This window comes from Paralichthys olivaceus, chromosome 15 (genome assembly GCF_024713975.1).
Source record: "Paralichthys olivaceus isolate ysfri-2021 chromosome 15, ASM2471397v2, whole genome shotgun sequence".
NCBI lineage: Eukaryota > Metazoa > Chordata > Actinopteri > Pleuronectiformes > Paralichthyidae > Paralichthys > Paralichthys olivaceus.
In genome coordinates this window covers 12,525,324-12,753,617 of record NC_091107.1, presented here as the reverse complement: position 1 = coordinate 12,753,617, position 228,294 = coordinate 12,525,324, and the positions used below count along the sequence as shown (strand labels likewise).

The 228,294-nt window shown below is 41.3% G+C and overlaps 7 protein-coding genes across 31 annotated transcripts; 3 read left to right on the top strand and 4 right to left on the bottom strand.

Annotated features, from left to right (window-relative positions):
- Positions 1–1,576: 1,576 nt before the first annotated feature.
- On the top strand, positions 1,577–13,637 carry LOC109628745 (bromodomain-containing protein 8-like). 12 transcript variants are annotated; one of them, XM_069539536.1, is made up of 20 exons: positions 1,577–2,023; positions 2,400–2,496; positions 3,827–3,896; positions 4,019–4,068; positions 4,203–4,325; positions 4,426–4,506; positions 4,632–4,696; positions 5,784–5,916; positions 6,225–6,416; positions 7,453–7,543; positions 7,902–8,051; positions 8,292–8,398; positions 8,563–9,046; positions 9,135–9,178; positions 9,288–9,556; positions 9,724–9,816; positions 9,935–10,003; positions 10,503–10,785; positions 11,959–12,003; positions 12,176–13,637. In XM_069539536.1, the coding sequence occupies exons 6-20, from the start codon at positions 4,489–4,491 to the stop codon at positions 12,233–12,235; spliced, it is 2,103 nt and encodes a 700-aa protein (XP_069395637.1). In that variant the 5' UTR covers positions 1,577–2,023; positions 2,400–2,496; positions 3,827–3,896; positions 4,019–4,068; positions 4,203–4,325; positions 4,426–4,488; the 3' UTR covers positions 12,236–13,637. The 12 variants fall into 12 exon arrangements, 8 of the variants coding, with proteins under 8 accessions (XP_069395637.1, XP_069395636.1, XP_019941628.2 ...); XM_069539535.1 differs by having other exon boundaries at positions 4,632–4,717; XM_020086069.2 differs by having other exon boundaries at positions 4,632–4,717; positions 5,780–5,916.
- A 1,060-nt stretch (positions 13,638–14,697) lies between these two features.
- Positions 14,698–21,274, bottom strand: dnajc18 (DnaJ (Hsp40) homolog, subfamily C, member 18). Its single transcript, XM_020085955.2, has 8 exons — positions 20,578–21,274; positions 19,448–19,607; positions 19,055–19,200; positions 18,185–18,391; positions 17,873–17,985; positions 17,427–17,536; positions 17,146–17,318; positions 14,698–16,325 (listed from the first exon to the last, which is right to left on the bottom strand). The coding sequence occupies exons 1-8, from the start codon at positions 20,702–20,704 to the stop codon at positions 16,201–16,203; spliced, it is 1,161 nt and encodes a 386-aa protein (XP_019941514.1). The 5' UTR covers positions 20,705–21,274; the 3' UTR covers positions 14,698–16,200.
- A 625-nt stretch (positions 21,275–21,899) lies between these two features.
- ppp3ca (protein phosphatase 3, catalytic subunit, alpha isozyme) lies at positions 21,900–50,145 on the bottom strand. 2 transcript variants are annotated; one of them, XM_020085953.2, is made up of 14 exons: positions 49,566–50,130; positions 45,189–45,389; positions 40,111–40,235; positions 39,299–39,410; positions 38,636–38,781; positions 38,403–38,542; positions 30,928–31,005; positions 30,716–30,810; positions 29,347–29,472; positions 29,175–29,252; positions 28,643–28,727; positions 28,341–28,438; positions 26,905–26,955; positions 21,900–24,799 (listed from the first exon to the last, which is right to left on the bottom strand). In XM_020085953.2, the coding sequence occupies exons 1-14, from the start codon at positions 49,618–49,620 to the stop codon at positions 24,621–24,623; spliced, it is 1,569 nt and encodes a 522-aa protein (XP_019941512.1). In that variant the 5' UTR covers positions 49,621–50,130; the 3' UTR covers positions 21,900–24,620. The 2 variants fall into 2 exon arrangements, with proteins under 2 accessions (XP_019941512.1, XP_019941513.1); XM_020085954.2 differs by lacking the exon at positions 26,905–26,955 and having other exon boundaries at positions 49,566–50,145.
- On the top strand, positions 24,700–81,935 carry cxxc5a (CXXC finger protein 5a). 7 transcript variants are annotated; one of them, XM_020085361.2, is made up of 5 exons: positions 24,700–24,824; positions 26,288–26,358; positions 59,281–59,562; positions 69,242–70,258; positions 80,513–81,935. In XM_020085361.2, exons 4-5 carry the CDS (start codon positions 69,464–69,466, stop codon positions 80,555–80,557), a joined length of 840 nt encoding a protein of 279 aa, XP_019940920.1. In that variant the 5' UTR covers positions 24,700–24,824; positions 26,288–26,358; positions 59,281–59,562; positions 69,242–69,463; the 3' UTR covers positions 80,558–81,935. The 7 variants fall into 7 exon arrangements, with proteins under 7 accessions (XP_019940920.1, XP_019940916.1, XP_069395640.1 ...); XM_020085357.2 differs by lacking the exons at positions 24,700–24,824; positions 26,288–26,358; positions 59,281–59,562 and adding exons at positions 60,753–60,946; positions 61,083–61,140; XM_069539539.1 differs by lacking the exons at positions 24,700–24,824; positions 26,288–26,358; positions 59,281–59,562 and adding exons at positions 60,753–60,946; positions 61,083–61,144.
- A 44,364-nt stretch (positions 81,936–126,299) lies between these two features.
- LOC109628283 (uncharacterized) lies at positions 126,300–143,283 on the bottom strand. 2 transcript variants are annotated; one of them, XM_069509953.1, is made up of 9 exons: positions 143,139–143,249; positions 142,536–142,665; positions 141,796–142,410; positions 138,301–138,445; positions 138,052–138,151; positions 136,480–136,518; positions 136,342–136,383; positions 134,642–134,933; positions 126,300–127,525 (listed from the first exon to the last, which is right to left on the bottom strand). In XM_069509953.1, exons 3-9 carry the CDS (start codon positions 141,980–141,982, stop codon positions 127,314–127,316), a joined length of 1,017 nt encoding a protein of 338 aa, XP_069366054.1. In that variant the 5' UTR covers positions 141,983–142,410; positions 142,536–142,665; positions 143,139–143,249; the 3' UTR covers positions 126,300–127,313. The 2 variants fall into 2 exon arrangements, with proteins under 2 accessions (XP_069366054.1, XP_019940864.2); XM_020085305.2 differs by lacking the exon at positions 142,536–142,665 and having other exon boundaries at positions 143,139–143,283.
- A 2,807-nt stretch (positions 143,284–146,090) lies between these two features.
- On the bottom strand, positions 146,091–154,374 carry puraa (purine-rich element binding protein Aa). 2 transcript variants are annotated; one of them, XM_020085939.2, is made up of 4 exons: positions 154,214–154,374; positions 153,511–153,565; positions 153,132–153,222; positions 146,091–150,316 (listed from the first exon to the last, which is right to left on the bottom strand). In XM_020085939.2, exon 4 carries the CDS (start codon positions 150,233–150,235, stop codon positions 149,378–149,380), a length of 858 nt encoding a protein of 285 aa, XP_019941498.1. In that variant the 5' UTR covers positions 150,236–150,316; positions 153,132–153,222; positions 153,511–153,565; positions 154,214–154,374; the 3' UTR covers positions 146,091–149,377. The 2 variants fall into 2 exon arrangements, with proteins under 2 accessions (XP_019941498.1, XP_019941500.1); XM_020085941.2 differs by having other exon boundaries at positions 153,132–153,219.
- On the top strand, positions 150,373–227,234 carry nrg2a (neuregulin 2a). 5 transcript variants are annotated; one of them, XM_020085937.2, is made up of 12 exons: positions 150,373–150,505; positions 153,546–153,576; positions 189,209–189,374; positions 190,999–191,117; positions 211,584–211,704; positions 215,730–215,788; positions 218,902–218,925; positions 220,578–220,680; positions 221,576–221,699; positions 221,815–221,942; positions 222,181–222,402; positions 224,095–227,234. In XM_020085937.2, exons 3-12 carry the CDS (start codon positions 189,232–189,234, stop codon positions 224,750–224,752), a joined length of 1,701 nt encoding a protein of 566 aa, XP_019941496.1. In that variant the 5' UTR covers positions 150,373–150,505; positions 153,546–153,576; positions 189,209–189,231; the 3' UTR covers positions 224,753–227,234. The 5 variants fall into 5 exon arrangements, with proteins under 5 accessions (XP_019941496.1, XP_019941497.1, XP_019941494.1 ...); XM_020085938.2 differs by lacking the exons at positions 150,373–150,505; positions 153,546–153,576 and adding an exon at positions 155,812–157,283; XM_020085936.2 differs by lacking the exons at positions 150,373–150,505; positions 153,546–153,576 and adding an exon at positions 179,060–179,325.
- The last annotated feature ends 1,060 nt before the right edge of the window (positions 227,235–228,294 follow it).

Here is a 228,294-nt window from a genome sequence, read left to right as displayed (position 1 = left end):
AATGTCTGAATCAGTTGCTCCAGACATTTTCTGGAACTTTTCCTGTCAGTCCCTGAGGAGAATGTCCAGAAAATGTCAGAATTAGCTGTGAAAATTGAAAGCAAGTGGACAAAAGCTAAATGCAAATATTTTAGGATGAAAAGAAGAGCCACACATGTCGAGAAGATGCTGGTGATAAGGACCAATGCCAGTGACATTTTATACAACTCTAAACCTTTAAACACAACCTGCCAACAGCATATCACTCCTTTTCTGTTCATGTCTTTTAGATGCTGCATCATAGGATCACATATCAACACTAGCCTTAAGAAGGCTGCATCAGTTGACAAACATGGGTAAGACAACTTTCAACTGCTGCAAGATCAACAATCAAAGTATATATTTTAAAGATGGTGTATCGAGGTGTGGCCTAGCTCTTATTGTCTCCTGTCTCTTTATTTACTTTCCTATTTAATGCTCTACCTCTGCCAAAAAATATCCTACAGTCTTAGAACTGTGGACATTTCGCATTGCAATTACTGTCACCGAGGAATGAGGAAAGAAAAGTTCCGCATTCCACACAGTTTAAAACTAAACCCATCCCATTCAAGTCAAACTGTCTCAGAGCCCCTTGTTCTCGTAAATGTCTGGCTTGTTTTTGTCAAACTGCTTGTAAACCTGTTTTTCCTGTCTGTAACACCTGCTGCTCGAGGTGTCACATGAGCAGCATTCTCACTGGAAATATTTCTACCATCGTTTTGTGATCTGTGCAACCTGGGTGACCTGTAATTTCACAACAGCTGCTTTCAGACATGCACCGCAGCCTGGACATTGTCCTGACATTGTCTGGAGTGAGCCCTCATGACAATTTAGCAGATGATAGTTGATGATATTATAAACACATGAAAAGGAGGAATACAAACATCTCAGGAAGAAAAAGAAGTGCCATACACATGAAGGATGCAGAAGCATTTGTTTAAATTTTTTTCTGGTGTATTGGTTCGAGAAAGGGTCGACAGGGCTCCTTTTCTGAAGAGCATGAATGCGCTGACCAAATTTTATGGAAATGGTGGCTGAGAGAGCTCAACACACTGCAAATTAAGAAAACACATGTAAATAGAAAAAACACATGCAAAATAAGAAAATATCTTCATCAATATGATGACACGTGCTGAAAAAAGTCAAAAATTCATGCAAATACAGAATTGCAAATTGCAAAAACGATATTTTCAGAAATGATGATTGTGATGGAATTTCAACATTGAATCAATGTCACCTTGTCATCTGGGATGTGAATGACTTATGACATGTTAATAAAGATGTGCATTGAATACATTTTAGTTTGGCAGTATAAATGAATTTCTAATACCTGTTGTATAAGATAATAATTTATAATGAATAATAATAATAATTCATAATTTATGTGCATGTGATATAATGATGATTATTACTTTAGTTGCCTGGTAAACAAGTGTGGTCAAGTTTCTCCGGTCCAGGCATCATGTAGCCTCCATACTTTTTATCCTTTATGGTAAAAAAAAAAAAAAATTGATCTGTTGCTTTAATGTTTCCACGTGTATTATTATTATTATCATGAATTGAAATAATCATATTGACTGCTGAACAAACTCAGTGGATGAGGTTAAGATTATGTCCCAGGCCCCTCCGGGTTGTACCATCTTCGCTGTGGTGGTGGGCGTGTTCGAACAGCGGATCGCTTCAGTGATCTCGACATTAAACTCAGTTATTTCTCGACTGTCGAGGTTAACGCGAGATTCCTCCGACTGTCAACAAAGAAATCCCCGTGTAGCATTTAAGCTAGCTGCTCCATCCTCCAGTTTAAGACACGCAGAACGAGTGGGACTTTAACGCACAGCGGTGCTTCTGCGTGGAGAGAAAGAAAAAAAGCCTCCACTTCCCTCAACGTGACATTCACCGATGTCCACGTTTTCATGCCGGACCGTCGTTATCTGCTGGTCTGCGTCTGCACCGAGATGAATGGCATCATGTCGGGATGACAGGAAGATGGCAAACGGGGTTGGAAGTGAGTGTGCGGCGGGTGTCGGGTGCATGCTATCCGTTAGCGTCGGCCGGGAACGCCGCTAAACTTCCTGCGCGGCCGCCTCCTGGTTCTCCTGCAGGGGAGCAGGCGGCGATCAATGGCTGTCAGGACGAGTTGACACCTCTGTTTACACTCGTGTTAGCGGTTCTCCACCACGCTCCCCGTGTGCCGAAGACAATGAGGAGAGCTGGCATGGTGGAGGGCAGCTGTAGGTGCCAGAGTTCAGAGATTAACAATCCCGTAGATGCCCAGGATTAGCTGGCGAGTTATTCAACACGCGTGATGCACAGGCTTCGTGAAACCCCCTGTATTCAAAGTGTGTGTCGTTGTTGTGTCCATTTTTTTTCCACATCTGCAGAACACAAGCCGCATGTCATCGGACCAACGGAGCCATGGTCAGTGAGGGAGAAGCTGTGTTTGGCCACATCTGTCATGAAGAGCGGACACCAGAACTGGTACTGTTCCCAGATCAGTAGTTCTTTGTCTTGTGCAAAACCTTCTGTTTTGCATGCCTATGAGGTAGTCATAGGTGGTTTGAACATGAATAAACCTGTCAGGAGTCACATGCTGTATGGCAGTGTTTAGAGACAGGTAGATAGATAGTGGCTGACAAATACATTAATAATACCAACAATGAGAGTCACTGAATCAAGTGACTCACACAAAAATGAAAAAACACCAATAATGAAAAATCACTGGGTTAAAAACAGAATGAAGAGCAGACAAACAAATCACTAAGAAGCACCTGATCACAGATAGATAGATAGATAGATAGATAGACAGGCAGATAGATAGATAGATATACAGATAGATAGATATACAGATAGATAGATATACAGATAGATAGATAGACAGATAGATAGATAGATATACAGATAGATAGATATACAGACAGATATATATGCAGACAGATAGATAGATAGAAGATGCTTTTTTCATCCCTTTAGTGAAATCCAGCAGCTCACACAAAAATGAATAATACACTAATAATAAAAGTCACTGGGTTTAAAACAGAATCAAGCAGACAAAAAAATCACTACGAAGCTCCCTGATCATAGGTAGATAGATTTAATTATTTTGGGGGAGGACATACTAACCATAATGTTGCTTCATCCCTGCAGGCTTTAGTTTTGCATACTTGCATACATACATTTTTGCATGAATGCATAAATAAAATGCCCCCAAAAATAATAAAGTGTAAATGGACCGTGATTATATGGTGCTTTTATAGTTGCAGCGACCAATCAAAGTGCATTACACTACAAGTCACATTCACACACTGACAGCGCAGCCATCAAAGGCTGTTTGGGGTCTTCAGTGTCTTGCCCCAGAACACTTTGGCACGCAGAATGGAGGCGCTGAGGATCGAACCGGCCTTTTGGTTTGTGGACGACCTCCGCTACCTCCTGAGCCAAAGCCGCCATGACGGAATAGATTTAGAATCAAGAGGAACTGAGACAGAAAATAAAAATGATTTTACGACAGTTACTAGAGTGGCACTCACCAAAGATCTACCTCTGCCAAATGCCAATCGTCTCCTTAAATTAAACTGCACTAAATTGCACACACTCATAGATAGAGCAAATTGATAAAGAATGGGATAAAAAAATCTGTCCAGTAGTTTTTGCATAAACTTGCTTATAAACAATCAACAAACAGACGGACAGGGGTGAAAACATTACAGCCTCAGTGGAGGTAATAAAATAGGAAATAAATAATAGGATGTTGTGTATTAAATGTGGGTATCATCTCAGTTAATCATAAAAAATGTCTTCACCTCAACAGGGTATCTGTCAGTCGAGCCATCAAACCATTTGCAGAACCTGGGCGGCCACCTGACTGGTTCTCTCAGAAGGTACGACACAATCAGTATCCTATTCTGCTTTACAACGCGAAAAACAAACTCATGATCTTTGCAGGAAGTTTGCCACAGTATTATTATGTCCCGTCACAGAGCTAATCTTGTTCTCCTCACAGCACTGCGCCTCAAAGTACTCTGAGCTCCTGGAAGCAACAGACGCCCCAAAGTGAGCACACAAGTGACCTCGATCACGCTTTTGTAGACTTGCAAGCTTAAGTAGATGAGCTTTATACTGTTTGGCACATGCAGTATATGCCATAATCCAATGTTTTAAAGTAATAACAAATGTGTTAACTTCAGGAGGAAGCGTGGTGAGAAAGGTGAAGTGGTGGAGACGGTGGAGGATGTGATAGTGCGCAGGCTGACGACTGACAGGATCGCTGAACTAAAAAAGCTAATCAAAGAAACTCAGGAGAAGCACAGGTACGCAAGCATAGCTTTTAACAGCATGGACGTGTCGCTGTCAAAACAATGAAATAGTGTTGAGTTATAAACTGCGTGACTGAGATGTGTGTTTTCACAGGAAGCTGAAGAGAGAGGCTGAGCTGATTCAAGCAGGACATCTAGATTCCAAACTAGAAGAGCTATGGGAGGAAATACGGCAGTAAGAAACAAAACTTTCAGTTTTATACGCAATAATACAGTTAATTTCCTTTCCTATCGGTGAAGCTTATACATTACACAGTCTAATAACAAGCTAAATTAAATGATCTTATGTGTGTCTGTCAGGAAGAAGAAAGTGGAGGAGGAAGACGCAGAGTTGAAAAGAAAAAACACAGATGCTGCTTATCAGGGTATCTCCTTCACGTTGAAGGGTATTTTTCTTCCAGAGAGGGGTTGTGTTGTTTCACTTCAGCTGTTCAGTCTTCAGTGTTGTGGCCTGTTTGCTTTAAAGGTCCAGTTTGTAAGATTTAGGTGAAAGGGATCTATTGACAGAAATTGAATAGAAAAAAATAATCCCAGTGATGTTTTCACTAGTGTGTTTCATCTAAATTGTACATATTGTTGTTTTCTTTACCTGAGGATTGCCCCTTTATATTTAAATCCTTTTATTTACATCTGGAGCGGGTCCTCTCTACGGAGGACGCCATGTTTTTTACATTTGTCCAAACTGGACTCAAAAACTAAACACCTTTTGAGTTTTCATGACGACTGAAGACTACCACACGTTCTCCTTCATGTTCGGAAGGGGAGGGTGAAGGGTCTTCAGCTGCAACATGAAACTTCACCACTAGATGTCGCTAAATTCTACACACTTAATATTTAAATCTAGGGTTCGTAATCCTGGAAGAGCAGCTACACTTGCAACCGATACATCCTGCCCCCTCCCATCTGTCCTCTCGTCAAAGCTACGCACATGAAGTTGCACTGCCGGACGACTGCCAACTTTTCCAGGACTCGCTCACTAACTCAGATTATCGTCTCTGCTTCAGTTGTGTTTGTCTTGCCGGCTTGTGAGGACTCCAGTTATGTGCAGTCAGAGCAGGGGCAGGCAGATTGGTCCGTGACAGAGAGCTACGCCGACCAGTCATTTCATTCAGTCCGAATGAAATGACTGGTCGCGTTTATTACAAACTAATTTCTTTATTGATGGCCTTATCAGAACGTGAAGAGGATTTTCAACAAATAAGATAAAAAGTGTGCACCTGCCCTACCTTTAAGCTTTATCTTTTATTTGGCCTCAGCCAAAAGCATATAAGATTTTAGAGGCGGAGGATTTTACTGTGTTATTGAAACATAGTGCAGATAATACAAACTGTACAGGAAAAAATAACTTTGGACTGAACATTTTCTCACTACACAAGTCAAAGAGTTGAACATTAGATTTTATGTAACTGATGAGAATCTTTTCTCCTCGCTGCCCCTCTCTCCTCCAGCCAGACAGGTGGCAAAGGGCACAACCAAGCGAGTGCCCGACGTGTATTCGCCCTCAGGCTGCGGCTCCCCAAGCCAGGAGTTCTCACCAGGTGACCCCCTCGAGAGCTTGACTCTGGATCTTGGATCTATTAAAAATGTGAGTCTCTGAAGGTTCAAGGGTAGTGAGGTTTTTTTTTTCTGCACCTCCTCTTGAGACATTTCAAAGCAAGAGTTTGTTGATGCTGGCTCATATTAGGGATTTCTGTCCTTTATTGTAACTTGGCAGCACTAAGACATTAGACTATAACTTTATCAATCATCATTCAGAAAAGGATCTAATATTCCTGACCATTCCCTCAGGGGAGGCAGAGACACATTACAGACTCTCACAGGTTGAGCGATAAAAACATTCTCGGGTCGATCTGTGAATAATAAATTCACTTTTCACTCTCCCTCTGTATCTAGGCTTCGGGATCGGCCAGGTTCATGACATTTTCAGAGTCTTCTGGACTTGGTATTGAAGACATCAACCAGGCGTCACTTCTGGACGACCTCACCCAAAAGAAACTCCTGTGCCAGAAAGCCACACCACCGCCGTCTCCACTCCTGTCAGAGTTACTGAAGAAAGGCAACATCTTGGCCTCTAATTCCAGACTGGTATGTTGAGAGGACTTAACGGGTGTCATTTGTAGTTACGGTGCATTTAGGATGCATTTAAACATATTGTCTTCCACTCTTCTTTGTGGTTTTGTTCAATGTAGTTTGTTTTTCCAGTTGTATTGAGATTAAAACATATTTAATTCGGAACACATTATTGCTATTATTTTTGGGCTTTAACCAGCCAGTGATATTTAATATTTACTCATTCCACCCAATGTCGTGTCCTATATCCTAGTGTGATGTTGGAAACAACTCCTGCAGCTGTCTGGCTAGTTCGGAAATGCAGCTTTTGTAAACTACGGTCCAAAGTTGTGGAACAGACCGCCGCCATGAGAGAAACTGGTTCATCTTTAAAAGAAAACTTAAATCATTTCTCTTTATTTCAGCCTTTAACTATATCTTGCACTCACACTACTGCTTTCACTTCTTTTTTTCAGTTTTTTGTCTTTATTTCCTTGTCTTTTGAATGTCATGTTCTTATGTCACTTAAAATATGTTCTCTTTATAAACATGTGTTTATTTTTATTAACATGTTTTTATTTGTATCTATATTGTATGTAAAGCACTTAAAGCTGCATTTCTTGTATGAAAGGTGCTCGACAAATAAACTTTATTATTATTATTATTATTAATAATAAATAGTATTCATTTACCATCAGGGACAGTTGGGGAGATAGTGACCATTGTTCCTGACCAAAAACCACAAGGCTGTAAATATATATATATATATATATATATGTATAAATCCAGTTTCTTTTCTCTTGAAACCTCTTGTGCACTTGTGAAATCCCAACAAAAGAAGTTTGCAGATCTTTGCCTCACTACATTCCTGTGAAAATGTTTCTGGTTTGATTAGCAGTGCTATCTGTACCTAAATTAGACAGTCAAGAGTAGAATTTATAGGCTTTCAGGCATTTACAAAATTATGTAGCATACATACAAAACCTACTTTGACATATTTTGCGATTCAGAAACCTTTTCCTGGTAATATGGGCAGGAACATAAAAACTGTTTGTATGTGTTTATATGACAGATTGGTGATGGTGACGTGTCCTCTGGTAATATGATCGCAGCACATGACTTGCAGCTGGCTCTGCCGAGTCAACCTCTCTCTCAGGCAACAGGTACGGATACCGTCTTTGATTTGTATTCATTACTGATAAGACTCATGTATCACATTTTAGTCCTGTATATATAGTTAATTTCCTTTATATAAATCTACAAACAAAATTCATGTAAAAATGAAAATAGATTTAATTCCAGTAAAGACTGGTGGAACACTAGTAGAAGCTTGTTTGGCAAAAGGGTTGAATACTCAGTATTCTGTCTTTATGGTTTTACATTTGTTATTTTTACTCCTTGAATGCTAAATGTATGTATTCTTTCTATATCAGCATGCTAACTGTAAGTTAAGCCTTCACTGCTTCCCCTGTCCTCTGCATCATGTGTGTTTATGAGTGTGTGTGAATGTTTGCTCTCCAGGTGCCCCGATGTTGTCTCGTCTCTTGGAGGCGGGTCCCACGCAGTTATCTGCTCCATTAAGTTTCATGGTCGGCACCAACTCCGTCTCCAGCGCTCCTCTATCGGCTGCCTCTCTTCTTCCTGTTGACTCCACAGCCTCAGCGAGTACAGGTCTGTCCGCAATGATCAGTATCCAAACCACCTTGTGCTCAATCCAAAGGCCTAAACCGATGCACATCTTTAAAATCACCTGTTTTGTAGCTGCAGAATAAGGTTTCACACCCTCACTTTGTCTGCCACTCCCTTTAAAACTATGTTTTACGAACTGCTACTGTTGCTAGTCTAAAGCTGTATTTTGAAAAAGAAAAACTTGAAAATGAGTTATTCTTATGCGATTGTTTGTCTCTGCAGAGGACAAAGGGTCAGGTCTCTGTGAGGAAGACGAGACAGTGTCCTACATGGGAGATGAGCTGGACCTCAAGACTGTGGGGGACATTATTGCCATCATTGAAGACAAGGTGCGAGAGGAAGAAGTATTACATATTCACAGAATTTTACAATCTGCATATTTTCATTTTAGTTGCTAATCCTGGGAGTTTACTCACTGCTGAGATCTGGGTACATGGGACATGGTAAAAACATGTCAAATATTCTCTGATGCATCATTTCTCTTCTTCTACAGGCCGATGAAGCTGCTGATGCTTTGGATGCTGCTGCAGTCGAGGCTGCTCTGTCCCTGTGTGAGGAGAATGGCCACGCTCTGGTGTCTGGTGCCTGGGAAGCTGGGCCTTTCCAACCCCATGACTCCCACCACATAGTGCCCACAGGGGTTCCACAGGCATCATCTCTTCTCTGTAGCCTGGAGGGGAAGACAGACGTGTCAGAAGTCCAAGATGAGACTTCAGCTTCACTCTCTTCTCTGTGCAACACTCAAAATCACTGTCTCTCAGTGTTCCCCATGGGATTAAGAAGTGTTCCTCTCAGCTGCTCGTCCTCATTCAACTCGAAGAGTTTGGAGCACTGCCCCGCTGGAGCACCTCCAAGGCCTGAGGCCATGAGAGAAACTGGAAAGATGATGCACACGAAAAGCCAAATGACCTCGGATGTTGCCATAAAACGTGAGAGTGAGAAGTGGGCACAGCTAAGACCTAATAAAGCACATAGAGGTATGCACAGCCACATGTAAATGTACGTTTTCTCTTGCTTCATTACATGCAATTTGAAAGATAATGTTCATCTTCACTATCTTTGCAGAATTGGTATTAGAAGATAGATCACTGACAGAAAGGCATCCAAAGGTAAAACTCCTGACGAGGACAGAGCAAACATGAAGCTTTGCAGCGGTCAAGCAGTAAAGCTTAATTTGAAGGTTTGTTTTAATCTCTGCATTTGTCTCCATCTTTGCAGGTGATGAAGGCAGAGAATGGAATCAGTGGTGGGCGAGGAGAGAGTGCCTCAAGGTCTAGAGAGGACAATGAGATCAACGGGCCAGACGTGGGCGGAGAGGAGGAGGGCGATGGGGTCGAGGGATTCTTGTCAGAGCCGGACGGCGACATGGATCTCGAGCCCGCGGCCAGTGAGAGTGAGGACGGATACAGCCTCCACACAGCGTCCTCATCTCTGCAGCTCCACACGACTGCAGACTCCATCCCCAGCAGCCCGGCCTCATCGCAGTTGTGAGTGAAAGTCATTCAGAGAGATGGTGCTTTTACTGTAGTGTGAGCAGAATGCTTTTAATTTCTGTCAACACATGACTTGAATTTGTTCCATCTTGTGATCAGGTTCTGCTTGATAATACTTTCTGTTTGTGCTACCTTCCCTCCTATAAACCGGTATTGTGCAGTTCTGTGTGCAGCGAGGACCTAGAAGCACTACAGGCTCACAAGATCTGGAAGAAAGCCATTATGCTGGTGTGGCGTGCAGCAGCCAATCACAGGTCAGAACTCGTAACAATAACATTAGCCACTGATGCTCGGCCTCTTTTACACAGTAGTGTCCATCTAGATTCTTAGTTCAATACTTAAACAGATTTAACTGATGTCAACCTGTTGCAGGTACGCTAATGTCTTCCTGCAGCCAGTAACAGATGATATTGCACCTGGATATCACAGTATTGTGCAAAGGTAAGCATGACATATTTTTTGCTGTGGTCATATTTTGTTTTAAGACTATTTTCCATTGATCATTTTTACAGTGGTTCCTTTTCATTTTGCATGTGCAGAGTGATGATTCGAAATTACAAATATGTAAAGTTAAGTCACTAAGATTTTTTTTATTTCTGAATGGCATTAGATTATTGAAGCTGCTTTCAGACATGCATGTGTTGTCCGCAGTGGAATCTATACGTCATGTCCTTCCTCCTGAATGCTCTACACAGACATCACCCCTCGCCTGAATGTTCTGGACATTTTCCTGTTGTTGTAGACGCGTCTGACCCGGACAATTTCCTGCTGCGTTCTTCATATGGGAAAGACAAACTCTAGAAAATGTACAGACCCAATTTGTCTGATATAGTCCAGAGTTAATGTCTGAAAACAGCTTGACATTAACCAATCAGAAGCCTTCAGCAGCTCACGACAGACTGAACTGTCTCTCCATCCCTCTTTCTTTCTTCTCCTACAGGCCCATGGACCTGGCCACCATCAAAAAAAACATAGAGACTGGTTTGATCCGGACGACCGCCGAGTTCCAGAGGGAAATCATGCTGATGTTTCAGAACGCTGTGATGTACAACAGCCTGGATCACGACGTGTACCACATGGCGCTGGAGATGCAGCGCGACGTCCTGGAGCAGATTCAGCAGTTTCTAGCCACCCAGCTCATCATGGAGACGTCAGAGGCGGGTATCAGCGCCAAGAGTCTGAGGGGCCGTGAGAGCACACGCAAACAGGACTCGACTGACAAGGTGCTTCACTAGAATTTTGACAAAAGCAGAGAGTACAGAAGAAGAGACAAGGGTGAGACAACAGGCTGACTTAAAGGTAGAGGAAAGTGAAGCATAACTAGATCTGCTGGCCATTTTCCAAAGTGTGACATGGCGTCCTGTCAGGTAGCCATTGGTTTTTGCTATGAAGAGTCAAAACCTTCCAAGATTTTAAACCTAGATCATTTTCCACAGTGAAAAACCTTTTCGGTAAATATTGTCTTTTCATATGGTTCGAATTTTCAGTTAATGAATGCAAAACTTATTTTGGCAAGTTCACTGGTCAAATCGGATTTATCTTGGAAGGTATGACTGTTCAAAGAAAACTGAAAAATAAATTGCTCAGTCATGTATCTCAAATAAGTCTCAGCCCAAGGTTGACTGCAAAATAAGAAATGTATTTTGAAAACATTTGTTATACTTTGGAAAATGGTGAGTGTTAATGTAAGAATGCAATAATGTAAAGGACATTACTGAAAACTATTTACCAAAGCAAACTATTGTTTTCATCTCATTTCACAACAGTATGAAAATGAACTGGCTCTTGACTGATGAGTAGCTATTAATATTTAGTTTTTTGTCAGTGCCTTATTTTTCCATGTGAAGAGTGGCTGATGTTGCACATAGAGATGAATAAATACATTCATAGTCCTTAAATTAACACAATAATTAAAAAATATACATCTGTATACTTAGATATTTTATACATTCAATAAAACACCATAATGCAGGATCTGAGCCAAAATCTTTATTTCCAGTTAGTTGTTTGAGCAACATAATATACAAAACATTTTCATTGTGTACTGTTGTGAACTAAAACCAGTAGTTGGCTGAAAGGTAGAAGATGATTGTATAACTTCCTGCTGTGCTTAAAAAATTAGTTGAAAGAATAAATGTCTGTAGAATATGTTAAAGATACACATAACGTGTGGATAAGTCGTTCAAATGCAGTGCAGTGAGGAATGAAAATGTTGATTTAAAATGGCCATAAGGTAATGTGCTAATTTATGAAAGAAACGTCTGTTCTAATAGTAGCTCTCTTAAAGCTCAGCTCAACATTTCCCTCGCACTGAATCTACTGCGTTCATCTTTCTTTCTTGCTCTTGAGACTTCCACTGAGTCACAGCTCTGATGTGCATCATTTTCCTCTTGCAGGACACTGTCTCCATGTCTTCTCCTGCCTTCCTCCTTTCTCTTTTTGTAAGTACTCATCCTGAAGCCTGTAAAACTTTTACTTTCTTTCCTTTTTTCCCTGAAGCAAACAGAATTAAAACCCCAATTTTTAAAAACTGAGAAAACTAGAGCTGAAGTCTGAAGAGCTACACAGCTTCTATCAAATGTAGTCAAACAGGATGCTTTTCCTCTCTTCTAGGATGGAGGCACCAGGGGGCGCCGTTGTGCCATAGAAGCTGACCTCAAGATGAAGAAATGAACGTTGAGTATGAACATTTTGCCTGTGCATCCGTGCGTCGGACTGAAAGGTGTGATACCGTAAGACTGAACTTTATCCTCTGACAGTTGCACAGATTCTCACTCTGCATAATGTGCAGTGTGACCTTTATTTGCACTCTTGATTATATGGGTAGACTGAAATGTGGAGAAGATCCTTTACTCTGAGACAGCCATAAAGACATGGATTACATACTGTGTAATCCCAGATTACAATGGGACGTTCAGAAAGACTAGGTCAAACCCTCCGTAGACGTAGCTACAGATCACTCAGACTTAGCCTGCTTTGAATTTCATCAGGTTACATAAGCGAAGAAGGAAAGTTCCTCCTCGTCTCCAAGTGAGCTGAAAATAAATCTGCAGGAGGAGGCCTGGTTCGACTCCAGATCAGTGTGCTTGATTTTGATCTCATGTAAAACCAGAGGCCAAAGACTCTCATTAATCTAATTTCTGATCAGTCTGAGCCCTGAAGGGTTTCAAATATAAACACTTTCATTGCTCTTATAAAATATTTTCCTTTTTAATTTTAAAACTTCAAAATGTTTGTGATGAGTTGATTTTATTTGTGGTACACTTCCTGTGAAATGGTACCTCCATGCATTCTCTCGTTGTTTACAGTGTTTTTGAAAAAGAAAAAAATTAACTGTCATGTTAAGAATCTGTTTTGTGAACTTTCAAATGTTGAAACAATAAAAACTGTATTAAGTGCCCCGAATCTACGATGTTACGCTTGAATTGGATTAAAAAAAGTCCACAGTGCCAACTCAAAAACCCCCCCCACACCACTGCAGTAACTTGCAATTTAACTTTGATGTTTAAGAAATGTTTTTTTGTGCAAAAATTCCTTTGGGGAGTCTGAGTTTTTATATCTATTTTTTAAAATGTGTCTGATTTGCCTAATTTGTGATCAGTTTACTGTACGTCAATGGGGGAGCAGATTTTCCTCTGGGTTGGGTTTGGGAGTTTTTTATCTGTATTGCACAAAACTGTTCAGTTACATGAGCATTGCAAGAAAAATAAGTTACATCTGTTGTTTCATATACCTTTTCTTTTTTAAACTGTTGTTACTCAGTACTGTGGTTGTACAAAGAGGAGACAGCACCTTCCACAAAGCTGCCACTCTGGTGTTATAACAAAGGACTTGTCCATATTAGGTTTTGTTTCATCATGTTCAGTGTTATGTAAATTGGCCTTATCAATAAAACTTCATTCATAGTTTTTATTGAACCAAAGCCAATTCATTAACAGGATGCTACTTAATGATGCCTTGTTGTTGTTGCTGTCTACCACTTTGTCCTCACTCATTTCTGTTAAGTCCAATACATTGTGTCCATGTTTTCATCTCCACTGTTGTTGCAAAGTGAAATGATAAATGCTCCTCTACAGTCCAGCCTCAGTATTTCTTCAGTTACACTTTTTGTTGTTCGGGTTTTTGGCTTCATCACATTTAAATTGAAATACATTTTCAGCTTTAATTTAGGTATGTTCACACCAGTAGGTTCTGTGTGGGAGTCATTGCCCTTTTTACACAAGGTGCCCAGTCTGCAGTGCTACTTCAGGTTTGTTTCGCATTTGTGTGTCATGTTCAATGTTTGAAAAATCTAACATTTTGCAGGCATGCACTGGATAACTAGAACAGCAAGTCAAAGTGCTCTCCAGAATGAAGGCATGTTTCCATTGAACCACGGGACTTACTACAAGATGCAAACATCTTGTTCACCTTAAATACAGAAAACATTTTTACAAAGGAACCAGTGAAGTTGTGGGAAAATTAATGGTATCAAAATCATGCTTCTCTATAGGGAGAGAGGAAAGTGGAGAAACCCCAATGCCACTCATCTCTTTTGCAAGGTGGTAGTTTTAAAAATGCACCAAAATTTCTTGAGCCAAATGTCATCATCCAGCAGGTAAACAATCTTAATATGGCTGAAGAAAACCAAGAACTTTTCAGGCTGAGGTGACGTAAAGTCAGTCATTGACCTGATCTTAGTCAGATTCCACTTACTGAGGACTAGGCAGTGAAGCTCTGGGAGAAAATCAACAGGGAGGGCAACGTCAACTGTCTGTGGGTCAAGGTCTTAAGGATTTAGGAAGTATGATGATCTTGTTTGACTTTACGTGCACCTGTCTGGTTACTTTTGAACCCCAAAACTTAGGGCACTATGTGTTGAGAGGCCTCAATCTCCCTCTGATTCCAGTTTATAATGTCAACCAATTGACATTAAAGTTGAGACTTGACTTTTGCAGTATCTATTATTTTACTTCAATTCTGAATGTGCTGAAGCTCGCTCTGAAAAACGAAATGTGTAGCTGTCAGACAGTTTCACATACTGTTCAGATGCCCGTGTCACCTGTATATTTAATTTACCTGCTCAATAATGTGACCAGACACATTAGACACTGTGACAAACCAACCATAGAATCACACATGAACAAGTCAAAGCATCTTCTGGATACACGTTTAATTTTCTGGTACTTTTGGTTGAAGTGTACAACCACACTGACTGATACCAAAACCTGATCTGTGTGTGTGTATTACAGTTACAGTTTGACATGTCTGTAAGTTAGTGGCCCTGAATACTCTTTTAGTAACATTTAGTGTCAGTAGTCATGAGTGTGTTCACCGAAACAAAACAAAAAAATATGCAACTAGTAACACTCTCTCACAAGGATGCATGCAACAGTAGTGACATGGAACACAAGAGTAAATATGAACGTAAAAGTGCTTGAGGTGAACCTGAATCTTTCACAAATACGACAACAGCTAAGGCAGTTTGGCAGTCGTAGTGCACAGCGACGAGTATTCATGTCTGTTGAGGGTTTGATTTAAAGAATTAAAGTTAACTTCTCAAAGTTAGTGTCCTACTCATGACAAGACGAGTAAAAGTCACAGTTCTGTTTCCTAGCTGTGGGACTAACTGTTAATACTGTTCGGATTTTAAAACAAAATCTTTTTTTCATATAAAACATTATATAAATAAAAAGGTGCAGGGTTTATAAAATATTTAGAAATTTGAAAAGCAATTTTTTTTTCCTGGCACAAAATTTAAGCTTGTGCATGGTTTCTAAAAAGAAGGTATTGCATGACAATTAAGCCCCAGTTACATCAAAGGTGCACCAGAGGGAACTGTGCGCATGACTGTGTGTGTGTGTGTGTGTGTAGGTGTGTGTGTGTAGCTAAACAACCGAACACATATGGAAGCAGTCGTGGGAGGAGCAGGAAGCTCTACTGTAGAAGAAAGCTCACTTTTTTTGGCAGAATGCATTAATCAGAAATATGTGGTTGTGTTTTGAAAAATTATTCTCTGCTGTGTGCTCTTTTATTTCTATAGTGCCAGAGGTCAAATTGCCTGATTAACCACAGTATCCTTTCTAACATCTGATTTGTCTTCTCTATCACGTCACAGTACAGAAGCTCTTCGATTTCTTTTAAGACGACAGTATTATTTAAATTATTGTTCTTAGTTACTTCCAACAAAAAAATAACATGAGACAAGATGCTCAGTAGTAACATTCACTCAGTTAACTATTAAATAAATACCTAAGATTAAAGCGAGGACACAAAAACATTAAAGAAAATAAATAACTACAAAACCTAAACAAATAAAACATGTGTGAACATACAACTGCTTTCAGAACCCCAAAGGGAGACTTGGTGTGTCATGCCATTTCTATAAGAAAGTTTAAAGGCTCTGACACATCATACACACTGCCACAGTGAGTCTGCACGCAATGCTGCTACCATCAGACAGCCGACATGCAACTCTTCATTTCTACCGTCCAACAGGAGAGAAGGCACATTGTTTCCAGTGGCATCATCTCCCACTGACTGCACTGTACCCACAGAGATTTCTTTACAAAGTGGCCAGATTGGATAAATTACACCCTTCAGTAATATGCACGGTTGTAAAGTCTGTAAAGAAACGTGCTCTGCTCTCAAAACAGTCCTCATTTGCCTCTTTGACGGCCAACCAGTCGATGCAGCTTCTCACAGTGGTCCAGCCTCATGGACTCTGCCTTCTGCTTTAAACGCTCATCCCGGTAAAGTTGTCCGAGGTTTGCCAAGTCGGACTCTGAAAAGGAGACAAAGAAAGAAAACTATAATTATTTTACACTTCAGAGAATAGAAATCTGGTTATCGGAGCGATACGGCTTCGTCACACCTGAAAGTCTGGACCACGGTTCATGTCTTTGTCACATTATATGGGCTGCATCTGCCTATACTTGACATTGACAGATTTGTAAACGGACGTGTGTCTGATGTCAGCGTGCAGTCAATTTAGCAGGAGCTAGTCTTTCCATTTGAATGGAGAAAATGAATGAATCGGTACATTCCCTAATTTCGTTACGACAGAAATATCATTGTGGCAACAACTTCAGGCACAACACTCAACACTTGTTCCAACGTTGAAATGAACCTCCTCGTCGTTTCAACATTATATAGTCGGAGGCGAAGACAGCAAGCAATCCTTCGAGCTGCTTCCGCTGCTACTTCTTCTTCTATTGTTTATTGCTGTCTCAACATCCTGCAATTGGTCCAAAAGTTTAATGAACCAAACTATAGTTCATATTTATGTGGACTGAGACCACCTCTTTTGGGTGGGACTGTGATTCGACGAACCTTTCACACCTGATATTTTGGTTCAGACTAAAATGAAAAGTCCAAAGGTCTGGATCAAACAACTGGGGGGTTAAATTTAAAGACCCTCACGCGCATCTGTACAGCGATTATGATGTTATAACCAGCAGCCATGTTCAACATTTACAAAATCCACCTGCTAACACCTCTAAACCTCTATCACAGGAAACAATATAAAGAGATTTTACATGAATCATGAATTCACTGTAACTAAAATAGGCTCCTCGTCTCAGCCCAGTGAGCTGCTCACTTACTCTGCTGTTTCTCTTTCCAGCAGCTGTTCTGCAGGTGTTCAATATAGTCACTCTCAATTGTTTTCTCGAGTTCATCCAGCTCCTCTCCGCGGTACTCCTTCTCAAAACTTTTATCCACGTAGTAGGGTACGCCCATGTGCTGAGTTTCCCTGGACACCACCAGCCCCAAGGCCCTGAAACCCAACCACATCATTTGCATGTATTCAGTGCAACAATGGGGGGGACCCAAGTGGTTTTATTTAAATGTCACAGAGGTATCGCTGATGCTGCGGCAGACTCACGGCTTATAGAAGAGACTGTAGGGCGGGGTACTGGCCATCATCTGAGTAAACACTGATATGAGGATTAGCACAAGTACGGGGAGAAGCTGCAGGAGCGCTGTGAAGGTGTTCTGTGGGAAGAGAAAATCAGCACAGATTACAAAGCATGTAATACTTTATGTAGGCCGCACTGATACTCTGTGTTCATGCCAGCGTGGTACTGCTGTGTCTTTGAAGCTAACTGTGACGTTACACGGCAGTCAAAGCACTTTGGTTATGAGTCAAGTAAATGAGTGACATTAAATAAATCGTTATGGACTGCAGCCATGTTAAAAGCATGATCAAAAACCTCATTTCACCACAGTTCTCCACTGCAAACTAATGATAAGAATCTCCACAAGAGGATCATAATATAACACTGTGGCTGTCTAAAAGGGATTTATCTTTTTGTTTAGTGAGTCACTGACCTGACTCTGGTTGTCTTCCACCACCTCCTCGCGCCTTTCATAAGCACGTCGACGACGAGGCTGATAGAACTGAGAGTAGGAGGCTCCCTGGTTGGTGTACACGTGGATGTTTCCTGTGGAGAGAGACACACAGTTCTAGAACATCTACACTTGCAAACAAGACAGCAGATAATATTTGTAGATAACAGCAACAATCAAAAAACAAGACGGACAACAATAATAATAAATACTATCACTAATAATAAAAGATTTACTGCTTTTATTTTTTTATTATTAAATCAAAAATCCCTCACGTCTCACTGAGCCACTTACCTGTGGGAAACCTGCCTCCAAAGAAAATGTTGAAGAGCTCCTCTGGAGAAATGTCGGCCTCAAAGTCTCTGTTGAAGCTTCGGTAGTGTCCGTGGCGACTGTGGCTGGATTGTTGGGGTGTGTTTGAAGCTGCAGACTGGTCTCCATACTGATCATACTGTTGCCTCTTTTCTGGATTGCTCAGTACTGCATATGCATTTCCTATTGCTGTTGGGAGAGAGAGGGATAAAGCAGAATATACCAATCAATGATGCTGCAACATGACAATATGTATTGATTTTCCACTACTTGGTGAATGATCATAGTTTATGAGATGAGAATGTATACAATGATGTATACAGATACAGTCATTGTATACAATGATTCTCATGCAAGTTCTGAAGTTATAAGATTTATTTTCTGATTTCTTATTTATTGATATTATTGGCAACGTACATCAGAATTCAGATTTGTCTGAGTTATGACTTTGAGAAGCTGTATGAAGTTGGACCTAAATTTGCTGATGTGTTGCATTACTGCTGCCTGTAACTGCTGACTGCTCTTGTTTTCAGAAAACCGACACGAATTTGTCCCTTTCACCTTGTGCAGCATCTTTTTATCATGTCTCTCTTTGAAACTAAGCTCAAAACAGAATTCATAAACATGATTAAAACTGGTCAAATAAAGTGACCAAGCTTCGAGCATCTGCCCTGCTAAAGTTAGTTTAAACAAGATACAACAAGCATGAGAATGCTGCTCTTGAACTGACTATGATGTCAGCCTTTGGTAAATGGTGTTTAACTGAGAAAAAAAAATTAGATCAGTTGAATTTTTGCATTAAATGAGAGCAATGCTCAACCCAGTCACACAAAAAAAGGTGTTTGGCTAAACCTTTGAAAGCATCTGTGGCTCCCGGGGCGAAGTTCTTGTCAGGGTGAAACTTGAGGGCCAACTTCCTGTAAGCCTTCTTCAAATCTTCATCGCTGGCATTTTTGGGAACACCAAGGATTTCATAAAAATCCTTGCAATTCTTTATCCTGCAACAACAATAAGTAATGTTAGTGAACATATTCACGTGGTAGTTACATGTAGATTTACAGAGAGCCCCATCCAACAGTCAATATTATATCTACATGCACTGATCCAAAAGCTGATACTGGAAAACCTCACCATTAACATGTTGGCAGCTGGGAACAGCCACAGTTAAATGTTGCTGAGCAATGACAGAGATCAGACTCTCATGAGTGTGAATAACAAATGTGAAATAATAGAGTCCCCGTTCACCTGAGAACGCCCTGCCGTTGATCCTCCGTGTAGCTCTTCTTCTCGTCACCACTTGCTTCACCATTTCGGATGTCCTCGTCCCTCCAGCCTGTTGGAGGGGGCATGTGGTTTGTTTCGGGGGCTGCACTGCTTCCATTCCTTACAATGGCATCTATCAGCACTACAGACAGAGAAGAGTGTCTCACTTCAGTCGACAATTCAGATGGAAAGAACATGCACAATGAACAGAAGTCCACTTGTTAATTCATCATTCATCCTCTCTCCCGAAACCCATATTTATAGTATGAGCAGAGTGATATTGACCAACAACAAAAAGTCTTCCATTGCACAATATATGCAAAATCACATCGACTGTGACATTTACTGCCTCGTGCATGTTGTGTTCACAGGACCTAAATAAATCTATTCAAGGTTAAGGTTTTATTGCATCTCGCTGGATATTAAAGACAAATTACAAAATTATTTAGGTTTAGGGGCTTAGTTTCAGCCTAAGTATGAAAATGAGTGTGACTTTCCAGATTCAGAAACTGTCAGTGCTATTGGTGAGGGGCCACCCACCTTAGATTAGAGGGTCTCAACATTTCCTTTACATTTTCACACATATATATATTCATATGTACATATATCATTTTTACTGACTCTGCATAAGCATTAGCCCTTCAAGTTCCAAGATGATTTAAAACACAAGGTGGCGCTATGAGCCATGTTTCACCCATATATGTAGATTTATTTTAATACATTAGGTAGTAAGTGTGATATTAAAACCAGCATTGATGTGTTTCATCAAAGATCAGTTATATAATTTAGTTTACAGCAGTTTACAGAAACACGTGTACCTGCAGGATCTTTTTAGATAACAGGTGAGAATAATTTATTCAAACTTTTCACACAGCGCCTCCTTACTGTCCGCCTGTGAACTGCAGCAGGGGAGCAGTAATAAATCCCAGCAGTGGCCTGAACAAACAGCATTGATCAATGATACATTTATACTGGAAAGCTTATTTCCCCCCAATCTGAAAATAACAATCCCCTGTGTGCGTCCTGAGCTGAGGGAACCTGTGGATAAGTCAGTCACTGGAGCTGGGTTAGCTTGACATTACGGTGCAGCGTTAGCAGGCGGCTAATGTTACCTCTGGCCCGGGTGCTGGGGTAAATATTCTGGGCTTCGTGCAGCAGCTGCAGCGCTCGGTCCTTCCGCCCTGACCGCAGACACAGCTTGGCCTTCTCTATCAGCCGGTCCGCTTCTGCTTTCTCCATGTCCCCGGCACGTTACTGGGGCTGTTCGGCCCACACTGGTCGCTGTCTGCGGAGCTCTGTCCCCGGTGCAACGTGCGTCAATGCGACCATACGGCGACGCGGCCCGGGTTAGCCGATTAGCTTAGCCTTCTGACGGCTGCGTAACGTTAGCTGGGTCCGAGGCTGCGGGAGCTCACTGTCCGAGGGGCAGACGATGGTGGAGGGTGTCAGGCGGAGAACAGGCCTGCAGCTGAGCCATGGTTCGAAGAGATGTCGGTCTAAGGACGGGTCGTTAGGAAGACTTGTTTTGTTTTTAGATTCCGCTGAGTTTAAAGGGCCACAGCTGACAGACACTGAGCCACTGGAGCTGTGACGACACGAGGAGACAACGCGTCATTTCCTTCGGAGTGAGGTCTGAAATCTTTCTGTTTCATCGATATTTTCTTGTCAGTCGAAAACACCCAGACAAAAGAGTGTTTTTGAGTATTCACTGGCTCGATGGTGTTTTTGAGGTCTGGAATCTCCTGAAAACCTTGTTCTGACAGTTACTCACCTGGATTTGTGTTTGTCAGCGAGTGAGGCATGTGTCTAATAAAGCTGCTGCTGCATTTAAGGTATTTTGCTTGTGATTAGTGGTGCAGTGATTATGAAGCCTGCACACTGGAGTCACTGTATCAAGGTGGCACTTATGCATGCACTTGACCAATCGTGAGTTCCTCAGTTACGTCAATCATGATTTTTCACCTTGTTTTATAATATCAAATGAGTACTTAATACCAAACTTAGTGGTCAAATGAGCAATCCAACATACTTCACTGTGGTGAGAACTACCTAAAATAACAGAAACCATCTGTAAGAGAAAAATATTTGATGAGTTTTTCTTTAACTTTATTTTCTGAAATGTCCCTTCCACTAATATGGAGGAGGCAAGCTTATAGTGCAACCAGCCACCAGGGGGCGAACAAGACACTTCCATTTTTGGGTCCATCTTTAGTCAGTCTATGCAGTGAGTTATTCATCCATCCATCCATCCATCTATCTGTCCATCTATCTATCTGTTTATCTACTGATACAGAGATCAGGTTCTTGGTTGACTACACTGAGCACAAGTAGCCCCTTATTATTTTATTTATTGAGGGTTTGTATCTGGCTGTCATGCAGAAGGCTAAAATTAGCATTAATACTTTCACCAGTGAGAGGGAAACGGTGCAACATGTTTTTGTTCATGCATATTTTATTCAACAGTAAAAAAATGTGATTTGTCCCATAGGGCATGCTTACAATGTGTGTATTGTTTAGGAAGTCAAATGCCAAAACATATTTCCATAGATAATAAAAAATGTTGCAAGATAAAATCCATTATACTTGTTTGTTGAAATATGCATGTAGACCATACAAGAACCAGAAACGGAGGAAGGAAAATAACCATAAGCTAAATTGTAACAATAATAATATCAGCAGTAAATAGAACCAGAATACAATGTTTCCTGTTAAATGTTAGTGCGACACACGATTTTCTTTGTGTCCATTTCATTTACATCTGAAAACCATGCTATCATGCTTTGGCAGCCTGAAAGTTGCTTTTCACTGAGATTATATTCATTCACACTATTGAACATTTTCTGTACATCAGTACAACAGAAAAAAAAATAAACACAAGGCTTCACATCTCTGCATACGATAAATCAATATAAAATTAAAAGCAGTGGTAATAAATAACAGAATGAAAAAAAATTGACAGAACAATCAAAGGAAGCCTATTTATAAAACCTGTAAAACAAGACAAATAAAACAACAAACATAATTCCAAAAATAAAATAATTCAAGTTTACTATTTGAAACACAACTATCACAATTATAATCTCACATAACAATTAGGAACTTAACTGCATGCATTGATGCGTTCCGTACCATAGATGCTGTGTTAAAAATCGCTTATCCATCCTTTCTTGAAATACCTTCATCTTTAAATAGCAAGATGGAAAATAAGGTAGAAAAAATATTGATGCATGAAAGGAAATTCTAGAAATTTATGTGACAGTGTGTGTTGGGGTATGTCGACTTTCCCAAACTGTGTATTTTGAAAGAAAGGGGATGTTTCCTGTTTTATTCATTTGTCTCTTTTCTCTTCCTCTATCAGTCAAAAGAAACCATTTTAGTGCAACATGGCATTTTATGATATAAACTGACCCATCAAAGGATTTTGACACATTACTTTATGTTTGGATATTGAATCACAGTGTGGATGCTTTTCTCAGCCTGTTTCTCCACTAAGATTAGTGTAGCTTAGAAAATGTGATTGAAAAACAAGAAATCATACTGATTAACACATTTAAATGCAATATTGGATGGAGAGGGAAGAATTCCTGACTAGTAAAAAGTAAAGTTAAATGTATTCTCAAAAGTAGCATTAATTAACAAAAAATTTTTGTCGAGATAAATTTTTTAAAATTCATTCAATACATTTCAGGGTAGATTCCAAATGACACAATGATATGTGGTAATTCAATTCTCTTCAAACAAAAACATATCTCAATTTTATGCAATCCCAAATTAGTAGAATTCCTTAGTTAGTTATAGTACTTAGTGAAGCTCCTCGGCATGGCATCTCATTGAATTGGTCGCACAGCAAAAAGTGCAAAAAACTCAAAGGGCAAAAATGTGTTCTTGAGTGACTGCACATATTCTTTTAGTTTCTCTTTAGCAACAGGCAGGTGAGATATAATCAGGTAGTGTGTGACAGCAGAGGATGTCCCAGAGTTCAAAATCTCTCTTTTTTCCCCCCTGTGGTCCAGAAGTAGGCGTTTAATGCCGCTTTGTTGCCATTCATACCAATGCAGGGGAGACCATGATTCAAAGCCTCCTTCAGTATATACATTCCAGAGAGAGAATTGCAAAATGAGTGAGGTATAGCTCGATCAAATGCCATGCTTCTCTGAGGCTTGAATAATTAGTGGAGAGGAAGAAAATAACTTGGTGGATGTTCTAGATGAAATAATAATCCTCTGAGTTTGGATGAAGATTCTTGCTCATTTGGGATGGTGTGGTCCTTTTTGGAGCTATTTTCAGATGTTAAATCTCAGGGTTTCATCTGCTGAGGTACCTACAGGAATAATCAGATTCAAATTTTACTACTACTCCTTTCATCCCCTCCCTTTGTCCCCTCATCCCCTCCAAGTTATTTCGAGCTAGGAGATGACTGATAATGATGGAGGAGAGGAAAGGAGTTTACCGAGACATACAGTGGAGATTGATCTCTGACTGTAGCGGCTTTGGTGGTTAGGAAGATGGTGGCATCTTATATCAAGGTAAATCAATACATTTAAGTCCACAAGTAAGACTGCGCTGCAAGTAAGTTTTCAAAGGTATATGGTTTGTTTCTTTTTGCTTTCTTTCTCACAAAGTGGCGTGACTTGGTAATACTAGCAAAACAAGTAGGTAAACAAGATTATGTTGCTCAGAAGTGAAATTGTGAGTGATTCCATAATAATAAACACTTTAGAAAATAGTAAAATGATTTGTGTGGCATGGATACTGCAGTTATGTCTTCTGTCAGGCCCTGTCAAGACGGAGCAGACATTTGTCAACGCTCAGAACAACACAGCCCCCAACAATTCAGTCTGTAATTGAACTGACAAAAAAGGGAACAACAGGCAGAGACAACTTTAAATCACACGTTTACCAGACAAGCTGCAGCCTGCTGGCCTCCACTTACCCCCTGCCGTCTGCCGTGAACCCCAGCTCCCCCCTCCCCCAACCGTGCAATGACACTGTCATGAAAAAAGTGACCCTTTTTGCTCATTTTAGATTTGCTGCAGATTTCATGTTCTGTCTTTGGGCCTGTTTGATTTCGATGCTCTGAGGCCTGAATTCCCGATTTGGCAATGTCTTGCTGCGCAGCGCAACAGCGGCACAGTTCTGAGGCTCAGACAGCCCATCACTGGATGTTGCTGTTGTCATCCGTGCCATTTGCCTCCGACATATTCATCTTCCCCATGGAGTGACCCACGTGGTTCACCCCGTCCTTGCGAGGTGGCATGCGCTCGTTGATGCGGTCCAGGCCCTTGGCCTCTGCAAAGCTGGTGATCTTGTGCTGGGGGGAAAAGCCACGGATCGCTGAAAAGAGAAGACACATAAAAAGGTATGAAGCTGATCATTTTCCTAATATATCATGTTGTGTAATTTCCTCACGATAGCAAATGCTATTAGGAATTCCATATAGGTTTTCTTCCTTTCTTTATTCAAGAGTGTGGATTTTCAGACTATTTCATTTGTCAACACTACACCTGACATTCTGTTGGTTTGAGAGACTTCTTGCTCCAAAAAACAGATGTTTCACACGTGCAAAGAAGCAGTGTGAGCGTGAGGAGAAGAGATAAAGCTGGAGTGCAGCAAGCGCAAATGCAGGGTTTTGAGTGAAAGCATTACAAAATCTGAACATGAAATCAATGCATTCGCCAACTAAACTACCACGCTCTTGAATAAAAATAGCAAAAATACCGAATACAATTCAGAGGCATTATATACCAAAGAAGACAACTGAGCCTATTTCAATGACAGATATCCGTATGAAATATATTATATGATGCTTTAAAATTTCTTTTTTGTTTGTCACATATTGCCCATATAAGCTGCTCAGTTATTCTTGCAGTTGACATTAGTGACAGGGCAAAGAAGAAGCTTAAGATGAAAAGTCAGACTTTGATATTTCAAAGATTCTTTGTGACATTTGCACTGGTTGTTAAAGTTGACACCACAGACAAAAACTGTAAAACAAAAAAAAACAAAAAAAAGTTAAACATTTCAGTTTTAATTGTAAAATGTTCAAATGAAATAAAGCTTCTTTAGTTTTTAGGAGGCAACATCGGCAGGATGGCCTGGTACTGCAGTGGTTTTTTTCCTGTAGATGGTTAACATATGTAGATGTGGCCTAAAACAACCTCCTGTCCATCAACTGATATCCTTGTGCTTTACACGTTAGAAATTCCTCACCTTACATGTCCCACACCAGTTTCCACAATCCAGTAGTCGCTTGTCACTTGAAATATTTGTATTCTATTATTTCCTAAATTAACCAGACACATTTAATAGCAAGAAAGTGAACTTTAACTGAAAAACAACAATGGCCAATGTTTTCCGTCCTGCTAAATATTTCAAATAAGATATGCAATTAATAAAAAAAAAAGGACTTGCGATGGTTATGGTCGCTGTCTCATCATGGACCGTCTGGGTTAGTGAGCAATGATTACCTTCAACATATCACTAGGAGCTGAGGCTTCAAGATGCATATTTCATGTTGATGCTCCGGTCTGTTTCCTGTTCTTGTGCATGCAACACTTTTTAAAACCAGATGGAGGCTATTTACAAGCCAAACCCGAACAATGAAGTATTTTAGTCATGCATGTTTTAGCAGCACTTGACTTTGCAGTGTTTAAATGTATTATGATAGTCCCCTTAAGCCTTAAAAAGCTATTCCCTTTACTTATTTTGCATTTATTTCCAATGGTAAGGGTTAAATATTGTGACCCCTTTTCATTTGGCTGAAAGTTAGAATGCACTGATTGTCCAACAATTTATGTTATCTTCTGTTCCCTGGCCGCTCAGCAAGTGTGTGACCCAAGAGCGACAAGATCATGATCCCTCACCAGCTTCCCTCCCTGGAAATACTGTCGACTGTAAGTTGTTTTTCCTTTTCACCACCCAGGAATGATTCTTTGATAACTATTATTCTGCATGAGGTGGACTATGTTACAAAAAAACATGTTTCTAATTCAATTCACATTTTTAGTTAATTTGTTAGCAGGGTTACATGATGTTAGGACTGATCCAGGAATTCTTTCCAATAACTAATTCAATAATTCATGGATCTTGATTAAAACATTTTCAGGGAACTGATATCTATGAGTGTGCAGCTTGATTTAATTTAAGGGGACTGTTGGGCCCTGGCAGAAGTATGCACTCTACTGAGTACCATTCGAGTTTAAAAAAATATCATCATCCATTTTAAAATAATCCTCACGCTCTAAAATTTTAAATCCACTCATTTAGTTGAATTTCAGTTTTAATCAATACTGCAAAGGAAAGTGCTGGCCATACGAAATGTTGCTTGATTGAGTCTTCATTATGTGAGTTGTTGAATGCATGAACTTGTCGGTGGGAGGTGGCCTCTGCAGCAAGAGATGTGTGTTTTTGGATGGGTTGGAGGAGGAGCACAGATTTACCTTCTCCGTCCTCATCATGCTCCTCGGTGGCTTCAATGGCTTCAATGGTGGCTGAGGGGGGAGGAGGGGGAGCAGGTTACTCATGACAAAGCCATGCAAATGTAAAAAAATGTGGCCCCGGCGTGAAGGCGGCTCGTTTAAGGTTAGATGCATTACACATTTTCACCGGCAAAACAACCAAACCGAGAGGAGCAGCGTGCATTAAGGCTAAAATAATTCATGTCAATGTGGGGTTAAAAAAAAGAAATGGAAATAGCAAAGAGAGTGAGAGTGAGTGACAGATATTGAGATGGAAAGAGTAACAGATAGAGGAGAGGACAGAAATACAATTTTCTCACTTGATAATTTTAAAAAGATTTCATCATTTCAAAAAACTGAAATAATATCTCGATGAACGTTATTGCTATCACTGCTGTCAGCACACCGGTGGTGACACACTCATGGATAGCACTTTAACAGGTTTTGTACACAAGACTGGGCTAAACCTTGATTTGAAAATACTTCTTGATTTAAACACTCAAACAAATCCTGGGTCTTTGTGGATGCGTGTGGATGTGTTGTTCATGTGAAGTGGCACAGTGCTGTGGTAAAGAGCTGGAGAAGATCCAGCGAGCTTAAGAGAGACTGACATAAGTCAATAATAGAATAGAATAGAAATAGAATTCCAAATGAGTTCAAATGTTCTGTCACCTGTTTGTTTAAAAAAAACTATTAACAGTTGAGCTGTAATAACCTGTGAGACAAGGGTTATGAGGGTGAGTTTGTTTTACCTATTTGTATCGACATTGTTTGGTACTATGATGGGAACTATGATACAGCAGGAGCAACAAGCTACAAGTAATAAACATTTGCCGCCTTTCAACTAGGAACCTTTGCAGGATTCTCTTGCGTTACTCGGTTTTTAGCATCATTGTTGTTGTATCTGCATTGCCGCAGCATTACCGCAGCATGGTGGACTGGAGTGGGGATTTTTTTTTTCAGGCTGACAAATCAGGGTAGGCTATGTCGTCACCTAAAAGACCCAGTCAGCAGGAGTTTGTGAACGGTTATGTCATTGTTCTGAAAACATCTCTGTTCCTGCCCGTACAGATGAAATCGCAGCCCCGGAGTATTCAAACTGGGCCGACAGCATTTTCAAACATTTCAGCAGCTCTAAGAGTAGTGTGGACCCCAGGCATCTCCATAGCAGCATTTTCAAAAGAAAAACGCTCTTGGTCAAGATCTTCTTTTAGTTGCCTAAAAATGATAAGAAAATTGATAAATGATTTCAAACACAAAGATTGCTGGCAGCTCTGCATTAAAGACAGAGAAGGAGAAAGAGGAGAGTGGAGAAAGAGAAGAGAGGAGAAAAAGAAGGAGTAAGAGAAGGAGAGAGGAAGGAACTGAAAGATGGAGGAAATGATGGAGGAAAGGCTTATGCTGAGCCTTGAGCTCACCGCTCTGCAGTGTCTGTCTGCCTCCAGAGAGAACCCCGCTCGGCAGCATGCCAGTGGGCGTCAGGCCCTTCAGCGTCAACACATTTTCACTCTCCTCTCTGCAGGAAACACAGACACACACAAACAGGCCAGAAAACCTTGCTGAACCTTGATCAAACTAGAAAAAACACAAACTTCATGCTTCACTCTGACAACACATCCGCTCCCTCTATACATGTTCATGTACAAAAAAACCCAATACAGAATATGAAAACACACTGCGCACTCATTCTTACAGTCATGCACACAAAGATAAAGTCTACCTGAGAACTTGGAACATTTTGGCCATTTTCCCGATAGCTCGGATCTTGTTCTTGATCACCTCCTTACGTGCTGCAGCTGCATTGGCTACAAAGAAATATTTATACACACTGTCATTATATGCTTTAGTGTATGTTGGGCTTGAAGATGCATGAAACAATCATTGAAATGAAAAAACTCAAAATCAAGTGGGTTTAAATGTGGTTTCATAGAGGACATTAGATGTATCGCAAAATAATTTGAGCCAGTATTTAAAGGTGATACATTTGTAGAAGTGAATGGAAAAGAGAAGAATTTGCGATGGGTCTCTTGGTGAGAAAGCGATGCCAAACTCCTAACTTCTAACTTCTAACTTGGCACATTCGAAAAGGAAGACGCTTGGTGTGAAAAGATTAAGATGTGAACAGTTCAAATGTACACATCTCGTCTCATGAAGGAGCTTGTTTAGTTTGTGCAGTCTGAACTGAACTTGTAATGCACTGATTAGAGGAATCAATAATTCATTATTCAATCGTTAAATGCAAGACTTCTCACCATCAAAGATCTCGTCTTCATCATTCATGAGTTCATCATCAGAGCAGATGCTCAGCACATTCACCAGCATTTCTGTGACTGCATGGGGAAGAGATAGAGAGAAGAGATCATTAAAAGATAAAGATGTGGTGTTGTCTTAAAAACACCAGACAGATATCCGAAGATTTCATACCCTTCTCTCCGACAAATGGCAGAGACCAGGTGAAGACGTCCATAAAGTTGGGCAGCCAGTAGGGATGGGGGGAGCAGTTGAACTGTCGGATGTTCATGACGTTATTTTCATACTTCAGTACAGCAGCTGGTGGGGAAGCAGATGTTGAGATAAATATCGTCTACATACTATAAAAGTATGTATGAAGTATGATACTGTAATGTTCAATAAACAACATTTATGTTTATCACAGACAACTCAGTATGGACATATACTCCTTAATGTTAAGCTTTTTTCAATAAAATTAAATAAAATAAATTACAAAATAAAGAATTAAGATATAGAGCTACAATCATAGATTAAAAACCCAGACAGATGTTTTGAGTAAGTTCATCAAAACAAAAATATCATTTATGGACATTGCTATCGCCAAAACCATGTGTCTAGCTGGTCGTCCAATAGGCAGCGACGTATCGTTGGACCAAAGCAAGAACATTTTAGTTTTGTTCTTAGTTTTTCGTAAATGATACACAGAACTAACCCTTACCCCTATATGATAAAAAAAAACATTCAATGGCAATGGCAACAAACTGTCACTTTGTTTTTTAGTGTGCTCTGTGCAGGATCTATTCATATACTCCCATAGCCACATGCACGGCAATAATTCCTATATGCTTCTATTGTTTTGTTTTGTTAATGTTTGATGGTGTTTTCATATTAAGACAAACAGCCCCCTTGTGCATGTGCAGAGTGAGAGCAGAAAAATGAGACATTCAGCCACCAGATGGCCCAGCTGAGGCCAGGGATCGCTGACACTGTTACATCAAGAGGGATAAAGCCACATGGAGATAGTCAGTGATGCAGTCCCTCCCACACTCCCCATCTCCCACAGCCCATGGCAACCAAGACCCAGGCCTGAGAACACAAACAGAACGGGGGCTCCCTGATGCATTCTAAAGCCCATCAACAAGCTAAACACACGTACATTAACTCAAACACTCTAGTTTGAGCTGTTAAAGCAATTTCTATACACTAGACTAGACAGAGGAGCCCATACATCAGATCTTTCTTAGATTTGTCTCTTTTCTTTGCAAACAGGGAAAGTTGCAAGGCCAGAAGTGCAGGCGTTTCAAAGGGGAATTGGGGCAACTTTCTCTTTCAACACAAACGTTTCTGTTTCCCGCTTTAACATCTATTTCACTAAATTCATCTCTTCATTACCTTACTCATGCCTTAACATTGCCTATATATCATATATATTTTACTTCTTTTTTTATTATCAGGAATAATCCCTTTTAATTTCTCTGTGATTTTTTTGAGGGAAAAACTCGGATCAAGGTGCAAACAGGAACAAACGAAAGCAATAAAATGAACAAAGGGATTTTCTGACCTTTGTTGTTGTAAACATCCAGGTAGTTTGGCGCTGAGAAGATTGTAATGAGCGATGGAAATCCAGTTGTCTGACTTTTGCGGTACATGCGGTAGCTTCAAGGCAGTCAGGTGGAGGTAAAGACAGAAGAAAAAGAAAGCTGATTCTCACATGTGTCAATATGTTTCTATTTTTGTTTTAGCACAGGTATGTGTGTTGTAGAGATAACATACCCTGCATCTTGTGCTTCATGCGCTCGAATAATTGATAATAGGTTATTGCTCTGTAGGAACTCACAAACAGCCGGATAACTGGAAAAGAGGGAAAAACATGTTAGAGACGTTACCGAACATGCATTTAAACCCTCAGAGAACAGAGAATGACAGACTACAAATCAACTGATTTAAGAAAACAATCTTGTTACAACTTGACAGAATTTAAAAAAATATGTTCTATTCCATCTAACAGCAGAACTGCTTTTAAGCTGCAGGTTACTAATTCAGTTTTACTTACTAAAAAATGAAAAACAAAGATCCGCCACTCATGAATGCATTTATGAAAGCCGTGCTGAGGATGATGCAAGGCTGTGAAAAACCAATCCACAAGCTACCTGTTGCAGTGAGACACAAACTAACCCAGAAAGAGGCAGTCACATCTTCCTGCCCCTGAGCTCGGACAAGAAATGTGGCTGGAATGGAGCGAAGCCCGTGAGCAGATGATTAAGTATAATTAAGTGGTATAATGTTGCTGCTGTGTTTACTGTGTATAAAGTGCAAGCTTTGCAATAAGGTCTATAAGTGATAAGCGCTCCACACATTCAATTCATCTGCTACTGTTTCTTTGCCTAACAGCAAGAGTTTGAATTCTGAGTTTGCATGTCCTTCTCCGGGTACTCCAGTTTCCTCACAGTCCAAACACAGATAAGGGTTAGGTTAATTGAAGACTCTAAATTGACTGTAGGTGTGAATTTGTTACTGTATGTCAGCCCTGTGATTCCCTGGTACCTCCACATATACCTCGCCTCTCGCCCAATATCAGATGCCATTGGCTCCAGCTGCCCCCATGACTCTCACAGGATAAGCAGTACAGATAATGAATGGATAGATGTATGGACGGATGGATGTTTGTATGGATGGATGGATGGATGGATGGATGGATAGATGGATAGATGGATGGATTAAGTGATTTAGACTTTCCTGGTTGTTCATTGGTTCACACATTATAATGTTTGGATTCTATTTATGTCTGTCACAGTGCAAAATGAATTACTGTGATGAGTAGGTGCTGCTGTCTTTGGTTCTTTCCATAATTTGATGATCATGTGACTTTTGAGAATTGCAAGTTAAGTCAAAGTTTATTTAAAGGCTATGTTTAAAACAACCACCAACCCTTGTTTCTAAAAACAAAAATAAAATAATAGTAAAATGGATATAAAAACAGAGAATAAATAGAAAATACAAAAGCAATGAAAGGTCAGATATCAGAAATAATTGAGAATTAAAATATATAAAAATATATCTAGATTTGGCTCTTTGTTTCATTTAAGTGACCAATAAGAATACATGTTAGACTTCTATCTTCAAAAAAGCTGTTGAAGCTGCTGAAGCCACCAATCCGATAATGTTATCCTTTTTATCATCCCTGTTATTTCTCCATATTTTCTGGCCAGATGGACAATGAGCTGTTCAACAGAGGAAGATGACACATGACTTCCTGTGTGACACTTCTGAATGGAGTTGTTTTAGCTGTGGCTCAGACATGGAGCCGACATGGAGCAGAAACCATGAGAGAGTGAAGTGCTCAGGAAATATCAGACCTGTGTGGCACAGGAGGGACGAGTAATGAGAATTAGGACACGTCCAGCTGCAGTGTGAGTGGAGATGATCATTCAGCAGCTCTCAGCACAACTGTTATGCAATGCCCAGAAGGTTGTGTTATGTCATTCAGAAACTTTATCATCCCCTGATAAAAAATTATAAAAGATAATCGTTTGGTTAGCTCTTTTTAGACGATTCTTGCTAGTAGGTCAACACCTATTCATTCTGTCACCTCTGACAAAAAATAACCTCAGATGTGATTTCTCAGCCATCCGTCCATCCATCAATGCATACGTAGCCACATTGGTGGCTAGCTTTTTTTTTTCGAGATGAAGAGCAAATGGGTATTGTAATTGGCCCCTTTGGAAAACTAGAAAGGCACTAATTAAATCTCATGCCGCCACCATCTGGGCACGATGGGTTCTTCCCTGACCCATACGCATCCTTCCATCAGGTTTTGTGGATATAAGTTCGGTTGTTTTTGACAGATTTTTCTAACATACCAACAAACCAACCAACAAACACAAATAGGTTACAAAATGACCTCTGTGGTGGAGGTAATGAGGCCCACCAGACAACCTAAACTGAGATCGACAATTATTACTTTGATGTTTTCCAATAATCATATTATGTTATGTTTTGGGCTGTAACTATTAACTACTATTGTTTTCATTGATTCATCTATTATTTTTTGATTCATCCATTCTGCTTTTAGTTGATAAATATCAAAAGATGGTAAACATTTTCACGAATCACAATTTGAGGAAGCCAAGGTAACGTGATGTCTTTGCTTGTTTTGTTTGACAAACGATGTCAAACCCAAGATATATAATTTACAGCAATAAACCGAAAAAAATTAAGACACAATATTTTTTATTAATATATCCATAATTCTGATTTTGGACCACTGATTGATTACCAACAACCAATTCAATGCCAGCCATGTTTTTATCCTAGCCTAGAAACCATTCAGTATTATAGGATATCCTCCCCAGCAACAATCCTGTCTTCCAGGAGATCGTCGTCACTGCCGTCCATGGACCTATCAAACTTTCACAAGTGTTTAAAATATTGATGTGCTCAAAGGTTTGTACCCGAAAGAAAAACAATGAGACTGCTCTGCCCGTACACCTGGCGAAACTGTGCCATGCTCATATACTGTATCTAGGTCACAAGGCTATATCGTTCCCTTGGTGGCCAATATAGAAAGAGCTGCATAACACATGAATATGCTGCAACTCTTTCCACCATGACTGACAGTGCAGCCGAACATAACAGGAAAATGCTGCTCTCAAGAATGTTATATAACTGTCTCTATTAAAACCAAATTTACAATTCATTTCTTATTCAGAAATAAGGCCAATTATTGCACTGCACTTTTTAAACGTTACGTACGCAGTTTTGTGCACAAACGTCATGTACAAATCCAAATCCTAATGCACTTTATGTCCTAATTAATTTTTGGTCCGTTCCAATGGTACGTATTGATAAGTGCAATGAACACGGTGCAGACACTGCTTGCCTGCGGCTGGCATTCCTTCTCTCCTCTTTGTGAAAACACACAATTATGTGTCGTGAGCCTGCGAGAGAAAGGGAGAGAGGGAAAGAGAGAGCGAGAAATTTGACAAGTGAGTATGAGTGAGTTCGACAGAGAGAGAGATGGAAGTGTTGTGCTGTGAGTGTGAAACTCACAGAAAGGTTTTTTTTCTCTTTCCCCTGAGAAAATCCATCTGTCGAGCTGATGACCATAACATTAATATCCCCCATTATATAATACATTTTTTAAAATCTAAATCCATGAATTATTCTTTGAGAAATGAATGAAAATGTTAAAACGTTGCAAGAATTTTAAAAAGAGAAACAAATAGTTAGAGCCAGCTTCTGATCTCCATTTCAACCAAAATTGAATGGCTGCTTCCCTGACCTATACCTCATCCTCCCATCAGGGCGCATGGAAATTGGTCGAGTAGTTTTTGTATAATCCTGGTAACAAACAAACAAACCCAGACAAAACTAGAATGGAACTCAGTAGCACTCATACTGCAGAGGTTTAATCAAGCTACACCAAATGTCACACATTGATAGATATCAGTCCCCTGTATGTGCCTGACTTATTTTGATTTAGATTCATTAATTATCCCCTGCGAGATCTGTGAAAAGGTCTAATAAAAACACCCTCTCTCCCCGTTAAAGAAAGTCAAAAAGAAATCCTGGATCCACCCCCCCTGATTCTGATCGGCACCAAAATTGAATGGGTTCTTCCCTGACCCAGATCCTTCTGCCAAGTTTCATGGAAATTAGTTGAGTAGTTATTGTGTAATCCAGGTCACACACACACACACACAAACAAACAAACAAACAAACAAATAAACAAACAAACAGATGAAAACAAAACCTCCATGCGGATGTAATGTAAAAATAAACTAAAGTAGCAAAACTCAATGTGTAGTGTAGCGAGGTACTATGTGACAATAGGCTTATACAAACACTTATGCATCACTGAATAAGCTTTTGTGTGAAAATATCACATAAATGTTATATAGGCTGTCATATATAAAAACTTAATATCAGCATTGTGGGGATTTTTTTCATAGGTATACATTTCATCGCTTTATTGATGACAGGGCCATGGACATTTCATATTTTGAATTTAAGGGCCAATGCATCAGTTTGTTCATAGTTACCAACAAAACAGCTCAACGCCATAGGAGAGCAAGAGCTGACTTGTACAAAACTCTGGAGGCAACAGATTTTCTGCAAAATTTGTAGCATCTATTTTTTAAACATTCTCTTCAGCTCTGAGGAAGGAAGCAGAACTGTTCAGTATTGATTTCACAGAACACGTTCAGGGAGTCAAAATAACACGGCCCAATGCACCATGCAGTGTGGGTCTGCGTGAACAGCTCACATATTGCATCAATCAGTCATTGTCAATATGTAGCTTCAAATCAGTGATTGAATTTTAATGCCCTTCCCTTTTTTCTTATTCCTGCTATATCTACTTCTGTATCACAAAGAGATTTCCTTGCATTTCCCAGAAATCCTCAGGAGAGTGCGGCTCTCCGTGCTGCATACATACTGTATCGTTGGCATGAGACATAATGATGGAGAGGTAAGTTTGAGAGTGAAGGCAGAACAAAGCCACAGGGAGATAGATGACTATTATAGCAGCATCCTCCACACATCTACAGAATAATCCTCACTAAGCTCCTCTCTCACTGTTGCTTTCTTATCGTGACCATTGAACAGCAGTGAGAGTGGGAACTAAACACCCTTCACCTGGGTTTCTCCTGTATCATATTCATCATATTCACCATATCGCCTTGAACCCTACCACTATTATTATTCACTCATGTGTCAGCTGAGGTTTTACCTTTTTTAACACCTTATACTTTCTAGTATTTGTGAGCATTTCTAAAGGAAAATAAGTTTTCATGTTTCAGGAAATCACTGGTTCATCTCAGGATGGTAATAAAATCAAGTTTCAGATAACTTAAACTAAATGAAAGTCGATCACAATGAACATGTGATGAATTTGTTATCTCAGATGTTTAATTGGTCTTGAGCAACAAGAAGAGTTTTCTAATGGAACTGCACAAAATAATGTGACTGATTTAAAAAAACAAAAATCAGCTCAATTTTCAAAGTGTCGTCCCTGAGCCAGCTGATTTCTGGAATGGGAACAAATGGCCCTGAAGCAGAAAAAATATTAAGAAAATATTCGAACATTTAAACCCAATCCATCTATTAATCCATTAGCTATACCCCTTATCTTTTTAGGGTTGTGGGGGGAGCTGGAGCAATTCCCAGCTGAAACTGGGCGAGAGGCGGGGTTCACACTGGACACCCAACCTATTACACGTTTATACAATTATGAGCCACTGAGCATGTTCACAATGTTCTTCTATGGCACTTGACGGATCCTTGATTTAGACTTTATCGCCACCTATTGGCCTGGCATGCTTGTTAGAGCATTTCTTGTCGTTTTTGTGTTCCAGTCTGGATGGAGATATTTTGTAAATCAAACGTTGTGTGGACACAGTTGTTTTTAAATGGAGGGGATGATATCAGCCGTAGTGTAGACAAAGCCTTAGAAACAACAGGCAAGAGACACAGGTCAAGCTTGGATTTGCACCAGCAGGATTCCACTGTTCTACCTCTTTAATAACCTTATATACCCTCCATTGGTAGGAAACCAGCAGTAATGCAGAGCAGTGTGCATAGTGCCACTATATTGTCTCAATGGACTCACGTTTCATCTTAAAGTCACCAGGTAATCTCGCCCACATTGAAATAAATAGTGATACAGAAACTTTTGCACTTTGATTTATTCATCTGATAACACTTGAAGCAAACATTTTCCTCTGATATAACACTGAAATGAGATTTACAGCTGCGTTATAATGTGAATCTAAACTGCAGCTCTCCTGTACACACAGTCCAGGATTTCATTTCCACTTAAGTGGAAGAATAAATCTTCCCGACTTCACTTTTTGTGATTTGAGTGGAGCTGCGACTCCCACACAGGAATCTGTGCCGCTCTGAGCCTTCATTAAGAAAACTCTCACCACAACTGCCACCTAATCTTTTCTCCACACCACCACCTACTTCCACAGCTCTCTTCCTTCTCACAACAATATTAGGACAGTGCTCACTCCTCCTCCTTTAACATGCTCTGTCGTCGAAGTTTAAAAGCTGCACAACAGACCCATTCCCAATTTGCCTCGCTGTTAACTCTTGTATTTTGCTCCATCCTCTCTTTGCCTCTATTTTTATTTGACATCAGGTTCACCCAGCTAATCCTTTGTTCAGTAAAAATCTCCTCTGTGAATCAACAAACAATCGTTAACCACATTTACTCACAGACACAACCGTTATCTATAAGTTTTAAGAGTACGCTCATTTCTTGAATCATTCTATCTGTTTAATCGCACTCGGCTCCCGTCTAAATCCGTTTATGTGGTGTTAAGTGTGTATATATTGTTTGTTTTGTTCTTTGTGGGGGTTTTATGCTCAAGAAGCACTAAATCTTTGATTTCTATTAATAATTTACAATCTTACCATCTATTTTTGATATTAAGAGTTCAGTTCTGAGACTTCTCTGAAACAATCAAATTTCACCCTAAACTCCTGCAATTCTCTTGAAAGATTAAATTAGATCTCATCAGCACTAATAATTCAGGGTTAAAGCAACACTGGAAGGAAGTGGTCTTAAAACCTAAATTATGTACTAGCTTCGCCAAGGAGGTTTTGTTTTCACCCCTGTCTGTTTGGTTTGTTTGTAAGCAGGATTATGCAAAAACTACAGATTTCCTCAACACTCGGAGGAACCATGCAATATGAGTCAGGGAAGAACCCATTCATTTTTTCATAACATTTGGCTAAATGTCCTTCTAACCTGACATTAAACACAGTCACAGTAAGGGATCTAATCCATGTCCACACAGACATTTAGCAGGTTCTTTCAAGACGCATGTCCCAACCTTCCAGCAGGTTTGGTGGAAATTCGTTTAGTAGTTTTTGCATTATCCAGTTAAAAATCAAACAAACCAACCAACCAACACACAAACCAACTAGAATGGTTCTCAATAGAGCACATACCTCCACCAAAACCCAAAAGACCCCTTATATTCAATCAAACCGCACCAAATGTCATATACTCATACTTAACAGGCCGCTAAGTATGCCTGATTATTTATTTCTTGAGAAATTCACAAACATTTTGAAATACCTCTTATAAAGAATGTTAAAGAAAGTGTCAAAAAAAAATAAATCTTTTCAGTATGTTTTGCATAATCCTGCTGACAAACTAACAGCTATGAAAACATCTTGGTGAATGTAATAACACAGTGGAATGCAGCGGCTCTGGGGGAGGAGCAGAAACATCTCACCTGTAGAAGTAGGAGCAGCCTCGCACTGTGTTGTGGCTGAAATATTCTTGGGTTTTCTCATTGCCAAAGTCTTCCAGAGGATCAGCCCACAGCAGGTCACACATGGGCCCGAAAGCTGGCGGCTCCTTGAATCGATCCAACTTAACATAAAGAAACAGAAGTGCATTAAGAACACACAAACACACAGTGACTGTTCTGTGAGATCTAGTAGTGACAAGGCACTGGGTGGTTACCTTTTTAATGTCATCTAAGGTGTGTATTTCAGGTGAGAGTCCACCATGGACACACAGAAACTGTTGGTTCATGAGTGCAGCCAGGGGAAGGCAGTCAAATGCATCCATACATGAGTCATAGACCTGCTCTGAGTACTTGATTTTACCTGAGAAGAGACACAAATGTAATTAGTTGCAGCAGTTTTAAAATTCACAACATGACAACTAGTCACAAGTCATATTTGTATTTGACTAGTGCTTTACACAAACACCAGTATGGTATTAGAAAAATGCACAAATCAAAGAGAGGTGAGGTAATATTTATAACGCCATGAAATAACATTAGAAATAATGAGAATTGGTTCATTTATTTTTCCGTCATGTCTCTACATTTTCTTTTTCGTGTTCTTTATGTGCATCGGTTTGCATGTATGCATACTGGGACATGCATGTGTTTTTCTTTCTACGTTTTTTTTAAAGTTTCAAGTGTTTACGCATTCTTTCTTTTATAATTCCAACTGCCTTTTTTGTGCTGTCAAACAGAATTAACTTGACAGTTCCCACAGACAGGTGCATTACTTGAAATTTTTACCGAAAGTGCTCCCGGCTACGCATGACATTTACAAGTCAGAGAGAGAGAGAAAGAGAGAGAGAGGGGAATGAAAAACACTGAGAGATACTCACATTCTTGTTTGAAGGTGAAATATTCTGTCAAATGTCTACATTCATGATTTCCACGAAGTAAAAATAAAGTCTTTGGATAGAGGATTTTCAGTGACCAAAGGTATAAAACACACTGTTGAAGCAAACACATAAACAAAATGTTATTACCTGTGCATGGATGCAAAAATAGACTGTATATAAAGATGGAAGACACGTCTCCACCTCCTCCCACAATCCATTTGGGAGAAAGAAATTATCACATGGCCATGAAATAATAACGGATGGTTATGGTATGGAAACTAGAGAATAAGTCCTGCACCGTACACTGACTCTGATTGAGGCCACACTCTGGTGGAAATCTTTGCAAATAACTGTCAATAAAAACATAGGGCTCTATCCTCATGCACCATGGAGCACCGTGCAAAACCTAAATCTTACAACGTATGTCCTGCTTAACATGCAGGAGGGACATTTTATGATTTGTACTGCAGCCAGCCACCAGGGGGGGATCGAGATGCTTTGGCTTCACTTTCAGGGAGCTGTAATGTCGTCCATCTTTATGTACAGTCTATGGCAAAAATCAGTATAGCATGTTACAGTAACCATAGGCAGCTCTGTCTATTCCTCAAGACATACTTAATAATAATATTAATGATAAAAAACTTTATTTATAGAGTTCTTTAATGCAGAAGTAGTAGGGCTAGGCATTTTACAGTAAAAACAAAAAATATTATTGTTAAAATTAAACAATATGAAAGACTTAAATTAATCCAAAGCCAAATCAAATAAATAGGTTCTCAGTTGTCCTTGAAAGATATGCTAATGGTTTTTACCTCAATACTGAAGTAGCCGCGGTCAACGTAGTCTCCGAGGAACAAGTAGCGCGTTGTCGCTGGTGATCCTCCCACTTCAAACAGCTTCATAAGATCAAAGAATTGCCCATGGATGTCCCCACACACTGAAAGACAATCAGAGGACGGCAACCGTTACACAATGAAAGGAACTCGCTCTGTTTTGTGCGTCTGTCTCTGTGTGTACATTCATCTCTGTGCTATCATTTGGTCATTCTGGCATCATCCATTGATTAACTCAAACAATGACAGTAGTCTCACTCCAGGTCGACAAGGCTGAGTGGGCAGCCCCTGAAACCCACTCATAAATAAACGTATGCAGTTGTAAATATGTTTTCATGAAGCCAAATATCAAACATGGCTCTGTTTCTTTACACAACAGCCATATTGTGTGAGTTTACATGTATGTGTACATGTGTAACGCCTGCATTTGAAAAGAGCTTCTCAGATGAAACTTTTCTTCAGCTTTGGCTTTGTTTGTTAGATACTTAATTGCTTGATATCTAAGCAGTAAATTACTTATAAGCTGTCAGTGATAATGAAGTTTACTATACAGTGAAATATAAATGTTATGTAACCATACACATATATTATATTATCTGTTAGTTTGCAGGATTATGCAAAAACTACTGGACACAAAACTTGGTGGAAGGATGTGGTATGGGTCAGGGAAGAACCCATAACATTTTGGTATGGATTGAGAATTGGGGGCAAATTCAGGATTTCTTTTTCACTTTATTGAACATTGTAAGATGAGTGTTTATAAACTATTTCACTGATGTTTTTCAATGGATAATTAATGGAACTTGGTGAAAAAGAAACTGATGTTCAGTGGACTATGCAATTTGGTGCAGATCCAGATAAAAATCCAGATCCAGTGAATTTAAATGTGGTTTCTTAAGGGGACTGTTGGGCCTTGGTGGAGGTATGTGGTCTCTAAATGTGCCATTCTCGTTAAAAGATGTAACAGCCATTGGCATGTACACATTTATACATTATTTTATGCAAGAGGCTGACCCTCCCTCAATGCTTTCCACCTATCAAACATAGTGTAAATTATATTTATGTTTGCATATACCATCTTGTAGATTACCTTATCTTTCTCAGCTTTAGAGTAGAAAAGTTACATAAATACAAACCAAACCATACTTTTTCAATTTTCATAATTCAATTAATGATAATTATATACAGTATACATATTGTTTTCCTTTCATCAATTTAGATCTGGAACTATATAATGTGGCAGCTTACATGCATGTAATATGAGTGATGTTTAACAATGGCGGAGTGACATGATATAAGCTGTGATGTGCCACTCTGGTTGTGGGTAGTTCAGTTGGATTTGGACATTGAATGTGAACAGAGTTACCTAGATGAAGCTGTCACTGTGCACTTGCTCTACCTGCAGCCCTAAATTATTCTTAAGGCTCCGGAGAGAACCCTGCCTTTCTGTATTTTTTAATATTATCAATATAAACATTTTATTCTTAACTGCTTAGTCTTTGGAGCTTCTCAAATGTCTCAGCAGAGCTATAGACGAGGCCGTGAGTAATGAAAATAATATTCCTGCAGAATATTAAGTATAATCTATCTACAATTATGCCTCTTCCGACTATATAAAAAAATTTGAGCACTTTGATCTGTGGACATGATCAAATCATTTTTCTCAGGTCATCATCCTCTTGAGATTTCTCTGTGCTCTTCGGCTGAAAGGTCTTCGCCCTCGGCAGACCTCAAAGAGTCAGGAAAAGCTTGAGCCCCCAGGGAGATGCATACTTTTTCATAGTGAACACCATTGCTCTGGAGTGCAAACCTACATCTCATTTCCTCGCTGCCTTCAATTTTTCATTATCATCTTTCTCTGTCTCCTTCTCTCCTACTTATCCTCCATCTCCTCTCTCTTCTCTGGCTCCTCTATCAGCTCTACAGTGGCCTTCGCCCACTCAAAGCTTAGAGCAATGTGAGTGGGAGACTGCCTGTGTGACTAAAGCAATCAAACACACACACACACACACACACACACACACACACACACACACACACACACACACACGTACAGACACAGACACCCATAGAACGAAAGATTCCCAAGTGAATAAATGCCTCATAATATATGAATCCAACACACACACAAACACACATAGACATTCGAACACGACTCACAAAGATATAAAACAGACCTCCACACTCACTCCGATACACAACGCTCAGTTCATCATCCATATTTCATGCTTAATACATAAAGCCTCCATTTTCCTGACGCCAGACGAGATGAGGAGCCCGAGACTTCTCCTCAAATCAACATGCGTTTCATCAGTTGTCACCTTTGTTTCAGATAAACAATGTACTTTCTCTGAAGAAAGACAATTGTGCCGTTGTAGAACTAATTATATGCATAATTACATGTATATTTAATATCACACAGTTTTGGGTGAGGCTGAATGACGAGCCGAAGTAAAGAGAACCTAAGTGTGTGTGGGATCATCATGCACCAACATCACATGTTCTTGTTGCAAAGGATTTACATGAATTTCAAGACTTTATCAAACAGCACAGAGGTGCATGCAGAATTTTGTATAACAATAACTTTGATTTGAGCAAAATGATGATACACTTTAGGGCTCAACTGCCACTATTCTATACTTAGACTACTCTGATGGGCATGGATATCAAGGGCTCTATCAGCATAGGACCAGGAATCATTTGACTGTTTTAATTTCGGAATTGCACCATCAACATTGTGGCTGAATAGTATCATAAGCTGCTTTCAGACATGCACTGAACTCTGCAGTTCCTCTGTATGTTGTCCAGAGGAGGTGCATGTGTGAACACAAATGGTCAAGTGAGATGCTTCGCTTCTTGAGACATTCTCCACCTGGCCTCCTAGTAGAAAGTCAGTAGAAATCCAGGAGAATCTGATGTGTGAAACCCTGCTGTGTCCACACACGTGGAAGATGTCAAGAGAGTTTGTGGTGATAAGAACAAATTCAGGTGTCTTTGTGTCCTAAAAGAAATCGCGTGATCTTCGCAGCGGAGTTAATACGTCACTTCCTGCCTCCGTCTGCTGCACCCGGCTGCACTGCCTCTTGCCTGAATAATGCGGAGGATTTGTGCAGAGTACCCCCTGCTGTGTTGTGGATGTGGGAAAGGCAGATTGCAGTTAAACTCTATCCAATTCTCTGGACTCTACCGACATGTCACGATTGAAAACGACTATATGGTCTCACTTTGAATCCAACCTAATTGCTGCAGTCTCATAATAATTATCAGAATCATTTATATATTATCTTGTATATCATAAATCATAAATATTATTGTAGTATTATTGTTATCGTTTCATATTATTGTTATTATCAAAACAACATTGTTATGCCGTATATTAAACACCACTATGACCGAAACACTATACCAACCTTTCTGTCCGCAAGGCATGCAACCTGTCCAAGATCACACCATCACACACACACACACGTCTGTACCTTTATGTTAGTGAGGACATTGACCTTCTACGTAAAGTGCCTTGAGATAATGTATATTAGGATTGAATTGACATAATGCTTTTCCCTAGCCCCTGACCCTAACCTTAACCACCCATACTTAATGCTTAACCCTAACCTAAACCCAATTCTAACCCTAAAACCTAGTCTTAACCCTCAAACAGCCCTTTGAAAAAGTGGGGACCAGCCAAAATGGCCTCACTTTTTAAAAATGGCCTCAATCTGGGGTCTTTGCTTAAAATGGTCCTCACAAAGGTATAAGTACAGGAACACACACACACACACACACACACACACACACACACACACACACACACACACACACACACACAGTTAATCTATCCTAATCTCACTTCTCTCCTCATATCATCACATTCTTAAATAACTTAAAAACTTAAATATTCTCTATTCTCACTGCTTTACTGCTTCATACCCTCATCCTATTACTTTTATCCTTTGTACTGTCTGTATCTACATATGCCTTCTGTCTCACATTACACTGGTGCTAATAGGGTTTGGGTTTAGGCACCAATTGCAATGCCATAGTTTTTTTTTCTCTACTTTACTTTCAGCAATATGAACAGTTATCTTTAAAACCCTTCCATTCTGCAGTTTGTGATGAGAGGCCTTTTTATGAGAGATACAGTGTTTCTGAAAATGTTTTGTCTATTTAAGCAAAAAAAGATGATTCTACTTGAAAGTGATAATTTTCTGTTGTCCAATACTTCGGTTTGTACAGTCTATGTTTAGGACCAAATACAGGGGCGTTGCAACAGGGTAGACAAGATAGGAAATTGCCTGAGGCCCTGAGCTTAGAGGGGGGGGAGATTAATTGATTATATTTGTCCATAGCAAACACAATTTTTTGAGAACCCACTTAAATTCTTAGATTGGCTTTGTACAGGCGACTGCAACGACAACAAGGTCGGAAACCCCCTAACAAGGCCCCATGCCACTATGGTGTTCTGCCAAAAGTCATTTTAGAGGTTTGAGGTTTTGGTTGCAGACTTGAATGTCTTGTACGATGATGTGTGTGGATGATGTGTCTGGGATGGTGGTGGATGGTTTGTACTTAAACTTTAGTACTTCATTGTTGTTTATGTGAATACACAGTATGCACTTTGTTTCTAATTTTGACTGTAAAAGAATCGTTTGAGGAATGGAATTACATGGTTTGGTGTCATGTGTTTCTGGGTTTGCTAGTTTGATGTTTGGGGCCCTCCCAGGTCCCTTTTGCCCCAGGCCCTCAAAGTCCCTTGAAATGCTCCTGATCAAATGCAAACACTTTGCGACAGTCTCATATGCACTTTGCCTCGTGCTTATTAGCAAATGTTAGCATTCTGACATGCTAAACTAAAATGTCAATAGTTTGTCAGTGTTGTAGTTCAATTCTGGCTGCAGAGGGTCATTTGTTTGTTGCATGTCATTCGCATAATACCAGTGCAGTGTCAATCTATATCTTATCAGGTGAAATATATAAAAGCTGAATCATTGGATTTTACACATGTGGCAGCTGACAACATGCTAACTGCAGCAGGAACATGTCTCTAACAGGATTCATACCTGTAACTGGTGCCTCGATGTCCAGGATGGTTTTCTCTTGTCGCAGGATAGCTGCCCCCTCATCTATGATTCGCAGCGCCACGGCCTGCTCTACGCGGCCCTCCTTGGTGAGGTGGGCCTTCAGGAGATCCACCCGAGGCTTGCCTTCGCAGTCAAACACTTCCTTCATAGTTAGGCGGTGGCTCAGGGGGAAGGGGACCGCTGAGGAGAGAGCAAAACCACTCAGGCGAGTTTTCATGTCAAGACGAACACAGTCCTTGATTGTTTCTACCACTGTGGTGAGAGAAAAACGGCATAAACATCATTCCGTGAATAATACAAACAACTTCTTATCAAGGAATTGATGCAGAAATCCTATTTTAGAAACCCACCAATGCATGTTTTGCCCTGGAGGCAACAATGTGATGCCACCGCCTCCATCTTTGTTGACAGTTTATGTACATCTTTGGCATGAAAGCATCTTCATTAAACACGGCTTTGCTTTACATACCACAGAGTATGTGCTGATGTGAATCAAACAAGAAACTCACATATCTTGAATGATTTAGAAATATACAGTATGTGAGACGCCATTAGTATTTGCCGATGTTTATATTTTATAAGTAGTCAGTGTGCATTTAACGTGGCAGTGTGTTTTGAATGTTTCGTAATGTCTATTTGTAAACCAAACATCATATGCTTTACTTTAGATACAAATTTTATATATAAATCTCACTGAATCTTGCATTATATATTGAAAACAATATGATTTGATAACAGTGATTCCAGCACAGATGAGCAGTGACTTGTTTACTATTTTCTCAGTGCTGGATAAAACTCAGCTAACATGTAAGCACTTTCAATTCACCCAGCACTCTCCCTGCATCGCTAAAGCCCGTGGCCATTAAAATGCACCAGTCACCTACCGACAGACTGCCTGTGAAACTGAAATCCAACCTCAGATCATTACTTCAGGGGCATCGAGGGTTATTCATTAGATCTGCCGCTGATCTCCGTGTGCTGTGACCACAAGCTTTCAGGGCCCACGTATTGATGTTAATCTACAGATAATCTGGCTTAACACAGAAAACTCTTTCTAAGTGTTGGAGTCATAAATAATTCACATGGGAAGAAAAAAAAGAAGTCAGATGAAGTCCAGTTTCACAAATCATTAACAAGATGCAAACACACACATAAATACACTTAACACAACGATATTCCAGAGTATGGCCATTCTCGCCAGTCATTAGCAAGCAGGGCCTTGCAGCAGCATCCAAATGTAGAGAAGACAAAGGAAGAGTCTCAAAGCTCGGGCCTAACTGAACATGACCAACACGGTATTTAATAATGAATGCCCAACTGGAGAAATCTCAAAGTCTCTGCTCCTGGGATAATGAGGTGAGCCCCGGCCAGTGGATTTAATGGGACTAACATTTTTCTCAGTTTGCAGTGCGTATCTGTGATGGAGATGTGTGCTATGACACTTTACCAGCGAGAACAAGCTCAGCATATAGTCACCACTCAAGCTCCCTTAACTTTTGTTTCAGTTAGCGTCATTATGCACTGATGAATTAGCTTTTTATTTGATTCTCAGCACGTAATGTATAAATTCTGCTGCGGAAATCGCATGTTATTTTTTGACACTGACGTCGGCCCTCATCACTAAAACCTGTCGAATCTCGTTGTCTTTTCAAGTTGACATCTTTATCAGCACCTCTTTTTCATCCTGAAAAATGTGTATTACTTTTTTTTTAGTATTGCGTCCATCGCATGTTAGACTGCACCTCTGTGCCCACTCGCTCGCTGGGACTTCTCTAGAGAATTTCCTGCTATCATTTCACATGGACTGGATTCTCCAGTTTTTACCTCTGGATAATCTTTTGAAAATGTTTTAGTGCATCTCTGAATGCAGCTTCTCAGACTTTCAACCTGTGCTTAAATAAAAAGTAGAGCCAGTACAATAATTTACTGTACACATCCTAAAATGACAGCAAAAGGTGATACAGAAATCCAAATCACACTTTTTCCACTAATTAACCTAAACAAGACATTTTACAGAGACACACATACGTAGCCGCAGATACACAAGCCCACTGATATAGATGTAAGGTGGAGGGATGAAAAGCTGACTTCTGCTCAGCACCCAAGCAGAATTGAACTATGAAATACTGTATGTTGCCAGGCAACAGCAGCAGCAGCTGACTGTTGGAGTACAGCCAGTGCCGCCACAGAAAACTGCAATTTGCATTGGAGGCTCAAATGGATGCAGTAGGAAATGCTCGTACTGTAAACACACTCAGTTGAGACACCTCAGTGTCAGCATGAAGTTCGGACTGTACACGCTTGTTATCAGTGACTTCATTCTGCAGGAGTGTGTAGTTTGAACTCTATTTAATTGGACCTGATAGTGTGCGTTTCTACAGGGTCCAGTAATCCTGCACAGACCCAAAGTCATGGAAATCTTGCTGCTTTTCCTTCACCCACACCCTCTGTAGCTCCACCTGCTGTGATCTTCTTCATTTATACTTGAGAGGCCGCATGACTAATTTCAAATGTGCACATAAAAGCAGATCTATTCTGCCAAACACAAATATTGCCGCATTGTAACCATTCATAAATTATTAATTCGAGTGTTGTTGACTCCAATTTGCATATTTACCCCTGAAAGCTGGAGTAAATGTTTTAGCCTGACGCGCGGCCTGCTGAGTTTAAAGCTGATGTTCTGTGTCTCGGTGCAACGCTTTTCATATTGTTGCATAATGGATACTGTTCTTTTAACTGTTACAGATTTTCGTGCTGCATTTTTAGAATACAGTGACATCAAGTTTTCTTAAAGTGTGTGAAGAAAGTAAGATACTTCACAGGTGTACATACGTGGGACCTTGTCCCTGAAATAACTGACCTGAATCTGCCTCTCAGTGACGTGCTGTGGAAAAACAAACTGCACAGACCAGCAGTTATCTCTTTAGATATGTTCTGTCAGGTTACAGCGTGTTAAGGGAAAAGAGAAGCAGAGAGAAACTTGTACATGTACACAGGGATAAAAATAGCTCGGAGCAGCTTGTAGTATCAGTGCTCAGTAGTTTACTGCTCGTACTGCACATGATAACTGCAGGAAACGTCCGTCTCAACTAATCAGAATCCCAATCGTCTTGATAGCTCACGTTGATCACCTGAAGGATGCATGATTCAGTCTTTAATGTCTCTCGCATTCTCTCTCACTTTTCACTTTTTAGTATTCTGGGGATTTGACAAAATGGATTTTACTACTGAATTCATAGGTTTAGCTGTTTAAAAAAATATGTGTTATAGACCTGTATGAAAGTCAAAAATGTACAAAAGGGTCAGAATTCTCAACTCTTATTTGACATATTTTTGATTTCATTATCGCTGTGCCAAAGAAATAATGGCAAAGGTTTTTTATGATCACATGCAGATTCAGAATCACCTCAAAAACAGTTTGTTTGAGGAAACTATTCAGATGTCCTGTGTCTGTCATGTCACACTGAAGGTCCACTAAAAATGAGTCACAACAAAACATAGTTAAAGGTCCTGCAGAAAGGACCTGGCTTATAAAGCTCATTCTATCGTACATTGCATGCCTGCAGTCATTGTTACATGCAGGGAATGTACCTCACAGTGCAGATTACGCTGTTTCTACAACTCTGTCTAGCCTGAAAGGACAAAGTTGTTAATGCTGACTGAGCTGCTCGGCCACAACAGTAACACACTGAATGTGAATGTATTCATGCACACTTCTGAGTGTGTGAGCTGATCCACGGTCACAAGGAGCAGGAGCTAAATGAGTTATGGCACGACTGTGAGCACTTCATCATCCTCCATTGATCCAACTTGTATCCTCACTAATTCTCTTGACTGAGCAGCCTTCACCACATCCATTGATGCAGCTCCTTGTAGACATTTTCTAATGAAATTAAAAACATGACTGGCTCCTGGTCTTTCAAAAAAAAACTCTGTTAAACATCAATTTCATGCCCTTCTTCTTCTTCTTCCTCCTCCACTGGCCCTGTGAAATCCTGCTGCATCACTGCCTCATGCAGCTCCTATATATTCAGCTGTTTTTTTCTCTCTCCCCTCTAACCAGGCCAAAAGATGCAGTGGAATCGTGACCGCGAACATTAAAACAGGAATAACATAAATCAGCACGGTTGATTATATTCCACATCTCCTGGTCCCTGGTGCTGATGCTGGGCTTCGAACCGGATTGTTGATCAACATCAAAGCTCCTGCAGCCCACTATACCACCACACACACAATAATGAACGACATGGAAATAAAGGCCATGTTCTGCCTTAACCGCAAGGAGCAGGGAACACTTGAGATGTTATGTAATATCTGCACAGCCAGCACCAGGGAAGAAGATGTGGGCGAACTTACATTTCACCATCCGATCGGTGGCGTTTAAGACGATGTCAGCGTTAGACATCTTCATGGGCAGTTTGCTGTCTTCGAGGCTGAAAGCGGTTTTTCTCCCTCTCTCTCTCTTCCTCCTCCTCCTCTACGGATCTTACTCTCTGCTGTGTTTGTTGTCGAGATGCGACTGATGATGCTGTGGCATCACTCAGATGATGCGCCCCCTCCGTGCGTCCGCCGCTGCTGCTGCTGCTGCGCCGGGTAAACACTGCTGCTGCTCCCCGGGCAAGGATGGATGGATGCTGGATGCTGGAGGGGCTGCTGATGCTGGAGGAGCTGCTGATGGTGCTGCTGCTGCTGCTGCTGCTGCGGGGCTAAGCTGCTGATGTGGGGGAGGATGCACAGAGAGAGAGAGAGAGAGGGGGGCAGAGAGAGAGAGAGACGTGCACTATCCCGACATGGCGGTGAAGGGAACTCCCACGCAAATGTTTCGCGGGACTGCCTCATGCTGCCATCAGATGGACGCAGAGACTGGGGGTTGCCCCACTCGCACGCACTGTGCGCCATGTTTTCGCGTTTTCTCCAAACGTTTTGTTTCGCCTTCATAAGATGAGTGCGCGTGGACCTTGCCCATTAAAAACATGCGTAACATCTATTATAACGTTTTTGATCATGCACGCGAGCGCACGTGCACGCGAACATCAGAGGGAGTTGGATTATTGCTGTGGAGGCAGAGAGTTGTCACTTGGTGGCGACAAACAACCAGCTTCTGCAAATTGAGCCACTTACACCTGCAATCTGCCAACACAGGACCATGTAGAATACCTCAGCAGTTCATCAGTTACTATGAATCCATGGATCCTTCATGGATCCTTCATAATATTCAACCTCAAATACTGAGGAACCTTCTTTTGGATCCCTTAGTTTTGACTGTCAGCTAATCTTCACTCTCCATGACGCATCTGTGTGTCTTGCTTTTCTCTTCCAACACAATGAACAATCTTATGTGTCCCCCAATTTAGACAAAGCTCCAGCACAATAATGAGACATAATTCTGCTTTTGTGCCACAAGGGTCAATAATTGAATCCACCAATTTAATTCTCAATGATCCATCGATTTACTACTGCTGCAACCAAATTTTGAATTTGGGCCTAAATAAGATGTATGTATTCATTAAATCTTTAGGCTGTGGTTCAGACATCACATCAATGTTAATAATACAAATTAAAAATGTATGATGATGATGATAGCTTTTATTATTCAGACTATCATTCATCTAAAACCTCAAATAATGCAGGACCTATATTTGAACTTTTGATCCCTTAGTTTTGACTGCCAGGCCATCTTCACTCTCCATGACACATCCCTGTGTCTTGTTCTTCTTTTGTTTCTTAATGATCCCAAGTTTACACAACAAATCCCAGGAACTCACACGACCCCTCGATTTAATCTCATTTATTCATTTCATTGCTGAATGGGAGACATTAGATATAAATTGGTAATGATCACATCAGAAAGAATTCAAGATTTACAGATTTTGAATACACATGAAATAGAATATTCAGAGTTGAGGAGCAGATGTGCACATGAACATAAGAAGGCGGTTCCTTCTTGTGTCTGTTGCAGTTCCTAGAGTCCACCAGTAGAGGCAGGAGAGATCTACCCTCTTTTCTTCTTCATTTTAATAGAATGTTACGTGTTTGTGCAACTTGTTTTTTGGGGTTAATACATATCACCCTCTAGTCATTATAATTAGCCCTTAACAAAAATACAATATATCAACATTGATAAATACAAAAACTATTAAGACACTGTTCCTATTTGTGCTTATGCATCAAACTCTTCCTTTTTAAGCTTTGAAAATTGTAACTCATTTTCTATGATTGAATTATACAACATCCTAATGGTTGTGGCGAATTCAATCTTTCATCTTCTAAATAAACAAGGGAATAGTTAAGGTGTTATACTAACATATTGACAAAATGGTTTCATTTCAAAAAGATACATAACAAACTTCTCTGTTGAGGTCAAATGTGCAGAAACTTCTAAATCGGCTGCTTGTTTTCCAATGTCTCATCTCAATCATTTTCTAGTTATTGTTTCATACTCATGTAAATATTTTATCACTATTTCTGATATAAACTCTCGACCTGACCAAATGAAAGATTCACTCCCAGCATCTTCGTTGTAAATGGATTTATCGCTGCTTTCAGCAACAGTTATAAAACATGGCCTGATACATGAGCGTGACTCTTTTCAATTCTTGTGACCCTCGCTGTCTTTTCATCTTCATTATTGCTACAGGCAGCACAAGCTAAATAAAACTCCCTGCTTTGGAGAGAGGCTTTATAATATATTTTTTAGTAACATTACTGTCTTCTATTTCTTCTCTTAGATTTTAGTGGTAGAGTTTTGGCAACAAGAGACATTTTATTCATAAATTTATTTATTTATCAGTCAAACTCGACCTGAGTCATGTGATGTTGGAATATTGTGTAATCGTTTTTATTAAACAGTCATTAGATGCTGTTTACCTTAAAAGCTTTTTTGTATTTAACATATAAAAAATTAATAAATCTTTGGTATAAAAAAAGTCACAAAGTATGAAACCCCTGAAGTCCCAAAAGATGATATTCTTATTTTAGTGGGAACAAGAGAAATATGTTGTGCACACAGAGTTAAAATCTGCGTAGTAAAGACATGACTGCCCAGTGCTTTGAAGACAACTCTAACTCGCATTCATAGCCTTCAAGAGTTTGTTAATTTCTCATGTATTATGTTTGAAACATAGTCCCTCTGTCGCCTGAGCCTGTTGTCATTCAGTATCGGCAGAAAATGATTTCTGACAGTCCTGTGTTAGCTGAATTTTCTCCATGCTATGGTACAAATGTGGTAGCTGTGTGCATCTAAGTGAATAAAACTCAAAAATAAAAAATATCTTGGGCGCACAAAATAAAAAAACAGCAAACACAAGCTTCATTTAGTATAATTTCCCAGTGATTCGCAATGTGTTTAATAATTAGAAGTAATGCATTTGTAGCTGTTTGAATTTAATTATTATTCTGTGAGTCTTCCTCACTGCTGTGATCAGATTTAATCATGCATGCACTGTTTTAGAAACACACCTCACAAACAGAAGCAAACAGATCAAGATGGTTGCACTCAAGGAGGAAACATGCTGTTAAACCAGCGTTAGGATGCAAACCGCTGCCAAATGTTTTCATTGAACGTACCCTGGGTGATCAGCAACAGAGCAGCAGGAAAGCTGGCTGGATTTTTGGTTACTTTGATTTTTTAGGAGTTTGAGAAACACAGAAGTGTAAGAGAATACATTAGGCCTGATTCTGGAATGTTGACACTCAGACTACTTTCAATGTTTTAGATCTTAATCTTGAATTTTGATGCTCAGCCTCAGGATATGTTACTTAATACATAAATATGTACATATTGAAGATATGTTGAGGATATATACACTATAGGAAAACAGAAGTGAATCAATTAGCCTGTTTGCAGATGTATACGTAAAATTTGAACTTATGTATGTAAATGTTTTCTTCCCATCTTTCTGTCCAATTTTGTCATCATGGGATGCATTCAGTTTTCTGATATATTTCTTACTTTTACAAAATCCCCATTGAAAAGAATGGACAGACTCAAAACAAATGCATGGCTCTTAATTTACTCTATACACCACTTACACTGCAGTTTATACTATTCATCTTTTTTTACTTTTTCCAACTTTTCACAATACTTAAACTGCTTTTTCAAGCCAGATATTCAGTTCAGCTTCAGCTTGTGAAGCCAGTACTACACCATACTTAAGATACTACAGTATTCATTAAACTATTTCTCAAACACCCTCTATGAAGACCTGCCACTAGATGGCGCTCTCACCCTGATTTTCGCTGCAACATCAGCAACAGCTGGTGTCTGGTACATATGAGTGTTTAGATTCAGAGACTTGATCATCTGAGCAGGCAGTGACACTGTGTGTTCAGTGCCACAAGCTGAACAGTTGTTGATGTCATTTTGTCATGTTTTGTCAGTCAAGACAATAGAACCATTGCTTGTCGACATCTTACACTGAGCGTGTGAGTAGTAGCAGGATGAATAATACATCTTCAGATATCATGGAGACAGTGTCATCAGGCAGCTTGGAACAATGAGACCTGCACAAAAGGTGCGACTGACTCCGGCCTGTTCAAGCTCTACAGGAAAACACATCACAAAATCCATAACACTTTAGAGATTCAATTGATAGCCGAGTGTCCAATAGCCTTCCTATAGGTGCCTGTGGGATATCCTTGAAGTTGCCAATATGGCTGGGCCACATAAACCAGAGAGAGTAATGAAAAACAAAGGAAACGATGCTGGAGTTTGTGCCTTTCTCCTTTTCTTATGATTAGTAGTTTGTTATTTTAACAGATCAAATCTTCCCAAATGAGAAGTATATCAAATTAACATGGGATAGTGGAGAAAGAAAAAGAAACATCCAGTAACAAAAGGACAAACAATTTGAGGAAAAAACATAAACACAACTACACATACAAAGGAAAACAACAACTAATATATACATCAATATGCCCACATGTATAAAAAAACCGTTAAGAAGTTTACAACTGTAAAACCAGAGACTAAACAAAGTATACATCTCAAATTGATGCAGATCAGATCATTTAATATATATGATTTAGGGTTATGAGCGCGAAGTACCCAATATATTAGAGTTGTACAGGTTTCATTACAAGTCATAGTTCTCCACCGTATCAAGTGGAAGGGGCAGTCTGGGTCCAATCACCAAGTGGTAGACTTAAGTTAGTTAATGTGGAGGGGTCACCTTAAATACATAGATTGTACCTTTCTCTTGTTCTTTGGTCTGAATTGGACCAAATAAACCACATTTTTGAACCTTTTGTTTTTATTGTGCTATACAGAAAAATAATAATTCATAATGAGTTTAATTTACTGCCTAAAAATCATTACATTGCATGGTTTTAGAGCAGCAGACTGTTAAGAAGGAAGAAAATAAAATATGATTTACTTAAAAACATTTCTACAGTACCAGTGACCTGTTGGCAGCTACATTTGCTGACACTTCTGACCCCCCCACCCCTGCTTCAAACACTGTTTTTGCTGGCGTGCCGTCCTGGCACAAGGGCAGGAGAAAATGGCACAAAGAAAAGTCCTGTTCCGACACACTGTGGCTTATCCAGCTGTACGTTCCCATGTAATTAACTCACACTTAATTATATGTCCTGTCAACAGCAGAAGCAATTAATTTAATCACAAGACATATTGTATGTGACTCAATTACATCACGAGCAAAAACGTCCCGGCTAGTAAATTCCAACAATTCACAAGTATATTAATGCATCCCCTTTTTTCTAAAGTATCTTAATCAAAACTGTCATATTGATTAATGACATGTTTTATAACATTTACGTGATACCTGTGTTCCTCCATGTACAAAGTCCTCAGGGTATAAAACACTACTTGGATTTCCTCTCTTCCACATTAGGTAATCTGGATTCATTTGTGCTATAATGAGTTAATTTTTTTCGAACTGTTCCACAGCGTAAGAATCTCATTAGTCCTTTTAAACTGCACTTCAACCGTGAATGCAAAAAGTATTAAGCAAAATGAATTTAAAATGTTGGCCAAATCTATACAGATTTAACTAATGGAAAAACCAGGATAATGTGTCTTGGTGATGTGTTGAGTCACCAGAACTGTTTCAATGAGCCATGACATTTATTAGAAGTCTCTGAACTCTACAGGCAGTATGGACACCATTCTTCTCTAGAAGATCTGCCCTCATTCAATATTTAGATGATAGTCACCAGTACCGCCGCCGTCTGTGGCTGAGGTGGTAGATCGGTTGTCCTCTAACCAGAAGGGGTTAGGGTTTGATCGCAGTCTTCCCCATCTGCATGCCATAGTGTCCTTGGGCAAGATACTGAACCTCAAATTGAGCCTCTGGATGTTTGTGTGAATGGCAAAAACCCCTAAACAAACTGTACTAGAAAGGACCAATTACAAAATCTCCCATAGTTGCGTCCATTTGTGGTTTAAAGTTGAGTTAGAGATTGGAGGTATTTCTCTTCAGGCACAGCCTGCGAGCAAATGAAGAAAGAGGCAACAGAACTAAATTGCTAAAATAGTTTTTTCATGCTCTCAGGCAAAATAAGCGATTTGCATGACTTTGTCAATAAAACACTTATTTCTTTTAAGAAAAAAAAATTTGGTGGCATTTTGAAAGTTGAAATGTTTTGAATAAGTCCTTATTTATGGCATGATATGGTACAGCACAGTATAGGATGGTAAGGTATGTTATGGCATGGTACGGAATGGTATGGTACAGCAGTACTGTAAAGTATAGATGATCTATAGAGAATGCATTGGGCCAAGAGGAGACAGGGGAGACAGGGAGAACCTGGTTTAGTGTAGAACTATTACTTCATGTTCAGCACGATTAGAATAACATGGGTTAATTTAGTAGGTGCAATTTTATCATTTAAAGAATGATTAAATAGTATCTTCTCTGGACTCAAAATAGCATTAAGACAACAGGAGGATTTTATTTGTGCTGCTGAACAATGAGAGGGAAAAGAACATTTGTGAGAGTAAGCTGAAGCAGAACAACAAGTCAGCCTCTCAAAAATAAAGGGGTGTGAAGAGTGTGTTGCAGTGATCAGTTGGAGACTATACAGGGCCTGCAACATTCCACAGTGTTGGAGAAAGCTGATGTTTCTTGTCTCGCTCTGCTCCCTTCATCCCTTACGTACCTCTTTTTGGGCCATCTTCGGGGGCTTTCCTACGGTGCCGGTCATGTGTGCAGCTGGGGATGGAGGCCACGCAACGCTAATCCTCCTCCCCAGCTCAGGAAAGTACCCTGCCTCCCTGTGCAGAACGAAAACAACAAAGAGCCGAGTGTAGCTGCAGCCTCCGGGGTTCAGTGCACCCACCAGAACATGTCCAAGAGTCACTTCTTGCTCCAATCTATCCATGCATGACTCCTCTCCTCTCCCATGCTGTCTCTCCGTGACCCTCTTTTCAACCTGTGAAAGACATGTACGAATCCAACGTGAAAATGTGCGAAGGTTTAATATTCCTGCCTTTCTAGACCACGACTGTAGAAGGTCGAAAGACAGGAGAAGCAGATTAAAACAGAAGAGCACGAGAATGTGGTCAGAGTGGGTTTTATAGAAACCAAATGATTTCTGTTCATTGTGTCTAATTCTATATAACTATATGAGACATTGTGTAAAACAATACAGAAAAAACTGGAAACATACAGTCAATGTAGAAACCAGTGACACTCTTATTGATTTCTCCAGAATCTGTTGACAATAGAGATGATAAAAGAAGAGAGGTGGAGTATCTCTGGAATTGTTAACAAAAAGCAAAACCTGGTTTAGCTACATAGCAGTGTTGCATCATGTTACATTGTCCGTGTATTTATATATTAATTTTTTAGCCTGTTTTTAGCCTGAAAGTGGGTTTTGTTGCTTGTAACGCATCTGTCTTTGTTTGTTACCTGCCTAGAGACGATAGATGTAAGTTAGCTTTTTTGCTAGAAACTGGCATGTTCTCATGTTGTGTTTTTTAACTGATGTTCATTAACATGCTCTGTCACTATAAAATAAACAGGTTGTGGAAAGAGTCAGTGAAATACAAAGCTGTTATCTTAAATTGTCAAAGTCTAACAAGCAGACATCTTAAAATTGATAACCTTCATTCTAAATCATTTTTGACGGTAATTAAGTAGCAATCAATGGTTTTCACCTGATGATAACAGCTCCCTTGGATGACAACAAGGCTCTGTGGCTGCATTCATCAAACATTCTTCAAATTAGTCAAATTCTGGGAATCAGCGTTTTTGCCTGGATTGATCGAGCATTGAGTGGGCTTAATGCGAATGCTTCAAAGAGAGTAGTGAGCAGAACAGAAGAGCCCTGACTAACATCACATGAACTGTGTAGCACCACCTCAAAATATCACTTGAAGGAAACCTTGGCAAACACATGCAACTTTTTAAATGAAAGTCATGAATCGGGCCACGATTTTCTCCAGTGAAAATGTATTCATTAAAAAACTCAGTGCTAAAGAATTGTGCAAAGCAGTGTGTTGTTTAGATGCAGCTAAAGGTAAAGGTGTGAGTGTGCAGTTTAACATTAACCTGTCAAACATCAGTGTCACATCCAGGGTCTTAGTTCAAAATGTTTCACATAGCTGTCATATTTCACAACAAAAGAATCTCAAAACACCTTCTCCTCTTCTGTACATAGGACAGAATGTGATTGTCCACTTTACAGGGGCAGATCCACGGGCAGGGCAAGGGGGGCACTGGCCCTAAATCTGATTGGCCCTTAAACTCCCCCTGTCTTCCCAGTAGCCTTTAATTACTAACAATACATGTATTTATTAAGTGTTATTTTTGAAGCACACAATGTGCAAGGAACAATTTTCAAAATATAGTCAGTGATGTGTTGCTTTGCTCCAAGCTATAGAGCTAACAGGGAAAAAATGAGGAATTGTGCATGGATGGTAGACCTATAATTGGCCCCTCTTTATAAATTGTGGCCCCTTTATGGCCCATGATGTAGAAAAATCCTTGTTCCACTGTACTACCACTTAAAATGCTAGTGAAGGTTGTGAAGATACTATAGCATCATGTCTGACGTGTCAACATGGCATTTCGCAGCAGAATGTATGTTAACATGTCATTTGTTTTCTTCAACTTTTCACTTACAAGTGTTACAAAAAAGTGTTAAATGGAGAGAGGAGGTGTGAATGCAGAGGTGATCGGTGGGGCTTAAATTAACTTTTTGAAAATGAGATTTTCTGCTTTGCTCATCTTGCTTGTACCAATGTCCTCTGTTGTTGTTGCTGCGTAATTCCACATCTTTGAGGAGAAAGTGACTTATATTCCACAACCTTAAACATTTTACTCATCATATCTTGAGAAGTATTCAATTTAGATCTTAACCAGGAAGTTACCCATCATTGAGATGAATGAGTTACGTTCTTTTATGGGCTTTTCTTAAATTTTAGGACAGGGTTGATTATGTTCACTCCATATTTCATTTTATAATTTCTCCAAATAAATATAAATCACATTGCAAACTAACTTAATACAAAATAATCAATATGGAGGAGGTGTTGTTGTACATTCTACATTCATGTTATAACCCGTTTTCTTTCTGGTTTTGCTGCCTTTGATTTTAAATGACATTGTATTATTTCACTTCTTGGCCTTTGATGTTTTTATTTGTCCCACTCGTGAAGCACTTTGCAACGACTGTTTGGATAGGTGCTATGTAAAGTTGCCTAATATCATTATTATTATTTTACAGGTTTTTTTCTGATTGCGATCATATTGTTTTATAAATTTACATTTGAGAGTTACATCTTACAATTCTAGAAAGTTACAGAAAACGAGTAAAACTGCCTTGTGTATCATTCACAAGTTGTTTTCTATTTCAGGTCATCATTTCCAATAATTATAAACGTAGAACAATATAAATTGACCTGTTTGGTTTTATTTGGATGATAAATTGGACGATGACAGTTTTGCGTGTTTTTTAGTATTTACTAAGGAGATAAGTGTCATGTTTACGAGAGTCAGAGCATATTTGTTTGCAGGGAGGTTGTTTGGCTACTGGCAGAGTTGGTAGAACACCCCCTCCTCTCTCTCTCTCACTCTCTGTGTCTCTCTCCCTCCCTCTCTCTCATCAGCTGCCGCGATATTTTCCAGCTCTGGAGCCTCAGCCGCGCAGCTCGATCGATTCGCATTGATTGTCCCTGACGAGCTGCTCCACTTTCTAGCCAATGTCAGCCAGTCTGCGATCGGGAAGGAGAGAAATGAAGGAAAATCTCTGCCGCCCTGGTGGTGTCATTTCCACACACTTAGGTTGGCCGCCTGCCAGCAGACAGGGGCGGCCCGAAGAGGTGGACTGGACTCTGGAGCTGAGGAGGAGGAGGAGGAGCAGGGAGAGGAAGAGGGGGCTGCTCTCTGAAGTAAGAACAAATAAGCAACACAAACCATTAACACACAATACAAACACAGGAAAATATGGAACATAAAATGTAGACAGAATATACATTTTAACAGTAATGCAACTTTATGACACTGAAATGAATGATAATGATATTAATGATTGTTATAATGATAATAACACTGAGTCAAAGTAATAAATAAGTAAAAATATAGTATAAACAAAGGGAAATATGTACCATGTAAACAAAATAAATACAATGTGAAAGTATTGCTCTTGTATGAAATTGACAATAATAAGAATAAGACTTGTGTTTACCCTCCACCATGTGACAAAGATTTCACCCCTTAAAGGTTCAGTGTGTAAGATTTATGTGATAGGGATCTATTGGCAGAAACTGAATGTAAAATAAACCTAGTGATGTTTTCCCATAGTTTGTTTCATCTAAATTGTATGAATTGTTGTTTTCTCTACCATAGAATGGGCCCTTTATATTTAAATACTTTATATTAAGAAGGAGGGGGGTCCTCTCCGTGGAGGCCGCCATGTTTTTTTGCTGTCGTCCAAACTGGACAAACTAAAACCTTTTGAGTTTTCATGACAACTGAAGTTCACCAAAGGTTCTCTTACATGTTGGGAAGGGGAGGGTGAGATGAGGAGTATTCAGCTGCAACATGCAACTTCACCTCTAGATGTCACTAAATTCTACACACTGAACCTTTAATTGAGTCCATTCCTCCACCAAGGACAGTCACCTTACATTCAAACTGCACCAAATTCCACAAACTCATAGATATCAGTTCACTATTTCTTTCCATTTTCTGAGAAATCAGCAAAAATGTTGACAGGGTGAAATGAGAAGTATCCAGCTGCAACATGCAACTTCACCTCTAGATGTCACTAAATTCCACACACTGAACCTTTAAAACAATATTCTTACATTTCAGAGAAATACAACCATCATATATTTTTTTGTTGATCTAAAAACCTTGATGTGACATATGACAAATTATAATCTGAGCCACAGTATAATTTAATAAAAAAATACCACACACAGACAGAGCACAGTCATCTCGTGTCAGCTCACAGTTAAACACTGACACCTCTCTCCCTCTCTCTTTCTCTCTCTGTCTCTCTCTCTCTCTCTGGCCTCAGCTGCTGAGAGAAAGAGAGAGAGAGAGAGAGAGAGAGAGAGAGAGAGAGAGAGAGCAGGAGCGCGCGAACACACACGAGCACTGGAAGTCCACTTCGGTTTTTCCGCGAGGCTCCAAAAATCTATGAAATGTGTTTGCATGTTCCTCTGTGCGAGCGGGGATGTAGAGGTGGGATTGCGAGCACCGAGGAAGCTGGGGGAACCCACGCGTTCAGCCTCGGAGAAAGTACGCTTTTCCCAAAATAACTGACTGGTGAATTATTTTTTTCTTCTTTCCACATTTTGTCATTAACGGACAGCCACTCTGTGGGATTGTGTTTCCGGAGAATAAGCTTTTCCCCCCCCTTTCCTTCCACCCTGTGGGTTTTTGTCACCATTCTGCACGGCAGGCTGAGAGACGGACCGCTCGGACTGAGGGAGCCCTCCCCTCCGCTCGGATCGGCTTTGGTAGGTGCGAATAAAATGGCCCGTGTTAGCAAAATATGCAGATAACATGGGAGAGAGAGAGGGGGGGAGAGGAGGGGAGAGGTCTGGAGAGGGTGAGGGTGGTGGGGGGGCGATCATACTTTGTTGAAGTCTGCTGAAAGTTGGGGATGTCATCTTCTTATAGGATCAAGTGGGTGAACCGGGGCTCCTGTGTGCGTGAGGATACATATCCTCTAATGTGCGGCTGCAGACCATATGCTGCTCCTGCAGGAAGGCGCCCGTGCTGCTACCGCTGAGTCCACACAAAAGCCTTCTAGTAGACATCCCCTCACTCTAATAACTGTAATTATAATAACAATAATGAAGCCGTATCCCTCTAAACACGGAGATTGGGTGGATCATTGCGCATGGGTGAAGGGGGTATTTTACAAGCTGTTCTCGGTTTTTCAGGAACAATCTTCATGTCGTCTTTATTTCATTCAAGTGTCCACGCATCGCCAGCACGGATGTGGAGCCAGGAGAAGTGTTTTTATTGTGAATCAGCTGTTCAATAATAATGCGCACTGAACTTGATGGTGCCACTTAATGAAAGAAACGATCATTACAGCGGGATCATGTCTGCATCTGACAACACACACTCTCTGGTCGTGACACTAATTGAAACTTTTATTTTAATCCGCTGTCATCCAGACATTAAGTGAACGGATATCACTGTTTTCCACTCGCGTAAAAGCATTTATTAATTAGATCCTTTAAATCAAGATTTCATCATTTTCTTATTTCTCCGCAATCTCTCAAACCCATCTTTTTATGAGAAAGTTCCGAGGTACCTTTCACCGTGCTATATCCGGTTATTCACTATATACTCATCCCCCCTGCGACCCTCCAGCAGTATCCTGCCGCTGCCTCGACTGCTCCATATGTTCGTGAATAACCTGAAGTCTCAGTGCGCACGGCGCGGCTCCATTTCTCCAACTTTTTCTCGTGCGCGCAGTCTAATGAGGGAGAACGAGAGTCGGCAGGTTGTGGACAATGGATGAAGCCTCGAGTCCATTGTCACCACGCGTTTTAACTTCCTCTGCGCTTGTGCGTCTGCGTGTGCACGCACGAGTGTGTGCGCGCGTCAGTCAGTCGACAGGAGGTGGGAGGAACGGGGTGAAATGTGTTGCTCGCCGGAGACGAGCGATAAGTCCGCAGTCAGACAGCGCGTCTGGACGCTGCGCCCGTGCGTGTACCCTCGCGTCTCTCCAGGTGAAGTCAGCTGCTCCAAAACAAACAACACACAACCCTGCAGGACATTAACACAGCTCTGTTCCATCACATCCTGTAAAAGGGATGACCGTGGACGCCTGGCACCTGCGCGTGAACTGACGTCAGTAAAGGAAAACTTATTCAAGAGTTGTGCTCGTGAATGACACAACATACACATTTCTAATGCGTCTGATAGTTTCCAAATAGAAACTTTAAGCTTGACTGGTTTAAAAGAGATGAACTGTCAGACTTGATCTGTGATTTCAATTAGATGGCAAATTGTTAGTTTAATTAAAAATGTAAATAATTCAGGGTTGAAAGTAAATGTTCCATAGAGAGTCATAGCTCATTGATGTGGTTGCACTGAACTCATAAGTGTCCCGAGCAGGTAATATGAGGCTATGTCAATGTGAATTGTGAGTGTGTTTGTGTGTGTGTGTACGTGTGTGTTTGTACTCATTTAGGACCTTTTCCAATACAAACACTGATCTTTTTGGGACCAGTAGACCTCATGGGGGCCAAAGCACACTTCTTATGAGGCAAACATCATTTCTGAGTTCCTAGTTAAGATTAGGTGTGAATTGTGTTGAGGTTAGGCATGAACTGGTCATGGTTAATCATAGGGTTAAGGTTTGAGTTAGGCTGCACACAATGTATGTCCAGATAAGGATAGCTGCAGAAATTAGTTCGATTATAGTCCTATAATCCTAGAACAACACACACAGGCTATAGACGCATACCCCCATCACCTATTGATCAAACTGGTCAAAGACTGAACCAACCATTCATCCATGAGTGTGGTCACTGTATTGTGGACTGACAGTCATCTGTCTTTGCGTCTCACCACAATATGGCACCTGTGGAGAAAAATCTTGTTTAAAAGATATATCGTTTTTCAAGGTTAACTGTTAAAAGTTAGGAACCGTTATAAGCTGAGAACTGCATATGAACGTCAGCTGAGCTGTTCACGCTCGTCAAGAATACTGACAAAACTCACTGTGGCTGTTTGGAGGTGCTCATCTTTTTTTGGTCTAAAGGACTATAGGCGATTTAAACTTGAAAGTTAATTTAATATTCCACGTAGTCTCCACTGGTTGCACAGCAGCTGGTCCTGACCAATGAATAGTTTTGCACTTAACCCCAGTTAAATGGTGAATTGTTGTTTTTAGAACAGATTGGACAACAGGACAAAACATGTGAGCTCCAGAGGTGCTAATAGATAGATTTAGTTAATTTTGGAAATATCAAAGCAATCTGTTTCCATGTGATCCCTGTGATATATTTAGTTGCTTTTAGACATGTACTCATTTTACTAAAATGTTCCTGAGGGGCTGTATTTAAGAATGCAAATGTTCAGGTCAGTTGCTCCGGACATTTTCCGGAACTCTTCCCGCCAATACCCCAGTAAAATTTGCATTGATAATACTTGTAAGATGCGACGGAGGCAAAGCTGAAAAATAATAAAAAGAAGAACAAAAAGAATATAGGATGAGAAAAGAGGAGCCATCCACGTAGAAGACACAGACGAAGATGTAATCTTGGAAACAAGATTCAAGAGCTTTTGGTGATGGGGCTGACGCTGGTGTCAAAAACACATGATTTCTGCAGTGGAATGTATTCCTCATGTCCTCCCTCCTGCATGCTCCAACCAGATGCCACCTCTCGCCAAAATGTTCTGGACATTCTTCGGTTGTGAACATTTCTGACCCAGACAATCTTATGCTGCATTCTTCATATGTGAAAAGCAAACTCCGGAAAATGTCCACAGCATATTTCCCCAACATTTTCCAGAGTTAAGCAAAGCAGATCCGCTCCCGATCATAGTTTCATATTCAACTCACAGACATGAGTAGTGTTGAAATTTCTCTATCTAATTCTTGGCAAAAAAGCGAATTACAGCGTTTGCCAAAATTGTACTGTACCTTTGAGTTTCCATCTCAGGGCACTGACACTGAGCTACAAGTTTTATGAAAGATATTAGATTTAAACAATCTACATGCTAGGGGCAAATAACGACTTTTGCATTTCATTAAGCTGTTTCAAAAAATTTGGTATAAACTTTATGATCACTAAAACAGCAGCCACACTATGTGTGAAGAGAGGTTCCATGATAAAAACTTCCCACACAAATGAATCTCTACATGACATTTTGTTTTCCATATTCAAACATAATGGTTTGAAATTCTCATGTTCTGCAGATCAGCTGCTGCTGACTAAGTGTCCACAAAGTGACGTCACTCGGCTGAGTCAACAAAACATGCTCCAATTATTGTCAAGTCTCCCTATAAGCGTCTTTACTGAATGGACTGCAACATTTATAATCCGATTAAAAGCGATGTAAGCTTGTCAATATTTTTAGGGAAGGGTTTATTGACCATAAAAACTGGACTGATTCTCCACCAAAGCAAAACCAATTCAGATGTATTTTTAATGACAATCAGGCATCAAAGAAGCTTCTCATAGTGATAGTGATAGGAAGTGCTGCTGCAGATCAAGCCACCAATTATTTGGTTTGCTCCGTGCCTCTCAGGCCACACCTATGCTCAGCCATCACACAGTTGTTAGACTATATTGATCATCAGGACCATTTATATGCAGATATCTGTCTCCATCCTAATCCTGTGCAGCAGGTTTAGTGCAGATAGGTTAACAAGAAACAAGATATTTGCTATTTTATTTTGAGTGGTGCAAGGAATGCCAACCACAGCATTAATTCTCTAACATCACTGGAAATTGAGTAAAACAGAGTTAAATGACCAAACAGCACCAATTATCTGGTATCATCAGTATTCCACCAGTGGCTCTCTGAGTAGCAGAGGCAGTTGTGGTTTAGGAGACAGTTCATATTAGGACATAAAGCTCTTCTGTAGGATGAGGTGAAGGGATCTGAGGGGCCTCGATGTTGGAAGTGGAGGAGGGTGATCAGCTAAAGACTATGAGGTGACGATGAGGGAAAGAGTGTTACTGATAGATCAGTGCGATGAACTGCAGATGTGCACACACAGACGAGGAATGTGATTTATTGGTTACCCTGTGTGGTAGACCAGACCTACTAGTGTGGTGGGGTGCACAAGTTTCAGCCACAGTGTAAACACAACCTTCTGGTTATTATTCCAGATTGGCTCCTTTAATATGATGTTTACCTTCGAAAAAACATGACAATTAAGGTTATATTTTCACCCCTGTACATTTGTTTGTGTGTAAGATTGTGCAAAAACAACTGACTAAATTTCCATGAAACTTGGTGGATGTGGTACAATGTGGTATGTGTCAGTGAGGAACCCATTAAATATTGGTGCATACGGATCAGGGGCAGATGCAGGAATTTTTGTTCCTTTTGGTCTTGAGCTCTAACGCTAAAATGAGTGGGTATTCGTGGGATTTTTAAATCCAGTGGAATCCAGCAAATGAAATCCAGTGTTTCATCGTGCATGATGCAAAGAAAACAATCTGTGTTGCACATTGTTCTCATGGTTTAAAGAAACAACTATACAAATGTTCATGGCCATCTACGTGCCCAGAAGTTCAATGTGTGTCATGAGGTTGCTAAGATAAAGGTGCAGTGTCTAGACTATCAAAATAAAGAAGAAAAAACTGAAATTAGCACGTTAACCCAGGTGTCAGGTTTCCATCACTGCCGATCGTAGCCAGAGCCGATAAAAACCTGCATGGGAGTGAATTCCTATTGTATCTATTCCCATCGCAGACAAGAGCCAGATGTTATTGGGTTTAAGTGGGCTGTCAACATTTTTGCTGATTTCTCAGAGAATAATGCATGGAAAAAAAATAGTGAACTGATATCTATGAGTTTGTGGAATTTGGTCCTTGGTGGAGGAATGGACTCAAGTAAAGGTTCAGTGTGTAGAATTTAGTGACATCTAGAGGTGAAGTTTCATGTTGCAGCTGAATACTCCTAATCTCACCCTCCCCTTCCCAACATGAAAGAAAACATGTGGTGAACTTCAGTTGTCATGAAAACTCAAAAAGGTTTTAGTTTGTCCAGTTTGGACGACAGTAAAAGACATGGCGGCCTCCACAGAGAGGACACCCCTCCATGTTAATATAAAGTATTTAAATATAAAGGACCCATTCTATGGTAGAGAAAACAACAATTTGTACAATTTAGAAGAAACACACAAGTGAAAACATCACTCTGATTATTTTATATTTAATTTCTGCCAAAAATCCCTTTCACCTAAATCTTACACACTGGACACTGTCTAGCTAGCACTACATGCTAATCAATTAAAATTAGTTCATTCATTTCTGTATTGCAATTCACAGGGCAGCTGTCGGCCATTATATTGTCCTAACCCTGATTGCTATTGTCACATTTGTTTTAATTATAGCAGCGAGTCATTCTAGTTGCGCGGATGTGTTCGGTTACAGTGAAAATAAAACCCTCCTTAAAACCTGACATGAAAGTAACTGTCGTTTATATGAATGGGACAATAACTTATTTTACTGAGGAAACCAAAAAGAGTGCGTAATTATATTACAGCTGATAAGTGATGTTTACCTACACCAAGGAGGTTTTTGTATGTGTATGTATGTTATGGAAGAATTACGCAAAAACTACTAAATGGATTTCTACGAAACTTGGTAGAAGGATGTGGTATGGTTCAGGAAAGAACCCATGAAATTGCAGTGCAGTTCCGAATCACAGGGCAGATCCAGCAATTTTCTTTCACTTCCTTTATAGGCCGTTTTTATTTACATTTTCACTGATTTCCCTGGAAATAATTCATGAATCTTGATGAAAAAAATCAGGCACATTTAAGGAAGTGATAGGAGTGTGAGAAATTTGGTGCAGCTTGATTGAATGTAAGGTGACTGTTGAGCTCGGGGGAGTAATGTGCTCTCTCAGTGCCCCTCTAGTTTTGAAACTGTTTTTATGAGGGGCGATTGCCAACTTTGACACTTTGTAGCTGATTTGAGAGCTAATTTATTCCATCTATTGATAATGTGCCACCTCATTAATTATGTGGACTATTCAAGTCTTTTAGCACATTTACTGTATTTGGATCATTGATGAAGCAGTTGGATCAGAGCTGGATATTCTCCCAGGCCACGATTAATCAAGAAATAATGTTGTACAAGCAGCTTCTCAGATTTACTTTTCTCAATGCACGGCTGCCATAGAGTTCAGTTAAAGTCTCACTGAAAAAGCAACTTCAACAACAGCAAAGTAATCATAGCTGAGAACTGCATATATCACACTTTTTAGGTCCAGTATAAATAAAACAACAAAAATCCCTATGTATGACTCTTTCCAGTACTGTGATGCATTCACCCACAAAGGAGCAGAGATGCAGTAAGTGATGAGATGCTTGTGAGAAACCGGACCCTGGTCAGTGCTGTAGCGGGAGAAACTGAAACTATGGGGCTGAGGGGCTGCGGAGCTGGCTCTGGTTCACTGGCGCCACATCCCCCTGAGCTGGTGAGAATGTGGGGGCTGTGTTCTTGCCTTTGAAGCTTTACCTCCCACTAATTCTGGCCTTCCAATTTCCACACACTGCACAGACACCCCCCCACCACCACCATCCTCTCCCCCCCCTCCCTTTGTTTTCCTTATAAGGACTTGCCCGGCCATTTCCTCAGCTTTTCTGTGGGAGGTGGAATGCTTGTTTGTGAACATGGACAGGTCAGGGGAACAGCAGCGTAGTTTTTTTGTCCATAGATGAGCAGTCACAGGAATCTTAGGCTAAAGGCCTGTGGATACATGCATCTCTTTCCAGTGGAGACTCTGCTACTACTAGCCTGGTGAACCCTCTACATAAGCCTCACCACTCCATATAATCAAGTATAGCACCAAGATATTTTGTGCTACAGGTTCGGTCTTTAAAACTAGTTCAATAACATTTAATTGACTGACACTGTCAACTGACAATAATGAAAATAAATGAACAGATGATCAAAGAAAATCACCTTCCTTGGTTCTGTTTCTGGATGATTGAGTTAGAGAGTGGATTAAGGGTCAGACATTTGATTTCTCACATTCTTTATCACAAAGGTATACATTCAGACCAATGAGCATGATATTCATTGTCAATAAGTGCAACATATCTTAATTAAGGTCATGTATATTTTTGGTCTAAGTTCAAAGTTATTATGAATAATTTTATTAGTCAGATGTTTGATGTTGGATCAGGATGTTGGTTTTGTCTTGAGAATACCTTTTGTGATGCTCGAGTGACATTTACATCATGTCATTTCCTCACTGAATCATTTTCAGTTGGACTAGTTGTATTTACCCTTTATTGATACAAGTGTGAAAACTTTTTTATAGTTCAAGATTTTTCTCATACTTTTCTGCATTTTTACTTTTATTCATGCACAAATTGAACGTGCATGCATAAAATCAGTGAGATGGGTTCTGGCCTGCAATCGTGTTGCTTTTTTCTCATCATTCTCAAACCTCTTTCGACTGCAAAAGGCAGCGGATTTAAATGGAAAACCTCTTAAAGCCAACACTACATGATCCACAGCAATTGAGAGTAATAGTTATCAACTACCTGTTGAATATAGTGGAACATGTTATTGGCTGAAGAGCCACTGGTAGAGACCAAAAACAGGGAAAAGGCTTAGTGAATGCTGGACAACTGGAACTCAACAGCTGGACAGGAATATCAAATGAGTAATATGTTGTGTAACTAAGTACATTTTTTGCCAACAACTTTCCCATATCAACTTAAAAGGTGATGATATATTAATTTCATAGTCACAACTTTTTCTGCTGCTAGGATAGCAGGTTTAATTCATGTTGACCCACTATTTTACAAAAATGGAAAATGTTTGTCTTGAGCATTTCAGTGTTTTGGTGAGGTGACCATTGATGGGAAATTTACACTCTTCTCTCCCTTGTGTTAAGTTTTCAGACGACCCATGGAAGAGTGGATGAGGGCTGAGCTATAGTGCGGGCTGAAGGCTCCGGGGCCTGCCTGTTGTTGGCTGGTTGGTTGGTCCATTGAAGTGAGGCACCACTCTCACCAGGGCACAGAACGGACCGAGGAAAGGTCTCTGCTCCCCCTCCTCACTCACCCCTGCCCCCTTTCCACCCTCACCCCCAACCCAGGCACGTACGCTCTGGACCATGACTACCAGGCTGTCGGAGGGGGGCCGGACAGAGGACCTGGAGCGGAGTAGCTGCAAACAGGACTCTCCTGTTACTGAGCGCAGGAACCGCAGTGGCATCATCAGTGAGCCGCTCAGTAAGAGCCTTAAGAACTCCCGTACCCTCTCCCAATACAAAGCAGTCTCTTCTGCCACCACCAATGGACACAGGGACAATACTGAGAGTAAGAGCCATTCGGCCAAGCCTCAGCCACCCCCGCAACCCCAGCCCACTGTCTCTGCACTGACAGCAGCCAAGTTGGACCGAACCCTAGAACAGGTTCTGGAGGGACAGAATGGCCTGCTGCACTTTGCCCAGGCAGCAGCACTGTTAAAGCGGGCCGGTATGGAGCACATGCTCCTGCCCGGGGGCATGGGAGTGGGAGTTGGCGGCGGAGACGCAGGCTCGGGGGCTAGCGACTTGGAGGGTACGTCTGTCACGGACGCCGTAGGTGGTCCTGTTGACTTCCCATATGGAGTAGGGGGTGGCTTCCCCTTCAACCCGGGGCTTTTCATCATGACGCCGGCTGGAGTGTTTCTGGCAGACAGCGCGCTACACATGGCCAGCCTGGCCGAGTACCCAGCGCAGAGCGAGCTGGCCTCTGCTATCAACTCCGGTAAAAAGAAGCGAAAACGTTGCGGCATGTGCCCACCTTGCCGACGGCGGATAAACTGCGAGCAGTGCAGCAGCTGCCGGAATCGCAAAACAGGCCACCAGATCTGCAAGTTTCGCAAATGTGAGGAACTGAAGAAGAAACCCTCTGCTGCTCTGGAGGTAAGAAGGTAGTGGTTACAATGAACCTTTGCTCTGTGATCCATTGTTAAGGGTCGTAAAATAATAGGTTTTGATCACAAGAGGTACCAACAATATTAAAGGGCATTAACCAACGTGAGACAAGATTGTCATCTTGAAATCTAAAATTTGGAGTTGATCGACAAAACATTGGAAATTGTTTAAAAAGTAAAGATTTGTAGATGTCACAATCATATTTCAGTTTCACAACTGAAAATACAAGAACATCTTTTGGTTCACACCTGAATGTCCTTCCCCTTTAAGGGACATGGGGCAGGGGGGCTTTTTGGTGGGTTGACGGCTCCACAAGCCGGGAAATGACAGGTGGTGAGGAGTGCGGTGGGCATGTGCAGGGTAAGCATTCACCATGGGGTCTCTTTAATCTGTCCACCATGATCACACTGTCACCCCGCCCATGTCTTTCAATCAGAAGACTTATTTTTTTAGGCAACACACAAGTTTGTTTCTGTATTCCAGACACAGCTACACAATATCTAGTTCCCTTCAGAGGACCATTTTGTATTTGGTCACATGTGCATCCTCCTTGTGCTCACTAGAGCATATGTTGATTGTACAGAATTGTGTGTATATGCAAGGTGGCAGTAATCCTGAATATGTGTACAGTATGTGTTTGTGTGTAAGTGCACATGCATGGCTATGAGTATGTTTGTGCATATAACAAGGCCCATCTGGCCTCAGTGCTGTCATCTGGAGCACCAGGTGTCAGTGTGGCACATGCGCCCTCCTTTTTGCTGCCGCTGTCCTTCTCTCCGCTGACATCCCGGCTCATCTAAACAGTCCTCCAAACTTCCTGTCTGCTACCGCCATCACACCCGGTGGCCTAACTAACCCCGGCTGTGGCGACAGAACGACCAATCATGAAATCAATTCCAGCAGATGTTCCATCTCAAAGGAAATACAAATTTTGTGATCAATGGATAATGGTGTCACTTTGGCTTTACTTAATAAATTGATAGATAACACGGTTTGAACATGAACCAGCAGAGAGTCCTCTGGTCTAATTGACTCAAACCAGTCCGTGCTTTGGACTCCTAAAGGCTTTACTTCTGTCTTTCTGATGGTGATCGAGGGTGACAGCTTGGCCTCTTGTTTGTGGGCTGAAAGTTTTGTTGTTCAATCCCCATGTGCTGACTTTGTTCATCCACAGTGAAATGCTCCTTAAAGGGATAGTTTATTTACCAGAGAATTTTGAGTCAAACAAATTGACCAACGTTGTGGACTTTAGGTTAGGTAATGCAGCAAAACGAGGATCATGTCTGTTTTAATTCAGGAGTGTGTTTATTGTGTGGTAATGCATGTGTGGTCTTTATCATGCAAGAATGATATACAGCACTTGGACATTGCTCTTGGGAGCATTCATTGTACTGGAGCTGAAACAATAGTCTAATAATTGATGAGATGTTTTCAGAAAAGTAATTGGTAATTATTTTAATACTTTTAGTCGTATTTCAAAACTGTGAAACATTGCCAAGTATTCTGATTCCACTATCTCAAATAAGAAGATTTCCTTTTTTTCTTTGTTACATATTTTTTTTTCCTCGAACAAATCAAGACATTGTGTTTGGCTCTGTGAAGCTGTGACTGGCATTTTTTTTTACAATTGAATTTTTTTTTTCACAAACTAAATGATTGATCAAAAATTAATTGGTAGATGAATCAATAATGAAAATAACTGTTCGTTGCAGCCCTGCGGCGCCATGCAGACACTAGTGGAGAGCATTTTACCGCCTCAAACATAGAGAGGAACAGATCTATAACACTTGAATGTGAAGATTTGGAAAATAGTGGGCGACAATCAAGCGTGTTGATTTGTGTTGGTTTTTTTTGTGTTGTATTCGTCAGCTGTAAATTGTCGAGAGGCTTTGTTTGTCTGTGCTGATGACTCACGACATGGTGAGATGTGTCATCCTGCGATGTAGGTGGTACGGCTCAACGTCTCTAACAAAGAGGAATTCAGTCTTAATATATGAGTTGTAACTGATGTTGGCGTAGCCTCATAGCCTGATACCAGTCGTTCACACCAGAGGTGCCAAACCCAAACGGCAGTTAATATTCATGTTGATATAGGTCATCATGTTGCTTGTAACGTCACAGTCTGCTGATGAACGAAACTCCAGGGTAGCATAAACCTGCCAGGCCTCCAAGCACCAACTATAATAACACTCTGATTATTGACTTTAGTAATTGTATGGGCTGTAATTACGTTTTTTTATTTTTTTACTCTTGACATTTGAGAAGATCTACGTCTCAAATCCACTCGCTCATTTATTTAATGTGTCTGTCAAGCAATTTCCTCTTTTTCAGACCAGAAATGAGACAGCACACCTCTGCTTGCAATTCAATTTCACATTTACATATTGTAACAATATTAGAGTAATGACAATTGTTGACAAGGATAATATCTGGGTTTTTAAAAGTTTACAGCTGGAGGTTGTGCAAGACCTCTCTAACAATTCATTCCTGACTGCACGTTAGTGTAGCTGTCAGACACAAACTATGAAAAAACCTTTTTTCAGACTTAAACGTTTCCTGAACTGGTCTGTCAGACATCAGAATAAACATGTTTTATTGTTTTTCACTGGGCAGAAAGGTGGACTGTTACACTTCAGCAGATCTGTGCATTCAACAGAAATGAATGTGAATAAATGAGTGGTCTCTTTAATTAACAAAACAACGAGCATTTTGTAGGCATTCAATAGATGAAATATTACACCATGTCAGCAATGATGGAGTCAGTGCTTTGTTAGAGGTGTGAACATCTCTGCAGTGGCACAGATGTACTGAAGGTCATGAGATATGAGAAAGGCAAGAGACGTTTACACGTAAGTGTGAAACTCCTGCACATATGCTCATACAGAAAACATGAACTAAGCTTTATCTTCAAATATCTGACAACCTGACGACAAGAAGTAAAGTCTTTGTGACAAAATAATCCTGATACTATTCCTCTGAGGTTGCATCATAAACCTAATGGACTCATGTTCCGTGCAGAATACTGCATTGTACATAATATACTTCAAGAGGGACTTCAAGCAGCTAGTCATGTATACATTTCAACACACATTTGAAAATACACCTGAACTGTTTTAGAAAGTTTGACACTTTTGTTGGCATTTCTACGGGTATGGCTCCTCTTTTTCATCCTGAGATATTTGTATTCTTTTAGGGTTTTTTTCAGTTTTGCATCAACACGGCCACTTGCTTGCTGTGAATATTGACATTTTCCTTTAAATTCTCATGTGCCCTCACTCGAACATTTTCTAGATATTTTAGTAGCTGGGCTGGCAGGAAAAGTTCTCGAAAATGTCTGTTCTCACACACAGCCCCTTTTCAGGAACATTTCAGGAAAATGTCGGGACTTCAGTGCATGTCTGAAAGCCGGATAGTAGCTCTGGATAGTAAATGGGCTTAAACTCAAAATGAGACCAGCATTCAGTCAGGAATCCATCAAATATGTCTGCAATCTGTTACGTGATTTGCTGGATCACCACAGTCTCAACTCCTTTCCTTTGTACAGAGCTCTGACTTTGTTATTAAGTCAACAGCTCTTGTTCAGCAGGTGATTAGATCAGAGAATGCAGCCTGCACCGTGCCGTCAGCGAGCGTGATGTCATCGCTACAAGCTAAATGTCACATGGATGAGATTCATGGAGGATGTGCTGCGTCCAAAGAGAAAGTGGCGAGTGGAGAGTCAGCAATAAATCCCTAAATGTCGATTGTGAGTAGATGATGTAAAGTAGTCGATTACAGTGTATAGTTTTATCGCCTTTAAACAAGAGCTCTGTGAGAGAAATTCCTGCTCCCCGTCGATGCCTTTAATGCATATTCAGGGGGCAACTTGGGCAGCACCTGTGCCAGAGGAGAAGATCCTGCTGGCTCCCAGAGTCCACGGCAAACTGCAGCGAGCCTCAGCTGCAGCTCAAACAGCCCCAGAGTGTCACATTCCCCTTCAATCAAAGACGGAGCCACCAAACCCCCGTCTGCTGTGGCTGCTGCACTCAGCGTGCCGTCTCCAATGGGGCATGACGTCTTATTTAACACGTGAGTCTCGCGGTCAGTTTTGTCAGATGGTTTTGACTGCTTTCCAGAGCGCCTTTATGTGTGCACGAACATGTGAACAAAGAGACTGGAAGCAGCACCCTGGCTATGTTTTCCCTGCATTTGCATTGAGAGGTTCTGCCCGCGTGTGTTTGTAGAAGCCTGTGAGCGTAGACGCGCTGGTACACAAGTGCAGTCCAGCAGCACTGTGCTTATTTTAAGGGTGTTGACGTTTTCCATTGAAAGCTCATGGCAGCTCAAAGAGGAGCGTAAAATTGGCAAGTGAGGGGGAGTTAGCATGCTGAGGCCTTTGCCACCTCATAGCTCAGTGGCTGAAGATGTCTGGATTTATTCTGGGAATGCTGCATTTGAGAGAAATAAGTGGGAAGGCAGCTCCTTTCTGCTCGGGCGTCTGAATACCCTCCAGTAGTGTCAGTCTCAGCAATGCTGTTCAAGACGGCGCGAGGGAAGGAGAGTCAGGATTAGGAAGTTGTAGTTGTGCCTTGTTTTTACTCGTGTGTCAGTGTTTTACATTCGGGGCGTACTACACATACTGGTGGGCGATTTTTAAAAATTTTAAGACATGAGCTGTGTTTTTGTCTTTGTCTACATATGCGTATTTTGTGATTTTAAACTCACTGGTTGTGTTAAAGGCCAGGCATCTGCAAACACCTGATCATACTAGTGTTGTTCATTAGGGTACGCTTTGCCAGTGTCAGACGCTGATATGGGAGCAGCATATTCCCTCGCAGTCTTTCCTGCCTCCCAGACACCGTACACCAGACAGTCAGGACAGAGGAGACTCATGCAAACTGACAGGCATGCAGACTGACACTGAGACACATGGATGTGTGGGAGAGTTGCTGGGCAGATGCAGGGACAAGGTAGAGTGGACAATGTAGACTAAGGGAAGACATACAAAGGAAGAAAGCAGTGAGGCAGCCGAGGTGCCGCACTGTGGACTGATATGTGGATTGAGCCAATAGCTCATCACTGAAATAGAGACAGTGGTATTATCTGAAAAAATAAATCAGGCTAAATAAAGATTTTGTCATTGGTGGCCAGAGTATTTCAATGACTTGATTTAAACTTGTAAATGTGGTCATTTAACTGCTATTGAAACAATCATTAAAGGTCCAGTGTGTAAGATTTAGTTGAAAGGGATCTATTGGCAGAAATTGAATATAAAGTAATCCTTGTGATGTTTTTTCTAACGTGTGTCATCTAAATTGTATGAATTGTTGTTTTCTTTACCCTAGAACAGGCCCTTTATATCTAAATACTTTATATTTACATCGAGGGGGTCCTTTCGATGGAGGCTGCCTTGTTTTTAACAGTAGCCCAGACAAACTAAATACCTTTTGAGTTTTTATGACAACTGAAGGCTTCTACAGGTTCTGTGTCATGTTTGGAAGGGGAGGTGAGGGGTATTCAGCTGCAACATGCAACTTCTCCACTAGAGGTCACTAAATTCTACACACTGAACCTTTAAATAAAAAGCGTGACATTTTAATGTTGTTTCAAATTAGCCCAGTTTTAACCTTGATACCCATATGTGATTACTGGTTTTGTATTGAAGGCTATGTGTAGTTCACACAACATCAGTCTGAGCTTGATTTTACAGTCGCTGACAGATTTTGGAACTCGCCCAGATAGGAGGTAAATCGTCAAATGCTTTGTGAGAACTCATCGCAGACATGACTCAACCTCACCGACATGTAGGATCCTCTGACTAGATTTCTTGCCAGCTGAATATCTAGATGATTCTATAGCTAATCAGAGCGCAGATCAGGGAGATCAGACACTCTGGTCGTGAGTTACTCCTGGTGAAAGATTGTGTAGTGTGTCACCCCCTGTCCCCACTCTGGTGTAGTATGAACTTGTGAATACTGATCACAAGACAGCAAGATGTGTGGTGTGACCTGCGCAGCGATCCGGCAAGTTTGAAAATCACATAGTCTGAACTTGAGTGTTAAAGGTTTGGATTACTAGCTACATTATTTTGCACCATTCATTCAACATTTCCAACATTGTCTCTATTTAAAACTAGCTACAGAAATGTGCTACCTCCGTGCTAACTCCGTCAAGGTATGTTTTCACTGGACTGATTTCCATGAAAGTTGGTGGAAGGATGTGGTCTGATTCAGGAAAGAAATTTGGATCTGGATCAGGGGGCAAATTGCTTCTTATCTTTTACATTGCGTCATAACACTTTAACACTTTAATTGGTTTCTCAGAGATTAATTCATTGATCATGATGAAAAAAATCTACATATTTAGGGAATGAGTCTGTGAACTTGAATGCAGCTTGATTGAAGTTAAAGGGACTGTTCGGCCTTGGCAGAGGTACGCAACCAAATGAATGCTATTCTAGTCGATTCACTTATGGTCGTTTGAATAAATATTAAATTAAATGGAATATCTGTACAAAACAAGCTAAATGAAGACATCACATCCCTGTTACATCTGACCAACTGTCATTTTACATTTCATACACGATCGATCGATTCATGAAGAAAATTATCAGATTTATCGAGAATAAGAAAATGATTATTAGTTGCAGGCCCATTTACACCAGTGACATTGGCTTGTATAATCACCTAATTCACGTCTAATGGCTTGAACTAATGATTGTGTGTGCGTGCGTGTGTGTGTGTGTGTTTGTGCTCCTGCTCTGGCTCTGAGATGAGTGTGTTGGTCCAGTTAGAGGAATGGTATCAGTGTATTTACATATCAATCATAATCGACTCAGGAGAGCAGGCTTAGCAGAAGGTTTCACCCCTTCAGCCACATAAACGCTGAGTGTTTCTGCCAACCAGAGGTCACTGGTGTTTTGATTCGCTTGTGTTCTCTCCTGCTTCTTAGAGCAGCAGACAGTGTTACAGCCCACATACAATACACAGTATGTGAAGATGCTTTGTGTACATTGTGTCAGTGTGTGTTTTTGTATTTTTTTTTTCCTGTGGGTGTCCATAAGGGAATCCTCAAAATTGTTGATGATAAAGCCATGAAAACAATAACCAGACTGTTCACCGGTGCCCTGGGGCAAAAACTGAATTCATGATGGCTTAAACTGGCTATCAGGAATTTGCATCTGTAACATCTAACAACGCTCGCTGCGCTCTGAAAGCCCCATTGTACATGATGGTGATTTAACTCATTTAAGAAGCAGTTAGTCTGGAAAAGCACAGGATGTTTTGTGTAATGTGACACAGAGATTGTTTGAGCAACGCTAAGACAAATGCCTGGTTTGCAGGGGAAGGAAAAAACACGTCCATCGATTGCAGTGATTGGCCACTTCACACCCACAGATCCCATCTGTTTGAACCTGTGCAATCAGTGCGGGTGGACGCAGGGTATTTCTATTCCTGAGCTGCTGCCATTTTTCCATTGATTGCACATGTTCGATAACGAGGAAAAAACTGCATTTACAGTTCAACCGGGGGACGTGTTGATTCTCCTTCCCACACATTACGTCACGGTCAGATCGGCCTTTTCCAGATTTTTGACATCTGTGGCTGGCTGGTGCCAGATGTTGCTGTCCTCTGACTGTCTCCTGAACAGCTGAATGCCGCTGCAGAAAGGTCATGATGGAAATGGTTGAGGGGCTAACTATACTTAACACACAGACCATAAAATAATGTTGGCAATATGCTGCTGTTAACCTCCAGGCTTGTGCTTCGTATTAATATTCATTTATGGATTTACTAAACTAACTTTTCAGAGAAAAACAGCTCCACACTTCAACATTTACGTCTTTGAGAGGCTGATATGAAATCGAGAGATCTGACGTGAACTGGCAGTGAACAGAGCTGTGGTATCCAGTGTCTCTGCTGTCAGATTATTCCTGATTGCGTCAATTTAACAAATACAGCTCAGTGTGGGCTATATTTGGCCGAGAGCAACCAGAGTAATTACCTCGTATGAAGTCTTTTTACCTGAGCGAAAGCGTTTTATTTTTGTCAGCAGGAGTTCACTTTTAAAATGAAAGTAAATGAAACCTGGGGATCACCAACCCCGCTGTCACTCAGGTTCATGTCTGGATTTTGAACAATGGCGCTGAAAGGAAACACTTTGCTGGTGATTCAAGGGTATAGATCAATGTTTTAAGTGGGCTGGAAAAGTAATTAGGACCAGTACTGTTTTTGATCAAACTTCTCTGAGCTAATGGGCCATTTACCTCTTGACTCACCTTTTTTATACAACTTATATACAACAATTTTACTGCAGCTGTGCAAGAGACATGATGCACAATCACAACTGATTTTTAACTTTACTATATATATACACATACATCTGTCCCTTTCACTGAGACATAATAAGTGTATTTATGTTCGCATGAGTCCTCATCAAACCTTCTGCTGTTGCGCTCTCATGAAAAAGTGAATGTGAGTCCATTGTGTGGAGACTTTTTAGTTCAGCAGTCACTGTTTGGTGTGATTTTCGGGGGTGTATTGTGAGTGTCAGTTAACGTGCCACTGTGTGTGGAGGTGTGTGGCTGCACTTGAATACATATTGGTTCGGTGGGAGAGTGTGTGTGGGTGCATAAATGTTTCGCCGAGCTCCTCCTGCCTCGCTCCCCCTGCCTCGCTCCAGGCATGAGCCCGCTCACGGAAGAATCCATGCTACAGAATTGAGTTTGCAGAGGACGCCAGCCGCGCCACAGCCCTGGGGACCCGAGTGGCTCCTCTGTGTCTCCCGATTGGCAGGCAGGGCTGCTTGCTGAGCCCTGCAGCTGCATGCATGCATGTGTGTCACTCCTGCTCGGTGCAATCAGACCCAAAGATAAGCACAGTGAGAGAGGGACGTGGTGGTGGTGGAGATGGGGGAGAGGGGGGCGGAAAACGACATCATCAGTGATGATGCTGTGGGAGAGCAACGCGTGTGGTGGTTAAATAATAAATGTGGCATATCGGGTTTTGTGTGAAGCCGAGACTGAAGCCTGTTCCTGTGGTGGTGCTGAGGGGATGGGGGGGGGGGGGGGGGGTAGGGGGCAGTTGATGGACCAGACAATGTTGGATGAAGAGATTTCACACACTCATGTAACAGTAACACTCATGCAGGGAGAACAGGTGGAATAGAGCTAGCGCTGCATTGATTTGCTGTTTAATCAATCACTTAATTCGATTGTAAATTGTACGTTTTTCTTTTTGTCCATTGAATATATTGCTTAGATTTTTAAACATTGCAAAATAAACACAAATATCAACACAACAACTTTATTCAACAGCTTTATTCTCATGTGCTGGGTAGCACTTTATTATCTTTACACAGCATTTATAAGTGCCCAGAAAACATCCTGATCCGAATTTTGAGTCATTTTACCAATTGTTTCCATATTTAAATAGTAGCAGGAGAGACCTTTAAACCAATGTTCAACTTTAGGGTTGCTAAAAGTGAGACGTTCGGCGTCTGCTCGTTTTATAGTGAAAACTTCGAGGCCTCGTTTTAGCCTGGAGGAGCAGAAACACAGATTTTTGAAAACAATGATACAGTCTCTCACAAGCGCTTGTTGATTGGGTCTTTTCGATCACGACGTAGCCTTCGGTGATTCGTCAAGCTTATCACATGAGGCCCTACTGGGGAAAAAAACAACGCACTGCGTTAGCCTCGGCTGCCAGTTTAAAACACAACATGGATAATCACCCTGCTGTCTTTGCTAACAGCTGTGCAGATAAATTCTGCATTTTACCTGTGCTTGCATATATAGGAGCCAGTAGCCTCAGTGCTCTTTAATGCAGTTGCAACACAAAGTTTAGACTGAAATCTGCATAAAAGTGTTTTTATTAGAGATAATAATAATAATAATGTATTTAGAGATAATATCAGATATTGACGCAAATGGAATATCTTTGTGTTTTTGACTGCAAAATAAGCTTTTTGAAAAGTCCAACTTGGCCTCTGGTAGCAATCTGATTTTAAATCTTTATTATATTTTAAGCAAATAACCAAAAATGTTTCCATAATGACAATGATCATTAGTTTCAGTAACTAATTATGTGTGTGTTTCTCTCTAAAGGTGTGAACAAATTGTATTTTGTGATTTTATTTGCAAACACCTTACAAATGATGTGCTGCTGTTCATTAACAACTCCAACCCCCTCTCTTCTCTTCTTCTCCTCCCTTCTCCTCTCATCTCCTCTCCTCCTCTCCCTCCTTGTCGTCCGTTTCTCCAAGAAGGTGATGCTTCCTACAGGAGCGGCGTTCCGGTGGTTCCAGTAGGACTCCTCCTCCGCTCCCTACCCAAAGCTCTGCCATCAAGTGCAATGCCAACTCCTGGATTGTCTCCGGAACAGACACTGGCTTATAAAACCAACAAGCAACAAATAAAAAAACATAGGAAAAAAAAACCGACAAAAAAACAAAAGCAAAACATAAAAAAAAAAAATCAATCGGGTAATGGATGCACCTACTTATTCCTTGAACCAAAAATGAAGCGTAAAGAAAAGCATCTATGGCAACTTTCATTCCCTTTTCTATGTTTCCCATTTTGGTACCTTTTGTCCTTTTTCCAGCAGTTTTTTTTTTCTTCTGTTGCTTAAACATGGAACTGTTCATTACCAGAAACAGAAATGACGGACTGAGTGTGGACAATCAACTAATTTCTGTGTTTGGTGTTAATGTTGTTCATGTGTGGAAAGATAAAGTACTTGTGTAGAGAATGTAAATTTACAGCTATATTTTAAAACTAGTGGCTAATGGCAAACATTATTGTAATTCTTCACCATTATGTTACCCATGTCGATTTTATGACTCGATTTTGTTCAACGGACCAGTGGTCGTCTTTGAAAAGGCTAAACAAAATGTTTATTTCGAACTTGAATGAGATGTAAATGTCACGTTATCGGGCAGATCTCTCGTCACTGGGTTGAAGACGCTGTTCGTCAGAGCCGTCGCGACTAAAATCTCCTCAATCAGCCCTCCTCTTTTCCTTTTTAGTGAAACTGGCAGCCTTACGTTACTGTGGCCCTACTGAGCATGTGCCAATGCTGCTCAGGGCAATAGCACTAAGAGACAGCACTTGCTCTGAGTCAACCCTGCTGAACGCACTGAGACAAGGTTACATTTGGTTTTTTATTTTTATTTTGTTTGTTTATTTGTTATATTTTCATGATTTTTTTTTCTTTTTTCGTTACTTTGCTGGGTAGCTACAGCTTTTAAAAATAACCAATCTTTGTATTCGTTTAGAAAATTGGACTGGTTTTGTGAATAAAAAGGAATGCATGTATTCGTGTCAAAAATTTACAGCTCTGATGTTTGTCTATTTGTCTATTTGCATGTTTTTTTTAAACAACTTGGTTTGATAAAAAAAAAAAAAAATGAAATATTGAGTATAAATTTTCCATAATTTGGTTGAAACTGTTCCCTTTTCTGTCACGATTGGATGTTATAGAGAAAAAAATCTGAAAGATTCTCACAGGAGAAGAGCTCATTAAAAGTAAATCAGGCGGCGGTATGGATCACTGTCATGTCCTTGGTTTGACAAAGATATTTCTCTCACTGCCTATGTAATAACTTCCTATAATATAGTGGAATGACTGATGGAGCCTTGCTATGCTAAAATGTAACCAAAATTATTTAAAAGATGTTTGAATAAGAACCATTTTGATTGCGGTGTTTCTTCAAAAATGCATGAAACCTGAAAAATCCTGCTAAATGTCGTTTGATTTTTCTCAATGATTTTGTGACATTCACGCTACTCTGACATTTACAGCCACAACACACAAGCAGGACATCATCCATAGTCATGGATTACTAATGGGAAGTTTTGTCATCAGCGCTATAAAGCCTAGGATGAAGAAGTCTGGGTGACATGTGTGTGTGTGCGTGTGCGTGTGCGTGCGCGTGCGTGTGTGTGTTATAGAAGGTGAAGCAAAGTTTGGATAGAGATAGTGACAGCAGCACTGATTTAAAAAAAACTGCAAGAAATGTGGTCAGTCTCACATGGGTCTTAATGTAATTACTGATTCTAATGCCTCAGGTCTGTGACACTAGAGTGAATTTCCATTTCCTGCAAAGTGATGATTTTCAGTGATTATTTTTTTTCCACAGCTCCGTAGTCACTCTTTCATATCCAGGTGGGGAAGTGGATGCAGATTTGTGCCGCAGCCGAACTACAGAGTGTTTTTAATTAGTGGATATCCACAGTGGAAGGCCCAATGTGGTGGGCTTGTGTATGAGCTCGTGATCAGCTTGGCGAGCGAAGGGTTTGAGAGTGTAGCTATATACCCAGCCCCCCCCCCCCCCGCCGGTGACAGTGCTGGGCTAGTGCCATCGCCATGGCGATGAGGGGAGTGTGTGTGTGTGTGAGTCTGGGGGGGTTCGGCTGAGGCCTTTCATTATTAATGTGCACCGCGGCGTCCTTACCTCCTCTGAGCCCGCACAGCTCACTGCCTGACCTGCCATCCAAGGGAGAGGGAGTGGGGAGGGGGGGACTGAGATAAAGAAAGAGAAGTGAGCCAGAGAGAAAGAAAGAGACGGCCAGCACATAGTGTGGAAGCAGCAACCACTGTAAAGTAGAAATACTCTCAAGACTTATTTTACGCTTACTCTTGAAACAGAGACACTAGACGACCTACAGATTAAGATTTTCTGTTGGGGTATGGAGGTTTTGGGTGTGGTGGCTGCAGGTGAGCGTGGCTCCTGCCTGCTGAGGTGAAGCAGCCCAGGAGTGCAGTGGTGTGGAGGAAGGCAGGGGGGGGGTCTGTCTCCATGCAGAGGGGTGCACGGCTTGGTGAGCAGGCCTGTCACACTGGGAAAATCCTGGAATCTTATCACCGCCTCACAGACACTGAGCCGCACTGATCTACTCACCCTCATTGCCAGCAGACATGCCCTTCCCCCCATCCGAATGCCCCTGCACAGGCTGGCCCCCTCCTCGGCCTCGGTTGCCACCTTCTTCGAACGAGGGGAGATAGCAGGAACTGATGCAGTCCAATTGTAGAGGAGGGAGGAATGCTGCCCGTAAAATGTGGCCAGCGTGAGGAGAAAAAAACACAGCGAGTGCATGGGCCAGAGCGCTGAAGAGTCGGCTCTGACCCTTGTTTTACTGGTCGACTGTCAAATTAACTCAGAGAGACGAACGTAATGTGACACGAGGAAAATCAAGAGACAATTTCTGAAGTGCTATGTTACCAAACAAGTTGTTGTCTAGAAGGTTTAGATTCACTGAATGAAAATACACTTAATTCTCAATGGCCCATGAAGATGATACAAATTGTGGGAATGTTAATAGTTAAAAAGTTATTACTAAGTAAGGGACATGAGATTTATTTCTGATTATTTTTTGCATTATTTCTGTAATGTAGGAAAATGTTTGTTGCTTTAGCGTTCACTTTATATTTCTCTCATCACATACTAAGAAGTTGCAAGAGCAAAAACAAAGGTCATATATGATTCCACTGTTAAAATATTTATCTTATATTAAACTTTTTAAATTTAGGATTTAGACAGTCTTGTAAATTTTGTTCCTGTTGATTCTTATGAAAACAGACTTGTACAAGTGGCTTTGCAAACTGTTGTGATAACGCTACAACACAACCCTACATTAGTAATTTTATATAACAGTCTTTGTAGTTCAGTGGTATATGAAGAAAGATAATGATTAGGCTTCAAAACCTTTCTACTGTGGAGTTCTAAACAGGCACTGTGATATTTTTGATTACACATATTATAATCTGTTCTGTGATATATATTAAAATGTTGAACCCAGGCAGGAGCACTGAACCACAGAAATCAGTGCAGTAATAGTCCTGTAAAGTAATGATCAATTCAAATGCATGCATAATGAAACTACTTCATGGACAAGACAACTAACAACAACAGCTGTAGTGATAGTAAAGTTACATGAAATAAACGATAGGAGGCTGTCACCAAACTGTGGCGTCATTGCAGTGGTGGATCTATGATTTTTCTAAATCAGGGGCCATAAAGGGGCCACAATTTACACAGAGGGGCCAATTACATATCCAAGATCCATTCACAATTCCTGATTCAGCAAGATGTACTTTTAAGACAATCCTTGTTTGCTGTTTACTCTATAACTTTGAACAAAACAACACATCAATGTATGAAGGTTATTAAAAAAATATTCATATTTGCTGTAAATATTGTGAGTAATTGACTTTTTTAAAGGCTCCTGGCAGATGAGGAAGCTTGCAGCAGATATTTATATGTATGTGTCACATTTAGATTTTCGAGCATGGTTTCACTTACTTTGACAAACAGCCTTAATTGAGTGAGGAAATAAGACACATTTTTATAGATATCTATCGAAGGACCACATGACATTTTATTTCATGAGAATTCATGTGAATTTCGCAGTGAGATTAGAGCTAAACGTGCTAAATAGCTGAGTATGAATCTCACCACAGGCCATCCACACACCTCTCTCCACACGTACAGTTTACTGGTTGAGAGAAGATTCCTTCAAGCTGTCCGGATATTAGTATAAATTTGTTGAACTCATGCAAACACACCATATTAACACATGAACAAATCCACTGCACCATTATTTCAAACAGTAGCATATAGCTGACACAAAGCTAACACAGGATTAAAGCTAAAGTTTGCGCAAAGACTGAAACTTCTGAATAATCTAACAGTAGAACATTGTTCTTAAATGTTTGAATTAATACACAATCAATCTTAACCCACACTGGAGTTGTGTTATAGACACACTGACCTCTCATTCCAGCATTTGTTTTACCTTTTTAACCCGAAGCACCAAATAGATGGAATCATGGGAAGAGCTTTCTCTGAGTATTTTTGCTTAAATGCCATTACATAGAATATGGGTCGGTGATTATCTGTATTTGGTGGGGAGCTCCTCAGGTGCAGTGGTGACTATTAACTATTAAAGAAAAATCAAATGAGAAAGACTGAGTGCCTGTTACATTGAAATTATTATAATACAAGCTGTTGCTGTGAGTAGCTCTAAAAATGTCTGAGTCTGACGTAAGCTAACAAATAACCACACATATTCTATATCAGGGGTCTAATAATGAAATACATGGTCAGTAAGAAGAAAAGTGGTTAAATCAAATAATGATTTACCGAAATTTGGCTTTGAGATCTTCTGCCCTTCACACATATGGTTTTATTTGAATTTACTACACAGTGACCATTAGTATTTTTGTAACACAACATGAAAAATAGTTAAAGGTAATCTGAAAATCTATAAAACAAGTGATAGGTGATTCTAGCGGATTAATTGCTGGCAGATTTCTCTCCCCCATCAGTTTCTACTATTTGAATATATTATTGATAAGCAGCAGAGCTTTAGGGATGTCTGAGAGCATGTTCATCAGAAAGAAAATTACAGAGGATCAGCACAATTTACGAGTGACCTTGCTCAGGGGGGCCTTTAAGCCATTTCGCTCCTCTTCTTTTTTTTGAAGCCGTGTCCTACACCTAGTAAAACATCATCCTGACTCTATTTGAACATCCAATGTAATCAAAACCACTCACAGGTTAATTACTCCCATTGTTAAAATAACAATTAACACTGAAACCTACCAAGCCTGTGCGATCAAGAAGGTTAATAGAGAGTAACTTGTAGCCATGACCTCTTAAAATGGTCCTGCGGTGCCCGTCCAATAAGGACACGTTTCAATCATGTTGGACAATAACAGAGTAGACTTTTCACAAGCTGTGAATGGAAATCACATTGTTAATTTGTTGGTGATTACTTTTAGTAAGACACACTTTATATCACTTTATTTCACAGTGACTAGAAATAACATGTCCTTCATTACACATTAAACAAACACAGTTGTCTGTAATAAGGACTGTTATCAGACCATTTAATGACATGTTATCAAACTCCAGTAGATGTGGATGCTGCTGCCAGGACATTTCACTATTTCCCACTGTTAGATCCTGATAAGATTTTATTGGAAAGTAATTTACAGCATATTACTACAGAACTGCACTGCAAAAATAAAGTCAAATCAGTGTGTTGTTTCTCTACATCCTTGTTGGAGTTTGTAAGACAGTAATTTACAACAAAGAAAATATAATTTCCAGTTTTGATATATAGTACAGTTTGTTACGTCCTATTGTACTCTCTAAAATAACAATTTCTATCTTAATTCATAAAGAAGTATTGAAATCCCTGCATGGACCTGACTCACAACCAATGGCACGCTGCCTTATAGGTCAACCAGTAGAACGAGGCCGTCACTGACGCGGGCTCATAGCTCAATCGCCAGGGTTTTAATATCCATTTGTTTGTATGCGGCCCAAGAGGCCCTCCTTCAAGGCACGCTGCCAAAATCTCCCCCAACCTTGGACGATGTGAGCCGCGGACTCTGAGTCTGCGCTAAAGCTAAATAAATCTCAATAAATCATTCTCAACCACACGGGTGTTGAAGCGTCTTCTAGTAATGTTCTTTGCAAATACACTTAAAGCCTAGAACGCAAAAGTAGAAATAAACCAATGACTAAACCACAGATTTAATATTATACTTGTAATTCGAACATAAAGGTGCACAAAGGTCAGAAGATCACATGTGTGGTCAGGATAATTATTTGGGTGTGCAAAAAAACAAATGATTGCACACATACACACACATGCAGCGTGCACACACACAATGAACAGAACAAGGGGCGAGGTTTGAAATTCACTCATGCACTAAATTATACACAAACATAAACACGTACACTTCCGAAGAGACAAAGACACACACTCTCTCATTCTCTCTCGCCTTCTCTCACTCTCTCTCTCTCCTGCATGCACGCACGCATGCACACACACGCACACACACACACACACACACACACAAACACTCACGAGGACACGTAGGAACAGATTAAGTCCAAATCAATGGCTGTGGCTGGACTGGGAGAGAGATTTCACCCTGGGTTCTCGTTAAGGTCTGACACATGCGGCAAAGGCTCGAGGGAGTGTTATTACCAGGGTGATGGTTGATAAGACGCTCGTTTCTCCACGGTGCGTCCCACGGGAAAATGCATCGTGCAGCCATGGAAACCATAAGGCTAGGTGTTATGCTATAATTGGGCCAGCTTTTTTAACGGTGCAGCTGCACTGCCAGGTATGCCTCAGTCTTCAAATGAGAAATTATAGAGAAGCCGCAGCAAAGGAGATGCAACCGATTTTCTAGAACATTTTTTTTTCCTCTTGTGCGATTTCTTTTTGATTTGTTTAATCAAATACACTTTTACAGGGAGGACGTGACAAAAGGGATGTTTATTTAAATATTAAAAAAGTACTTCCACAAAATGAAGTAATTAATCTAAATCATGAAGAATCGTTCATGTGATGACAAGGGGTCTGCTTTGGATTGTGTGCGTTAACATTTTTCTCTTCAGTCTGGATCAGGAAACGCAGCATAAGATGGAGGAAGAAGACCAGGGAAAAAGGAAGAGGAGGAGGCGGGAGGAGGAGACGCGGGGAAAGAAGGTCATTGGCCAATCCCTGCTCAGTCTCTGTAACTTGGTTGATTACGATCAATTTCCCTGGTATCGATGGCCTCCCTGGCCCTGAGCTACACTCCCTCCTGCATTTTGCATGGTACGTGCTTTGTGTACCATGACATGACTCACACTCCACCACACATTCTCTCTAACGCCTGGCTCTCTCCCGCACCTGCCGTCCCCCCCAACCCTGGCCTTGAGATACATCAACAGCTGTGTTCTTGATGAGGGGCGTTAAAAAATAAAAACTCCTGCAAAAATCTAGGTTAATGCAGTATCTTTAACAGGATTTGTTTGTGAGGTGTAAAAAGTTTGGGTGGTGTTGCTGCAGCAGTGCAGGTGGAGGAGAGATTCCTTCTTTTTTTCTTTCCTCTCTGTGCTGCTGAGAGATTGAGCCCTTTCGCCGAAAACTCAGAGTCAAGGTGGAAATGATGAGATTGAGTTTGGTCGTGATGCGCTGGACCGCAAGCCCCAAATCTGTATGTGTTCTGGGGAATGCGAAACTGTCCTCCCTCCAGCATGTGCGAGGGCGCATCCCGCTCGCTCTATCTCTGCACACTTGGCACGCTCTATCTGAATTAATTGCATCTCTGTGAGGGGGAGAACGAGATGGATAGAGAGGGAGAGCGAGCGAGGTTTAGTCCTTCTGTTGGGCTGGTCTTGCTACAAGGGGAGTCATTTAAAATTCTGCCTCCCATGCGGCTCCTGGTTTTTACTTTAATGACCCCCCTCCTCTCCCCCTGCTTCTTTTTTTCTTACCCCATGACTTTCTTGGATTTGGTGCTGCAAACTCAGCTTCCTGTGGCTGCACGCCACCGATACCCATCTTATTTATGCATGTAGACAAATAAATAATGCCTGTTTATTGACCGGCATCAAGGCCATTGGTCACAAAACATTGTTTGCACCTCCTGACTCCGGCTTTACACTTTTTCCTTGCTCCCTATATGTCACCAGACAGTAAACCCTCCATCTCCACCCCCGTGATCAACAATGCTGCTATTAACTATCCGACTTTGTTGCCACGTTTGTTTGCTACATGAGAGCCACCTTCTCTGCATGGCTGCAGCACCTGTTGTCTGTGGTGAGGGATGAAGATTTAGAAAAGTAATGCTTTGCTATTAAAAGCATTTGTATAGTAATACATTTTTTTTCATTCACAGTGTGAAAGCATGCATAAGTTAATGATATAGACGTCCACGACTACCAATGGAAACGTGTGTTTTTGTGAATGTGTGTCTGTGCATGTGTGTGTCTGTCTGTCTCTCTGTGTGTGTGTGTGTGTGTGTGTGTGTGTGTGTGTGTAGTGGAGGCAGCAGAAGGCCCTATGGATGGTTAACTGCCGCAGTGTTTACCGGGGCTACAGCGAATCTTCATGAGGCACAATAGGAAATGGCCTCAGTAAGATAAAGCAGATCTTTCTGCGTGATTCTCTGTAGGGGTCTCTCTCTCTCTCTCTCTCCCTCTCTTTCTCTCACACACACACACACACACACACACATCTGTGTGTGAGGTGGGGGTTGAGTGGCGTGGGCTGTAGGACAGCGACGGCCCACAAGGTCAGAGGAGGCAGTGTATATGGTTGTTTTTCTCTGTTTTTTTCTCTCTCTCTCTCTCTCTCTCAGTGGTGGAGCTGCGTGCTGCCTCCCCAGGTCTCTCATCTGGTCAATACCACCACGCAGCTTCTGACGATCAATGCAGGGTCAATACCTCTCAGACGCCTGCCTCTTTGTGCTCTCACTGATTTAGCTACCACCTACCCAGGCGATCTTTTTATTATTTTTTAACTTTTTTTTTTCCTCCCCTCCTGATTTTTTATGACCCCAGCTCTCACTTAAAAACGCGAACCTGCTGAAATTAGAGACGTGGCGATAAATCTGTGGGGCATGAGCGCACGTTTTCTGCCAAACAGCTTAAACCTTCGCCCCTTATCTGGAAGGTCTTATCAGGTATTGTCTGTAGAAATGTCCAATGATTTTCATTTGCTAAAAGAAAAATCAAAAAAAGTATTTTCATTCCAGAGTGAAACCATGAATCATAGTATGACGCACTTATCAACTAAACACTGCAGTTATGCAGACTTCCTCAGTGATAACATTATTCTAATAAATGGTTTGTCAGGTTCAGGCTGTCTATAAGTCCTCATTCTATAGACGCCTGCTCCACCTGTAGATGGAGCTAGGCTAGGTCTAAAAAGTCCAGACTCTAATATAATGGAGCTTGCAGCAGCTCATACAGGACAATCAGTCATGCATGCTATCAGCTGACCCTTGAGCACACAAGTTACAATCAGACTGACAATAAGTCGGTCTGTTCAAGCCGGAGTGGCTCACACTCATTCCTGCAGCTCTTTCACAGAGCTGTTACTTCTACCACCGCTGCTGATCCTGGCGACGACGACAACGATGAGCATTGGTGATTATGAAGCTTTCCTGCACCACTCCTCCCCCTGTCTGTGCTCCTTCTGGTTTTAATACAAAAAAAACATAATTTTATCAACAGTAAATAATGGATCAAATATGTTGTTACCCTGTTTCCATACAATTTGCTTTGGTTGGAATCAAAAGCTGCATTCAGACAAGAAGAGAATTCCGTGAGTTTTCTTGAAATGTTCCAGAGGGGTTGTATGTGTGGACGCAAATGTCCAGCTCAGTTGCTCTGGAAATTGTCAAGAACTTTTCCAATTACTTGAATAACTTTGATGAGGAAAACATCAAAGTCGAGTTAAACATCCAATTGAGCCCATGTAAGGATTCAGGAGGAAAATGTCGAGCGGGTGGGCGTATTGATGATCTTTCTAACATGCAAGGGAAGCAAAACCAAAAAAACATCTCAGGATGAGAAAGAGGAGCCAATGAAAAGACACCAACATAGATGTTAACTTAGAAAGAAAAGAAAAAGATTGGAGTGCTCAGTGTCGATGTGCTGTAAACAAAAACAATTATTTGATACATCATGTCATGCCTCCTTCATGCTTCAGGCGCAACCCCTGGCCTGAATGCTCTGCTGCGTTCTTCATATGTGAAAGGCAAACCACACATTTTCTGAGGTTTATGTTTGAAAACACACAAAAGATACACCAACCTCCCTCACAGTATAATACATTTACAGCAAACATAATAATGAAAATACACCACTCTCCACATTTAAACACGTAGCTAATGCCTTCTGATACTAGTGTGACTAATAGCATTTATTTTAATTTCAACATTTTTTTATTTGAAACCTATTTTTTCTTTATTCCTTATTTTAAAAAGCTGAATTATTATGATGCATTGGTATATTTTTTTCAACACTGGCTGAATCGCAAACACAAGCCAGTCACAGTAAGCCATTAAAAACACCCACAGCACCATTTGGCTTCTACTGGACACTCACTATTCTTTACAAAAAAATGGTGGAAACAAACAAACAGTATCAAAACTGTATTTTGAACAACGAAGTTGGCACCACAACAACGATCCTAACTATCTTTAACTCTGGAATTCATTCATAGGCTTTAATCAGCAGAACAACACAAAGAGTAATGAAACAGAGGTGCCAGTCTATCTGAAACAAAGTGTGAGGTTTATCAGGTGGCCTAAAAAATGTGGCCTCTGTGTTAGAGTCACAGACAAAAACTTCAGATCTATTTCACAACTTTTTAAGACAGTAACCTCAGAGTCTGACATATCCTGAGTCACAGGCGACATCCACACTATCTCATTTGTAAGAGCATCAACTCTGCTTCGCCTGGGCAGAAACTGAGAAGTGTGGAAACAGTGAGCTAGACACTCACAATCGCTTGCTGAGCGGGTCTTTTCAGTTCATGACATAACCTCTGCTGATTCGTCAGGCTCCTATCGAATGACCCTCTTCTGGAAGAAAACAACCGACGCTCCTACCAGTGTAGAACACAACATGGATAATCAATTTCAAGCGTTGCTGACCCTGTTGTCTTTGCTTACAGCTGTTGTGCAGTTAAAATCTGCATTTTACAAAGATACAGTGGTTTACGTGCTGATGAGTCAAGCTGCAATTCCAGCAATCTGCAACAATTCCCATGTCCAGTGACACGCGCATGGTCACATGGATATACATTTTCAGATGTGTTAGTATGGACAGGGATTAAAACTGATACGGAGCCGTAACACTATGGGGAGAGATTGTTTTGGTTTGAAAATGCCAGAGTAGTACAGTAACTATATATTGCCACATTAAATTACTTCTGGTCTATTTCATGACTTTTTAAAACAGTAACATCTGAGTCTGACACATCCTAAATCACAGATGCTCATGTAACCCAAGTTTTATTCTGTAGTTTACACAGTTACAGATGTTCTTTAAATGCATCGCCTCAAGCTGGGTGTAGTTAACAGAGGTCCCTTAAATGCATCACCTGCAAACCATCCGTAGGTGCTGCAGAGCTGCTGCTGCACACGTGCACTCGACCGAGGAGAAGTTAGGTTTGGAGAAAAGTAAAATACTGTTGAGGAGTTGAAGAGGGACAGACGCTGGCAGCGTGGACAGAGGCAGGACACTTCCAAACTGCTGTGAGGGAGAAGTTATCGTCCGGTGAAGCCACCATGTGGGTTTTCTTCCTGATGATGAGGATTATCCAGGTGAGTTCACTGCTTGACCAGGTGATGAGCATTAAAATCTCAGTTCAGTTGTATGTTACATTGTTTCAGGAAGTAAAACCAGTCAGGATGTTTTATGTGATGTAAAGAGAATATACTGTAATTGATATTAACTACAGTAGTTCGGTTCTCTCGGCCTGTATTAAAGCTCTGCAGCTACTCCAGAATGATTCCTTGTCATCAGTGAGTTCTCCTCAAGCAGTTCTGCAATATACTGGCACTTTTTATTGTTTGACTGCTGGATGTTTGGTGCAGAGTGAAGTTAGAAAACTTTATAGTGATGTCATTATAACATAATTCCTACCATATGATCATAAACTGTTTGTTTATGTCTGTGATCCTATAGTAAAGAGGTGGCTCGAAGAAATATATTTTTTGAATTATGTAGGACACTATTTTCCGACTTCATTGTAACTTCCTCATGACGTAACTTATTCATATAGCATCATATGATAGGGAGTAATTTTATGATAAATACAAGTTTTAGATAAATTCTCTACATTATTTGTGGAGACATCTTGAGCAATATGTATTTCGGTATTTATTTTTGTTGACCTTTGACCCAAAGTTAATCACTTAGATATACTCTCCTAAGTAATCACACACACACACACACACACTGCTCCCCAGTATGTAGTCTGCAGAAAGTCCGCAGAATCTGATGTGTGAACACAGCAGGGGATCCCCTGCCGGATTCACCACAACTGAGTGCGGGGGGTTGATGATGCTTCTAACACACAACTGAGGCAATAATGAAAAAAACAAATATCTCTGGAGGAAGAAGCCAAACGTGTAGAAGATACCAACGTAGATGCAAAGAGAGTTTGTGGTGATAAGAGCCGGTGCTGGTGTTGATGTGCTGTAAACAAAATCACGATCTCCGCAGCAGAATCAATACGTTACTTCCTGCTTCTCCCTGCTGCACCATCTCACACCTGAATCCTGTGGAGGATTTGTTGCTGTCGTGAACGCGTCTGATCAGAGAGTCTCTGGCTGAGTTGTTCATGTGTGAAAGGCAAACTGCAGAGAAAGTCTGCACCCAATTCTCTGGAGATCTGAAAAAGGCTTATTTGGAAAAACAATTTATCCTGTGAAATGTTAAATCAAATGCAAAAAAGCACAATATCCTTCATGAAATCACCAGCATGCCTTTACAATTCTCTGAATTTCTCTTTAATGGGCTAAAACGCTGATGCTAAGAAATAAAGTATTTTCCGGCAGTTTTGCTGGGAGAAAAGAAACATGGCACTTTCAGTCTTGAGTGTCTTTCTCTTTGGCTTTTCTGTCTCCTAAACAGCCGGCAGACACTGAGCCATTAGGGGAATCTATCACATCAGCCCGCCCCTACATACCACCACCTCCTGACCCACTCCTGACCTCACCTTTGCCACAGATGCAACACCTTTACTCAGCGTGGTGGTAAAATGCAGGTGTCACAGGGACTTGGCAGAAGAGCGGCAAATTGCACACATTAGTTAACGTTTTAGTACGTGTGAGCGCTGCAGAGGACCATACATTATATCCTGTGATGCCTGAGCTTGTTTGGACATCAGTGGGACTGATTTTTTATAGTCAGTGTTGTTGTTTAAATATGGTTGATGTGGGAAAAATAGAAAAGATGTGCTTCACTGATGTGTGCACATGGGATGAAATTCACACAGAACTTTTGAAAACAACTGAGTGAAGTCTCCCAAATTCAAATTTCCAATCAAAAGACAAACGGACCCAATATGAAAATGGCCTGTGACAGACCATGAAGCTGAAAAACAAATAAATGGAATAACCAAGGATAAATAATGGAAATAAACCAAAGTGATGATGGAAAAGGTTTTGATCAATATTCAATACAGAAAACATACTGGTGGAAAAATGTTTTTAGATCTCTTGTTGTTTAAAGAAACAGTTTTCACTGTAAAGACGCATCATATTCAATATTTGGCGTTGGGCACCCTTAGAATCTCCAGCTGCAGCCGACCAACGTCCGTGCTCCCAAAGTGACGGATGATTGGAAGGCCCCTGTGGAGCCCGATGACATTATGGTAATTGTCATTACCGGGGTTGGAGTGCGTGCGTGACTGACGCCATTAGAGAAAGTGCAATTACAGTAGGCTTTGGTGACCTTGCTGACTAGCGGAGGTCAGGGCTTCTCATTAGAGTGTGGTGGAAGGCAGCCCAGTGTCTCCACTGTGCCAATCAATAAGAGCGCAGGGTGGTCGGTGCTTATCATAGCTTTGACGCAGCCTCACGCTCTGCCACCCCCCATCACCACACATCCCCACCACTCTTTCTCTGGTCCATCTTTTAGCTCCCTTATTAGCAGAGAACGAGCACCTTGTTATACTCCACCACTAAATGATGGCAAAAAGGGTTTAAACACAGAAATATACATCATAATGCATCTGAGGCAAAAATGCACTTACAGGGAAAGCATAGAAAGGCTTGGGATTGCTTTAATAAACCCTTAGGCACTGATGCTACTGTAAGTTATTTCAAAAATAATGTTTATGCACATATTGAACATGTGTTGACCTCCAAGATTCTGTGTTATTGAGGAGAATCTCTTGAAGGAACAAGCTCATGTTTGTTATTTCAGTGAGTCACATCCTTCAGCTCCTCCAGGTTTTTATTCACTAGCCTGTAGCACGTCACTTCCTGTCACATCAGTCTGTGTTCAGTTGAGACTGGTGTATAATCAACAGGTTTGAAAAAAATGGGGAACAAACCACAGGATTTTTGAAAACGTCTTACCCTGTTTTCTATAGTGAGGTGATGTAATATATGGACCTCTGCTCGTAACCCCCTAGATGCTGTCAACATTTGTTAGCAGAGAAACTGAGCTACACAGCAAAGATAAAAGTGGGCCTTGCCTGAACGTGAGAAGACATCTCTATTGATTTGTGTTTATTTATAAATCTCTTCTCCGACAGTTACCAGCAGATCTTTCCCTTTTGGACCAGAGTGTTGGGATGTATCAGACAAGCTGATCCATATAAACTGTAACCTTGTTTTTTTTTCCTTCTTACTGATTGTTGTAATTACTGTCAACGCATGAATAAAACTTAATCAATTGACTAAATGCATCAAAATATATCAAACCTTTACGTTGTCATATTGTGAAAATGTTAAAATCCAAAATGATCTCTTTTTCTGAACATGTTGATTCGAGTGTCAATGTTCAGAAATTGTAAGTTCGGTCATTTATAAGAGTTCACTGGTGTAGACGTCACCAAAACTGTAAGATGACTTCATCTGTCATCAATTACAAACCAAAAATATTACATAATCAATTCTAGATCAATGTAATGTACGTGATCAGGCATACTTCAATTATAATTCTGGATGTTTACATTTTTTTAATCAGTGTATAACACGTAGACTGCATATAAAGATGGACAACATGACAGCTCCTCAAAAGTGAAGCCAAAACATCTGGATTGCCCCCTGGTGGCTAGCTGCAGTATAAGTCATAAACCATGCCTCCCCCATGTTGGCAGATGGGACAATCCAAAGCACATGTCATAAATGTATTTTTTAACAAAGATAATTTCACTTTAGATAGTAATGGATATGATAATTATTTGTGTGTCTTAAAAGTTTGGTTTTTATGAGGGTATTTGATGCTGTATTAAGAGGTGAAACATCATAGTTGACAGCCGAGACTGACTTGGATAGTTTGGACACGTGTGACATCAGTGGGACAGAAATACCATGGCAGCTCACTACGATCACCACGACAACCCTAATGCAAGATGATGACACCCACATGTGGGATAGTTTGACTTCATTTTTGTGAAGTGGGGGTAGTTGAGACATGTTGCTTTTAGTAAATATGAGACTATTCCATTCTGTTGTGTTATTTACCTTCTGTCGTTCAGTGAGAGTGATGGGGAATGGCCATACAGCGTCTGGTGTGTACCCACATACATCAGGTAATAACCAGTATCTGCTTTACATCTGATACGGTTTTGGGGGATATTTATTTTTGTCACTCCAGCGTCTACTGCTGAGCCCAGGGTGTCTCTCTGGGGAAGAAAAAGTCAGAGCCTACACCAACATACCCAACACAGTAAGACCGTACAATGTGAGTTGGCTAACTGAAATAGAAAGACATACACCCAGTGCACACTGCAGTTAAGATTTCTATTTATGGAGTCAGTAGAGTTTTTCACTGTACACCGATGCTGCGCTAGTTTACGTTAAATTTGAACACTGCTACAAACACTGCTGCTCTTGTTATAATCATTAACCTGTAGGATCTGTTTCTAAGTGGGTCAGATCTTCTTTACGAGCCAGATATCTCCTCTGCTCACCTTCTAGTCAGAACACAACAGTAGCTACATTAGCTGGTTGCCAGAAGAACTTTCATTCAGCAGTTTTTCCATCTTTCATCAGCTGAGATGAACTTAAAACGCTGACGCCTCTGCACTGTGAGCGTGTGTCGCAGTGTGCTCAGTCCACAGTGGTGGCGAGGTCTGCATTGTGGCTCGCGGGCAGGCAGACAGGCTGTGATTCAGTTGTCTGCAGAGATGGAGGGAGAGGGGTGGTTGGTTCGAAGACTCCAGATTTGCCACAGTTTGTACTCCACGGAGCCGCCCATTAAATCAAGGTCCCCTTCGACAAAGATTGCAAATCATGCCCATGATGGCCCCTCCACCCCCACCACCCTGCTCCTTTGTCCCTTTATCATTCTTTACTCCGTTTCCTCTCTATTCTCTCTTGCTCTGTCAGACTTATTTTTCCAGGTACAAGTCAAATGGGAAAACACAGTGTTGCATCTCCTGGCGTCTGTGCTACTTTCACTGTGAAGATGGAATAAAGACCTATAAAGGTTTTTTGATTGGTGGTGGGGACTGTAATTGGAGCTGAGGTGTAAAAGTAACATCCCATGACTATTGAGGCTTTTAGTGGCTTGTTTGCTCAGAACACGGTGGTGTCATTTTGATCAGTGGGGACGGTAGGACCATAATCTTTGTCCATGCTAGCTGTTTGGCTCTGGGGATGGCAGTGTTGGTCTGTTGATACACCACTTTGATCCAGACTGAAATAACTGAACTATTGGATGGATTATTATCGTTATTTTTTATACAGACATTCATGGACCCGAAAGGATGAATCCTCCTCACTTTGGTGATTGCATTAAGTTTTCTCCTCACACCATCATTATATCTTTGGGCGCTTTCACAACTACCTTGTTTGGTCCGGACTTTCTGACGTTTCAATTTAGTCCAGACCAAAATAACGAGTGAAAGTTGCCTCAGAATAAAGTCCGTTCTAACAGACCAAAATTTACTCCGACCAAAAGTGGTGGTCTCAGTCCAGTCCGAACTGAATCATGGTTCAGTTTGTTTGCAGTGTGAAAACACTTTTTTGGACTTAAGTCATTTAATGTCATAAATAAATAATGCACTTGAATGATGCAAAAATCATTACAAACTATTTATATTTTCCCCAGCCAATTGGAGTGGTAGTTTAAAATAAAAAGTGACATCTCTACTGTACATATAGGAGTGTGTTGGCATGTGTTGTGGTGCTGGTTCCAGCTGCCACAGTTGTTTTCCAAACACCTTTTTAAGAAAGCACCCTGAGATGGATTGCCCCCAAGCTTTTCTAACCTAACTGTCTATGCTGCTGTACGCACACACACACACACAATAACTGCTGAAGTTTTCTTCTACATCATGTCAAAACTCAAAATATCAATTTCCACAGATTCAATTTCAAGCCTCCAAATCATCAAAAGTGCTTTTCACTCACTGTTGCAGTTTATGTATCCTGTGCCGTTTTCAGACATGAACTGAATTCTGCCACAGCGATCATATGTTTTTACAGCAAACTCTTATATCTCATCTTTCCGAGTTTACATCTTTGTCTGTGTCTTCTACATGTACCTCTTTTTCATTCCGAGATATTTGCGTTCTTTTAGTTTTTTAGCTTTGCGTCTGTCACGTGTAACAAACATCATCAATGGTCTCACACGCTCGCGGTGAATCCTCCGGATGATCTCCTGCTGTGTTCTCACAGAGTCTCATTTGGACAGTATCCAGGGGGCTGGCAGGAAACACTCCGTAGAATGTTCGGCGCCTCTGACTCTGACATTTGTATTCTCACAAACAGCTACTCTGGATAATTTCAGTATTTGAAATATCTGAAAGCAGCTGTAGCCCTTCAGTCCTACCAAGGTTCAATGATAACCAGATCATCATTCTCAAAGAAGAAAGCTGGTGATTTACTGTCAACAATTTGATGAAATGACCAAAAGTGTCTCAGTACTTTCAGTTTCCCTCAGTTTGTGGCTCTCAGACCAAAGTGCATTTGTTCCTACTGAAATATAGATTAAATAACATTTTAAATTGAAACACATCAGGTGACAAATATATAGCTTCATTTAAAAAAGGGCTCATTAATTTCCCAAATAGCCTGACCCTGTTCTGCCCCCATTATTCAAAAACTGGAGGTTTGTTGATGCTCATTTTCAGCCATAGCTTTGGTAGTGGAATTTATGGCAGCTGGGTGGTTTACGTGAGCTTAAATCAAAATAATCTACAGTTTTCATGGTCTTTAGTTTTTCCTATCTACACTGCACCTGTCACTCAGAAGTGTGATGTGCAGGTGTATTTTATCAGAGTCACACTCAGACTAAAAATGTCTCAGTGATGTAAGATTCAAAACCCTGCACATCGGCAAGGGTATTGTTTTCACCTGTGTGTGTGTGGTGTGTGTGTGTGTGTGGTCGCGGACAAATTACCCTGACAGTTTTTTTTTTTTTTTTTACCAAACTTGTTGGGAATATTACCTGTGAGTATTACCATTAGATAAAGTTTTAGAGCTGATTGGTCAAATGATCGGTTAAAAAACAAAAAGCCCTGATTAGCTTTTGTGTTTTATTCTATTTAACCAAAACTGAAAGTTGAGTGTGAAAGAAAGTTCAGAAATTAAAAGAAAAATCATTGAATTTTCTCCTGGAAATTGTGAGACTCCAGCAACTTAATGAAAGCTTCTCCAACCAATCACATGCTCCTTGCTGTGTTTATCAGAACGTGGAGCGCTGCTGAAAAATACAAAAGACACTGAGTGATTTTTTTTGTTTTGTTTGAGGAGCACGTCATTCGTTCTGCTGGAGCACGGGCCTCATGCAGTTTAAAGCTTATTTGTGAGGTGCACCCAACAGCACGACAACACAAAGTCTCAGTGATTCTTTAAAAGATATATTCAGAAAAATGAATCACTGAGACTTTGTGTTGTCGAATGATTTTATGATTTTCCACCAGCTCCAAACCACGCTACACAACATGACACATTTTTTTTAATCTGCACAATCAGAACGCAACAGACCTTTCTGCTCGCTGTGTTGTCGATGCATCGCTCCATTCACTGGCTGTCTGTGGTTGTTCGTAATGGATTGTAAACCATGGTGCAGGCATACAGTGCTGCGGAGGGAGCCGCACCCCCATACCTCCAGGCGATGCTCCAGCCCTGCGCCGCTCGTGCTCTACGCTCTGCTTCCCTCTCTTGCTCGACCCTTCCTCTTCTCATCAGCACTACATCAGCCCCAACTCTTCTCCCCTGCCTCCCAAATCCAGGAGTGACCTTCTCTCTGCAGCCTTAACTGCAGCGTCACTACCTGTTTTGCAGAATGCGCATCACTTTCCCAAAATTCACCCCACATTCCCAGAATTCTCTATTGTACATTTATTGATTGGCATTTGTCTATAGATTTTTATTTAATCCTTCTCCAAATCCTTTGTTTCACTTGTCTCTCATCATAGCTGTAATTTGTTTTTATATCAATATGAAGTCCCATTAATTTGTTCCATATACAATATTTCTTCAAGATGAACAACATCTTATAATATGTAACTTCAGCTTCTAGGGGTCTCACAATCAAACAATTACAAAATACCTAGTTTAATTCTGTTAAACCAGGTTCAAATCTACCTGACGTGACTCAGGTACATGTAGTAACGTTTAATTTACGTGACCGAAAACAGTCGACTGGCTAACTGGCTAGCAGTGTGAGTTTCCTTTGCCATACGTAATTTGCTCTGCAAGTTACAGCAGAGATGGGAAAAGTCGAGGGAAAGCGGATTTACCAAAATGAAACATCCCGTTACCTTGAATAAAGTGGGGGATATCTCTGGGTTTGAACATAGGTCTAGTCATTTTTAGAAGTGTATCTATAAGTACAAAATGTTCCAGAGTAAATATTTCGAAGAAACAAAGGATCTTGATGATTATAAAATGTTACTTTCTCCACCGCTGCATCAGAACATTAAAACTGAGCTCAGAAACCCCATAAATATCATGGAGCCGAGGATCAGGACAGAATATGTGGAGAGAATGCCACCAAGCCAGAAGCCAGCTCAACAAGGCAATCAGACTGGAGAGTCAGGTTGCCAACAATGACGCACAATGCAGGAAAAGACTCGACAGTTCTTCCCCTCAATCACCAACAACCTCAACGCCCCTGATTGTATCACTGTCCAAGGATGAGCTCAGGATGCACAGTTACTGACGTCTTTACATCAGTAAAATCTGATTTATTTATATATATTTCGTAATAGAGGCCCTGTGCCTTTAATATGACCAACAATTTGTGACCAGTGATTTTATATTTAGATTAATTCCTGCTGTCTAAAGTGTCTCAAGCGCTCTCTCTTGTCTCCACTGACCAGAGGCAGGCGTGTCCGGGCGAGTCAGGGATTATCATGGAGGAAGAGAAGCTACATGAGAATCCGCCGAATTGTTAAAATGCAAAAGGTTTGATGACTAGTCCAGTTTTTCCAGACAGACTGACAATTGGTTAAGAAGCTCGCACTTTATAAACTATGCCATGATGCCGATAAGTATTGTATTTAACCGTGTTAAATAAACACTTACTTATCTTATCACATTAAAAGCTGCGCCATATGTGTGTTTAATGTAGGTCATTGTTGGCAATGCATCAAGATGTGTATAACATTTGACTCAGTGAGAGATGATGCAATTCAACTCAACAATGGTCTTTATATAGTCATTTGCTGCACATTCACCAGCAAGTGCCTGGTGAATGTGTAGAGAAAAAAGACGTCTCTAGCAGAAGTGGGCTGGTACTTGAGGCACCCAAGCACCACATCTTTACTGTTACACCTCAAACACACAAGAATACGATTTTAAGCAATGATTGGATTAAACAGTTTTTCACAAACGACTTCATGCTTGACCGCAGTGAGTTGTAGCTTTTGTAATTGTATTTTTTTTTTGAGTCAAGTTGTGGCTTCTGCATTTTTCCTTTATTGTGCTTGTGCGAGACGTCTCTGCCACCATGATCTGTCGCTGCGTTATATTTACATGGTCCAACTTTATGCATCCACAATGCACTGCATCCTCTACTCATGGCTGACCAGCCTCATACAGGTGTGTATAAGAACATGATCAGCTGTGTTGCTCGACAACTGAATATTTTAAAGACATTAGTTGCAAGATTTAAAACTTGTGGCAGTATTCATTAGATCCAGGTGGAAGTGAGCTGAACATAATTGTGCAGTGCTGGAGAAGAACATTTGTGCTTACCAAAACTTTTCCTTGAATGAAGCAGCATCTAAAAACATCTCAAACATCCTCATCTGCAAATGCGAGAGAGGCCACATTAACTGCTACATTATGCCCATAACCTTATAGGAGTTTCTTTATTTTTATGGTCAGCAGTTTGACCATTTGCAGCATCCCGGCTTACACTGTCAATGAGGGGAGAAGGAAAGAGAAATGGCCTGGTCTGAGTGGGTTCGCGTTTCAGTGGGGGAGACAGATGCTTGTTTACTGGCCTCATTATGTCAGCAGCTGTCCCGAGCAGGTCACACTGTGGTCCTCTGTCCACCTACTGAGACCCATAAGTCCAGCACCTGACAACGGGCACACTGTAAAGGGTCTTGAATATGAGGAAAGCTTGAGAGGCTCTTCATTTAAATTGCTGTCACATGGTCTGCATGTGTCCAACCATAATTGCAGCAGACTAAGTAATGGCCCAATCTATTAAAATAAACAATATATATTACAAGAATATTCATATATCGTTTAAAGAAAGTTGCCCTGTGCAAAGAGAAAATAAAAAATTTTGGAAATTATATTTAAAATGAACAATAATAAGAAATAAAAGCAGGTTCATATGTTGCATTTTGTTGTTTTGTATGTTGATCGCACACTAGCTGTCTTTATTGGAGTTCTGGATTCTTCCAGCATTTAAACAGATATTTGGTTTATAGATTTTGATGTTGGATTTTGTTCAGCTAAGAAAATATGTTGATTTAACACACTCACATTGTGAATTAAATAACAGGTGAGTAGCGGAATAATTTAATTAGGTTGAATGAACACTTAAACCATCTTTATTCAGGTTAAGACGTATAAATACAGAGACATTTACATATTCTGTATTAATTCTCTGTTCATTTCACCAACAAATTCAATTTAAGGCACAAGAAAATAAAATGTACAATGCCACAGTTTCTATGTACATACTGCACATTTTCAGGCATGTTTTGCCCCAAATGCACACATGAATGTGTTGTTTTTCCTCTCTGCAGTCCCCACATCTATAATCCCTTTTATTGAAATCCGTGTCACCTGCCGCCTGCGCAGTCCAGCACCCTGAAGCATTAGACGGCTGGCATACTGACGGGCACTGCAGTGAGAGGAGGGGAGAGGCACAGACACGGCCACAATGTCTTTCATTTAGTCGTGATGGTAGGCTTTCAACATCCAGAAAAATAAGCGCTTTATTTCATGTATAAATTTAACTGGAAGGCTACAAGCAACTTAGCAGCGGGGTCCACAGTGCAGATATTTGAGCCAGTGAAGGAGCCTTAATTTTCACTGACAGTGGTACCAAAATTTCGCTGTGAGCCTGACATCCCCCTGTTGTTATGGCAGCACACTGTCACCAGGACTGCCTCCACTGTTGGTCAGGAGGATGGTGTCATAGTGGGCATCTTGGCTGTAGACGCATGTTGCCTGCTTCCCCCGTGAGTACATTAGCATTGCTTCTTCCCTCACAGCACACGGCAACACAAGACAGAGCACTGTGGTTGGGGAAATATGGAGATGGAGAGGGTGAGGTAAAGTCCTCACCATCAGGGAAGTGGAGAGAGAAGACGGAGTGAACAGGAGAAAGGGAAGGGAGAGAGGGAGGATCGAGCGGCGGGAGTCTGAGGCAATTTTGCAAACCTGTGACACATTAATTATTAACAAACTTGGGCTAAATGCATAAACTCTCCCTCCTTGTTCATTCTCTCCTCTCCTTTCTTCACACTCACCTCCGGCAGGAAACGCTCACATGCACTCGAGATGTGTACACACATAAAAACGCACACACACGCAGAATCCAACGAGGTGGCATGTGATGCTCATAACTTGAAGTGGAGCATGTCAAAGGTCTGGGGAAGGTGTCAGGCACAAGGCCTGCAAAGAGCAGGGAAAGGAGAAGCCAGTGAGGATGACGTGAGTCAGAGAAACAAGGAGGTATGTGGCTAAAATATCAAAAAAAAAGAAAGAAGAGTCGAGCTGCAAAGTGAGACAAAGATATAAACAGCAGGACAGCTATAGAGATGGTGGGGAGGGGGAGTGAAGGAAGTGCTTGTACATGTGTTGCAGTAGCTCTTTGTTTCTAGGCCCTAATAAGGCTATTCATGAAAGAAATATACACAGTAGGAACATGTGGTTTGACTTTGACATTTACAAATGGATAAATAAGGGTGTAGTGCAAAAATGTAAAAAAAACTAGAGCAGCTAAAGAGATTTTTTTCAGCAAACCTATCACGTGGCCTGGTAACTGCTAATCATTAATAAGTGGTCACTCCATTTGGCATTCGGTATTCTCTAATCAATTTGGCTTGAATGTTACAACGGCTCAACAACGAATCTGCCTCTGTGTGTGTGTGTGGAGACAGGCACTGCTTGAGCGGTCACTCTACCCCTCAGGCGATGGTGTGCGTTTGGAAGGGAATGGATCCTCCCCCAGGACTGGTGGGAGGAGATGTGTGTGAATGTCCCTACAATACTTGCTGCAGTCCGTCCTCTCACACAGTAGCCGGGCATCTGTGAGCATATGTAAACAGACACAGCATCCAAAAAACAGAAACTAAGAAAAAGGCCAAGATGTGGAAAGAGAATTTTATAAACGGGATAAACATCAGAAAACTGTCCCAGAGATTTGTCAGTCCGACTGCAGCAGCGTGTAATCCTCTTTATGTCTGTGGTTCTGCTTAAAATGCAGGTGTCAGTGACAATGGGAGATCTACAGAATCAGATATTTCTTTTTTCATTCGCAAAACCTTGCACCTGCATTACCCAAGATGCAATTTGACCACTGACAGATTGCCCCCAGATTCAGGTGTGGTCCACCAGAAGCATCTGACCTAGCCTCCAGCCTCTCTGTCACTCACCGACCTGCTGGCTCTTGATGTTCATGACTCTTCAGCCGGAGAGACATACAGCATACAACGCTGAAACCGAGGCAACAGCCAGAAGTTAGCCAGCTGGTCACAGAAAAGTCAGCTTAGCAGTTGTCATGCACTGCTCCTTCATGTATTTCAGGGGTGTAGCTTTGATGAGATGGCTGATGGGATGTATCGATTACATTTTTCAAAATACTTTAGCCCATTCTTGCTATTTTTTCCTGGATATATACATATATATATATATATATATATATATATATAATCAGAAAGCGACAGTATGCTTCCCGTCTCTTTTCCCCATGACAGTAACTCTATGAACATATGAACAGCAGGAGCGTCAATTTAAATATGATGTTTAACCACATGCTCTATGTAAACTTTGACCACTTACTCATCGGCCCCAGATTCACTTCCCATCCAGAAGCTTCCATCCGTTTGGAAACTGAGTCGAAGAAATTTAAGAAAATGAAAAGTGGCATCAGTGACTTCAACCCAACGTTGAGCTGTGAATAAACATTCTCCCGAGGATCAGAAAAAACAAATCTTGTTTTTGTTTTATAGATTCACTTAGTATTTTTGCAGAATTGATTAGCTTTAGCTCGCTTTGTATTGTTTGTTTGTGCCGGCTCCTGATGGCTATATTTCATTCTGTCCAAAGACAAAAAGAAACAAATGCACTTGTTCTCCTGAATATCATGCACATACAAATGGCCATAGTTTGCACCTTTACTCCACAATGGGTGGCTTTACATCACAATGGGCACCATTAAGTTCCAGTTGCTTCTTTGATGCTTGCAGCGGGGTGTGTGACATTTCTGTGATATCAAGGGGGACAAATTTCCTCTTTGTTTTTGATTCAGATTTGCATAAAAAGTCTTGTGTGATGCTGAATTACTCCTGGGCCTCATGTTGTGCAATGCATATTTTAAATCTATACGGTGATGTTTGTAGACTCTGCTTCCTGTTTCACTCTGATACAGAACATCAAAGATCTCTGCTATATAGGGTATATAATGATTTTGCCTCTTTAACCTTGTTAAACCACCAACATGCAAAAGCTAACACGATATGTTCTGGGACTTCTTCATTTGCCATTTCACAAACAAAAAATGTTACTCTCAGGTTGGTCGCTGACACGTCTCATCAGTGGAGAAGAGTCTCCGGCCATTATCTGTTCCCTGTCCAGCTGCACTGCACTATGCAATTTTGCCAATGGTAGCAGTAATGCCATGTCCACTTTTATGCATGAGAAAAATTCAGACTTGGGTGCCCGCCAGTTGTTCAGGCACTTCACATCACCTTAGAGCTTCACAAGCTTTCATGTGTCACAGCTCTGGCTAAATGGATATGGAGATCCAGGGCGGGCAGTGATCACATGAGTGTTTAAAAACAGGAACATGGAGAGATGGATGTAACTTCAGAGCAATTAAATAGCTGCCAAAATAATTACCAAGAATTACCACTGCTCTGTTCCTCTCGGCTTCTTGGCCATTAACTGGTTTACCCTTTGATATCAGTACACACAGTATTTCAATGAATGGAAACTGTGGTGTCTTATCTGTCAATGTGTGAAAAAAAAATTGATAAAAGCTGGATTCGTCATGAAACCTTGTGTGATCACTGTTTCTGGAACTACCAGACTGATGCCAAACCTTTTATCAGACTAGACTAGTTTAGTGTTGCTTTTTGGGGAGATATTATAGTTTGTTTTTGCATTTTGGAGTGATAAACATACAGAAACACTTACAGAACATACCCCCTCCAAAAAGTGGATATGAAATAAATAAATATGGTAAAGATACAGCTAAGAATGGAAAAATGCAAAAAGATGAATAAATATCAAACCAAAATCGATATCTTTTCCTTCGCAACATATTTCAGAAAAAGGTTTCCAATATTTTCTTGTAAACCCTCTGATTGTGCTTGCTACTATTCATAAAAGACATGAAATTATAACACTGAATATTTCTTTTACTGATGAGTTACAAGCGGCTCATAGTTTCTTTATTGAAGGAAAGAAAAAATCTACGGCCTGACAGCCCAGGCCAGGTGACACCCATGAGTGATACAGCAAACAGACTTATGCCACGTTCCATTGCACCGTGGAGTGTTCCAGTTGCAAAGGAAACAATTTGTTATTCAGCGAACCATCATTAGCAAAAACTGTTCATAATAACGCATTACGCGGTATTTCACGCATATGGATATACGGAGGGGCCTTTTTTGATTTCTAAGTCGGGGGTGGTGAGAATGGTCTGACCTTCTGCGATGAAATTCCGATTTGATCCCGTTCCAGTTGCAACTTCCAACTTGGGGTCCGAAATTCCACGCTGCATTAAAACATCTGCAGACCATTATGTAACGTGAGAATAAGACAGCTTGAGTCATACTTTGACATCTTGACAGAAATCTCACTTGAAATCATTATAAAGCCTTTTCAGTACATGCTCAACATCTTTGTCGTACTACGTCTGACACATGATGTTCACCTGTACATGGAGTCTGATTTAACAGATCCACATGCTGTTGAACTAAGGTGGGCGTCTTCTACAAACAGAGAGAGGCTGGGTGAGGGTGCAGTCATTATGCTGTCACACGTTGACACTGTGCCTACACTTTCACCTGCGCTCAGACTCAGACTGTGACATCTACGATAATTTCTTGACTCAATATCAATCTTAACAACGGGCTGACTAGAAACTGTGGTTTCTTTTCCAGCTGTGGTTTCCTATCGGCGTAGTACTATGGTTGTTTTCCATATTATGCTACAGCACAGCTACAATTTGAGTTTACTTTTATGCTGCCGTCATAGCATTATCTATGCTCTTTTATTTTATTTTAAATGCTGTATTTCATCTTCTGCAACAATCTTGTTTCGGTACTAAGCACCAATACTACTTGATAGTGTATGAATTACATTTTGTCAGTGGAAACCTATATTGTAAAATACTATTATTTATATCCTTGAGAAATAAAAAACTTGGACAACTTAACCTTTTTAGCATCTCTAATACCCTTTTCACAATTTTTTTTTAACATTTCCGGATTAACAGGAAAGGTTCACAGGACTATCACCCACTAGGTAGCTGCTATGCAGTTATGAATGTATGTTTTATTTCAGTTCAAGTGTGGGTAAAACAAAAAAACAGTAAATAATAAAATTAACACCAATCCAACGACTAATAAGGCTTAAAGAAGGGGTGCTGATTAAAAAATGAAAAAAAAAGTTTTTCACAACATAAGATAAATAATTGTCATGAGAGTTGGGGGTGTTGCTTTGTGAATAAAGAAATACTTAAGAAAAATTTCAAACAATCATCTGCAGATGTACATTTTTACATAATCACAGGAACAGAATAATCTCAGGCCCACAGCATTAGGTACTTTATTCCTTTTTCAGATAAGAGTTATTACTAAATGTTTTCCTGTTGGGTCAAAATCTGAGCTGAGGATATGCACACTTTGTAAAATAATTTTCTTGAGGTTTGGGTGTACTTCATGCATGGACGCACCTAAATCAATTTAAACTTGAGCTAACGCTCTGGGTTGTTTTGATGTTCCCTGTATGTGCATTTCTTAATCCACACTCTCAATCAGTAGAAGAAGAAACTGTCCAAGGCAGCTGTCCAACTGCATTCAACACCTGACACAACCTCTCTACTTTCTTCCAGACACCTGTGGGACCAACGCAAGAGGCTTTTCAACCATCTCACCAAATAAGGGTCTGCGTGGTCCCTCAAGAACATGGACGGAAGACAACATTTACGTCACACCGACTAAAGCCAACTCTTGTGGACATGAAGACATTGAATTAGCCTTTAAGGTTAATTTTGATGAATGGTAAATGTTTTTTATTTATATAGCGCACTCAAAGCACTTTACAGTACAGTTTGCCATTCACACACACATTCATACAGACACTTAGGCATGCAGATGGGGAAGACTGGGGATCAAAATGCCGACCTTCTGGTTGGAGGATGACCGCTCTACCCCTCAGCCACAGCGGCCCCACACTTAAGCTCTTCAAGCTTTCCTGTTCAGTGTAAAATGAGACGATTAATAATTCCTGTTTCATGGTAAAAATGGAACCAATGCTGAGATAGTTAGCTCAACAAGATCCCTTCTTGGGACAAAGACGGTCCAAAGACAAAAAGTATTCTTCCATTGTTGGATGGTGATATTTATGAAATTGGATTTTCTTACCTACAGATGTGCAAGTAGGTGAATTTTATTACGTTTGGACAGATCCAGGTTCATTGTTTTGCCCTGTTTTCAGTCTTATTTCTCAGATAACAGACTGTTGGGTTTAAAAACTGAAAGAGTGCAAAGAGAGCGATATCGATCTTCTCATCTTCCCAAAGTGTAAAAATGTTTCTTTTAGCATTTGCACATTTGCCCGTCACCCTGCTTTGTTTGATACCCCTCAGAGAAATGAACACCTCATTAGCCCCTTCTTTTTTAGCTCGTCACACATGGATGACTATAACGGACACGTTGTACTTGGACTGTGTCACTGCGTCTCTCTGAGGGCTCTGCTTCTGCGCACTGGTCCCAGTGGACATTATCTCGGAGGATATCACTGCATGTGTCTGAAGGAAGGAGGAAGCGCAGTTTCAGGTGAGTTTGTGCTTTATTGCTACAGCTGTAAATCTGTTGTTTTGTGTATTTAAACCACACCTGGCTCGCCGTTGCAACACTTCCCATTGTGCAGGCCCTGCAGCCCTTTGAACACAGCATGCAAACCGGGCCTAAAGCATTGCTAACATATACGTACTCCTCAAGAGTATACACCCACATACACATCCCTTCACAAGCACATACAAACACACACAATCATGGAGCTGTACCCTGTAACTGTGAGTTTAAGGTGTAGGAACATGCAGCTCACTTCTCAGATAGTATTCTGTTAATATTTCCGTGGAATTCAAGGTATTTTTTTGTAGGTGTGTCTATCTTCTCATGAATCTCAACAATTTATTGAATCAAAGATGAAGGATAAAGAGTTGAATCACAGCTTTGTACTTTTGTACAAAGTGCTCAGGGTATTTCGTTGGTGACACCGAGCAAGCAGCTGCCCACGAGCCGTGCTACAGCCTCTGCAGTTCAGACCAGAGGGGCCACCTGCTGCTATCTGGCCAGAAAATCATTAAAATATGTCAGTCTTTTAGACCCGTTTTAAAGGATAGGATGAAATGTATTAATCCCCAGAGGGGTTACTGGATTTCTTCCATAGAAAGAGACATATACATCTATAAAGACATAAACACAATCAATGACACCAGGCAGAATCATGGAAGGAAACAGTTCCGTCCAGTACAGTAGGAGTTTCAGTGAATGCACAGTATAAGTTGCAGCAAACACAAAAATCACATTTAACTTTGTATTTTTTAACAACTTGATGAACTGCACAAGTTTTGGCTGTGGTTGCACTTACCTGTAACATCTGGAGGAGGCCGTCTGGTTGTTACCTGGCTCTAGACCAAAAGTGGTGAAAGTGCCTTCAGCTTTTACGCTACAACACTACCATCTTTTAAATCTGAACTAAAAATTCTTTTTTAGCTCTGCTCGACTGGTCTTAATTGTATTTTTATCTTGTATTACAACTTCTTGTAATTGTTTTTATTTTATTTTTATTTCAATCCTCAATATTTTATGTCTTCCTTTTTTATCCACATTGTTACGTGGCTGCTACTTCTGTGGTAGCTCACAATCTGTGCAGCACATTGTGCGTCCACCTGGAATGAAAGGTGCTGTATAAATAAACATTTGCTTTCTTACAGCGACAATTTTCCTTTGACACTATTCAGTGCAATTAATGTCCTTGTAGCACTGTTGCTGCTTTGTGCCTAGTAACCTATAACTTTATTTGTGGAAATATTGAATCATGTTTGAGTCTGAAAAGCATGTAGTGTAACCTTCAGTACAAACGTAGTCTACAATATTAATTTTATCTTGCTCCATAAGACAGATCATAAATACAAAAAAACTACTCAGAAAAAAAATAAATTCCTCAGTTCAATTAAAAAAACAAAACCGTATAACAACATGTCCTTCAGGTAAGTGCCCTCTAGTTGTGTGCCTCAGGTTGAAGGAAATGTATGAATTGCTGTTTTATGTCATAGCTGACTAACATCTTTGACTGTCAAGCAAAGTAGATGCTTATTGTGGCGCTTTTCTATCGACAATAATACCTTTTTTTTTTCCTGAATGTTAAAGACAACCAGGTGAGCCAAGTCTGAAAAAGGTCAATCTGGCATCTTTACAAGTGAGAACATGCAGCTTGATTGGATGAGCAAGTTAATGCTCATCCAACAGAGATAAAGTTTTACAGTTTGGTTTTGTGTCCAGCAAGTTAACTTCTCAGAAGCTAAAACGTCATTCAGGAGAATTTTCAACTGAGCCTTTTGCCACGATTGAGCTGCTGGAACCAGACAGAGTAAATGTTTCCAGTGTCAGTTTGTCTCAAAGAACCAAATAACTGATATGACAAGAGCTATTGAAAAAGATACCTAGATTTATTCCTTTCACCTGTGATTAAAATGCAACCTAACTCGACACTCCTCTGTGTGGGATCACTGACGACTTTGATATGAAGGAGAAAATTCAGTCTTTGCTTGACATGGTTTTCTCTACCAAAGGTTCCAGTTTCGGACGTAACATCATCATCGTCACCATCTGACATCAGAAGCCCCCACCAAAGAGAAGCAGCTCCAGCCATGGCATCACAGAGGTTAGTGTGATATATGTGTTCAATAATTTAGAATGGCCCTCGAAGGATGTTATAAAATTGAAATGGCCGTTGAAAGGAGAAAGGTTCCCCACCTCTGTCATAAAGACTAAATCATATCTTTGTAAATTCAGTGACTCTACACAAGGTGAAAGTATCTCTTAATTCATGGGGTTGAACAGTAACTTAACACATTGTTGAATCCCTGGCAGAGATGACAGCTTAGGCTGTTGACAGCTAGGAATTTAAAAATTACATATTTGTCCAACCACGCTGGAATATGATGTTTTTGATGTGGTAGAGAAAACTTACATCATTCTGATCTTTGAAAAATCGAAAACCTTGTTGATGACTGGAAGGCTCTGAATTTAAATTCATTGACTTGGAAGGTAACTGATGACAGTCAGCTGACGTCGGGAAAAGAATCAGCACCGACACAGTATTAAAACTCAGCTGATTCTCAGATGATACTAAATTACTCACATGAACAATCCAGATAAAATGTTGCTCTTTTTAATTAATCAGAATGAGCTTGAAGCTAATTTGTAGCATCTGTGTAATGAATCCAAAAAGTCTTTTTTTCTTAATTCTCACTTTTAAGTCGAAGTGATGGGTCAGGGTTTCTTCAGTACAAGGCAAATAGAACATAAGATAATAGTGTGACTATGTAACTATAGTGCTACTGCCTGCATGTGTGGGTTTCATCCCCAATTCATTATAATACAACATCAACTCGGACAGTAAATACTTGTGATGAGTGTGGAATGAGCCTATTTTCTTAAAAATAGCCCATTTGTTAATAATTTCGAAATATATTTCAATACTACTTATGTCAACTTTACTGATGTTAGAGTTATGCTTTGGATCAAATACTGACTGAAAGCATTGAATAATATAAAGGTTGGATAGAGACACTGTTGCAATGATTACAAACAAGAACCACTGCTGTAGACAGACAAAATATAAACACAGTGCTGGTGGACTCACTAGTACGCAGACTACAGATCAGGACATGGTGCATTTTTTATGTCACTCCTCAGAAGATATAACGTCACCCATCACTGTGCCGACATGTTTACTCCACGACTGTAGCTTCAAATCGATTGTTTGTGGTCTGTCACATACTGCAAGTGTCAAAATGACTTTGAGTACATTCAAACATTCATGAATAATTTGTATCGGGATGCTGTTTAAGTTATGCAATTAAGTTGATATTATTTGTCCGTTGTAAATGATGCACACCTACTCACCATTTCCCAACTCCTACCTCAACCTTAACCCACTGAAAAACCGTCGTTCTGTTAATTAGCCGTATTAGGGGAAAAATGCTCAACCAATTTCCATCCAATCTTGTGGAGGTGTTGCGTGACCAAAGAAAAAATCCATTAAATTTTGGTGTGGATCTGTATCACGGGGCAGATCCAGATTATTGTTTCTCTCATGTTTCTCTCCAAAAAAAATCATTTTTAAGAGACTAATATTTGAGAGTGTGTGCAAATTGATGCAGATCCAAATAAATGGATCTACTGATTTTTAACGTGGTTTCAAGAGGGGTCTGTTGGGTCTTGTTGGAGGTGTAAACTCTACTTAGTGCCATTTTAGTAATAGCTATATTATATATTCAGCTTCTAATTCTGAGCTACTCCAACACACTGCTCATATAATGAACTTGGTTTACACCTTTGAATGATATTTCTCTGTATCTCATCTCAAAATCTGAATACAACAAGACATACAGTATAACAAAATATCCCAAAATCAGGTACTTTAATGGATAAAGTTACTATTTCGGGGGGTCAGTAGTATTGTAGATGAAAGATGTGGATTGAATTCAAGTGTAGCTTTTGTGGGTTCAACCTATTTATGTAAGAAATAATATTATTCATTTATATTAGATATGAATTGATACCATGTGTGTTTTCCACTGTTCAGTGGCTGTAGATCGATGTATGAATTTGTTCCCCCACATTATCAGAGGAGATTGGACTTATATGGGCACAGCATGGAGTGTGGCCTGCCTGACTGGTTAGACTTATTTACTGTATATACTGCTCTCTATATGTGTGTGTGTGTGTATCATACGTATATATACAGAGCACGTACATGACCAACTGCCAAGGTCCTCTTAAAGTAGATCATACACACAAACACACACACACTGAGCCCCTGGTTTGTCCCCCTGCCCACTTCCTCTGCAGCCTATGGTGTTTCCGCTGGGGTGAGACAGTGCCAGCTCCCTCCCTCTGCTTCCCAGTGGGGTCCTGCCTCCCGGCATCTGTCAGGGCAGCTGTCTCTCCTCTCCACTCTGCACTGCACCACACTATGCCAGGCCTCCGCACAGGATCCCAAGCTACTCACACACTCGCATTAATACGCGGCAAAGCACAATAAGACACGTCTTCATAGTTTTACCGTGTAAAGTCAGAAGGATTCTCTCAAATCGAGAAGCCAGATCGAATCCGTTGATGCAGAGCACGGAATCAACCAAACTGCAGATCCTGTAGAACAAAAGACACTGATCAATAGTTTCATGTTTCAAATCAGGGGTTTATCAAATCTTACTAATTGGGTGGTTTAAACAAACTGACACATTTATCACTTTTTAAGCTTTGTCCCTCCATATTGGACAAAATAAATACTATACTTTTGCGATAGAAAAAAACCAAAAAAATTTGTGAAAAAGTTTGACAGATAATTAGAGTCAAGATTTAATATGAAAACATGTTTGTGCCTCCTACTCAGTCTCCACTACGAATAAGTGAAACCAGCAGAAGCTGCTGCTGTTTTCTCTGCAGAGACTTACGCACTTACTGCCCGCGTATTATTCAATTTCATTTGTTATTCATATGAATAGCCTTGGAAAGAGACTGGAGACATAAAAGCCAAACAGGGGAGAAGGGAAAAAAAGCTGGAGAGCAGAGATGAAAGAAGGAGGGGTAGCTCAGGTCCAGGTGTGCCAGAAGCTTCAGGAAGTAAACACACAGGCGGCGAGCTACGCAGGTGCTGAAAAATGATCCTTTTCCTAGCGAGGCCCAGGAAAGCACAGAGGAATGTGTGTGTGTCTGTGTGCGTGCATGTGTTTGTGGGACAAGGGAGGGGGTGTGAGGTAGCTTATACTGAAACAAGGAGATTAATATGGACAAGGAGGAGGACAGTGCATGAGAGAAGGTTGCCCATGACTGTTTTTTTTGTTTTTTTTTACTGCGAGGCTGCAATAAGCCCAGCATCAACAACTGCCTCCCATCTTCTTCAGCAAAAACACACAAAACCCCCCTTCACTCCCTCCCCTACCGTCCAACAGGCGCACCGTGCACTCTCACAGGTGGCACGCGTGTACACACTTGTGCTCACTTGCACGGACGCACGAAGCGCGTGCGCATATTCAGACAAAAACACAAATGTCTCTGCTCCACCCCCTTCCCCTTTGGGGAGAGGTCCATCCAACACAGATGTAGCCCTGATTAATTGGGCGCAACACAGGGAAGTGGGTCTGGAAACTACCTGGCAATTTCCTGCAGCCTATCCTCCTCCGCTACCTTCGTTCCACCTAAACACCCCCCCTCCCCCTCCCCCTCCTCACATTTGGATCACGTAAGTCAGCAGGTGGGCTGCTGGGAGGAGTGTCGGCCGTGTGGCGTTGATATTCTGCCTGCGTCCAGCTTGCTGGGCGCCCTACATTGCAGGCACTCCCTCTGGCAATGGTTGCCTTGGCTCTAGGCTGAGTGCTGGAAATGCTGAGAGTCTGACAGACTCCATGGGCGCAGATACAGGTACACACACACACACACACACACACACACACACACACACACACTCTCCCACACACGCTTGCATACAGAGAATGGACTGCTCTCTACTGCCCAGCAGAGCACATCATAGAAAGAGGGAGCAACAAAGGGAAAGAGATGGCAAAAAAGAAAGTGTGAAGGTAGAGGAAAGGGAAGACGTACTGTATTTACCTCACGCTTTTTTCAGGAAAGCATGTGGATTACCCAGCGGAGCACAGGGAGGCTTTTTAATGAAAGCACAGGAAGGGGGCAGCAGCTGGTGGCATGTGTTTGAGCCGGGAGGATAAGACCCCTTGCGCTGGGCTCCAGCACCCCCCTCACTCTTTCTCTCTCTCTCCTCTTCGCCTAACGCCCCTTCATCCGACCATCCTCCCCCCTCCTCCCCCCCACAGAGAATGAAGTCCTTTGTCCGTTCCACTACTGCCCGTCCTGGAGTTGGGCCTGAGCCGCAGGGCCCTGCTGGTCAGCCAGCACCAGAACCAGAGCAGAACCAAGTTGAGCTCCACACAGCGCTGGCTGAAGCCTTCCACCACAGACCAAACACAAGTCCCCAATCACCCAGTGCTGGGAGAGGAAAAAGAAAAATGAGCAAAAACAGAGAGAGACATCAACAGAATGGTTGGACAATACAACTGAGAGAGATGGATGGAAGGAAAAAATAACACAGGAGAGTGGCCAAAACTACAAAAGAAAAAAAGAATCTTTTTTAGAATGATATAGCGGTTGATACGTTGTGTTAAAGATATATCATCATATCCTCCTATATTTTTAAATCAATGGATTCATTCGCAACATCTTCTCCAACCAGGTTGTTTGTCCCTTCTCTCTGATACAGAACAGGATCGTCTCCTGAAATCGTCCCCCTGCTGCGGCAGGCGTACCAGACCTTCATTGTCATGGTAACAATAATAAACACGCTCATGGAATAGTCATGGTTTGGTTAAAATTTAGGCACAAAAACAATGTGGTTATGATTATGGTTAAAATAAGTCACTTTTAAAGCTTAGATGACCTTTGTTGTCATGGTTGCAACAATAAATACAGGTAAGTAAATGGTCGTGGTTAGAAAAAACAATGCTGACTATTCAAACAGGAAAGAAGAAGAATCATATAGAGACAACTGGATACAATACTTTTTATAGTCAGTTGTAATCTTACTTTGTCAGTATTTAATTAAAATGTTCATCAGATATGAAAATAAGGTTGTCAATATGTAAACTTATTTTAGCAATATAATGTAATTTATAATGAAAAGTCTTAAAAACAATACTAAAAAGCCAGGAGTTTATCACAACATTTTTCCTCCCACATGAAACCTTTCAAAATATTCATCCCCATGTGTGGAATTAATTGGGGAAAAAGACTACAAATACAAATATCTCAACAAAAAATAGAGGATAAAAAAGAGAAATCTTAACCTTGTACATTTGAGTAGAATCTGAAGTTGGTGTGAGTTGAAGAAGAAATAAATAAATGATAGACAAGTGAAGAAAACTCTTGGGTGGCTGCTGAATCAAATGAAATGAGGTATATGTTGAAGAATCAATGCAGCACTGCGAGTAGTATCTGTATCAGGTTGCTTCCATGGACTTATGTGTGTTCAGTAAGAGTAAATATGAGGGGCCCCCACTTATCAGACAGGCTCCGTGCACAAAAGACTCGCGTATATTTCAGTAAATGGATCTGCATCACCCTTGTTGCCCCTCAGACCCTAAACCACCACTTCATCCTCTTATGTGCTCCTGAGCATTCCCACAAAAAGGCGCTATCATCCAGCCTCGCCAGATGAACAGCGTTTCCGATTTTGAGTAGAAACACTCAATAAAAGTTAGGACAAATGAGATCATGTGCTCCTGGTCTTTGTCCTCACAAAGCATCGCTGAGCGCCGTCCTGCTGATTGGATTATGTAAGAATATCTGAACTCTCTCATCCTGGAAATGTTTACTTGTGCTTTTTAAGTAAAAATCTGTCATTGCTGGGTTTCTGTGACACATTTACTGTTGTTGTTTCTGCAGGTAACTTACCCTTCTCATTTATCAGGCCATACCAGCTACGAGTGCTTATGCTAACTGCTGAGGTCTTCTCGTATCGATTTCAATCACTGCTGCTGCTGTTGCTTCTGGTGGTAACGTATCAGTTTCTGTCCACCAGAGAGGATTATTCCCACGATCAAACATGCCCCGTATACCCACCACCAGCTGCTCAGAAACAGCCAGAGCAACAGTCGTGGAGCTTCCAAGAGATTCTCTCTGTGCTACTGTTCATATGCTCACGTAATGAGTCTTTGAAAACTGCAAAACAGAAACAAAATTTTACAGTATTACACTTTCTTTTGTCACAATGTTTCGTGCAGGCAATTGCAGCGATATCATTTAATATGGCACTTTCTTTTCTGAATCAGCATCTTAAATAAATAGATGAAAGCAGAATATTTAAGAGGTGGATTCTCTTCCACAGCGAAGGTCGGTCCACCGGGTCGGCTGCAAAACAGCAGCCTGGAGCAGGTGGGCTGTGAGTCAGTGCAGGGGCATGAACTTAGTTGCTCAGGTTGAAAGACTTGTCTCACTACTTACTCACACATCCACGTATTCCCTATTCACTGAAATGTGCAATATAATTCAGCTCCCGTGAACCTGGTAAAGTGTAAAAATCATTTCAACAATATCTTGTTATCTCACGGAGACATCGCACTGTTACATTCTGGTGCAGCGTTTGGGTCAGATAAACCACAATCACCAATACAACTTACATAACTTATACACTTCACTGCTTTAACGTACTGTGGGAATAATTTAGACCGAGCACGATAAGGCTTTGAACTCACAATATGAAACTTCTGCCACTAGGGGTCTCGCAATCAAAACAATAACAAAGACTTTATGCCCGTTTATGTCCATTCTAAGGACTCGGTCACAAATGAATATATCAGTGGTGAATCGTCCGCTCCTGTTCACTTCCAATCTGTGTAAGGAAGGAGGTGACTGAAACATTTGCTGCGTGGTGAGGAAAGTCGTAGTGGGGCTTTACATGGAGTTCAACTTTGGTGAACTTCGACCTGTGATTTGTGTTTCACATTCTCATGTGTGTCCATGCCCTAATGCGGATATTTTGCAAAACAAACTTTTGTGATTCATGTCACAGCTTACTATGCACATGCCTACCATTGCTTTTTGTAATGAGCATGCACCAGAAACAACCAAAATGGCGGCTATATACCAGTTTCTCTAGGTGTGGTCAGCACTGCTAGGACTGTACAGCCAAATGTAGCAGTACTGCACTGCATTACCGTCATTCACAGATATCTGACTCAACCAATGTTGCTCAGAGAACAGCGCATTTGACGGATCATTGATGTAGACTTTTTATCGCCACCTACTGGTGCGGCGCGGTCGTTTGAACATTTGTAGTCATTTTTATGTTCTCGGATAGATCCACAGTAGTGAGGACAAGGCACTATTTCAATGATGTTGTGAAGCAGTATGGGATCATGGGAGTTGTCGTCTTCACCACCATTCCCGATAAACCTGACACAGCGGAAATCATGTTCAAGGATGAGGTTATGTATTGTTTTATTTACATTATGCACCATGGGATTATGAATACTTGTGATCCATTACGAGTGACCACTAAAAACAGTGGAAGGAAAAGACAGCCAACTAGCTAACTGGCATTTTTTTCCTCCTTCTCATGTCGTTTGCTCTTTAAATTATAGCATAGACGAGCAAAGCCACTGGTAAAGCAGATATGGCGCATTTAGAAGGCGACCAAAGTTAAACTTTCCGTGACCTTGAAAAAAAAAAAGTTCTCTGATTTTCTTCTTAAACATCGTTAGACACTATTTCGATAATGGAATTTCACAGACCAACAGTCAAGTCTTCTTGTTTTTGGGACATTTTATTGAAGAATTTTTACATCTTTCATCTGCTCCAGTGTCACATCCCCTGTTTCAGATTTCTCATTTTACATATAGGTTCACAAGAAGCTCATATTTAGGCTCTTAAAGTTTGAAGTATGTGTTGATTTTATGTGCTTTGAATGCAATGAATTCAGGGGAAAAAAAATTTGAATAAAAATTAAAGGAAATGCAGACATCAAATTGCAGACTGGGTTGAAGGGTTAAAAGAAGAAAAGATTCACTCATTATTTTCATAGAAATGTGATGGGCAGTAAAAGGGAATTTAATGGATTTACAGGAGGGCATTTTCCTTGATCTGTGGGGTTAATAACCCCAAAGCTCAGACTTGATGAAACAACAATTGAAAATTAGTTTACTACACCTAAATTAAAAGTCATTTCAATTCATCTTCAGATGTTGGGTAAATTGTAGAAATTTTTAAATGCTTCAGATTCCCATGTCAAGGTTTTCACCCATCAGTTGAATGGTTATTTCTCTGAGTGAACAATTCCACTATGTGCCGACACTGTGTTATCTCTCACTGTGTACAGGTATGCCCTGGTATGTGTGGGAACGGTTCTCTGTAATCTGGATAAGTGTGATCATTGTTCCCTGATCTCTGAACTCAGTGTTGATATTCCTGCTTTGTCACTCTGTTGAGTCTCTGCAGCTTTGTGCTTTGTATTGAATTGCATTCCCCGCTATACAAGCTTCAAAACTTTGAGAACTTACTGTTCTTGAGTGTGTTTTACTCCAATCCTAACTGTGTATAATCTAAACCAGTGCTGCTTATGACTGCTGCTGCACAAACTTTCCTCTGTCATGCCTCAGTTCTCCAAACCCATAGCCATTAGCCAATTTTCATGAGGCCTGAAAGCCTCGCTTCTTCTGCATGTCGATACCTCACCCTCCATCCCCCTCCAGAACCGTACTCGGCTCTAAGGAGGGCGGACTGACCACCTCAGTGGCAGCTACAATGATCATGTGCCTGTGACATCTATTCTTGGCAACCGCAAATGATGGCTTGGTCACAGTTTTGAGGGGGAAAAGCTGGCTCTGTTGCTCCTGTGACTCAGGTGCTAAGGGTGCCCCCTAGAGACAGGGGAAGACATTACTAGTCCGTGATGATGATTATGGACCACGGTTTCTTTTTTTCCATGGCTTCTAGAGTCCAGCCACACATGCTCCCTGAATGAGTATTGAATCCTTGCCCTCCTGCACATCGGAGCATGGCAGGCAACAGCATCCACGCATGGCAACACCAGCCCAACAACCATCTCCTAGCAACGCACGTCCTCTGCCCCAGGAGGAATCTGGGGGTCTCTGCTGTAGTCACACCATGCATTTCCTGGAGGGCAATCAGCTTTTTCCTCATCTCATTCTCCAACTCCCTTACTCTCACCCTACCTCGCTCTGCTTCTCCAGTTCTTCCAACTGGCTTAGCTGTGCTGGAAGGAGTCCGTTTTGGAATGAAAATGACAAACTTTTTTTTTTTTTTTTTTTTTTTTTTTTTTTAAAGGGGGCAAAGTAAATCTGCTTAAATTCGAACAAATTACATGGCAAAGTTGAACTATTAGACCATTCTCAGTTTATTTTTTTATCACCAGTACTCAGTTTATTAACTACTTTTATATTACCGTATTACCGCAAACATTAATCAAATGTGTAGGAGTTTAATGTATCTTGCCAGAAGAGAAAGTTTCCCATGACCTTGCGTGACCTTTTTTGAAATACCACCATAAGAACCAAAACAACCAAACCTCAAACACAAAAAAATGACTAGCCTTCATGTGACAGAAGGTACCTATTCAAAACAGCCTCTGCATGCGACTGCTTACATGCGTGTATGTTTCACCTCCGTGCTAGTCCCCTTCCTCCCCAGCCCTGTCACCACAAGCCACCGTTCCCACAGTATTCCCATGACTCTCCGCCCCTCTCTTTCCCTCAGAGGGCCCAGACTTCACCAAAAGGCAGGAGGGCTGCGTTGGCGAGCAGCGAGCTGCTCGAGCCCACCTTCCTCACATCTGAGAACCTCTGTGAAATCCTAATCCCCAGAGTAGGGTGAAGCGCAGGCCCAGCTTGCCTGACCTCTCTGGTTGCCATGGATACAGCGCACTATAAATAAAACAGAGGGGGCTTTTTTTCTAGCAGTTTGGCAGGGCTGTGTGGCCTGCTCACTGGTGGGGCTTATTTTCTCTCTCCCTCCCTCATTCTATCTCTTCTCACTCTCATTCTACTCCCCTTTCACTTATTCTCTCAATCACTGAGCGCCCGTCCTCTCTCTGTCTCGTGCTTCCTCTATCTCTCTTTGTGGCTGCTGCTCATTCACAACTTCCATTTAAACCCCACACCTGTATCAGCACCATATGTGTGTGTATCATTTAATTCTTTCCCTTAAACAAGTCATCAGTCAATTTAAGAAAGTAGAGGCGACTTGTTGCAATGTACATATGTCAAGAAAACACACAAAACAGCCATCTCCACAGAAGTTGGTACAAGATATTTTCTTGGAGGTAGCAGAGCAGCATTGAGAGGCGAGGGAGGATGAGTGCGCTTCCGCACTGAATCAGGACCGTGCTGCTGATTTTCGTCTGGCACGGCGAATCTTGGGAGGCTGGAAAATAATTTGGTCATGGCTGTGGGAGGTTGTTGGGAGTAGGAGGCGTGTGGGTGATGTGGGGGAGAGGGTTTGCGGGGTGACTAGTTGGTGGGAGGAGGAGAGGGTAGGGTTTTGACCGTCTCGCTGTGGTGAAAACATGCTTGACACTTCATTCCTTTCCAGTTAATGTGGTGCGGACTGCAGGATGTTAACCCTCTGACTGCCTTTTGATGCTCCGTCTCCACTGTTGCACAACACGCAGTCCTCACTGCCACTTCCTGCTTTACAGCGGTGCGGCTCTAAAACATTCCAGAACGGTCTTATGGAAGAAATCAGTCCTGTCAGCCGTGGGAGGGACAGTTACAGTATACATTATTTCCCTGTATCATGTCTACATTAGCTGAGTGTAATACTGTGAGACAATATGACAGGCCTGCTGTGCAATCCTCAGAAGCTGTCATGGTGATTTGAAAATTTGACCATCACATGCCAGATACTCTTTGTCTGGGAGAATCTGGAAGAGTGAGCCACATTTCCTGAACCATCTGCCTCGTATGAATTACACAAAAGGCAAGACCGACACCAGAAAACATCCACAATGTTGCCTGGGAGACAGAGGTCACATGAGAGGATGAGTCACAGTAACCCAGAACTACCCAGAAACCAACACTATTGAGCGGCCCTCGCATCAAGGTGCTCTTTAAAGCTTGGCGACATGCAGAAGGATTAGTGTCGTGTCAGTGCATAAACGACAGTGAGACGCTGCCCTTGGCAAAAGACAAGTATACAGTTAAACTTAATGGGGCCAGAATCCGATACCTCAATAGGAATCCACTCCGGTGCCAGGCCCTATTCTTTACTTCACACACATGGCACTATGAGTATATCAACCTGTATCTGACCATGGGTCCACTGCTGCGTGTGAGTGTGTGTGTGTGTTAACGCAGACTGGAGAGTATGGAGTTAATGCAGGCAGGGCTGTGGCAGTCCTCCTGCCCCTCAGCCAGATTAATCATGCAGGAGAGACACAGCAGGCCCCCGTTCATTCTGCCTGGGGGTGAAGCTGTGCCCGCATGCTCTCCGTATCACATGGCCCTGGCCCCCCTCCCATCTCTCTCTCTCTCTCTCTCTCTCTCTCTACTGGGGGTGCTGTGGATGGGGCTGGTGGTGGTGGAGGAGGAGTAGGGAGGGGGGAGGTTATGGGTGGTGTGGTGGAACGCCACAGCACGCAGCATAGCCTTTCTTTTCTTTCCTCCACACTGTTATATATTTTTTTTCCTTCCTCTCTTCACTTCCCCTTCTGTGGGTGTGAAGCGAGTGAGGCAGAAAAAAGACAGAGAGAGAGAGAGAGAAACAGGCATCCATCTCTCATGCAAGGAGACAACAACAGCCTCTTTTTTTATCTCCCATCGGAGGGCCCTGACGACAGCAGTGGCCGGGCTCGGTGGATGAAGAGAAGTGTGTGTGTGTGTGTGTGTGTGTGTGTGTGTGTGTGTGGCAGAGGGGACGTGGGGTAGGGTGTGTGTGGGGGAGGTGGGGGGGGCATACCAAGGGACTCGCCACAGATATCTCCTGGAAACTGCCCGACGATGTCTCTGCGGATCAGAGAACAGCCACGACCATTGTTGGGCTTGTAGGGAGATGGGAGATGCAGGCGGCATCGCACAGTTGCGTGCTTCAGCATTTGCACGAGCACCTACACAGTGTGTGTACAATAGGACCTTATACGTTTCATGGTGTGTTATCTTGTGAGTCTTCAGGATGAGGACCCTCCTGTACACTGTTACATGAACAGTGAGACATGTGGAGCCCAGCAGCCTGCGTTTCAAAGCACGATTCACTTTACACACGTGAGCGTCAGTGTAGCAGCGATACCTGTGCCTGCACCTCTGTGCTTGGCCTTCACAGACACAACAACATCCCTGTGTATTCAGACAGCAGTATGTCGTTTTGCGTATCGTGCTTGCCTCCAGAGTCTAATGTTTGACACAGAGATTACGTTTATCTGGTCTTTTATAATAAATCAAAAAGCCTTTGACTTTCGTATAATTTAGTTTTACCTAAATAAACCAGGAAATCCAACTCCGGCAAATTGCCCTGAGGGTTAGGCCTGACTCAATCTATTGGCTTTTGTCCAACAATGAATTAGCTTCTGGGGGCAACGGCCAGTATTTTGTAGGATCCGGTGTAGGCAGCAGATATAGTGTTCTGTTCACCCTACACTGTTGACAGTCAGACTAGTTCATTTTATGTGTTTCTCCACATAAAACACAAATATTGATGCTTTTTGTTTGCGCTCCGGACAACATGTTTGCTAATCTCCATCTCTCTGTTTATGAATGCAGATAATATCAACTCTGATAAACGATGAATTTCAGTCAATGTGCTACAGCTCTTTATAAAGATATGCATGACTATACTTGTATATATCTATATGTATCTATCTTGTGTGGAATATGATGGTATTAAGTATCAGAATTGACAGTGTAACTCCAGCGTACAACTCATTATTGAATTCAATGCAACTCTTTCCTCTTCTTTCCCGTCTGTGATGTTTTCACCAGACATGAAAAGATAAAATTGAACAGAACTGTGAAGTAAAAGTAGTTTTCATTCATGGTATTGTGTTCTAAATAGAATAGTTAAAAAAATTACAATACACATGCTTTTTTAAAGAATTGCATTCGTTAATAGAGCGGTTTATCTTTGTGGGGGTATTTTTTTTATGTCTTCTTGAAAACATCAAGAGCTAAAGAGGAGTCCTCCTTTAGGGCCTGAATCTGAGGGTCAACTGGGGCCACATCTGGTTGGAGATGTTAAATAATTACCCATTCATCCTGACCAAAAATTATAAAAAAGTTTGCTCAATAGAATAATTCTGTGGTGGTGATTAAAATCCCTCTCTCTTTCACACACATACATACACACACACACACACACACAAACTTGTGTCTCTCTGAGAGGACGCTACGTTAAATTATGTAAATTTAATCTTAACCTGCAGTTAAACCTAAATGCAACCTTACCCTTGGTATGTCTTCACTTTATCATCAAATGTTTTTTTTTTACTGTGGAGACTAAACCTCAATACAGATTTAGGTCCCAGAAACAAGAGTGTTATGCCGAGACCCCCCACACACAACCTACCCTACCCAAACATACACACACACACACACACACACACACTTTTACGTAATGTCCCCTGCAGAGAATACGGTGACTCCTGGACCCTACTTTACTGTCTTAGTGTATAATGTTACAGGTCTGCTGTTGCAAATGTATTGAAATGAAACACCACCATGCTCACTTTCTTTGTGTCTGTGTGTGTGTGTGTGTTGCTTTCCATTTATCTCTCCTGACAAAATATTCACAAGTAGGAAACATATCATTTTTTAATTATACAATTAAATCCTATAGTTCCTATGAGACAGGTGCTACACTCAACTAGATTAAATGACTCAGACTTTATTTAGTTGTAATTCAGACAAAACACGCTGTTCCAAATTTTGATTATGAAGATTGTGTTCAGCATTTATCACTTCATCATTAATCCCTGAGTGGTGCATCAATTTATACAATGTTGGAGTTTTGCTTTTATTCATCCCACTGAGCTGATTTGTTCCAGTGGAGATCTTCTTTAAACAGATTAGCCAGCTGCCAAACATCGAGGTTTTGGCAGCTGCGGTAGACCCTCGATCTGCAATGGAAATCACTGGTGGAAATGGAAAAAATATGCCTCACAATTCAAGCTTTGGCAAATATTTAAATGTAATTTACAAGCATGTGGAGCATTTTCTTTTTGACTGGGAATTAAGCAAGTAATGTCTGAGTGCAGTGCTAACAAGCTCGGGGGTGGATGTGTGGCTCTGTTGAAATTCAGGTGAAAATTTTACACCAGTCCTGGTGAAGCAAGCAAGAATATATTGTCACTGAAGGAGCTGCACGGCATGTCAAGGCTGTAGGTTGGATTTTACTAATCAAAGTATCTCATTTCATACAGTTTGTAGCTGTGATAACCGTAGTAAAAATATTTAATAATTACCTATGGTTATATTTTCATCTGTTTGTTAGTTAGCAGGATTACGCAAAAATGTGTCTGGATCACGGGGTGGATCTATTTTTACTTTATTTAACACACTGTTTTTCAACGCTTTCATTAATTTCTCAAAGAATAAGTTACGGATTTGGATGGGAAAAAAATCAGACCTGTTAAGTAGACTAATATTTACGAGTGTGTGTAATTTGGTGCAGATCTGAAAAAGAGAGCTGTATCTGGTGAATTTAGCGTGGGTTGATAAGGGCAGTTGATGAAGGCATACACACACACGATGCCGAGTGACGTTGTCGTTAAAATATTGTTATTGATGTTGATTCTGTTTGTAAGCTACAAGAAGTAATGAAGAAATGTTTTATTTCAGCAGGAAGGATGGAAGTTAGTGATGGAAACATAGAAAAGTGGAAAAGAGAAACAACACAAAGTGTTTTATTTTTTAAAGATAATTCTTTTTACAATTTACACAATTGTATTGCTTCTTTGATTTCACCATGCAACTTTGACATCAGACATACCGATGCCTCTCATTGTACAAGTCAGCATTGTAGGATAGAGTTAAATATCCCATTAAAAAAACATTTGTCCCTATAGAAAATGTAAAAACAAACAACCAAAATACAACCACAAATCTCTAAAATAGCACTGTGGGAAAAAAAATAGTAGAAGAGGAACACAAAGCTGGATTATTTGGCAGCTACTGTCTAACTTGCCAGGATTTGATCCACTGGGAATGACAGATGAGGCATTTGGCACTGTCACTGGTCCACAACAGGTCGCAGTGAGACTCCTGCCAGGTGGCATAGGGAGACATACATTGCATTGTGACAAATAAACAACCCTACACTATTCCCAGGGAGGAGACAGCAAGATGGAGGACCTACTGTACCTTAGTTCAACCCATTGTGGCTGCCCGTCCTCACTCTTTTGTTCAAGGAGACAGAAATTAAAAAGAGGAAATGCTGCACACGAGCAAACTGTCTCACAATAACAGGTGAAAGTAATGAAATTCATAAGTAAACAATATTGTGTGTACAGGCTTTGTGAATTGGATTAAAAACTTTGTGTGTGTGTATTACAATGACTGATTGTGGAGAGAATCTAGTGAATACGTGATCGTCATTATGGCAAATACTGTACATAAAAGGTAGAAGTAACAGTTCTAGTTTTCATGTGATTGTAATCTTTAGTTGCAATCGATTGCTTTGGAATTTCTTTCCTTCAAAGTTAACAGTGCTGCACAATCCAAATATAAAAATGTATATTCAAGCATTTCCACAGTAAAACTTTGGGACATTGTGAGCCTCATCATTTCTGTGGGGCACCATCAGAGTCTCCTTAGCCCGTTGGCTGATGCTTCACAATAGGTGTCCAGTTTGGTTTTCTTTGAGTAACGTGGATGTGTGACACTGCGCGTCAGAGCGCGTGGATTACCTGACGCTGGGTGTGGTCGTCAGACGCAAGTGGCTAGGCTTTGTTGGGAGGGGAGGTTTGATGCCCCGAGTGGGGGGTGTAGTGCTTTCGGTGCTGAAGGTTTTCATCAGCTGGGCCACCCGGCCACGCCCTGCGCAGGTCTTTGTGCTGCCCGATGGCCCGGGCTCCTCTGAGGCGGCACACTGAGACACTTGTGATACACCAATATCTGTAAAAAAAAATAAAATAAAAAAGGAAGATGAGATTTTCTCAAACATTTGGGTGACAATCTGCTCGTCAGGTTCAAAGGGGACATTGATATTGACGTTTTCTTTTTTGGTTGTTGTCAAACACCAACGGACTAACAATTTTTATGGTATTTGAAGTGTTAATTGTGAATATTTAAAATAAAATAGGTTTATATTGCAATATTTTGAATGCTTAAACTATGTGAACATATTGGAAATTGTATTAGTAATTTTCTTCTTGGTTTGTTATTCTGCACGTGCAGTCTCCTTTTGTGTTTCACTTCATTTAGACTTTGATAAACTTTTGCATAGAGGTACACGATCATCAATTCATGAGTATTTTCTCTCCGTTTTCCTGCTCTCTGTGTATTGCATTGTGTGAAACACAGTTTTCTGGGCTGCACCTGTCACAGGGGGACCTTGTTTACTGTAAACTACAGTGGTTGTGTCTTGTTGCATCAGCAAACATTGAATTTTGAGGCCATGAAAACATAAAATCTGAGTCAAAATCAGTTTGAACCGGGAAAAACATCTTGTAACATCATAAACACTGAGAGTGACATGTTCAGCTCATATGTGTTATTGTTGGAATCCAGTATTTCTCTTCCAGATCATCCAAATACTCTGCCTGGATCTTTCATCACTCTTTTCCCCCTCTTTTCATCTGCCTCCCTTTATCCGCCTCTGACAGAGCAGAGGTCATCCTCGGTGGAAGAGGGGACACAGCTGGGTGTAGTTGGTGTGTGTGTGTGTGTGTGCATGCGTGTGTTTGTGTGTGCGTATGTGTGTGTGCAGTCGCTGAGATACTGTGTTTGGAAGAGGGTGTAATTGAGGGAGGAATGGAGGGAACAGGAGTAAGGGAGAGGAGGGAGGGCCACAGGGACGGCAATAGAGATCAGACAGACGCTGCTCAGACACCAGAAGGCTTGAGGAGCCACATATTTTTAGCGTCATCCCCGGGGGACAGAGATATGTGAGAGCGCCCGCGTGCGCGGCTCCAGGCGCACACAAGCTCACACAGACGCACGCACACACACAAAAAAAGTGAAAAACGGCAGAAACGCACAGTTTCTAAGGGTTGAATTGCAAAAGACACACATACATTCTCACCTTACATTCAGGTCTGTGCATGCTCTCTCACACACAAACATACACATGCGTGCAAGCACACACACACGCAAGCCTGCACCCTTGCACAGCCCTCCTGCTCATGGATTCAGTCACGCATACAGCCATCTCTGACTAATACCACAGCATAGCAGAGTCTCACACACACACACACACACACACACACAGATGGGGGGGTGCTACAGCCAAACCACACAGCCACTCCTGGGGCCAGGAAACCTTTCGAGCTCTTGAAGTCTTGCAGGCATGAAAGGGAGAGACCTAAAGTAGCCTTTAAGGTTGTGTTATTGTTTATTGTTGTTTACTCTCCCCTCTTCCCTCCCGCTCCCTCCTGCCCCCTCCCCTCGTGGCTCTAACACCTCCCTCCACCTTCCTCTTCATCTTCCTCTCCCTCCGTCTTGCCCTGCCTTCCTCTGCCCCCTGACCCGCGGTTCCTGTGTTAATGTCCTCTCGCTGCGCTGCGTGGGCCTGCCTCTGATTGTCTCGTTGTGTTGTGTGGTCACCACGGAAACCTTGGATAGGCTCCAGCAATTGAGGCTGACACACATTCAGGCACGCACTAAGTGCACACACACACACACACACACACACACACACACACACACACACACACACACACACACACACACACGCGCATGCACTGACGCAGGCACACACACTCGTGGTCAGAGAGTTTTTTTGAGCTCAGAGCCTTGGTGCAGGTCTGAGTGGAATGCTTAATAGAGAGACAGACAGACAGAAGGAGAAGGAAGGAGAGCAGGTGCTGGACTGTTTTAAAGATACAATACAAATATATAAACCTGTATGTTTCTTTTGAGAATATATGTTGAATCAGAATCTTAATCCCTCCCCACAGGTAACCTGACAAACCTGTCTGAACACACCCCAAAAAAAATGCTCAATCCCCCACGTCTTCTCTGCCTGTAACTCTCCCCGGCAGCTGCATGCACTCTCAGCTCTGTCAGCAGTAACGCTCATTAACAGCTACCTGTGAAAACACATATAAAAGGAAAGAGGAAGGAATTTCTGTGTTAAATCACTCGTCGAGATTGATTAGTAATCTTCCCAATCAGCCTTTTTTTTCCTCCTTTTTCGAAACGCCACTCCTCACATCCCAGTCTCGAGCTCGTAAAATGTACAGGGGAGGACAAAGAGGAGGGAGGCGGGAGAGCGGTGTCACTGACCAGGCTAGCACAGAAATTAAAGACCAATCTATCTCTTTAAAGACCTCCACGTCTCTGGCGAGAAAGAGGGGAGGGGGGCGGTCGCTGAGGTGGGGAGGTGGGCTGCAGAAGTGGGGCAGAGGGCAGAATTCCCGAGCAGCACGTCTGTGGCCTGAAGGGCAGGCAGGAGAGGAGGTGTGTGTGTGTGTGTGTGTGTGTGTGTGTGTGTGTGGCAAGAGCTGTGGTGGTGAGGGGGGGCTAGGCTCCTGCGTGGGGGCTGGGGCCCCTGTCACTTATCAGCTCTGGCTGAGCGTCGCCCAGGGCTAGAGTCGGGAAGCAGTGCTGGAATGTGTGTCCTTCCCTCTGAAGGTGAAGAGAGAGGAGAGGAAAGCCGACCAACAGATAGAGAGAACTGTTTATAAACAAGAACACACACACACACACACACGGCTGCACATACGTACATATACGCCGCCAGCTGCTGGAGTCTGATACGCTTTGAGGCTCACACGCTTATGCTCGAATTATCACACGCGCTAACACGACACACATTTCTGCATCTCTAGGTTCAGTTTTAGACTCGACACGCTCTCCCTTTCACCTGGAGGCTTGACCGTGATACATCCCTTTAGTTTTTATGCCAATGACTCAACTTAAAAAAAATGTGCAAATGATCAGTTAGGGCCATCACCAATCTGTGTTTAGCAATTATCAGTAATAGAAGATCAGGTTTTTACGTTCATCAACGAACAGAATTTCGACCTCCTCTTTCCCCAAAATGTGTATTCTCTGCTGTAAGAAGACTTTGATCTTTTCAGTTTGTACTAAATTAAGTTCTCCTGTTACATTGACAGAAAAAAGGCTTCAGGTAGAACTTGACGAGAAAAAAAAGAGAGAGAGGAACACTAATGATATTTTGCACGGAATAACTACTGTAAACTAGAATGCCAATCAAAATGCATACCTCCACCGAGGCTCAGTATTCCCCTCATTTAACTATATTACTATACTTTTTTTTCTGCTCCAAATTGCACACACTTGTAAAGACAAGTCCCTTAAACCTGCCTGATTTATGAATTATCCTCTGAAAAATCAAAGAGTGTTACAAAATGCCACATCTCACAATGTTAAAGTAAAACAATATCCTGTACCGCCCTCCTGTCGGCACCAAAGGTTTGTTCCTGACCCATGTCCCATCCTTCCAACAAGTTTGGTGGTTACCTGTATATAGTTTTTGCGTATCCTGCTATCTTTTAGATGAAAACATCAGTCAAAAGCTTGATGGTTTTCATTCTAATGCTTTTTATACAACATTAAATTTTTTAAAATAATTTTTCTATAAGAGGTTTACACAGATTTCTGAATCATCTGTTGTCTAATTATGTTATTAATCTTATTCTGTCCCCGACAAAAAAAACTCACAATGCTTTCCCAACATGAGATTACTCATCCCTGCATGTTGGATCCCTGATGTTTGACAGCTTTATCTCAACAAAAGCTAGAATTGATATTTTCTCTTCGGTGACACCTTTTATCCTCGTCTTCCTGGTGTAACAAAAAGAAAACTATAATCATGCACCACAGTCTCATGTCATGCACAACTTATTGAATTCAGAAGTATTAACCTCAGGGGATCACAACAGGTTTGGTCCAATTTTCCAATGCTAAATGCAGTGCAGCAGATTATTGAGTTCTTCCTCTACATGTGTCGGCCACGCTCTCCGCTCACAGGATGCAGAAATCCTCGTCATTACCCGCATTCAAAAGAAAACAGCTGAAGCATGAGCCTCATCCTAGTCTGCCTCCTCCTCCCCTCCGACCAAGCTTCCTGCCATTGTCAAGAACAGACACTGTCAGTATTTTTTTTTGTGTCCGGAGTCAAGACACATTTATTCAGCACCGTGTTCAACCCACCTCGACTCCCACCACACCAGCTGTTCCTTTCCCTTTTCTTTCCTCGTCCCTCCATTCCGCCTGTTATTCGCTGCCCTGGCATTGCCCACTGATCTCATATCCAGCAACTAATGTGGGCGCAGGCACACACTTAACATGCCCATGTCACTGCAGTTTATTGGAGCTGTATCTTTTGTGAAGACTTTGGTCATTTGTGTTCAGTAAAACTTTCTCATCCAAATGATAAATAACCCCTAAGTTCATTGTACATGTCTCCTCCAACAAATCTTTCTACTTGATGGGATTAGAGCAGAAATTCTCCTAAAGCTCTATTTGATTCTAATCATTGTATGTTTAGTTCAGTCAATAGCGGGGAACATGAATTCTCAATAATATTCATTTATCTTTGTCTTCGTGACATTATCAAGAGATTGGTGGATTTTCTTGTGTCTCGTTTTCTTTGAGAGATTCTACATGGAACTGCCAGGAATGTTCAGAATGAACCAGACACTAAAGAGAGGAAGAAAAAAACTAAATCTGATTTTTTTTCATCCATTCAGCTGTCTTTAACAAACTGGAAAATATGGAGGCAAAAAGAATACACTCAACCTTGAGGAACTATCTGCCATTGTATCATTATACTGAGAGTAATTGGGATGTGTAATTTGAATGAATTAAAAACTGCACTAGTTAAGCATGGCATTGGCCTGCTAACCTCAAACTTAATGTTCATTAGAAAGAAAAGAAAATCTATTCTTCTTGCATTGTCCCCTTAAATGTCCAGCTCCTGGAGGAACATTATCACTTCTGCTTTTAAACTTTCCAAACTCAATTAATTTTTCCTGAGAAGACAACGTCCTCCAGGAGATGTTGCAGGGTAACATGTAGGAGCATGAACACGTTTCTCCGACTTAGATGTAGGAAGAGCATTTTTCCAGCAGAGGGATCTTATAGAGATGATGTTTTCCAACTAAACCTTTTTCTACAGTATCGCTGTTTTCCACTGGATGGTGCTACATTCACCTTCACACTATGCATTTTTTCTGCATAACTGGGTGACTGTATGATGAATGAAGTGTTTGGTCAATTCATGAAATGCTGTGCTCTGGCCGAGACATGAAGTGTAAGAATCACAATGATGATTAAACTTCTGCAGAGCATGATGTAAGAGACCTATAGTGACAATAACATCCACGTCAAGCCCCAAGATATTTATCAAAAAGAATATCCCTAAATCTATACGATGAACATCAGGCAAAGGCAAAGATATGCAAGTATCACAGTGAGATGCAGAGAGAGTAAAAGTAATTCACTGGTTTGTGTTTAAAAAAGAAGAAGATATGAAACCCAATTTACATGTGATGCTTGTTAGGGGGCTCCTGTCTTTATGTGTTTTCAAAGTCACTGACTCTTTGTGTCAGAAAACTTCAGAGGAGATACCTCCACCCAGACCCAGCTGTCCCCTCATGAAACATTTAAATTCACTAGATCCAGATTTTATTTTGGATCTGCACCAAATTGCACACACAATGCCAGTCGTCTAAGTACGGTTGTTGTTTTCATCAAGATCCATGAATTATTCTCTGAGAAACCAACAAAAATGTTGAAGGACACCCATCTTTCAATGTTAAAGGAACTGATAAAAACTGGGACTGCTAGCAGACGAGCAGGTGTACAGGGGCGATGTGGTACCGTGACACAAATCCCAGACACAGGCTTTCTTCCCCTCTGGGCCAGCCTCTTTTCATTCTGTAGGTCCATAAAGATTCCAGCAGGCTGAGGCACTATTTGGCGAGCACACTGGGTTTGGAGAAATAAATCCTCCTTCCTTGCCGCAGCGCTGGGAAGCCTGTCTAGTACGAACTTTGTTCAGAGTGGTTGTGCTCAGCCCTCCACCACAGCCATTATTATACTGAAAGAGGAGCGGCAGAGGGTTTTCTTGTCGGCTCGGCAGCTTGTGGTGATTTTCATGTAAACTAACTGTGATGCTGCTGACTCCATTTTCAACCCTCATCCTTGTACAGTCTTTCTCCAATATCATAAAGGTCCAATGTGTAGAGGGATATCGGCAGAAATGAAAGATAATATTCACACTTGTGTTTTCAATAGTGCATGATCACCTGAAACTAAGAATATTTGTGTTTTCATTACCTTAGAATGACCCATTTATGGGGTTCTCTTAAACAGAGTCTGCCATGTTTGACTTCTGTGCTGTTCCTACAGTAGCTCAGAACAGACAAACCGATCACTGCCTCTTAAGACAGCCTTTTTTTTTTTCTATTTTTGTTCTACCTGAAGGCTCCCATAGTTTCTTCTATATGCTTGACCACTAGATATCACTAAATGCTACACACTGAACCTATAAGATCTATCTACGGAGAAATAACAGAAGTTCTTGAGAGAGATTATAGTGTGTAAATAAATATGGACGATATGGCAGCTCCCAAAAAGTGAGGCCAAATCCTCTTGATTGCCACCTGGAGGCTGACTGCAGTATAGGTCATAAAACCCATGGTTTCTATCATTTTAAGTAGTTTTTACCACACTAATGTTAGTTCAAGTGTTCATTTTTCTTTGGTTTTAATGTGTCATATATATGTCAGGTCAAGATGGTGACACCTGAATCCAGGATATTTTTGGCATCATTTTTATTCAACAAAAGGAAGTGGTGACATGTTGTCCATCTTTGTATTCAGTTAAGTTTCAGGGATTGCAAACTTTCAGGGGATGTCTATTAGCTCTGTTTAACCATGATGACAGCAGCCATTTATAATGTTGCCATTAATGCATTTTTAATTATTAGTCCACAAGTGACTTGTAGAGAAAAGCTATCTATAATAATTAATTTATGTATACATTTATTTATTTTGAGACCCAACATATACCTTTACCCATAATGCTTTGCTCACTCACCTTTGCCAACTTGTGCTTCCTGGGACTGTTGAGGTTCCTGCGAACACAGATCACTCTTGGTGGGTGCCCTCGATCCAGAGTCTATTTTGACAGTGCTGCTGGGGGATGTGTACTGCGCGGCGGTGGCCAGCCTCAGATTTGTAAAGCCGGGCCGCGCGCTGACAGAGCCTGGTGCTGCATTTGCAGACGCCGATCTCACGCTGACAGGGCTAATTCTCACGGGAGCCCTGGAGCAGATGGAGGGCTCGGGAACTGACTTCTCCTCCGTGGCACCGACTGACTTCAGCTCGGGCTGTGGAGGGAAAGAGTGACAAAAGAAAACAGGGGGGCGCGATCAGTGTTGACAGCTAATTCACATACAGTGGAATTACTGTCATGTTTGATTAAATCATTGGATAAATGATTCACCAAATTACAGTTCTCCAGCGACTACACTGCAGCATAATGAAACACACAGAACTATGACCACTGATTAAGAGTTTAAGGTTGTGTGGAGAGAAAATTATAAGGTGACTTGGAAATCAAGCTGACTTGCTAATCTTCCTTGATCTTACGCCTTCTTAATCAGTAATTGCAATCCCCTCCTCTATCAAGCTCATTCTGTCTCGCTCTTTATCAACTGAGAGAAAACCTGCAGCAGTGCTCCTGCTACATCTGCAGCACCCAACCAGCCCCCTTCCTGTTTCCAGGAACAAATCATTCAATCTACAAACAAGACACTCAGCAAAGTAATGAATCTTGTGAGGGGAGGCTTAGGCGCTGGATTCTTGGCTGTCAGACTGGCCAGACCTCCTAAGGTGTGGATGTTCATTGCCACATCAGCATGAGTTGGCCAGAGAGATTTTGTCGGGGCCTGTAATATGCAGCCTGCTACGGATATAAGAAGAAGGAGAGGGACAGACATTTCCTTCTGTGGCAAAGAGGACGGAAAAACAGAGGATAGAGGAGAGCTCACGCGCGCCCAAACCTCAGGAGACTATCCCACAATCCCATCCATCTGCGACTGACGCATTCTCTATCTCTGGCGTTTTAATTCCCCGATCAAGTTCATCAACCATCTGTTCTAGGGCAGTCCAGAAATCCTGCCTTGCCTCTGTGATTCAGCTGTTCTTGCGGCGTGTGTCACCTGCACACACACACACACGCACGTCCGTGCACATGTACACAGAAAAAGAAAGAAAGTGAAGGGGAGATGGAGAGCAGAAAACTCCCCCGACAACCCAAAGGCTGGAGCGATGATGGAGCCAGTGGGAGGACAGTTCAGTTCAGCTGTTCCCCAGAGAGAGCTCTGAGGGGTGCGGCGACTCAGACGAGACAGCGCGCGGACAGGGAGAATGCTGGGAGAAAGATGATCTGCACAGAGGGCTGGGGAGTGAGGGGACAGCTGGCCTAACCACCATTTCCTGTTACTCACACGAGGGTGGGACTGCCCTGAACAAACACACGCTGGCACTTTAAGGTCACATTTCAAGGAGCTAAAGACGTGGATCTTTGTTTTGTTTATAACACCTTTATGCTATATATTTTGGGGCTGTTTTTAATCGTGTGTTGTTCTGCATAGATGGCACAAGAACAGTTTGCTGTGCTTAAAAAAAAAAATCAAGGACTATACACAACATTGAGCAATGAAACATTTTATCAAAATGTATTTATCTGGCATTCAGGAATAATCTTCAGCAACCACTTGAATTCACAGATACCTTCTCTGCTGCTGGAAGTGATGAATGCTCGCTCACTGACACCTGTGGGTTTAACAAAGACATTACATGAGCACTACAGGCCGTGATGCAACCCGAGAGCACAGAGCTCAGTTGTAGAGTGCGGCGGCCTGGACTCACCGGCAGAGGGAGTAAAGTGCTTGTCTCCACCCGTTTCTCCTGTTGGAAGAGAGACACAGTGCCATGTTAGATGATCAGAGAGGTGACACGTCATCCTGCTTAACTTTGAGTCAGTTCAGTAATTGACAACAGCAGGGAAACAAGAATGAGAGTTTAAGAGGTGGTTAAGTGTTTAGAAAATGAGTAAATGAAATATGAATAATAGAATTTAATTGTGTTAAAGCTCTGGAGCTACTTCAGTCCTCCTTAAACAGTTCTACAATATACTGTCACTTTTTATTGTTGTTGTTTGCAGAGCTTTTTATAAACCAGAGTCATGTTAGAAAAATGTACATTTATCCTACCTGGTTTATCTGCAATGAAGATTTTATAGTCAGTGAAATTAAACTGAACTAGCTTTATAACTGTTCACATGTGTGGTCTATATATAAGTTTGTATGATTTACTAAGCTGCTGTTCATACATTACAAGCCGGCACCATCTTTAGACCCAGCCTCACAACATTTCAAAATAAAAGCTCTAATTCAGCTTAATAAATATGACAAATCACTAAACAGGAAGTGAGTCCTGTGTCTGATATGATAAAATAAAAATAATCAGATTCTAAAAATGAAAAAGGCTGCGATCTTGACACAAAGTTTGACCCAGTTGTTGACCGCTGCTGTAGTTTATCTGCGGATTGGGGAAGACATGCTCAACTCGGCACGCAGATGCCACCCTTGTAAAAACTGGCTATAGGGACAAATGATGAAAATTAGCTTACACAGCAAACTGGCTTATTTTCAGTATTTTGTACGTTGTTTAATGCGCTCTGTCCCTATTAATTTAATAAAAAAAATAAATGAATAAATAAATAATGTGAGTGCATGGAAGCCATTGCCTGTGTGAGCATTTTCCAGTGAGCGAGCAGCAGCCTCAGCTTCAGAGCAGCATCACGGCTCAGGCCAGATGAGACCAGGCATCCAGCCCGGCTCAGTGTGTGCACGGTTGCCATGACGACGCAGCAAATCTCTTTTTAAGATAGCGTGGAAAAAAAGGGACACCCCACCACCACCACCACCTCCACCACCTCCACCACCTCCACCACCTCCACCACCTCCACTCCAAAATCGACAGCTCACACACCACCACCACCAACTGTGCACACAAAACACACACACCCTTAACTATCACCACCCTGCGCATGATCCACACCGATTGATTATTCTGACAGAAAACAGAGGCTGGAATTAGAAGAGAAGAGCAGGTTTTTAAAACGGGAGGGGAGTTGGTTTTCACAAACTGCATTGAAGGTTAAAGTGAGAATGAAATGATGGGGATGTTACGTGAGAGACGGTGCGGTCTGATTAATGAGAAAATGGATGAGTTGGGAAGCAAAGATGACAGGACAGGACCTTGGTGTGAGTTGATCTGACAGAGCAGTGACTCTCTGTGTCTCATCAAATCATAGAAACCCTAGGAGACAGTGATTTCACATGAAGAAATATCAAACTCTACATCATCTCTGTTCTCCAGCCTGAGCAGCACCATGGAAGACAACATGTTCTCCATCCACGAATAAGCAGCACACACCTTTAAATTCAGTGAGATTCCAGGTTGCGTTTTAAGGACGTGCTCTCTCTCCATTCTGACAGGTTCTGTGGTGTTTCTGCTCTTCAAGATAGTTTGCAGGCTGTAAAACAAAATGTCATATCTCTTAATACATACAGTACAGTGGACAGTAGCCCACATATTCTCTTGCATGATGTGTCATAACTAAGTTTACAACAGGAACTCATGATAACAGAATCACTGTGTTTTTATATTACAGAAGTATATTACTATGTGCTGTTCTGAAGACTCTGCGCCTTCGTTTCTCCAGATCCTGAGCAAATGAATTTGGAGCTCAGCTCATCCACCTCCCCGATCATGATGACAGCCACGTCTCCGTCCCGGCCGAGCAGCCAGCTCACACTCTTACTGTTGGCTGTAGGGAACAACACAAACAGATGCAAACTATGAGTTAAGAGGCTATTTCAACACTATGCCAGCATTTGAAATCCATAAAGATCCATAAGAAAATAAAAGTGAAAACTGTCTTTACAGAAAACATACAACTTATTAATTTCCTTGGCCAAATGTTACTGGGCTTTGTCAGAATAACTGTACTTCTAGTCATAAATCTAAAGAACTATTTTTAAACTACAGCATCGAAAAGATTGATAATAAGTTCTGTTTATCCTGAAAGAAAACTGTCATCAGCACTGCATTGTATCTTTGGCTTTGGTTCATAAACAAGAGCAAGATTACGTGAAGCAGAATTTCATGTATGTGTGAGATATGACAGCGTGAAACTCTGGCCAACCATTGTGACATTATCTTTTAAATTGAAGAAATATCAATAAGTGAGATCTCATGTGATGCTCTCACTTGGCCTCTCCTCATCTGTCTGTCTTTGTAAGCATACTGAGTCCTCATGAGCTTTGACTCGCAGAGGCACACACCCTCACGCACATTTGAACATGTCTCTGCTTTGTGACCTTGTTCAGGAGCAACAAGAAGATACTTTACAGCGATGACCCGGCTGACACCAGCTCAGAGGGTGAGAGAGAGAGAGCTTGTTGGGCAGGAATCAGGATAACAAGCTCACATCACAAACTGGTTTTGCCAGCCTGCTCTGTGGATCGCATTCCAGCAGGGCATACCAGGAGGACTATGAAAACACAGCAGTCACAACATACCTCGGTAAACAAGCTGACAGCCCAAACTGACAGATAACACCACTGTCAGGTGCATGTGAGACGAATCATGTCAGCTGGCATTTAGAAGTGTTGTATATACCAGCTGTGTTGGCACATGCCCTAGGTCCTGCTCTAAAAGTTGTGTTTAAACACACTTTCAGATACGTGTGTTGCACTGCCATGACAAGGTGAAACGCATAATGAGAGAGGGTGGGTTTCTTATATTTAATAGAAAGTGAAGTCAGAGAAACTCTGAACTGACCTATATGCAGTTGGCCTCATGTGAATATAATGAGAAGAAAAATAAGAAAAAAAAGGAAAAATATTTTTTAAAAATAAAAAGTAAAGGCAAACAATACGAAACAGTTTAAAAAGCAAAAAATAGGAAATTGAAAGCATTTTGAAGATCACACAGCAATTAGACCACAGACAGGAATAAAAAATTAAAGATTAAATTAAACATGAAATATTAGAGTAGTCGGTAAAATCAGAGATCAGAGTTGAAAGCACACCTATAAAAATGTGTCTTTAAGAGAGATTTAAAAGAAGATCCAAATGTTCCAAAGAGTGGAACTGACAGAAAAGACCCGGTCACCTCTGGTCCTCAGAATGGTGAGCAGGGCTTTTGGTGAGGACCTCGGGTTACGACCGGGCACATATGGTGTCAAAGGATCTGAAATGTAGTGAGGTGCAAGTCCAGAGTGAGCTTTAAAAGTCGGCATTAAAATTGTAAAATCAATTCTAATATTTACTGGAAGCCAATTGACACCAGCAAGAAGCTAAAATCGGAGTAATATGCTCTCTTTGAGTAGATTAGGTGATGTCACCAGTCAGCCTGTTAAACACTAACACACCAGCTTATAGTCATATTGTACACAAACACTGCTATAAAGTCGGCCAAACCACAGAAAAGTCCCATTATCTGAAACAGCTAAAGGCTAAATCTGAGCTGCTGGGAGCGATGCTGGCTTCGCTCTATACATAAAAACAAACTTGGCTGGCAACTCTCCCAGAAGACCACACTGATAAAAATCTAACACCTTTTGTTTTGTCAAACATGTACATTTCCTGCATACTTCCTGTTTCACCCCCTCCCCCGCTGATTGTTTTGAAGGATTGAGTCTTGACTCACTTCCTATTTTTACACAGAAACATGAACTATACAACTTTTCCTCTGCTCCACAGACACTGGGCCTGTCTTGGAGTCGGGGGGCCATGTGATCGTCAGCCCTCGGCCTCCATCCTGGCCTGTGTGGGACAGCTGCATGGGTCATCAAGAGATAGAAAGGAGCACTGTTCACTCACACAACAGCTGATAGTAAGAGCTTTGTTATTGGTCGAGATGTGAAGGATCACATTTCTCCATCAATCAGAGTTAATGTGGCAACTACAGTCAACTGGCTAAAAGTCATTCCAGTGGGTTTTCAGTTTCCTTCTAAACCACTGCAGTCCACTTTCGTCATCTACAGTTCCTTGTTTGGAATGGTATTTATTATAAAAATGATATAATGTCATTTATTATGCAGTAGTCGTTACACCACTTCTCCAACTGCGACTCACTACCAACACAGAGAAAATGCAGACAGGCCAGATTCTGTAGGATGTGTCAAACCAGTTTTGGGACACACTGGCAGCCTCCTGAGTTTCTGGTTGTTTTGTTTTGTTGGCGGCTGCATGTATGTACTCTGACTCTGACTTTGGAGGAGGAGCCAGTTCCAGATAAACCCATTTGCTGCTCACATTGCGTGCATACTTCTTCCCAAACCCCTCGCGGGTACTTCCTTTCTTGTCGTCTCTGTCTGTCACGCTGAAGTTTGCATCCGTCATCTATTTCCCTATGAAACATGCGTTCCAGACATCTCTGACCTGAGTGTTCTTGCTGCTCGTAGCACACAGGCATACCTCACGTTCACGTACATTTTGTTTTTTAACACTGTGAGGAATCACAACAGCACTGAGGCATGTGAATATCATTTTACGATGATGTTCCCTGTGCCCTGCTTGTGTAAGTGTTACATCCTCTTAAGCCTGATGTTAACATTAACTCCTCAGCATCATCCGTCTCATAAACTGTTTAGAACTTGAGATATAAATAGATTTTGGAGTAAGTGAAGTACAAATGCTCTTCAGTTTCTCTCTGTATATCATCCGGCGTGTTGTCTTCTTTCAAGTCTCCATTCCTACATCACAGACACTTTAAATGTGGTGCAGCTGCTGTGTGTCAGCTCAGGTTTGTATTCTAGGAAACTTTAAACTTCAGGTAAACGCTGTGCCTGTGTTGGCAAACAGCTGTTGAGATGATGGAGGACCTGAGCTAAACCACATCCAGCAGCATCTGTCACAACCAATGCACACATGCTTCTGCAGTGTGCAAGCTTTTTGAGCATCAGGTAATGCACCACACACTGTGCAAACATCTTGACTAAAAGGTTTCATTGTCATTAAAAGGCTTTTCTGTCACAAGCTTTGTTTAAAAGTCTGTATGCCTGAAAAGCTTGAAGCTGCACCCTGTCACACTAGATGAACAGGAAGAAGAATAGTTAACAAAGGTGAGGCGGCACTAGTGTTAGTGGTGGTGATAGTTTGTCATGGTTACCTTTTTTTGGCTTTGCTCGCCTGCAGTCGCCGTCCACCACCTCTCGCTCCTGCTTCTCCTCACGCTCCTTCCAGCGCCGCACCTGCTCCTGGCGCATCTTGAGGAACAGGGTCTTCTTCTGGTCCTCGTTGAGGGCGTTCAGCATGTCGGGGTCGATGTACATGTCCTTTAAAATCTGCTGCAGCATGTTGGCGGTTGAGCGGTGGGTCACTGATGATGGGGCACCACCTGGTCGAGCGGTCAGAGGGGGGAGGAGCTGACCTTTGACCAGCAGCTTCTCGAAGGTGGACGAGCGTAGGTTTATAGTCGCATGGCGTTAGAAGACATTCAAGTTGTCTTGCATCATAGAATCCCTTGTTATAAACTCTTCATGATTCAGTGGCACACATGCTGTTGTACATATACACACACACACACACACACACACACACACACACACACACACACACACACACTCAGACACTCAACACACACACACACACACACACACACACACACACACACACACACACACACACACACACACACAAATCCTGTTTCCTCTGTGCTGTGCTGACAGTTTCCCCAGCCCAGATATCAGTTTCCTTTGTCTTCAGAGGTCATCACTGGGACAATCTATGGGAAAGAAAAATACACAAGACAACATTTTTTACTCACAAACAGAAGATTATTTAAATGGTTCCCCACAGAGTCTACAGCTTTCTCAAAGTGTCAGTGGTCTATATGTTTCTTGATACTACCTTTCTTTTCAAATCTGAAACTTTTCCTCCAGTGTTTCCTTTTTGGGAATCCAGCCGGTTATCTTGTCCCTCCCTTCATGAATACGGAAGAGCCTGAGCTCGGTTTCTACACTGACAGAAAGACTCCAGCCTGAAATGGGAGGAGATTCCACAGGAATGGAGCTGCTTCTGTCATCAGTGGCCCACCCTTCCCCTCCCCAACACACATCCCTTCCCAAAACCATGTTCTTTTCTCCCATGACATTGCGGCTCCTTTTTTTAACACAGCCAGTTTCAGGTTGTAGGAGAAACACACACACACACACAGGGTCACAGCCCAGGACAGCATGAGCCGGTTTCTCTAACAAGGGGACTGAAACCGACTCCTCCATTCACAGTGGGTAGTTAAACAATGGCTACCACATAAGCAGCACTTGGAGGGAAAGAAAGCCTGTGTGAGACTGAGAAGTATCACACTGCTGGAATACAGATTGGCGTCTGCTGAACACAGTGCAGGGTGCAGAGAAGGAAACCCGTGGAAAGAGGGAGAGAGAGGAGAGAAAGCGAGGGGCACCAAAGGAAAAGGAGTCGTAAGACGAGTGTAGAATTTGCTCAAGTACTCACAGTGGGATGTAGACAGCCGCTCCACAGCAGTGTATGCTAACTAAGCTGAGAGAGTCAGAGCGCCTGTGGGTCCTCCTCGTCTTTGTGTGTGTGTGTGTGTGTGTGTGTGTGTGTGTGTGTGTGTGTGTGTGTGTGTGACTGGGCTGATGACATCACAGCATTCCATAATCTCACTCCCTCCCTCTCTCTCACACACACTTATATCCACATACCCTCTCTTTTTCCTGTCTCACACACTTCATTTAAGAAACATGAAAAGAGCAGTTTACAAAATTGACATCACACATTGAAGAGGATGTAAAAGAGAGACAGAGAGAGAGAGGGAGATCCTAACTTTTAACCTCAAAGCTCCACTCCTAAAAACTCTTCACCAGCAGCGAATGTAAAAATAGCTTAAGTACAACAACTGGGACAGTACTTTCACTTATAGACACAACCAGCAGCTGTATACAGTTAGTGGTGGAGGGAGTACTCAAACACAGTACATAAAGTACATACAAAATATACAGTATAATGTAGTGAAAGTGCCACATGAACGTTTCCATTTGAGTTAAGGTAAAAATGTATTTCGTCCTGTGTGTAAGATTTAGTTGAAGGGAACTATTGGCAGAAATCTAATACAGAATAATCCTCATCATGTTTTCACTGGTCCGGTTCATCTAAATTGTATGAATTGTAGTTTTATTTAGCCCTTTTGAGTTTTTTGACAATTAAAGGCTAGCACAGGTTCTTTTTCATGTTTGGAAGGAGAGGGTGAGGGGAGGGGTGTTCAGCTGCAGCATGAAATGTCAACACTAGATATCACAAAATTCTACACACTGTACCTTTAAATAAACACAAAGTAGTAAAAGTACTTGCTGAGCTTATAGCTTATTCTCTAATGCAGCAGTCTACCACCTTTTTATTGTGTTTAATACAAGAACAGTAGCCTACTGACTAAAGAATGCTGCAGATGATGAAAACACTTCAATTGTTTTATGTCACATGAGTCTCAGCAGTGGCCTCTTCCAAATCCATATCATGTGTTTCCTAACCAGTGAGGCTGCTGCTGTAGGAGGCGGGGTCAACTGTCCCCTTCCCACTCTGATTGGATCAGTGGACCAATTCCCTTCTCTTTATTAAATACTTAAAAATATATATTAATACAATGTGAACATACAAGGCAATGCATTATAAAAACATAGTGGAGTAGAAAGTACAGATATTTGTTGATATCAAATCAACCTAGTTCAGTCAAGATACATAAGACAATTACTTACATCGCACCACCACTGTAGAACCATGCAAAAAAATAAAGTGGGTCATTGTGTTAGGCTACAGAATGAATCTGAGACCAGTCAATAACCACCCTGCTGGTGCTGCAGGATATTGATCCAAACATCTGAAGTGTAGAAAACTCTTGAATAGTACTGTGTGCATTCAAATAATTATTACTGAATTATAGTATGAAAAACTGTAGCGAAATTTGTCCCTTCACACACGTTGTTTCTTCGCCATTTCAACGATGACTGAAATTTGAATGACGTCTCAATGACTTTCCCTGTGACAATGAAATGTTCAGATGATGCAAATGTTACTGGACTGTTTATTTACATCTTAAAAGCAAAAGTTCAAACTGTGAAATATGAATTGTGGCCTCAATGGTATGTAGTGGTTCTCACTAGAGGCTCTGTTAAACGATGTGCACTGTGGTATTGATTAAAGTGCCTGTTTAATTTACCTTGTTTGTCGTTGACTCTCCTACATTGAGGACAAAGGAGGTTTCTCCCCTGAGACTCCTTTGCTTTTCTCTCTTGCCCCGTGTCAGTCATTTTTAGGTAAAGAGCACACTCTAGTGGCCAAACACCAGAGAGGCCTGCTTTGCATTACGTCACCACCTAAAGCCTGTGCTTAACTGCTTCAGGACACAGCACTAAACTGCAAAGTAGAACACAAATGGAGGCAAGGTTAAAGCAAAGGCGGCATTTCTTAACATATCGTGCCACCTCATGGCTGTGCACGGCTCAGCAGCAGCAGCACGCAGCAGATAAACATGCACAAAGGCGCTCGCTCACAAAAGTGTCCGGATGTGGTACATAGCAACAAGCTGCCCGTGATATTCATTTCTGTCAGGGAGTGCTTGGGGGATGATGACCATGTTGCAGCAGCAATTAAGAAATTAATTTGATGAAGTGGTTTTCTCTCAGCGAAGAAGATCAGACCAAACCTGTTAGATTAATCTTCCCCAGCAGCATTCCTCCAAGCAGTTGTTGCTATTGTGCTAATGACTAAACTATTAAGATAAAAAATAAATGGATCTCTATAGCTTTACATCAAAAGTTAACACATGTAGAGGTTTGACTGAATATGATTAATAGCCATGATGCATTGTACTTCCAACGATGGTCGAAACCAGTCCTCTATGTGGCTTCTCCAGGTTGGCATCAGGGCAACCCTCTCTATTATTTAAACCCTCCATCCTGGTCGACACAGGAACACGACGGAGAGACATGAGATCTACCACACAACAAAACCTGAACATACACATTTTCTGCAGAAATAACCTTTGAGAACATCCAGACGCTGAACTCCGACCTCTGTAGAGTGAATGACTTTTCTCTAATGTGATTTCCTCGGGTATAGGAGGAAGGTAAAGGCCAGTTTAAAGTAATTGAGCATCCACTGTGTAGATCACCCTGGGAACAGCAGCTGCTGGTGCTCTGGTGAATGATAAGGCCTATTTTCAAAATTTACAATCATTTCAATACTTTACATCATGTAGTTTTAGTATTAAACGAAACAAAATCTAAACTGTGACTACAACCTTCTGTAGAAATAAAAAAATGGAAATATCCTAAAAAATTACAAGACATACAGGTCATGTTGGGTCATGATCAATAAACTCTCCTTACTTAAGCTCCCAGAAGAGCAATCATTACATACAGATGATCACAAACTGCGTAGTCAGGACGATTAGAGACCAAAGTAATGCTTTATTTTACAGCCTGGTATTACACATACAGTACTGATGTAAAAATCTCTAAGACATGAATCATCAGGTACTTGTCATTGCAATGTTTGCATTTTAAAAGGCTGTAAAATTAAGCTTTTGTTATTAGCATCATTGCAAATGTAGAGTCAGACATTTTATACAACATTAAACAGACTTTTCATCCATGAATTATAGACATTTTGGGAAGTTGTTTTCTTTTCCAACAAGAAATGAAGCATGAAAAACACATACATTTTGAATGTAGATTTTTCCCTTATGGGTAAATTAAATTTATTTTAAAATTTGTCAAATGTACATAAATTATATTTGATGCATCAAAAATCAAATACCCTCTTTTAAAAAGAGGCAACATAGGAGAGAATAACATTCTTTGTTGAGATCATTTTTAAACAAGTATTGGTCAGGCATTTCATCAACCTGGGAGAAGCAAAGTGCTACACACAACAACCACTGACGACAGTTCACCATACACCTTAATGAGGATTGGACTGAAGCACCATATCTTAGCTTAAAGCTAAAATGGAGATTTCTTAAGTTTTCCTTTTCCACAAAAACTTCATTGTGTTTATAGTCTACTTTCAACAATAAGCCAAGCTCACGCTTTTCTGAGGGAGAGGCATACTTGCAGTGACATTGCTCTATTTCAAGTTGAAGAACTGATGTAAACTGCTCAACCCCACAGGCTGCTAAGACCTAGGTTTACTATATTGTCCTCCAGGATGGAGCTTTGAGTGCAAATAAAGGCATACAACTCCTTCATGAGAAATAAACATGGAATTCAGCCACATGCTTTCAAATAGTAATCATATATTTAATTGATATACATATATTGCCACCATTGGCACATACGATATTGCACACAGTGATGAAATGTTGCACAGAAAAAATTGATATTTTTTTGTGGGCGAAAACATTCCAAAATTACAAATAATGTGGAATAATGCTGAAAGGTAAAACTACATTAAAAACAAAAACAAAACATGCTTGCTACTCCCCAGCAACTTACAACTTACACATAACTACCCAAGCCATAGAACAAGCATTTCAAGAGGGGGGGCCCACCAATATCAATTAATAACATTTTAACCCACGACCGATGTTTCCCATCAGCCCCTGCTCTCCCTGCTAACGTGCTTGGCTAGTAAAGAGCCAACTCTTCTGCATCATCTTGCATCTAGGTGACCACCCGCTTCCATGTTTACATGTAGGCCGATGCCTGGATGGCTGGGAAACGGGGATGGCAATGACATTAGGAAAGAAGGAAGGTAGCAGAAAAAGTTAAGAATTCTGCTTGTTTTTTTTTACAAGGGTTTGTAACAAACCCTTTTAGCACCACGGCGTGTGCGCAAGCACACAAGGGGGCTGAGACACAAAAAAATGGAAGAAAGAAGAACCGATGACAAACGGAAGAAGCCAAACTGCGATCCAAAGCACCAGGCCAGCGTGTAAGCATGCAGAGTGTGTAAGGCACCAGGTTGTTTATATGCTGAAGAGGATGCTCCCAATCAGGTATCTTTTAGTCTATACCAGAAGCTCCAAAAATAGGTGGTCAAGGACAGTCTAGTTTGCTGGTTTCCAGTCAATCTAAACACAGGAGCAGTAATTTTTTTCAATGCTGAGGTAAATCTGACTTAATCTGATTGTTGCCAGTTTCTCTGGAGTTTATAAAACTGCTATCACACATCTATGAGATGCGACTGAACTGGTTTAGAACCAGTTGTTTTCCGTGTGGCAGCCCAAATATTTACAATTAGACCAAAACAGAATCTCATCACCCCCAGGTAGATATTTGGGCTTACAAATCTAAAGTAGAGCTATGAGCATGTATCCAGAGCGGACCCACTGAGCTTCACACCATCAAATTTTAAATTTGTAGGGATGGGCACATCCACTGTCACACAACTGGACGTATTCAACAGGTCGGCATTGGCTTATCCAGGTGTTCTTCTCAATGTCCCTCCTCATAGTGTGATGGTGATATTGTAATTACAGTTTGCAAGATCACTCCTCAAAAAACTTCCACTACAACTACACCAAGCCTTTGGAGGGAATCACCCAGCACTCGGACTCAAGATTCGTACAATATAGGCAGATAAAGATACAATTAGAAGGGTCCTTGAGCCAATATTTTGGGTGACCAACGAAATCTATTTAGTGCAGATTAACATGCAGCAACAGCACTCCTTGGCACCATATAGACTTTTATGACTGAACAACTTCACAAAATGTTTGTTTCGGACGTACTAACCAATGACACGCTGCTGAAATTTAGCCTTTTTTATCCAGACCACGAAACCAATCAACACAGAATGAATGGGGTGTGTTTGTCTTATCATCTGCAACTCAGGCCATTTGCTACATGTTGTCACTGCACTTCCTCTATCAAATACACATTTAGTACCTTTAAAATGAACACATTGCATTAACAACGAGACACAAAGGTAGTCTATAATATACCCATCTGCATGGCAACAATTTCAACTGAAACAAAAATTACAGTATTAATATTTCTTTGAATGCCTCTGGCAAATGTCATCATATCTGTATCCATTGTCCAGTTCAATATATTTCAACATTTTTATGCAATGCATATTGCACAACAAATAGAGCACTTATTTCATTTCATGAAAATGCCTATATTCCTTTTTATACTGCGTGACATCTAACCAGTTTCCGAAGCAGGCCTAGCCCTCGTATGTTTTAATGTGTAAACACATCTCTACTCACAGGTAAAGGTAAATAGGATGGCATGTGACAAGCTTTTACAAAGTCTTTTTGAAATTTGGTTCAAAAATTAAAACGTCTGATTTGTGCTGAAGTCATTAGCCCACATGAAAAGGAAACTTTTTTCATTGGAACTCTGCAATAATTCCATTTGAACATTGCAAACACTTTTTTTTTTACAATAACTTTAACGGTACAAAAGTTTTCTGTTAATAAGGGAAATAAACACTCAGTTCAATATTGTTTGTCAAGTAGGAAACAATGTTCAAATATAATGTTATTACTTTGTTTAGCAGCCTGTTAACTGTATTAATGGTGGATAAGTGGGGTAACATCCAGCGATGAGTGACAACATGTCATAACTGTCAGGTTGTGGAGGTTTCTTATATTGTGGGTGATGCTCCCTTGGAGTTAAACCATTACAGTTAAATCTTTAGATTTCTTTCTTTATACAGTAGAGTTCTTAATTATATTTCTCATGTTATTTTCATTACTCTTGCATCTTTTCTTTTTGTTCTCTATATCAATCCTCGTCTCCATCGTCCGCCTGCATCTCCTCTTGTTGCTGCAGCTCGCATGCCCTTTTCTCCCGCTGTTTCTCCTGGATCTTCTTCATCTCCTCGGCATATTTACTGAAAGTATTCCCAAATTTGGACCACACTTTGTAGGGCACCGTGATCGAGTTGCGGTACGTGGGCTTCACCTCGCTTACCCTCATGAACACACCATACTTATTGGATCCGACGTCGAAGAAGAACCGCTTGTTGTCCACAGTCAATGACGACCCTTCGGGCAACTCCGCAGGTTCGTCCTCTACACCGTAATCGTCAATAAGTTTAGCCAAAGCGTCACGAAACTCAATAAGTCCCTGGGCAGGGAGAGCGATGGTCTGGCCTTGCGTGGATCCCAAACCGGGCCCCCGGTTAACGGTCTGCCGAATCCTCAGGAACCGTCCCCTCTGGTTCTCTTTCAGATCCATGTAGTATTTCCGATTCTCCCGCACCAAGAACTCGCTCTTCAGCGCTCGTCGGGGCTCGTCTTGGACCAAGCCCGGGTTGCTGGGACCCAGCTGCGCATAGTGTTCGATGAAGTCCCCCAAGTAGTCACGGAACTCGACCGCCACGGACATGGAGAGAGTGAGGCGGCTCTTGTTTCCACCGGCCCCGACTTCTGCTATCTTCAAGAAGCGGCCCTTCGCGTTCTGCTTCACGTCCAGATAGAAGCGCTTGTTCTGGATGTCAACCCGCTTCGACGCCAGCTCCTGGGTCTCGTGCTGGAGGCCGGAAGCCGAGCCCGCCCCTCCGGTCGCCAGGTGCATGGAGCCGAAGCCTGGGCCCGTGGCTGCTCCTCCCTGCTCACTTCCACTGTCTCTGTCCGCCATGATGCTGCCTGCCTGCCTTCTCCCTCTGTCTGCTGCAAAGCCACGGCACAGCCACTGCGAGCACCGCGTCTCTCGCGAGATCTGCACGGAGAGGTATGAAAAACGCGAGGGAAACGAGTCAATGCAGAGAGACGAAGCGTCTTCACAGGATTTACTCGACACGCTTCAAAAACCACTTCATGTGGTTTGATTGAAATGAAAGCATGGTTCTGAAGAGATCTGCACCCAGGCTTGGTGCAGATTCACTGGACACAGCCTCTGGAAACTATGGTGTGTTTTACTTCCTGAACAGACGCTGTGGCTTAACTTGTGTTTTAGTTTAAAACGATAAAATGTGTAATTCGTCCATGATTAACATGTCATGTGCTCAGATCACTTAACGTGTTGACAGTTTAACAAACGGTGTAAAAAAAAGCTGTGGTAAAATGAGCTAAATTATTTTAATTGTAACGCCATTGATTTTGCAGGTCAGAAATGGCCCCACGTATTTTTTAACTATCACACATTTAGCCAATCAAACTAAAATATATTATAAAAGAACATTTAATTATATTATATAAATACAATCAACAAAATTGTGTTAATAGACTGATAAGGCCAAAAGGACTAATACATGTGTCCATTAGAGGATCACTTTATTATACAAAGTTTACAAAACAAGACCAGTACACCATAACCTTCAGTTTAGCTTTATGGTCGTGTAAAAAGTGAAATGACACACCATTATATTTAAAAGTGTGTCATTTTGTCACATATTCATATTTATTAAATATCAAATCCGATCGTTCTTTCTTTTAAATCTTAAAATCAAATGTGCTTACCTGGCATGGCAGTGAGGAGAAGTATCGTCTTGCATGTGGGACAGTGACTGCTAATCGTGTTAGGATCAGTAGTGTCACTGACCACTCATTGGATTTAGACCAATAATATCATTTAAGTTTCATTACTCAGTGTGGTCATCTTGAAGTCGCTTCAGCAGTGAGAGCTGTATCAGAGCTTTCTTAAGGAATCGGAGCTGTTATGATCGGATCTCTCAGGGCGGATCTTTATACTTGTTCTGAACATGACCTAAATCACTCCATCCGCGCTCTTTACGTCTGCTTCCGCCAAATAATGTAACACCACCTCGGCCCCGACGTTGGCTCTCATGCCTTACGTGAGGCAATCGCTTTATTTTTAATCTTTGGCCTTGGAGCGACTGTCAGGTCGAGTTGTGATTTTTAGGATCACTGTAAAATGTAGGCCGCCTACATGACTGCAGTCCTCCTCACCTCTGTCTCCTGTCTATTTAAAATGTGCCATCAGGTATCCAGACCTGAGCGAGCACGGTGCCCAGCAGACTGCGGAGGCCTGGCTCTTCCCAAGCCAGCTGTCTGTCTGTCTGCCTGCCTGTTTGTCTGCCTGCCTGTTTGTCTGCCTGTCAGTCAGTCACATCCAGACAAGGCAGGCCAGAGCTGCTTTGTTCATAGCGATAGTTCAAGAGTAATTGAAGAATGGGGAAAATAAATAAATAAATATATCAATATATCTCTATATATATATATAGATATATTTTTTATTATTTTATTTTGCTGTGGATCCCTGTAGGCTAGGTCAGGTCGTCAAACGTTGGTATTTCTTCCTCGATAATAAGAAAATTATAAATAAAGTATTTTTTCAGTATTTTATACAAGCATGTAAAAATGCATTTTATCTGTATAATTAAATTTAATCCAGACAACAAGAGTTATAATTTTAGACCATTATTGATTTTAAAATGTATCAGAGAAATTTCAATATATATATATATATATATATATATTTTACCAGCATTGTGAAAAAGCGCTCCGTTTCGGGCTGCACCAAAAAGACTAGTCACACGCTTTCTTACCTTTTTCGGTCGAAATATCTTAAAGACGATCTCAATGTTTGTTTATAAGAGCATTTAAAGTTAATAAGTCATTCACAAGTCTTTCAGTCAATATTCGTTATGCACTTCACAAATATTCATCTTAAACATGTAAACGGTGGTCCTTAACATTTTATACAGCTTGAATCAAGTCGATTGTGATATGGGCCAGTTGTGTAAATTGATCTGTGATATTTCATTTCATTGTGTATCATTGTAACACGAAAATTATTAATTTTTTTGGCAATTTAGGGAAAAGAGATCTATCTTGTTGGCAACATTATTCAAAATAAATAAAAGACTAAGTTACTTGTCAACAGGCTGTTTAAAGGCCTTACTGGAGTTCAGCATATAACACTGGTAGTAAATCCCAGAAATGTAAACCTTTAAAAAGTTTTAAAATATATACATTTCCTCTAGAGAGGCTTCTTATTATAGTATACTTATTTATAGCTAATAATTATCAAAGCTAAATATTAAAACACACATTTAAAATGTTTCTTTATGTTGCTTTGTAGTTGCATAGAAATAAATAATACTGATTAAGCTTTTATAAATATATCTTTCCACTATTCATTGATATGACATTAATATATTATTAATAAATAATATCCACTGGACGAGTATAGACTATGATATTAAGAAAGTTCAGGGATAAATTCATTATTTCAACATCATGCTGTATATTATTAGGCCAAAACAATAATAGATAAATAAATAATAATAATAATAATAATGGCATGTTATAGAGGTAAAATTAATTCATTTATTACTGAAAAACTAACGACTATTGCTGTAATAAACATTCTTAGAAATAAATAACATCCATTTATTTAAAAAAATAAATTGTCCAAAATAGGGATTGGACCAAAACGTGAAACTACTCTGAGTTAAAAATGAAGCGAGGTGAGCATGAAGGCCTAAAACTTCTTTTTTAATTATTGTTGTTTTTAATTTATTGATATATATGTCTAGATTTATTAGCTTGTATAAAGCCCATACATATACCTGATATTCCCTCAAAGGTTGTGGGGCCTCCTGATCAGCTCCACAGCAATCATCACTTCCAGTGCTGCAAAATCCAGTAACAGTTTGCCTGCTGGAGGAAATAATTAGTGATCATAATGACACAGGACCAACATTCAAATAAGCATGACATTTTTTTTTTATCTAAATGATTTAAAAATGTTAAATTATTCTGCAGCGTGACGACCACACGGGCTTTCGATGCAGAGACGTCTCAGGCATGCTTGCGCTTCATGGCGTCTTAGTCTCGAACCTTCTTTGTAGTTACATCGTCCCCTCGTTGAGGTTTTCTGAGTCAACATGTCTCTTTGATTACTTACGTTGCTTTGTTTTCATTTCCAAAGTTAAAGCTGTAGCTCACCTGCCGCTCTTTCTCTTCTGCTCTCCTTGGTGCAGGCGATATGATAAACGCGAGTCTGCAAAAGAGGTAAGTAATCTCTTGAAAATAATAAGAAAAATATTATTTTGAAATGTTGGTGTTGGACACTGAATTTCTATGTAACCTGTAAAATTAAATTTCACATCTACGCGTAAAAAAACAAATCCAAATTCGTCATTTGATACCAAATTCTTATCCCAAGTCCCACCTACAGGACTACATGTTCTTATTTCGGTCTGCTTTACTTCTCTGTGCATGTTTCACAATCCACAACCTGTCACTCTAGCAAAACTATCATCAGTATTTCTTCTGTTTTTCTCTTCAATTTCTAATCATGAATACGAATCACAGAAGTAAGTTCTGATCAGATGCTGAGGCCACGTCCAACGCACAAATATCAGGCTCAATTTTTTATTTTTTTTTTCTAGGATCACCTCACAATATTTTACTCTGCACCTAAACACAGATAGGAATGTCTCTGCTCCAAATACAGCTGTGCGCCGTTTTTTTATTTCCACACCAGACGCATGCACGCTCCTATAAACTGCAATGCAATGGCTCTGTTAACTCTGCGAAGGCGATGACAAGCACAGGGCTGCACGTTATAAGACAATTAAGCGGCTGCAGGACAGTAACAACCCCAATGACATGTCAAAAAGAAAAGCGTCGGTTCCTCATGACCTACCGATCCAGGCCGCTCAGTGTGCAGCCGCGGCGCCGCAAAGCCTCACCGGGGAGCCGCTGGAGAAGAGACGGGGCAGAGTACGCAGACGATCAGGCCTCAGACAGCACCGAGGACCGCTGGTGCTTCCTCCACAAGATGGACAGGAGACGGCGAGTCGTGGCACGGACACACGCACAAGTTCAACGACGCACGTTTCACCTCTGATGTCAACGCGCACTCAGTCAGTCGTTCGACGCGCGCCTCCTGTTGGTGCGATTGGGGTAGTGCAACTTCGCCTCCTGGTGGTAAGAAAAAAGACGGGAGCATTTTAGGCAATAATGGAGGTCAGCGTCTAAATAAGTATTTCTAAAGGATTAATCTTACAATGAACGTCTCCCTCGCAGCATGTTTGATTTCTCTCAGGGGATGCATGTCACACCCATGCACAAAACCTCTGTGCGTCTATTCAAGGTTCAAGTTTTATTTGTCATACGCAAGTAAACACAGGGTAAAACAGTACAATGAAAGGTGCTGGACAAGAAGGAACCGATCAGCTCAGCAGTGCAATAGTTAAATAATAAAAAATAAAAGCAAGGTAGAAAGAGCTTATGATTAAAAACAAAAGTCCACTATAATAGAAAAACTAAAACTATATACAGTACATTCAAAGGAGCAGTGTGACGGTTATTGCAAATGGAGTAACGACTTTAACTGTATGGAATGTGTGTGAGTAATTATTGCACATTCCACGTGTGTTTCACATTTTTCCCAATAATGTGCAAACAGGTTGTGTTGTTTAAAAACAAGTGTCTCATATGAGCAGTTACTGTCACAGTGAGTTAGTATCATCTCACACAGTTTGTGAGTCTGACTGACATCAGCTCTTCACTCCTAATTTATAGGCCCTGTGAGTTTTCAGCACCACGGAGAGCAGCCAGGTCTGTCAGCTCTGCAGGACATGAAACCAGTGTCGTCTCATTTTACAGGGTTTTACAGATATAACTGCATTATCTATGTAAACCTACAAAACAAATTGTTCTGGGACTCATGGGCTCCCTGTTCATTGGATATAAGGATTTATTTATTGGCCTAAACTCGTTATTCAGAGCTCACTGACCATGTTTTTTTGGACTTAGTTCAAATGTGGTTTTCCTGAGTTCCAGCTACTTGTGTTGTTTGATTTACAGCAAGTGTGTGTGTGTCAGATATGTCACAAATAGAGTGTGGTCAGCAGATGTCGCTCTTTGTGAATACTGTCAGTACAACCGCCTGCATCCGCATTCTACCGATCCAAAGCAAACCTATACTATCATAACTTCACAAACAGAGCATTGTGCTAACAAAACGTGTTTCTATCCCCATGTTACGTTACATTATGTTTCTAATTTAGGTCCAGTTCCTTAAAGAGCCACTTTATCACGGGAACACGTTATTGTAAAAACCCACTTTCCCAGATGTTTCTCCCTCTGAAGTGATTCAACTATGTCATGTCTCTGCATTGGATCCAACACAGACCTCCTACTAGTTTTTAGCAGTATGGATTTGATGCGGTGCTTCAACATCAGTTTTTTTTTGTTGCCAGAGGCAGAGCAGCGAATGTGACCTGAATGCAGGGCATGACTTAATGGGATGAGACGCAAAACTCATTCAAAACAGTCTCCTGAAGAATGTGAAAAAGCTTTCGCAGCCTTAGTCATCGCAGCCATATGATTTCTCCCAGGCCCAGCGGAGTGTGTGTGTATATATGCGGCTGCATGTGAACCGTTTTGATTTTTTTGGAGCGATGCCTTGGCTACAGTAAGATGCGATTTTGAGGAGGGACAGTCATGGATTTAGGATTTCACTCTAACGCGAGATCGCCGCTGATAAAACAACATGGAGTGATTGACACACAGTAGATCGACCTTTTTTTTTGGTCCATCGTGTGTCGGTGCTGCGTTTTTTTGTTGCTGTTTTTTGTTGTTGACGGAGCCCCTTGGCAATCGGCGTTATTTCCTCTCCGTCTATGGCTGTATAGTGGGGGGAGGCGGAGAGAGAGCCGCGGAGGAAGGCGGCGTATTAGCGCTAGAGCTGCCGATCAGGAAAGAGAAAAACTGTTTTATTTTTTTAAGGGGAATGAAACGTGGCTTTTTGCTCTTGCGAGCGGACCAAACTTGTGCTTCACTGCAGCATTTTGCGTCTTCTGCCTCCGCTGCAGCTGATACAGAAAGGCATCGTATAGCGGTGCCCCACCACTGCATTTTTTGGGCAAAGATAAGAGTGGCGTCGTCTTGCAGTTCTAAGGCTACTATGGCAGCATAGGGGGGGCATCGTCTTCTGGAAGGGGGAGAATCCGCCGATTCCTCGCTTGGCTGCAACTACAATGCCTTATTATCATCATTATTATTATTATTATTATTATTATTATTATTATTAGCGGACAGCAGTGACTGGATTTGAACCCCCAGCATCATCCCGCGGTTTCCCCCCGTCTCAGAGCTGCTCTTTACCCATTGCAAATCACTCGAAAGAAGCAGCGGATCCCGATGGCATGGACACTTATGCAAGGTCTGCCGCCGCGCTGCCGTGCTACTGGAGCCTCCTCGCTGTCTCTTCATTCAACCCAGCTCCGTCGCCATCGCCCCGCAGCCGAGAGAGCCCTGCCGCAACGCGACCAGCGACCACCGAGCCAAAGCAGGCGGCATGAGGCTTGATTCAGTGCATTTATCCATGCTGGTCATCGGGGTCTCATTCGCCTGCTACTCCCCGAGTTTGAATTCCCTGCAGGACCAGGCTTACAAATCCGCCGTGGTGATCGAGGGCAAGGTGCAGTCCACGCCTGGGAACGTCTCCGCGGAGCCGTACCGTGTGAATGTCAAAGTGCTGGATGTTTGGCCCCTGAACAGCGGGGGTCTGGAGCGGGAGCAGCTCGTCACCGTGGGGGAATTCGGATCCGAGGCGCCGTGCACCAAAGTGAAGAAGAACCACAAGTACATTTTTTTCATGGACCCCACTGACCAGCCCTTGGTTTTCAAGGCATCGTTTGCGCCTCTGGACACGAGTGGGAAGAACCTTAAAAAGGATGTTGGGAAGGTCTTGTGTGTGGACTGCGGTAAGTTAATGCATTGTGGATCACCGGTGAAGTCCAAACCCGGAAGAACGAACGCTCTAATAACAGCTCCCTTGCTTATAGGGCTTTTTGGTAACAGGTGCTCTGTTGAATTGTGGTTATTGTGGCCACAGCATGCTTTGGAGTCGGTGGGTGCCAGATAAGGTGCCTAAGGGGCGTCTATGCAGCAATTTTCGACAACTCTCGCAGGCTCCCATAGCCCACATGATCAATCAAACTCTCTTTCTCTCTTTCCCTCTGCTATTCTCTCTCCCCTCAACTGCATCAGACATGCGCCTCGCACTGTTGCTTGTGAGGAATTGCAGTTTGTGTGTATCGAACTATCTGCATCCTGCAAACCCGCATTATACTTTTAACCTTTTATTGGCACTTTGCGATTCAACTCGTACTCCGTTGACTTGACACACGGATAGATTTCTGTTTCATCCATATGTTGCTTCTCGTGTGAACATACAGATCTCATGCATTTCATGGACCCGGTACAATTTCAGCACCAGGGACAGCGGCCTGTATCGCTGGTATCACGTGTGCCCTAAGCAAACTGGTTCCTGGTCTATATTTAGGTTCACGACCTGTTTTAATGCTTTAATACCCAAAACTTTGACATAGCCTGCGGTTCTGTCCTGTACACACATATTCTCTGTGCCGGTTGTAGCTCTGTGTGTTACAGTCCTAACCTACAACCTATGAGGTTGTTGTTGAGAATATGAAATAATCAGCTTCACCACCCAACACTTCAAGGCTTTTCTTTTTCAAGATTCATGCACAAGAAGTTCAGGGAGGGACTTTGGTCAGTAGATGTCACCCTCAGGGAGTCGTTTTAAACATCCGGCACATTTTATTTGTAGTAAGGTGATCTTTCATCGTCATTACTGATTCTAAAGTATATATATATTGTTCAATGAACAATTGAAAACATGGCTTATTTCCAAATTGAAAATATGATTGGTGAGGATATTGTTTAGGCTATGCAACCTATTGATTAAGTACAATGCAGCACACTGTTGCTGCAGTACGTCGCACACAAATAGGTTACCTTAATTCATGCACGGAGCAATGTATTGTTTAGTGACCAGATCGGTGGGGTGTTGTGTCTCCACATCTATTTCCTTAAATGGCACAGAAAGTTTTGTTGCTCTTCCCCTGCAGGTAAAATGTGTCTCCACTAAGTTAATTATAAAGTAGTGTCATTGTTTGTAACGTGATCTTAAACAGCTCTCAGTGCTTATCACACAGCCACTCCTTTACTTGTGTCCACAGCTAATGGTCAGCACCTGCACAACCTAAAAATAAGTCGTAGCTTTTCATCCATAATTTGAATGTTATGAGCCAATTAGAGCACACGTAACACACACAACATATTTTACCTCCATTGTAATGTTTAACACAGTTGTGCTTCCCCTCAAGTGTTGTGGCCTAGAACATAATGTGTGTTCTGTACTGCCGCCTCCTTACAGTCACTTACCCTGCACTCATGAGACACAAATTCTCCCCTCTCCTTGTTTTTGCCACTCTCACTCTGGCTTTTAAACTCATCATCCCATTAGAGAGGTAACATAAAATGTACCTTATTACCTCTCGAGCTTCTTGAGCAGTCCAAATGTCCCCCATGAATTTTTCTGCCACTTAGCAGAGCTTGTCAGTGGTGTGATTGAACCGGCACGGCAACCTCACTGTGTTACCTGAGAGAGTTGCCACACCCTCTTCCTGAGGCTGTATAGATCTTTATCTAGTTCAAAGTACCCAGCAACATAGCTAATGTGGCTCTGGTGGGCCATTGTAACTGAGGGGATTATTCTTCTTCTCCCCAATCGTAACCATTTTCAAGCTAGCCTCTCATACAGACACATAAACAGTCAGTCCCTTGACATCCTTTTGTCCCTTTGAGCTCCCTTCGTCATTCAGCAGTGACTCAAGGTCGCAATGTTGTGTTGACTACTTCTGTCCCTCATATTCATTTCCCCAAACATTGTATTAGAGCATATATTTTATTGGCCACCATGTCAACCTTGCACTGGTGCACCTGCAGCTTTGTCTGGGCCCACTTAGCAGCACACATCCCAAACTTCCCTTAAATCCCTGTTGTGCAGAAGAACACAAGCTCCCAAGCGTGCAAATCAAGGGACTGAATGAACCTACTGTACAGCTCACAATGTGATCCAGTTGTTGTCTTCTGGTTCCTAAGGGCTGCCTGAAAAACAGCACTCCCCGCCTGCACTCTTTCTTCAGGCCTCAGTCATGTGGGACTTACTGACACACTGTTTTTACTGATTACAACAAACATGCAGCATCACAAAAAATAAGCAAATGCAATTGGATCAAACTTCCTGCCAGTGTCATTAGCAGATCATATTGTATCTGAAACTTTAATATTGTCACTGCAAGTGTTTCCTTGAAGTCTAGTGCTGCTTTGTGACAAGTCACTGATGATCAACCACTTTCACCTTTAGAAAAAATTTGCCGTAACATGTATGTAAAATGAATATTTGACAATTTTTTTCACAGAGGGCTTTATGCAGTATATGACTGCAGCCACCTAAAATGACATTATAAAGCCTGTGACCTATTCCTCAGTGCACACTTTGTCACCAGCCGCAGCAGATTGGTTGGTATTTCTTTCACCCTGTGTTTGTGCATGTGTGTGTGTGTCTGTGAGTGTGTGTCATCATGGCAAAGTGTGTGTCCTGGAGACTGAAGCAGGAACTACCACAGAGGAGGATTTAAGTACTTTGGTGTTTTTATGTCTGTGTGTCTGTGGACAGATTGTGTCACTGCGATAGCATCACAACTGGGCAGATAGTTATGACATTTTACAGGTGTGTAGCCGAGATAGCAATGACAGCCAAGATTCTGGTCTGACTCACGAGTTGTGAGTGCCCATGTAATCTAGTAATTACTACTGAGTACTCATGGGTTGCAACATTACCATGTTGACAGATGTTATGGCTGCTGTGATCCCATCACAAGAGTGTCTGCAGTATTCAGTCCATGTCGTAGCTGGTTGTTATGTACACTAACCTACAGCACTTGGTTAGGAACGCCATACTAATACTGAGTAGAGCCTCTCTTTGCTCTCTACACAGCTTTAGTTCTCAGTGACATGGATTCAGAAGATGTTGGAAACACTCCTCTGAGATTCTGCCCCATGTTGACATGATTGCATCACATCATGTCTGCAGAATAATCAGCTGCATGTGCACGCTGCCAATTTCCTGTTCTGCCAAATCTCGAAGGTGTTCTATTGGATTTAGATGTGGTCACTGGGGAGGCAACTGAAGTACACTGAACTCGCTCTCATGATCATGAAACCACTTTAAGACGGCTTTTACTTTGTGACATGCTACATTATCATGCTGGAAAATAGCCATTGGAGGAGGCTGTGAAGTACATATTCATCAACATTACTCAGATAGGCTGTGACATTCAAACAATGATTGATTGGTGTTAAGAGGCCCACAGTGTGCCAAGAAAACATTCTCCACGCCATTACACAACCAGCAGCAGCCTGGACTGTTGACACCATGCAGGTTGGGTCCATAGCCAAAGTCTCTCCCTATTATCTGCGTCTTTAAATTATAATTATATTATTGGTTATAATGAGTACAGTTACCATGTCCACCTCCAAACAGTCTGGTCACTCTCCTCTGATCTCTCTCACCCGCACGACTTCCGCTGACTGGATGTTTTTTTAGGTTTCAGCTGGAGATCATCAGTTTCTGCAATACTAACCAACAATGATGTCATCGTCAAAGTCACTGACATCACATATTTCCGCCATTCTGATATTTGATGTGAACATTAACTGAAGCACCTGACTAACATGGTTTTTAATGCGTTGCACTGCTTTAACACTAATTGGCTTATAACTGCGCAGATAAGCATGGTTACAGGCATTCCTAATAGTGTGTGGTGCATGTTGGTAGGCTTGGTGTAGGTAGTATTGAACCAGGAGGCGTCTTCTCTACTTTCATGCTTTCATTCATTTGTCCTGAGTAAAAGATAATCCATCGGCAAAATCCATCATCTTCTATTACCAAACTTTGTAGGGTTGAACTGTGGTGCAGTGGATATCACTGTCGCCTCACAGCAAGAAGGTTCCAGGTTCGAATTCTGATTCTATAAGGACGTTCTCCTCGTATGTGTGTGGGTATTCTCCAGGTACTCTGGCTTCCTCCCACATCCCAAGATATGCCCATACCTTGGGATTGGGTAGATTGGAGACTATAAATTGTCCTTAGTTGTGAGAGTGCATGGTTGTTTGTCCCTGTACACCATCCCTATGATATGCTGGCAACCTGTCCAGGGTGGACCCCCCCCACCCTCTCACCCAAAATCACCTTGAATTGGCTCCAGCTCTCAATCAGAGGATAAGCGGTGTAAGATAATTGATGGATGAACCAAACTTTGTTGATTGTGCGCTGAGTTTTAATCCACTTATTACTTTTTTAAAATCATCTGAGGGCTTGAGATAAAACGACGTGTCCTGATTTGAGTTGATATATTTTTGAGTCAGACATTGCTGTAACCTCAAGTAAGTCACATCTGCCTTTTAGCTTAGCATAACAATAGTGTTAGTAGTGTCCCTCACGGCGCAGCCTAAATCAAAAATCGTGAAACAGATGTGGTAGGTGAGGCCTCTGGCTTTTAGTCTATCCATTGACTCCATGGAGGAGACCTACATAATTTCATTTTGTGGTTGCATGTGTGTGGGTGTATGCAGACTGGTGGGAGCATTGTATGAGTGTGAGACATTACAAATCAGTGTAACACTGGAAAAACAAAAAAGGGCCATGTCCTTTCTTGCAGATAATTCTCACTCCTTTGAGTATTTCTATATTGCTAATTAAGGTAATTGATTTGCTTAAATTAATTAATGTAGCAGTATTGTGGTGAACGCACACTCTTATGACTAGTCTGTCACTGTGAAGTCCCACTGTAAGCAGGTCGCAGCTGCTGCATTGAGGTGGTAGACAGGCGGGATTTTGCCCCGAGCTACAGTAGGCATCTTTCCATGAAGTGAGAGAGTTCCTCAGAAGAGCTAGACATAGAATAGGAGTGACAGCTGCTGATGGCTACTGGCTTCTGTGCTTACACCACAAGTTTGTTTGGCGGTGACGGCATAAATCAACATGCATCGGCACGTTGGTCATTGTATGCGAACGGCTCCCTCAAGGGCAATTCAGCAAACAGCCACTGATTGTGACAAAGGTGCTCATCTATCGTTTTTCACCACTGAGATTATTGTCATGTACAGGATGTGTGTGTTTTATGTAGGCGTGATTGAAGTGTCTTCAACTGTCAGTGCTGTAGTGTGCGGAGCAGGAAACACGGATTGTTTTGACTGAGGTTACACTGTGTGTTTCCGGGGACCGTTTTCAATGTTCACTGGGTCATTTATGTAGACTTTCTGCCCCGCTCATTCTCTGCTCGGGGACTCTATACTCTTAAAACATGGCTTGATGTATATTTATAAGATGTATAAAAAAAGGCAATTTTCAGTAATTGTCGGCTCATTTTCCTGTCCTATTAGGCACTTTCTCAGAATCACTCAGACTTCTACATTTCTAAAGACGCTGAAATCTTTATTTTTTAGACCCATTATTATGACAGAGCATCCATAATGTCTATTCTCTACTTAAGTCCCACTTCTGCAGTGACAGGCCAGGTTTCATTGTAGAGTTGAGGTTTACGGATTCAGGTCAGAGTTGATACCACAGCTGTTACAAGGCAGATGTGTGATGGGAGTAAGTGTTCAGCTCGGAGCCTCTCAGTCACTGGGCTTTACCCTGTAAACATATTAAATCAGGTTGATGTCGTCAGGCGGTGTTTGTGACTGTTGCTGCCCAGTGGTATCACACAGTGACGGAGAGAAAAACAAAAGCAGCCCCTGTCTTTTCACAGTCTTAAGTGGGTTGTTTGGTGGCAGTATTTTTTGAGCCAATAGTTTGTCTAATTTACTACGGTGTGTGCTGATTCATCTATTCTCTACAGCACAGTCCAGCTCTTAACAATAAGGGGTGTTTGTTGAGGTTAGATGACTTATACAGAAGTGAGGAATTGAAATTCCTCTTCTGCTCCAAATTTGGTCCTCTCAGCATTTTCTTTGAAGCGCCTCACAGACATAATCCAAACTGATAAGTTAGAAATGTTTTAGATCATATTTTCTTAAAATCCTTATTGTGTAATTATTTGTCTTAGTATCTAATCTTAAAAAATATTTTGATATTATACTATTATTGCTACAGCATGTTTATTGTGTGTTCTACAGTGCAATTTTGCCTATTCTTCTTGTGCGTAAACAAACACATAGACATGTGCCGATGCTATACAGTCCCATTATATGCATATATTGTACTGATGCTGTATAGATGAAACTAATACATCCCTGCAATAATCAGGGTAGAGACAGAGTGTGAATTGTTAAGAGGATCTAGTCTACTGTAGGTTAAGCCGTCTGTCACTGTCATAACACTAATCCAACACTAATCTGTATATATACATTATCTGTAGCATAAATTCCTTGTTTATAACCACATATAAATATGAGTGAGAAATGTCGGTTTTGGTTCTGAATATTTATGCCCGTTCATTTTTCAACATACATTTCTTTACAGTAGCCTACTTGCAAAGCTATTGTTTACAGCAAACAAAAATAGCTGTAGGCAAATTCACACTAAAGCATACACACAATTTAACAACACACCAACAGACACATAGACCTGACATGTTATCTGCTTTTTATAGCATACGTGTCAGCAAACTGTGAACATTGTCAGTTGATATTCACTGTCCTATACAGTGTTGCTTTGGTTTCTACCAAGTGCTGAAAAATAACCTCCAATATTTGGGTTGTTAGCACGTTAAATGCTTCTTTATTATTGCGCTATTTGTTAACTGTCTCGTTGAAGCTGTGCGACTGGTGTACAATAGTAATAGTGAAGCAGACCAGTGACCAGAAGTTTGCATCAAACTCCCTGCAGTTTAAAGATTGCTAACCATTAGCAACGTAGCTGCAGTCCTTAAATAGATCAGGCGAGGCCATTAGGGCACAAAGTCGTCTTAAGTGATGAAACAATAGTCTATATAAGAAAAGGACTGTAGTTCTACTTGACACTAATACAATGATGCAAAATAGAACTAGTTTGTGCTCAAACAAAAAACTAGGTCAAACTAAACAACTCTGGACTCTGTTTTCCAAATTATTGTCAATCAAATGCCTGCATCTCATATTCACCTCTGGTTTGCGTTTAGACCATAGACTCTATATATAGATGGATGACACATCTTCCTCCCACTATCCAGAAATGAAGCCAAATATCCTGAATATAAACGCTGACATCTTGATCATTTAGAGACAGACTCTGCACAGTAGCGATCAGGAAACAGAGCCGTGGTAGTGAGGTCCCACTGATGCACAGGTTTGACCATACATGAGTAATTTCACCCAGGTTTGTAGCACTAAATTATAATAGTATTAATATCTTCCAATTTATTTGATGTGTACTTTGACTTTTTAGTCCAGGTCCCATTTACTAACATGGAGGAGATTTATGTCTCATGCTGTGATCCAGCCACCAGGTGGCAATCAAGACTCTTAGGCTTCACTTTTGTGGAGCAGTCATTTCCATCTTCATATAAAGTCTATGATCAGAAATCACTGTCATCCATGACGTGATATCCATTACTTGACTGGTCATTACAACAGTGGCTCCTCTGACCTTCCAGTTAGCTATAAAGCCTGTGTGCACAACGTCAGGGGACGTACTCACCTAAATGGAATGCAGCCATTATTAAGGCTATTAGTTACACAAAATGTCTGCCTCCAGAGAGGTCTAAGCAGCTTGTCTGGCATTTCACACCAGCTGAACTCTTACAAATAGATCCAGGATGTGATAATGTCACAGAGGAGATCATGAGCACAGGAGTCTGACATGGTTTCATAGTCATACTGCCAAAGTCCAAAATCATCCAAAAAACACGAGCCTCATCACAGAATTTAATATTCGTTTATTTGCCATTAGTAACATTCATTTAAGTGCTCTTAGATTCATATTGAACTAAGGGAATTTTAGGATCTTTACTTGTGTGCCTGGAGATTTTCAGGATTATACTCAAAGTGAAAATGAAAGAGTCAAAACATGATTGTGTTATGATAGACTACAGTAAGCCAAATAAACCTTGGATTATACCATACATATTCTTATCACCACTTCTGATGAGAAATCCCTCCCTTTGATTATCTACAGAGCTGTTTGTGTTGCTAGAAAATCTTCCGACATGATGCAAAACCAAGTTGTTATCACCTGCTAATTCTGCCCTAACGTGCTGCACCACAAAACTAAAATAGTATCAGTTTAGTCCTGCCTGAGCGGATACCCACTCTGCTGTGACAGATACTGTATTTTCCACAGTTGTGGATGTCTGATTAACATGCCCTTTGATTGCTCACACACCAAAGCAATGCTTTGGATGATTATAAATGTTTATGCCGTAATACAGAATTACGTCTGGGCTCATGGAGTATAATGGGGTTACTCTAAGATTGGAAGGATAAGAAGTGTGAGAACAAGTGTCTAGTGTGTGAGGTCATTAAGGCTTGTTGTTTCAAATCAAATTGAACATGTGATCAACATAACTTCAAATAGTTTTTAGAGAGACTTTCAATTAATTATAACTTTATAGATTTTGAGACTGGGGAGGTTTGGAAAATAACATCAAAAAAGGCCCAAAATGCACTGTGCAATATGATATATCACCAATCTGTTACAATATTCAATAATGATCTATTTTTGTACTAATGTTTTTAATAAGTTTGTTTTGTAGTAGAGCAAAGACACATTTTTGAATAAGCATTTGGTCATTAAGTACATGCATTTGCATCTCAAGAGACTTGACAAGCAGGTCACCATCTTTGATACTTCCTATAATAGCCAATATACAGCACCTCCTAAAGCACTGCTGCAAAGCTGTGCTTGCAAACAGCAGAAATCAGAGGTTTGGGGTCGGCTGCTGCTGGTGTGAACGCAGATTAGTTTTACAGTCAGTACATAATGTCACAACCGATAATCTCCATTAATCTGTCTTGAATTCATGGGATAAAAGCTGCTTTTAGATCAGCAAAACTATTTGAACAGAATTTTCCTTTTTTTCCAGAGAGGACATACAGTACATATGCAGTATGTCAGTAATATCATGAATATTGTGGCATTTAGATCCACTATTGGATGATTATTTGGACATTTGACCTCTGCTATGAATAAAGCTTTCCATCCCACATATTTCAAGTTTTAACATTTTCAGAATTACTTGAGGTGTGTGTGATGTTTCTAGAATAAAGTGCATTAAACTTCACGTCTACCATCTGCCTCCAGATAAACTTAGGTAAGCTGAACCATAGAGAAACAGGAAAAAAATCCTTAATACATTACATGCTAACAGCTGAAAAACAGCTGTTTGTTCAGAATCAAGCAGACAAACATATACTCACTATAACTGAGATGGAAAATACATTTCAGTAAATGTTCTACTAAAAAGTATCAGTCTAACAAAAGTCTGTGTTTTGTACAATTTTTCTCTCCTGCTCAGCCTTTCCAATAATTAGGGCTGTGAGTTTTTCACCCACTGAAGAATGTTGCCTTCACCACAATGAGGCAGTATATGATCAGGATCAGGAAGCAGGACAAACAGTGAAAAGTTGAAAGGGATGAGTCCGTTGGGAATGTCACAGCAGTTGTTAGATTCCCTGGCCCTGTGGCTGGAGCTGTGTCAAACAGGGGCTCAAAAGCCCACAGTCACTTCACAGTGTGGGAGAAATGTGCAGAATAACAACTGTGAAAGTCCCTGTCTTTCAGATTTTACTTTGTTCAGAGAAGAACGGCCATCTTTCGGGAGTTAGACCCGTGCTGCAGTCTGCTGAAAGTTTGTGATTAAACCGACTATAATGGTGTGTCCTTCGGGAGAGACGGTCATGTACAGTATTGACCATGGACAAAAAGGTGCCCAGCAATTAAAACATCCACAGGCCCCCTGAACAAGACAACAGCAAAATACAATCAACCTTTTAAATAAAACACATGAGACTGATACATTACAAACATGCAGTTATTTCCTTTAGTTATAAATAGCAATGAACACTACTAGTCAAGATTAAAATAGCATGAAAGACAATCTGCAGTGAAATTCAGGACCTGCTTTATAATTTGACCTGTTGATATTCCCCACTTCACACATCTGTTGTTGTTGTTTTTTGTATTTTATCAGCCTGCTATTTATGACTCTGGATTCTCCGGCTTTGTGAAGGCAGTTTAAGTTTACCCATGTCTTTTGAATCATTCAGTAATTTGCAGCTATCTTGGACTGCAATACTCTTCCTTCACAGGCTGCAGCCAGTGCATGTAATTAAATATTTAAAGCGTTTTTTTCCTGTGCACAGCATGAAAGGTTGTCGACAAAATTAACCCTTAAAAGTCACAAATACGACCAGCGGCAAACCAGCGAATAGGAGCCAGGGAAAAAAATATATAGTGAAGGAATCTGCGAAAATAAACAATCACTATGCACCGTACAACAACACATGTGGATACACAGAAAAAACATCTCTCTCTACATCTTATTGTATTTCAGCATTAAAGAAGAACACACAGTGGATTTGAAGCCTTGTAACCAGGAGAGAAAAAAACAGTAAACAAATCAATCATTCATCATTGATAGAACGTTATTTCCTGTCTCTTTTGGCATTGATTCTTCTGTCTTATGTTCAGAAAATAATGCAGTTTCATGCCCTAAATATGTCTTCGACATATACAGTATATATGTATCCAGCAGATTGACTAAAACTTGGAAGGAAAAAAAGCTGCCAATAATGTGTTCCAGGGCTATTAGCCTTGTTTTATATGCATTTGGCTTTGTTAACATCTATTGACAGCCCCATTATTAACCCTGTTTAGTCTGGTAATCCAGCTCTGGATCAATGCATAACTCTGAGAAACCCAGGTAAGCTCATTTTTCAATGATCTGAAACCCGAATAAGCTACTTGATTCCCTCCGATATGAAACGGTTGCTGCGGCACGTACAATCCTTTCCTGCTGCTTGTTGTCTTTGCAAACTCACGCTGACGTGGAGGTTTTTGGATTCACATTTAACAGATACTTTTTTTATGAACAATATAATTGCATGTAACACCAAGCTTGTCGTCGGGAGTGTCAGGATCACACAAATTACTGTTGAGATCAACATTGTTTTGGCATGTTGTTGGAGAAGTAACCTACTTGCTCAGTCCAAGGAGGGAGGGCAAAGCTGGCGGGCACACATTTCCACGTTCTTTCTCTTGTTGATCTTTCTAGCTGTGGGCGTAGCGCTACAGACAACACATTCCATAATATTCCATACACAGGTTCATAGATGTCAACAGGTATCCTCAATTGCAGGGTATCAGGTTTGTGTAATCAGCTTAAGGTTGTCAGTCTCAAACTCCGCTGCAGTTTATTTATAGTGCAGCGTCACAACAGATTTTAGGAAATTATGTGCATCATGTTATTGCCAGTGTCAAGTAATGACCTGATGAAGCACATGGATTTGTTTCACAATGTGGGTCTGTGTAGGTGAAATATCAGTACCTTCGAATCATATTCCTTTTCTTGTGGGAGTATGAAATTATGATGAAAACTAGGCAACATGTTTTGACTGGAAGTTGGAAAGTTTCTCATAACTTGAAAATGTAAAAATCCAACTTCCAGGTTTCTCAGGTTGCAGGCAGCTAATTAATACTTGGCAGTATAATAGTGTATGCCACATATCTGCATGTGGGATAGTGCACATCTTTTTGCGTTCAGTTAGTGGTGCTTGAAGGTATAGTTCACCCAAAAATGAAACTTCACTCATTATTAACTCTATGTTGATGGAGGGACGGGTGAAGTGTTTGAGTCCACTAAGCACTTTAGTGGTTTCAGGGGTAAACAGTGTTGCAGCCAAATCCAATACAATTGAATTAAATGGGGACCACTTCTTCAAATAGAAAAAACAACAGAAAAAAATCCCTCCATACTGTTCCCGTGGTCTCATCCAAGTGTCTTTATTAGAACAGTGTGTGTTTGAAACCTGCCTGTCATTTCTTCATGTGTTGGTTCTGGGTGCAGGTGGTCATCTTGCAGCATCACCTCAATGAGGGGTTAGGTAGATTCACAGGAACTAGCATGACACCGAAGGACTCTCTCTATTGCTTCTTTTATATTTCCCATCATGCACCAGTTTCTACCCACATGTCTTCCCACCAGGCTTAACCTGGTTTTATCTGTGGACTTGAACACATGTGATCGGTTGTTCAAACCATGGGAAACAGAGCAACAGACGAGCACAGTATTTATATATTCAGCTACAAAGCTATATTTAGCCACACGTATTACCATTTGCAATCTTTTTTTTAAAAACTACATAAACCAAAAGTCGTCCCCTCTGATTCTGTTTGTCTGCATGAAGTTGAGCTTCGCAAAGGAGCACAAGCAATTTATGCAAACGTCTTCCCGGCTGAGTCCGGATGCTTGCCAAAGCTTGGGTGTGTTATTCTTTGGGTAATTGTCTGAAATTCTGTAAAGTTCTTTTACTATAATTCTGTGTTGGCAAGCATATGCATGTTTCCCTGCATCAGTTGTAAGGTGGCTTCTTTCAAAAAGCCTGTTGAATTCGTGCAAAGATTGAAGCATGACAAAAATCATACATGAAGTGCGTGTTTGTCCAAAAGCGCTATATTACCATCAGTTGTAAATATTCAGAGAAAGCAGACAGTGTCCATGACAGGAACTTCAACAAAACGATAGGGAACAAAAGGACCATGGGAAGGGCAACTATGTTTGTGTGCTGCGTGCCGAAGTGTTGAAAAGAGGGGCTGCCGGCACTCCTGCTGGGCGCCTCCCGGTGTGTTTAAGGGACATGTCCGGCCATGTTCACCTCATACACACAGTACATATCCTGAGAGAAGGATTGTTTCCTCAGGTATGTTGTAGGTGTGGATTGATGTGTGTCTTAACATGAAAAGACTTTAAACAGAATGGAATGGCTTGTTAGCAGAGTTTGGAATTGGACCAAGACGAAATCATGTTCCCTTCAGCGGTGAAGCGGGTCCCCTGCTCTGAGGCAGACGTTTGTTACAGCGCACATTGATCATGGTGGAGGTGAATTTCTTAATTCTGCGTACTGTGCTCAAGTGTTACCATCTGGAATGTTACACAGAGGAGGAGCTGACAAAAGATTATGACGCTGCTGACTCACAGAAGAGTCAGTTGTAAACAACAAGTCGACGCACTCAGTTTTCCTGAGTAATACCAGTATTCCTGCAAATATTTACACACATTTTCATTTCACTTCACTATCATCCCACTGCAACATGACCAGACACTTGACACTTACAGTGACTCTTGTGTGTGCTGTCTGTGTTCCTAAAACCTGTGACGCCATCGAGCCCCTTTGGAAGTCCTTGAGCCTTTCCGGAGTGGATGATTTTGGGAAAGATATTGTGAATTCCCACAGGGTTTTCATTCATATTCATAAAGGGTATATTTACTTTTTTTCCAACAAACCTCAGTGGTTACATTCACATTCAAAGTACAGCACAAGGACAGAATATAGCAAATGTATTGAAAACTAAGCTTTGATAATTAAAGATAAAACCCATGCGTGTCTCTGTGTGATTAGTCCTGCATGTATGCGTGCGGGGGTGTGTGTTTTGGTAATAGGCTGTTACCCTATCCTTTACCCATGCTTTCTTCTGACCTTCCACCAGTGCTCCTGCTCATTATTGTGTTGGTCTAATCTGGAGGGGACAGGACTGGGTGCAGAAGTGTATTTATCTTCCTGCACAAATAGGACCTCTTTCCGTCTGGTCCCTGCTCAGCTTGTTGTTGAAAGATAGTGAGCAGCGTAGAGCAAGCTTCAGTGTGCATGCGTGTGTGTGTGTAGGTGTGTGTGTGTGTGTGTGTGTGTGTGAGTGCGTGTGTGTGCACGGGTTGACTGAGATGTGTCCCAGCTGGCCCACAGACCAGCACACTAACCATCACCTCACTGCAGCAAATGCAGACAAAAGATGAATATATCTCCCTTGTGATATTGATACCCCTTAACTCCGGGGTTGTTTTACCCTAAATGAGAAAGCAACATTCCTCACAGAGGTCTGTTGTGCTTGTGAAAGCCAGTAAGATCAGTGTTACAGAAAGTCCCTGCAGTGTGAGCCCTGTAGACCCTTTCCGCCTTTTCTCCATCACATCTTTTGGGATGTGTACTTTTGCCACGCAATGTCTAGGCATGTTTCTCTTCATTCCCTTGTTTTCTCCTTGACATTAGGCTTACAAGCAGACGGTTATCATGCTGCAAATGGCCAAGGGCCAGGAAACCACTGTAGGCAAGCCAGCGTTACAAAACAACAAAAAATTTACCTGAAAAATCATACAGACGACAGACCTTCGTGCTCCCTGTGAAAACGCCACTCTGATTAAACCAGCGGTCAAGTGTTTGACCTCAGTTTTGCCGTGCAGTAAACGAGTTGGCACAATCATGTGCTCGCCTGCACTTCATCTTTATCCTCACAAGCATGGTTTAGCATTATATTATTACTATGTGGCTTTTTGAGCAACGATTAATTCTCTGTTGGCTAAAACTCAACTATTTTAGGCTAAAGATTTGGTACCGCTCCGCCATCATTAAGCTGCTCACACCAGCAGTGGCTTGCCGATTTAGAATTACTGCTGCTTTAGCTAGCTTTGACCTCCTTCTGTTGCGGGGGTTGTCAGTCACTGGTGTGCTAGGCAATTGGTTTAAACTGCTTCTAGATGGGTGGAGTGGGTTTTGTGGGCCTGTGCAGTCATTCTGTCGCTCTGAGATGACCTGACCACAGTCCTGGCTTCCTGTCAGCCTCGTCTGCCTTGCCAGGGCACGGCGTGAGGCCATCCTGGCACCATCAGCCGGGGCCACTCTCTTGCCCACTTATCAAGTTCACTCAATTTGAGGGCCGCCTTGATGTGGGCTCATGCCGCCAAAGAATGATCCAGGCTTACACATGCGTAGTGGCCTGTTTTCCTGGAAAATCCTACATTGGTGAAAAACAAACAAAGAGATAAGACAGACTCTAGATAAGCTCGAGCTTAGCCATAAGAGGCACAAGCAGAAATGCAAATGATTTGACCAAGAAGCTGTTTTTGCTCTGTGTGAAACTCCTCACACTGTCCTCATTGTGACATGTTTGTGTTGCTCTGAAAGCACATTCTGGAGATAAAGGACAAGTGCAGAGCGCAAAAGGAATTTGATTTGATGCGAAGAATGCAAAGCACAGAGCGGATGCACGTATGTTTTTGGAAGGAGGGGGTGCTGATAAGAGCACAACCTTCCCATGTTTTCCCTCGTGTAAATTTACATCTATGCAGTTTAAAGTCTATTTCCCTTAAGTATGAAATGCTGATTCGTAGATATATTTACGATGAAGTGTGTAGATGTTTCCTTTTTTTTTTTTTTTAATAAAAAAGTTAGGGAATATTCTTTTATATTCCGTGAGTACTGTTTTATGTGGTTCATATGTAAACCCCATGTAAAGACAATAAAAATGTACATGTAAATACATTTTTAGTTTTTATGTATAATGTACCATTTTAAAACTTGTATTATAATCATTATAATTATACTTATAATACTTGCAGATGATTTGTATTAGAAACATGAGTGGAAAACAGGTCCATTTTGAACGCATCAATGATGATGTACTTCTTCTATTTACATCTGGATGCACCTGTGTGTTTGTCTGCGTATGCGTATGTGCGTGTTTGAGGGGTTATGTTTGTATTTGAGTGTGACAGTGTATACTTTGTTGGCCCAGGGACACTTAGATTGAGTGTGTGTTGTTCTCTCTGCGCATATGTGTTTGCGTGAAGACCTGGTTCTATGTGGGTGTGTGTTTGATAAACTGTGAGAGCATGTGGGAGATTGTTTGTCTATTCATCTGGGTGAGAGCAGGAGAGAAAGAGCAGAATGAGGAGGTGGAAGAGATCTGCTTCCAGCCTCTATCTTCAAGTCAATCTGCTCAGAGTCACACACAAACCTCTTTATCTCAGCCTGAGACAGAAAGGGAGGGAGATCAGGCCAAGAGAGAGACAGACGGACAGAGACTCCAGGAAAATAAATACGTTTTTAAAAAAGAGAGAAGGGAAAGCGAGACAGAGAGGTTCAATCAGACAGCTTTAAGAAGATAGAGCGGATTTTTGTCTAAGAGGATCATCAAAGTCATGCTCAGACAACATCTGTCATTAAAAATATTTGCGCTATTTCAGTATCATTGCAATGAGCCATAATCGTCCAATTGAGAGGCTATTTGTTATCGCTGTGAAAAAGATATGTAGAAAGTGAAGATGTGGTATCACCGATGTCATCGCTGAGCAGAAAATTATTTTACAGCGTTCAGTACTTTAGCCCCAGAGGAAGTTGAGTGGCAATTGACATCCTCTACAGCTTCTTCTCCAACTGCACTGTACCCTCACACACACACACACACACACGACCACATACTTCATCACGTAAACCGTGACTGGTGCCAAAGAGAGGCATACATTTTGACTCAGGAAACAAGGAGAAGCGCACAATAGTACCTCTGTGTGGGTGTGTCTTTTATGTCTGACTGCAGGATGAGCATAAAGGGCAATAAAATAAAATGAGATAAATCAACCTTGGCTTAATTGTAGGTCTGACACAAATGTATGGCTGTCATTCCACGGTGCACCTCTGGCAGCCGCCCAGACAAGGAACGACTGTAAGAGTTTGGAGGTGCAGAGATCACATCTGGTAACGGGAGCTGAGTGTGTGTGTGTGTGTGCACGTGCCTGCTGTGGTGCCGTCCTGTCATTGCAGTAACATGCCCCATTGGCTGATGAGTTGCTATGCTCATGTCTTGTTCCTCTCAGCCCCAATCAAATCTGTCACAATATGAGTCAGCGTGGCCGTAAGCGGGGGCCATTATAGTTCGATCGGTTATCAGACACATTGGTGGGGTTTTGACCACTGCGGAGCCACACCTGAGGCGCAGGGAGTGTGATGCGCACCACACAGAGGCTGGAGCAGAGCTGGAGAAGTTAACAAAGTGAGAGGCTAAAGAGCTGAAATCTCTTTTTCTCAGTGGCCTTGAGAGTGGAGCATGCTCAGTGCTGATGTTTGTCATGTCTCCCTCACTGAGATGCTGCTGCAGTGCTTCCCAGCAGGCTTGGCACCGGCTTACTCATGGACATCTCTCTTATGGAGCAACACAGTGGCCATGCTGCAGCTGCTCAATGGATACCTCTCTGCGTTTCTTTTGTTTCACTCCTTTTGTCAGTTCCTCTCTCTCTCCGTTGCTCTCATGTCTTTTATTGCCGCCTCTCCCACTTGTCTTCCCATTGTATTTCTTACACATTATCTCCTACTTTCTTACTCGCATCCTTTCTTGTTCCTCTCTCGCCGTCTCATCCTCACTCCGCCCTTCCACATCTCTCTCTCTCTCCCTCTCTCACACTCTCCAGTTGCTACCCTTAAGACTGTGGTTACCATGGTGACAGCTATGTGCTGCGGAAACGTCAAAGAGCTGAATCCACCTAGGATCACTTCCTTGTTTTAACACTTAAATTCTTTCTTGCTGTTTCTCCTTGATTTCTCGAAGCTCTCTGTAAATACCGACCGTGTGTGTGATTTTAAATGCATCAATCGGTTTGTGAATGAGGCGGCGGGTGTGATTTCTGGTCTTTGTGCAGTCCTGATCTCAGCTGTTGCTCAGCAATCATTAGTAACACTCAGATTTGGAATCTATGTTGACCTTGGCACAGCTGACCTTGAGGAAATAGCCCCTTCCTCAGGCCTCCACATGTCACCCACTCTGAATTGTGTCGTGTCTCCCCTCAAGGGGGCTTCACCAGCTCGCCCAGTGACATAATTCCTCAGCGTCTCGTCACATGCTTCTCATCTTTTGCCTGTCATTCATTCAGAGAGCCACACACACACATACTGCACACATCCCACACACATAAACACACACGGAAAACAGAATCAGCCACATCATGTTTATGCTCAACAGCCGGATGAGCAGGTTTTTATTTCAGTAATCAAGCAGCAACACACCTCAGTGCGTGGTCAGCTGAGGAAGCAGATGCCTTGTTAAGAGGTGAACATCAGCAGGTGGGGCTGTTTTCTGTCATCTGAAGAATAAGAGGACATTCTCACACCCTAATGCCTCTTTTGCTCTTTCTACTCATTGTCCTTTCCTCTCCTCCCTCGTCCCCTGCTCCATTTCTTGCAATTTATCCTCTTTTGTTCCTCTTTCTCTGTCTCTCCTTCCCTGCCCTTGTCTTACCTCCGAGAGTAAAGACTACACATGTGTGTTAAAAGCAGGCACTATACCCTACTTAAGCCCCCCCCACACACATATATACACACATTGTTGGCAAAAAAGCAGACAGATGTAAACAACATAACCTAATGGCTGTTTAAAGCCATTATGTCTAAAAAGATAAACTCTTGTGCCTGTGAAAGGGCAGGACTGCTGTTGAGCGGTTGAGCTGTTGAGCGGCATCAACGTGATGATGTGCAGGTATGCTGTTGTTAGGAGAGAGCTGCTCAACTCAATCATAGGGGGAAGCTGTCTCCCCTTTTCTCGGAGCAGCCAGGAGGGATTAGGAGGAAGGCGGAGATGGGGCCTGTGAAGCATTTATGAGCAGGACATGAAGAAGGATCCATGTCAGAACTTTTAGGGATTGGCTCTGAATTTTTTTTTGGGGGGGGGGTGATCTTTAAGTCATGCTCCTCCCACATTGGCCCACTGTGCCCCTCCACCTCCAGACCCTGATCCAAGGACGGCCCACGGCTGTTGGAAAAACAGCACATGCCTTCAAGGAGACTAGGAAAAAAAAGAGAGAAGGAGATTTAGATGCACATTTCCATGACCATATTTGTGTCCGGGTGTGGAAAAACAAGGTTCGTTTCAAACTCTTGGTGTTTAACCTACAATGTCATACACAGCGCAGGAGCTCAACCTCGTTCAGAGCTCATCACACAATGAGCTCACAACACAAAATTACAGCTTCCCTCTTCCCCGTTCATGTGTTTTTTACTTATCCATGTTTTATGTCACTCAATGACCAAAAACTTTACTATAAATAAACTCATATTTGCAGAAATTACACGCCAAAACTCATGTCAGCCACTGTTAAAGTTACTGTTACACTAGCTGAGGGACAGGGTATAGTTATTGCCAGGTTTCATCCTGTGTGAAGAAACCACCATCTCGTAAAAGTTCAGTTATATGGAACTGAACTGCAGCAGCAAATATGCTTTCTCTAAAAGTGAATCATGACTGGATTCCATTTTCTATCAACGGTGTTGATTTAACAAATACACTGACGCATATAGAATGTCATTTCAGTAAAGTTTTTGTGGTTATATCTTGGTTAATGTTTGGGTCAAGATTGTGGTCTTGTTTAATACAGAAAATATTCACATTGACATCAACCAAACGTGTTTATTTACACTTAACCAATACAATGATCTTTCCGTCTAACTTAACCAAAGTGCCTTTCTTGCCTAAACCTAACAATAGATATGACTCAGGACAGGATCTGACAACTGTGCTGCTGTTAGAAATGGTCATTCATCGTACAATTATGTTGCATCTGAACGTAATCCAGCCAGGGATGATGTTTCCTTTAAAACACATTTCCTGTTAGAGTTGTAGAGAGGCATCAGCCCTTGGAGACAGGGTTGTCGTGGGATCCTAGAAAAAGCAGTTTGACAAATGAGACCAAGAGCCGCCCAAACAACAGAAACTTGTTCCAAATCTATACACAATCAACCTGAAAGTCACATTTCTTTTGTCCTTACGTCACAGATACTCACCTCTCTGACACATACATAAACTACATGCCCACCCACAGATACACAGGCCTGGGAGCGAGTCTCATCTTGTCGAGTAGTAGAGGAGGAAGTGAGTGTTGAGATTGGGGGGAGATTGGGCTGTAGGGCAGCAGCTCTGAGACACATTGTAGCCCCTGCCAGTCTTCAGTTACCTCCGCTGACAGATTAGATCATCGAGAACAACTGCTGAGAGGAGCAGAGAGAGGAAAGTGCAGTTCATTTTATGAAAGGCACTACATTGGACCTGATTGACGTGTCGAGCCTTGGCCTTGATTTGACCTCTCCGGCGTTTTCTTGCCCACAGATGAGACTTGTGCTATTGGGTGTGCTGACCTGTTAAGACATGACCATTCTGCTGCCCCTTCCAATCCCTGCCGTTGACACCTCCCATGTAACGTCAAGAATCCTCTGAGGGCTGGAGTGCGAAAACCTCGGGAGGGCCCCACAGATGACTCATCTACAGATTTTTTTTTTTTTGAACACACCAGTTTCATTGAGAGTCACTCCACTGTTGTTTCAACGTATTTTGTTTTCCTGAAACTTAACAGGACAGTGAGGTTCAGTAAGCATGAAATTAGAAAACCTTACACTGATACAGCAGCTTAAAATAATGCTGCAATCATCATGTAGTCACAGTTGCAGCTCTGTCAAATGAAAATAAACAGATTAGCTGCAGCGTTCTTGTTGTAGTTATGTTTGCAATAGATATTGTGTCGAACAAACCTGTGTAAAATATCGTCTTGTTGTATTAAAGTCAGACAGGAAGCCGTTTGTTAGATTCTTTTTTTCTGCCACTTCTGGAGCCAGACGTGTGCCCCTGCTGGCAGCTCTGTCCTGCCTTTATCTCGTGTGTCTCCCTCTGCCCTATTTTTTCTCTGTGCATGGAAACCACCGTCTGAATTTGTTAAAAAATGTTAAAGAAAAGTTGAGATGTCCTCTCACCTCTTAGAAGTAAAAAATAAAATGGAATTGCATGTCTTTGCACATCTCGCAAGTATCACAAATCTACTACAAAAGCTTGTTTCTCTCGCTCTGAATTCTTAATGCTGCATGGACATTGATGACACCTCGCTAACAGTGATAGTGCAAGAGAGAGATGCAGCCACAGACGTGCTGGGACTTGTCTGCAGTGCCGAAAGGGGAATTGACAGACAAAATAGGTGAGGAAGGGGAGCAGGGAAGGAAGCCAGAGATGATTATTTGTAATTTTGCAAAAGAAAAAGGCGGCATGTCACACACTGTAATCTGACATCCAGGCACCTCACACGCAGCTCCCCTACGCGTATTATCCGCAAAATCTGTGCCTGGCAAATCTGAACCAGATGTCAGGTGTTTTGGGACCCCGACATCAACCTGGCAGAGGCAGGTCTCTGCCTGAATTATCTGGGTGGGGTCAGCGGTGCAGAGGGGACAACTTGGCTGCTCTCGCTTCACTTTTGCACGGGTCATTACAAAGGACAAGATGCTCGCGCGGTAGAGGAGAAAAGAGTTGGTTCAGAGTGGGGGGCTGCGGAGCATGCATGGGCCAACCTCAGAGTTTCTTTGGACTCCTTGGGACCAGTCTCTCTCTGTCCTCAGTCGTGGCTGCAGGGCCTGGAAGAGCCACTGCTTATCTGAAAGATCCAGTACGGGAACAGTTGCTTGCCTCAAAGCAATGGGAAATGCCTTGCTCACTCCCTCCCTCTTTTTTCCCTCCCTTCCTCCCTCTGTATTCTCTCACTTTTTCCCTCTCAGTTTCTTGAGCAGTGCCTCTCTACCTTTCTCTCCTCGCTCCCAATCCCCCCCCCTCTCTCTCTGTCTCTCTCTCTCTCTCTCTCTCTCTCTCTCTCTCTCTCTCTCTCTCTCCCTCTGCCCTGTTGTGAGTAGGTGGTTCCTTGCTGTACTTGATTGGTGTGAGTCTATATAGGAGGAGAGGCGCTCTAACAGGCTCAGAGTCTGGTGGTGCCCACTTGCCACACGTTCCCAGTAGGACTACCTGTGTATTTTTTTTTTCTCTGTCTTTTCTTGAGAGGATTTACTTTGTTCTGGCAGCAATGACGGAGAGCAGGAGGAAAGATAGGAAAGGGAGAAAGAAGGGGGGTAAGAAAGTACAAAAGGAGAAAGACGCCGATACCAACAAAGGTAAATGTAAATGAAAAGGGGGTTTCGGTGTAACCTTTTTGATGTATACGTATGTATTTATTGAGTGTGTGTGAGGGTGCGTGTGTTTGAGTGAGAGAGAAAGAGAGGGAGAGAGATGTGGAGGGAAAAAAGTGAGATTACATTTGTTTTACTGTATTACGGAAGTGTGGGAACAAGTAAGTATCCCCTTGGCTTGTCAAAGCTTGCCGCCAGGTTGTCACATGGATCGCTCTCCTAATGTGGACAGGGTGTAGAGGCACATCTGGTTTTGGCAGCACTTTGGAATTGCAGGGAAGTCAAATGATATGACTTTTGTACAGAAATCAACTCAGGCTCCTTCTTGGTTTTCTTTTAAAGCTGGCACCTCACAGAGCTAAAGCACAGTTGTATTATGAGCCCTCTGAAAACGAATGACTGGCTGTTAGGTGTTGCTTTGACGGTTTTTGTTTATTTGTCGCATGATCATGTCTGCACAGAAATCCCGGTACATGTCCCACGTTTGGGAAAGAAAGTTCTAATGGATTTATCATAAAGGTGATGTTGGGGTAAGAGAATACAATATCTCATCATGTACTTTTTGACAGGGTTAATAACTCAACGGCAGCTACAGTGCTTATCTGAATTCAGAGTCTGTGGGAAGTCATCAAACATTTAATGGTAGATACTTTGACATCGGAGGAGCATGGGAGCTACTAGTCTTTCAGTCACTTACTGAGAAGCAATGTGCTTGCTCAGTGGTGGATCCTACAAGCCACAGCATGTCACTGTAGTTTGACCTCAGGTCATGGGGAAGCCCAACCCCCGTTTTAATGACATTTTGAGGACAATACCACTTTAATCACTGGAGCTACTATGCCTCACTCTGTGTTTGATCAGATACTGTATCTTACCCAGCATCTCTTTATGTGGGTAGCCATTTTGTACCTGCTGATGTCACCATTCAGCTTCCAGCAGATAACCCTCGAGACTGGGTTTGGCAAAGATTCATCTGGTAGAAGATGCTTTGCAGACCTTGTATATAACAGCGTCCTTTTTCAGCTGACATGTGCTACTCTTGTTGTCTTTGGCGCTCGTGTTTGTGGCATTTTTTCTTGTTTTATTACCCGTGCAAAGTCGAATATATAAATAATTACTGATCCCCATTCCATGTTTGATTGTAATCTATAAACATGTAAGATAAACAGCTCCCCGAACCACACTGGACAAAGAGTAGTTGCAGAACGCTTTTTTGGCATCTTTGTTAATCAACATGCACATCTGCTGTAAACATAGAAAAGAAGTGTGTGTGAGTGATGTGTGTACTCTGGGTTTTTTACTCTGCTTCTCACAAAATGGCACAAAAGTAAAGGAACAGTGCTTGTCTTGCCTATGTATTGAATTGTATCAATATGCATTGTGTTCATTGATATGCATCGTGTCTTTGCTGCTGTTCCTTGTTAATACATGTGCCCGCTGACATGTTTTAAGAGATTCATTACAAAACTAGGTAAATGGGTAACCCATGTGAGAGTATGAGTTTACCTGCGGTAAAATTGAGCTTTTAAAATAGGTCAAAATCATGGGTGATGCTTGTTGTGTCTGGTACACATTAGGTGTGTTCAGGGCCTTAGGTTCCAAAATGGGTCAGCCAAGATGGAACAGAGAGGATGAATCTTTCATGCACTATTTCACTCTGATTGGGCACTTTAATAAATGTTGCCAGATTATTATCTGAAACACTTTGATTAAAGATGTGGTTAATCAAAAAAAAGTTAGTTAGTTAGATATTTGTGATTTATTTAAGTAAGTGTAGAACTTTAGATACCATCAGAACAGTATGCTATCTTATTTGACGTATATATATATTTTTTAAATTATTATTCCCGTTTGTCACACAAAATTACCTGACAGGTTGTCGTAAAGGAAACCATATTGACCTCAAGATTAGATTTGTTTTTATATTTTCCCTGGTTCCTGCACAGTTGGTTGGTTTCAAGGCTCCCATAGCAGAAATGATTGTCTGCTGATGTTGTAAGTTTGACCTCCACATCGTGCAGGTCATCTGTACAAGCGACTTGTTGATGTTGACATGTAACTTGTTATAGTTACGCTGTATTGCTAGATGCCCTCTAGTGGCCAAAGTAAATGTTCGCATTGAGACACAGTTTGGATGGACGGATTTTGACCGAGGAGAATACTGTTTCAAACTGACTGTCAACGTTCCTTTTTGGCTATTCCATAACATTACTGTAACTATGACAACGGATGTTACCCATCGTTACCTATTTTTCGCAAGAGCTACCCAAGCTGCTTTTGTATTTGAACTAAACTCTGACCATTGATGGTGAAGCTACGGTGCACTTGCCGCTGTTGAGGCGCTATCAGATATGGGTCATATCAGGGGGGATGTTCAAAATGGAGGACTTGCTGGATTTTTTTATTTGCATGAGACCCATTCAGCACACATGGCTGTGGATGCTAATCTGGCTGTCATAATAATGCATTGATTAAATACTAGACTTGAAATGTTTCTCAAGCTGTAATTTCCAACCTCAACTTGAGGTGTGTAAAAATATATTTGCTTTAGCAATCCGTTGAGGCTGTTAAACTGTCACAGGAACAAGACGGTATTGTCTTCCTTCCTCGTGTTCCCAGAGAACTTAGTTCCGCACATTTATTTATGGAGATGACCTCAGAGCAGGTAATCCTCTGCCATAATTGTTCTGTCACTGTCTATGACGTCTTTAGCATTCGGACCAGAAAATATATCAAATGTTGATTCATGGTTTCACCCCTGCTGCAATGTTACATGACAATTTCCCTTCACATATCATTTTTTGGAAGCTATGTGCATTGTGGCTGAAAGTTGACACTCTTCTAGGAATGTTGCATGACTTTTTTAATGAAACACACGCAGAGTTAGACAGAGAGAACTCCTGCAAACCCTAACATAGACATCTGGGCTAAAATCTTGGAAAGAAAAAGACACTCGAGGGAAGGAAAAAACTGTGATCTTTCTTGTGATATAAGAAGAGGACAGTAAAATGCTCAAGGCGTTTCATCAAATCTGTCATCAGTACAATGTAATGCATGTAATAGTTTGTATCTCCCTTTTCAAGTAGCTGCTAGAGGATGCTGTGAAGTCCGCCTGTCCAAAGAAGTATGCTTTTGTTTGCATATTTCCTAACATTTTACCATCGAGACAAAACACAACTTGTTCGTCTCTGTTCCACAGGATTTGCATGCTCAGTGAGGGTGGTAATAATTAGTTACGGAAGTAAAGAGCTGGCTCCTTCATTGTGTGCCAGATGCTTTTTTTCATCAACACCTACCACACCTTTGGAAATGAAGAGCTTCTTAAATTATTCAGTTTCTAGAGACCAGTAGTCGGCAGAGGTGGTGGTGAAGCCGCAGTCAACCTCAGCCTCCGATTCAGGTGTGATCTTGCTCCATGTAATTGCTCACTTTTTTTTGGTTTTGCTGCCATTAGCAACGACTAGACATAGGAAGACTCACCAGAAACCCAGCTATTAGAACTTCAGTCTTAATACCACAGACCTTTAACTCTGCTGTCAGTGATATATTCTGAAATATAAACACAAACCTCAGAATTGCAAACAAAATCATTTGCAGGTGGTTCTTGAAGAAAATGAAATCACAGTCAGTTTTTTATCAGGGAATCTTACCTTGCCTTTAAAACATATTTGTTATTTGCAAATTAGTTATATGTATGTCATTTTTCCAAAAATCTGAAGTATAACTTGAAGTCTTGTGTGTTTTCATTTGTGCGTGGTTACCCCAGCTCTCTCCCTTTCTCTCATGTTATTGCTTTTCATGTAAATTCGACTGGCTGTGCATATATAATAGCGTTATTGAGCAATATTCCCAGTCCCTAATATAAATGTGTGTCAACCATTGTGAGTAGCCCAGGTTGGGAGAAAGTAAGATATGTATGAGTATATAGACTTCTCTTTCCACAGCTGTTAAAGTGTAATAAAGTATTTGATCAGGACAACTCCTCAGAAACATTTAGAAACACGTCCTTGGTTTGGTCAGTGTTTAAATTTCTGCACCAGCCTGTAGTTTAACATTGTGTCCTCATCACTTCACTAACAGTAAATACCAAAATGATTGCACATTGGACAAACTTTTAGTGTTTAATCTAAATATTGTATTGAAAGAACTTGTGTAACACAGTCATTTCCTTGTGTCTGTCCTCATGTGGCTGCCACTGAGATCAAATGTCAAGGAAGCATTTCTATATTCGGACACAGTTTGAATATTCAACACAGCAGTAACTCTGTTGTACAAAATACCCTGGAAATCGAACCCTGAACATGAACGTCATCAACAGTAATGCACTCTCCTTCATAGTAAGACACATTACTGCAAAAAAGCATTTTCAGAAACTAAGTATGGCAGCTAAGAAGCAGAAGAAGTGATCTTATTTAGATTTTTTAGATTATTTCATTATATTTTCCATGGAAAACTTTGAAATGTACTTATGTATCATCAGCAGTTATATCATTCAGCCATTTCACTTACACAGTAAGCTGCTGCGTGAAACTGTTGTTTCAACTGTCGTCAGTAATCCAGTTTTAAATTAGCTTGAACTGAAACCATTGGCCAAACATTTAAAATGGATATACTAGATGTTTTCTGTAGAGGTTTGTGTAAAGGCAATAAAAGTGCAGTTTTTTGACTGCTACAGCATCTTGAATTTTTCAGATCCATAACAAAAACAGTTGACAATAAAACAAACACAGTTTTGCAACCACTTCACTCACTTACAAGAAAACCTGTTCTTTGGCCACGGCAGGGAAACATAACAACCGGGGCCAGTTGGCAAAATGTTGGCACCGATATGTCGAGGGCATCAAACTGTAAATGGAGGCTTGTTCTGCTGCTTGTACAGTAAATATGTCACCCAGAGTACTCTCATTTATAACAGCCTCATGCCACCTCATGCTGAATTCATTGTCAAGGGAAATAGACATCCGTTTTTAAATTGTTGACATTCCTCCATCACTTCAGCGTCCTTCAAACATTTACTGTCAGAGATATAGTTCGAGCAGGCATTTTACCCATTGGTGGTGGAAGGTGCTGTGGTGACTTTATGCTTTTCACCTTACAGTAAAACATATATAGAGATAAAAAATATGGAAACCTTTCCAATTAACATCTATAGAAAACTATGAAGACTTAATTTGCTCAGAAACCAACCAGCAAATAAAATAACATCCTTATAGAACAAAACACTTTTTGGTTGACAGTAGTATGAATGATGAAATCTTGACATGCATTGCCAGACTTTCACAGAGAAATATGAATTTCTTATTAATCTGAAAAGTAACACTAATAGGATCCTGTCTATTGAGTTTATTCAGAGAGAAGCGGAGCATTTTGAGTCATATATAAACAATGTACCAGATCATTATTCGGTGGAAGTCTATTGGTTCTGGTGGGAGGCTGTTGAAATGATCTCTCCGAACAGATGTTGTGTTACAGTGACTTGTGTGCGGGGCCTTAAGACCATTCCCACATGCAAAAGCCATTTCTCGAGCTGCCTCACCATGTAATTTGTCTTTTGACAACGTGCAGTGAAGTGACATAACACCAGAGTAATCAGGGATACTTTGTCTAGAAGGGAAACACAAAGGCATGCCTCGGATTCCTTCTCTAAGCTCCTGGAAGTAAAACTGAAATGTTAACTCAATAATACGAGCGGAGGATTGTTAATTCATCAAATTGCTTTTGTTTTTGAAGCTCTTTTTCTGGGCCGGGGTTTCCAACTGTTACCCAAGGCATGAGCTGCTGACACGCCGGATGGGCTTCTATTCTCAAATTTGGTTTTTATAGTCCATGTCTGCAGCTGCCCCTCCGCTTCAAACTGAGAGAATCAGGCTGTTGTTGAGGCGAGGGTTTATCATCGCTGCCTGACACTTCTTTCCACTACTGCAATGGAAAATGAGATAACCATTTGTCTCTAAGAAATTGTTTTATTTCCATTGATAGTGGCTCTGTATTCTTGTTGGAAAACATGAATTGCAAGTAAGAGGAATTACAGTTGACATGATTAAACTGGAGTTGAGTTGTGTCCATGATGCTCATCTGTCAATTCAGACATGAGGAGCGACTATATCAGTTCCCGGGTGTCAGACTGCATCTTTTGTGATCTCTACAAGTTAATAGACTAATAACTGCACTTGTTTGCTTCATTTACTTTGTGTTACTCATTGAAAAAAGAGCAGTGAAGTTGTCCAGACATTATTTGACATGAATGTGAAGACTAATATTTAACATCTGCATCACACAGTCTTGATGGACTCCTGTATCTTCATTAGAACTGTATCCTGTAGATGGAGCAGACCACGTTACACATCTGGCCCACTGGGCTGATGAGAAGTGCAGACATGGGTTTCTGTAACTTTTCCAGGCAAAGACAAAGCTTGTTTAATTTGCTTGGCAGGGACTGACCCGTGTCCAGGCGAAGTACTAAACATTTTACTTAATGTTGCAGCCTCATTCCTGCTGTTCTCTTGACTATGACTGACAAGGCGTTCCTCAGGGCAGTGTGCTGAGGCCAGTCTGGCAGAGCTAAAAGTGTGTACGGTGATGGTGTACAGTAGTTCACTTGTTCAGGCTTTGGGACCTTGGACTCGTACATGCCGCTCTGCTCTGCGAGTTTTGTAAGTCATCTGATATAGCAGTAAGAAATAAATAAAGATCAGGTCCTCTAATTGCATTCAAATAAAAGTTACGGTTTATGAAAACTAACATGACACAGGTGTCGTCACCAAACTCTGAGTCATTTCCGACAGCACCACCGATGCAGTGATACAAATGTTATTATTAGTTACCAGTGAAACGTGAAAATAGGGGGATCATGTGAAGGTAAACCATAGGGCACTTTGCAATCCGATCTTTATTTAACATCAAGTCCCATAAAGAAGATTATATTTGCTAAACAACAGAAAGTGTTTAACGAAGAACATCTGGAACAGGAGACTTACTTACGATATACTATTTTTCAGCATTTACAATGTTTTGATTTTATTGTAAATTGTTAAATCTGAACATTATATTTTTTAAACAACAGAAAATGTTTAATGAAGAACATCTGTAACATCAGGGTACTTCTTACAATGGCTGATAAACACACAGCACTTGCAGAGCTGAATTTAAATGGCTTAAATTATAGTATATTTTCAGCCTATAATACTTTAATTTCAATGTCCGGAACCCCTTCGAGACAGAATTGCAGCACAAAGATCCAGCTTGAAAATAAGCTAAATAAAGCCACCAAGTTCCACGGTGCAACGACACATCTGCCTTGTGTCGGAATCTTGGCTTTATTTTCCAAAAGCCATGAATATCATCACTCACATTTTCCAACAGGAAGCAGCACTCGCAGATAAAAGTCCATTGTCCAACCAGCTCGGAAATAATTTTAGTAACAAATAGCTGCTATTGAACTAAAAATACTTGTTTTTCCACTGATCTGTATCTCGTTTATGAGCTATTTTAAATGTGACATTTCACCGTCTTTGATTCCAGTGCAAGTCAGCCCAAAGTGTATGTCAGTCAGACAGACTCGTACTGTAAGTGGCGTTTAGTATCCTGCAATCATCACGCCTGCTTTTAATGAGACTTGCCTTTGTATTTCAAACTGTTGTCACTGGTGCCTTTTAAATGAGGTAAAATTGATGCTGCTTAAGTCAGAGTTCCATTACTTTACTGTGCAAAAATATCAGTAAACATCAATGTATCTGTGAACGCTCTTTCACATTACTTCACAACTCAAGCTAATTAGGAAATATACTGTATTTCTAAAATGAAATTGGTTTACACTGTTCCAAAAAGATCCATGTTTGGCACATACAGCTGTGACCTCCTGTCAGGAGTATCAGTGCTGAGTGACCAGAGGAGGCAGAGCAGTGTTTCAGAGTCTGTTCCGACGAGAGGAAGCCGCGTGAGACACAGGAAACGCTTGCTGCTGTAGATGGAGCTCTTTCAAGTCCACACCTGCAGGACACACTAATTAGAACAACTGGCGGCTGTTGGCACATGAACTTGTGTATGTGGTTGAGGATCAGAAATCAATTTAATAGCATTTAGAATGGTGCATACCAAGGGAATATAGGTCCCTTATGAAACCACTTTTCAATGCATTAGATCCAGATTTATATTTGGATCTGCACCAAATTACACATATTCATAAATATCATTCCCCTAAACATGTCAGATTTTTTTCATCAAGATCCATGAATCATTCTGAGGAATGATCCAGATCCAGTCCAGATCTGCACCAGTGGTTTTTGTGTAATCTTGCCATCTGACAAACAAACTCAGGCACTCAGGCCCAACAGTCACCGTAAATTCAGAATCCGCACCAAATTGCACATTGTCATTGTCATCGGTTCCCTAAATGTTCCTTTTTTCCTTAAGATACATGCATTATTCCCTGGGAAATCAATCTCGCAATGTTTAGGAAAGTAAAAAAAAAAATCCTGCATCTGCACCAAAGTTTAATGAGTTCTTCCCTGACGTGCACCACATCCCTCCATAAGGTTTTGTGGAAATCCTCTCACTTGTTTTTGCGTCATCTTGCAATCAAACAAACTTGACATTACATTGTCATTTACTAACTTGAACCCAGGAAAATGTAAAATCTTCACAGACATTGAAAACTGCTGCATCATTGGTGTTTTTCTCTCATGTAGACATGTCGCATTTACCAGGTCAGTGAAGTAGGACAGTCTTTAAAAAAAGGACATAGGGGGATAATTTTGGTGCAGCCTCTATTTTCCTGTTTAATTTAAGTCATTACCAATGTACAGTAAACTTCATTGTGCTTGTTGTGCTTTGTTTGCTTTGATTGTGCCGCCGTACTCCAGAGGGGACGCACAGCAAACAGCTGTAATTTGTAAGGGCTGCTCAGGTCAGCCTAGGCATGAAATTGTAAATGCTGGAGAGAGAGTCAGTGTGTGTTTGTGTGTACAAGAGGGGGGGTGCATATTAGGCCAGCCCCCGGTTGACCCTTGTTCACCCCGTCTCGCTCCGCCTCGCATGAGTCTTCTCCTAAACATGTGTGCAGCTGTCAGCTGGCGAGTATTGGTGAGTGAGTGTGTTGTATGTTCGTGTACGTGTGTTTGGACAAAGATCACTTTTTTTTAGTTTCAGTGGTTTTTTTCCCCATAGGACAAAAATTAATCACCAAGACCATGATTATTTTTCTTAAACGTTAACATATAACAAACAACGCAGTATAAAATATGCACATAGTCTTTAGAATATTAAAATTGTAAGAAAAATATTAATTATTTCATAGAATTTATAAGGCAAGGTAGTTTTATTTATTTATGAAGTGCATTTCATACACAGAGGTAGATACTAGGTGCTGGACAGGGAGATTAAAAACACAGAGACAAAATTAAAAGAAATATACTTAAAATCAGAAAGCACAGTTTAAAACAAATGTCAAGAAAATAAGATTCAAGAGATTAACGAGTAGCATCAAATAAGATTGTATACAAAAACATACTTAAATTTGTATAAGAAACAGTTTTTTCTGTCTGGCTTAAGAATTGTGATGAAAGGTTTTTCTTATTCATCTTATTATCTTGGTTATATTGCTGTGATGTTAAATATTACTTCAGGTGCTTTTATAGCAGCAAGGCCACAGTGAAATTTGTCCTGTTTATTAGTCTGAGGCAAAGTTGATCTTGTCTCTAACGACAACATCTGGCGGTCACATGAGAGAGCTGTTGGCTCAGTCCACAGAGATGATGACGCTTTCTCCTAAAACACACAATTATACGTCGTGAACCGAACTACAATCAAGTGTGTGTCTGTCGTGATTAATAACATTTAGTCTTTTTTCTTCTCGTTCTGTCTTTTTCAGTTGCGGCTCCAAAGTTAAAACCGATGAGGAATCCAATAATTGTGGACGAGGGAAAACGACTCACAGTAAAGTGTGAGGCCACAGGGAACCCTCTCCCCACCTACAGATGGTTCAAAGATGGCAACGAGCTGAAGAAAAACAAGAAAGTCAAAATAAAGAACAGCCAGTGAGTACAAATCACCCGTGTCCTGTAAACATTACACGGGCGGCGTGAGATGAAAAGAGTCGTAGCTGCTCCAAAGTCGATGAATGTTTGTTGATATCAGTGGACTGTGATAAGGCAGTTTGAAAGAAAGCTGCTGTCTGAAAGTCATTTAAAATCCTCATTAATACAGAAGTGAAATTTGAATATTAATTTGTTATCTGCTGTTATAAACGCTTCATTGTTTGTTTAGCTTTTTCTAAGTTAATGTGTCATCCTTCATTTTCTCTTTTCTCATTGATATACTGAGTAAGATGTAGAAACAACAAAACACATCTGCCCTCAATTTATTCACAAGCTATCACTAGTCAAGTTTTGCTTGTTGGAGTAAAAACAGTGGCTAATGATTGCTAAATAGCTCTGGCTGTATAGCTTTATATCGGGTTAGTGGTTAGGGTTAGAATAGCACTTAATACAGTTCATACCTCCTCCAAGGCTCAACAGTCCTCCTTAATCAAGCTGCACCAGATTTCACACAGTCATAGATATCACCTCCCTAAATGTGCTTGATGTCTTTCATCAAGATCCGTCAATTATTAAAATGGTCCAAAAAAAAACGTTTAAAAAAAACCTCACAATGTCAAAAGAAAGTGGAAATCCATCTGGACCAAAGTTTAAATGTATTGAGTTAATCCCTGACCGATACTGCATCCTTACACCAAGTTCAACGTTAACCTTTGCAGTTGTTTTTGTGTTATATAGTTTACAAACAAACACAAACCAACAGGAAAGGGGTGAAAACGTATTCTCCCTGGTGGAGGTAATTACAAGGTGATATTGGTGACTTCCACTGCTACTGTTAAATTTCATGTTATCATGTTGCAGTCAAACATTTTAGTGATTATTTTTACAAGAGTAAAACCAGATCAAAATGTTTCCTGTTTTGGTCCGATCCATGGATGTATTATCTGAACTGGATGCACAACTTTAAGATGGGGTCCATTCCTTTGGATAATAAACAGCCCTTGAACTCTCAATTATGATGACAATATATGACAAATTAATTGAGAATATTTACACTTTAAAATTCATAACACAGAGAGTTATGGACATGGTTGTAGTTTGAGGTGTCCAGTCTAAAATTTTACAGACATTAATTTAATGAGAGTCATATTCTGGGGGAAAATGCTTTTTGTGTTGCAGGATATATTTTTGTTGCAGGGCCACAGTTGGCCACTAAATTAACAGCATTGTTAGTGGTGCCACAGTATCCAGCCAACTAATGCATCCATGGTCCACTCTCTGTCAGTCAGGACGGCTAATTAAAATATTATGAAGGCATCTTTTCATTATGCTTTTATCCTGTAACAATCCCACATGACCACAGTTGCTTCCAGTGGAACGTCCTTGATGATGCACTGTGTAGATGCTACACTTATAATCCTCTGCTCTGTTTTTGTAAAATGTTTTTCTCTTTCAAATGTGGCGTCAGACGAAGTTATTACACGTGTATGGGAGCAGAGAGGTTGTGCCACGCTGCTGCTCTCCCCTTGTCTGTCCCCTGTGTTTCCACTTGTTGCATTTCCATGCTATTTCCTCCCTTCCCCCGATTCCCCTGACTCAGCTGTGCAAGTGTTTTCTCCCACAGGAAAAACTCCAAAGTCCAGATCAGCAAAGCAAAACTGGAGGATTCTGGGAATTACACATGTGTGGTGGAGAACCTGCTGGGAAAGGAAAACTCCACTGGCACCGTCAACGTCCAAAGCTGTGAGTACCAACTCCTAAGCAACAAGTGAAGTGGCGCAGATGTACTGGCGTTGTTTTTGCTGTTGTGACTGTTCTCTTGCCAATTGAGAGATCCAGAGGAGCCATCGCAAACAGGCATGTAACTATGGTAACATGCATGAATAACAACTGTCCACACATGTTCCTCCGGGCCCATTAATCAGTGGAACAGTGCATAGTGCTCAAGAGTTGAGTGGCATTTACATGCATTGTATGGTGTGACCTCTTGGTTCATCATTCACTGCCATTAGCAGGAAGTGTAAAAATCCAGCGACGACAAACGCAGCAGACTACAGAGTATAATTCTAAAACATAGCTCGACAGAATATGAAAGTTGCAATAAAGAAATCTTAAGCGTGTGTGACAGAATTATACTATACACTCTCTCAGTAGCTGTGTGTGTGAGTTTTGCAGAGTGCTGTAGCAGATGAAAGAGTTTTGATAACAGCTGTCTCCATTTGGTGAGGTGGTGAGTTTGTGTTTGTTCCAACTAGTGTGTGTGTGTGTGTGTGTGTGTGTGTGTGTGTGTGTGTGTGTGTGTGTGTAGCTGCTGAGGGTAGCTTGTTGTCTGAGTGGATGGAGCCGCTATAAGAAAAAAAAAAAAGATGTAAAGGCCTTGCACAGCTGAAAAATTTAAGGAAGGACTTGATGTTATCTGGTGCTGGACTGTCAAAGAACTGTACGGCTGGTTGTCTGGCACACATGAGTCAGAAAAAGTGCTTGATGTGCTCGAGGAACCGCAGCTTCCTGTCGGCATGTTGAGTTCACCTGGATCTTCTAACTGAAGACTGCTGATAATGTCCCGACATAGATACAGTGAAGAGGCTGTGGCGTTGGACAGTTTCTGTGCAGTGTTTTTTATAAATACTTTAGTTCTTATTGATATTTTCAACATTTATACAGTTATATAGAACACAAAAACAAGACAGCCGCTTAATTTCATCCATTCTCTCAGTTTTCGTCAACTACCTCGGTTTTTTTGTGTCGCTGTTTCCAGCTCCGACATTTTCTATTGACCGTCACCTTTTTTAAGTATTAATTTAATGCACAAAAAATGCATCTTGGAGCTTTTTGACCGTGTCACATTAAGGAGCGTGCTTAGCGGCATATTTTTTCATGAACTAAAGTAACAATGATGATAAACAGTATTTGTCCATACATTCACTATACTGCATTGCTTCTGGAGAATCAATGAGTTAAAAAAATAATGATGCACCAAGGGAGGTTTTTCTTATCACACTACAGAGGAGATACTTTCATTCTCATCGCTGACCTTGACAACAGGCGGATTCTTTATTTTTTTTGTAGACATCCTCACACTGGCATGAGAGGTGTAGCTGCTGAGGGAAAAGGGAGGGACTGGAGTTTAGCCATCACTCAGTGTCCTTGTATTCACATTCAGGCACAGTAATCACTCCCCTTCCTCGCTGTACATTTGTCAGGGCCACCTTTTGGTGCCATTGTTTACTGTTAACACACCTAAGCTGCATGGGCTGCATTGTTTGAGTATAGCAGCTATTTTCATATAAAGAAAGGGCCCATTGTGCTCAAAAAGGCAGAGATCCTCTGAATAACTCCAGGTTGAAAGTTTGATTTCCACCAAACAATTGTAAAATGAAGAAGTCATCCATCTTGCAGTTTAAATGGGCATGCACATTTCTTCAATTTTATTTTTCCGACATGTAAAAAGCCTCGGCAGAGTTTTATAGCCAGATCGTGTGACTTATACTGTACGCTTGTTATGACACTTGGCTTTATTCCAGTGTCGTGATATATTTCCTTTTACTCACAAGCTTGTAATATCGAAATAGGAAGTGACTCGAGATTACAAGTCATACATGCAGCGCTCACATTTATGAAATATTTATTTGATAGACAGTAATCACTGACTCACAATCATGTTTAATGGCAATTAAATGAAATAGGTTAAATCGTGCTATGCGCCCAGCAAAGGTCGGGGGAATCCCTGGTGGTAGCACCTGTTTGCCTGCGTGTTTAATGAAGGCTTATGAACTGTAGTGGCCCATGAAACTCTATATGATGATCCTTGCAGGCAAACGTACTGGTAATACAGCAATATCAAAGCAGATCTAATATTACAAAGCAATGAACAAGTAGGCCATGATGCACAGTAGCCATAATGGATAGAACTTCAACGTGCAATGATACAGAACACAAGTGTGCTGTGTTTTCACTCACACTCTGTAAGAAGAGGAAAACGTGATATCACTGCATCTGCTGCAAAATGTGGGCTACGTTTTGATGCTTAAGCTGATGCTAAAGAGTATGTGTATACTTTTACCTTGAATCTCATACATATTTGCCCATTTGTGTGTTTGTGTGTCTGCATGAAGCATCCATGTGTGTTCTTTGTGCGACTGTCTGTCAGCCCTGACATTCACTTTAATCACTCCTGGATATTCCAACAATGGCATCATTGTATGTCCTATAATGTGCAGTGATCGCAAGATGTCTGTCTCTTGTGTGTTTGTGCCTGAGTGTGTTTGTGCAAATGTGTTTGTTCGCCTTTCAATAAAACAGTCCCATTGTGTTACAAGAGCACGCCTAGTTCCGTCATGCTTCAGGGGAGAAGGCAAGACAGGGCAAATCGGGGGAGGTATGGCCATAGGCAGGGGGAGGGCTCCACTGGAACTACACACGTCAATATAGGGAAATGGCAGCAAATTGTGCACATTGCTGTGGTCATCATGTGCCGATGAATGGCTGGAATGGACAGATGCTGGACAATCAATGATTCAGACAATAATGGGATTTCTCAGGTTGGGGTTGAAAAACAAACGTGTTGCTTTGCTTGATTTCAATGCAGAGGACTTGTAATGTGCTTAGAACGAGAGCTGCTTCTCCTCCTGAAAGTCTTAAGAGAAATGGCTATTGTGTTAAAGGGCTGCAGTGGAGTACGCTCGCCTGCTGCAGTATGTTGCCGAAGCAGCATGTAGCCGCAGTATTATCTGTGTATGTGTGCCTTCTAGGGAAGGAGAGCGAGGGGAGGGGTGCAGATGTAGATGGACAGAGAGAGCAAAAAAAAAAAAGAAGAGAGCGTCCATAAAGGGGAAGGGGGGGGGGGGGGGGGGCAAATGAGGGGAATTCATGACAGAAAGCAGACGGGGTGGAGAGCAAGAAGGGAGGGATCAGAGGAAGACTGAAGAAGAGAGGGAGAAAAGTATGAAGAGGATGAAGACAAGAGCCCGCTGTGTTGCAGAGAAGACTTTCACACCCATTTTAGAATGCAGTTAGTGCTCACACAGCTTTGTCTGAGGCACTATCCCACTGTATCTGATGTCCACAGTCAGGTGCCAGGTACAGACCTCTTTTCTACCTGTGCTGTAACCACTCACAGTATCTGGCATGCTAGCACAACTCGACTGTGCTTTATCAATGTGAGGTTGCTCTCCTAAGAGATATCAGACCCGGACACAGAAAATGAACGATTAGAGATGATCAAGTGAAAACAGCAGCTCGGCACGGCGGCATCATTCTGACCCTCTCCGTGGGGTACAGTGTAGCACATGGCTGTTCCAGCCTGCTGCCTGCTCGGGTAAAGGCAGACTTTGTGAAACCATCACTCAGCTCCACCACATGGTGAATACAGGCCACCACAGCCCATCTCAGCAGCTCACACAGGCTCCTGCACTGCACTGATTTGAGTTAGTGTTGTGTTAATGTGTGTGTGAGGATAGTTTTAAAATAGGTTTTTACATCAGTTTATTACATTTCAATATTTTATCTAAAGTTTTGGGGTTTAAATATACCTATTTTGCATCTGATTGTTTTTAAATGGAAAAACGGAGGCATTTCATCTACGAGTTTGAACAAAGGCACTTTGACGTGATCTCAACATCATCAAATACACAAGGAGTGCCAAACGAACCTGACAACTTGCTCTTAATAAGAGCTGCTTTCACATTCCTCAAATAAAAAGTCACTTTAATGCCAAATGTGTCATATAAAAGAGTTTGTGAAATCGCTGCCGCATGCTATGAAAGGCAAATTAACCCTTTTTGCTGATAGTGCATGTGGCCATTAATCAACACGTATCAATATTTGTGTAGCAAGACTAATGCAACATCCTTGTATCTCTGAGCCGAATTGGTTCATCGTAGGTGTGTACGTCGCCTTGGGTGTGAAATAACAAGTTCAGGGCTGAACCTAAACCCAAAGTTAAACCCCTCACGCATATTAAAGCACATACAGCACTTTGTGGCCTCATGCCAGCCGTTGAATGATTGGATGTGTTTAGGGATTTTGTTCATGTCTTTTTGGGTAGCCAATAGAAGAGAAACACGTGCTGTCAGTCTATGTGGAATTATTCAGCACGGATAGTTGGACGTTCTGCTGAGTAGCTTGTCATCGATGTCTCAGCCGTAAGACTCATCTTCTCTTTGGCTGCACTTTAGCAACATGAGATAGATCAATCATTGGATCAATGTTTAAGTTCTTTTCTGAAGCCACAAGGTTTTCTTCAATTTTTTTCGTATTTTGCCAACTTCAGAATTGTTTCAAAATGTATAAAAGTATAAAGGATGTGTGGGTGTTTCCTGGTGGTCTAAACTATCATGTGTCTGTTTTAGCTGTTTCTGTAACAATTGCTCTTGCTTTTCCAGAGCGATGTTTTCAGCCTCATGCACAACACCCCCCCAGAGTAGAGGGCCAGGGACCATTTGTTGTCCATGTGGTCTGACCTCTACCCTGTAATCAGTCTGGCATGGTAAGACCTGCTGGCCTTCAGCGCAGCGGTGTAGTATATCATCAACTGTTTTCTATAAGGCCAGTGTGAAGGAGCAGCGCTAGTCAAAGTTTGCTCGGCTCCACGTGGCTTCAGATTAAGGCCTGCCATTATCCTACAGGCTGCTGTGTTGTGATAAGCGCTTGTGAGGCAGTCATGTGTCTGCGGGCTGCAGGTCACATCCTTGGGGGGTGCTGTGCACAGCTCCACTGAGAGAGTGTGTGAGCGTCCAGGAATGTGTTGATGGAAATCACAGCTGAACATATGATTGCTCCAACCTCAGCAGTCATGCTGGGGCCCACCAGCAACAATTTTGCGCACGCACGCACACACACACACACACACACACACACACATGGGCCCCCACGCACACACATTGGTGCACAGATATACACGTGCACATACGTTTACACGCTTTCACTCCCCATCCTGAAGTCAAACACAGTGCCCCCACACCGCCGCACCCACAGCACTAAACCTAAGGCTAAAAACAACATTTTAGAAACCATTTGTTGAGAAAGAAACTTTACAGGGTCCCAAAGAAACACTTGCCACTTTTAACTCATATCACAGTTAGATCTCTGCTTCCAGTTACCTCATCCATCACATCTCATACATGCTGAATCTGTCCACAGCAGTGAATGTACAGTTTCATGTGCAATTCATCAGTTCATCACACAGCCACTGATTAATCAATTATGTGTTGATATCGTCCTGTTAAGAATTAAAGCTAGGGTTGGCAATCCTGGCAAAGCTAGAAAGAGCAGGCTACACTTTGAAAATATGCAACCGATACACCCCCCTCCCATCATCTGTCTTATCAAAGCTATGCCGCCAAAACACACAAACATGCGCTGACTGACAACTGCTAGAAGATGACTTTTACATGACTCGCTTGTTAACATCTGACTATCGTCTCTGCTTCAGTGGTGTATGTCTTTCGGGTTTGTGAAGACCCAGCTAATGCATAGTAAGAGCACATGCAGGGTGCATGCAGGCAGGCAGGTCAGTTAGTGACTGACAGGTTTGCCAGCCAATTATTTCATTGGGTTGGATGGAAATGATTGGTCGTGTTTATTACAGTCTAGTGAGGGCCACAGACAATGGCTTTTTGTCCTCTATTTTTTGGCAACTTTATTTATTGATGGCTCTCGGGACGTGAAGAGGATTTAAACAAATACAAAGCAACTTACCAACCCTACTTTTAAAGGATGATTGATAGACCCAATGTAGTTTAGAAAACCAGACAATTTCACATGTTTCGTGTGTCATTAAATGGTCATTTCCAAATAATGTCATAAAATCCTGCTGGCCATATTGTCTTTGCCTTTATAGGACACAGCTCCGAGGAGTCTTTGTTGTACTATTTCAGATTAAACTTCGTTATTAGAGCGTATGTGTTATGCCCAAGGTACCCTTAAATCTAAATCATGAATAAAGAATCATTATTTGTTAACTTGCCATTTTAGCCTGGTTAAAATCATGTTCAGTGCCCTTTATAGTCGGGTTCACTCCTAATATTTGCTGAGGATAGTTTGGGTCACGCAGATGACATCACAGTCACTAGAAAAACAAACTCCCATAACTCTTTTTCTGTTTTCTTCCAGTAAGTCTTTATATCTGTTCCACGTAAGTGAAACATTACAGTAAGTGCTACTTTGAATCAGATAAACAACAACTTCCTTCTCTCCTTCTGTGTCTCTCTTTTAAAAACAAAACTTACTCACCCCTACTACGCAAGCAACAAGATAAACTCATCTCTAATGACGCTACAGGATGTTAGTTGTGGCCGTGGCTGAATGCGGAGCATCTGTAAGCCAGTCAATTGTATTGATCGCTGTGGGTAAGCAATGGGAGCAGCAGCAGCCATGTCTGGGAGGAACAGGCCTTCACATCTGCCAAGCGGCCTGTATTTACAGGCCACTGGAGAACAGCTTGTCAGGTTCTGCAGATCAAGCCGCCGCCGCTATTAGTCATGCCCACTTTTTCAAAATTATACTCAGTCCTGGGGTCTGGACAGACATTCCTCCGAGGTGGCCCTTCTTGATTGCTCTGGAATCTCAGGTCTTGTCAGTTGGCGGGTTTGATGGCAAAATCAGGATCCAGTTCAGGCTCTGTGGAGCAAATAGGATATCGTAATCTAAAAAACACACACAGCAGGAAACACACTGTTGTTAGACTGCTGTTTCTGAAATTCTGGTTAATGTCTGCCTTCTCTCAGGATCTGCTTCTGATTTAAGTCTTTGGAAATCAAGCAACAAACATTCTTAAAAAGTTCATCGGAAATATATTAAAGAAAGAAGAATCTTTTTGTTGCTCTGTCTTAAGTTTTGAGAACAATATATAGTGTCCTGCATCGACACAGAAAACCAACAGTTTAAATGATTACCATAGTCCATGTTAAAGTGTTATCCCTGTTAATGAGATGTTATTACTTGTCTGACATCACATCTTACCTCACGACAGCTGGAGGCTGTCAGAGTTCAGACCTTGTTTTGAAGTTCACCCACAACAATATTTAGTTCTGGGTGCAGTCATAAAATCGTCACTTCGCCCACACTAGTGTCTTGTTTTTGTTTATCATCGGGACCTCTCTGTGTTAGTGGGCAGCATCCGGTACGGTGGGAAGATCCAGAGTAAACGAAAGAAGTTTATGTCACGGGGCGGACAAACGCCCACGGCTTCGTATAAGCACGCATCATGCTGTCATGCAGCATCACTGAGACATCGTGCTTCAGATGGGCTCAGTGTTTACATGCGCCACGGGACAGAGGAGGACTTGAACACTATGAATATCAGCCAATGGAATCTTACATTAATAATTTTTAATGAATAATTTATTAGATTTTAAATTCTCAGACAGTCTAGCGTGAGCTTGTTGTGTGCCTCAGAAGAAAGACACGTCTGGATGTTTTACCAAATCTTTTGGTATGTGGGTGTACACATTTTCATTAGCACTGCAGCTTGGGTATGTGCTTTTTCATTATGTGTGGAATAATTGTATGTAATAACACTTGCTATATGGGCACCTGAGCAAAACTGCTGCAACAATTATGAGAGAAATTCCCAAATACTGATTTTAGTCTTCATTTAAAAAATATATATTTATGCCTTTTCTTGACACAACAATTGGAGGAAAGATTACAGAGCCGTCCTTCCAACCCCAGGTTAATCCGTCAGAGGACGAGTAATGTGAGGTGGCTGACGTGTAAAACACACATCAGCTCTCTAATATGTCAGTAATTCATTGCATATGGACAATGGCTATGCCTGGTATGAGTCACTGGCTTTGATGTGTATGTGCTAATGTGTTGGAGAAGATGCAGCTGTTGAAACCCGTCATGTTTAAGATTCAAAGAAAAAAAGAAGTAAAAAAAAAAAAAGAAGAAATAAAACAACTCTAAAAGTAGCACTAACCCTAACAATCCAATGTGATAAGCGGGCGCTCTCAATCCAATCTTTTTGCGAAGAACAACTTAGTTATTGAAAATCAAACCACATCTCACTTGTTAGGGTATCCAGTAATCTGGCCGTGTTATGTGGGACACTTAAGCCCCTCAGTGTGAATGAGTGAGGATATTGCTATGTGTGCGGACGGAAGCAGCTGTTACACTTGAAAAGCTGAGTGATGTGAGCAGGAGGTGACATGAGCTTCTTGCTGTGTGCGGGGCTTTGTTAACTCTTCTTGGGGCTCGGGACGAAACCTATCTGGGCCTTAATTTAATAGCATAATAAAAGATTTCCATTCAGCCGCCCCTCAGCTGTCCTGGTGGTCTATTTCCTGATGGTGACCCCAACTGTGGGTGACTGTGCTGGATTCGGTTCCAGATAACGAACAAGCAACTGCTGTGTTTGTTGATACGAGGAAAAGATATTGGCCCAAAAAAATTATTAGGCATGATCTGTCGTAAAAGATTGCTTGTACTGAGTCAGTAATAATTTGCAGTTGCTTGGAAGTCCAGCGAGCAGAGAACAGGTCTGTGAGTAAACCATTGTCTCCCCACATCAAACAGAATCCCTGTTCCTGTTTCCTTGTGCTCGAGTTTTCTTTGAGCGCCAGAGAAACATATACTTACCATTCCACTGCTTGAAGGTCAGGAGCGCAGTACTATAGTTTGCTTGCCACAGCTGTGCTTCATCCTAAACCTCCCATTACTCCATCATGCTTCTTCCCTTTGTCTGTGATTTTGCAACTACGTTCATCACATCGTCGTGTCTGTCGGGGTGACCAAGTTCTCGGATCCTCCGAGAGCAGCGGGCACGTCTCCCTTTTGGAGTGTGCAGGTGTGGAGCATGGAGGGAACGGGTTTTGCTTTAATTACTGATACACTCACGGTGAACTCATCCTTTAGTATACAGAGAGCGGGCAGCCTGACAAAACAGCAGTGCCTGTTTTCAGGAACGTACAGCGAGTGTGGGTGGTGTGTGTATATAAGAGTGAAGGAGGGCTGTAGCACACACACATATGCACGCAGGAGATTGTGTGCTTTCGGGCTTTTCAGGGGAATAGCAGTTTGAAAACCTTTAGACCCAGCAGCTGGCCACTACTGTAGCTCTGAGCACAAGACCCAAATAAGGACCTGTGGAAAACGCCTGTATCTGGTACAAGGTTGCAAAGTCTGCCCTTTCTCAGAAATGACGGCCAGCTGTTGAAGATGGAGGACAATAAGAAAACATGGTTACTTCACATTTTGTCCTTGTAAAGTGGTTAAATTATATTGTTCATATAATATTCATAGATTATATTTAACTAATTAAGAGCTAAGGTGCAGAATAAAAACAGGGTTTCCTGAAGAGCTGGCAACGTATAGAATCAGTTTGATTTTCTCATCCTCTGAAGCAGATAGAGACAAGGAATAGGAAACATATGATAGCTTAAACTTGACATTTTGCCTCAAACATGTCTCTTACCAACTGAGCCTTGAACAGTGGGTTAGCGCGCACATTGTCAGGATCTTTCTCATTGTTATTTTAATCATTGTTTTTGTCAATGAAACCATGTAATCCACTTCAGTGTCACTCCCCCCACTTGGACCATCAGCCATTGTCTGAAACACCACAATCATACCTTTTTTACAGGCTAATAGAGCTAACCAATAAAAAACGACATGGCCCATAATGCATTCCCACAACTACTTGAGCAAATCACAATATATTTAATTAGTCACATGTCTTGAATCGATGACATCATAAATGGACTCGCAAACATTGGACTCTGTGAAAGCTACATAAATGCAGTCTTAAAGCTATATACACACTGTTGTGTCGGTTCTTAATGCGTTAAAGGTTTTTAAACACTATTCATTGCCCCTAGATGTCGCACCAGCAGCATCTTGAACCAAAACAAATGCCACACCTTCCTCCACCGATCATGTTCTCAGCAAAGTGTTTCCAACACAGTCTATTGGTTTTGTGACCCCAGTAAAAAGCTACACAATCAAAATGAAAGAAGTTATGTTTTGTAGATGAGAGCCAAAAAACAACCCAGCCAGCTGCTGTACACACCGGTAGAAATTATCTGTTGCGTTTCATCCGGGAGTCGGTGTTGGAGACTCTGTATGAGACGCTTCAGTCAATAAATACGACTTCTTAAGACTCAGTTCAAGGTTTTTTTCTCACCTTCTTGAGTGTAGCACACACCCATGGCAGCTAGCAGCTATGTCACAGCCACACCATGCAGTTTGAAGCCAATATGCTGCCTAACATTAAGTTGTGTAAAGGCACCTCGGTGAGAAGGTGACAGTGGCTACATTGTTTTTGCTCTGAAAGACGTCACAGTGCAGAACATTATCGGTGTTTACATCACTGCCAATCAGAGTTGGAGCCATCTTACTTTATAAACATTGGGATGGCCAAGAGTTTCACAGGGAGGGACTCACATGCACAAACATGAACGCATGCCCAGGCCGGCTACCAAAACAAACAACACACACTGAGGGAGGGTGACCTCTCTGCTCAGGATACATTAATCCTCCATATCTTCACGTAAAAAATGGGATATACACATATATATATTTAAAAAACGTTTCTGTAGTTTCTGTACGTAGCCTCTCTAGGGTCTTTTCTGCTTCTCTCTTCAATCTTTTTCAAACCAGCAAGTTTTTGCTGACTCTGCTGACCTCACATTTAAATCCTATAACTTTTCCCAGTGGTGGTGTTTGATTAGATTGAAGATTTTATTAAAATCAGACGGATTTCTATAGATTCTCTCTGGCTAATTTGACCAATTATTTTTGCAAGTAATTCAAATTAAAAGCAGAGTCGTCTCATGAAGATAAATTCATTTATAAATTGGGTCAGTCTATAAAGTGTTTACATTAAATGCCTCACAATAAATCCCTTGCAGTGGCAAAAACTTGAACAAAAAGAGCAAGCATGCAATATTTCCACATTTCTTAAAGACGTCTCCTGTTCAACAGCAGATGTGAAGGACCTGGCACATGGTGCAGGAACACAAGAGTATTTACACAGATTATTTCATCTGGCCCTCGAACGTGTCCCCTTCAAGTCACATATTTACTTCTCTGACTTTTATAACTAGTGTTGCTGTCTGTCAGGTGAGTTTAGACAGGAAGAATGGCTTTATCATGGACAACCAAAGGTGTCTTAGAAAAGAAAATCGACCAGATTGGTGCCGTGATTTTAGTCTTTGGAATAATTTGTATTTGCGATTCATGTCTTAGCATTCATCCCTGCAAGATAAAAATCCCAGTATCTCTGAATTCTTTCACCTTTTGCCTGTTAGGTTAAGGTCTGACGGAACAAAAGCATCTTAAGACTCAGGATGCAACAGCAGCTGAAAGAACCATGCTGCAGCCCAAGCTGCTCCTGAATAGACAGAGTGGGGAAGCAACCCTGTCTGGAACTGGGCCACAGAAAACACCATGTGTCACTTTGTTGCCAACTGCACACACACTGGTGCCCGCCAGCAGCCGTACCAGCACCCGTTTCTGCACCCGCACTGTACCCTGCCCTTCATAAGTGCACTTCTTTTGCAGTGCATAAGCAGCTGTTGTGCAATCGCTACACTGGGCTGCTCTTTGATTTCACTTCAGTGCTGAGATGATTGAGGCAGACAAGACCAGGCATATCAGCTATGTGACTGAAAAATGGTAAGAGGAGACAAGAATATAAAAGAAGACACACTGGTTGTGGCAGTGGCAGAAAGAGTGGGTGGTAGATTAATGCTCCTGGCAGGATCCATTTTGTTCATTTCTAAACATTCCTGTTTCATACTGTAGTTGTTTGAATTGTGGATAATTTCCTATTGAAGAAAAAAAAGCTTTAAGTGCACTCTCATTCATAATGGGTTCTTTTGTGTGTCTTACCTACAGTAAATAGTACTTTAATTCCTCTTTGGGTATTTGACATGAAATTTCTTTGAATTCAGAACACAATGTTTGAAGACACAGATCCTGGATGTTGCTATTGATTGGGTGTGCCTATGTGTGGAAATAGGTGCATGCTTATTTTATGTTGGCTTTGGCAAGTTGGGATATTTTCCATCCGAGGCTCCTGAAGACAAATCTTCGTTTGCTGTATCTCATCCTTACTTCTGTTGCTGCTGCATTTGTCAGAACTTGAGCTCCTGTCAAAAAAGTTTGACGCTCTAAATCTGAAAATAAAAACTCATATAGTTTGTGTCATTTATTATTTAATCAACAAAATTTTAATGGGAAAGTGTCATACTTTCATGCATATGCTGCATGCTGCAGAGCTTTTTTCTGGTACATAAAACTGGCTTGTGGAAAAGCTTGTCTGGGTGGCAGAGTCATTACATAGATTTTTATGTGACCGCTGAAGGGTCTGTACTTAAGACATTTCTCACTCACCCATCCGATTGTTATGGCCTGTCTTTAATTTTTCCTCCTTGTTTGAATTGTGACGATGATCTTCATGATCTGATAAAACAAAGAGTGAAAGCCTCTGATATTGTGGATCGTGAAATTGCAGTATGGTGCCACCTGTTGACACATTAATGCCCAACTATATTTCTTTAATTTACATCATGCAATTAACACATATAAAAAAAATGTTTTACATATATTTATGTATTCACATGGCTGATAAAGGATGGGAATATTTATTTCCTTCACATACCTTCATCCACTTAGGCTTCCCTGCAGAAATGTCTGACTGTCAGAGCTGGACCAGGTCTGCACACTCGCTCACTGACACTCCCAAATAGGCTACATAATTTATACTTTTTATCTTGATAACATTGCTTTTGAGAATGAAAACACAAAGCCATAACAAAGTCCAGATGGATCCACCACTCGCTGAATAACTGCCCTGGCTTTCTCCCTGCACAGAATCAAGACTGTTGTGTTGTGAAAATGGCTTTCTGTTCAATTGCAGTGCAGAAGTGAAAAAGATTAGGCCAAGCTGAAGTAAATTATCAACATTTGTCATAAATTAGAGAGACGTCTATAACTCTGCACCCCTGACAGGCCAATTGAAAATGTATTTCACGACACAACTTGGCTTTCAGGTCGGGGTTTGTGAGGGCTAGGACTTTTTTTGTTTGCTGCATGTGCACAGGGTATCTCGAGAGGAAAAAAATGTGCAATGGGGACCTCTCTTTTCATTTTTACGATTTTCCTAGAATCCTTTGGAGAGCGTGGAAAGACAGACATGTTTATGAAGGTTTCCAGATGGTCCTGCTTGCACCCCCAGCTTTTCTCTTCAGTTCTTTGGCCATGAAGGATTAATCAAAGTCAGTGGCAAGGCCTGATGGCTAAACACTGTGGCTCTCTGCTAACCCAGAGGGAACCTCTCCCAAGTCTCAAACTTAGATTCAGCCCCTGGGCTACAGAACCAAGGAAAGTTGAAACCTGAGGTTAAAGAAAGCGAACAAACTTAACTAAAGCTTGGCCAAATAAGTGCAGATAAACAAACTCTGCCCCTCACTCCATTTACCCGCTCGGCTGAGTCAGCCTCGTCGAATACACCTGAACTCTGGTCCCCTTTGTGAGGTGGGGGTTTGTGCTGCATGACTGCAGACAGACAGCACCATATGGCGTGGCGGAGAAATGCACCAGAACAAATTGATGGAAGTTGAGTCATTGAGACTCAGGTATTTTATGCATTCTCTCTTACATGTAATGATTTTAATCATTCAGAGTTTGGTGTCATTTTGGACATGAGTCCTTTCTTTGCGATTGAATGATTTACACTGCGATGTAAGGTGAGTAAAAAATTTCCTCATCAGAATAAAGTGTTTTCTTTTATCAACCCTTTTTAGCCTCATTATCAAATGGCTCTAGGGGATAGATGCTGATGAAAGGGCTGTCTAGATAGATAATGACAACCAATAAAAAGAACACACACACTCGGAAAGTTAGGATAAAGTTATTTTTGTGTAATGCTGCTGCAGAATGTTCTTTTGATTATCACTTTAAACACAAAATAGAGAAAACTATCTTTTAGTTGGCTGGAATAACATGAGCAGGACTTGGTTTGTATCATACACACACTGTCGCTTTTGTGAGCCCCACTATAAGCAATGAAACTAATACACAGTTTATAAGTGATACATGACAATGCAATACACTCTTAGGCATTTTTTTATTTGAGACACATGCAGAAACACACTGTCACTGTAACCCGTGTGTCATGCAGCTGCTCTGCATCACAATGATGCTCAAGCAAAGCATTCGCTACACATGTTATTACACCAACTGTCAACACAAATGGCTGTGGTTTGTTCACCGCAGCGTCACTAAATGACACACATGAGTCCACTCAACACAATATACACATACAATAACTTGCAATGCAGTATACAGTGTATATATAAGAGCATAGTAACATATACAACTCAAGTCATCACATCAATTAGCCTTCCTTACTGTATATATTTACACAACATTATTTAGTGAATCCTCCTCAGACAAGAGCTAGAAGGGGATATTATTTAGAACCAATTCAGTTAAAAAACACAAATGCAATGACATTTAAAATTTTTTATTAAATTCTACTGACACCCACCACACACGATCAAACTAAGATTGCGATAAGACGCATTCACACATGCATTCAAACAAGGACACTTACATATGTGGCCTGGAGATGCCAGGGTTAAACCACCCAGCCTCTGATTAGTGAGCGACCTGCTCTCCCTCCTGAGTCCCACCCACCTAAAATACACAGTATGACTCACAAAGATCACAGCTCGTGATTATGTGTGTAACTCTGTTACTCAGAACAACAAAACGCAGAACTGTCACCCTCGATAACGTGTTTAAATAGTTCATGTTTTCCTTTTAAAGATTTTGCACAAATTCATTCTTATTTATCATGACACAATACTTGCTCCAAATGAAAAAATAGCATTTTGGATATGTTGTATTCAGTTTGTCATTAGAAGTCTGAACTCATTGATAGACTATATTTATATCCACAAAGTCCTTTAAATGTTACATTTTAATTTGTACTACAATCGTTTAAATATAATTTTGTATCCGCGTCATTGGCCCCTTCTCTGTTGTTTGTGTATCTCTGACCGTGTCAATACATTTTAGGCCTTGTCATTAGTTTTAATCTTGAGTAAACATGCGGTGCAGCCTGAGTAAACACTTTATTGGCTGAACCACATCACCTCAGAAAGAGAACTGTTTTTGTTTCATCACTGGGACAGGGTCTGTGTGAGTTTTCTAATAGGTGAGAAAATGTGTGTGATATCTGTGGTGGTCCTGTCATTCTTGTCATATACCAGTTTGTCATGTTAAAGTGTAGGTGTGGTCTGTGAGATACGACGGGATGCCCTCTTAAAATGTTAGTAAGGATACATTATAGTAATAGTAAGTAAGTGGTCATAATAATAGATAGTAAGTAGCTTTTTGACAAAACTTTGACATTATTTTATTGTTAAATTATGGTTAGCAGTGGATAACATTGGTGAAAATATATAAATATAATATAATGTGTTAAATGTTAGATGTTTACTTTTTATGATATTAATGGTAAATATGTTACATGCATTTACATCCAAGTACAAGTGACTGTAGATATATATAAACATTATCTCTAAAAACATCACTGTCTTCAGATGGAAATGCTTTAAAGGAAACACATTCCCATCAGTCCACATCAGTCCACTCTGACCTACAGGTTCTACATAACAACGGTTACAGAGTCCAGTGACAGTGCGAGCACATGGACGTTCAGCTGGACACCAACGCTGCAGATGAAGATGAAAAGCATAAACATATTCTCGTTCATAAAGTCCTGGCTGGACTTTTAACTGCTGCTCAGCAGGTTTTTACATACTTTTGTCAAGGTTCACAAGTTTATTATAAAACCTGAAGAGGGTCCACATGTGTGATTTATAGAGGCTGAGTGCGTCAGTTCAGTTGTAGTTCATCCAGCTCGGCCTCCAGCTGTTTGAATCAAATTAGCCATACTTCAAACCATTAAACTTGACATAATAATCTCAGTCGTTGGATGTCCTTCTGGAAACTGTGGTACCTTTAAGTTTGGCAGTGTCTCCTATATTGACTAAATGTTTTCTTACATAGGCTTCTCCACTGCTAGCTATCAAAATGATGGAATTTTCAATCAAGCAAAATGTATTAAGGTATATATGCTTTATAGTTTAATATTTCTAAGTTTGGGACATGGAATGGATCTTAGTTTGTACAAGATGTTCTGAAACGTCCCGGTTACAACAGTGTGTCTGCTATGGGGGGGAGTAAAGAAAGGAGGGAGGACAGCAGAGCAAAGGAGGAGAGGAGAAGAAAATTGGGACTCTTAACTGTGCAGCGTCATAGATTGGATGTCAGTTGATGACTGCAGGCCAATAAATGTCCCCCAATGGATTTCTTTTGTTAGTTCTGGGATGTGTGCGTTCTTTGAAGCCACTGAAATCAAGATGCAACAGTTGCATGAATGTAGATGATTCTAGGGGAAGAAATGCTGTTGTTCTGAAAGTTTAGACACATGACAACACCGTACAGATGCAATGTAAAGTACTTTAAAGCCAAATAATAAGGCATTTAACCAGGAGCATTCCGTGAGGACTTTGGGGACCTGAGACAAAGTGTATACTGCGCATTCACATACATAATAGTAAAATCGTAAAGTTTAAGTGCAAAGACCACCACTATCCTACAGGCACATCATAGACACATTTAGACTTTCCAGTCTTCAACCAAACCTCTTTTGGCAGACATTTAGTGCCGTGGGGGTTTAGGGGGTTTCTGACCATGGTGTCATTGCAGTTTCCTGTACATAGCCGATCATGGAATTTAAGCAGGTTCTGCCAAAACTGTTGTAATGCAATCAGCTGTTATCTTGTGGTCCCCACAGGGTGAACTAATTCCCACATAAAGTCTTTATGCTCCGCCTTTAAGCTTCTTGAATACAGGCAGGTGGTGTTTGTTGTTTCAGCAAATGGACCTTGTCTGCTGGAGAGAGTGTGTGGGCTCTCCACCTGCGAGCGTTCAGCTGGATGGCAACACAAAACAACCTGTGGAGAGAGGTGCAGCTGCAACGTGTTTAAAACCAAGTCAGCAGCTTCAAGGTCCTTCACACACTGTGAAACTGTTAATTGTCATACAGTTACTCTGTAAACCGACATTATTATAATTCAAATAAAGATTGAAGTCCTTCTTCACAATGAAGGGGAAGAGACGTCATTAATCCGTCCTCATTAACGGTTAGTCTAAATTGGTCCATGCGTATGATCAGTACAGTTGAGAAAATATGTATTTTCCCCGCAGCTCAAAATGTCAAGATCTTACTCTGGCCAATGCATTTTTGGAAAACACTGTACTCTCGTGACCGTAAGATAGGGTTGGTAATCCCGGAAAAGTTAGCATGAGCAGGCTACACTTTGAGAATATGGAACAGATCCATCCAACCCCCTCCAATCAGCCCCCTCATCAAAGCTACACTACCAGAACACATGAACATGCGCTGACTGACAACTGCTAGAAACAATTTTTGTCTGTGACGCACTCTCTAGCTTCTGGATATCTGGCTCTGCTTCAATGGTGTATGTCTCTTTGGGTTGTCAAGACAGGGTAAGCGCGTGCAGGCAGGCCGGTAAGTGACGGACAGGTACGTCATTCAGTTATTTCATTCTGTCCTATTGAGATGATTGGTCGTGTTTATTACAGTCTTGCGAGGGCCACAGACACCAGCTTTTCTATTTTCCAGACAACTTTATTTATTGAGGGCTATTAGGACGTGAAGAGGATTTCAACAAATTTGATAGAAAGTGTTTCAGACACAAATTTCACAACTTGAATGTGTTTCCAGATAACCCAAACATTCTACACATCTGGACCAGAGAGCGCACTTGGTGGCCAGCTGAATCTTTAAGCTAAAACTTTAATGTATGAGATATAGAGATCAATGTCAAAGGAGCCACAGTCTGAAAAGGAATCTATGACCTTGAAATGGATGAAATTAGGTTGTGTTCAATTGAAATATATTTGAGTTTAAAGAGTTTAAACATCAGATCACATAGTACTCATATAGCAGCTGTTTTACTTCTCAAAAAGAGAATATGCATCTTTTGGACAGAAAAATGAGGGAGAGTAAAGTGAGTGCGGTGAAGTGGATTTGCTGTGACCAGCAGTAGCCTCATAAACATTGACAGCAGAACAGGTCCAGGGTTCAAATATCAGCCTTGATCCTTTTCTGTGTGAAGTTTACATGTTCTCCACCTTCCTGTGTGGGTTTTCTGTGGGTCATCTGTTTTCCAGCCACATGTAAGCCAGGTGGACGGGAGATTATGTGTGAGTATGATTGTCTGTGTGTTCAGCCCGCCCTGCGGAGGACTGATGAGCTGTCCAGGACGTCACCCCTCCCTTCCACCCACCCGTGCACTCTGGGATAGGCCCGCTGTCCCACATAGACACTCATGCGACTTGTTTTGCCACCTTTCGCTTCGCATGCCTCACAGCTAACGGCTGCACAAGGTTTCTATTTTGAGCATGGGAGGTTTTTACAATGTTTTCAGGCTCCGTCTCCCTGACAGCTTTGTCTGATCTTTTTACAAGGTGTTTAACATGCCAGCACTCTGAGGGAGAGGTCAAGTGTGACCTGTGAGTGTGATTTCTGATTAACTGGTGAACCTGGAAATATATTTTGGGAAAGTGTGGAGGTGATAGTGGATCGGTGTCGTGGTCTATTGGAAACCTTGGGCTGCTTTCGATGAACTCTGACAGAATAAATATAACAACAGATTTTGATTCAAAGCTAAATGTTCAAGACGCTGTTTAATGCCAACATGTCAGTTATAAATATTCCTCATACCAGTGTGTTTCATCAGAATAAACCTAGCTGATACTGGGCAAGAGGTGGGGTACACCCTGGACAGGTTGTAAATGTACCACCAGTCCAAAAAGCAATTGACACTGCACTTCCTTGGGCCCTTAACAATACACATGCCAAGTGTGAAATATGAGGGCTGGGGCTGAGGAGCTAAAGCAGTCTTCCCCTAATCAGAAGTTCAATCCCAGTCCTCCCCATCTGCGTGCTGAAGTGTCCCTGGGCAAGATACTAATCCCCAAATTGCCCCTCATAGAAAGAAGTGCTGCCCATAGATGCACTGAATGTCTGTGTGAGTGGGCAATAACCTGTACTGTAAATCAGCACTCGAAAAGCACTATATAAATACAGACCATTTACCATCACATGCCACGAACCACATGTACAGATAGATAGATAAAGTGCTGCATTTAGAATTTGCAAGTCGCTGACTTATCCATGTTCATCACAGAATCATTCTGGTAAGTGAAGCACACACTGATGTCATCTGTCTGCTTTGTTATGCTAACTAACATGGAAATTGAACCTCTGTTGTTTTAGCTGAACCCAAGTGTTTTCCCCTGAATGAAGCAGAGCTCACTCCTTAGATTAGATGAGCGAGCAGTCAAGCTGACTTCAACAACTAATTGTTCATATGGTGGCGAGCAGCCGACTATATGTCAGTGGCCCAGCAGTGGAAAATACTAATGCAATGTCTTGTCATCCTGGATGACATGAGAATCAGGCTGCTGGAGCTGATATATTGGAGTTGTAAAGGGCTCTCAACTGGAAACTTCTGTATTCCTCCCAACAAACTGTCACACTCTGCTAAGGTGCTATGATAGCCCCTGACAGCAGGTATATAGTCACAATCACATGTCAGCAGCATCTCACATGTGAAGCGCCCTCCTCCCTTCTCAAGCCCATTCCTGCCACGGTGCGCCTCACTCACCACTGCCCCCCTTCCCTCAAACGTCCCTTCTTTCTTCATCCCGAAAAGCAGATTTCATCGCCAACACATTATATCTATTCAGTCGAGGGGATTACGTGCAGATACATACAATTTTGGGCCATTCCAAGGACCTGAGTCAAGGCATAAACAACTCCTACGCCATGTCAGGGAAATGTTTATCTTTGCTCATAGAACTTCTTGAGATAGTGTCAACACTGCTTAGAGACACTATTATAATTTGTGGATGGAAAACTAAGAGTCCTCGTGGAAATACAAGTGTATAATATGAGTAAAGCTAAGAGTTACAAGATGATCACACTGATAGAAATTGAAACCAAGTTTATTTCATTAAATGAAACCCCAGCCATGATCACGTTTCACGATCACGTCTTGAGATAATATTTACTCACCTTAATGAGGCTATGAAGAGGGGGAAAAAAGATTGATTTTGATTAAAGCTGGAGTTTTTTTTGTCTTTGTGTTTTTTCCTCAGTAATCTCAATTCCATCTCCAGGCTCAGGCCACACCAGAAGATGCAACGATACAGAGAAGGCCTACTGTGTGAATGGCGGCCACTGTTACTTCATAGATGGTGTAAATCAGCTCTCCTGCAAGTGAGTGGTCACGTCTAGTTGTTTTTTTCTTTTGATTTACAGTGAATACTGAAATTTATTTGTCAACCGTCTTTGAAGATTCTTCGTCCGTTCATGAAGTCTTTACTCATGTATGTGTGTGATTCTTACGTTTTTCTCCAGCTGTTTATTTTCCTGATAGCACTTGATTCCCGTTCTTCTTTCTTTCAGCAGCAGCAGCAGTGACACATCACAGGATGCTGCCAGTCTGCCTAACTACCCACTTGTTGGGTATTTTAACACTAATAATGGAGTGAGGCGGGGGTGCGCTCATCCTTTTAAGTCATGTTTAGTGTACAGGAGGGCTGCACATTAAAAGCCCTTTCAAAATGTCATGAGTCACCGGTTTAGTAGTGAGCAAATATTTATGCCTGTTAGAGGCCCCCAATGAGGTAAATAGAATCATTGCTTACATTTGAGGTCCTTGGCAGAGGAGATCAAGACCCGTGTGTGAAGTGCGCTGGAGGGACCACGTATCTCTGCTTTTCAGCAAGAGAACGGCTTGACATTATCACAGAAACAACCTCCTTTTTATCTTTGACATTTACATTTTAGTTTGTGTTAGACTCGAGGTCAAGACACATTATATGGGAGGATGTTCTTGAGAAGTTAACTTTTAAACACAAACTGTTTTTTTCAAGTTCAGGACAGAAAATAAGGCGCGCGACGATTAGTTTGAATAGTTGATTTGTTGATTGTGAGAGAACGAACCACAAAATATTTTGATTTAAGCAAAAAAAAAAGTATTTAGGCCTTGTCTAAAATTCTGAGGATACTATTTGAACAGATCTTATCCTCTCCGTTTTGAAAAAAATATCCATCCACACTTTTGTGTTATAAAATATCTCCCTTAAGAAGAGAACACAAAAACAACTCCAAACACTAGAAGAGGCATACACATAAGAAAAAGTTTATCTTACAAAATATCTGCATTAGTGTGAACAAAGAGTTAAAGGTTTCTGCCTCTCAAATGTAATAAATGGTAACAGGTAACTTCAAAAACTGCCTTTTACGAACCAGAAAATGCATTGATAAAAATTATCAGACTAATACTCAATATGTTTTAGTCAGTGTAATACCATTCCGAGAGCCTGTAACTTAAAACTATATCATAATACAAAATGTGCCCAGTATCTCTTGTCATGGTTGTCAAATATTATGTTGCATGTTCCGTTGGACCATATGTCAACATAGCATAAGGCCTCCGGATGGTTGGATTCAGCGCTGAAGCGTTGGCCAGGGCTTCTGGCGCTCAGTTGGCCCAAGGAAGAATGCTCGACAAGCAATGAGGACATGACTGCAACAGCCGTTCAATGCGCTGTGTACAAATTGGAGGCAGCAATAACTCAATTGCTGCAGCTAATTCACTCACGGCCGGGGCACGGGTCCAGAAAAGTTGGATAATGCAGTGAAGGCCTGCAGCGATTTGTTGCCCCACAGCCATCTTATTCAATATAGGCCAGGCTTCAGTGGGTATTACTCACTGACTAAACAAGTCGTGCAGACAGCTAGCCCTACTTTAATACTCAGCTCCTTCACTTTGAGGTATAAACATTGTTTGTGGGAGAGGTAAGGTTAATAAATGACGCAAAGAAAGTTGCTAATTAATGTAAACCTATGATTTGCTACACATAAATCAGGATTTATCAGTCGTAAATATATAGATCATATATTTCAATCGTCCTTCTCATTTAAACGATCAACTCAAAGTTTTTTTTTTATGAAGTGACAAACACGATTAGATTAGTAGATTTGAAAGTGCAGGTAAAGTTTCTGTCCAATTAATTATTCCACTTATGCGAAGTGCAAAGACTTTTACCAATCCTGTCTCTCTGCGGGACAGTATGTAGAACATGTATTGGTTCAGGTCAACTACACGGAACAACTTCATTTTCTTTTCCCTAAATGTTAAATGTTTATTCTTTGTCAAAGAATACGAAACACTGACAATGATTTATTCCCCCCCTTTTAAAAACCAAAGATATAAGAGCGATGATAGAGTCTGCAGCTGCACCACGGTGCACGTTTGCACGCTCATCTGATTTTTAAATCATGTAGTGACAGTTTATTTCTTTCATCTTTCAGCCAAGTCTCCCTGGCCTAGGCGGTGCTATCCCCCCAGTTAAGCGCCATCACTCAGAATGAGTAATTTAATGCTGAATGTTATGGTGCTCCTGGGAGGCATTGTGGGAAACCAGTAAATCACCAGGAATGACCTTTGTTGGATTGGTGGTCTAGTTGTGACTGTGCGTGGAATGTTGGTGCCCCTGAAAGACCAGGCACTCATCCTAATGACTGTAATGAGGAAGTATAGTTTGGCTCAACACACCTGATGGTGCAGATACATTAGTGTGTCTTCACTTATAAAAACATAAAACTACATATTAGAAAAACCTGCCAACAGAGAGCCGTCCTGTGCAGCTTTTTCCATTGAAAAGTATTACGTTTTAGAACTACTTTTTCTCTCCCTCACTGTCCAATGGTATCTGTTATAAAACTGTCTCATTTGCAGGTTGTGATCACAGTGCCCAGGCTTTCAACAGGCACCAAGTAAAGAAACTACATTCACCCATTTTCTGCTTTGCTGCAAAAGCTCCCAATTATTGATTTATTGATCAGACACAAAGCAGTGCACGGTTTATCCCCAGCAACTTTCCATTGTTTGTCCATGTACTCAGGAATGTTGCTCTTCTCTCCTCCTCCAGACTCAAGTCAAAAAGAGAGTTGCAGTCACTGTCTGAGCCGCTGAAGCTAATATATATAATACCTCGCTTATATTAACATATTAATGTCTACATGATTTGAGATTTTATTGACTTATTTTGTGTAAACTCACACTTAATTTCTCAGGGAAGTATCGTTGCAAATATAACTATTACTATTATTATTACTAGTATAAGTCAAAGTCAACTTTATTATCAATTCTGCCATATGAACAGGACATAGACAGGGTTTCAATACTGTTTATCTCTGATTCCTGGTGAAAACATAAATAGTCCGAACATATAAATAGGTAACATTAAAATTAAGAGTAGTAGTAATAGTAATAATAAATGAATGGTAATGAACAGGTGCCACAGTCATCATTGATGTGATGAGGTACTTTGTAGTAGTTCCAAATGTTTTTATTATTTTAGTTTACTCTAATTATTATTAGTATTATTATTAGTAGCAGTAATAATAATTAAATGGTAATGGCATGGTAATAAACCACCCATAAAAATGCCACAGTCATTAAAATGTCGTATATGCATGAACACATACAAGACTTAGATGGAACTTTGTTGTGTTTCCACATATTTTATTATGATTATTTAATTCTACATATGTTGTTTTTGTTGTTGTTATTGACATATTCTCCGCCCTACATTTATTATTTCATTGTATTTAGTTTGCACTTAGGCTCCACCGTGACCTGTAACGACATGTGTGTGGAGGGGTGTAAATCCATCGTATTTACACTGCACCTCACTTCCTGTGTGTTTCTCCTCATAACACTTGTTCGCTTCTTCCCAGATGTCCGGTTGGATACTTTGGCCCCCGATGCTTACAGACCGAGCCGCGGCGGTTGTCCATGCCCAATCCAAGTATGTTCACTTGCTATGAGCAGCTGAGCACAGAGACACAGTTGTCACTGGATTACCTCTGTGGACTCCTGCTGCCCCCACCCTCCACCCCCCTCTTCCTCTTTCTCTTTCTCTTTCTCCTTCTCCTCAGGTCAACACGCAATGAGCTGTGCACTACACCATGTTCACGGTGGTGTCCATCCATGGGAACACACTCTGCTTCTGCTGTCCGTAGTTGTGCTGTTGTTCTAATTCTGTGTCTCTCTGCCTCTCTCTCTCTTTCTCTCCCTCCCTACCCCCCACCCTCCCTCCTTACGTATACTCTCCTTTTTCACTCCACCTTTTCCCTCCCTCTCTCTTCTCTGTTTTCATTCTCCTCCTACACTCATCCACCACCCATCTCCTCCCTCTCTTTCTGTGGCTTCTGTTTCTTTCCATTAGGTGTCCAAATGACTTTACTGGTGATCGCTGTCAAACCTACGTTATGGCCAGTTTCTACCGTATGTCAATTTCCTCTTCTGTCACTCTGTCAGACTGTCCTCGTGTCACGCGTGCATGCTGAGTGTAGAGAGTTATTACCTAATTGTTGTGTCTGTGGTGACTCATTTACTGTATAAGCTGGCAGAGTTTAGCAGAGTGTGTTGTGTATCTGCATGTGATACTGTGTGTCCTTTAACTCGCAGTGTATCGCATGTGCTCTCCCACAGTACGAGCCGCTAGTAAAATACATAGCAACAGATAGTGGGCGAGTTTAGTTGCTTTGTGGAAGTTGACTCGCACACAGGCAGCTGCATGTAACAACACAGTCTAATGGCAAAACAATCACTGAATGCCCCACCTTTGGCTCAGTTATTAATGGTGCTTGTTAAATCAATCAGCTACAAGCACAAAGCATGTATGATTTGTTGGAGCTGGTCCATGGATGGAGAGGCAGGACTGAACAATTAGCATTGACTAATAGGCATGACAAATAATTCACTGAGAAAGACGTGTTTTCGCTGGCCACTTGAAACAACCTGATCAGTTGAAGCTCAAAATCAACTGACGCAAAATCAGTCCCTGTTTTCTAATACTTGTCTTATGAATTTGGGAGCCCATTTTCATAAATATAAATCAATCTGTGTGTGTAGGAAGTCATATGTGGGGAAGTTGCTTAATCTAGAATTTAACAAGCTGGACATCTAATCATTATACGGTATGGCAAGCTGTTTGATAAGAGGTACTATTTTTTTCACTTTCAGATCAGTCGAAAAAATCGAGTTTAAGAGTTGCAGCTTGTCTCGAGTAAACACTGAACACTCTTAAGTCCACACACAAGCACAATCAGCTGATTGCCTCTAAACACGCCACCTCAGACACAGCAACAAAATGGTGCTCTCACAGCATATGTGTTTGGAGCAGTGCTTACACGCGATGTTAAGAATGCTGTACCGCTTTGCTAGCCCGGGGTAAGAGAATTCAACCTGGTGCCACCTTTCACTGTAACATCAGCAAACACATCTGTCAAGTGGAGATTCCTGCTCAGATTAGATCCCACCCTCAAGGTTTTTGTGAAAAGCATCCACATGATGTGGATTCATGCTTCTTCTTATAATTAGTGCAGTTTGCATTGTATCCACTTGAGTTTTACCTGTTGGCTGATAACTGCCAAAGCACCTCACATGCTTTTGATTCTAGTCAGTGACCCGGTGTTAATGCAAACATAAAGAACTGAGATTTCATGAAGCTTGAGCTTAGTTCTCTGAAGAGAAGTTATACAAGCTTAAATATACTCTCTATATATACTATTATAATAATTATATAGAGTTAAACACAAAGTCTATAATTCACATCGATGAATAGCAGAAGAAAGAGAGTACCTTACTGCGTATTTTTCAGCGTCGAGTTGTTGCAAGCTCATGTGGTTACAATTCAGTTAGAAAATAACTGCATCTGCTTTTTGGACTCGGATGTCATCCTGTTGTCTGACTTGCAGAGCTCACACATACTGTTTGTTGTGTGTTGGCTCAGCGCACAATGCGAAAAACCCCTTTCTTAACTACGAGTAATTCATCTCGCATTAAGTCGTAATGCGCTGTGCCGAAATTACTCGTGTTTTTGGCAGAGGAGACGTTGGTGTGTGGGAGCTCCTTTTCCTCCACTCAATCACTTTCTCTGCATCCTGCTTAACTTCAGCGCAGCTGTGCGACTGCATCAAGGACAGCGTGTGTTTCCAGTTCTCATCCAGGCACATGAACACAGAGCGAGCTGGGATTGCTTGGTTTACGTGCAAAATCAATGACTTAACGATTTGAAGACATATCAAAAAGAACAGAGTGAAAACAATGATGGGAACCTGTTACTTTGCACGCCACACAAAAAAGGAAAAATGTATGTTGTATGTCATCTGCCTATCAGAGAAATAACTTTTTATATTTGAGGCACCACTTCCAAAGTCATTTAAAATCGATCCTTTCAACAAAAAAAACCATAAAGCCTCCCCTCCTCGTGTTGGACGTTGTGATTGTTTTTTGGCTCTTCACCTTTCAATATCTGAAAAATGCAGATGCACAATATAAATCAGGTCTTGGCATGATATATGTGATGGATGCTGACTTTCAAGTGAGCATCACGGCTCCACCACTACTCTTTCCCTTTTTTCCTGGAAAGCTGCTAATGGCCTATTACATATTTTACATTTTTTACTCTCAATCGAGGAGAATAAATCGAATTTCAAAGCGCAGGCACATGTGTGCGCACACATCCTTTCCATATATAAAGACCCGCCTCCTGGAGGGGGCGCCTCCCATCCCCAGGAGATTCCAAAGAGAAGGAGGATGGCTTCTGCTTCTCGGCCATAAGGCTTTGGCTTAACAAGAGCATGTTGTCATAAGAACAGCTGGGACCCGCTCCGACCCAAGTAAAGCAAGCAAGCTGCCAGAGCTTTGGACTCAGCTGGCGGTGCAACTTCCCCATGGCCTCATTCCGCTTCATAATATAAAGTCCAGCTCTAATTCTTCCTATTCAGAATGATTAGTCAGATATTGTACAGACACAAATATCTTTTAAACATGCCTGTTCATGTGATGGGTGTGTTCCAGCCAGAGCTGGCAGTGTGGCAGTTTTACGAAGCAAAGCAAAGGCAATCTCCAGAGATCACACATATTTTCCTCACACAGTAGTAATAAGAGTGGCAGTGCACCTAATAAGTCTTATTACCATCAGGAACGATTAAAAAAATGAAATGGAACTTTCCACTAAAGCATCTTTCAAGAGTCCATTATAAAATGTAGACCTGAGGTGCCTCCTCCAAAAAGCAACTGGACTGTGTTGAGACATACAGTAGATCCTCATCTTACATGTCAGTAAATACTGTCGTTTGATTAGAGTTTATTAGTTATAATAATCAGTGGCTGTGTGTTTGTGTGTAGTGTTGTTTGAAGTGTGTTTTGCATGCTGTAAGTGTGTCCTTGTGACGTCACTGACCACGTTGTTCTGACAATTACTGACAAGCGTTTATTGTCCCAGTTGCTGTTGCACTTTGTGCCAGAAGGTGCCACTCTCTTGATCTGTTCTTAAATGTATTTATTTTTTCTCTCTTCTCTTCCACACTGTCAACCCTCTGCAATGGCAGAGCATCTTGGGATTGAATTTATGGGTATGGAACAATCCATTTTGATTCTCAGTCCTCTAGCATAGAGCTACTAAATGGATGTCCTCCGATTTGACATGCTCCCGCTCCGTCTTTGGTGTGAACTGTAAACCATATTGTCCCCTGATTAACCAATCGAACTCCTGATCAATCATCCCGTAACTCCTCAGAATGACAAACCCTCAGTTACTGCAACTGATCCTCCATAAAATATTATTAACATGGATGTAACCACCTGCACCTCTCATACATGTGTAACTGAAAAATGTAGAACTATTAACTCTAAGAGTTTAACAAAGCCTTTTTTCCTTTTTGGACTGATTTTTTAAAATTCTTCCTCATTCCATCTGTAACAAGCATGTTATATCATGTTTGTAGCTACCAGATGTCTGTCCTCACTCTACATCTCTACCTGTCCAATCCCTTCAGCCTCATGCCTCTATAGTGTTTGTCTTCTCTTTTTGATATGCCATCTCTTCTCTTATTTATGTGCGATCTTATCCATGTTTCCTGCATCAACCCCGATGTTGTAGCTAGTTTAGCTGCAAAGTAACTCTGAAGTATAAAATATAATATCTGTGTTTGCTTTGAATTACCCTTCAACGAGTAGACGCTGTGATGTGAGCATGCAATGCTATATTTAGAAACTACAGTCGTGTTTTTTCATCTGTCTGCTGCTGTTTTCATCCTCCGTCATTGTTAGAACTTGTCTTTTCCAGAAAAGTGCTGTAGTGGTTGAGATTGTAAAAAAAAAAAGTGTCTCCACAGAGATTGTCTCATAAGACAAGTGCATTTATTTGCAGGACATTGTGCTGCTGTACTAGCACAAGAGTAATTTCCTCTGTTGAAAATTCATTATCAGTATTTAATAAGTAATACAGGTAAAATATTAACCAGTTTACTGCTATAAATAGACTGAAATTGGCGTCATGATGTAAAATATCAGCTTGTGGATAAAAGCAGGAAACCTCAAATGGAAGGAGTCATACAAATTCTTTTTTTATTACATTATTTAACAGAGACCAGACTACCTCTCAAGTCCATCACTTCCCCCTGGGAAACAGAGTCTACCTCAGCCTCACATGAGCTCTTCTCTGGAAAAGAAAAGGCATCAGTCAAGATTTCTCCAGTTTCATGTTTAATGATATTTCATTACAAAATGTATTTAATTCATCATCCATTGCAACAATAATCAATGTGTTTACCTGAGTAGATGAACTCATCTGCACCCTGATAGACTGACAGATATGATCTTACATTTATAGAGTGTAACGTTAATGTGGCTTGTGTCAAATTCTCATGTGCACTGATGCAATGCTGCACAATTTGCAGGTTCATAAATTAAACCTGAACTATTATAGCACCATATGTTATATGAAATAACACAGAATTTTAGAGAAAAGTGTTTCTTAAGGGATCAATCTAACTACTGCTGAGCCCCTGGGCCCACCTACGCTGCCTCACTGCAGCATGGGGAGTGCACAGGGAAGATGATGCTTCATACTGCTCAGGATTTAGTCCCAAAAGAAGTAGAAGTAAAATGAAAAAAATTGGAAACATGCATCTTCAAGAGACTAATTTTTCCTTCTTCTTCTGTGATTTCTGTGGTGTGTGTTTGTGTGGGTGCGTCTGTCTGCTTGTGGGTGTCATGATGACAGAGGCAGAGGAACTCTACCAGAAAAGAGTCTTGACAATCACGGGTATTTGTGTGGCTCTGCTGGTCGTGGGCATCGTGTGTGTGGTTGCCTACTGTAAAACCAAGTAAGTGCTGAGATCCGAACTGTTCGTTTACACTCAGCTAACAAACTCTCTGCAGTGCCTGTAATGTGCAGCATATGTGCGACTAAAAGGATTTTGTGTTCACTAATTTAAAGCAACACTATGCAACTTTTAGACCTTAAAATAGCAGCTTCAAAATTAGTTTGATAGAAAATTGACTTTGAACAGAGAGAATGTGCAGCTTTCATTACCACTCTGAACATTTTTTCTTGCTCTATGTACCTTTGGATGAGCGGGTACAAACTGTGACCAATAGTTGCAGCTTAAATCAGGCCCAGCAAGTTCAAAAGTAATTCCGAGCTATAGTTCAGTTAAAACATTTTAAAACAAACTTTAATTTCAAATAGTCAGCGATGAAACTTTTAAAATATCAAGAATTCTAAAAAGAGTTTTCTCCATTTTTTGAAGATGTGATAAGATGTACCTTTATTGATCCTCTGTAGAGGAAATTCACAAAAAGTCACATCATCTCAAGAAAGTAGCAACAAAAAGGGAAATAAAGCAAGAATACAAATATGAATAAAAATAGACAAATTATAAATCTGGAATATAGAGATAGGAATAATTTGTTACAGTGGCAGCTTTTCTGGTGCAGAAAGGAATATACACCGTTCAGTCTACAGATTGATTCACTCTTCTCTGCATGATTAATCACTTGGACACAGTGCCCAACAGAATGAATCACCACATGTGGCTACAGAGGGCGCTGTTGCTCAGTAAACGTTACATGGTGTTGCTTTAAAATCAGTCCTTTCATTTTATTTGACAGATTTTAAAGAAAAACAGTAAATGAAGTTATTACTTTAAGTAATAAAGCAAACTGTAAACTCAATCACTGTGGCAACAATAACACAGACTGTCTGATGTTTGTCAACAGGAAACAAAGAAAGAAGATGCACAATCATCTGCGACAGAACATGTGTCCAGAACATCCCAATCGTAACCTAGCTAACGGACCCAATCACCCAGGACCAGGCCCAGAGGAAATCCCCATGGTAGACGTGAGTCACAGAAAAGATTTGTAGCTTTATTAAAGCATATGCACACAGAGGTACACTTACTGATTAGGTCATGATTAGTTATATAATCCAACCTTGTCCTTTCCAATGGAAACAGTACATATCAAAGAATGTCCCTGCAACTGAGCGAGTCATACGGCCTGCGACAGAGGGATCGTTCCCTGCCAGCCACGCCTCTTCAAGATCTCACAACTCTTCCACACGCGCCCATTCATCAACTCACAGGTAAGCATACACCAGACACTACAGGTGTGTTACCCCCCTTACATACCTCAGAGGACGCTCAGCCCCATCACTCTCGACAAATTCAGAATCACACATGAAGCAATTTATTTATTTTGTTCATTGGTCAAACGCCCTCATTCTTTTTGAAGGCATACTTGTTTTTGCAAATGGGATATGAAGAAGAATCTCACGTGGATACACTGGGGTGTGTGTGTGTGTGTGTTTTTTTATTTGTCAGACATGAGGAGCGGACATGGAGCCTGGAACGTTCGGACAGTATCCTGTCTGACTCGCCCGGAATGATGTCATCATCCGTGGGGACCAGTAAATGCAGTAGTCCCGCGTGCATGGAGGCGCGGGCACGGCGCGCTGCACACTGTGGTTACTCTGACCCCCACCGGCCGGGCCTACAGTACGGGGACTCCTTCGACTCGCTGGGGGACTCTCCGCACAGTGACAGGTGGGAAACACGTCTAAGTGGCTGATAACGGCACAGGGTTTGTCATGAACATGTTGAGAAGATTCCTCTCTCTGCTGGTTCTCTCTCAGCCTCGAGAGGCCAGTCAGGCCACTCTGAGAGATTCAGTGGAAAGTGACACACAGCAGGCATGATGATGAAATACGCTAAGGTAGGCAAGAGTGAGAAACAGTGCTGATTTCAGTGGGAACTCTGTGCATCCAGCGACTGTAACATGGTTCCTTTGCCAGTATTTAACTCTGATTGGCAAAAGTGGTCCCTTTAATTTTCTTTTAAGGAACAATGTGACATTTTGGGAAATACCCTTGTTTATATCCTTGCCCAGAGTCACATATATCTGAGAATAGGTGGTAAGTTGTAATGCAGGGCTGACTATTCCTACAAAATGTGTAATGTTGAACATGCACACCAGCACTTATCTAATGTAAATCAGGCTTTAAGAAGTGAGCAAAAATGAGATGCATAGCAAAGAGGTTCCAAAAGCCTTATTTTTTTATTGCTTGTATTTGTAAATTAAGGTATTATATGACTAACTCAACTTAAATATGATCTAAATCACAAGAACTTAACCGTCCAATGTGTGCTGTGCAGCAAATGATCAGTGCCCATAAATCTTTGTCTCAGACGTTTCCACCCCGCTGTATGCCTTTCTCTTTCATGTGCTAAGGATCTTAAGATATCATCAGTCCCAGCATACAGCAAGCATGCACATATGAATAGGGCCTTGGAAGATGATTTGTCACACACAACCAGATTGCATAACTGACATCCTGTCAGTGTCTTTCCAGGTAAAAAATATCACTTTGATCATGGCGAATGTTTCTTAATGAGCTGAATCATCAGTGAATCTCTGTCTTTCACATGCTTTGTCGCAGTTGAGGTGTAGTCTTTTAGCATTGCACAAGTGCATTCAGTGCATGTCCGAATCTGCTTTTGGTTCATCAACAGAAAAATGGTTGCCAGGCCAGGTGCTTGGTATAAAAAGTATAGGTTGAGTTGGCGCTGGGGAAGGTTTATGATCACCACATGGTAATGACACAAGTTCCAGCAAAGCCTCCGAGGGTAACAACCAAAGTAACTGTGTGTAGCGGTTACTTCCAAAAATTAAACCGGACGGAGGAAAATTCAGTAGAATCCTAACATTATTCAGTAGGTGAAGATGGATATTAACAAAGCAAGTGGATCTAGGATATGACCTTGTGGGACACCACAGGAAAGTTTTCTGAATGCTGACCACTGATTTCATTCCAGATATTTCAGTCCTGCAGGCAGAGTCAGGATATCAAATATAAATAATATAAATTTAATCAAATTTAATTAAATAACTTTTGAAACCCAACTACATTATACTTTGTATTACTATACATAATTTGATTATGTATTTCAGAAGTTTCATAAAAAAGAAAAACCTCAAAACTGAACAATTTTTAAAACTAAAACATACCCACCATGCACCACATCAGCTGTTTCTATGCATTTTTTTCATTGTATAGAAATTACTTTTGTATTAATATTTGAGTGTCAATTTACAGTTTTCTAGTTGCACTGAGGATACAATGTTCATCCAGTTATACAGAATATGTTGAAACTGCTTTTTGTACACTCCCCTCCCTCCTCCTCTGTTCTTTTGCTGTTCTCTATTTAACTGTCTCCTCTCCTCTGTATTAATCACAGATATGTGTCAGCCCTGACGACACCAGCCCGCCTCTCGCCAGTGGATTTCCATTACTCATTGCCCCCACAGGTGCCTACCTTCCAGATCACATCCCCCAATGCCAGCCATGCCATGTCTCTCCCTCCTGCTGTCCACAACCCCTACCCTCTGGAGGATGACCAGCCGCTGCTGCGCCGCTACCAGGTGCCCCTTCACGATGCCCAGTGCCAGGAGCCTTACCGGCAGCAGCGTCGCACCTATCTTAATAACAGCAGGGGTAGCCTGCCCTCCAGCCCCTACCGGCTGGCTGAGGAAGAAGACTATGAGACCACCCAGGAGTATCTCTCCTCTCGAGGGGAGCAACCAAAGAGAAGTGGGTCCAGTGGAGCTGGCAGCCGGCGCTGGCGGAGATCCAGACTGAACGGCCATGTTGCCCCACGTGGATATGAGGCATCTCGGGACTATGGGTCTCGAAGCTGCCTAACTGATAGTGAGTCAGAGGAAGATGGTGAGAGCACGCCCTTCCTCAGTATGCAGAATATGAATGCTGAGCCCTCCACCATCTACAGGCCGGTGGACAGTCGGACTTCTCACTCATCGGGGCGGCACAGTGGGCATGGGAACATGCATACAAGACTTACACACTCACGCTCCAAACCGGACAATACACCCCATTAAAGAGTGAAAATGAACCAACAAAAATAAATATAGTATAGACCTGCATCTATAAGAAATATTTTTATTTTATATAACTGACAGATATTCTAAACAAATGAAATATTTATTTTCATTTTAGCAAAAGTTGTCTACTAGTTAACAGCAAAGACTTTTTTATAGGGAAAACTCTATTTATATGTACATTTTGATTTACAGCATAAAAAGATGTGCCAGTTTTTTCACAACGTAAAAAAATAGAGTAATATTGTGGTGCCTTTTGCTGTATGCCGATGCCAGAGGGCCAGTGGAGGTTTTTGTAGCCTTTCTTATATGGACGCCTCATTTTTTATACACAGTTATGTTGTTTTTTTTCCTGTTTTACTTTCTTTTCAAGTTGCATTCTTTGAGGAGTCTAGCCCCACTGGAACATAACCCCTTCCATATCACGCAATATAAACCACTTCAACATAAAGTGTATGTTTACATTAATATGATTCGCCTGTAGGGTTTATGATTTGGGATTTAATAGAACGCCTGATAAATACAATGTAAATCCTTATTTGCCCTCTGACTAATGTCTACCAAGAGAAAGAGAGAGAGAGAGACGGTGTACATGTGTGTGTTTGTGCGTGCCTGCCTGCCTGCGTGCGTGTGCGTGCGCTCATGTCAGTATGCTTGCATGTATTTGTGATTGTTAGATGAATTTCATTATTGTCGTAACATGTGTGGGTGTGCTGGCGTCTCAGCAGAGGTGATAGATGAGAGTCTCACAGGTACACAGAATAGTGCTTTATCAGACCAGTGACCCCCAGCGCAGGTGGACAGATAAGACTGCTGTAGGGCTGTATGTTATGCAGGTCATTGCTTGATGTGTTTACAGCTATTCTGCCCCCTTTTCCCAGCCTGCCACAGTCAGGTTCCTATTATCTCTCAGCAGGTTTTCTTCATGTTAGCCTGTTATGAGGACAACAGACACTGAACCGCTTGGCACAGGGTGACCCCCGCCATCAGAGGTGGTGGCAAAACAAAAGCAAAGATTGCATCTGTTTTCACTCAACTCCGACCCCAATCCCATGCATCATCATCCTTCTGTGTCCATTCTGTTTTTGTGGCTTGTGTTAAAAGGCCACACAGTGTCTCAGGATTTCCACATGACACCCACACCCCCCCCCAAAACACACACTCACGCACGAACATACACACACACCGTCGCCGTACCCCCCACACCTCCACCTAACCCCATGTTCACCCCTCTTCCTATACTTAAGGTCTACCTAAGACTAAGGTTCTCAGTTGTTGAGGGCCTGGATGTTAACACACGGTCTACCACTTCCCTGAACACTCGCATAGTTAGAGAAGGAAGCAGCTCAGCGGAGAACAGTGCAGAACATACGAGACAATATCTAGAGAAATAGCTGTGAAACTTTGGAGGATCATACAATGCAAAAATATGCAAACTTTCTATTTTGCTGTTTGATTACATCATTTTCTAAGAGGTGTCTGTCGTGTGCTGTGTGTGAAAAAGCTGTGTGATGCCTATAGTGCAGAATGAAATAACATGATATAAATGCATATTTACCTGAGTTATTTTTTTAAAGCCATTATGCAGCCATCTATCCTGTTGTCAGCCTTTCTATCCTTCAAATACTCACATCCATTGAATGACTGCGTCCATGACTTTTGTTTGTCACCAGGTTTAGACCGCTCCACTTTACATGCACACGACCAAGTAACGTTTCCTCCAGTAGTACTGCTTTGTCATGGATCTAATCATTTTCAAAGTTATTCCATCAGTAATGATGATTTTAAGAGCAAACAAAACTCATATAATCCCTCTGTCCTCCACTGAAGGAAATATTGAGGAGATAACTCAAAGAACCCATTAGACGTGACTCAGTGAGAGAGGACAGCTGATGAGTTGTCATCACTTTCTGCTCCTCGTTAGACAATAAATAAACGTTGAAGTATCACATGGTTATCGGTTGAAAAGAAAATCTTTAAAAAGAATGATTATATCTGTTAAATGCACAGTGGTGGTGTTATAGAGAGGCGTCTTTTGTACATCAGAAAATGTGCAAAAGAAGACAGTACTGCTCTAGTTTCAATGTGGATACTCCCCCCAGCCCTCTCGTTATCTTCTGTTTGATTTGAAGACCCCCAACCCTCACCCACACCCTACACCACCCCCACCTCGACCCTCTCCCTGCCCTCGCTTGAAAATGTTTGAACACCTCTCCTCTGCATGTCCTTGTGGTCAAGGTTAGATGGGTGCATGGTAAAAAAAGAAAAAAGCAGCAGACAATTCTCTTTTTTTTTCCAGTCAGTGAAAGTGTATTTCATTTAACATTCAGCAATAAAAGAGAACCTCTCCCCCCCATGTCATTCCTGAAATATGCTAGAAAAAAAATAAAAAAATTGCGAGATTGTCATAGATTGTAAAATAAAATGAAAAATGAATCCACCTGTTCATATGAGAAAATAAATCTTTATTCATATCACTTTACGATGTAGTTATTTCTGTAGAATGCCTCACTCTGCATTTTGATTCACCATCAAGGTTGGACTTCATCTGACACGACGTTTACAATACATGCCACGTCTGACAAGTACACACATAAACTCTGATTGTGAAATATGATCTGTTTAATATGGGTTTGTAAATTATAAAGAAGATGTTGTAGATGGTTGCTCTGCTCTCAGAAGTGACAACTGCACAGTTGTTGCCAGATGCACATAAAAACACATGGCCTCCGTGAGAGCGGAACATTGTTAAATTATATAACTGTGCATAACTATAATTATGCAGAATCATCTCATAACTGCCAGTTCTTGTTCAACATCAAAGCCTATTTCTTCTATATAAAAAGGCCTAATGCGTAATGAATATAGACGTGGGAGACGCCCCAGGTTATTAAGATGCAACTTGGTTTCATTTAAAAACCTCTAAGAGCAAGAGAATTTATGTTGTAAGAAAATACAGGTTGATATGTCTCGTTGAATTTCAGCTGAAAGCTTTTACTTTTGTGTCCTCAATAATTTTGTGTTCAGTTCAGCTAAAGCACTTGCATCAATACACCACTAGATGGTGACACAACATCAAGATCCAGCCACAAAACCAGAGGAGGTCACTGTCTCGCAAAGTGTAATTGACTTTGTATACAGTTGTATTTCCCCTTTAACAAAAATACACCATACATACATATAATATTTATGATCAGAGTCCTACAGAACTAGAACTGAACATTTTACTTGCTACTGAACCAACATACTCAATATGCAGTGGTGGGATGTAACAAAGTACATTTACTTCTTCACTGTACCTAAGTGTCTGTGGATGTACTTTACTAAAGTAGATTTATTTTCTCACTTTTACTTCAATGCATATGACAACGAATATCTGAACCTCTACTCCACTACATTTTTACAACACATACATAATGAGGCCTACAGCAGCAGGTACACCACCGCCACCACCAAGACACAGCCATAATGATGTAGTGGACCATTGCATAAGGTATAGGCTGCACTCAGCAAGTGCTTTTACTTTTAATAAGTATATTAAA

Bases quoted from the DNA above. Each gene is read 5' to 3' on its own strand.
- ppp3ca (XM_020085953.2), bottom strand. From the start codon at position 49,620: ATGAAGATGTCTAACGCTGACATCGTCTTAAACGCCACCGATCGGATG. The intron at 31,006-38,402 runs GTGAGATGTTTC...CCTCTTTTCCAG, and splicing joins GGCTGCTCCTACTTCTACAG to TTATCCGGCTGTTTGTGAGT. The intron at 30,811-30,927 runs GTATGTTATCTC...ACTGCCTTGAAG, and splicing joins CATGAAGCACAAGATGCAGG to CTACCGCATGTACCGCAAAA.
- puraa (XM_020085939.2), bottom strand. From the start codon at position 150,235: ATGGCGGACAGAGACAGTGGAAGTGAGCAGGGAGGAGCAGCCACGGGC.
- LOC109628745 (XM_020086069.2), top strand. From the start codon at position 1,978: ATGGCATCATGTCGGGATGACAGGAAGATGGCAAACGGGGTTGGAA. The intron at 7,544-7,901 runs GTACGGATACCG...TTTGCTCTCCAG, and splicing joins ACCTCTCTCTCAGGCAACAG to GTGCCCCGATGTTGTCTCGT. The intron at 8,399-8,562 runs GTGCGAGAGGAA...CTTCTTCTACAG, and splicing joins TTGCCATCATTGAAGACAAG to GCCGATGAAGCTGCTGATGC.
- nrg2a (XM_020085938.2), top strand. From the start codon at position 156,875: ATGAGGCTTGATTCAGTGCATTTATCCATGCTGGTCATCGGGGTCTCA. The intron at 221,700-221,814 runs GTGAGTCACAGA...CAATGGAAACAG, and splicing joins AGGAAATCCCCATGGTAGAC to TACATATCAAAGAATGTCCC. The intron at 222,403-224,094 runs GTGGGAAACACG...TATTAATCACAG, and splicing joins GACTCTCCGCACAGTGACAG to ATATGTGTCAGCCCTGACGA.
- dnajc18 (XM_020085955.2), bottom strand. From the start codon at position 20,704: ATGGAGAAAGCAGAAGCGGACCGGCTGATAGAGAAGGCCAAGCTGTGT. The intron at 17,537-17,872 runs GTCAGTGACTCA...CTCTTCCCACAG, and splicing joins TGGAAGACAACCAGAGTCAG to AACACCTTCACAGCGCTCCT. The intron at 17,319-17,426 runs GTGAGTCTGCCG...GTTGGGTTTCAG, and splicing joins TACAGTCTCTTCTATAAGCC to GGCCTTGGGGCTGGTGGTGT.
- cxxc5a (XM_020085361.2), top strand. From the start codon at position 69,464: ATGACTACCAGGCTGTCGGAGGGGGGCCGGACAGAGGACCTGGAGCGG. The intron at 70,259-80,512 runs GTAAGAAGGTAG...CGTTTCTCCAAG, and splicing joins AACCCTCTGCTGCTCTGGAG to AAGGTGATGCTTCCTACAGG.
- LOC109628283 (XM_020085305.2), bottom strand. From the start codon at position 141,982: ATGCTGCAGCAGATTTTAAAGGACATGTACATCGACCCCGACATGCTG. The intron at 136,519-138,051 runs GTGTGTGCTGCT...CTCTTCCAACAG, and splicing joins GAATCTCACTGAATTTAAAG to GAGAAACGGGTGGAGACAAG. The intron at 136,384-136,479 runs GTGAGTCCAGGC...TTAAACCCACAG, and splicing joins GCACTTTACTCCCTCTGCCG to GTGTCAGTGAGCGAGCATTC.